This window comes from Polistes dominula, unplaced genomic scaffold, assembly GCF_049000335.1.
Source record: "Polistes dominula isolate Pdom_NZ unplaced genomic scaffold, Pdom_raw_medaka contig_24, whole genome shotgun sequence".
Taxonomy (NCBI): Eukaryota; Metazoa; Arthropoda; class Insecta; order Hymenoptera; family Vespidae; genus Polistes; species Polistes dominula.
In genome coordinates this window covers 5,060,398-5,348,755 of record NW_028301150.1, presented here as the reverse complement: position 1 = coordinate 5,348,755, position 288,358 = coordinate 5,060,398, and the positions used below count along the sequence as shown (strand labels likewise).

At 31.5% G+C, this 288,358-nt stretch overlaps 34 protein-coding genes and 2 long non-coding RNA genes across 49 annotated transcripts in view; 16 read left to right on the top strand and 20 right to left on the bottom strand.

The window, feature by feature from the left end:
• Positions 1 to 2,136: 2,136 nt before the first annotated feature.
• LOC107065403 (trypsin-2) lies at positions 2,137 to 4,963 on the top strand. The gene is made up of 7 exons (XM_089177507.1): positions 2,137 to 2,390; positions 2,956 to 3,059; positions 3,153 to 3,247; positions 3,358 to 3,517; positions 3,776 to 3,886; positions 3,978 to 4,127; positions 4,678 to 4,963. The coding sequence occupies exons 1-7, from the start codon at positions 2,300 to 2,302 to the stop codon at positions 4,939 to 4,941; spliced, it is 975 nt and encodes a 324-aa protein (XP_089033633.1). The 5' UTR covers positions 2,137 to 2,299; the 3' UTR covers positions 4,942 to 4,963.
• A 45,710-nt stretch (positions 4,964 to 50,673) lies between these two features.
• Wat (worker-enriched antennal transcript) lies at positions 50,674 to 68,677 on the bottom strand. 2 transcript variants are annotated; one of them, XR_016178312.1, is made up of 4 exons: positions 67,970 to 68,677; positions 58,384 to 58,516; positions 54,113 to 55,645; positions 50,674 to 51,842 (listed from the first exon to the last, which is right to left on the bottom strand). XR_016178312.1 is itself a non-coding variant. In XM_015319423.2 (4 exons), exons 1-4 carry the CDS (start codon positions 67,976 to 67,978, stop codon positions 51,817 to 51,819), a joined length of 267 nt encoding a protein of 88 aa, XP_015174909.1. In that variant the 5' UTR covers positions 67,979 to 68,677; the 3' UTR covers positions 50,674 to 51,816. The 2 variants fall into 2 exon arrangements, 1 of the variants encoding a protein (XP_015174909.1); XM_015319423.2 differs by having other exon boundaries at positions 55,547 to 55,645.
• An 11,372-nt stretch (positions 68,678 to 80,049) lies between these two features.
• Positions 80,050 to 117,354, top strand: Ance-3 (angiotensin-converting enzyme Ance-3). Its single transcript, XM_015319366.2, has 12 exons — positions 80,050 to 80,644; positions 81,587 to 81,823; positions 84,290 to 84,448; positions 84,783 to 84,879; positions 85,344 to 85,487; positions 85,583 to 85,774; positions 86,332 to 86,429; positions 86,534 to 86,828; positions 88,299 to 88,641; positions 107,199 to 107,339; positions 113,881 to 114,047; positions 116,798 to 117,354. Exons 1-12 carry the CDS (start codon positions 80,609 to 80,611, stop codon positions 116,941 to 116,943), a joined length of 2,055 nt encoding a protein of 684 aa, XP_015174852.1. The 5' UTR covers positions 80,050 to 80,608; the 3' UTR covers positions 116,944 to 117,354.
• On the bottom strand, positions 89,779 to 91,093 carry LOC107065390 (uncharacterized). The gene is made up of 2 exons (XM_015319043.2): positions 91,082 to 91,093; positions 89,779 to 90,942 (listed from the first exon to the last, which is right to left on the bottom strand). Exons 1-2 carry the CDS (start codon positions 91,091 to 91,093, stop codon positions 89,779 to 89,781), a joined length of 1,176 nt encoding a protein of 391 aa, XP_015174529.1.
• On the bottom strand, positions 92,876 to 94,326 carry LOC107065389 (uncharacterized). Its single transcript, XM_089177591.1, has one exon. It carries the CDS (start codon positions 94,190 to 94,192, stop codon positions 92,876 to 92,878), a length of 1,317 nt encoding a protein of 438 aa, XP_089033717.1. The 5' UTR covers positions 94,193 to 94,326.
• On the bottom strand, positions 96,061 to 98,215 carry LOC107065388 (uncharacterized). The gene is made up of 3 exons (XM_015319041.2): positions 97,562 to 98,215; positions 97,164 to 97,431; positions 96,061 to 97,067 (listed from the first exon to the last, which is right to left on the bottom strand). The coding sequence occupies exons 1-3, from the start codon at positions 97,571 to 97,573 to the stop codon at positions 96,100 to 96,102; spliced, it is 1,248 nt and encodes a 415-aa protein (XP_015174527.1). The 5' UTR covers positions 97,574 to 98,215; the 3' UTR covers positions 96,061 to 96,099.
• Positions 99,020 to 107,146, bottom strand: LOC107065548 (uncharacterized). Its single transcript, XM_015319367.2, has 2 exons — positions 103,277 to 107,146; positions 99,020 to 102,884 (listed from the first exon to the last, which is right to left on the bottom strand). Exons 1-2 carry the CDS (start codon positions 103,286 to 103,288, stop codon positions 101,697 to 101,699), a joined length of 1,200 nt encoding a protein of 399 aa, XP_015174853.1. The 5' UTR covers positions 103,289 to 107,146; the 3' UTR covers positions 99,020 to 101,696.
• An 8,765-nt stretch (positions 117,355 to 126,119) lies between the features above and the next one.
• LOC149030818 (uncharacterized) lies at positions 126,120 to 130,301 on the bottom strand. Its single transcript, XR_016178291.1, has 3 exons — positions 127,731 to 130,301; positions 126,742 to 126,989; positions 126,120 to 126,255 (listed from the first exon to the last, which is right to left on the bottom strand). It is a non-coding gene; the product is annotated as an uncharacterized LOC149030818 (long non-coding RNA).
• Positions 126,155 to 141,118, top strand: LOC107065482 (uncharacterized). The gene is made up of 9 exons (XM_015319211.2): positions 126,155 to 126,283; positions 126,892 to 127,018; positions 131,753 to 131,936; positions 137,282 to 137,399; positions 137,478 to 137,677; positions 137,988 to 138,299; positions 138,524 to 138,766; positions 139,418 to 139,567; positions 139,668 to 141,118. The coding sequence occupies exons 1-9, from the start codon at positions 126,195 to 126,197 to the stop codon at positions 139,805 to 139,807; spliced, it is 1,563 nt and encodes a 520-aa protein (XP_015174697.2). The 5' UTR covers positions 126,155 to 126,194; the 3' UTR covers positions 139,808 to 141,118.
• A 165-nt stretch (positions 141,119 to 141,283) lies between these two features.
• On the top strand, positions 141,284 to 148,288 carry LOC107065402 (uncharacterized). The gene is made up of 8 exons (XM_089177602.1): positions 141,284 to 141,486; positions 142,126 to 142,201; positions 142,298 to 142,737; positions 142,815 to 143,748; positions 145,345 to 146,232; positions 146,311 to 147,362; positions 147,686 to 147,852; positions 147,955 to 148,288. The coding sequence occupies exons 1-8, from the start codon at positions 141,326 to 141,328 to the stop codon at positions 148,128 to 148,130; spliced, it is 3,894 nt and encodes a 1,297-aa protein (XP_089033728.1). The 5' UTR covers positions 141,284 to 141,325; the 3' UTR covers positions 148,131 to 148,288.
• A 2,928-nt stretch (positions 148,289 to 151,216) lies between these two features.
• On the top strand, positions 151,217 to 165,500 carry LOC107065479 (uncharacterized). 4 transcript variants are annotated; one of them, XM_015319204.2, is made up of 7 exons: positions 151,217 to 152,048; positions 154,803 to 154,946; positions 155,079 to 155,240; positions 155,434 to 155,610; positions 156,682 to 156,942; positions 161,261 to 161,568; positions 162,500 to 165,500. In XM_015319204.2, the coding sequence occupies exons 1-7, from the start codon at positions 151,760 to 151,762 to the stop codon at positions 162,665 to 162,667; spliced, it is 1,509 nt and encodes a 502-aa protein (XP_015174690.2). In that variant the 5' UTR covers positions 151,217 to 151,759; the 3' UTR covers positions 162,668 to 165,500. The 4 variants fall into 4 exon arrangements, with proteins under 4 accessions (XP_015174690.2, XP_015174689.2, XP_015174691.2 ...); XM_015319203.2 differs by having other exon boundaries at positions 151,218 to 152,048; positions 162,497 to 165,500; XM_015319205.2 differs by having other exon boundaries at positions 151,219 to 152,048; positions 156,682 to 156,825; positions 162,497 to 165,500.
• On the bottom strand, positions 152,055 to 154,830 carry LOC149030817 (uncharacterized). 2 transcript variants are annotated; one of them, XR_016178290.1, is made up of 2 exons: positions 153,032 to 154,830; positions 152,055 to 152,427 (listed from the first exon to the last, which is right to left on the bottom strand). It is a non-coding gene; the product is annotated as an uncharacterized LOC149030817 (long non-coding RNA). The 2 variants fall into 2 exon arrangements; XR_016178289.1 differs by having other exon boundaries at positions 154,375 to 154,819.
• Positions 165,501 to 165,630: 130 nt separating the features above from the next.
• On the top strand, positions 165,631 to 167,665 carry LOC107065401 (uncharacterized). 2 transcript variants are annotated; one of them, XM_015319054.2, is made up of 3 exons: positions 165,631 to 166,534; positions 166,609 to 167,168; positions 167,265 to 167,665. In XM_015319054.2, the coding sequence occupies exons 1-3, from the start codon at positions 165,841 to 165,843 to the stop codon at positions 167,328 to 167,330; spliced, it is 1,320 nt and encodes a 439-aa protein (XP_015174540.2). In that variant the 5' UTR covers positions 165,631 to 165,840; the 3' UTR covers positions 167,331 to 167,665. The 2 variants fall into 2 exon arrangements, with proteins under 2 accessions (XP_015174540.2, XP_089033643.1); XM_089177517.1 differs by having other exon boundaries at positions 166,609 to 167,665.
• Positions 167,446 to 171,140, bottom strand: LOC107065477 (heat shock 70 kDa protein cognate 4). The gene is made up of 4 exons (XM_015319201.2): positions 170,891 to 171,140; positions 170,070 to 170,284; positions 168,288 to 169,532; positions 167,446 to 168,172 (listed from the first exon to the last, which is right to left on the bottom strand). The coding sequence occupies exons 2-4, from the start codon at positions 170,272 to 170,274 to the stop codon at positions 167,685 to 167,687; spliced, it is 1,938 nt and encodes a 645-aa protein (XP_015174687.1). The 5' UTR covers positions 170,275 to 170,284; positions 170,891 to 171,140; the 3' UTR covers positions 167,446 to 167,684.
• An 820-nt stretch (positions 171,141 to 171,960) lies between these two features.
• On the top strand, positions 171,961 to 176,217 carry Mlh1 (DNA mismatch repair ATPase Mlh1). Its single transcript, XM_015319199.2, has 9 exons — positions 171,961 to 172,305; positions 172,374 to 172,437; positions 172,503 to 172,702; positions 172,777 to 173,005; positions 173,090 to 173,291; positions 173,372 to 174,590; positions 174,675 to 174,738; positions 174,823 to 175,021; positions 175,089 to 176,217. Exons 1-9 carry the CDS (start codon positions 172,193 to 172,195, stop codon positions 175,379 to 175,381), a joined length of 2,583 nt encoding a protein of 860 aa, XP_015174685.2. The 5' UTR covers positions 171,961 to 172,192; the 3' UTR covers positions 175,382 to 176,217.
• Roe1 (grpE protein homolog, mitochondrial Roe1) lies at positions 175,996 to 177,538 on the bottom strand. Of its 2 annotated transcripts, none has more exons than XM_015319209.2 (4): positions 177,304 to 177,538; positions 176,511 to 176,940; positions 176,341 to 176,424; positions 175,996 to 176,296 (listed from the first exon to the last, which is right to left on the bottom strand). In XM_015319209.2, the coding sequence occupies exons 1-4, from the start codon at positions 177,390 to 177,392 to the stop codon at positions 176,234 to 176,236; spliced, it is 666 nt and encodes a 221-aa protein (XP_015174695.2). In that variant the 5' UTR covers positions 177,393 to 177,538; the 3' UTR covers positions 175,996 to 176,233. The 2 variants fall into 2 exon arrangements, with proteins under 2 accessions (XP_015174695.2, XP_015174694.2); XM_015319208.2 differs by having other exon boundaries at positions 175,996 to 176,267.
• A 136-nt stretch (positions 177,539 to 177,674) lies between these two features.
• On the bottom strand, positions 177,675 to 182,976 carry Dhx15 (DEAH-box helicase 15). Its single transcript, XM_015319198.2, has 9 exons — positions 182,803 to 182,976; positions 181,972 to 182,324; positions 181,195 to 181,889; positions 180,887 to 181,117; positions 180,583 to 180,802; positions 180,243 to 180,365; positions 179,980 to 180,170; positions 179,733 to 179,895; positions 177,675 to 179,641 (listed from the first exon to the last, which is right to left on the bottom strand). The coding sequence occupies exons 1-9, from the start codon at positions 182,850 to 182,852 to the stop codon at positions 179,514 to 179,516; spliced, it is 2,154 nt and encodes a 717-aa protein (XP_015174684.1). The 5' UTR covers positions 182,853 to 182,976; the 3' UTR covers positions 177,675 to 179,513.
• A 432-nt stretch (positions 182,977 to 183,408) lies between these two features.
• On the top strand, positions 183,409 to 187,840 carry MED28 (mediator complex subunit 28). Its single transcript, XM_015319196.2, has 4 exons — positions 183,409 to 183,904; positions 184,060 to 184,411; positions 184,472 to 184,653; positions 186,539 to 187,840. Exons 1-4 carry the CDS (start codon positions 183,845 to 183,847, stop codon positions 186,758 to 186,760), a joined length of 816 nt encoding a protein of 271 aa, XP_015174682.1. The 5' UTR covers positions 183,409 to 183,844; the 3' UTR covers positions 186,761 to 187,840.
• Positions 187,198 to 195,184, bottom strand: LOC107065473 (cytosol aminopeptidase). The gene is made up of 8 exons (XM_015319195.2): positions 194,932 to 195,184; positions 194,482 to 194,594; positions 189,805 to 189,968; positions 189,493 to 189,667; positions 189,062 to 189,386; positions 188,732 to 189,000; positions 188,478 to 188,656; positions 187,198 to 188,398 (listed from the first exon to the last, which is right to left on the bottom strand). The coding sequence occupies exons 1-8, from the start codon at positions 194,935 to 194,937 to the stop codon at positions 188,163 to 188,165; spliced, it is 1,467 nt and encodes a 488-aa protein (XP_015174681.2). The 5' UTR covers positions 194,938 to 195,184; the 3' UTR covers positions 187,198 to 188,162.
• LOC149030816 (E3 ubiquitin-protein ligase COP1-like) lies at positions 190,095 to 194,594 on the bottom strand. Its single transcript, XM_015319194.2, has 2 exons — positions 194,482 to 194,594; positions 190,095 to 193,862 (listed from the first exon to the last, which is right to left on the bottom strand). Exon 2 carries the CDS (start codon positions 193,828 to 193,830, stop codon positions 191,779 to 191,781), a length of 2,052 nt encoding a protein of 683 aa, XP_015174680.1. The 5' UTR covers positions 193,831 to 193,862; positions 194,482 to 194,594; the 3' UTR covers positions 190,095 to 191,778.
• A 423-nt stretch (positions 195,185 to 195,607) lies between the features above and the next one.
• Positions 195,608 to 197,717, bottom strand: Slu7 (Pre-mRNA-splicing factor Slu7). The gene is made up of 4 exons (XM_015319193.2): positions 197,373 to 197,717; positions 197,015 to 197,286; positions 196,255 to 196,578; positions 195,608 to 196,139 (listed from the first exon to the last, which is right to left on the bottom strand). The coding sequence occupies exons 1-4, from the start codon at positions 197,598 to 197,600 to the stop codon at positions 195,833 to 195,835; spliced, it is 1,131 nt and encodes a 376-aa protein (XP_015174679.1). The 5' UTR covers positions 197,601 to 197,717; the 3' UTR covers positions 195,608 to 195,832.
• Positions 197,718 to 199,336: 1,619 nt separating this feature from the next.
• On the top strand, positions 199,337 to 201,818 carry D1 (D1 chromosomal protein). 3 transcript variants are annotated; one of them, XM_015319190.2, is made up of 4 exons: positions 199,337 to 199,718; positions 199,944 to 200,058; positions 200,784 to 201,023; positions 201,106 to 201,818. In XM_015319190.2, exons 2-4 carry the CDS (start codon positions 200,044 to 200,046, stop codon positions 201,235 to 201,237), a joined length of 387 nt encoding a protein of 128 aa, XP_015174676.1. In that variant the 5' UTR covers positions 199,337 to 199,718; positions 199,944 to 200,043; the 3' UTR covers positions 201,238 to 201,818. The 3 variants fall into 3 exon arrangements, with proteins under 3 accessions (XP_015174676.1, XP_015174677.1, XP_089033641.1); XM_015319191.2 differs by lacking the exon at positions 199,944 to 200,058 and having other exon boundaries at positions 199,343 to 199,718; XM_089177515.1 differs by lacking the exon at positions 199,337 to 199,718 and having other exon boundaries at positions 199,944 to 200,063.
• Positions 201,592 to 205,230, bottom strand: LOC107065469 (uncharacterized). Its single transcript, XM_015319189.2, has 3 exons — positions 204,153 to 205,230; positions 203,034 to 203,180; positions 201,592 to 202,967 (listed from the first exon to the last, which is right to left on the bottom strand). The coding sequence occupies exons 1-3, from the start codon at positions 204,513 to 204,515 to the stop codon at positions 202,911 to 202,913; spliced, it is 567 nt and encodes a 188-aa protein (XP_015174675.2). The 5' UTR covers positions 204,516 to 205,230; the 3' UTR covers positions 201,592 to 202,910.
• A 241-nt stretch (positions 205,231 to 205,471) lies between these two features.
• Positions 205,472 to 210,530, top strand: RpII140 (RNA polymerase II subunit RpII140). The gene is made up of 10 exons (XM_015319188.2): positions 205,472 to 205,632; positions 205,743 to 206,144; positions 206,237 to 206,391; positions 206,570 to 206,728; positions 206,810 to 208,029; positions 208,110 to 208,332; positions 208,410 to 208,871; positions 208,951 to 209,293; positions 209,394 to 209,652; positions 209,768 to 210,530. Exons 1-10 carry the CDS (start codon positions 205,614 to 205,616, stop codon positions 210,051 to 210,053), a joined length of 3,528 nt encoding a protein of 1,175 aa, XP_015174674.1. The 5' UTR covers positions 205,472 to 205,613; the 3' UTR covers positions 210,054 to 210,530.
• Positions 210,531 to 211,086: 556 nt separating this feature from the next.
• On the bottom strand, positions 211,087 to 212,727 carry LOC107065467 (E3 ubiquitin-protein ligase TM129). Its single transcript, XM_015319187.2, has 6 exons — positions 212,400 to 212,727; positions 212,066 to 212,315; positions 211,794 to 211,983; positions 211,529 to 211,723; positions 211,325 to 211,473; positions 211,087 to 211,228 (listed from the first exon to the last, which is right to left on the bottom strand). The coding sequence occupies exons 1-6, from the start codon at positions 212,599 to 212,601 to the stop codon at positions 211,105 to 211,107; spliced, it is 1,110 nt and encodes a 369-aa protein (XP_015174673.1). The 5' UTR covers positions 212,602 to 212,727; the 3' UTR covers positions 211,087 to 211,104.
• A 146-nt stretch (positions 212,728 to 212,873) lies between these two features.
• Positions 212,874 to 219,635, top strand: Remo (Remoulade). Its single transcript, XM_015319178.2, is given in 14 exon segments — positions 212,874 to 213,125; positions 213,442 to 213,652; positions 213,743 to 213,886; positions 213,970 to 214,041; positions 214,135 to 214,206; positions 214,391 to 214,462; positions 214,543 to 214,626; positions 214,720 to 215,049; positions 215,136 to 215,272; positions 215,344 to 216,195; positions 216,293 to 216,539; positions 216,607 to 216,900; positions 216,981 to 218,032; positions 218,035 to 219,635. Coding segments are annotated over 13 exon segments (4,812 nt in total). The 5' UTR covers positions 212,874 to 213,125; positions 213,442 to 213,464; the 3' UTR covers positions 219,303 to 219,635.
• On the bottom strand, positions 219,324 to 221,441 carry Coprox (oxygen-dependent coproporphyrinogen-III oxidase). The gene is made up of 2 exons (XM_015319186.2): positions 221,302 to 221,441; positions 219,324 to 221,154 (listed from the first exon to the last, which is right to left on the bottom strand). Exon 2 carries the CDS (start codon positions 221,129 to 221,131, stop codon positions 219,962 to 219,964), a length of 1,170 nt encoding a protein of 389 aa, XP_015174672.2. The 5' UTR covers positions 221,132 to 221,154; positions 221,302 to 221,441; the 3' UTR covers positions 219,324 to 219,961.
• A 521-nt stretch (positions 221,442 to 221,962) lies between these two features.
• Positions 221,963 to 224,525, top strand: SerRS-m (Seryl-tRNA synthetase, mitochondrial). The gene is made up of 4 exons (XM_015319182.2): positions 221,963 to 222,090; positions 222,427 to 223,157; positions 223,235 to 223,402; positions 223,504 to 224,525. Exons 1-4 carry the CDS (start codon positions 222,031 to 222,033, stop codon positions 223,808 to 223,810), a joined length of 1,266 nt encoding a protein of 421 aa, XP_015174668.2. The 5' UTR covers positions 221,963 to 222,030; the 3' UTR covers positions 223,811 to 224,525.
• Positions 224,526 to 224,608: 83 nt separating this feature from the next.
• Positions 224,609 to 227,493, bottom strand: kra (basic leucine zipper and W2 domain-containing protein kra). Its single transcript, XM_015319184.2, has 7 exons — positions 227,335 to 227,493; positions 226,485 to 226,556; positions 225,967 to 226,247; positions 225,578 to 225,882; positions 225,177 to 225,420; positions 224,866 to 225,085; positions 224,609 to 224,766 (listed from the first exon to the last, which is right to left on the bottom strand). Exons 2-7 carry the CDS (start codon positions 226,543 to 226,545, stop codon positions 224,618 to 224,620), a joined length of 1,260 nt encoding a protein of 419 aa, XP_015174670.1. The 5' UTR covers positions 226,546 to 226,556; positions 227,335 to 227,493; the 3' UTR covers positions 224,609 to 224,617.
• A 365-nt stretch (positions 227,494 to 227,858) lies between these two features.
• Ide (Insulin degrading metalloproteinase) lies at positions 227,859 to 233,504 on the bottom strand. Of its 2 annotated transcripts, none has more exons than XM_015319177.2 (14): positions 233,377 to 233,504; positions 232,543 to 232,754; positions 231,976 to 232,476; positions 231,389 to 231,591; positions 231,067 to 231,315; positions 230,594 to 230,986; positions 230,386 to 230,495; positions 230,159 to 230,303; positions 229,838 to 229,948; positions 229,646 to 229,769; positions 229,325 to 229,531; positions 228,963 to 229,255; positions 228,646 to 228,855; positions 227,859 to 228,577 (listed from the first exon to the last, which is right to left on the bottom strand). In XM_015319177.2, the coding sequence occupies exons 1-14, from the start codon at positions 233,439 to 233,441 to the stop codon at positions 228,332 to 228,334; spliced, it is 3,069 nt and encodes a 1,022-aa protein (XP_015174663.1). In that variant the 5' UTR covers positions 233,442 to 233,504; the 3' UTR covers positions 227,859 to 228,331. The 2 variants fall into 2 exon arrangements, with proteins under 2 accessions (XP_015174663.1, XP_015174662.1); XM_015319176.2 differs by lacking the exon at positions 233,377 to 233,504 and adding an exon at positions 232,878 to 233,269.
• On the top strand, positions 233,411 to 236,427 carry Smu1 (Smu1 spliceosomal factor). 2 transcript variants are annotated; one of them, XM_089177514.1, is made up of 7 exons: positions 233,411 to 233,546; positions 234,200 to 234,266; positions 234,351 to 234,494; positions 234,574 to 235,331; positions 235,408 to 235,509; positions 235,588 to 235,924; positions 236,011 to 236,427. In XM_089177514.1, exons 1-7 carry the CDS (start codon positions 233,482 to 233,484, stop codon positions 236,107 to 236,109), a joined length of 1,572 nt encoding a protein of 523 aa, XP_089033640.1. In that variant the 5' UTR covers positions 233,411 to 233,481; the 3' UTR covers positions 236,110 to 236,427. The 2 variants fall into 2 exon arrangements, with proteins under 2 accessions (XP_089033640.1, XP_015174912.1); XM_015319426.2 differs by lacking the exon at positions 233,411 to 233,546 and adding an exon at positions 233,979 to 234,114.
• A 22,727-nt stretch (positions 236,428 to 259,154) lies between these two features.
• On the top strand, positions 259,155 to 268,098 carry ato (atonal). Its single transcript, XM_089177510.1, has one exon. It carries the CDS (start codon positions 261,240 to 261,242, stop codon positions 262,047 to 262,049), a length of 810 nt encoding a protein of 269 aa, XP_089033636.1. The 5' UTR covers positions 259,155 to 261,239; the 3' UTR covers positions 262,050 to 268,098.
• LOC107065561 (uncharacterized) lies at positions 267,845 to 278,674 on the bottom strand. 3 transcript variants are annotated; one of them, XM_089177509.1, is made up of 15 exons: positions 276,698 to 278,674; positions 276,354 to 276,514; positions 275,034 to 275,330; positions 274,791 to 274,941; positions 273,334 to 273,555; positions 272,758 to 273,244; positions 272,441 to 272,676; positions 272,175 to 272,348; positions 271,496 to 272,096; positions 271,267 to 271,346; positions 271,121 to 271,197; positions 270,474 to 270,765; positions 269,084 to 270,328; positions 268,625 to 268,994; positions 267,845 to 268,509 (listed from the first exon to the last, which is right to left on the bottom strand). In XM_089177509.1, exons 1-15 carry the CDS (start codon positions 277,665 to 277,667, stop codon positions 268,110 to 268,112), a joined length of 5,763 nt encoding a protein of 1,920 aa, XP_089033635.1. In that variant the 5' UTR covers positions 277,668 to 278,674; the 3' UTR covers positions 267,845 to 268,109. The 3 variants fall into 3 exon arrangements, with proteins under 3 accessions (XP_089033635.1, XP_089033634.1, XP_015174882.2); XM_089177508.1 differs by having other exon boundaries at positions 270,474 to 270,714; XM_015319396.2 differs by having other exon boundaries at positions 270,474 to 270,714; positions 271,496 to 272,093.
• Positions 273,728 to 274,712, top strand: LOC149030815 (uncharacterized). Its single transcript, XM_089177590.1, has 2 exons — positions 273,728 to 273,982; positions 274,062 to 274,712. Exons 1-2 carry the CDS (start codon positions 273,728 to 273,730, stop codon positions 274,710 to 274,712), a joined length of 906 nt encoding a protein of 301 aa, XP_089033716.1.
• A 2,814-nt stretch (positions 278,675 to 281,488) lies between the features above and the next one.
• The window catches only part of LOC107065534 (carbohydrate sulfotransferase 5), a 6,937-nt gene continuing 67 nt past the window's right edge, over positions 281,489 to 288,358 (bottom strand). The window contains 9 exon segments of the mRNA XM_089177802.1: positions 281,489 to 282,435; positions 282,571 to 282,750; positions 282,825 to 283,023; positions 283,111 to 283,323; positions 283,326 to 283,345; positions 283,433 to 283,566; positions 284,562 to 284,609; positions 285,135 to 285,262; positions 288,294 to 288,358. The exon segment at positions 288,294 to 288,358 is cut by the window's right edge and continues 67 nt beyond it. Coding sequence (XP_089033928.1) covers positions 282,114 to 282,435; positions 282,571 to 282,750; positions 282,825 to 283,023; positions 283,111 to 283,323; positions 283,326 to 283,345; positions 283,433 to 283,566; positions 284,562 to 284,609; positions 285,135 to 285,262; positions 288,294 to 288,351 — 1,302 coding nt within the window. The 5' untranslated portion in view covers positions 288,352 to 288,358 and the 3' untranslated portion in view covers positions 281,489 to 282,113.
• Positions 288,345 to 288,358, top strand: part of LOC107065533 (beta-1,4-glucuronyltransferase 1) — a 14,512-nt gene continuing 14,498 nt past the window's right edge. The window contains exon 1 of the mRNA XM_015319315.2: positions 288,345 to 288,358. This exon is cut by the window's right edge and continues 128 nt beyond it. The gene's annotated coding sequence lies outside the window, so the exon portion shown is untranslated.

Here is a 288,358-nt window from a genome sequence, read left to right as displayed (position 1 = left end):
CTTTTTCCAGGATTCCTATTTTTTCTTCATTTTTTTTTTGTCTACATTATTTCTCGTATACTTTACTCCATAAATTAGGAATATATTTAATATAATATAGTTCAAATTTAGATTATATTTATATTTAGATTATTTTATATTATATTTTTATATTATATAATAATAAGTTTATTTATATAGTTTCGCAGTCAAAAATTAATTTTGATTCTACAATGTTTTGATAACAATGAAAATTATATTAATTATATTATTCATTTAAAATCATTCAGATTAGATATTATTTATGTTACGATTGATCTATAATTATCTTTTTATTTTTATTATTTTTTTTCTTCTTTAGTTCTTTTTAGATAAGCATAAGTCTAGCAAACTTGGCAAACCATAATGATATTTTACTGATTTAGATACGTCTATGGTAACCTTGGATGTGGAGTACTTTGCATGTTAGATTCTCGTTGAACTCGCAATTTAGGACCATCTCAAACAAATAACCTTAACCAAGGGAAATGATCTTCCTTTTGGGAATTCCATTATTCGCAGGCACCGTACTATCGTAGAATTTCGAAGAGTAAAACAGATATAGGATATTTTTTTGTTCCCGAACTTTCTTTTGATCCCATAGCACAACATTAGATTCATGGTTCGATTTACGTTATTTTATCGAGAGATAAATAATTGAAACAAAAATTCATAGAAATATAAATATGTAAAGAGACAAATTTGAAAAGAGTATTTTCATGTTTTTAAATTTCTTTGTTTTTTTTTCTTATTTCTTTTTGAAGAATAAGAAGAAAAATAAATTTTATTTTCTGTAAAAGGTTTTGCTTGTATACCATTTTGCGTAGATTCATTTTATTAGATATCAATTTCGTTTGATAAGAAACATTAGATTGAACTTATTTTTCTGATATTTTACGAGATGCCATGTTCGTATTACGAAACGAGATTATAATTGATAGATGATAAAACATCAATCGATTTATTTTTGATATAGATTTTCTTTTGTGTTCATTTTAACGACGTTATCTATTGTTTTCTCAAGTAATTAATATTAAAATTAATCCTTCAAAAATACTAAAAAAAATCTCTTACTTTCTCGTTTCTCGTATTATTAAATAAAAATGAAAGAAGGGTCGCGGGCCGAATAAGATACGAGTAAAAGAAAAAACAAGAGAAAATATTCTCCATATTTTATCGTAGAAGAAAATAAACAAAAATTCGTATATCCGACAGTGATCTTCGAATTTATTGCACGGCGATCGAAAAGACGGGTCTAGAAAAATAATGTAAATAAAATGAAAATGAAAAAGAAAAAAAAATAGTAGAAATATATATTTCTAACAAACGGGATCATATTTTGTTAATAATAAACAAACTTTGATCTGTTTCTAATACGATCAGTAAAATCTACGAAAGCATCTCGTATAACTCGTTAACTTCGATTAAATTCGATAACGATATGTTCTTGATATCACACCGAGTTTATAATTAATTTGATCTGTGGTTATGGCAACTGATATTCGAGATTTCTCTATTTACAATCATCATATTATATTTTATGCACGTGTCTGGGTACACGCGCGCATCAGGAAATATCATCGATTTGTGTCAATGGAATAATCAAAATGAGCTAACAGTGTCATCAAAATGAGTGTCACAGTTATCCGAAAAAGTAAAGAAATAATTGTTAGTTTTATGATAACATCGAAATTAAAAGTAAATCGGTCTTTCTTACGATTAGAAATTATTAACAATTACTCGAGTCAATTGGAAAGTTTCCAGACTTTCATAGAAACAATTCTTATTTTCTTTTTTGATTAAACTTACTTTTATTAAAAAAAAAAAAAAATTTATTTTGTAAATGAGATCAATCAAAATTGTTTAAAACTCAACTTTTTATGTAGTTTTGCAATATGAATAATTATCAATGTTATTTTTGTACTATATTTGTAACATAAGTGTGTTTATTATTTTGTTTATAGGTTTATCAGAGTAAAAATATCTGCACAAATAAATTGTTGATAAAGGTTTTAATGGTAATTTCTCTCATTAAAAATAAATGACTTATTGTTAGATATATATTTATAATATAATGAACTCTTGCCATTTGTAAACTACGATAAAAATTAAATCTAGATGATTAAAGCGATAACCGATTATCGCGTAATGATAATAGATGTTTTTATTAATCGTTCGTGGAACGTCAGATAAAAGATTTTTAATCGTTAGTGTTGTGCAGTCTTACGTTCGAGACGAAGCAACAATATCTCAGTGTAATTTTATTATAAAGTAATACAAAATGGGAATTAATTTAATTTGTACTCCTAATTTACAATTAGTACGTTTTATAATCGTATTTTTTCTTTTTTACGAGACAATCGTTGCAAAGGGTGAGTAAAACATTTGAAATTTGTGCAATTTTATAAACCCGAATCCAAACGTTTTGCATAAAATTGTAAATATAATAATAAAGAGAATAATTTATTTTCTCTCCGATGTTGGGGGTTGTCGTTGTTGTTTTACGTTGTACGCAAAATGATTTTCTCTCGATGTGTATGTGTTTTTTTTCTCTCTCTCTCTCTCTTCTCTTCCCATTCCCATTTTTTTTATCGAGCAAATGTCCACGAGATTTTATCATGGACAATTCGAAATGTCCGCGCAATTATTTCATGTGAAAAGTTAATATGCATAATCGACTGAAAATACGTCGTTTTGAGATAAACCGTGAAAGGCACAACGAAAATTTGCAATTAGCTTAATTGACTGTTCGATCGGCAAGCATACAATTGAAATTTTATTCGAGATAAAGAGAGAAAGAAGATAACACACACATTCCAAGTTTAATAATTTATTAAGGAAAATTTTATTCGTCGACTTTCGAAACAAAATCAAATCTATGACCATTTATTGCAGTCATATTTATTTATTAATTTTGTATTCCATGAACATCGTTAGGTGAGACGACAAATGTCTACTTTGATACTGAAATGATCAATTACAATATTTCCGGACGTATCGTGAATGGAACCAAAGCAGCGATTAGTCAATTTCCACATCAGGTGCGTATCGAGAACAAATTCGAGAATATATTATTTTTATTCTTATATTACAAAATCAATTATATTATAATAAAGACTTTATAATGCAAGTAGGTATCATTGAGGCGTTCTTGGTCTGGAAATCATTTCTGTGGAGGAAGTATTGTCAGCGAACATATAATTTTAACAGCAGCCCATTGCATGTATCGGTGTGTAATTTGTACCAAAAGTTATTTATTTAAAATAAGTTTTAAAAAAAAAAAAAAGAAAAATATATATAGAAATAAAATGAAAACAAAAAATCGAATAAATTATTTAGCAACGATGAAGTTATATTACCATGGACAGTTATGGTTGTTGGCGGAGAAATGCAATTAGATCGTATGACGAAGGCTGGTCAAAAAAGGGGCGTAAGAGAAATTATCGTTCATCAGCAATTTAATCCGAAAACTTACCAAAATGATATCGCTATACTCCAGGTACGTACTTAAGTGTTTTCTATACATTTAAAAATGAAATATATTCATAACACAGATGTCCAACATATTTCTGATAAATAAATAATGAAGCAACGAAAGACGACATCTAATCTTATCGTTTCTTTTTCTTTTTTTTAATCGATATTGTTTGGATTAAAATTTACAAGATAATATGATTATAGGCTGATTGTATTATTATGTTACGAATATACAAACGATCTGTTTAAAAATTATTCTTTTGTTTTTATTTTTCTACAGTTAAAAGTACCATTTAAATTTACGCCACAACTGAAGCCAATTCAATTACCAAAAGACCAAGTTCCACCGGGTACAATCTGTCAAGTATCAGGCTGGGGTTACCCTTCAGAGGTAAAACTGTTTGCAAAATTTTAAATTTTACCACAAAAAATATTACCTTTTTTAAATTAAAAATTAACAAAATTTTATTACAATTCGTTAGGACTTTCCAATTGTTACCAACGATTTGATGTACGTGGATATGCCAATTTTAAGTATGGAAAATTGTCGTAAGTTGCTCGAAAATGTGACGAATTTACCACCAGGAATGTATTGCGCTGGTTACATCGATGGCTTGAAAGATGCGTGCCAGGTAAAAAAAAAACTAAACTATTTGATCATAAAACATACAAACGCAAATTGTCGCGAATAATTGATCTTAATTAAAAAAAGAAAAGAAAAGAAAAGAAAAGAAAAGAAAAGAAAAGAAAAGAAAAGAAAAGAAAACAAAACAAAAAATGATGAAATATCGTTCTATAATTTTTCAAGATATTTCACTTGCACGTCTTTGACAATAACCATTATTTACACACTTTACGATACTTATCGAGCAACTATTCAATACGTCTTGTCTTCGTTATCTCTCGACTTTGTTTGACCAAACCGATGTGTCGATTATTAAGAAAGAGGAATTTATTTTTCCAACTATTATCGAGAACGACTTCTAGTATATATTTTTCGATCAAATAACATTTCTATTAATATTTATTTTACGTATATCACGTTGAAAATTTTTTATTTCTTATTTTTTTTTTAAATATATGTATAAAACCTGTCTCGAAATGAAATTTCCTTCAAACTGATGTATATACTTTAACCCTCGAGGAAAAAGTTGTTTAAAGTATCGTAATTATTTTTTGCAGGGTGATTCCGGTGGTGGAATGGTTTGCGACGGTGTTCTAATGGGTATCGTTTCCGCCGGTGAGGGTTGCGCGAGACCAAAACTTCCCGGAATTTACACGGACGTTTTATTTTACAAACATTGGATAACGTATCCCATAGCTTACGAAAAATCCATACGAGATGATTCGGAAGATCCTTATAGCGCTGCTAATAAGATACAATCTACCGCCATTACGATAGTTACATTTTTCTCAATATATTTGTACAAATTGTTAGTACTATAGTAATAAATTCTTTTTATCAGTATGAATTATTCATTTATTTTCACATTTTATTTGTTCACGAAGTTATTTGAATATATTTTTTATACCAGTAAAACCCTCCTCCTCACCATCCACCCGTTTCAATATTGAAACTTAGTTTTTTGTTGTTGTATGAAAATAAAGATACATATGGAATATTTTTATATAATACATCACGATTTAAAGTATTTATTTTATTTTAAGTATTTATATATATATATATATATATAAGACAGTTGGTATTAAATTATTCTAATATAATAATTCAAGAAGATTATTAGAATTAATTTGTAAGCTAACAGATCATCGTAGATACGCGCAAGTGTCTCCCCTGGCACACGTTAACTCCGAAAAAGGATATATACATGAGCTTTACTTTTCTCTCCCCTTATATTCTCTCTTACTTTTACGTATAAAACTAAGGCCAAGGAAAAGAGGAACACAGCCCTTGTGTCGGTGTTCCGCCGTTAATTGACCTGGACGTACTCGCAAAGATGGGGTTCTTTGATATACATAGATATTTTCTTAACGCGACGTAATATCGTTGGGTAGGAGTTTGCGAGTAAAGTTACTAACTACGAGATCGATAAATTAATAAGTGTTCTGGGAATAATAGATTTTATCCTACTTAAAAAAAAAAAGAAATAAAAATAAAACAAGAAAGAAATTATAATAACGTCTGATAAGAAAAAACTTTTCATTTCGATATTACAGATAACCAATTAATTTGATTACACTTTAATCAAACTTCGGATAACTTTTCAATCTCGTATTATATTCTATTCTTAATTAAGTAAAAGGAATCTTTAAATAATTTTCATTTAGATATTACATTCTGTTATTTTAATATTAATTAATGGATAGCTTGAAAAGGCAAAGCTGATTTTTTTTTGTTAAACCATTTGAAGGTAACACTTTTTTATTTATTTAAAGATATTTTCAAGAAATATTTTTCATTCATTAAATAAAAATAATACCACGAGAGTGGTTAATAACAGTTTTGACACTATGTCGAAAAATAAAAGTGAGTTTGATCGAAAAAAAAAAAAAGAGAAAAAGACGATGAAGAAGAAAAAGAACAAAAAACATTGTTTCTATGTTAAGGTTAAAACTTTTCAACCCCACTTACATATTAATAAATCTGTACGAACTTTTGGGCTAACACTCAATAAATGAAAATAATTAAAAGAAAAGGTTTTATTTTCCCTTAAACATTAATAAATTATGAAAACTAAAGTAAAATAAATGCAATCGTAGCGAGTCATAAATTTGTTTGATCCTAGAGATCTGGTAGATGAATGTAAAAGATGTACACGTGGCTTATAAAAAAAAAAAAAAGAGAGAAATGTATATATAAAGAGAAAGAGAAAGAGAGAGAGAGAAAGTAGGAGGGAAAGGGAAAGAAATAGAGAAAGCAGAGAGGCCTCGATGACGGATCCGCTTTGATCTCGAACGAAAAGCCAGGATTCTATATGTATATGTGTATGTGTGTGAGAGAGATAGAGATAGAAAGAGTAAGAGAAAGAGAGGGCGTAAAAAGCTCGTAGCTACTTGTTACGAGGTCGAGATGATGATAACCGCTCAGCTACTACCTCGAGAAATGTATTAGCGATATTACTGTCTGCCATTCTCAGGGAAAATCGTTGCCAGTACGTATCTCTCCTCTTTTCTCCTTTTCCGAAAGCCTGTACGAAAATACGTTCGACTTTGACGGTACAATCCCTCGACCCTCGAGAGCTCGACATTTCGTTTAATATCACTTTTTTTCCTTCTTTCCTTTTTCTCATTTTTATTTCTTCTTCTTCTTCTACTTTTTTTTCTATTTTTTTTTCGTATCGATATACGTTAACGAAATGAACAAAAATTTAAGTACGTTGGTCGTCGAAGTATCGCTAAAGTTCGTTTCTATTAGTGTGATTATCATAGACACTAGATATTTACGGATACTGAACTAAAATTTAATTCATTTTAAATTTTGTGTTGCTACATATATTATATAAAACTTAAATATTATTTTTTATAAATATATGTTGATTTTTAATGCAATATTGAAGTATACGTAAATAATTAATTGTTTTCCTATGTCTCCCCACTTTTTCATTCAAACAATTTAAAAAATAGTCAACAAAACATTTATAAATCTAATGTTAAACCATTCAGTATAATCGTCGGATATATTCGGCATCCGTCTAATTACCTGTGTATACGATTATCAAATATTGTTTAACATTGTTTTATTAACACTAAACTTATCAGATCCTGTAATTAGTAAAAATGTGATAATTTATACAAAATAAAATAAAATGTAAATTATTCATTTCTAAATCAGAAAAGATATTTTCTTCACTATCCTATAGGCTAAAATTTCATTCTACAATGAGATATATTTTGTTTATTGTTTATTTAAAGGGATTATTTATTTACTGCAGGAATATGGATGAAATATCGATAAGTTTAACGTTAAATACAGTTCTTATTTAACGGTAAGAAAAATGTTCATAGAAAAGCGTGTGGCGTCACAGCGAATAGAAAGGTTCGTTACTGAATAAGTTAAATGAATATCCGTTAAGGAAAGATAATCCTTTAGGAAGCCTAAGAGTTGACTATCGAAAGGGTTTCGAGGGTATATCCGATCCAACACGATAGATAACATACATGAACAAAAGTTCTAAGTTAAAACCGGATATGCGACTAGATAAAGAAATCTTTTATATATGAGCCGTTTATTTGGAAAGTTGCTTAAAGTCCATTTTCCAAAAAAAATCGATTTAGTTACCATAATAGTTACATTTTTACATTTTTCATTCTGAAAGAGAAGATACTTGTTACTAATATATTTAAATTTATTAAGATTTGGTAAGATGAAAAATTGCTGGTTAATGAAGTCATAAAAAAATTTATTTTGAAAGTAGCCTAAGTCTAATCATAGCTATCAAATAAATGTTATTTCTTAAATAATTTTAATTATGCTTATTGGGGTTGATAAATTTAACACTTTTAGAAACCTAAAAAACAATATTCTATTATATATGTCATCTTTTATTTATATTTTTAAATTTAATCTAACGTAAAAATTTTCATTATCTTCATTCGAACATAAATAGACTTATGGTTAGGCCACTTTCGGAATAAACGCCTTTTACGTATATTTTTCCTATTCATAATAATTCTACACATTGTAAGCGTTGGTTACAAACGAAAAAAGAAAATGGAGAAATAAATGCGAAATGGTTTGTAAAAGGAAAATTTTTCAGCCCTTCCCGACGAAATTGCAAAGAGAGAGATAGAGAAAGAGAGGAAAAAGTTCTTTTTTTTTCTTCTTCTTTTTTCCCCTCCCCTGTTGGCAAGAGAACGAACGCGTCTTTCACGGGCGGAAACGTTCCACCAATTTTCGTTTCAAGCCAGTAGTATAGCTTATGTACGAGTCCCTCGACGAAAGAGCTTACGAACTCTATTCGCGACCTCTTTAATACCGACATCGAATAAGAATTCATTAGTGTATATATGGGTGGCTCGAGAGAGCCGAGGGTAAGAGTCTCTCGTTTTTCTTTTCTTTTTTCTTTCTCTGTCTCTCTCTCTCTTTTTTGACCGTACAGTCGCGTGGGTAGGGAAAGGGGGTGAGGGGTGGCTAGAGTTTTAAATAAATTAAAAGTTTATCTTTTTTACGTACCGAGTAGTAGTACTACCTTTCCTCCCCTTTACTAACAACCTACCTATCGGCGAGTTCGGCAAAACGAGCGAATTCGAACGAACGAAAGGAAAAAGGGAAAGAAGAGGGGGAAAAGGGCGTAGGTGGTAGGTGCCTTGGCATGGGGTAGAAGTTGAATATCGGCTACCCTCGAGAGGAAACGAAGTTTCCTCTAATTACTTGTCGAACGCGAATCGAAGCTGAACGAAGGAGGAGGAAGGAAAGGAGAGGGAATGTACGAGAAGGGTCGACTACTCCGTAGCCAGCCTATTCAAGACGTGGGCTCGGCTTCCTTTCTTACTTACTTCCTTTACCTCGAGACGCATTTCAGCTTGCAAAGAGGGACAGTGGTAGGTAGGGGGAGTGGGTGGGGTGAGGTGAGGGAATGAGTAAGAGAGATATTTATTGAAGGATCCAACAAAGTGAACCGAAATGTGTGCTAAGAATAGAAATGAACTTTAATGAGAATGAAATTAAACGTGTAACGTGTAAATAATATAATATATATATATATATATATATATATATATATATATATATATATATATATATATATATATATATATAATTATAGTTAGATGAAATGTTTTAAAATATAATCGTTCAAAACTGTCACTCTTAATATATTTTTATTCAAATAAAAATAAAAGAAAGACAAAAAATCTGATTTTAAAATAGGATGGAATATTGCTTCGCTCGTTTTCCAAAGTTAACGTCCTGGTGTTTCTTAGTAATACGAAGGATAAAGGACCACGGAACGGTCGCATTTGATTTCACGGGCTATAAAGCTGCCTAATTGCTTCACTGGCAGGCGTGGCTACTATGCTTTTGCGGATGACCGTTAACCGTTGACCGAGAAACAAGACTGGGACATGTTTTTGTTTTTTTTTTCGTTTATACTTTAACAATAATAAAATAGAACTGTTCACACACACACAAAATATTATTCAACGTTAGGAATATAGATAAATGTTTGCAAAAGAAGACTTTAAATGAAATAAATATTTAAACAAATTTGTATCGTCGTGCAACAATTTTTGAATGTAAAATGGAAGACAAGGGTAGTACCCTTCAAAAGTTTCATCTTACTCTCTAGGTCCTTTATTGATTACATTGTCGGAAACATTGACAACAAGATGTGTAAATTGTCGAGGAAATTCTCCAAAATTAGAAGGGAAAAACGGCCATTTGCTTTCAGTATGTCTTTGATCTTCTGGCCCTTCGTCGAGCCTAATAGAGCAAAAGAGAAAAGAAGCAAAAAAAAACAGACAAAAAGAGAGAGAGAGAGAGAGAGATAAAGTAAAACAATGACTTGTTCTTACATTATCGATCGATTTAATTAGAAATCTAAATAAAATCTTCTTAATGACAAATACATACAAATTTTGGTGTATCTACCATTTTGATGTATGGTACGAAACTTCTAATCTTTTTTTCTTTATTTTTTAATTTTTTAGTTGTTTTACATCTCCTCTTAAACGATCTTTATTTTCTTCAATAGTGTTGGAAAACAATGGGATTCTCTTTGGAAAGAGAAAGAGATAACGTTTACTTTACTTCGTAGAAAATTATCGGAAGATGCGAAAAGGGTGCAGGGAGTAAGGAATAGGAAGGAAGGAAGAAAGGAAGACATCGGACAATCTCATTTTCTATGCAGCAATTACAAACTGAGAGAACAACCAAGCAAGTAGGTAGGTAGGTAGGCAGATAGCTAGCTAGCTAGCTATCGGCAAGAAGAGCGGAAAAAGGGCATTTAAATAGACGATTCGCCATTGCAAGAGAACTTTCCTTCTGTGGTCTTTCAAGCATAGTTACCGGCGACCGACTAATTAAATGTAAACTTGCTATACTTTTTCTCTTTCTTTTTCTTTTCATTTTTCTTTCTCTTTCTCTTTATCTTTCTCTCCTTTCCTTGCTATCCGTTTACTCTCAGTTTACTCATTTTCTTTCTCTTTCTCTCTTTTATTTCTCCGTCTTTGTTTTTCCCTTTTGCTTCTCGCTGTCTCTTTTAGTCGTAAGTTACCACACGCTTTCTTCTACAACTTCAGAAGCTTCCTTCGAAAATTTCCAAGTCGCTTATTTGCGTTTACCCAAGAGTCGTCGGTGGTATCTTCGGGGAAAACATGGACGGCTAATTGGCTCCCGTACATTTCACTTTTCTCAAACGTTATGTTTAAAAGCGACGAAATTTGCCAAGGACGACTACGACGACTACGACGACTACGACGATGATGACTCGTCGAGTTTCCTTTCATTTCATTCGTTAAATTAATTAACTTAATTCTTACTGTACAATATCGATGATACAGAAATATATTCATCATAGGTTTGATATGTTAATTAGAGATCTATTCCCGAATTCAATTTTATTATACGTAATGTCTAATTTTACTTCTCTGGTTGTTAGAATATAAAATACTTTATTGAAAATTCAAATTTAAACACTTAACAATTTTAAAATATATTTCTACTTATAAAAATATTTAAATATTGTATTGCAAAGAAATATTCATTGTTTTTTAAATTATCATTAAAGGTACGAATACTCCTACGAATAGAAACAATTGATTGCGATCAAATTCACTTTCAACCCTTATTGGTCATAAGTCACGTAGCAAGTAGCTTAAGAATAAAAATATGTGATTATAATAATTAAATAATTAATAATTTCATATATTTGTAGTAATTCTTCAAAAAAATAAATAATTTTTAAGTTATTCTTATAATACTGAACGATTTTGTTGAATATTTACCGAAACCACTTATAACTTGTAATGAGAATCATGAAAAACTTGACAACAGATGAGGGTTAATTTGTTTTCAAATAGAAAATATTTTCGTTGAGAAACACTGCAATTATTCGATCCATTCTTGTATAAATATAAAGATATTACTAGCCGTAAATGCATTTACAAAAATTATACTAATTCTATGCAAACACGTTCACAGTATAATTCCTATAGAATGACATTAAATGGCTCTTTAAATTCTTAGAATAAAATATTCTGCATAAATCGAGAGATAATAATTAGACGTTACTTTTTATTTTTTTCACTCAATGACTATAGGCCAGAAAGGATTTGTTTAAAGGGATAGGAACGATCTAATGTCTTGACTTTATTATCCGTGAGTTTAAAGACATTTTTGCCGATTTTAACGGTACTTCCGTTAGAACTTCCGCACAATTCGCCGTTCATTTCTCAGCGGCGTTTATTGCGGAACTTAATGCTTCTTACGAAATTCCTATTACCGAATTCTCTCATCTGCCAAGACTGTTCCGTTTTCTCTTTCATTCTATCTCTCTCTCTCTCTCTCTCTCTCTCTCTCTCATACACTTTCTTACTTTCTCGACACTTTGCTAGACGATCTTCTGCAAGGACATTAAGAAACTTTCTTGTTGGATAGAATGACTCGACTGGTATTAGTTCTGGTAAGTGAGATCGTTTATAGTTAGTTCTATCCACTAATCCTTTCTAATCACCCATCCAAAACATTACGACTTTTCGTATCATTTTTAAACACCAAATCTTTCCAATTAAAAACTTTTGGTTACCGTTTTAAATAACATAAATGTAATATTAATTTTTTCAACTCAAGTGTGATTTTTGAAAAAAAAAATAATAATCTCCTTTACAAAATAATATAACAACATAGCAATTACTTAAATTTCGTTAAAATTCAAACTATGATTTAATAAGATAATTGTGTTTTGTTGTAAACCGTGACAAAATTAGTTTTCTCTTTAACAGAATAGAATTCTGTCGAATTTCTTCGATTTTTTAGACAAGATTTTTCTTTCTCTTTCTCTTTCTTTTGAGTATAATACAGTGGATCTATCTTATTCCTTTTCCTTGGCTTTTTCTTATTTTTGTTATTTTCTTTTACCTTCGTAGAGCGTAGCAATGCAATTACTTAAAGTAACCGCCCTTTCCGGCGATGAAAAACGCACGTTCGCAAGCGGTTGCGTTGCTTAAATCCCTGCCATTTGTCAGCTTGCCCTTGGCTACTGGACGAACGTTTTATTTTTCTTTTTCTTTTTTCTTTTTCCTTTTGTGCATTTCATGGAAAACGGAATGGAGAAGAGGTCACCGGCCCTGAAATAGCCCCTTTTTTACATTTCGACTTTACTTCGAAGTTTTCCCATTTTATCCTAGATAAAAAAAAAGAGAAAGAGAGGGAGAGAGAGAGAGAGAGAGAGAGAGAGATGATGACAAGCAAAAAAAGTAAAAAATTTACGTATTCCATGAAGAGAAAGTCGCATTCGTTATTTATTCTTTTATTTTAACCATAAAAATTACCGAAAGAAAAAAAAATCTAGCAAAAGAGTTGTCCTCATGATAGAATCGTAACATTCAAGGTCGTCTGACTGTTGACTCCTTTCGCTTACATTTTTCAACTGAATATTCTCGTCCGAATTTTTATGAAAACGAAAACCAGGAGAAGGGGAGAGGGTCTAAATGCTATTTTTATAATTCATTAATTCTTTTTTTCTTCCCTCAAAAAAATTTCTACAAGAAAGGTAAAAATATAAAAATAATAAAAAAAAAATTGAATAATAATAAAATAAACAAAAAAATAATGTTGCAAAGTAATAATTTAAATTTAAATCGGGATCTCTTTATTTTTACTTTTTATACTTTTTGATACTTTTTTTTACAAAATTTTCCTCACCGTTTCCAACAAGGCTCGTGTAAAAACAAAACTCAGAGGAGCTGACTATCTGTCTGTTTGTCTGTCTGTCTCTGTCTGTTTCATTCTTCGCGTATCTTTTTGGGGTATTTTTTTTCTTTATTCGTCCGGGCACGACCCCTTAATTTCTTATTCTGCTACTGTCGCGTCAGACTCGTAAAAACTCGTGCTTGCGTTGATCTGCGCTTCGTCGTGAAGCTTTTCTGTGCCAAGAGGGGTAGATCCTCGTTGATGCGTCACGATTCCTTTCTCAGAGGGACCGTCGAATTCGTTTCCGTATCTAACGAATCGTCCTCCCTTGGATTATTTAAAGATATAACGAAACAAAATTAACAACGTGATACTTTTTATTAAACTTATTTGATCGTAACTATTTCAAAATACTTCTTTTTTAAAAATTGTTCGATGCAAAATTTATTCGAACTCTTTTTCATTTTGATTTTATATCCGTAGTTGTTTTTTTTTAATAAATAAATACAAAAAAAAAAGAAGAAAAAATTTATAGAAATAAATAGTATATAGTATATCTATTTTTTTATTTGAAAAAAATTCATTGTATGGAAGAATATTTGTCTAAATGTATATTTATAATTTCGATATGTATTATAATTAAAGATAAAATGATAATTATTGAAATATCAATTCCATTTAACGTGTATATTCAACATAGACATTCCACTTGCTTTACGAAGGTACTAGGTTTATATACACATACACAAATTACATTCATACATGCATACATAATACATAGATACACATTACCGAGGAGACTGTTTTCCCTCGATGAAACCCTCGAAAGGGCGTTGCATTCTCAACAGCATTCACTGTCGGATTGCTCGCTTTCAGGCGTTCACCGCGTCGCGTAATGCAATTTCGCAATGAAAGCAATTACCGTGAAAACAAGCCCTTTTGTACAATGCACTCTCTCTCTCTCTCTCTCTCTCTCTCTCTTTATAATCTACGAGAGAAAGAGAGAGAGAAAATAAAGAGGAATGATGAGAAGTATAATATGATCGGTCGTCGAGCGGTTAAACCGATTATTGCTTCGATAATAACAGCGGACGAGCATGTTGTTGCTAATGCAGCTTGCTTCACATAATGTTGGTCATCTCTTGTTGCATTCATATGTTCAAAGTATGTTCAAAGTAATACATTACGAATATTACCGATTAATACTGGATAGGACAAGGACGTCTTTTGTAATCAATGTTTTATAGCTATTCAAGAAACTTATATGTACCTGTAATTATGAAAGTGGTCCTAAGTCATATATCTCTTGTTTCAAGATATTTTAAAGGATTACATTTGAACACTAAATGAACACTTAATGAAATAACAAATATTATCTAATGATTCAGTTTTGAAAATATCGTGGTGCAAATAATATGGTGTAAGATAACTGATAAACTCATCTTTTTTAAGATTCTGATTTGGACCACTTTCATAATTATAGGCACATATCAAAGATAATTAAAATTATTTATTATCCGTTTAAAAGCATGGAATCGTTATCTAGTAAATCAGGAAATTTATTTAAAAAATATAAAAAAAAGGATAAATGCTTTTCGAGCAAATCGATTGATTATCTATGTATACGTCATGATTTTTGTAATTATTATTTCGTTATTATAATAAATAGAAAATGATTATTATAGTACAATACTTTGTTCGTATATTTAAGAGAGAAAATGTTTATCAGCATCTTCGAAACGGTTTATAGTCACCCTTCTCGGATCTCTATCTTGATGCAGGGCACTTTCTTTCTTCACGGAACCGTTCCGGAACGTTATTCTTTGTCTCTAGAACCGGCGCAAAAAAAAAATCAAGAAAAAAGATTCCCTCGAATCTGTCAAAAGTCAGCGATGTCGCCGTGGTAACGACTCTTCCTACCATCACAACCCTAACCACTCTCTTTGCAGACCCTTTGGCTCTCCTTCGTCATCCTCTCGTCCTTCTCTCGTAATCGTCTCATTGCTCAACGATTGCTATTTCTTGTGTTTATCCAAAAAACTTATTAAACAAATTCTCGAAGCATTTTCAATTCCGTTTATTTCATTACTCATAGAACCAAATTTTCAGTTTATTATAATTATTAATAATCGATCTATTGTCAACTCTTGTGGTATTGATGATATCGACAATTTTGCGTAACCCTTTCCCAATTCGTAATAAAAAATTTTATTAGTCAAAATCGAAATAGGAACAAATGAAAAAAAAAAAAAGAATAAACAAAATCGCGATACAATGAAAGGAAATTTAATATTTCAAAGGCAATAAAAAGTCCATTGATATTTCTTTAATTTAATATTTTCCATCGTACCAATACCCGTTCTTTCTCTTTTTTGATTTTGACAAAAACAAAATTTCCATTTCACTTTTGAAAGATAGAAACAAGATCGACATCAAAAGCAGCGTTTTGACAAGCAAACGATTGCTCGATGTTAAACGATATTGTCTTTTTTTATTTGCATGCGTGTGTATGTGTTTTAAACGGAGACGCGACATTCTCTTTTACGACTGGCATGATTTTGCGGTGAGTGCGAGAATCGTCCATATAGAACGGCTCTTTTTTTTCTCTTTGGACCAACTACTACGTTATCGAGATCGTTATCTAAACGGTTTTTGGTCGATCGTGAACCAAACCCCCTAGTACGGTAAATTCTCGATAATTAGAGCCACCGTATGAGCTTTGGACTAGCTTTTATCTTTTACCGTGATGGTCCCAACACAGCAAAAAACTGGGCATCGTTATGAACCACTATGACTATTATCCAGTTGGCATATCGTATTTTTTTCCCCTTTCTTTTCTGTTACCCAACCTGAACAACGTTACAATTTTTTTTTTTAGTCTACTCTTTTTTTTTTGTTATATTTTTTTTTATTATTTTTTTCTCTCTCAACGACTATTGGGGTCTGCGGTTGGTTCTCATATCGTACTTGTCCGATAATTGCGCGATTTATACCAGACGGTAAAAACAAAGTACTTTCCGGGCTAGAAATTAGTTTTTTTTTTAATAATTTTTTTCTTCTTTTCAATGAAAATGAAGAAAATTAAGTTTGAACGTAATCTTGTGACAAATTCTTTTTCTTTCTCGTTAACAGCGGAAAATGATTATTTAATTCTTACGATTTCGAAATTTTAATGTGTATTTATTTTAAAGTCTGAATGGACTGTTCAATCTAATTGAAATTTATCTTTAAAAATATGATTAATAGCAAGGAGGATCGATAAATCATTGATTGATTTGATTCGATCTACGATTTTACAATAACAGTATATTACCAAAAATATTAAAAAAATTTATCGAAAATATTTGACACTTGTATTAAAAATAATGTGGATCACATCGATCGTGTTTATTGTACAAATACAAAAAACAAGAAATAATAATCTCAATGAAAAATTATAAATTTTCGAAGCGAGTTATAAGAATCAATAAACAAAATCTGCCCGTATTTTTATTCCACGCAAATCAACCAATATTACGATCTAAATATAGAAAAAAATGAGAAAATAACAGAAGCCTTACGTTACACTTAGTTAGCAGAAGCTTTTTACCGTGCTCGTAAATGGTACGGGATGGGTGTTTTCGCCAAAAGAATGGTGGCTCATGTTTTTCGAGATACCATTTAAAGAGGATGAAGGCAGTTTTAGCAATGTTGGTTGGTAGCAGCAGCTATGGGCACCGATACAACATAGAAAACGATAGTGTAGTAGTGTGCTGTTGGTGCTTTTAGGAAAACCCCGAGACCATAGCAATATCGGATATGATATATCTGACCGAGTGGAGCATCTTGTCGTACCGGAGACGGTGTTATATTTAACCGACTGCAAGAGAAGCGCCAAGGGTAATTGCCACCCCTATTGGACCTCGAACCCTTCTCCCCTGTCCCCCCGTCCTTCCCTTTATTTTCCCTTTCCAAGACGAGACCCGTAATATCATGTTTTTTATGAAGTTTTTCTTACAGGCGAAAAGTAACTCATATACCCAACCAACTTTCTACTCTTTTGGCATGAGCCAAAGTGTGAAGAAACCGGGAAAGAGAGAGAGAGAGAGAGAGAGAGAGAGAGAGAGAGAGAGAATAACGATAAAGTGTCCCGCGAAAAGGACCGAAAAAGGGAAAAAGCAAAAGCGTTAGGGTTTTGCGTCAAAGTGAGATAACATTACGGATATTTCGAGATGATCTATTTTAGGGTAACACGAGTTATAGTAGTAATAAATAAAAATCAAATAGAGAGAGAGAGAGAGGGATATGTTTAATGTGATACTGGACGTAGCAAAATAAAAAATAAAAGAAAGAAAGAAATAAAGAAAGAAGGAGCAAGCAAGTTTTTTTTTTGAGCTCTAAACAAAACGATTCTACGTGACAAATGACTTTTTGTCTCTTAACATTTTTCAGCCAGATTCGAACTCAGCGTGTAAGAGAAGAGAATGAAAGAAGAATCGTGGGTTGGAAGAAAAGCGGGAAAGAAAGGACGAAGTAATTTGAAATGCACTTCGAGCCAGCAGTCGTATTAATTAAGGGAAAAACTTTTTTAATTCGAACGCCGTTTTCTTATAAGTGAAATTCACCGTCGCTAGCACCAAGCGTTTCATCCTCTCCTCTCTTTTACTCTCCTCTCTTTTCTCTTTTATCATTTTCTCTCTTTCTTTCTCTAGTACCCCTGCCACATCCAATCTCATCCATGAATAATAAATAAAGCGTCGACCGAACTTTATCATAAATGTTATACACAGACGCTCTGAATATTTACTCGCCTCGACCATACGAGGGACAAAGGGGGTGTTCAACGGAAGGGTGGCACAGGGATGATTTATTTTCGAAGGATTATAACACAGGGGTTTGAGGACTAGCCTCTTCTCTTCCTTTCTCTTTCTTTCTTTACCTTTTCAAACTTGATTTCATGTTACCAAAAAACTAACATAGTCGAAACTCAAAATTCATTTCTACAATCGTAATCATTAAATTTGTGACAATTTGTGTATTATAAATTTAACTTATATTAGCTTATATTTGATTTTTGTCATAGTCGGTCAATTACTAAAAGAACGATAATTGACATTTAATACTAATACGTTTCAAATATTTTGAAAATAAATAGACCAACAAAAAATCAAAAAGAAAGTGGAAAGAGAAAAAGAACATTTCATGGCTTCAGGCGGTTCTCCGAATTAATCAGAAACGACAGTGTCTCGGGAAAGAGGTTCAGCCCTGGTTGGCTGTAATGAAATAGTCCTCCCGTACAATGGACCAGTCTTTGGAGGAGGCTGCGAGTAAGAAGACAGAGAGAGAGAGAGAGAGAGAGAGAGAGAAAGAGAGAGGAGAATGAAACTACCAAATCTCTTCCCCCATTGTCTCAGCGTGGATTCATTAGGCAATCTTTGCGCGCGGAACGACGTTGCTCCTAGCTTCTCAAACTTTATTCCCGCTTATTTCTCTGGAAACGTCTTGACAAGCCATTCAAATTTGTTGATTATAAAAAAAAAAAGAAAAAAAAAATGAAAATATATTTTTCTTTTTATCATATGTTTATATGTTTATCGTTCAAATTAATACATCCGAGTGTGTTTGCTTTTTTTTTTAAGCACGCCAGGTGTGGGGGTGCGTTTAAAAGGAATGTAAAAGATTTTGACGCATAATTTTTTTTTTGACGATACGTATAAAATAATTACATACGAACATAAATATTATATCGAGAAAAACATTTGGTTTATATTTAATCATGCAGTCAGTCGTTAACGACGAAACTCGTTATGGTATATGACGACGACGACGACGACTACGGCCGACTACAACGTGGATTCCACTTCCACTTCGATGGCACTTCGCACCCTCGCTAACGAACGGTAACTTTTCTCATTTAACGAAGATGGAGATTACTGTAAACTCGTTTTCAATTGATTCCGACTCTCCTTCCCGTGCGGATAATTAAGCTCAGCTCGGCTCAGCCCACCTGCCTTAACTCCCTTCTTCTTCTTCTTCTTACTCTTCGATATAGTATCTTTAATTGTAAACGTTGCAGTTATGAATATGCAATAAGTCCCTATATTTTTTTTCTTTAAATATCAACTTGCCGCTTTTAAAAGAACTCAGTCCCTCATGGAAAAAACAAAAAAAAAAAAGAAACAGAAAGTCAATCTCATTATCGAAAAAAATAACTCGAAACTCTTTAGCTTTTGTATTGTTGCTGTTCGCTTTATTTTTTTTTAATCAAGCAAAAGAAAAATTAATAAGCCACGAAGAGAAAACAAAAAAAAATATTTTTAAGCAATTGTCCAAAACTGGTCGATAAGACTTGTCCCTATTTTTAAACGTATACTCTATATAATAAACCGGTAGAGGTATTCGTTTAAACGCACCAGATTGACATTTCCAAAGTTTTCTACGCGTTTCAACTTATTCCGTTTCCGACGACCTGTCACTCTCAGCGGTGGTTAACTCGGGGAAAAATCAACTTCCGACCTTCGCCCTATTTGAAATAAGAGGCCGAGAGGAGCATGCCGTTTCTGAATTCAATTTTACGAGACACGTTCGAGGGTGGACGGTTGATCGTAAGAAAATATACGAGCCCTTTTTTTAAACTTCTATCTATCGTAATCCTTTCTCTCTCTCTCTCTCATCCTTTATATATATATTTTTCTTATTCTTTGTATTTTACAAATTTATCAAACTTTTCCTTCCCTAATCACAATGTGTACTACTTCGGAGTAAGAAGACCAATAATAAAAGCTCGTAGAAGGTAGAACGTTGGTCTTTGTTCAGTCTACAAAGGGCATCCTTAAAGACCATCTGTAGATCCATCCATTGTAGATAGGATGGGGTGCCCTTAACACGGTGACCTGTCGAACGCAGGAACTTGCCAAAATCGAAGGGACCATCTTAGAAGCTTTTTAGCTTCCTTTAGATACGGACGGATGGAAAAATCAGAATGGAAGTTTCTGTTATCGGCATGCTTTCGACTGTAAGCAAAATCTATGATAAGATCGAATAAAATAGAACGTTATTTATTATACTAAACTTGATACCATTGTTATATATTACGGATACTAAGAAACGATAATTCGAATAAATGTTATTGAAATTTGAAGATAGACATCGTTTTATATCATTTTGAAAAGAGAAGAAGCAAATTAAATTTTTCCTTTCTATTGTCGAGAAGGCACGATTAATTTAATACTTACATTGAGAATAAAAGAAAGAAGAAACAAAAGAAGGATGAAAAGGGGGTTTTCGTTTTATTTATTTTTTTTTACAAGCAGATCTTTTCGAACCTTTTCTTCTTTTTTTTTTTTTTAGACGAAGTAACTCTGTTTTATCCGCTTTCGTCGTAGTCAGTTTTGTCCTTTCTAAACTTTTGTCTCACGTTGCTCGACTGTGCACTCTCTCTTAAAACTACCATCACCTTTTTCACCCTCGCCCTTTCCTTTCATCTTTCTTTTCTTCTAGTCTATTTATGCAGACCACGACACGCATATATAGACGCAAACACGCGAATTCAATTCCGTCTTTTGGATCCTCCTGAAGGGAGAGAGAGGAGAAGGGTAACTGTGCACGATTTTACTCGAACGACTTCCAACGATTTTCTCTCTTTAATCCACCCCTTCGAAAGATCCTTTCCTTTCCTTTCTATTTCATAAGAACGAAAGGAAAGAAGGAAATGAAGAAAAATAAAAAGAAGAAGGAATGAAAAAAAAATATTTCTTCGAGACAAAGCTACGCATCCGACCCCATGATCTTTTTTATATCTTGTAAGAAAGCCCTTCTAAGAGGAACGTGTTTTACGAAATATAAGATAAGAACGTGCTTTTAACGAAATGTATCAAAATATGCAACTATTTACTTGATAATGCTTGCATTGTACTTTAAAATACAAATTTGAGCAATATCAATTACATAATAAATCTCACTACTTGCATAAAATTGAATTAAAAGTATGTAACGTTAATCAAAATTGTTAATAAAAATCTTTAGAGATCTAAATAATCAATTAATAATAATAAAAATAATCTTTAGGTCTAAATAAAATAATAACTGTATTAGCAAACTCAATGAAGAGTAATCTATTATAAAAAGTTTACCTATTGTTTTACAATCCAACGTAATAAAAAACTTTCTACACTATTAAATATGTATATCGATAACGCATTAGAAATAAAGTTATTAACCTAATACGTTACTGTGGTAATATTAACGTGTCAAAAGACTGAATGAGAATGATGATCTCACTATGTTTATCCTTCATCAAGGATATGTTGAACGTTACGCTAGTATTCGTTGTGATCTCGCTTCGAGAACATATTGAAAATAAACAAACACATCAGTACGTTTCTAAACGTTAAATGTTTTGTTTTCTTTCTCATTTATCTCTCTATCTTTCTCTATCACCCTCTCACACTATCTTTCTCTCTCTCTCTCTCTCTCTCTCTCTCTCTCTCTCACTCTTACTCTTTCTGTCATATGCTGGAAAACTTGAAAAAAAAAAGATTTATTATAATATAAAAAGAGTCAAATATATGAGTGTCTTTTACGTGTGTTACGAGTTAACCATACTATTACACATATACATAAGTATATAAAATAATATTAATAATAAAGTGTAGAGAGAGAGAGAGAGAGAGAGAGAGAGAGAAATCGTCAGCTTCTTCTTACGTGATACGTCTTTCGAACATTAAGTTCGTAGTGAGGTTACGTCGTAACAGTCTCCACAATGTGCCATAAAGCGAAATATTAGTGATACCTAAGAGTGAAGTCCATACTACGGGTACCTAAATCTAATTCGCATGCGGGATGCGGTTTCATCGAGCAGGGTGAACGATTATATGACTCACTTGGGTTATTACTTACTGTCCCTTTGTTTCTCTATACAACTGAAGTTCAATAGAACATCATTTTAGTTTATCCATTAACTATAACGAAATAACTGAAATTCATATAATTATCAAGCAGATACAACAAAAAATGGGATCGAAGTAGTTCAAAAGAGAGAGATAGAGAGAGAGATAGAGAGAGAAAAAGAGAGAAAAAAGAAAGGAATTTTCTATAACGTAAATTCACGGGTTTAACCTCGAAAGTGTCGACTATCTTTCAACATTTAAAAGGGAGTGGAGAAGAAGGGGAGAGGGTGGGATAGGAGAGGATCGAAACGCAACAACGGGGTCAGGTTCTTTGTCCCGTCGACTACATCCGACGCTCGGAGAGAGTTTGCCCTTTTTCCTCTCTGGGGTATTCCTCCGAGTCTCGAGACTCGATTCTCCGAGGAGCCCTGGGTAGGAGACTAAGGGCGAGCAAGGGCTTGGTAAGGGTGGCGAAGGGTGGCTCATCCCGCGACCGAAGGTTCCTTCCTTCTTCCCTCGTTCAGGATGGGAACGGTGAACCAACTACACCACACCATACCGTACCGTGCTACTTTGAATTATAGCTGCGTAAATTCAAAGACGTAACTCGAGAACACCGGGATGGCATAACGTAGACGAAGATATCGTCTAGTATCTTCTATATCCGTTTGTCTCTCTTTCACTCTATCTTTCTCTCTATCTCTCATTCTTCGTTCCTCCTGTTAGACCGTTTTATCGAAATAACGCTCGAGCCCTCTTCTTGGAAGCAAGCTCGAAAGCCGTAATATAATAATAACGACGTACCCGTAATCCCGGGTCGGCTTTGTCTTCCCAGCTGCTTGCTATATACCAACCAGTAGCCGCCAGTAATTTCGGTCAACGGCACTGCGAGCAATGCGAAAGACTCCCGGGATCAAGCTGACTATCTGTATTCTGTCTACATATTATACTTCACACGATGGATGGATGGATAGTTAGGTTAGAGACATATATATATCTAGAGGAAAACAACGATTGATATAATAATAAGAGAAAATAAAACGATCGATTGAAATAAAAATATTATTTACGACGAAAAAACATTCTTGAGATATATACATTTAGGTATGCTCGAAGGTGGACAAAAAAAAACTAGTCCGGAAATTGCGAGGGTGGTAAGTCCTGGTCTTTTCTCACGATGATATCGTTCTTGTTCTCGTGAAAGTACCCTCAAATACTTTCCCGAACTATCTACGGATAGTACTATAAGAGTGAAAGTATTTCAAGACAAAAATCTTTCAAGTTTCTTCAAACAAGCACTAGATACAGTTCGACAACGATTTCTCGTTAGTCACGTATGTTTTTTACCTTACTCTTATTCGATTTCCTTTTTTATTTTCCTTGCTATTGTTTAACATTCGAAAAAATATGTATAAAATAGCTATGGACAATTAGTTTCTATTTTACTCTTTCAATCTGAACGATTCGTTTAAAATCATAAATACGTAATAACTTTGGTATTTAATTTTTGCTTGGTAAATTATTATCGTGATTATTTTTTTTTTGTCTTTTAGAAACTCATCGAGCTTAACGCCACGAAGCTGCTTGGCGTTTCACAAAATTTATTATCGTTCTGCGTACGACAGTCGCGCGATTCGGGGTCGAGGCAAATAATTAGGAAAGAGAGAGAGAGAGAGAGAGAGAGAGATAGAGAAAGAGAGAAAGGGTGTTTAGTGTGTTGGTTCTTGCGAAAGGAATGGCGTTGGCACGAGGTCGAAAAGGCGGACAAAGGTTCTACGAGAGCAGAGTGTCTGCGTGCGCTGACACTCGGTTGGTCCTTTCAGTAGGCGTCCTTCGTTAAAGAGGGCAAAGCGAAATTCGAGGGTTGCTAAAAGAGAGAGTGAGAGAGATAGAGAATTCTTGAAGGGACGACGTCACGACTTCCGTTTGTGGGATAGGAGGGCAGGAAGGAGAAGAAGAAAGAAGAAGGGTCAGATGGAGAGGATCGAACGCGTTTACCGATCGAATTCCAAATCTTGAAGGAAGGAAGGAAGAGGTAGGACGAAAATATAAATCTCAGAGCAGCTTTCTCTTGGGTCCTTCTTTTCCACCTCTTTCACCCTTACCATAGTCGTTCGAGTTCTTTCGCGAAGGATTTATCGGTTCGCCAGAGTGAATTTTACATATCGATCGAGTTTACCCTCTTTCCTTTTGAATACCCACTAACTCGTCCAGTCACCTAAAGTATATTATGATCGATCTTGATACATTTCCATGATTGTGATATTTTCAAAATGATATTTTTCAACGTAACCACCATTCCAAACGATTATTTTAAATATATATATTATCTTTTATATGACGGACAAATGGTATTGAAAAGAAAATAATAAAAAGACGAATGACTTTGGTCAAAAGGAAGGAAAATACTTTTTTTTCGTTTCTGATCGGTATCTCTCTCTCTCTCTCTCTCTCTCTCTCTCTCTCTCTCTTACTTTCTTTCTTTTTCTCTTTCTGTGTTTGCCTAAAGGAGAAAAGTAGCAGCTTTAATCAGACCGCTCCCGGCACACAAAAGTATCAACTTGCCGTCGTAGACTTGGGTTCTCTATGTGGCTGAAAATTAGTCTGCCAAGCAGATAAAGAGAAAGAGAAAGGAAAAAATGTTGGTCTCTCCTGTGAAATCGAAGTCGTGAGTCCGCTTTTCAATTCACGAGTCTAACGGGGAAAAAAAGAAAGAGAGAGAGAGAGAGAGAGAGAGAGAGGGGTTGGCCGTACAGAAAAGGTAAAGAGAAGGTAGAAAATCGTGAAAAAAGGGAAAGTACAGGAGTATAGGACGAGGACTGAGTCGACCATGCGACCTCCTATTATTTTCCTTTATTTTCTGGAAAGCTCGTATAACATAAAAATAGTCTAGACGCATTTCGTGTAGTTAGCATAGACCGACGGACGAACGGTGATCGATACAACGAACCAACGAACAAAGAGATGAAGAGAGAGAGGGAGAAACAGAGAAACATCAGGGTCGGAGGTTTGCTTCGCGTAACCCCACGTCGGTATTTCCCATAGAAATGTGCATAATTTATTATTACCGTTCTTCGAACTTCTCTTTTAATGTTACGAACAATAATATATATACGTTTATTTTATTGAAGTGAAAACTTCTTTAGAATGGGTGGGATTTGAAAAATTGAAACGTGGCGTGGCTATGAAACATGGCTCGGCAAATGTCGCATAACGTTTTGTTGTTTATAATTGTTCTAACAATGAGTAAATTATTAAAATTCAATCAATTAATTTTCGTTTTTGAGTCTTCTATAATAAATATTATATTAATTTGACATTCTAGTGTGCTACTACTACTAACCAATACGACAAATTTTTGACACGAATTCGTATCACCCAGTGGAGTATTTGAAAGTGGAAAAAGCAAATCGATCGATAAGGGTGACCCCTTTGAAAGAGGGTGGACCAGGTTTCAAGTTGGAGATGCAATCGCGAGTGAACGTAGTATTCAAATGTCTCTGTCCACAAAGCAAACCTTCAGTTGAAAAAGGGCTACTTTCCCCCGTACTGTCCTTATCCGTTCACGTTTCTCTTTTTCTCTTTTCTTCTTCTTCTTATTTTTTTCCCCTTCGATGATTCGAGATTCACACGAGGGTCGTCGTTTAACCCTCGCCACTCTCTCTCGTCATTCTCTTTCGAATAAAATAAAAAGGATGCTTGTACGAAGACGGAATTCCGTTTTTTGGGGTCGCGCATAATGCGAATTAGATGAATTATTCAAATGAAGTTCGAATTGATAGTAGTAGGTTTATTTCCTTTTTCTTCTTTTTTTCTGTTTTTTTTTCTTTTTTTTTGATCTTGTCTTATTTCCTTTTTTCTTTTCCTTTCCTTTTTATTATAATTCACAGTCCATTGACACGCAGGGTTGTCTTCTATTCTCGCAAAACTAACTTTGTTCGCTTCTGTCGATTCATCTTCGATTTTATTTCTCTTCTTTTCTATCTTTTTATCTTTTTTTTCTTTTCTTTTTATCTTCAACTTTCTTCCTTTCTCGAAAATCGTAACGTGTTCTACCCAGTCAATCGTTTTTCTATGAAAATAACTGGCATTCGCTATTGAATTCTTACACTTTTATCGACACTTTATCATGTCTCTCTTGTTCAAATCTATGATAAATCATGTCCTGCATCTTAAAATATATATACTACATATATTTTATTTTGCTATTCTGTTACTATTACGAGCCTTTGGAATATAATTGTTCCCATAATTATGAAAGTGGTCTAACTCAAAATAAAAAAGAAATGAGTGTTTTAGTTATCTTAGACCAAATTATTTTAAGCTAAATTAATTCAATGTTAACTTTCACAATATTGTTCAAAATTAACCGTTATATAATGTTTGTTATTTCAATATTATATAGAATTCATTTAGTGTTCAAATTTTAATCCTTTAAATATCTTGAAACAAGTGATATATGATTTAGACCACTTTTAAAATTATGGGCACAATTGACACTTTGTCAAAACTTGGAAAAAAAATATTTATAAAAGCGATATTGTACGTATTCCGTCTCTGTATGTGTGTGTGTGTGTGTGTGTGTGTGTGTATATTTCACAGAAATTTCTGGTCGTTAAAAAAAAGGTACATAAAGTGGATTGATTTGACGTTGTATAGACGTCGAGTTAAAGTTTCTACTAAAAAAATTGAACGGTTCAGCAACTTCCCAAAACAGCGAGGTGGATTTTAAGATAGCGAAGAGAATAGAGAGAGAAAGAGATAGAGAGAGAAAGAGAGAGAAAGAATGTCATAACTTTAGACCCGAAACAATAAAACTCAAGCGTATTTCGCGGTTCTGGACCCCTACTTTCGACGCCATGTGGAATATCAGACGAGAAGGGCGGAGGCTATGGGTTGTACAAAGCTACGAGAAGAAGAGCAGAAAAGAGAGGTAGGGCGGGATAAAGCGAAGGGGTTTGAATTTCAAATCGAACCGCCATCGTTAGCTCTTTTCTTTTACCTTGATCGAATATTTTACGTTAGTATGATGGGCTTTGGTTACAGAAAAAAAAAATAAAAATATATAAATATTATAAAATGTTAAGAAATATATTATTAAACAATGGATAGATATAGTCTAAAAAAAAAAAAAAATACATAGAGAGGATAATTTAAATGAAGGGAAAATGAGAATGTGCTTTGTTTCAAGATTCCAACACGACTTTTCGAAAGTTCATCTCTTGTCTGGACAAATATGACTGTGAATTATCTTCGAGCAAACAGATAGAAGAGTACAGACACCCCAGGTACGTTACGACGAGCGAGACTTTTTTTTTCCTTCTGAACAAACAAAATTCGGAAAGAGAGAGAGAGAGAGAGAGAGAAAGAAAACGAAAGTGAAGGAAAGCGTTTCAACAGCTGTCGGAGTCCCCATAAAATTGGTTAAAAATCTCAGCGTTTTCTTTTTCTCTCTCTCCTTCTACTCTCTCTCTCTCTCTCTCTCTCTCTCTCTCCCTCTCCCTCGTTCGTCTCTGTCTCTGTTTTTCGTCAAAAAAAAGAGAATACGAAAGTAGCGACACTTTATTACATGTTTGCATTCGATTGGAATGGTGAAATTGGTTGAGTCGGGTAGCAGGACGGATGTGTACGTGATTCATTATATGGAACGCGTGTCAAAGAAAGAGAGAGAGAGAGAGAGAGAAAGGGACATAGTAATTGGTTATATCCTTTATTGGACGACTAAGCTTTTGATCCAGTCGTGTTTACGCGCCATGTATCGAATCAGTTCTTGCATTAATTGAACTTCGATATTTTCGATTAGGCAAATGACGAAACCGACGTACCTAACGTCAAACGATAGGATACACCATGTATCGTGTTATATATGTACTGATTGCATGGCTACTCACGTTTCCATTTTTTTTTCTTCTTTTTTTTTTTTACATCCCATTTTATCGCCAAATCGTAAGCGCAATGTGTATATTGGCTGTTCCACCCACGTTCGAATAAATATTTTATGAACGTTTTTAATATCCAATTATAATCGAATACGTTGGAAGAAAGAGAGAGGATTTTTTTAAATAAATTGTCTATACGTCTCACAATTCGACTAGAAAATTAATACTCGTATAAATAGGTATTTAGATTAATGCTCATCTTGATCAATTTCAGTAATGTATTTCGTTTTCGTATTCACGCGAATACTTGAAATATTTCGTTATGCGTTATAGGAAATTCTTTGACTTGCACGCACGAGTTTATTGTGCGGTACGATTAAATCCTAGTGAACGGATAGCAAGCACAGTTAACCGCTATAAATTAAAGGGAAACTATTTCTTCCCTTTTACTCTGGAGAGTACACGTGCCGGCCTGTAAATGTTATCCTACACGCACAGTCTAAAGATTTGAGAATAGCGTGTATGGAACTAACAAGATAAATCCTGGCTTATTGTTCACCGAACTCAAACTTGGCCAGTATATGAAAGGGAAACTGGGTTAAGAAAATCCTTACTTTATTATCACCCCATAGTTTGCATGTTTAATTATTTAATATTTTAGAATTACAAGTTATCAATATATATTTGAATTGTTCCATAATAGAATATAAAAATGATTTCATATGTTCATCTATTGCTATTATATCACAATTGACTGCAAGAAGGAATACCAAGGTATCTGGAACTAATAGCAGATTCCGTTGTTTCGATGACGTGAGGTAATTAGCAAGCGCAATTAATTCCAAACGTGGTCGGAGACTGGCTGCGGTGCAATCCAAGGGAGGTGAATGCGGTTCCGTACATCAAACTCTCTCTCTCCTGATATTCCCACTTCTCTTTGATATGTGTTAGTGCATCTCTACTATCTCTCATGTACTGTTATTCGAAAACAATGGACTTTGATTTCCGGAGATACCATTTTGATTTCTGACAATAAGATCTCTTATTAGATGGTTACATCAAATATTATTTATATCTAATCGTTCTTAAATCCATATACTACTTAAAATTATTACTATTATTCGAATTTTGATTAAATTAAATTTATAATATAGCTTATAACGTTTAAAAATTTCATTTTAATAATTTTTCTATGATAAAAAAATGTAATAACGTAGCTAATGCGAATTTCATTTCCAAAAAGACAATAAATTTTGATTCTCGTAGCTCGAAGAAATGTATTGGTAATAAATAAAAGATAAAGCTGCACGTGTATTTGATCATTGATTTCACAAGTCAGTTCAATAGCGTTACTAGGAAAAGTTTTCGATATTTATCTCATAGATAAAAAAAGAGATTATCCGAGACTGTCTTTGCACCGGATTGCACCAAGCGTTGTTGATGAGAGGATCGCGTGCCACATCGATACTGTTCGTGAAAACAGTTATTCACTTTCTTATATGTCCATAAGCTGCTTTTATGTATTCCTTTTTACAAGAAAAAGAAAACTAGACAATTGATCTATCTCTTAATCACTTCATTCCTTGTTTGCAAAAGAACATTAAGGAGGATTTAAAATGAATAATTTGATGCATTGATATATTTTTTATTACATTTTTGTATTATAAGTAATTAATAATAATAATAATAATAATAATAATTCAATACAAATATTTGAATATAAGAATAATAATATTTTTATATATGAAATAATTGTTGCATATTAGTATGAAAAAAAGAAATAATAATATTTTTAAATATTTTGTAAGAAATATTCTTTGTAGGTAGTTTTCATCAAGTAAGGTAAACTTAATTTAGAAGGAATTTCCTTGGTAAAGGTGAAATTAATGTAATGTAATCTTACAATCTCGTAAAGTCGGCGCGAGAAGAGAAGAGTATTTCCTTTGTTTTAAAACGACGTCATGTTGTAGTACATAGAGGACGTTGCATCTTCTATCCTTTGTTTTCTTTGTTCCTTATATCCTCCCTCGATTCCGGTATCTTCTCCCCCGTTTTCAGGGGCGTTTCCTTCCGACTATCGTTCTACGAACACACACACACACACAACACCGATACAACTTTCTTCGTTTAACTTGAGCGGCACTCGATGCCACTCGACACGTATTTGCCTTTCATTCGAATTCGGTTCGTGTCTCTCTCGCTAGTCAACGAACATTTTCCCTAGATTCTCCCTAGAATATGTAAATTATATACCTTAACTATCATTACTTTGGCATTCATATCATGAAACGTATGAATGTATTCTTATCTCTTATACAAATGAAAACGATTTTTATAATTTTTTTTTCTACTAAAAGAACAAACAAAAAGAAGAAAAATAAAAAAAATAAAAAAGAGACTGTAAAAAAAAAGAAATAACGTTTAAATCGAGCTATCAACCTAGCTGAACGATTTTTAGTTTATCTTCGGAAGATGCTTGGTATTTCAGCTGACGATAGCGTTGGATTTACTTTTACTACCTCATTAATGTTACACATTTTATTACAGTCAGCCCTTCTCGGTCCATACTATCGCGACCACCCGCGAAATTTTCTTCTCGTATATGTCGAGCTACTTTGTGCCGTACCAACGAATGGCAGTCAAGGATGGGAAGTAAAAGAAGCTAAAAGACTTTACGATTGCGAGCAGAGGAAAGGGATAAAAAAGGAACGTACTTACCATGGTTATTGGGAATGACTTTTCCGTGCCAGGTTTTCGCAATTTTCTATGCAATTCCAACCGTTACTCGAATATTTATTTTCTTGCTAATTTGTTTTGTTTATTTTCGTTTTCTCTTCACTTCTCTTTCCATTATCAAAAAGAACAAAAAAAAAACAAAATAAAATAAAAAAGGAGACAAGTAAATCTGGAGAGAGATCGTTGGATTCGAAGCAATGGTAAATAAATTGACGGGTGTATTCTCTTTATTTTTATTTTTTTTTATTTTTTTTTTGTAGGACGTCGTTAAGTTAACAAACGCGTGTGTGCGTCTTTAACGAGACTACGTTGAGAAAATCTGAGAAATCGAGATAAAAGATATCCACAGGCAGTTTCTTTTCTTCGGTATATGGCCTCGAAATCGATAACCGTTCGGCAAAACATCCGGTAGGGGGATACCGACCGGAAGCGAACGATGGAGGATGGAAGAAAAGGATTTGGAATAGGGAGTTGTTCTCGTCTCAACGGAGATCCTACGACAAGTGGCTTTCGCCAAAATCACGCCTTTTTTTCGCCAAGCTAAAGGAAATTTCACAAACTGGAAAGAAGGGTGGTCCGATGGAGCTGGGGGTGGGTGTAGCAGCATACCTACCTACTTACCTACCTTCTTCCTTGCTCGCATACACCCTATGCGTATTATGTTTTTCTTATCGCGCCTGTGAAAATGCGCGAGCCGTGCCTTCCCGCGGGGATCAGCGTCAGCTCCGATTGGAAGTTCTTAAATCTGTTTCTGAAAAGATCGTGAGGGTCGTGTCTCCTTGTGAGACCTTTTACGTTACTTCTTTCATCAATTCCGAAAATTGTTCGAATCGAGAATGAACGAATCGTTTGGATAAAATGAAAGAAAAATCTGTTGATTCTCCATAGTTACGGAACTACGTAAAATAGAAATTTCATTTATCCGAAGAAAATATACGATTAAATGAACTGTAATTGAACTTTTATTAAATAAACTAATATCAATAATCATTTCAATGAACTAAGGAACTAAGGTTATCATGAACTAAGGAAAATTGTACTAACGGATTCGTTTTCCAACGTACTCATATAAATGGAGTTCTACTGTATTCATATTTTCACGTTCATTTTAACGAAATATGTCATTGTCGATCCGTTAACTGTATTTTATTTTTTTTCTTCTGTTTTTTTTTTTTTTATATATAAATAGGAAACTCATGTAATCGATGAATTCGACAGAAGTCGTTCTCGAAGAGAGAGAGAGAAGAGGGTGGCTATAAATAAGGGAATTAAGGAAGTACAACGTTGTATTACACAATGGCGAAATACGAGGAGCCTCTCTTACTCTTTCTCTCTTTCTCTTTCTCTCTCCCGGGGGGGTTGGTTACGAGCCTTTCGTGATTGTAAAGCTGAAGGTATTGATCGTTTCTATGTTATGAACTTGTGTAGGTGCAGAAGCCGTGCACTTTACGACTTTACACGGATAACAAGAGTTTGCATTAATAAAGGGTCCTCCCTTCTTCGTTCCTCCCTCCCTCCCTCCTTCAAAAGCCTTCGCCTTCCCTCGTTCAGCCTTCACATTTACGACGTTTTCCCGACGTTAGGTCGATGAGAAAACGTTATAAATCTACGGCAAATTCGGTGTCCGTGAAACTTAAGGGTATACTTCGAACAACGCGTTATCCATATATATATATTTTCAAGCTCATCTCTCTCGATTCAAAAGATTATTTTAAAATCGTTAATCTTCGATTAACGCTAGGTAGTTCTCATTCAGTAAATCGTTTTATTGGTTGATCATTATAATAAATTGAAAGATGAAAGAGAGAAGAAAACTAAATGTATATAAGGGGAGTCCCCCTTCTTCTTCTTTTTTTTTCTTTATTCTTTTTCATTTTCTCATCGTATAAACGATTACCCTGGCCGTTCAGAAAGCGGGACAACGCCGTACGGAAGACGTAAAACCGTCCGATGACGCGTGCCAATGTCTTACGATCGTCTCCCATGGGGTGATGGAGGATAGTCGAGCAAAGGCGATGTTGTAACCGTTACATCGGTCACCCTCTGAACGCTTATCCCAACCGGAGAAGCGTTTCTTTATATCACCGTAGTAAGCATAAACGTAGTCCTAGCTCTGGACATCGAGGTACCAAACACATACACACAAATACACGCACACAGACATGTTAAAGATACGTGACACAGATGGAGGGACACGACCGCAATATCTTCATCCCTTTTTTTTCTTTTTTTCTCTTAGCTACGTGCCTTACCTACACCCTACTTTCAAGAATCGAATTGAAAGCTGTCTCGTAGATCGCTATAGATAAGTAAAGACAATCATGTACCTAGTTCAATTTAGAATCATTCTAAATGATTTTCTTTCTATTTTCTTTTGTAATGCACACAACAAAACAGAACGATAATTAAATATCATAATATATACGAAATAAACGATATAGGATCGATATTTATTAGATTTATTTTGAATAAAGATTGAACGTGAAACAAATACGAATTTATCCGATAATATACAATTGTTCGAGGTTTAATACGCATTCCTCTCCCTCCTCCCATAAAAAGAATATTTCTCGTACGTGTACTTTGAGTAATTGGATGATCGAGCCTACCATTACTAAGCGACGTTAGAGGAGGAGTTTGAGGATGCGAAGAGGGTACAGGAACCGCCCACCATTTGTTCGTACGTTTGGATATATAGGCGATCCGACAACGCATGCAGGGACATAAAAATCTTATCGTGACCTGGTCTTATCGCATAAAAGGCCGAGGCGTTTGAGGAATTCCGCATTGTGCGAGTGGGGTCGATAGACCCTCAAGCCCATAACGTTTTCGTGTAGATGGTGTTGAGACTACTATCTCTCCTTCTCTCTCTCTTTCTGTCCTTCTCTTGCTCTCATTCGGCCTTTCTCTACAAAGAGAACTCAAAGATAGGTGGTTAGAGGGCTCACGGTAGTAATAATAATAACAACAGCAACGAACACCAAGAAGACTGAGAGAAGTAGAAAGGGCTCGAAAACGATATTATCGCACGGTGGACGCTTTATTTATCGTTTACACGCGGATAACGCGGATAGTCGCTAGGTTCTTGCTAATATCACCGAGCACGAAATTCCGTCTTCGTTCTGTAAAGATAAATCCACCTAGCCTACCCTTCTGTCTCACTGTCTCTCTCTCTTTCTCTCTTTTCTTTTATAGAATTCGATCATCCATTCCTGTAACAATGAAAACTTAAATGAATAAATCTGACCGTTCGAAATGATCTTCCTCTCTTTCTCTCTCTCTTTTACATAAAGAAAAAACAAATTTCACCCCATTATATCAAATTCAATAAGAATTTTTGAGGAACGATCGTAGTCAATCACTGTTCTCCTTTACTCTTTTTTTTTCAACCACTTTTCCACGATATATTTATAATGGCTATTATTTTTCTTCTTTCAAAAAAAAAAAAAAAAAAAAAAATTCGGACCCACCCCTTCGTTTTTCTACACTTCCGTGGCATGCCGACGATTAAAAGTCGACGCTGAGACTTTGAGGAACCAAAAGGTCGAGAAGAGGGAACCCTGGATGGATTTTCATTTTACGGCAGAAGTTTCGTCTCGCTTCATAAATCTCATCTCCGCTACGGCCTCTTCGTTCTCCAACTCTCTCTCTCTCTCTCTCTCTCTCTCTCTTTCTTTCTCTCTGGATGATAACGAAGAAGAAGAAGAAGACAATGACGATGTCTTAGTTGAGAGAGAGATTATAATAGAAAAAAGTGTATTTAAAAGTTTGACGAAGGTACTTTGTTCCCGGACTAGATAAGATCATATATTTAAGGGTTGAGTCAGTCTCTGGCAGCAGACCGATCGATGCGAACGCCCACGATTTCCTCCCAACTCCCCCCTCCCTCTATTCACCACCGCTTTCCACCCCTTCCCACCCCCTCTCGCTATCACTCGACTTTTTTTTATCGAAAACCAATTTACCGAGGCTTTTTAAGCGTCTAGTTAATTCATCACGTTGCTTCGATTCCCTCGTAACGATTTCAGACGAGCTTTTCTACCTCGACGCACCATTTCTCTCTCTCTCTCTCTCTCTCTTGTTTTCTTTGCTTTCTTACTTTTTTGAAAAAAAGTACAGAGAGAGAGAGAGAGAGAGAGTTTGTTAGTCGAGCAGAAACGACTCGGAGTCATTCAAGGATTTATTCCCGATCGGCGATAACTGTAAAAACATCGGATTCCATCTCCGGTACATTTGGCTGACGCAATAATATGTATTATTCACGGGGTTGGACTATAGCGAAATTCGAGAAGCAGGAACCCTCTCGGCGGGACAATATCTCGCGGACCCGTCGCTTGTAAAGAATTCGAAATAGGCTAACTTTGATCGTATCGAAAAAAAGTGAGAGAGATCGGTATATATATATTTGGTTGTTTGGAATAGGCCGAAAGTTTTTATCGGATCCGAGTAAGGTAGTTCTCTCCTATCGTCTAGTTTAAGTTTTTATGAAAGATTTACCATCTTAAACTAGAAATACGTAATAGTATTTGAAAAAACAACGTTCCGTCTGGGTATGTCAGGCGAATGAAGGAATACTGGGTATTGGTAGCCTCGTTGAAAAAAAAGAAAACAAAAAAGAAGAAAAAAAAAGAATGAAAGATCTATCGAATAGCGCGTTAGAGAATCGAGGTTGGAAAATTCGTATTGACCTGGGTGATCGATTGATTCGCCCTCGCTCGTTCGCTCGGGAGAGTTTGCTTTGGACGGTGACAAACGCCGGGCAAACATCGCGGCTTCGAGGCTGCGAGAGTAGGGGGAGGGGTAGGTCTGCTGGATGGGAGTCGGCTGGAGGTCGACGGCAGGTGGAGAGGTGCCTCCCACCCTCAGCCACCACCCTTAAAGGCGGTCGGGTGCTGGCAATGCTCTGGCAATGCCGCCGGTCGACGGCCACGGCCACGGTTCCCACCCACCACCACCCGTCCCCCAACCGCTCGCACCACCCGCGAGGCTACGGCCCGGGCGAGACATTGAACTCGTTGCGAAAGGGAGTCGGAGGTGGAGGAGGTTCTACACCGCTAGTGCTGCTACTGCTGATACTGCTGCTGCTGCTGCTGCTGCTACTGCTGCTACCACTGCTGCTGCTGCTGCTGCTACTGCTGCTACTGCTGCTACTGCTGAGCATCGATTCGTCTGCTCTAGAAACGAATTCCCCCAGCCAGCAGCACCACCACCTACCTACCCACTCTCGCCTACCTACTCCTCTGTTCTCACCCTCTACCCTCCCTTAGTCGACAACCACACCACCGTTGCCGCTGCCGTCGGGAAACCCCCAGCGCTACGCTAAACTCATCCAAGGTTGCGCCGAGTGAACTGGCTTCGGGCTTCGAACCGGTCACCGGGGTGCGTCGACCGTCCCAGACGTTTCTCGTCAACTTTCGCTTACTCTCTCTTTCTCTTTCTCTTACTCTTCCTTCCTTCATTCCTTCTCTATTTTTTTTTTCTTTTATTTTCTTTCTATCTTTTCCATTTCACGATATATTATGTTATTTCATTCTATTTTTACAATAAATTCTAACGAAAAATATTGCTTTTCGATTCATCAGTTACAGTTACGTTGTTTTGGAAAAAATAAAAATGTATCATTTGTTATTTAGATAAAAGACGATTGTTATATGTAAACTTAGACTTATATTTCTCTCTAAGGGGGCCCGACGTACTTGTTGCATTTGCTCAGACGATATAAATTAATACATACCAGTCTCTCTCTCTCTATCTCTCTCTCTGTTTATCGATTCTCGAAAAAGGATCTAATACAAACAGTGAGATTATTCAAGGCTCATCCCTGGGGATCTTGAGACAATTTCTCTGCAAAATCCGCGGCGTCATTTGTCTCGCGAACTAAGTTTACTCTATTCGTTCTTCTCCTTTCTATCTTTCTCTTTCTCACTCTTTATACTTTTCCATCCCTACCCGTATTCGACGACATACCGTCTGTTCTTCCACGATTCCATGACCCTCGTCGTCTTTCTTGACGCAGACAAGAGTCGACGTGAAAGGAAAGGTAGGAAATAAACAAAAAAAAAGAAAAAGAAAGAACGGAAGAAAAGTGAAAAGGATAGTGTGAGAAAATTGATATCAGTATATAGACATAAAACTTTGACTTACTTTTTTTTCCCTGTTTTTTTTTCTAACATTTATCCATTCAAGTAGATAAGTTATCTTTTTTTGAATCGTTAATCACCTGTACGCGCAACGGAATGGAAATAGATTTCCGTTTTCCTTCTTTTTTTTCTTCACCCAACACACCGATTATCCTCTTTATTTTCGCGTGACGCTCGATTGGTGGACGACGTTTAAGGCCACGATAAAAATGTCGCCCAATTCCAACCCCTCTTCCTAAACACGCCGCGATAATTATTTTTAGTTTTACTAAACCAAGAGAACTTGATCATTCGTTTTTTGTTTTCTATTTTTTTTCTTCCGGGACTGAACGCATATTCGTGTTTTACTGCAATTAAAATCAACCAAGTGAAATTAATCAAATTAGTTAATTTATCTTTTCTTCTATACTTTTTTTTAAAAAGCAATATTTAATCAATTATCGATAAATGATATCAAGAGGACAGCGTGAAATCAAGACATTTTTTGTTATGCCACCGATACGCAAGAAGTTTTCACTTCAAAAAACATGGCATGATTGGTGGTGGTCCAAGGCAACGGCCCTTATCCGTTTCCTTTTTCCGCTGTTACAAAGCCTTTAGGGGAAAATCTTCGAGGAAACAAAGAAGCGTCGTAAAATGTTGTCGTAAAAGTACTTGCAGATAAAACGATCCTTCTAGCTCGTAACCTTTTTTTCTTTTTTCCGTTTAAAATTATTTTCACAAAAAAATATATAAAATTATTTTTTTTCAAAATAGAAAAAATTAATGATTTCAACAAATATAAATCATTGTACATTGCGTTAGTGAGCATTTAAAAAAAAAAGATTTTACATATGTATTTTAAAAAAATAATAAAATGGGAAGAATAAAAAATTCATCATAAAAATATTTAACACGATATTCCCAATTTTGAACGTCGTTTATAATAACCTAAGAATGATGTAAGTGGTTATTATCGATCCATATAGATTCGCATTATTTTCATCTAAATTCTCGTCGATCGTTAGACATTTGTCAAAGGCTTAAATCGTATCTGGTGACACTTTTAGTCGTACCAGAACGCAACATTACGATGTTATTATGGCGATACGATTGACCAAATCGTTCTTGGGTCCTCGTAACTTGGGATTAGGCTTTTAGGAGTTGCTCTTGGATCGGTTATTACGTAACCTAACCGTAAATCGTGTTACCAGGAACATGAGAGACTCTGGAAAATAATTATATTCTATTTCTTTCTTTCTCTTTCTTTCTTTCTTTCCTTCTTTCTTTCGATCTTTTTCCTATTTCTTTGTTCGAAGCTGCAGGAAGAAATCCCTTTACCCCTCGGTAGCTTTCGCTATCGCAAAGATCGACTCGAGGGAGATTGTTCTTCGTCGACTCCGACCCGTGTAGGCAAACAATAATAACATCGTCGATGAAGGTAGGGCGGGGTTTGCAGGAAGAACGGATGAAAATACACCCCCAGAGGGAACAATTTATTAATATTACTGCCAGTGATTAGATGAGAGTACACAGTGAACGTCGTCGACTTTGCGATAAGCCAGAGGACCACGGCTTAACCATATAGAGACAAGAGAAATTTCACCGGAAATGAAGTTTCATTACTCTTCTAAGTGATTGATAGCAATATAAATCAAAAATATTTAATCTACCATCAGAACAAGTAGGACGATAATATTATAATGTTCAATAAAATAAAAAACTCAAGTAATTACTTCGACTTTTCCTTTTTTTTTCTTTTGGTCTCCTTCGTCGAACAATTTCATTTCCTATCGTATATGTAAAATAATTAATTTCGACAAATAGTTTTCAACGTCTTTTTTAAAATGAAATATTATTTTTGTCAGTTCTTAGTGTGAAGTATAAAATTTTTCAAAAATCTTATTTTAATAAAATCATAAATTTTAATTCCTTTCTATTTAATTCAATTTATTTTACAAACGTGTGACATACATCTTGTACTAAATCTTTTACCATAATCTCTTATTTTGTTAACCAATGTAAAAGTTCATTGTTAATTATTTTTATTTTTTTTATTATTAAAAAATTGATATATTCATTGATTTCACATCCCATAAATTTTGGTTTCTATAGTCAGTAAAAATATTCAGATTACAGAGGGTTAACATAATTGCTTATGTACAAGTAATAACTTTTAATAGCAAATTTCCAAGTTAATAAAGAATACTCGATGACAAGAGAAACGTATAATACAAAAAAAAAATGGATACGCACCGGAAGTATACGATCTCAGAATGAACGATAATAATGACAGGGTGAACCACATTTGCGACTAATTGTTTTTTCTTTCCCTATCCCACGAGGAACGTTCCAAGCATCCTCAAACATTAGATATCGTAAAAACTAAGCGAGGAACGTAATGCATGTTTTGTGGTAGACAGTAAAAATTCGTCGTATCGTGTTAAAGATAAAAAGGTAGAGGAGGAGAAAGAGGAGGAGAAGAAAGATGGGAATCGTATTACGGAAGCTAAGATAATGGCTAATAAACATCAGCTGACTGCTTGTAAGACGTTATGCGCTAATTGCTATAATAAATCTGCACGCCTCGATGTAACACGTAAAACACCGTTAACATTATTCCAAAAAAAAAATTAAAAAAAAAATACTACTAAATTTTTTTTCTACTTATTCAACGAGTAATATCATTATTTTCTTATTTAAAAATAATTAAGATGAAATTAGAATGAAATTTAATTAATATACATTTATATACTTAATGATAATTGTGTTATAATTTAATTTTTTTTTTTTTTTGAGAAAAAATTAATAACACAACTTTAAACTTATGATTAATTGTATAAAAGTTTTCAAGATATAATTAAATAAAAATTTTTCAAGATATAAATTATTCTGACCACCAAAAAAGATTTCAGATTTCATATTTTTAGCCGATATTTTTCCTCTTTGTGATGTAGAAATTTAATATCTACGCGATATCGATACGGAAATGATTTATCGATTGATAATCCATCGATATTACCGCGTATATCATTCGTGTAATAAAATTGTGTGATATCGACATGCGGTCAGTATATTCTTGTCGGTACACGTTACAGTCGGTACAGTACTTTTCCGTTTATTTAATATTATCATATGTTTTAATATCAAAAAATTATTTAAAAGTTTTATCTTATTTGTAATAACAATTAATCAATTAAATTTATAATGAGAACGGCAAAGTTGATCATCAACAAATGAAATATTTAAAATTAATTTTTATCAAGACAAATTTAAAATAATTTAATGAATACGATATTAAAATTTTATCTAAAAAAAGAAAACTGAATAAAAGTTAATTTATTATTTGTGAATAAATATATAATAAATTATAAGTTTACTGTTCTGAGTTCAGAACTTTTAACTAATAATATCCACATATACATTTATTAATAGTATTTATTCTAAGTACTCTAGTGAAATTTAATTTTCAAATATTGAATAATGAATATTATGAAATGTAATATTTAATAAATTTAGTATGTTCTCAACGTAATAAAATAAAATTGCATTTTGCTTAAAAGTAACGTGTATAATGTTTTTAATAATTCAGATATTTTGCGATTTAAATGTGCGCATATTCGTATAAACTAACATTCATATTATAAAATGCAAATTCAGATCGAATTCGTATGCCGTAGGCTATTGTATTATGTTTTCATGCAAAAATTGGTGCATAATTATTATTACGATTTGAAATTCCGCTCCTTCCTCCACCCATCCCATTTGTGAAGACTTTGTATGCATCGATAACAATACTTTGGCGCAATCCTGTAGAATGAAAATAGTGAAGTAAATCACGAACCACATAATGTTTTTCCTAAAATGAACGCGTAATCGCGTCAAGGGCTTAAAACTATCGACCCCAGAACCACCTTTTCCAACTCCGAAGCGAATTGACGGGCTTCGTCGTTTCGTTCGCTAACGTGATTTCGTGTCGTCGACCTGACATCGTAGACGTCTGTTGGTCTTCCGTCCAACGTCACCGGTTAAACCCTCAAATGACAATCATAATTGAAAGATTTTAATTAATCGGTAAAAGTTTAACTCCAAATAGAATTCTTCTACGATATAAATCTATTAATAAGTTTAAACATATATATCAATAATAATATTGAAATGCAGATAAAAAATAAATACATTTTATATCAGCAACATAATCGTTATCAAATTGATAGGCATTAAACCTTCATAAAACCACATATATGACGTTAAAAATTATATTCCCGTTTCAACGTATTTCTCAGTAGATTATTTTTATCTATGATTATTAATATTATTTTATAAATTTAAATGATTAGTAATAATTAGATAAAAATAATACATTTAACAACTAGCTGTTTGACCGATTTTACGCGATCGGTATATTGATGTATGAAAACCGTCGGTAAGTTACTTGTACCAAAAGTGGCACCTGTTGGTAAACGAAGAAACGTCGTCTCGACTGTAATATTGAATTGATGCTGTACAACGATGGTAAACCGGTAACATTGGTGCTTTCACTTACTACCGATCCGTGCTTCAATTCAATTTTATTCATTTTACCTCCTCACGCGATTTATTATAGAACTGACTTTAAAACACGACCTTATTGAAAAATATAACCAACCTACGTATAATGTGAAAAGACTTTATCGATCAGCTCGTATTGTAATACTTTTTTGTACTTATTGTACGAGATATGAGCAAATTTGTATATCCCTTCATCATTTATTCTCCATTCCATTTTCATTTTTTCGATCCACATATTCCAGACATTTTTTCCCAATTCTATCTCCAATGTACTTTTCAATCTAAAATATTCTCGATGAACTTTACTTCTCATTTAATTTGCGTATACATTTTTAATATTTTCATTCCAAAAATAGACTATTTAATTTAAACTTTGACAAGAAAAACGCAGAACCCACGCAAGACGCGTGCACTCACAGTGAGGTACACGTGTTGCCACAAATAACAGAAAACACCTTGATTATTATGAATCTTTCTTATCCTATCTATTATCGAGTTTATTCGACATTAACCAATATCCGTGAGCTAAAGATATGGGTGAACGGGAACAAAGTTTTGCACCTTCGACGGCAACTTTCGTTGCGCTCGAAAGTACTCCGTGCGAATTGTTCAGAAGCTGGCAATCTGCCCGGCACCTGTCAGAACACGAGGTAAGAACTATCAACGTTTCGTGATAGACTTTCTTGGTGGTAGCTGTCGACTATGCCACACGGCCACAGAATAGGTTCGCCAACTTATTTCGACACCTCGCTTTCGATACCTTTTTTTGTTGTTGTTGTCTCTCTCTCTCTTTCTATTTTTTCTGTTTTTTCTTTCTTATCTTTTTTTTTCTTTTTTATTCAAACCACGATCGACAACGATATATCGAATGTAAGCATTTGATTTTGCAAAAGTAACGTGAACAATTTTGTCTTTCGTTTGAAATTAGCTTTTTCTTTTTTTTCTTGTTCCCGATCGATGAATAATATACGATGAAAGCATATTCGATGTAAATTCTTATGAAATGATTATTTTTACTAAATCTTTCGTACTGTTTTCTTCATCATTCGTAATAAGTTTCGACCAATATAACGATCAACCAGCTACTGCTCCTTATAATACAATAGCAATTACGAACGGAAAGGTGGAATGGTGATTTCGTAAGTTCAACTATAGCCAGTAATTTTCTATTACGATCGGTTAGGTAACTAACTTTTCTGTCCTTTATTATTCATCTCTTTGGAAAATAATTATTCGAGATGTCAAATCGATATCATGCGTGAAGGATACGCGTTTTATTTGTATATTTATATGTGTTCATAGTTATAAAAGTGATTTAACATCAGTCAAAATTAAAAGAAGAATGAGTTTATCTGTTATTTCACGCCACATTAATTTAAACTAAAATAATTCAATGTTAATTTTAACGATATTGTCCAAAATGAAACGTTAGGATTGCATTTATTATTTCAATATTACATGTAATCCTTTAAATATCTCGAAACAAGAGATACTTTCATAATTATAGGCACATATATACTATTAATTGTATTTTTATAAAGTTATATAAAAATTTAGAATATTTTTTGAATATAACTCGATAATTGTATATTATATCTGTCAAATGTATATAAAAAAAATATTTTGTTAGTTTTAATTTCGCAACGAACAAGCTCATCAAATTCATTTCACAAATGACATTCTATTGAGAATTTCGATGCGGGTCTCGTCGACAACAATTCTGTGACTTCTTTACTCGTTACTGATATTCCAATAGATATATTTCCACGTTCTACTAGTTATGTGGGTTCGTTATTTGTGATTAGACCATTATATGTAATAATAGAATAACGCAAACGTTGAAAATTCATCCTAATGAATGCGACTTCTGTTTAACATTCGTACGAGACGTTGGAGAAAACGTGACTCGACGTTTGTTAAATTATTCTTTTATATATTTCCGATGTTATATTCTTATTCGATTGCATTTGTACTGCACATATTATTACTTATGTAATTTCCTATTTCAATTTTGACCGATTTACATTGGAATTTTTATTGGTAATTTCAATAAAATATTAATGATCTATATAAAGTACACTAAATATGCAGCAAGTACTCACATATATCATAATCGTATACAAAAATGGGGGAAAATATTGATATTTCTGTGAATATTACATTAATATATTTTCTTATGAAGTTATTTTTATTACAATTACATTAGATATTAAAATTATATTAATTATATCAAATAAATTTATTTCACAAAATCAAACATGTCTTATAATAAATTATCAATCTTACAAATTTAATAATAGTTTTTAGTATTTTTTTTTTTAACACACATTATTAAATCTCATTTTCTTAAGTATTAACATTTAATTACAAAATATTTAGTTATTTAAAAAAAAACGATTTCAACGTTTGCTTTAAACATTTTAACCCACTCACCCACTTACGAGTTACAAATTCAATTAATTTAATAATTTTTGAAAATGATATAATAAAATAGTATGAAAAAATTGTTTAGAAAATAAAGAAAACAAACAAAATGTGGTATGTAACACGATACGTCGCAGGATTAGTTTGAAAACGATATGAGATTATTAAAAAGGAAGCAAAGGTAGGATAATCAGAGCAGCAAAGTGTAAACTCATTTCTCATTAAAACTCACTTTCCGCGGTATCGCGGAGAGCATTCCGATCCATCGAAGAATGTGCTCTATCGAGCGTGAAGAAAACGTGCCGACGTTGATCGTAAACTCTTGCGACCTCGGCCAATTCCGTGGGTTGCTTTGAAATAGGATCAAAAAAAGAAAAAAAAGTAAGAGATAGAAAATAGAAAGAATAAAAACAAACTTAATATATGCTAATAATATTTTCTTGTAGTCTTCATATATACTAACTATATATATTTATAATAACTATATAAATATAAATATATATATGTATAATTGTGGTTCCCCATAATTTCTATACATATTGTACTTCTACATAATGTAGACAACATGCGGCAATATAAACATTATCTATGGACGTAGAAAGGTTTGAGGAATCTAACGATACTCAGTATTGGCACCTACGTAAATTTTTTATGGGTATAATTAGTCTTCAAAGTAAGTATTATTTTACTATTTTTTAATATTTTTTCCTTTCATTTTCCAGCTGTTCTGCTTGTTCCATTACATATTTGGTATCAATAAACTGCGCTTTTTATTATATACGCCACATATAATGGTTTAAGGTATTTAAAATAGATATTTGGTTTTGGATATTGTTTTTTTTAAATACATTGTATTTAATTTACATTGCATTTAATAATTTAAATGACTCAGCCTAGCAAAAAAAAAATACTAATATCATATTGTAGTCTTAAATTTTTCATATATCTTTTTTCTTATCCACTTTTCTGCTACTATCATACTTTCGGTGCTATTTAGGTGACAATAGCTGGTGAATCACCCTGTATAACCTACATATATACGTACATATATATATATATGTCGTTTTTATAAAACTGATGTATAGTTTCAGAATAAACATGTTAACGTTTCTCGGTAATATAAGTTATTCGAACTTGTCTAGTCAACTTTATTGAGATGTTCTCGTGACCAACGTTACTTGGAGTAATATAACAGAAAGTATTCATAAATATTATTCCAGTCGTCAATTTAGCTCGTAAAACGGCGACCTTAAATGCTTGCCAGTAGGTATACATTGTAATTTTCTTGAATCACCAATCAGAATGAATTGCCAGTTGCGTTACGCGCGGACAATCAAAATTATTAATGTTATTGTAATATTTACTCTCGTGTATAAACAGTATGCAATAATGCACCTTAGTTCTCAATTTACGTGTTACTTTATAATACTCCCCCTATTCAATTTGTGTTATTAGAAAATTTATTTCACACGTTAACCTTACTTTCGAAGGCACGAAACGAATGAATCATTTAGTGGTAGAACTGCAAATATAAACAAACAGATATTAAATATTAAAAGTAGACAAAAAGAAATTGATTTGTTCGAATAACAATATACATAAACAGCGACGATGAATACAATTTATTATCTTTTTTTTTATATTCTCTCTATAACTTTTTTGCAAAAATATATAAAATAAATATTTATATATATATATATATATATACATTTTATAATACCCTTTTTTTCCTCGCCATTTTTTTATTTTCCATTATTCGTTTCAGTGGATCGCATTTACGCGGATTGCTTCCGCATAAAAAAAAGAAAAAAGAAAAAAAAAAAAGATAATAAAATCTTGCGTGAACGATTAATCTGCGTAAATCGAAGGACATAGTAGTAGTATATTACATGTATTCCAATATTGTTTTTTTCCATCGTTAAAAAAACCACAAGTGTAAATGTTATATACGTAACGTATCGTGATTAGATGGATATAATAGAATATCATTATCCGTTATGTGTCTGACGGATTATCATTCGTATTAACAATTTACATGCATCGAATGCATTTTTTTACATTTTTTATTATTATTAGTATTAATACAATTGCGTCTTCGTAAATGTCCTTTACCGAGTAGTCCTTCCATCGCTGCACCTTAATTCAATTGGAATGTCACTATTGACACTAACTCATTCGAAGGTTGCCAATACGTAATCGAACTAAGATCGGGAAGAGTTTTTCAGAGAGAAGGAGCTGCTATTCTGTATAAATTTATCCAACTTTACCATCATTTCGATGTTTCTCTCTCTCTCTCATATTTTTTTTCTTCGTTCTCCCTTAACCATTTGATTTCTTTTTAAAAAGACGAGATCGTGCAAAAGGCTCGACATTTCCCGTGCAAGAACTTCTTAATGAGCTTACGTGTCTCGCATAAATTGCATCGGAGTTTTCTATACACCATAGATCTTATATTCTTCTCTCCCTTCGTTGCGTTCTCTTCTCGGAAAAGGGATATCGAAAAGTAAATGAAAAGATTTCGATCTGAATTATTTGAGAGAGGAAAGGTGTAAAAAGCGAAAACGAAAACGAGGGTGATTCGATAGGAAAAACTGGCCTGGGGAACCTTCTATTGTGCTTTCTTTCAAAGCATTTCTTTCTCTTTCTCTCTTTCTTTCTTTCTCTCTTTCTCTCTTTCTCTGTCTTTCTTTCTTTCTTTGTCTATTTCTCGCGTGGGATCTTCAATTCGATGTTATCCAGTTACGCTTCGTTTTTTGTTCAAAGAAGCGAGAAAATTACGATCTATAAACGAAAATAAAAAAAAAGGGAAAAAGCAAAAACTGTTTGTCAATAAAAAAGAAATTCAATATGAACGTACCACGACAATTGTCAAATCTTAAGGAAAACAAAAAACACTTTTAACGATATTAAACATCAATGTTACATCGAAATTCAATGTAATCGATTTGATCATATTTTACGAATATAAATCAAGTACTGATAAACACATTGTTTTTCATTTAACTATTCCTATTATCATTTCTAATACTTAACGATGATTTTTGCATTAACATTGTGTAACTGAATCATTCTTAATTTATATTTTTTTGTTTTATATAAAACAATATTTATTAATCGATTTTATATTTTCTTTGTGTATATATTCAATTTTATACGATAATTTGTTTATTTTTTAACACTAACGATTTTTCTGAACAACTATTCGTTATTGATTTAGATAAAAAGAAATGAAAAACCTCGTATATAACCTTTGACGAATTCGATGCAGGTTATATAGGAAAATAATAGTAGACAGTGGATGAAGGTAAAAGTCCTGATGTAATCTATCGAAGGGTTGTTCGGTAGACTGGAAGCAGCGATATTCTAGAAGAGCGAAGGTCGCGCGAGCAGAAAACATTGATAGGAGGCATTTCGTCCTGTCAAATACACGAATCCTGTCCCGGTGTTCTCGAATCGATTCGAAAATTATGTGAATTTACGCTTGAGATAAGCCGCTTTATACTCTCTATCTCTCTATCTCTCTTTCTCTCTCTCTTTCGATCGAATATTTCCACTTTCCCTTTTTAAAACTGCGTACACAGAGTATCTTCGCGTTTCGTTTGCGTAACTTTATATTCTATTTTCTATTCTCCTCGGTCCTTTTTTTTCTCTTTCGTTCTACTTTATTTCAACACAGATTTAAGGAAAGCAAGAAGGAAGGAAAGAAAGAAAGAGAGAAAAAAACTAAGATAGAAATAATTTATATCATGAGAGAAGAAATTCTCGGATAAAGGAATAGGATGTCGCAAAAAACATGTGCGAAAAATTATGCCATATTTTGCCTCGATTTTCCGTAGAGATTGTACTTGATAGACGTAAAGAGTGAGATAAGAAGATTACATAGCCTAATAATAAGTTAGAATTATCTTGCTCTCTAATAATTACCTTCTTAGAAAATGAATATTCTTTAACTATTTACTAAAAAAAAAGGAGAAAATTATACATATCAACGATCAAAATCAATGATGAAAATACTGTTACTTCATGTTAAAATATATACATTAGAAACATTAAGATTAGAAAATGAGAGAAATATTTGATATATCTAATGTAATATATATATATATTTTTATTGTTTTTGGTTGATATTTAATTCGAGACTTTCGCTAAAACAAATCAGACCAGATTAGACCAAATCAAACTTACACGATCGTTCATTTTGCTATGTAAAAATTGATCTATATGGAACATAGTCAACAGACCGAACTATCAACAGCAGCATTCATTTCTTAAATTATACACTTTACGGTTGACTAAGATCAATCATGGTCGTTAACACGTTCTCTCTTCTTTTCACCATTCCTCTTGTGATTTGCATCGTTCTTATGTAGTTATGTTCTTTCGTTTGTTCCGTTCATTCGTCGTTGTAATCGTTTAAACGAATCTCGCGAAGAGGAAATCAAGTTGCTGACTCAGCCAAAGACTTTTTCCGGGCTACATCGGCAAACGGTTTCGTAGCATGCGGACGAATAAAACGCCAGCTGGCTGACTGGCTGTTCATTTCTGCACGCTTTCGAATCTTACCGATGGTCGACCGTCAGCGTAATAGTCATACAGCAGGTAGTCGCATTGTAACTAACGACGCTTTCCTTACAACGCAATAAACGTCCCTGGAGTACTTTGCAGATCGATATCAATATAAATCCAGCGCGAACTCTTTTCGATTTTATGGTACCTGCAGACGAATTATTATTTCGTTCTTTTCTTTGTTTTGTTTTTTTCTTTTTCTTTTTTTTTTTCTTCAAAAAAGTGAATTACATCGAAGCAAAACGTTTCTGGATCGAATCATCTAGCAAAACAATTCTATTGAACTTACTTCATCACGTCTGGTTCTCTAGCAATTTTAGAAATACTGTAAATACACAAAGCATCAATCATTTTTGAACATTGTCGTAAATTTAATAAAAATTAGTTACGAATGATGTTTTTTTTCTTTTTTTGGGACATTTACGATAGCCTTTAAAACGTTACACAGAGAAATTTTCAAAATTTATATTCGAGGTTTTATTTTGAATACGAAGTTTCGAAATATCCTTCTTTAAATAGTTATCGCCTAAACAAGTTATCCGGAATGGTGGTTATTAAAACGGCCTTGAAAACTTTCGAATTACATAAAAACGAATAAATGCAATTTTAATTCTCTACCGTTTAATATCAAACGATTACAGGCAAAACAACTTTTTCTCAAAAAATATCATATTTTCGATTGAATAATTTGTAAGTTTATTTGGAACACCTGGTTTAAATATAACTTCGATAAAAGACTATTACGATAATATATTTTAGATCCATAACTTGAACCGGTTTATTACGTCTGAAAAAAAATAGATCATTGAGCACCGAATGATCGTTCATTTTTAGTGGCTTACCTTGTTACTCGATACTTCTATTTGCATGGTGGTTTCCGGTACATGCACTATTACTCTGTAAGAAGTTAACCATACATTCTTCCGTGTCATAGCTGCTTGACAACTTTTGCATCGACTATTATATGAATATTATTTTTGAATATTGTATGAATATTATTTTTGAATATTGTATGAATATTATTTTTGAATATTATATAAATATTATTTTGGAATATTGTATGAATATTATTTTTGAATATTCTTCGAATTTTTTTTTTTGAATAATACATAAATATTATTTTTGAATATTACATTTATATTATTTTTGAATATTATATAAATATTATTTTTGAATATTATATTTATATTATTTTTGAATTGGAGAATTAAGAATTGAGAAATGAATTTAAGGATTAAACGGCATCTTTATTTATCATCTTTAATTGCAATTTATCTAAAAAATTATTGAGTAGTGGCCCCTATAACCATATATATTCGTGAACATGGAAGCAAAATCTATTATCCTGCAAAATTTGAACAAAATCCGTGAGGGCAAGACCTTGCACTTCCCTTGTCAGATCTTTTCAACATACCCATATATATATATATATTTTCTGTAATTTATTGTTTTTTAATTAAATGAATATAAATAATATGAAATTATTAACTTCGTTTTTTTAGAAACGATTGATTATTGAGTTTTATTGTTTGCGCAATTTATAATTCTAATGAGCCACTACGACTGTGTAAAATTTAAACAAAAAATTATTACCTTGCTAACTTGATTCTTTGCTTATGAATATAATATATAATTGTGATATAATAATTATTAAATATAACTAATTTGTTTTAAAAACATATACATCTTTAAATATAAATTAATAATTAATTTTCAATTAAGAAAATAATTAGATATTAAAGAACATTAAACCGAGTGCTTTATATTAATAATAATAATTTTTATTTCTAAATTATTGTCAATTAATTCGATGTGCCTGCAAATAAATAGAAAAATGTTAAAGCATAAATCAATGATTGAATGTATTATTTACAGGATCAAAGTAATCCGTAGTATTAAAAAATACTGCAATATTTGCAATTAGTTAGTCATGTTTGCGATGCGTAGAAAAGCAAACAAACAAGTTTAAATTTCAAACATAGAAATCGACAACTACAACATTTTCGCATCGTACACGTCGTCAATTTGGACACGACCATAGGAATACGCTTCGTTTGTTTATTGTCGTGTTGATAGATCTTTTGGACAAAAAAGAATTTGTTTTTACGAAAAAAAAAAAACAAACAAGTAAGAACACAGAGTATAAATCGAATTTTTTATAATGAAAATCAAAGAAATATGAGTTAAGGATGAGTAAAATAAGTACAGTAGCATAAACGTAAAGATTAATATTTTTCAATAATTTTTTTCTTTCGTTTTTTTTTCTTTTTTTTAATTATTATTAATAATTTTTATTTCATTACAATTTATGGTTATTTACAATTTATTTTACACTGCTATCGATCCGATCTCATTGAAAAATGTATCCCATTCACTTTCAAGCCGTTTCCTAAGACTCCTAACGTCAGTTTAAACGATAAATGATCATGACTTGGTTCTTTCTAAGACAAGATTTTCTCAGCAAATGTTAAATGATACATATTTCAACTCTACGTTTCGTCAATAATGAATAATTTAGTCCTGGAAAATTGATCTGAAGAATAAACACCGCGTGAGCACTTAAATATAACTCAAGTCATTCGTTAATGGCTAGTGAACTACAATACAAAAATTTAACCCAAAAATACGATTAATTGACAATTCTTATCCTGGAATGCTTAATTCGGTTTTTAACAATAACCTATGAACAATAACACTCGTACAATATAATATATTATGTAATATTTATTCTATATACAATAATGGTAACATTTTGAACACGATCAGTTAGGACGGTTAAAATCGCTTCCTTCGGTGCTATTAATTAGCACAATCGAAGTACGATTATTTTTTTATTAATAATAATAATATTAATAATAATAATAATAAATAAATAAAAGTATGCTAACATGTGTACTTCATAGATATTAAGAAATTAATTAACAATAACGAGCGAATACAAACTCGTGAATCAACAACTGTTAAAATCGAAGTGCTAAAAAAAAGTGTGATTCGTTATATTCATATTTTTTGTTTTTTGCTATACATTAATAATTACAATATTATTGATCTATTTGACTTTTCGATTGAGATCACTTCGATACGCAGCTATTAATGCATAAAACTTTGGTATGCATCGCTATTAAGACTTCAAATGAAATTGCACTTTAATTAATTACTCCCCGATCTCGTTTAACGTTTTACCTTCGTTTTCCCTTTTTTTCCGTAATTAGATCGCAACAATTTAAATTTTACATCATTTTCAAATATATATATTAGGTTGTTGCACGAAAGTATCGTGACACTCAGCGTGCTCAAGTTCCATATTGCCACTTCGTCTTCTGTTAGGTAAACGCCAATATTCGATATCCAGTCTCGTTCACCTCGATTTAATAATAGTAATACCTTAGGAAGCCTAAGAAACAAAAGATAAAAAAGCACCGTGTGAATGAATATAGACAACCAATTCATAAAACGGTATCCGTATACAATTACACATGGTTACGCATACACACACACATACACACATGTATACTATATACATTGCATATACGTATACGTAGAACGACAATAGATATTTATCTCTTTCTAACCTTTAAGCGATATCGTATTATGAGTCACGTGCAAAAAAGCATTCTTATTTTCCCTATTATTATACCGTAACGGATAGAGTTGTCAAAGTCGGTTTTTATTATCTTCTAGAATCTTTCAATTATATTTTCATTATTATATAATTTTGAAAGGAGGGAAAAATAAAAATAGAAACAAATAATTCCATTTTAGAAAAATCATGATGAAGTTATAAGAACAGTCTCAGAAGTTATTCTCATCTGTAGAACAAAATAACAAGTTTTCTTGATCACTTTAAAGAGAACTCTTGAGTATTTGATCAAAGACAGACTTAACGGTTCGAATAGTAGTCCATTTTAAATGAGTTAGTGGAAACTGACAGTAAGAGGAACACCAGAAAGAGAAAGAGAGAGAGAGAGAGAGACACATACAGAGGAATATATATATGACCATTGATAATGAGAAGGTGGCCTAAGAGAATACAGAGAATGGGTTAGATAAAGTGAGAGAGAGAAAGAAAGGGGTGAGGTGGGTGGGGGGTGAGTTTCAGAGCTACTAATTACGAGCACCCTCGTCACCTTCCTTCCCTTAGCATGATTGACCTCATCCCTTTTCGCATGCTCTCCCTTTGATTGATAAGTGCTCGCTTTTCTGCTCCTATGCCTCGCCAATGCACGATCACCCTTCACCGAGTTAGCTACCTCGACCACCACGACGTCCTGACAATATAAAGTCAAATAGGTTTCGAACATTGAAAGGGAAACTAAAGAGAAAGAGAGAGAGAGAGAGAGAGAGAGATAGAGAGAGATAGAGAGTAACTGGAGTTGATTATATTACGTATTTTCGAGATCAATAAGCTTCCCTACCAAACGTGAATGAATATTGTTCGATATTGTCAACTTTTTTTTATAAGAGAAATGATTGACATTTTGATGTGATTCAGAATAATATATAATTTCGTACAAATAATTGTTAATTTAACATAAGTGAATATCTTTTTTTTTTCATTTATCAAAGTAACCCTCAGTCACGTAGATCATTCTGTCCATATATTTGATAGAATATAAAATGAAAAAAGAAGAGATGAGTGGGGGTAAAAAGATATTCTTATTCCATTTTCGCGAAGTTCCAACTTCCGCTTTTGGAATTAACGTCTCGTGAAAAAGTACTTAACAGAGATATCGCTAAATTACGAGTTTTGCTTTGCCGAAAGCGAAGTTCGCTTTTCTCTCAGCCCTCCTTTCAACCCTCGGATAAATTTCCTTCAAGGACGTCCGGAGGGGGCCGAGACCCCGTAGCCTTTACGCGTGTCGCGTAATTAAATGCGAGTCAGAGGAGATGGGTGGGGATTGGTAGGGTTTTTTAAGCTTCTCTCGAAAAAGAGAAGAAGAGATTTTGTTACGCCGTTTGACTTGGGCTTATTCGTAATTTTTATGAATACATCTTTTTCCAACCATTTCCCGTTGAAAAAAGAAATTCCCATCGACGGAAAAAATAATAATCGAATAGTGTGAGTGAAAAAAAAAAATTAGGTAATTCCCGATCAACGGAATTCGACTCGACTCGACTCGACTCGACTCGACTTGACTTGACTTGACTTGACTTGACCGGATAAAAATGAGGAAAGGAACGTTGATCTTGTCCGAGAAGAAAAGAAAAAAAAGAAAAATACGTAATAAACGTAGATCGACAAAAAAGTCGACCTTGTCGTTAACCTAACCGACCTCATAACACCTGTTACGTGCCACGTAATGGCATCGAGAAAGGAAGCGTTACGGGTAAACGAGTTTGATTGACGTTACTTTCACTGATCCACACAAAGCGGGTTGTTTGCTAGCGTCGTCTTCCAAGGCTTCCCTTTCAGGATTCTTATTCTCACCTTCACGAAAACCGGTATTTCGAATTAATCTCGTACCCGCGAAGTAAGAATTCAGGAAGTAAGATATATTCATTATTTCGTACTTATTTACTCTTTTACAGGTATCATTATATCTTCTAATGTCGTTATTACATTATGACATTAACATTAATCATATTATCTTCTCGTTCAAGAATTTACCTACCTGCACTATGTTTATTATTATATAATAATACTCGATTATGTGATATTCTTACCGATTACGATTAATATCATATTTTTCTTTCTATTTTTTCCCCTATCTGTTCTCTTTTATTTATTTTTATTTCTCTTTTCTTTCGTTCAATTAAGTTTATAGATAAAATCGTTAAAATCAAACACTAGGAACTCGGAGGGAAAGTAAATTGTTAAAGCATTGAAGTAAAATGGTGCACTAGAAGAAACTTGCTGGAAGAGAGTAGCTCGAAGGTTATAGTCTCTTCGAACATCGAAACGATTTTCTTCCGCGTTGTGTCGGCCGCGATTATGGTGTCTCGAAGGTAGTAGATGGAATAAAACAAGGAAACGAGCTCACGTCCTCGACAAGAAGAGACGGGTTCACGATCACGAACACGAGATACCCTTGTCTACGAACATGCAACGCTTTTGCGTATCTACATACACACACACATACACGTACACATATATATATACATATATACAGGTATGCATATATAATATTGACACATATATATAGCATAAAGCAGACTTCTCTTTTGAGTATGAGAGAATATGTGCGCGCGCACACAACACATCAAGGATCGATCCTTTCAGACACGCGTTTTGCATCTGTCGACCTTCGTTTAAAATCCTGGATGAAAGTAAAGTACGGATCTATCAATTTCGTTCCGTCCTTTAACCATCGATCGAGTAACAAAAACAACAAAATTCAAATTTCAAAATACTCGTTTAGGATGAAAGGTCAATCGTTGGATACACTTTTCACAGCATATTTGTTTAATATATTTTTTTTTTAAATGGATTTGTTTTGTGGGAATTAATTATTTTTTAAATTGTAGTATATTAAAATTTAGTATTAACATACCAACCATATAATAAGAGTGGTCGATTAGACAATGCGATATTAGTATTACAAACATGTAATTTACAATTACAACATACAGAGTTTCTTTGTTTTAATCAAAGTAGGATACCCTATACAAGTACATTTGTATGGTATTTTGTTTTTTTATCTTTCTTTTTACATAGTTATTGATTGGGGGCGGGTAAGGGGGTGGGAAAGAGAAAAGTTCAAAGTTACTCAACGATTAGGGTTATTTTATGTTATTTTTAAGGAAATAATAAATATACAATTGTTTTTTTTATTTTATTTAATAAGTTAAAGTGCACAAAAGGATAAAAACGGAGTGGTGCGAGTGCGTCAAAGAAACGGAGCGGGGAGGGTGATTGATGGTGGCTGGATGTTTTCTCTCCCTGACCATTCCCTCTCTGTGGCCTCTCTCGCTCTCTCAACGTATCATCTTTGGATTTCTTACATATGTACAAGCGAAGAATCGTCCCCTTTCGCGTAAGGATTTTTTTTGTTTTTTTTTGGTTTTTGTTTTTGATTTTTTTGTTCCTTTACATCTCAAAAGAAACACCGAAGGATATTCAAGTAGACTTTTGGCATAATCATTTCCCCGACGTTTTACCTGAATTCGGTGGTACAAATCCATAGCCACTAGCACCGACTATCACGCCGCTGCTATCGGCGCGGTTCGGTTCCGGACCAGGTGGGAAAAGTATTGGGCCTGAAAAGAAAAGAAAAATAAACAAATGAAAATCGATGTAAAGACGTTGATGATCGACCTAATAGTTTGTCGTTTAAACAATAATAATAATAATGATAATATATAATGACAGATCATAGCTACCGTTGTTAAATAATTTATAATCGTTAAAATGAGACAATTAATTAGAATATTATCAGATTCATAAATTAGCATAAAATTAATTCCTTTAGCTAGCTGATTCATTAAACTAGGAAGTTAAATAGTAGATCCGTCTTAACACGTGGCAATATCTATTGTATGTAAAAGAATTTCCCTACGAAACTGTATTAACGCGTATACATGTAACAACGTGTTTTACAGTCTCGTTTATACCGGTTGTCAATGACCTTGATGACCGCGACAAGATACGTAGTATTGACTGTGAGTGAACGCAAGTATCAACATTGTAAACGTGGACAGTAGTCAATGTTACGATTTACGATAAATATCGATTCTTGTCCAAATCAAATGAACGTAAAAAATGAATTGACGAAAGAATCGATCTGGATAAAATATTATTTCAAATAAATAAAATGGTCATTTTTTGTCTTTTTCTTTTTTTCTTATAAATACATTCTCCATATTTTGTTCATCGAGGGAACGAAATATCTTCTTAAAAAAAAAAAAGAAAAAGTATTGGACGTACTCAAAAAAAGATACTCGTCCTTCACGGTCGTTGATCGTACCAATAAATCAAACTCCAACATCTTCGTTCGTCTGCTGATCCGTAACTTCTTTCATTCTTTTTCTACAACCTTTCTTTTACTTTTTCTTTTTCTAAGAACGATTGATCGATTCTTTACCAATTTCATGCTATTATAATTTTGTTGTTGTTGTTGTTGTACTCGAAACGCGTTGGCTAATAAATAAATTTGAAATGAACAGTTGTTAATTCTTTCGTATGTTTTGCATTATGTCGTTTAATTATTTTTTTTATTCTTCTTCTTCTAACGTTTCCGTAATAATAAGTAACACTAATTCAATGAAAGTTAATACCAATCCTTTCTAAAAAAAGTCTTGGTAACAGGAAATTATTGTAGGATACGTGTTATTAATCACGCACGTTATTAATTGTACAGCATTTATATTTTGTAGATTAATATCGGAAGGTATGAAGATTGTTCGGATAATCGAATTAATTCAACTATTGCTTAAATAATTTCTTTTTTTTTTCAAGGAAATAAAATGTTATTACACAATTAAAAATTTTTCATTAATCGATGAAACAAGCAACATTTTTTTCTGGAATTCGTGTACCAAATTCTTTGAATAATTTAGTAAGAAAATAAAATAGGGTATTAGAAATAAAAAGTGTTCTCCTAAATTGGAGCATTAAAACAATCAACACGTTTTTTCCTGTTTACAAATTAGTATTCCTATTTCTTCCGTTTCGATCCTTGTTCACTGAAGCATTCATTAAATTAATATTGAGTTGGATGGACTAGTGAGTGTCAGTGAACGTTAGTCATTTCTTACGTTACCAGATATTATCAACTATGTCTACAAAAGTAAACGCGTTTGAACTTGGCACGCGACCTGACTCTAACTTGTATTTTATACTTTCAATACCGATCTAAAGAAATCGTAATTCTCTCTTTCTTTCTCTATCTTGTATTTCTATCGTCAATTACGTATAACATATTGAGTCAATAACATTGCAATAAAAGTAAAATCAGATATTCGATTACAAAATACGAATAATAAAGTAGCATTGATTTTGATACAGCAAAGTATCGATAGTTGTAAATGAACGTGAACGAATAACAAAATAAAAAGGTAAAATAAATAATTTTTTTTTTTAAATAACTCGTTACAATGATTACGTTCAAAACTTGTCAATTTTGCATTTAATCTGTTAGTAATTTCGTAATATTTTTGTTCGTAACATATATAAATCGATTTCAATGCGTGCTGTAAATTAACTTCGTATAATTAACAAAGTATTTCCCTGTAACGATGAATAAGAATAGATATAGTATAATAAATATAGATAGATAAGTCTTGTATATATTTACAGAGAGAGAGAGAGAGAGAGAGAGAGAGAGAGAGACTTCACAATGAAAAATTAATTGCTTATCACGATCAAATTCTTTCTTGTATTGAGCAACATTAACGATAGATTCGTTGATATTACTTACATAATTTCGATCAGATTGACTTGTAAACTATTGGCTTTCAGATATCAGAAGACGGTGAGATTGAACGATAATTTAATAGGATAATTATACAGATAAAGATATATATTTATCACATCTTACAATGTGATACACTGAATAATCTATGCGTAATATATATATCTATGTCGTTAACTATTTTTGTTAATAAATTAAAAATCGGTCAACACGGATAATTATTTGCACCTATTAATATCCTATCCTTTCACCGATGGTCACTAACTCCTACAACACGTGCTTCAATCTTGAATTATTATCCCAACTTCGAGAGCGTTAAATCTGTTCCGGTAAAAGTTAGTTCCATGTTCGAAGTTGTAAGTAGTTTACTTTCAAAGATTAAGATCTTTTATTAAAATAATTAAAAAAAATAATAATATAAAATTATATATAGGACATCGTAATTGTTAAAATCCGTCAAATGAGATACGATCGTAGTATAGATTCAATACCGTTAGATATAATCATATTAACCTTCGTAGAAATTCACGGTCGAATGAAAATGATCGAATCGAAATCACGAAGGATAAATTAATTGAAACGAACCTCTGTTAGATCTTGGATCCCTCAATCCTGCGCTCTGTTGAAAGTACGGACCGAAACCAGCGTAGAGTTGTCTGTAATTCTGAGCCGTTGCGGTACCCACCATAATGGCGATTAGAATTGCTACTAGACAGATCTGAAAATAAAAAAAAAAATAAAAAAATTAAAATTCATTAAAAGCAATACTTTTAATTAAAATCGTGTATTTTGTGTAATTAAAAGGCTTAATTAAAAATCAAAATTATATCAATTATACGAAAGACGAACGCTATTGAAAATTTTCTTTTTTTTTTCAATAAATATACTTGAGAACGAGTTATAAGATGGTAGTGGTAATAAAAATCCATCCAATGATGAAAAAAAGAAATCAACGATTGCAATACCCAAAACGAAGAATTTTTGTTGGTTCGTTCGTTTATTTCGTAAAGAAGGAATTTAAATAAGAAGAAACTAAATTCTAAAAGAGAACTGACCGTGAGTGTCGATAATAAATCGGCGAAAGGAAATCGGTTTATCCACGAGAGAAGAAGTTGAGGAATCGTTTTTAATAGGCTAGCCGAGATTATAGATAAGTCTAACAAAATCTCACGAACTTGCCTTTCTAGTCAATTTATTGGCACCAGATTATCACCAACAATCGAGTAAATGGCATCATTAAAGGCTCTTATGAGACTACACTAAATAATAAACATTCTCCTTTAAGTTAAACACGAACCTTGATTTCATCAAGAAAATGGAATTTTAGTTAGGTTTAAAAAGAAAAATAAAAAGAAAAAAGGAAAAATGTTTCTCCCTAAACGTAACCTCGAACATTTAGGATTCAATATATTTTAATCATTCATGTGTTGTTCGAAATATCTCAATTAAACGATCGGAAGTTAATGCCAAATAAGTTGATAATCATTTACGTCAATTAACAAGTTATATCGGTATATATCGGTATTTATTCTGTTTCCTTCCTTATGCCACATAAAACTTGTACATAAAAATAGTTGAAAAAGATCTGACAAGTTTTTACTCGCAAATAATCTATACTATGTAATTTGGATCATAACTTGAACAGGATTGAGAGAATATTTTGTTGAAAACGAAGGGTGCGTGACAATTTTTTATGATTCCAAATTCCTAGTAGGAAAGAACGTTAATTTGCGGTTTGTATAATGCTAGAAAAGAAATTTACGAGGCAATATAACGCCAACGACCGAACGAAATTAATCACACAGGTCCAACTTTTTTTTGCACGTGTGACCCCTATAAAAATTTAGTTTCCTTTCCTACAATCGTTGTTGACACGTATTACTCCCTTTTAATTAAAATCTCTTATTTTCATTTGTTTGTTTATTTTTGTTTTCAACTTTTGTATTCAACTAGTTGTATATAATATACTTATGTTTCAAATGATTGTCATTGTTATATAATTATTGATATAACACCATTCATCGATATATTTTAGAGAAATCGCTTGTGAAATGTTGAAAAATAACTGTAATTCTCACACACCGGGTTGTTTAAATTTGTTAAAAGCGAATCCAATAGGAAATCAAATTTCTAATCACAAATCTCTTGTCGTTAATGGAGTTATATCAACTTTCCTTGCGAATAACAACTACGAAAGATCATCAGAATGAAGATACGCGTTAACTTACGTAAAACTACTGATGAAATCAATGAAATTTAACGATCTACTCGAAAGAGGATTGAACGGAAAATCACATAGGTAATTTCCGTGAACTATAAGTGCTCGTCCGATGTTATATGCGAGAAACTGGCTGGGAAAATTGTTCAGAAGGAATTCATCGTATGGATAATCTACCTCTGTTAATGTATTTATATTTTTTCTTTCTCACGGATTCATTTCGACGATTGCAATCGATTTTGTCATGACAAAAATCATTTAATTTGTGCGAATAGAATTTGAAACAATCGGATAGATAATCGATTTAAAAAAAAAACAGAAATAAAAGGAAGTTCATTTTGCATTCTCTGAAGAATTCAAAAAAAGAATCTAATATTTTCTTTAAAAATTTGTTTCAATTATAGCAATTTCAAGACGTAATACGCGAATTAAGTTTGAACAAAAATATTTATAAACAAATAAATCGTAAGAAAATAATAAAAGTTTCGATTTTAATAAACATTAATAGCAAAGGAAGGAAAGTGACGAATTTGAATTTATTTGTAAAGAAACTAGTTGTTGGAGCCTTCGTGTCTTAGTTTTCTACAAAGGCACGAGGTTGCCCTCGAAGCGTTGGCACACATGTGCTAGCACCGTGACGCGAGATCATGCCAAAGCGATATCCCAAACACGCATGCGAAGAAAAACGCATGCTTGCGTTTATGTGGCAACGATTTCGAGAGAAATGATCGTTGTATCATTCTCTAATCCAATTGATGTTTCGTTGAATTAAATAATTCATGTAATCATTCATTAATAATTAATTTCTTCTTTACATAAATTTATTTATTAATTCATATATAAACATTCATCAATCAGTTTTATAATAATTTCTTCGTTCTAGGATTATCTAGAATATATAATACATGATAAAATTTGATAAAAAGAAAACTGAAAACAAACAAAAAATAGGAAAAAATAGATTACTCGCAAAGTTGTATATTACAGATAAATATCAATGCGTGTGTTTAACATGTTATTAAAATTTCGAAATACAAATACCGGTTTTCGGAAACTTGACGATTATTAGAAAAAAAAAATCACTCACACCGGTTTTATGTATACAAGAAAAAAGGTAGATAATTAAAAATAAGAAGTCTCTCACAAAGGTGTCATCAACGAATCGTTGAAAAGTTTCTTCCCATCGTTGAAAAAAAAAAGAAAGAAAAACAAAAACCGTGTCGGTAAAAGTAAGTCGGTTAAATAGTTAGCTGTTTGTTTCAGTGATGTCGAGCAGAAACGCGTCTTTTAATTTAGCTTTTGAAACCGTTCGAAAGTGGTTCGAACAGGGGGGAAAACGAGAACAAAAATTGCTTTCGTATTTTTATGAGATTCCAATGGAGATTAACGTTTTCGATTTATTATGAAATTTGGACGAAAAAAAAAAAGAAAAGAAATAAGAGGAACGAAAATCGAAACGTTTCAGAACGTTGAAGGAAATCGCTTAGAAACATACATGTAATTAATTTCTACTTTTTTTTCCTATACTCAACAAAGACCGTATCTTTTAAAAACGAATTGACTGACACTGATAAAACAATCTTGGAAAGTCTATTATATATGAGTTATTAGATATCAAGCCAACACTCAGTTACTTAGTAAGAGTAATGCATTAATCGTAGTTTTGTACTTCCGCATTTTATACCAGATAAAACGGAGCGTGTTTATAAGTTCATTCCTTTGTACGTATGTATAAGTAAATTTTTCCCATAGGAATCCTATAGACCATTAATATTGTAGATTTGTTAACCGTATTGCATCCGTCTCTAAGCCACGTGTCGTCAGTTGTTACGTAACAAGAAGAAACTGGTATAATGCACACACACACACACACACATACACACACATATAGAAATTTTATTATTCTATCAAAGACAGAAGCTCGTCATACCTTTTCTATCACGCACGTTACTCGACCACTTTCCATAGGTGTACATGAATATAAATAGAATCTGACATAAGTGCAACATAGTGACATTGTAACACGTCGATGTACTCGGACCGAGAAAATTGATAATCTTACTGAGTGATATTTCGATCCGATTCTCGTTCCGGATATTTGAATCGTTTTATTCATGCTAATGGTTAAAATATGAATGAAAGAAGAAATGCTAGTAGTTATTATTTAATGCTAACGATACTACCAAAGAAATCTAAAATTCGTATAAATAATTAATTTCAAATTTTCGTTAAATATGATGAGAAATTAATACAATAGATTAACTGTAATGTATTATACAAATCAATCAAAAATTATAATCGAACAACGAAATGATATTTAATTATAATATAGGCTTTGATAAACATACGAGTATCAAATTAGAAGAAATGAAAAGTAAAATGAATAGTAAAATGTTTAAAACGTAAAATCGAAATAGATGCATGTGTAATCAATCGTAATAAAAATAATAATTGACAAAATATTTAAAAAAAAAACCAACTCAGACAAATTTGTATACCGGAAAAAGATAATGCAAGGGATCATTTTCGCGACCTCGACGCTCCTCGTTGTGGTAACTTTCATTCACCTTCGTTTAAGACATCGTCAAGGAATTTAACGAAGGTCCTAGCCTCTCGACAACCTTGTACATCCGATCTTATTATCTTTCTTTTTTCTTTCTTTCTTTCTTTCTTTCCTTTTTTCACTTCTCCCCTCTTGCTCTTTTGATCTCGTCACGATCGGTTAGGCTTCCTTTAATTACACCATTTTACGATATTTCATAATTGCTTTAGTACATTAGCCAATCAATCAATGATAGAACAAGAATAGACACTTAACTTAGTACTGCTTTTTTTTTTATTATCCTTTTAAACAACTACGACGGAGTCATTTAATTGTAAGAATATACCAGATATATAAGTAAGAACCATACCAGAGTTGATGGCAATAAGCCAAATATTACGAAAGGACTGAAGACGAATATACGATGACATAGAAGATAAGAAAGGAGGGTTGATGATGTTAAGAAACTACGGCGTCATTCATTATTAGAAAGTAGGATCGATCTAACAGGTGTAATGCGCAATTTGTAAAGATAAATACTTACGTATATAAATACAACGGACGCGTACATATTTATCATTAGTTATTACATAATACGTATCATTGCTAACCTAAGTAATAAACACCATAGATAAACTATATTTCAAAGCTCGAATGCAAAACGTTGTAAGACGTTGCAACCATTTCTTGATTACACTTTATCACTTTCCGATGCATGTAATCGAAATAATTAAAATACGAGATATACACGAGTATTATTATTTTTACAATTTCTATGACAAGTTAGGTAATAATATTATACATAGAAGCGTTTCTATATTTTTTTAAGACTAATAAAATGCTTCTCTTCCGTTGGATGCTTTTGATTAGAAAGAAGCTTCGTAAGAACTTTCTTCGCTTAGGTGTACGTTTTACGAAAACCCTATATATATAACGCATTTTAATTGATTTTTTTTCTTCCCCATCAACAAATCCCTTCTACTTTTCCAGTTTGTTACGGTATGCAACTTCACGTGGAAAGTTTACATAAGAACTTATGTACTCACGTATACAACGCGAGTACTTAGAAATTTGTTATTTCTTTAAGAATCATCACGTATTTATTTATTTATGTTATATTATAATAAATCATTTTGAAAAAATGTTGTTGCGTTGAATATTTTGTACAATGTGTTAACCTTTATTTCGGATGGAAACTTCTTATGGTTAGCGACATTTCACACATACGTTTCCGAGCATAATGCACACGCGTTTCTCGTTCAAGAAAGAGAAGGTTATTTTCGATGCTGTGCAAATCGTCACGCTCGATTGGCACAAAAAAACCGGGCAAAAGGTGCCACGCCACATTTCTCTTATAACGGAACCGATAAAAGGGATAGCTTTAAGCGTTCAGATATCGTTGACTTGTTGCACAGATTTTCTCCTTTGTCTTTACTGTACCATAACTATTATCAGGAAGAAATCGTGATATAAAACTATTTAATTAAAAATAATAATTCAATGAGATCTTTATCGAAACTTTTCTTTTTTTCTTTATCTAAACGTCAAAAAAAAAATGCAAAAATGAACATATAAAATCTGGTTTACATTACGGATATTGAAATAAGAAAATTAGTATAAGTTAATATCATGAGTCTGAAGTACTGTGTTAGGGGTGTAATTTAATCTCAAAATTGTATCAGAAAATATATCAAACAAATCTTTCGTAAAATATCATTGATTTTATGAAAAATGTAATCCTTAATTTCCAAAAAAATCTTAGGAAGTATTATACTTCGAGTTATATCTGTTAGTTTCGAACGAGTCTAATCCAAGAATTCTTTTAAATGAAATTCTCAATGGTTGAAGTAATAATAGAACATCAACGATGAAATCATAGAAACGAAACAATAATCGTGATTCAATTGAAATTATTTATAATGACTGGATGGGAAAGTCGATATTAATTAACCGATTTGTTTTAGATCTTTGTTAGGTTAATGCAGTTATGAGAAAAAGACTTTTAAAGGAACCCTAAAGCATCGATGAAATCGTGCTTTCAAACAAATGATTAATTATATCCCTCTAGCTATTATAATTTAACTATTGTTCGTCTAGAATAATTTACAGTTATCGATGAATTGAATCAACGTAGTTAATATACGTGCAATACTCTAGTTCATGTAAATGAACGTAACAAAGAAAGGGAATACAAAAAAAGGAATAATTTTCTGCATCGATATCGAAATCTTACGTGTGATTTGTTGCTCATTCTAGCGCATAATTTCGACACGTACGTACATTGTCTTTATTACCCTTTTATATAGATTTATTTTTTTTGTTTCTTTTTTTTTTTTACGAGAGTACAGATAAACGTTGTCATTATTATTTTCATGCTTATAATATTAATTACATTTATATCACAATTATTTTCGATAAGTTTTCTTTTAGGCGAATTAAAGGATTAAAATGTTACATTAAAAAGGTTTCATAGAAATATAAAGAGAGAGATATAACACGCGTAAAATTCAGAACTAGTTATTGTAGATCATTACAAAGTTTTTGCAATAGTTGCATACTGATACGAGAAAACGTTTCATTAGTACGTTATGATGTTTTTTGTGTGTATGTATGTGTTTTTTTGTATGCATCATTAGAGAAATCGGAATAACAAAATCCTGTGTATTCAAAGTAAAGGAATGTTGATAAAAGAAAGATTTATTTTAGGATAAAATAAAACGTTCACTCGTTATCGAAATTGTGTAAAAACGTTCCTAGTAATGCATTCATTTTTCATCGAAATTGAACGTATGCATTTATAATAAAATTCTATCGACACTTTGCCTCCTAATAATTAGTATAATTATTCAGTTAATAATAATAATGAAATATTGACGAGAAAAAAAACTATTTTTATCGTGAAAGTAAAAGTTACGAAATATGCATTAAGATTTATTATAAATCAATAGAAATTTTTTTTCAATCGACTTTGGACTCGTCGTTAAATAGACCATGTGATTTAAACGAATTCTTGGAAAATCGCATAAACGATCGACGCGTGTAGGAATATAAAATAATTTCCATTTTTCAATTGAAAATTTCGTAGGAGTTATTTTAAACGAAAAAAAAAAAAAAAGTAAACGAATTTATAAGTTTTATCAGTTCCTTCAACGCGTTCACGCCTATTTACGTTCAATAATAATTTTCCATGTTTAATAATATCAAAAGTTGTTATTCATTTTCACTTCAGTAACTGTAGAATTAACTGAAGCATATTATTCGAATAAATAAAAAAAAAAGCAAAAAATAAAAGTCGTTTAAACTAAAGTAAACATTTTCGTAGGATCAATTATTTAATTGATAAATTGAATGAACAAAATAACGAAAAATAAGATAAATTTTGAATAGCAAAAGTATGATAGGTCAACGCAAATAAATCTTGTCGAAGTTTTTCGTCCCCTGCGGCAAGGACGCTAAACTTGTCTTGCCAACGGCTAAGAACTCTAGTGAATGAACAAGATTTTACGGATTTCCGTATCTCCTATTCTCCTCTTATTTTTCTTCTTTTACTCGTTTAACTAGTTCTATCAAACTGACACGTCATCGTCATTATCGACTGAGAAACCTAACCACCTGTTTTTCTTGTCACCTTCCAATTGTATTAAACAATTCTTTATGATATAAGATGATCAATTTTTAACTATAAATGTATCTGGATTACTCGACAATTCTACTTTAAATGTTCGAGGTAATTTAACTAGATCAATTCGACCTTACAAATAAAACCTTCGAATATTTTAATCAAGGAATTCATTTCTTTCAAACGTTTTCCTTTTTTTTCTTCTTCTTTTTCTTTTCTTTTTCCTCAATTCTATTATTTTTTAAACGATTTCCTTCATCGAGGGATCCGTTATACAAATAAATTTTTTTGCCTTACGTATCGAAACGAAATGGAAATCCATTTATGAAATTAGTAGATATATATATGTTTGTCGAGAAAAACATCCATAGTTTCTACGAATGATTTAATTTATCAAGCTATTCATTATTCTGAAACGTTTCTTTTGTGTGTGTGTGTTTATGTAAATAAAAAAAAAACGATTTATGCAATAACTTTGTTTCATCCAATCAATTCATAATCTTAAAAATTTTCTTTTCTTTTTTCATCTATTATTCCATACGATTTATTTCGATTTGTGATTTTACTCTGTAAAAGAAAAAAAATCAAAAATGGTAGAAAGTATAATAAAAACTAGAACTCAATCTGAAACGTCGATTTATGTAAAAATAAAAATCGTTTTGTGTTTAATCGATTAATAAATATCTTGCTAGATCCTTTTACATGTAATTAAAATATTGAATTATAAAAAAGAAAAAAAAACGATTAATCCATCGTTCCCAATTTTATTTAAAAACAAAAAGATAGAGATAACAAAAAATAGTGAAGAAAATACAACAACCATGTTAGTATATCGAACGAGCGAAAGTAAAAGAATTTTTTAACAAAAATAATACTTGAGCTTTCACTAAGAACGTTGAATTAACCGATCATTGTATATACTTAACCGTTACACTCTCGTTATCCAAGAGAAGGTGAAAGAATAAAAAATAATGAAAACTATCATTAGAGTAAAAAACAAAGAAAAAAATAATGTATCAATCTAACGGTGTGAATTTTTACTAATGATTAGAATTAATTGAGAAACGACAGATTACGTCATCATTCGAATGAGAATTTTGATGGATCAATCGATCGAACTGTATTAAACACATAGTTAACATATTATTCGTAAAAAATAATATAAGAAAAATAAAAATAATAATAAAAGGGTTCGAAATGATAGTAGACACGTGGAAGTTCCGTTTTATGATCGGTGCCTTCCGGAATAATGTACGTAGAAAGTCGAAATGGAATATAAACGAAACACGATACACTTTGCTATACGCTTTTATATACACGACCATCAAGATGAATCGGGCTGCTGCACTCGCTTTTCTACACCAATACCGTAATACCTAAGTGCAAGCAAACCTAACAGTGCATTTCACGAACGTATCTTTCGCTTTTCCGAATAATACTTTTAGCAACGTTAGAACATGTAACATCGAATAACGTATTATATATTATTTATGATAATTTCAATTGAATATAAAAGAATACTCGTTTGGAGTAATATTGTCCATTCAATAAAAATAAAATATTTTAATAAATGATAGCAATTACCATAATTCCATGAAACTCGAAAAAAAATCAACTAATCTAGTCTTTATATTCTAAATATGAATAATTTTACACAACACTATTTAGATTCACTTTTGAAAGGAGTAATAACTTATTCGCTTTCAGGAAACATATAAATACTTCCTGAAGTAAGTGTAAGCGGTATGTCTATAGACGAGTAAGCGGTATAACATGGAACTGATTTACTTACGATTCTCATGGTGCCTCGCAGTCGACTTCTAACACCGCTTCAAGTAGAGAAGATAGAGAAGGTGATAGAAAGAGAGAGAGAGAGAGAAAGTAACTAACTGACTGACTGAGTGACTGACTAACTGATTTGAGTGGTGAGTGAGAGAAAGAGAAAGAAACACGTTCTCTTCTCAATTTTTCCGTTGTCGATCGAAAGCAGCAACGGTAGGAGAACGACTAAGGTCCAATTCTCGTTAACTATACTCGATATTAACTAACCGGCACACCAGCTGGCTCACCAGGTTAGGCTCACTCGATTGGTGATACTCGTTCGAGAATTCCAAGTGTTTATATTCGCGTTATAATTCGCGTTTATAGTTCACGTTTACTCTCGCGTACTAGCAACAACCAAAAAAGAGGGGTTTACGTTCTCTTAACGGGGGTGTCGATTAAATCGCTACTGTTGTCAGCGGTCGGATATAACCGGCACGGAGAGAAAAATGAACAACAATAAGAAGAAGATGAAGAATTGGAAAAGTTTGGTAATAATGGGGGAGGATTGAAATACTTCAATAGATTATGGTTAAAAGAAAAACAGAAAAAAACCAAATGAAACAAAAAGCACTCTTTGCTGGAGAAGAGAACGACGAATGGAAGTTAAGTTCTGATCAACGTCAAAGAGTTTGCTGCTTGCTAGCTTGTGCTCGCCTCCGTACCGTGTCCGACCGTTTGACATAAAGTGGGGGCGATCCTGGGACTTATATGTCCGCTCTGGAGGCCAACCGGACCCACCTCCTCCATCCTTCTTCCCTACTAGCGTTTGCCTACTGGACACCCGCTAAAGTCCTCAATCCTCTCCCCGGTGCAAACTTCTGATGGTCAAGGTGACTCCTCACTACATCGATACGAAGAGGTACACTGCTCGTCAACTTTTTTTTTTTTTGATAGATTTCACAAAAATTGAAAGGGATTGGACAAGGTTGTTCTTAAGGTCAGACAAGTTTCTTACTTCTCGTTCGCAGGGACAGGTCGATGAACGATTTTCTTATTTTTCTTTTTCTTTCTTTATTCTTTTATTTTTTTTTTTTTTTTTTTTGATCAAACTTTCCATTCCCTTTAAATCATTTATGATTATTTTTTTAATCCTTTGAGTACTGAATACTTTTAGTTAAAGTGTTTTGTAGAAACGGAATAATTTATTATTAATACGACTGTTTTATTATTAATCAGATCTAGTAATAAATTATATTTAATAATTAAAGTATTTTTGTTTCTTATATAATTTTCATATGGCAAAACTCAAAACAATAATCAATATTCAAACCAACATTATATTATTTTACATTCATATTGACAAACGCGTATATGCGTCAATAATACACGCTGGCAACTTTTACCAAACGCATATATGTATCAATAGGAAGTAAAAGGGTTAATATTTATGATCGAATACCGGTATTATCGATGTATTTCACGAAATTTGTCGTCATCCTTTAATTGAGTCAGTACGATCGAAAGATTTTTCCGTGTAAAACGACTTCGAATGACGATTATTATCAGATTTTTTTTTCTTTTTTTTCTTTTTTTTTCTCTTACAAATTTTTAATGCATATTATAAACGTCGATTTTATTATTCTTCATTTAATTTTTTTCTTCTTCTTTTTAAGTGGTGATCGTCTTTTAATAATTGCCGATTAGATGATCCTTCCGCAATGGAATCCGGATCTATCGATAAACGCAATGACGTCAAGTTTGTTTAAATTACGATGAATGATATCTAACAGAATTAGAAACAGAAGCAAATGAAGTAAATAGAATTGTCCTTTCCCTATTTTCTGAAAATTGTCATCTCAGACGATAAGACAATTTTCAAGAACAATAACAATAATTTATATAACCAGGGAGGGGGGATAAAAATACTTATATATAATCATAGACAATGATGCGCGTGATGGTTAGGCTCGTCATGCTAAGATCAGCAAAAACTCGAATAAAATACGCGTCTGGTGTCCCACGAGACTTGTCTCGCACCGTTCGCATAGTCACGTTCGTACACAACTAGGAACACGAGGCGGCAATTATTGTAATAGACAGAGTAATCGATCGAATAAATCTGATCGGAGTTAAAGCAAAAAAAAGGGAAACAAGTGCAATAAAATCTCTTGGATTTAACGGTGGAATAGAAATTCCAACGAGCTACGGAGGAATTCGATTCCCGTAAATCGGTGTCATCTGGCATTACGACTATGATTAAAGGTAATAGAGTGATTAATTGCGTGGACGCATCGCATAACGTTGCTCCATTAAAGAAAAATCCATTCTTTTTCTTCTTTTTTTTTTTTTTTTTGCATAAGTACTTTGTAGTAGTATCGAGTCATAAGTCACGTAAGCACACGTAATTCTCTCTACTCGATTATTGTAAACGTAAGTAACGGAAAAATCTTATATTGTCTTTATTTTTATTGAATATTAAATTTCCGATTTTATTTTTTCCTTGTGTTTCCTTCTATTACCTTCCTCCCGATACCACAAACCAACCCCTGCCATTTCTCCGTGAAATAGAAAAAGAATATAAATAAAATATGTTTAATGGGTTTATTTATTGAAAAAAATAATATCGTTAGTCAAATTGTCGTTGATTCGAGTAACTCAACAACGGTGGTTTCTTAACCTTCGTTAGGAATGGAATTTATAACCTTAATACGTTAATTAGTGTTCTTTCAGTAGCGACATCGTGCAAGGAAAAACAACGCCGATGCTGTTTCCAATATCAACTATCGTCATACCGATTTGGTGGAAGGTTGAATGACGTATTTAACTATCGTTCGACCTTTATCGTTTCAAAATTATTTTCCAATTATCTTCGACGCCAAATCTGAGAGATCTAACACCTTTCGATAATTATTCAGAACGAGTTTTCCAAAAAAAGAAAAAAATCGTGAACACGTACAATTGTACGCGTTAAAATAATCCATGTATTTGATTATTGCGGTATTAGTATCGAATAAAGAAATAAATAATAGGATAATAATTTCAAGGAAGAGAGGAAACAAATGGAATTATTTAATTTTTACGCATCGAGACAATAAGTAGAGAAAAAACACGTTGAAGTTCTGTATAGAAAAAAAAAGCAGAGTTAAAACGTTAGACGACTAAGAAAAGTCTCGTAACTTTAAATTGCAAGATCAAGATTCAAGGTTACGTAAAGATTCTTAACGAGTATAGAAAAACTCTTCAATAACACTGGTGTCGCGATCATTAAAACGTTTTTCTTCGACCGGTCTCGGGCCATCGATCTCTCGATGAGGCGTTCAAAGAATGGCGAAATTCAAGAATAATATTATGAGAAATCGAAAGAGAGATCGAACAGAATATCGAACGTAAGATCGTCGAAATCGATTACGTGCTATAAAAATAAGATTTAAAAAAAAAGGAAAAGATCATAACGAAAATTGTGAATATTGTTGAACGAAAAAATGTATTGTTCGATCGAATAAAAATATGATCATTCTCGTTCACGAACACAATTTTTGACCTTCGATCCATTATCGATATCACTATCACTATATAATATACATTATCGATAATTGATCATTATCGATCGTTTCCTGCTTATTACTATCGAACCTCGGATTCAAAGAAAAAGGGTTAGTTAGTGGTAAAATGAAAATAAGATAAAAAAAAAGGATAAACGGAAGGAACGTCGTATAATTCAAGGACATGCCAATTAAAAACGAGGCGCGTCGTCGTAAAATTGGAGAACAATTAATCGAAGCTATGTTAAGTGTTTCTCTCTTATGAAAGTCTAAAGAGAGACCTTTATCGATGCTGTTAAGGATGATGGCGAGATCAAAGTTGGTTGCTACTTATGTATGTCGTTAAATTATTATACTGTAATAAGTCAATTAAAATAACAACTTTTAAATTTACAATTTTATTTATTATTATGAAAAAAAAATATTATATTTTACTATATAATTATATATATATATATTATATATATATATATTAATAAATTTGTAATTAATATACATATTAAATAATAAATTTATATATTAAATTAATTTACATATGCTGTCACAATCTACTGCCATAATTACTGGCGTATATTGCATATATATATTACCTATAAAATAAATTTATACAAATTTTTTAGTGCAGTCCACTGCCATAATTATTAAAGCATATTGCATATACATTACACATAAAATAAATTTATAAAAATTTGTTAGTGCAGTCCATTGCCATAATTCTTGACACATATTGCATATATATTACATATAAAATAAATTTCTAAAAATTTGTTGATGCAGTCCACTGCCGTAATTACCGACACATATTGCATATATATACATAATTATTTACCTACGCATATTGCATAAGACATACGGTAGTATTAATCAACTCCCTTTCTCTCTCTCTCTCTCTCTCTCTCTCTCTCTCTCTCTTTTCCCCTTACTATTTATCTATCTCTTTCTTAGTATTTACTTAATCAACCATTAGTTTCCCTAATTCCTAATCTAATTAATTCTGATCATTTTCCATTCCAAATAAGTATTGAGTACAGATAAATGTTGTCCTCTCTCTCTCTCTCTTTCTCTCTTGTCCTATCTCTGTTTTACTCTCTTTACGAGATCGGATTGAAATATTTGAATTGGTCGATAGTTGGACGTACAGGAAATCGATGTAAATTAATTGCGAGAGGTTATCGGATAGGAAGACAAGTAAGATCACGTGTTCCGATTCGCTTATACGCGATTTAGGAACGCGTTCCGCATAATTAGCCATTCGTGACTTAGCTTGTTAGAACGTCACGTGAACGATAGCCCGTGTTGAATTAGCTTGGCGAAACTTTTGTTAGCAAAGTTATTGTTGCGACAAAAAGGCCAAACTTTTTGCTAATAATCTGATGAGAATCGAGGAAGGAGAGAAAAATAGATAGATAGAGAGAGAGAGAGAGAGAGAGAGAGAATACGTAAGAAGAAAATAAGAAATATCATTGATAAAGTGCTAATGAAGGCTAACTGGTGCGGTAACGTAATGAAATCGATATTATTCCAGAAGTAATTGATCTTGAATCATTTCCAAGATTAAATGGAAATATATAACGACGATCATACTTCTCGGAAGGATACGAAAACCTTTCGAGACCGGATACGTAAGCCTAACAAACTCCAGGAATCAAGATCGTTATAGCGTTATGCATACGAATAAATTAATATTTTTATCTGCTTTTTTTCTCAAATAGAAAACTCTAAGGTCGTAATAGATCATCCGGAAATATATTTTTATATGTACAATTATTATTACGATATAAATAGAAGAAGAAAAAAATAAATGAATCTAAATGAGGAAAGGGGTAAGTTTAACGAATCGTCTTCAAGAAAAATATGATTAATAAATGTCCCTGGATTCACACGTGTTATCAGAGGATAGAGAAAAAAAGATGATATTGGAAAAAAAAAACATCTTACAAGCGGACCGAGTTTGAAGGTGACGTCTTAACCTCATAAAAGGTGCATTCATATTGCTAATTACGCCTTCGGAGGATAACTCCGCCTTCCATAATAAAACAGCAATTTACTCTTGATGCGTCACGCGCATCGAACGTCCATGAGCTGAATCTTTCTTTTAACGGAAACATCGAAGTGTCCACTTCCGGTAGATAAGGGAGTAATGTCACTTTTTCGTGAGAGTTTTTATTTCAGAATACAAAAACCACATTTGATCTTAATTACCATTGCCAATTAATGTCATTTCTCAAGATTGTTTTTCTTTTTTTTCAAGTATAATTCTTTTCTCTATGATCAATAAATATTCAAATAAAAAAAAAAACAGTTTTAATTCAAAGAATAAATTTGTGTTGTTACACTTTAAACAAGAAACCCCATGTATCTTTTTACCCTAGTATAGAAAATATCGATTCCGGTTCGTAGGTGAACGCTCTTATAAATCACGTTACGACGATTCCGGCGTATCAAGGATCATTCGAGTGTACAACCTGGTTCAAGGTCGGACGTTCTACAAATTGCTATGGGCATACTTCATCCGGCTTGTAATGCACATTTACTTTTCGTTTAAGATTAATTCAGATCGGTCCAGTGTACATTTAATAATATCCTTTACCGACGATCAATACATTTTCGTATTCCTGATTTGTTCATTGCAAACGTGATAGATCATAAGACATGTAGCTCATTAATTAGTTCAAGATCGGTCATGCGAAAAATTCGAGGATATTAATAGTATATAATATATTTATTTTTTATTAATTATTCATACGGAACGATTCGTTTACAACTCGTGTCAACATTTCGTTTCACTGATTGCGTTTTACTATTACCTTGACAATTTGTAAAAGTTTATAAAATTAATCATATAATTCAGGACTTTATCATAGATGTTTTATTAGATCCAGGTGACGATATGAAATAATTTGCTATTCGAGAGAAAAAGGCTTGTCTCGACTGCGGTCAACCTAAACCAATCTAAATTTGCGTAATATTAAATTCCATTAGACTCGTAATCTAACTTCAAATATAGATTACATCATGATCATCGTAATCCTTGCTATAATCATTATAAAATAGTATACAATAATTGATATGTAATGTACTCATCCTCTAATTGTAAGTTAGAAATTAAATTAGGCTACACTGATACTTGAAAAGCAAATCTATATATTAATCTTGTTACATGTTATAAAAAATAAATTACATTAAATATTATCTATGTTACTGAAGAACTTGAATAATCTAATTTTTTGTTATTAATTAAATAGTTATGAATATTACAATAAATCGATCGCTCAAAATAACTTTTACAATATTTAATACACTGTTATCATAAGTTATATTGTATTAGCGATGGTAGATAATGTTAATTTTCTGTTTCAAAAATATTCATGTAACATCAAACGGTAATGTAGAAAACATATAAATATTTTTACTTACTATCTCGTCATTTTACATTATTTGTCGGTAATATAGAAAATATTATCTAGTAATAGTAAAATCGTAATTTTATTGGTATCAAAGAATATAATATAATATAGTAGAACATTAGAAGTGCACATTTCCTGTAAAACATTCATCTTAGTTAGTACTGGGACCACCAGTAAGCGATAGCAGATAAAATACTGTATTCTGGGATCCCGATGCAAAGATGATTTTTTTACTCGAAAAGTGGTCTTGCCATCTTCTATATTCTTTGGTATAACATTTCTTATGGAATAAATGCAATCCTGATTGTAGAAATTTTTCTAACATAGATAATAAACAAATTTTTATTTTATTAATTACAATTACTTATAACAAATATTTTAATATTAATTATGAACAAATAGGATTGTATATTAAATTAAATCAATTTCCATAAACGAAAAATGATATTACAAACATTATAGAAATATTATAATACGCAATGTATGACTAATAAATATCATGAATCACAAATAACTTTACATATACGTGTAGATAATAATTGACGAGGCGATTTCCGGTGTGTCTTTTTAAATGACTTGCACGAAAATTAGTTTTTACAATAATTACGATCTATCTAGTACACAACTTACACTCTTACATTTGAAATTATTAAGTACATGCAATTATAATCTCATTAAAATCGCAACGATCCCAACTTGTCAGTTCTTTTGTCTCGTCAAGTAGAGTTTTTAACAAGTACATTCATAATATCGTAGTTAATTACTTCTACCAAAGAGTAAGTTATCTTCTCTCCTGTTACAATTAAGGACAATTCGAGGAAAGAAAGAAGCTCTCGTTTATAATGAGCTTGTTTTTCAAGACTAGCCTTGACATCTACGACACGTAATTGCCAGACAAAAACAAGATTCGATCTTTTTAAAAGTTATTCAACGTGCAAGTACGTGGAACTGATGAAATAAAAAAAAGAAAAGAAAATAGTTTAGATAGAAAAAGAAAGCAATTCTCGTTACTTAATAGGTCTGGTGTTTCAAAGTTGGCAGACAACGTAATCTCTCGTTCCTCGTTACATAATCAGTAAGAAAAGTATTACGTTAGATTTAAATTGAAAAAGCATGTATTCGATTTAAAGAATTCGATGTATTATTTAAATACTTTTAATTATATTTATAAGTCTTGCTTACGTCATCTAAAAGTTTGATATTTTCTTATTATTAAAATAATTACGTTCTATGTTACATGGGATATATGTATCGATGCGTATATTCGTTTACGTTGCTTTTTACTTAACATCGTGTATTATATTATGTATAATATAGAAAGTTTTTAAAATAACAAAAGAATTTGTATGTATATACTGTACAATATATATCTATACATAATAAACATACTTAAGTTCGTTTAAAAAATCAAGTTTCATTTCTCTTAGCAAATGACAAGAGAGAACATAAATGGTAAACGATAAATCTATACAAATCTCTTTTGCAACTTTCGAAATCATCCTATGACACATTATTACCTTGGTAAAGTAATTTGTCACGAATATTTTGTTTGACCCAACATTATCTATACTAATACATGAATCAGTAGACTCAAAAAAAAAAAATCTGACAGAACTCTAATCCAATCCTATATGTATACGTATTATGACAAAACATTTTCTAGAAAATAATGTGGGAGGATGTAAGAAACAAAAAGATTAGGAGAAAAATGTGAAAGTGACGCAAAAAAATCTGGTAAAGACTTTATATAAACTAAAAGTGAACAGTGAAGGTGAGTATCATTGAATGTAGACCCAGGTATAAGAGTTTGGACCAACGTCTGCCCCTCCCCACCCCGTTTTCCTCTTTCATCCCAATTTTTTTCTCCCATTATTTATTTCACTATTTAGTTGAAAATATCTAACATATAGAAAGAAGTCGAATAAAAATATAACTAGTGTAGAAAAAAATATATAAATTGAAAATTTTCTGTAATTCTGAATATCTAACACAATACTTGTTAATAATTAATAAATCTTGATCTCTAAACTAATCTAATTGACTAATTATAATACAAATTGATAAAATAATTTGTATAAAGTATTCACGCGTGTATTATAAAATTTAATTCTTTTTCAACAATTTCTACTTGACCCAATAAATAACGTAAATCCTTGAATGAAGAAGAACAATATAATATGTTTTGTTTTTTTCTAGAATTTTGTTGAAGAATATTATCTCGAAGGACATCTAACATACAAACAGGCGACGTACTTTATTTCCTGCCGTTGTAATTTTGCCTAAGAAATCATTGTAATCATTCATATATACATATGATGATATATACGTATACATATATGTTATCGTGAAAAATTGAAATTGGAGAATGTTAAGATTCACGTAGTGAAATGTCAACACATACCAAATATTTGAGTTTATTCTTATTAATTATTATTTTGTACATACACCAACTCATCATGCATTAATTTTGACATCCAATCTCGGTCTTTCTTGGTAACACATATACATACATACTCCTCCCAAATAAAATTTAAATCGTGCTCGAATTTTCTGCTTTCTTTTTTAAATTGATATAATTTCTTTTATTAAACGATGATCTTCGAACTAGAATGCATATATTCGCAACCTTGAAAATCGAGAATCGATCTCATCGATCGATCTATTGTCCTTGTAAATATTCACGCTCTCTTCTTATTATTCTTCTAGTCAGATCGCGTAATACGGGTAATATGCTTACATTAAATATTTTCTCACGTTTTCATCGGGATACAAACAAGCGACTTACTTAATGGTAAATGCTGTGAATACTCGTGTGCGTACAAGCATAAGAAAATCTTTAATAAGAAGAATAGAATAAAAATAAGATAGAAAGAAAACTAACAATATAAAAGTTTAATTGAATCGAACTGAAGTGTCGATAAAAATTACAAATTTATTAATTTAAAAGAACACAATCAGAACAAAGGAACACAAAATTCGACAATTTTGTCTCGTGTATAAAAAGGTAATGATAAAAATAAAATTTATAATTAAAAAAAAAAAAAAAAAAAAGATAAGAGCAAACCAATTTAATTGAAATTACAAAAGGAAACAAAAAATTCTTTTTTATTTTTTTAATATTTTGTCAAGTAAAATATAATTCGATATTAATTGATAATAGAACAATTCGATAATAAAGTAACATTTTGAAAAAGTCCGAAGAATAGAATTATAACAATAATTTTTCTTATATATACACGTATGTGTGTGTGTGTTTATCGTAAAAGAAATATTATGAAAACGATTGAAGAAAAAGTATAAAAAACACGAGGTATTCGTTGGAAATAAAAAAAAAAATTATGACAGTAATAAACACACCTTGTTGCACATCGTGTAATCGGTGATAGTTGTGGTGGTAGTGGTGGTGAAGATTCTAGCGTACTTGAACTCAGAATCGCGGCCGGTACGTGCGACCGGTACCGGTGGGAGCGCGTTATCTTCCAATGAGATTAACCATTGTCGAAGCTCAACCGGCACGAGAACGAGGACTATGCTTTTCAACTGGTGTGGAGACATTTCGAGTATCCATTACTTTCTTAATCGTTACTCGTTTTTCACGATTATACAACATTTACAAACAAAAAGATATATAAAGAAACAAAAAAAAAGAGAAAAAACATTTATCATCTAGACGAATAAAACACACGAAAATTACACGATCTTTCTCTCTCTCTCTCTCTCTCTCTTTTCTTTCTGTTTCTTGACTATTTCTTTCTGTAATTTGCTAATTTAATTTCACGGTCATACTATTTACAAAGCTACGTCTTACCGAAATAACCAACGTTCTTACGACGTTTAAACGCAATTATTATTCTTGAGTATGTTCACGTATAACAAAATCATTCTCATTATTATAAATGAAATATCGTACGATCAAAGTATCTTTCGTATATCTTTTTTTTTAACTTTAACGTAACACATGCACGTATACACATGTTAGTTTATAGAAAAATATATCGTATGTGAAAAAAATTAAAATAAGTTGAAACTTTCAAGGTTCTTTTAAACAAGCCTAGATGATTCTTTGAATGAAGTATATAGATAGGACATTCCAGATGATCGTGAGACAATCTTTGTAAATGGTTTGCCGATGGGCGCGGTTGTTTATACTTTGCATTTTACGATGAGTCGTAGATCAGTCACATAATTTGATTGTTCTCCCAAGTTGTATTATCATTCGTCTTGATTTATTGTACGAGATATTTGTAATATAAAACAACAACAAAAAATGTCGAAATAATCATTGTCGAAGATAAACCTTGATAAATATAATATCGATTAAATAGCGAAAAAAAAGATTCGACATGTTACAAGTCTAATTTACTAGCACTATTCGTGCTAGATCAATGCGAAAAGATAAAATCACACGTAATTAGATGTTACGATCATGTGAACGGATGAATCATCCGTCAATGCATAAAATTACAGTTGAAAGACATCAACGGCGAGATAATTCGCAAGGATTTAACTTTATTGATGTTTCATTCATTTCCTTTTTTTTTCTTTTGCTTCTTCTTCCTTTTTTTATGATGAGAGTTCGTCAACGAGTGATATAATCGGATGAATCAACGGATAATTAAAAATGAATATAATATTATTTGAAAAAACTAAACTGAACGTTTCGACCATCATCATTTTGAAATAAATAGGAAACAAGGGAAATCCGATCATACGCTAGTATCATCGATTATTTCATACGAGAAAATTTAACCTCGTCTATACTTTCTCGTATGAACTCACCTTGATATCGTATTAGATTAACTGAGCAGAACGATGATTGTCCTGGGAAAACGTGATCAATACCATATATACCTATTTTATAATAAAATCTTATGACATATAGCAAGTTTTCATATAACAAAAATTTATAAATGATTTTTTAACAACACAGATACAAATGACTAGATCCAACGAGTAAACCTACAAAGATTTCTATCCTCGTAATACAAAGTAAAAATATGAACAAAACAAACCAAAAGAGGTCAACCACGAAACGTATTATTTATCAATACTTATTTACCAAGAGATCTTCGAATTTCATATTAGCATGATGTGCTTGGAAAAAATGTTGTTCGACAGTAAGGCGCGTGCTATCGTAAACAATGGTAGTCATTCAATGTGGTGTCAGTCGAACGGCCGTTGTCAACGTGAGAACTTGACGCTGTCGCAATAAACTAGCTAGTTCTAGCTAGCTAGCTAGATAGATAGCTAGCTAGCCCTTTTCTTCTTCTTTTTTTTTTTGTCTCATCCTCGATTCTTAGTCGTTTCCTTCTAAAACAAACCCTACTTTTAAAAACCTCCCTCCCTCAATCATTTTCTTCATTCAATGTTCGTAAAACACGCAAACAAGGACGGAACAAAATAAAAGAAAAAACTGTGTAGATCTTGTAAGGTATGCGTAATACGCCTTCTCCCCACTTTCCTTACCACGGATGACCTCCTGGTGGTCGTATTCTAACCTGCCTCGAAGGAATAAATGTACATTTGCCGGCAGACACGAGGCTTTTAGTGACGACTTGACGAAACGTGCCGTTAACGTTAGTTCGTCTTGCATAGTCTTTCTGATACGAGAGAACGTGTTGAGAAGGTGTCGAGAAAATTTGTAATATTCAAAATTCAAATATCGAATGAATATTCACACCTGTGAACGTTCAATTTGGGATATCTAGTATCGATATAATGGAACTTTTATCATGGTCAAGGATCATTACTTTTGTAAGTTCTATTTCATTTATATATTCATTTGAATTTTAGAAAGGTAATTGTATATTATTGTTTTTTTTTTTCGAATTTCTTTCTGATTTGTTCTCTTATACGAATAATTGTTAATCAATATTAATTTTAGTAAATAAATGTTTTTTTTTTGTAATTATGCTGCGATCTAATAATTGCATAATGCATCAACGAATGTAACTTATTTAATTTAGTCGAAAAATTCTAAAAATAATTTATTTTTTATTGTCCTATTATTTTCTAATATGCAATGTATTTTTAGCTTTGGTTACGAATACATATATATGTAATAACACTTTCGTATCATGAATAATTATTTAATTATTATCATATACAAGGCCAATAAATTTTTAATCCAATCTCTCATATGATCTTGTATACCTATGAATATAAAAAATTATCGTGTTTCATGGTGAAAAGGAAATACGTAACGTAAAGACGTAACACGTGACCGTGAAGTCAACAGATGAATTGCACGTAAACGCCTTGTTCGCGACGTAACAAAGTGATTTAAAATAATGCAGCAATTGTAATAATTTAAGTTGTCGTGGTCTCTGAATATTCTTTCTTAGATTCTTAAAGGATAGAAAACGAGAATACCGGAAAAACGTTTCCACTTGTGATCAACCCTTTTTGTAAGCCAAGGCCGAACGATAAAGATCAATTTTACAATTGTTTTTAATACACTTAGGTTTGTCACCCTCTACGAAAATATAGAATCGATTCTTCCTTTAATTATTATTATTATTATTATTATTATTATTATTATTATTATTATTATTATTATTATTATTATTATTATTATTATTATTATTATTATTTTTCCTCGATTCTATTACCGTTCTATCAGTTGTTTTCTCGACAGGATTTTTTCATTTAATCGACAAACGAACTTTTTAACATTAGTTGCTTTCATTTTTTCAGATACCGTCGAAAACGTTGCTTCTATTTTTGTTGTCTTTTGTAAACGCGCAATTGGATCTACCTGGTCTGCGCGAATCAAATGGCAACGGATATGCAGGACAACTTCCTTCAAACGAGTTGGACTACCAAAACATTTTAGCGAGATTGGATTTTCTAGGTGCTGAACGATGCAGTGCAAATGTAGCTGCCCAATGGGGTTACGAGACCAATGTCAACGAATATTCACAATTACAAGCGGTGAGATTCAAATGACACTAGTATTTTTTGCTTTGTTTTTTTTTTTTTATTCTTGTTCGCGTGTATTTTACATTTGATTGAATTATTATCAACGTAGACATTTTCTACCCCTCGAACACCGTTTGGGTTTCATCCAAAATATTCGTGTCTTTGTCGTCCTACATACTAGCAGTCACCCGCATGCGTTATAAACTATTCCGAAATAATACGATAACAAATTTCGGGACTGGCACGTGCCACTCATACGTACATTGCAATCACTTTTAACACCTAAGTACTTCTTGTAGGGAATAAAAGCGAGAGAAAGAAAAAGAGCGATAAAAAAAACATACTGTCATAAATCATAAGCAAGCACAGTGTTTTCCAAATTATACATAACCCAACAAATATTAATTCAAGAACAAATATTTTTACATTTTATATTTAAATAATACAAATAAAAACATATATATATATAATTAAAATATATATAATATATAATTAAATATATATTTGATTGTCTTAAATCATAACTAATAGTTTAATTAGATTATTATTAATTAACCTTTTTTATAAAATAATCAAAATATTTGATTATAGAAAAATTGTGAATGAAACAACATTGTGCTAGAATACCAATTCGTGTTATTTTAATTAACCACCTTGAAACAATTAATTGTAAGTGAGGAAGATAGAGAGAAAAGAAAAAAAAAGAAAAGAAAAAAGTAAATTTCGACGTGTTTCTAAAGTATCGTGGAAAATAAACCATCTGGTCGTATCTTCGTCGAAAAGACCTCGACCTCTTCTCTCACTCTCTCTCTCTCTTTCTCTCCCAATCTCTGTCTTTCTTGTTCCTAATCCTTCGAAAAGCTCGGCCGCGTGTCACGTCTTATATACGTATTCCTTAATACTCCATAGTAAATCGTAATTTCGTGTACGATGGATTTTCATGACACGACAACCGGACTAGCATTGTACAAGAAAGGCCGAACGCCTCCGCGGGAAATGTTCTCATGTGTTGCCATTGTAACCGGGTCCGCAACGATTGTGCATTGTGCAATCAAGTAATCTTTTTCTTTTTTTCTATTTTTCCTCTCTCTTTCTCTCGTATATCAAGAATCGTCCGGTCCTTTTCGACGTGAAATCCTCACTTCGCGACTCTGACTTAACTAAAGTGAAGGTTTTTAAAATTACGATAATTGTTTACCTCTTTTTATACATTAGTACTTATAATTAGAAAAAAAAGAAAAGGGAAACATTATTAACTTTTGCAACGAGTCTGTCTTATAATTTCTTTTTTTTATTATGTTCTTTTATATTTGTTACCGAATAAGGTGATTGAAAACCTTTAATGTGCATATTACCCAGTTAATTTTATGCAGATTAACTGATTTGTTCATTTTACCTGGGTAATGTACATATTAACGGCCTCTGTATTTTTAAAGTATCGTTAAAGAAAATTTCCCTAATGAAATAAACTCTTGGTACTAAATAGGATTTCAGAAAATATGACTACAAATTTATCTAAATGTACTATAAATAGATGCACTTGTCGTAGAAATCAATTACTATCTAAATTGAAAGTCATTAATCTTTAAATTGCATTATTAATTAAACATAATTTTATCATATGTTTTACAAATTCATTTCCTCAATTGTAATCATATTTTTAATCGTTTGATTCTTTCAATTATACGTTTTTTTCAATGAGATTGAAAATCGATTCTATCAACTAATTTCTTAATTGTTTGATTATGTTTCGTATAAAGTTATATAAGACTATTGTTTTTTTTCTCTCTTTTATGTAAATACCAAAGTATACATAACATCGATAAAATTTAGTATCGAACAAATTTGACAATACTTTTTTCACACGAGAAAAACAAAAAAACACAAAATTCTCGATAGTTTTTCGCACATTCTTGTAAACATTATTTATCTCGAAAATGTCTCCTTTTTAGTTTCGTATTGCTTACAACAACAATCTTAGGTTTCCCCTTAACGTTCTGAATTTCCTAAGAGGTGCAACGATAAGGCTATTATCTTTCTAACGGTAAACTAGAATTTCTCGACAAGCAACTCGGTTATGCGTGAGTAACGATCATCGAACGAATTAAGAATACGGAACAGTTTTCTCACGTTAGTTATAATATGACGTATGATAGTACGTGAAAGAAAAAGCAAGATGAATAGATTATAGTGAATACATTATAAAATTGCAAGAGACGATTATGTTCAATGCGAGAGTGAAATCGAAGTTATAATAATAAATCTCGACTTTTAGCAAATAAATCGTCGAATAATACTTTTTTGATATTGCCCCATCATTATTTATAAAATTCATATTATTCGTAATATTTTATAAAATATGAATATAGACAATAAATAGAAATAAATAAATTAAAAACAAAAAAAAGAGAAATCGTTTAATATATTATATTAAACATTTAAATTATGTTTATTATCAATTGACTTTTCTTTTCTCAGCTCGAAGCTCAACAACTGTACTCTGATTTTCAAAATCAGGCATGGCAATTGATATCGAGAATTGATATTAACAATATAAGGGATCCAATAATAAGACGTCGTTTAAGGTACCTTTCTGTGGTTGGGCCATCAGCTCTACCTTTGGATCAATTAGATAGAGTAAGTTTAATGTACTTTCATCTATCTCATAGGAAATATAATATATATATATATTATTATATTATATAATTATATATATAAAAAATATTATTATATTAAAATAAATTATAAAATAAAATAAAATAAATAAAATTATATTAAAAAAATATATAAAATAAAATTTAATTATTCAAATTCTATTAAAATAACTAATAAATATTATTAATTAAAATAGAATATTATTATATTAAATATAATTATATAATTATATTTATAATATTATTTTTTTAATAATATAATTTTTTAATGTAATATATAATACTTTATTATATTCTCGTTTTCTTTTTTTTTGCAGTATAATCGAATAATCAATGATATGCTTGCAATTTACAATGGAGCAAGTATTTGCGCTTACAACGATCCCTTTAATTGCGGACTACGTTTATATCCAGGTAATATTTAAAATACTTTCCATTTATTTGTTTTTTTATTTGTTTTTTCTATAACTATATATAAGTGTGTTAATTAATGATATACCTTCAGTGTTATCTTTCTATTTTCATCATTTACCTTTACATAATACATCCAAAAGAACGATCTATTTGGTTTGTAAGATTTTGTACAAACATTAATTAAAATTATAAACGATTAAACGTGATTAGATTTAAATCGGATTATAGAAATGATGAAAATATCGGTAAATAATGATTTCTCGTTGAGCTTGGATTAGTGATCGTGAAAATAATAAAACAAATAGACTGATCTATGGTCGTGAAAGCGAAAGATCCAAACGTAATCGCTATTATAAAGTGAAAACTCATGACAACGAGAAATTTGCAACAGGAACTGAGTTGCACGTATGAAACAAAATACAATTTTAATTGTATTGTTATATTTGTAATCATTTGTTTCGTAGATATTGCTGGGATAATGGGAAAAAGTCGAAATTGGGACGAATTGCAATACGTGTGGACGGAATGGAGACGACGTAGCGGTGCACCTATGAAAGATCTTTATCAACAACTTGTGACGTTGAACAACGAAGCAGCCAGATTGAATAGTAAAAATTTTTTTGAAAAAAAATAATTAAAAAAAGAAAAAGAAAATAATAATATTTTAAAATGATTAAAACAATAACGATCGTCTTTCATTTAGATTTCTCTGATGCTGCACAGTATTGGATGTTCCCATACGAATCATCAAACTTTCAACAAGATATCGAAAACGTATGGGAATCGATTAGACCACTTTACGAAGAACTTCACGCTTATGTTAGGAAAAAGTTGAGAGATTTGTACGGACCCGAAAAAATAAGCGGACACGCTCCACTTCCTTCTCACATATTAGGTAACTAGACAATAAAAAAGATTTATAAATATTATTTAACACATTTACTGAAAATAACATGATGGGTCATTGACTTTCGTTTCTTTTTTTTTTTTTTAAATCAATTTAAATGCCATTTAAAAATAATATTTCGGTTATAGTAAAATATATAATAATAGTATTATATTTAATACTATTAAAGTATAATTATATTGATTATATTTAATAATAGTAAACATGGTATTAAATATAATTATATATTAAATATAATTATAATTAAATATAAAATAATAAAATATTATTAAATATAATTATATTATATTTAATAATTTGAATAAAATAATTTATTAAAATTAAAAATTAATTAATTTAATAAAATAATATTTTAAAATATAATTATATTTAATATTTTTAAATTTATTATTGAATTAATAATGAATTTAAAAAAAATATCGTTGTGCTCTTATAAAAACAAACTTGTACCATCCATGATAAAATATTATGTTAAATATTTCCATCCATAAACGAATTAAAAAAAGAATATTTTCAAATTTTGTAATTATTGCAATATTTTGTAGGAAATATTTGGGCTCAATCATGGACTAATATTCAAGATATTACAATTCCATATCCCGGTAAAAATTATTTAGATGTAACGCAAGAAATGCAAGCTCAGGTAAATGCAAAATATGCACAAATTAACTTAACTTATCTTATAAACAATGAAAATATTTTTTATTCAACTAGAACATACGATACAATAAATTATTATAAACACAGGGTTATACACCGATAGACATGTTCAGAATCGGTGAAGAATTTTACTTATCATTAAACCTGAGCGCTATGCCACCGGAATTTTGGGCAGGAAGTATAATCGTCGATCCAGGTGATCGTTCTCTAATCTGTCAAGCCTCGGCATGGGATTTCTGTAATCGTCTAGATTATAGGATCAAAATGTGTACCAAAGTTACCATGAAGGATCTCATCACCGTGCATCACGAGATGGCACACATTCAATACTTTTTACGATACAGTGGACTACCACGTGAATTTCGAGACGGCGCTAATCCAGGTATTGAAATTATCAAATTTTCTTTCAACCCCATCTAGCAAATGATATTAAAAAATATAAAAACCAAAGATAGATCAAATTCAAATCTATCGTAAACCCTTTGAATACGAAGCTCGCCTAATAAATTTTCTGTTAATGTTTAATTATTTTAATTAAATAAAAGAAAAAAAAAATAGGAAAAGAATTGCGAGCCAAGGAAGTTCAAAAAAATTGATAAGCTCATATGTGCATCTTAAGTAAACACAGATTACTTTCGTTGGACGCATATATGCGCCCGTAACATTTAAAGATTTAAATCCATTGAGTAGATTGTTAAAAAAAAATATATATCAAATCAAACTTACATAGAATATAAATTTATGTTCAATTACGAAAAGAATTTGCATAAATATTTTGTTTGATTATTTATTATCATCGTAATTGAATATAATTTAAATAGAAATAATAAAAAAAAGAAATAATAACGAAGTGCATACCAAAATAAATTAAAACGGTCAAACGGTAACTGAACAAGACACGATGGACGACACGGGATTACGTAACCATCCCGTCCGTTCTATCTTCACTTCCGGAAAGCCCCAGGACTCTTTCGCTACAAAACTTCTTTTACGAGTAATAACGCGAAAGCGAGAGCCGAACGGATACGCTCGAAGTAGATTCGCGAGTTCTTATGTTAGCTAGTAGACTCGTCCTCGTAGTAGTAACCAGTCTACTACCGTCCAAGAGACGTTGGATGTTAAAATATTTTTATTACGGTATAATCACGCTTTCACCCGTCTCTAACGCTCGGTCATTCGCCCTTACCGGAGAATATATTACCTTCCGATACACGGGAAATCGATTGGAAAAGTATCAACCGAAACTTTTATGAAAAAAAGTAATAAATCATGCATGGAGAAGAAAAATATTACACAATGATATTTAAATCATTGTTATTTGCAAATTTATTGGATTCTTAAATAATCGTATCGGAACATATTTCAATGGGTTATCTGATTAAAAAGATTCTATGTAAACATATGTTTCTTTTTATTTTTTATCTTTTTACAAATTTTGCAATATAGTAGTTCTTTCGTTTATTTATTATATATATATATATATATATATATATATATATATATATATATATATATATATATATATATAATATATATAATATTTATATTAATATATATAATTATAATAAAATATTATAATAAAATTAATATAATATTATAATAAAATTAATATAATATTATAATAAAATATATATTAATTATAATAAAAGATTGTAAAATAGGGAACACCCAGTATATATTTTATATCAGATCTGTTTACTAGGAAATAACGTGCTTAGAATTTTATTGAAAGCTAATTTTATTACCTCGAAGAAAGAAAGTAAGGTTAAGGCTAATAATGTTTTACTACTAATCTACCTCAACCAATCTAAACGTGAAACTATTGTATTCTTACAAACAAACAAAAAAATAGGTTTTCACGAAGCTATAGGCGAAGCTGTGGCCCTGAGCGTAGCAACACCTCGTCATCTACAAACTTTGGGATTAGCCAATAAATACATAGACGAGTACGCAGCTGATATTAATTATCTATTTTCATTGGCAATGGAAAAATTGGTTCTCCTTCCGTTCAGCCTAGCAGTTGACAGATGGCGATGGGACGTTTTTCGTGGTTACATTAATCGAGAAGAATATAATTGTCATTGGCACAGATTGAAGGAACAATACAGCGGCGTTAAACCACCTGTTCTTAGATCAGAAGATGATTTCGATCCTGGTGCGAAGTATCACATTCCAGCTAACATTCCGTATATTCGGTAAGTTTATAAAAAAAAAAACAATACTATTATATTATCTATATAATTTTAATTATTCATATGGTATCGTATACTTATTGGTTTTGTTAATATTTTTATTTGTAATCACTGTTATGCCATTGAAACGGTATGACATTTAAGATATACCTGTGTGCTACCTGACTAAAGACTATTAACATTTGAAAGCAAATGATTTCACTTTCGATAGATGTATGTTCTCTTTTGTGCTTAGTTTTCACCATAGCACCGTTACGATAAATACGTACCTTTCTCCTTTACGTTAATAATTTACATCTGGTGTACATGCCGTTATAAATTTTGATCGTCTATCATTAACATCGATCTATCGTGAAAACGGGACATAAAATTTATCCCTGCAAATGAATTTGATATTAGATCTTTATCTTTTAACTATATCAAATCATCTACGTATTTTTATTTTCACTATCGTGTTAATTGTCGAACGTTAATTAGGATTATAAATCAATTAGGCAAATAGTAGCTTAGAGAATTTTACTTTAAAATGTTTTTCTCGTAAGTACTTTACGCCAAATAAAGTTGTGTACTTTTACTCTCGATCGAGCGTGAAGGATATAACGGGGATGGTAATTATGATTACATAACGGGTGGTTCATCAAAAGACAAAGTATCATTTTCTCTTTGGTTTTATTAAAAATAGAAAAAAAAATATAGGTAAAAAAGATAATACAAAAGGCATCCTTATGAGTAATATAAAAACGTTTCCGCGTAGTGTGTTCATCAAATGTGACAGTGTCAAATAACGTGTTACATTGTACCTTAGTAATAATAGTGACATTTCGGTTATGTCTATCAATAGAATTCAGTGCTGTTTTGTTGAAAAGAATACAAACTTATCAATAGCGTTCTTTTCTCGATACAAAAAAGAGAAAATAAAAAAAAGTGCGGCTCGATGAATAAATATCATCGGGCATCTTTGTTTCTCCAATTGAAAAAAGAATTTGGACGTGTTCTCGAGAGAAACCTTCTGAAAGATTTATCGCGAGAAGACGATTGTACGTCGGCGATCCGCCATCGTCAGAATAAACAAACAAATAAAAAAAAAAAAAAGCAATTATATAAAAATTTTACTTTATCTATGTGGAAAAATTGGTGCCCTTAAAAATGATGTCCACCGTAACTAGAGCCGTAATCACCCTCGTAAGAACCATGAGACGATTCATGATGATGTACCGGTACCGGAACTGGTACTTTAACAGGAACCGGTACTGGCTTTTCTACTGGCACGGGGACCGGTTTAGATACGTGAACTGGTACTGGTCGTTCGACGGGTACTTTAACGGGATAAGGCACAGGTTTGTCTACTGGTACCGGTACAGGTTTTTCAACTGGATAGGGTGCAGGTACTGGTACTTTAACGTGTACAGGTACTGGTTTTTCGACCGGATAGGGCACGGGTTTTTCTACGTGAACCTTGTAAGGATAAGGCACTGGTTTTTCTACTGGTACCGGTACATGTTTTTCCACGGGTACCGGATACGGTTTCGGTATGTGTACGGGATAGGGCCTCTCGACTGGTACCTCAACTGGATACGGTACAGGTTTTTCCACTGGGAAGGGCGCTGATACGTGGACCGGTACCTTTACCGTATATGGTACAGGCTTTTCAACTGGGAACGGTTGTGGCACTGGTACCTTTACTGGATAGGGTATCTTCTTCTCGACCGGATACGGTTGTGGTACATAAACTTTGTAAGGTACTGGTCTTTCAACTGGTACGTGCACGGGATAGGGCACCTTCTTTTCCACTGGATAAGGTTGCGGTATATGAACGGGCACCTTCACAAGTACCTTTACAGGTACAGGAATCTTCTTTTCGATCGGATATGGCTGCGGTACTGGTACTTTTACTGGATACGGTACTTCTTTTTCAACCGGATAGTGTACCTTCTTCTCTACCGGATAAGGAACCTTGACGTTCTTCACGATAGTTATTTGTTTGACCTTGCCACCATCATCACCTCCTCCATATCCACCTCCGTAACCACCCTCGTATCCACCCTCGTATCCACCTCCGTCTCCACCGGACGAATGGATTTCGCCACCACCGTAATCACCTCCCCCATAATCGCCACCACCGTAACCTCCATCATGACCATCGTAACTACCTTCGAAATGACCGAGCCCACGTTTGTCTTGGCGTTTTTCGTTAAGATCACTGTTAGCCTTATTATCATTCTCGACGTCTTTTTTATCGATGATGTTCTTCTCCTTCTCCTCGCATACTACCAGGGTCAAAAGACCAAGTAAAAATGTGATGTGCTGCGATGATAAATTAATAAAAAATTAATTTTTTAAATTTATATAAATAATTATTGAAATATATAGGAAAAACGACAGTAAGATCATCGTAAATTTCAATCGATTAGAAATAAAAACGTAGAGAATATCCATAGCTCACCCAAATTCTCATGATTCTTGGTTCTGGCGCGAGCCGGCCAATGTCCAGAGTTTACTGAATACTTCCCCCGAAAGTAGCACCTCTTTATAGACCGCTTTCCCCCGGCTTACAAACGGGGAGCCCCTCTGCACGCTTGCGGAAAAGTGAAACACACCGGGTCTGTTGTACCGCGAACGTTCTGTTGCACTACGTAGACGTTCACGTAGACGCATAAGCATTTTTCTAAAATCTTAAATCCACGCGACGATGATTCCGTAACGCGCCTTGATGCGTTTCCATTCTCATTTTACTTCCCTTTTTCTACCGATCTATCTCAAACGTAGCGTAAATGATATCTAGGAAGCAACTGACGAATTATTTTTATAAATAAAACGCAACAACCACCTCTCTATCCCTATAATTGATTATCTACATTTTTTTTGCGCCAGTACATAACCGATTTAACCACCTAATTTAATCATTACCTACACCATAATGTTCAAAATAATAATGTCGTGTTAGGCAACCATGGATGATTTATTCTATTCTAACCGTAATTCACCTATCACCTAACTTATTTTCTAAATTATAGATTAGCTATAATTGATATAATGAGAGATACTAACTTATTTCTAGAATATTATTATATTAGAAAACTCTACTCGTCCAAATGTTATTATGTATTCATCCAGACAGCTTATAGGACATAAACAAGACATCTCTCTTTTCTATTTTAAGTCTTTGATCCATTCCAAGTTTCTCATATACACATGCATACTCTCTTGTGCCAGAAGTTTGCCTCTTTTCCTTCTCCCCTCCATTCTTCTATTTCCCCTTCCCCTTTACCTAATTCCTTCTTTCTCGTCTCCCTACTCCAATCATTTATATGTATCTCCCATCTGCCTCGTGACGCGGCACACTCGCAACAACATGGCTCTTCTCAGCCGAAACGAGGAACTAAACTTTGGTACGAAAGAGAGAGTCCTAGGAAGTAAACGAAAGGATATATCTAAAGAGAAGCGAGTGGCACAGGGATTTGCGAGGAGAAAGGGGGAAGAAGGGAGGAAAGGTGGGCGATGCCAAGCGAGATCGAGAACTATCTTTTATGTTGCGATTAAACTCGTGATATGCATGCCTTATTTGTTCTTACTCGTTCATTTATATATATATTTTAAACTAAAGTTTTATTTTCATTTGAACCATTTGATCAGTTATGGTAAAATAATAATTACAAATCAATTCTCTAAAATGATTGTGAGAAAGAATCATAGAAAGTAAATTAATATTTTTCGTTTTTTTTTTTTTTTGTAAAAAGAATTTGTTCTGTTTTGTTTTGTGTTTGTCTTTTTTATTTTCCATCAAAAAATGAAAACGCAAACAAGAATTCGTTTTATTACTTCCTACAGTTCGGGCTAAATCAAAATGCTCATTTTTGCATCATCGAAATCACAAGGCGTAGTCGTTCATTAAGTCGTTAGGAAGAAATTCTAAGCGAGTATATTGCTTACTGGGTAGGGGAAAGGAGGGAAAGAATATATTGCGCAGGAAAACAAAAACCTATTTAGACCTTTAAGAAAACGTTGAACTTTATTGAATGAAAGTACTTTTCAAAAAATGGATGTCGATAAAAATTGTACTCGTCTTGTTTGAAACAAAAAAAAGCACTTTAGTCTTCTTTTTTTCAATTTAACTTAAATCTATCCTAAAAGCATGTAGAAGAATAAAAAAAATAATTATATACCTTAAAGCTAAGAAATAATAAATTATTTAATAAATTTATCGGACTACTTAATTATCAAATTAAAATCACAATTTTTACGAGGACATATTGGAATTTTTAGAATCATTGATTGTCCTTTGGCTCATCGTAGAATCGTTTTTCCTTTCGAAAGATTCTGCAGAATGGTGACCAGATTTTTGCCAATCGAGTTTAACAGGCACCGGTACTTGAACCCAATAAGGGAAGGGTTTTCGGATTGGTACAGGTACACGTGCTTCGTTGTAAACTTTATAAGGTTTGTCCACAGGAACTTTGATTGGTATTGGATAAGGTTTAGGTACTTCTACGGGTACATGCTTCTCCATCGTATAGGGTTTGGGTTGTGGTACTTTGACTGGGACTGGTACAGGTCTTTCCACTGGTACAGGATAGGGTGCATCTACTGGGACTTTGATTTTAACAGGATAATGTTTAGGTACTTCAACGGGGTAAGGTCTCTCGACTTCTATGGGATAAGGTTTTGGTACTGAAACAGGGTAGGGTCGATTTACAATGACTTTAACTGGCACGGCAACCTTTTTTTCGACCTCGTAAGGTGTCGGTACTTTTACAGGTACCTTTACTTCATACGGCACGGTCTTGTCGATGGTGTACGGCTGAGGCACCGATACCTTTACCTCCACCGGTATTTTCCTCTCAACTGTATACGGTTGTGGTACCCGTACCTCGACCTTGTACGGCACGGGCCTGTCGACCTTCACCTCGTAAGGCACTTTCTTCTCGACTGTATATGGCTCCGGTACCTCTACGGGAGTATTCACGAACACTTTCACGGGGTAGGGTACCTTTTTCTCAACGGTGTAAGGCTGAAGTACAGGAACCTTCACTTCATAGGGCACGTGTTTGTAAACCGTAAATGGAATTTTCTTTTCTACCGTCACTGGTACCGGAATCTTCTTCTCTACAGTGATTGTCTTAACATTTCCATGTTGATGATGATCGCTTATCCAATCGCTTCTTAAGCTTCTTCTCCAAGGTTCACGTCTTCCGATCCATCTATTTCTGGAAAACCTACTCCAGTCATCAGTGTCACCCTCTGAATCGGATTCCGTGTCCTCGTCATCTCTCAAATCAGAATATCGAGTACCGTATTCGTTATTAGCCCTCTCTCGACTTCCACCTTTCCTAATACTCGAATAGGATTCCCGAATTATTTTTGATTCAGTAGTCATGTTCCCACTTTCTAAAGCTTTCTCTACTGCCCTTTCCGCTGCCCTTTCAGCAGCTTTCTCTACCGCTAGTTCAGCTGCCCTCTCGAGGTCTTCTTTACGACTGGCCGAGGATGTTAATGCAATTCCAAGGCACAGAAAGCCGATCAAAATTTGTTCCTGTATTTTAAAATGGTATTTCATTAATGTTCAACAAAATTATAAAATTTGTAAAATAAATTCATATGAAAATTGATGTACCAGATGATCCATGATGAAATGTATCTAATCGATACTAGAGATCAATGTAAACTGAAACCAAACGGTTTGCTATCCGACTATTATTTATACACCACGAACTACTTTCCCCGGTTGAACTAGCTGGACCTTTATAGTCCGTACAGGCTCGTGTTCATGACAATTATCTACGCTTAAATGGTCATCATTGTTTTTTCGTAAGATTCTAATATTCTTAGCGACGAAGGATAACGGGTCTTCGAAAGTAATCAAAATTCTCGTCTATCTATTTCCTCGTGCCAATAACTAAAAACTTGAACACTATAAGGAATTAAGGTACGTGAGATAAATTGCTCTATAATAAATGTTAGACCATTAATTTCACAGTAAGATAAACTCGAACAAATTCTTATTACGCGTATAATGCGTAAAGAAGAGATAAATTTGTATACGCTGTTGAAGAATATTTTTCTTTTCTTTTCTTTTAAACTCGTAGATTTTACGACGTTTTTCAAATAGAAATAATAATCCTGAGTTAACGACGAAAGCGTACGAAATACTATTACTTTCTATAATTTGTCGTAAAAACGATCGTACATTATAGAAAAGAATATTTCATTTTATTAAAATACGAATATTATTTAATATTTTTTAAAACAAAGATTCTCCAAATTTTGTTAATTTTTTTTTCACGTCTGATTTTTAACTTTTAATCAAAATATATTTTTGTATATGAATTCATTACGCATATGAATTCATTTAAATTATAAAATTGGTACTTTCGCCTTTTGTATAATATTCATTAAGACATTCTGTGCAGATTCTCATGTATCAAGTGCAGTGAAATCGAAACCGGTGTAAAAGTTTTACACATTGTGCTTTTACAAACTCATATTATAGCTTTCTCGCTCGACTAATCCGGTAATATCTCTTAATCGTCTCGATCTGTCGCGTGACTTCTTGAAAATCTTCTTTTTTACTTTATATAGAAAAGGATTGGCAAATATACGTGTTAGAATGTTGTTGTTTTTTTTCATTTGTTTTCTTTTTTTTCTGATGTATATAGAATTAACTAACACCAACAATAAGTGTAATATATTTTGTAGCAAACTTCTATAAAACGTTGTTTATACCACTTCCTAGTTCGACTACTTTCTTTTCGTTTAAATCTGATATATCTCTTGTTGAAGCCAACGAGGTGTATCATAATTAATAGGATAAACGTACTCTTTATTTTTAATGCTTTTTATTGTAAAAAATGATATTCTAAGTAATCGTAAGTTCTCGAAAATAATAGAAGAAGAAATTTCTCGTAATTATACCGTAAAATACGAAATTAGGGTTACCATAATTCAATTTAATCAATGAATTATCTTCCGAAGGTAACTAGCTTTTTTTTTATTTATTAAAAAATATATTGAAAATTAAAAAATTATATAACAAATAATAAATATATATTATTCTTTATATTATATTATTAAAAAAGAGATTAAAAGAATATTTGGTAAACATTTTTTATTAAAATAATACAGACAAACTAGCACAGGTATCTCTTTTTCCAACAATCGGTGCTGATTATTGTCTGAGAAAACATTCAAGTTTCATGAGATCTCATAAGATGGCGCCATTTGAGTCTTTCTATTACCTAACCATTAAAGAGAAGTCACAGAACTAATATAATAATTATAAATTTATAATAAATTTACAATTAATTAAAATATTTCCGTTTTATTGTTTTCTTATATTTTCTAAATAATAGCTTTCTAAAATTATTAAAGACTAAAACAATTTTTTATTTACAATAAAAAAGTAATTACAACGCCATCTTTAAATGAAAAACAAAAAGGATATCAGATGTCTTTTTGAAACTAATTTTATGAATATTCTTCTTCATTAGAATTATAATATTCAGACTTGGTTATTTGTTGTTCGTTGTCATCGTCATGAACTGGTACAGGTACAGCAACCTTAACGGGATAAGGGACAAGTTTCTGAACAGGATAAGGCAAGTGTTTAGTCACATGAACAGGGATCGGTCGATCGACTGGTACCTTGACTGGCACAGCTATTGGCTTCTCTACCGGATAAGGTACCTCTTTCTCTACCGGATAGGGTGCAGGTACGGGTACCTTGACCTTTACCGGCACTGGTTTATCGACCGGTACTGGAATCGGTCTATGCACTTCGACCCTTACCGGAACGGGTACTGGTTTCTCGACCGGATAAGGAACTGGCTTACTAACATGAACCGGATACGGTTTTGATACTGGTACCGGTATTGGCTTTTCAACTTCAATTTTGACAGGATAACGTACGATTTTTTCAACTGGATAGGGTTGTGGAACATGTATCGGTACCTTTACCGGGACCGGTATTTTCCTTTCTATTGGAAAGGGATCCGGAACTGGGACTTTAACTTCGTAGTGAACCTTCCTTTCTACGGGATAGGGCTCTGGTATATAAACTTTAACAGGAACTGGTCGATCAACCGGTACTTTCACCGGATACGGTACTTCCTTTATCACGGGCACTGGTTTAGGAATTTTCACAGGTACCTTTACGTAAACCTTTACAGGATAAGGAACCTTTTTCTCAACCGCGTATGGTTGTGATACTGGTATTTTGACCGGATATGGTATATTTTTTACCACGGGATATCGTATAATTTTCTCCACGGGATACGGTACAGCGACTTTTTTAATAATTGTGATCGTCTTGTGAACATTTTCGTGTAAGTCCTGTTCCAGAAAGTGATTCTCGTGTGAGCTTTCTTCGGGAACGTGTGACTCAAACGAGTATCCACTTTCTTCGGGTTCTTCTTGATGATCCTCGTATTGTTCGGCTAAAAAAAAATCAATAATTTTTATTTATCGATATAGTACAATTATAATTCTAAACTATGAAAAGAAAAAAAGACGTAGAAGAAAAATTTACTTACACGGAACGGCAACAGGATCCTCGTAAGCATAATTTTGTTCCGTAGATTCATCGTTATTGTATTTCGACGATTTATCTTCCTCCTCTTCTAAATAATTTCGTCTATTTTTGCTAACGAATCTCTGTGGTCTTATGTAAAATATTCTTCGTTCGTATGTTTCAATAGGTAAATCCTCGTAAACATAAATCCTCTTTTGATAATTTGATTCATCAGTCTGAGTACTTGTAACAACAGCTACGAAAAATGCCAAGGCCATAGCTGCGTGACACTGTCGAAGAACCAAATTTAATAAACAGATTTCATTTAATTTCTGTCAACTTCATAAACACCGAAATTACACTAATCGTAATTAATAATAAACATTTTGATCACTTATAAATCTGCGAGAAACAACGCACCATACAACCCATCGTGACAATTTCTTCAAGTTTTTCTTCGATCCTAGGAGGTCTTATTTGTACTCTTGAATCTTTTCTTTCTTCTTTCTAGATTTGTAGCGATAGCTTTCTTAAGCCACGAGAAACAATAATGTAGATCATTTTCTACGATCTTCTTAGTTTATATACTCAAATGGGTTGAACCGTTGCCACTGATCCAGAGGCTGAACATACACCTTCTTCTTGCTCTTGGTCATCTTTCGAGAGGGGAGTTAAACAACTTTCGCGTTTTCAAGCCGTTGTACTCTTGATGGAGGTTGTCAAAAGTGAAACTTAGTCTTGAAGATAACAAGCATGGTAGTTCTGAAGAAAAGTAAACGGATCGTGTGATACATGAGAAATACAAACACAGTACACATATCCTGTTTTTATCGACTACTCTGGTTTTGGTAAATTCTCATTTTCACTAACCACTATTTTCTCGAATCTAACTCGTTTAATCTCCATTTTCATTGAATCAAGTTCAAAGAACTTGTTTCTCCGTAAATCATATAGATGTAATAAGCAATAAAGAAAAGTATTATTCTTAATACCAATTTAAACCTTATGCCAAGTATTATAAAGCTAAAAGTTTTTTTACTTTGTTCTTCTTTACTTGTATCTGTACAGTATATTCTTTTTCGTTGTATTTTCTTTGTATATAAATCAGTAAAATAATACGAGACGAGTTAAAAATAATTATGCATATAAAAATTTATAATAAGAAAAAGTAAGAAACTGAATGAATATATGCAGATGTAGATATTTGTGTTTGAAACTTTGAAACTGATATATCTCTTTCTAAAACCGTAGGTAATATTTTTCTAAAATAAGTGATAGAATATAAAAAGAAAAAAAAAGGTCATTTACATTTCTGAGATCTATTTCACACAGTTTCTCGTACGGACAGATTGAAGATCGTATCAGCATCGTACCGCACGTTTCAAATTTCCTTTACATTAGATACGCTGCTCGAATTTTCCTTTCGTGCCGAGCATTTAACGCTCTATGGCGATGGTGTTATAGACGTAATTAACTGCACGATACATACACACGATTCGCGATCATTCAAAGCAATTCGATGCCTTCGAAACGATAGCAGAACACGCCATGGTAAGAGCACGAAATATTATTGACAATTATATAGACTTAAAGTAAGGGAGCTTGTTTTCTCGCCATAAGATTTCATTTTATGAATGGTCATACAAGTATGCTTAGCCTTGTTTGTATAAATGCCATTTAACTTATCTGTACTTCCTTCAAATAGATGATACGTTTTAATTTTATCGTAATACATTTTGATAAAAAAACAATTAATATTTGAACACGATATTAATGTACAATGCAATTGAGCCAATTAATAATATCTTCTCCACAATATACTTTTTTTCTAAGCTAGTATTTGTAATAATAATCAATAATTATTATTATTTATTTAAATCGCGTGTTTCTTTCGTCAATTAATTAAAAAAATTAGAAAAAGAAAGTTTGATCAAATTAGAATATTATTTTCGCATTTAAAAAAGAAGTTTCCTTAAAAAAAAAAAAGAAGAAAAAAAAGAAATCGTACATTTATATTTCTCACGAAGAAACTCGGTTCTTCGACCTCGATAAATAGACATGACTTTTCTAACGCGTAATTTTCTTCTTTTTTTAGCGTTTAATATTATCTTTTACAATATGAGCCAGGATATCAAGATACGCATCGTATTTATCTTGCAGTCGATTCTTGAAACTCATTTGCCGGATATTTTGCAACAAACATAAGTTAAAAGATCAAGGAGTATCTTCTTTTTGTTTTTATTGTTATACAGCGCGACGAACATAACTCATGACACAATTAAAACAAATTTTGATTACTTACATTTCTATCATTATTTTAATGCAATTTAAACAATGTCTTCTTTGTTAAGATTTCGTTTTCAATATAAAATTTAGAAATATTTTATTTACATTAGCTTAAAAAGAAAAAAAAATGATGTATATTAACAAGCCCTGAGTATAATCGTTCGTCAATAAGTCAGAATTACTACTTTATCGACGTTAGTCGTATAAAATAATTCTTTTCATCACCGTAACGGAACAATCGATAAAATAGAAAGAAAAATAGATATTTAAAATATATTGAAATATATAATAAAAAAATATTAAAAATGTCTTATTCTGATACATTACATTTTAATATATTTTCAATATATATCGTTAAATTGTAAATCAAAAATATCTTACTTTTATGTGAAAAAAAATAAATTAGCTTAGCGCGTAATTGGAAAGTAAAAGTGCATAAAAGATCGGTGAAAGAGAAACGAGATAAAAAAAGAAAAGAAAAAGGAAAAAAAGGTAAAATCGTGTAACGTAAGTGAGTAAAAGGGTAAGAGGAAGGAATTAGCTTCTAACGGAAGGATCGTTCGTTTCATGACGAAGGGAAGACTCTTACTTTCAGTTTCGGTGTCGCGTGCGCTAATAGTTATATTGCATAAGTCCTTTTTTCTAAGTATACAAGTCGCTCATGAATCGAGTGGCAAAGACAAGCAAATCGTCTCGATTCCTCTTGTACAAGGAAAGTGGAGCGAGGACTGATCCTTCAATCTTCCTACATTCTATTGAACGCTCAAGATCAGAATAATAATAACGTTTATTTTCTTGTATTTAATCTTACATTCATTTGATTTACATATATATCTCAAGACTTTTTATAATATTGTATATATTTAATAATATTTTAATCAATATTACAAGACCATGAAATGTTCCTTGTTTCTTAAAAACCAATATTCGTTAATGGACGTTTGCAGGAAAGAGTAATATTACATTAGAAGTTAAATGTGATGATTACGCTTTCATCATTTCCACCATTATACTTATATCCATTTTTGGTAGGAAAAAGAAAGAGATTTTATTATGCCAGCTCGTAAATTATATAACTCTTTCCCACGTATCATCTCTATTATTATACCGAGCTAAAAGTGGGTCAGAAAGACGCACCGTCTGCAGTCGATAGTCTTGTACATTTCTCCGAGGCTGAATAAGGGAGGAGAAGAAAATTATGAGATGCATGAAAGTGATGGTCTTAGAAAGAAAAGTAAAGAGGTGAGAGGGTAATCGTTTATCGATTTTAAGGGAAACAACTTGGCATAGGTCGTAGAGTGGGTCACCTATGTGTTATTCAATTTCGTGACACCGATAGGACCACTTCACTCTCTTTCTGTCTCTCTCAACATATATTTATATTATATATGTATATACCTTAGGAACATATTGATGTGTTAGTCTACTCGAAAGACGAAAGTTTTCATTGGAAAGCTGCACGTACCGTGAAAGAAGGCAACGTCATCGTGTGGCTCGCTTCCTTTTCTCTGTACACGCTTGTTCAAGTGACTCTCCTTCATCGTGTGGCAACGTAACAATTTCAAGCATTGATTTTACGTAATGTTACGTTCCAGAGAAATAAGAATAGAAAATTTTATTCTTTTCATCCATATTATTATTTACATAAGTTTTTGTAAGATTTCAATAGTCGTTTAACTATTAGAAATGGACCATTTCATTAGAAATGAAACTAAAGGAGAAAGATAGATGGAGAAAGAAACGTATTATAGTTAGGAAATAAACGAGGAAAATAAACGAATAGTTTTCTATCACATTAATATTATTTTATACAAAAAAAATATTACATACTTTACTATTTCGGTATAAAAGTAAGGTAAGGAATAGAACGCGTTTCACTAAAAAAGCTCGGGGCACCTTAGCTAATTTTTGTTGTTGTTATCTTCTCCCTCTGTGGCTTGGTGATTTGGCCCACGTCGCTGTATCGCGAGCTCCGAAATGTTCTTTTATTCTTTATTATTGCGACCGATTTCGAAGATACGATCGAAATCCGGTACAAGCTCGTACCGGATCTCTCTCTTATCGAGATATCGGATCCAGGTACAAGTGCATATCGATCGAAGCTTAGCACAACGACGAATGACGACGATGACGACGGCAACGACATAACTATAATACGTAATATACTAAGAGGAATGCTGAATACCAGGCTGATTCCTCATCGTTGTCGTCGTCGATCGTCCTCGGCCTAGAAGCCGTTAACAATGAGGGAGCTGCGTGTGTTGATCGATTAATGATGACCATAGTGATATCCGTCGCTGCTTCCGCCGTCGTAACCACCATAACCACCTTCGTAACCACCATGATGGACTGGTACGGCTACCGGTACCTTTACCGGAACCGCCACTGGTTTTTCAACTGGGTATGGTACTGGTTTTTCGACAGTCACGGGGTACGGTCTGTCAACTGGCACCTTGACCGCATATGGTACAGGCTTCTCCACTGGATACGGTACTGGCTTCTCCACTGGATAAGGTTGAGGTACATGTACTTTTACTGGATAGGGTACGTGTTTCTCTACGGGCACTGGGTATGGCCTGTCAACATGTACTTTTACGGGATAGGGCACTGGTTTCTCGACTGGGTAAGGTACAGGCTTTTCAACATGAACTGCGTAAGGTTTGGGAACTGGGATATGGACTGGACGGTCAACTGGTACTTTTACTGGGTATGGTACGAGTTTCTCGACTGGGTACGGTTGTGGTACATGGACGGGAACCTTGACTGGATAGGGAACGTGTTTTTCAACAGGATAGGGTTGTGGTACTGGAACCTTTACCGGAACGTGCACCTGTTTCTCAACTGGGTAGGGTTGTGGGACATAGACCTTGACGGGGTAGGGTCTATCTACGGGAACATGTACTGGATATGGAACCTTCTTTTCGACGGGGTAAGGTTGCGGCACGTGAACCGGAACCTTGACGAGAACCTTCACTGGATAAGGCACGTGTTTTTCTACGGGATAAGGTTGTGGTACTGGAACCTTTACTGGAACCGGTACTTGCTTCTCTACCGGATAAGGGATGTGCTTCTCCACTGGATATGGCACAGCTACGTTCTTGACTACGGTAACGGTCTTAACGTGCTCGTGTCCGTACCCGCCGCCGTATCCGCCCTCGTAACCTCCGCCATACCCTCCGCCGTAACCTCCACCGTATCCACCGCTATATCCGCCGCTATATCCGCCGCTATATCCGCCGCTGTATCCATGTCCTAATTCCACACCCCCGTGTCCTGCGGACCCAATATCGTATCCTCCATCATAGCCATAGCCGTATCCAAGACCCAAGATGCCACGCTTCTCTTGCTTCTTTGATGTTGCTTGCTTTTTTGTTGTTGCTTCAGCCGCTTCTACAGCTTCTACGGCTTCCACGGCCAAAGCGACCGAGGATACGAAAGCGATTACCGCTAGGTATATCTGTAAAATATGGACAATTTCGATTACCCTTGTATCTTTTTGATCGATCTTTGATCTATCGATTCTTTCGAAAATATCGAGATTTACGATTATCGTCTGTAGAACAACTAATGCATTAGGAACCAAATGACGTGTAACAATTAACCGATTAATAATTAACTATAAATTTCAACATTATTTCGCGATCAATTTCAATCCACCAGGTCCCGAAGCTTCACTTTTCGCGTAATACATTTCCAAAATATTACTCAATAAACTTTCCGCGAATGTTATTTTCACTGACGCGTTATTATATTCAATCCTATGTGTTTCCACGCTTATCGAAGGACTGAGGGCAGGAAGAGAAAGAGAAGGTGAACGGGGGGTTGGATTCTCGAATAATTTCGACGTACCAGGATTCTCATTTTGACTCTCGCGATGTTCCGGGTGCGTCCAGGAGTGAACTGGATGCTGATTGCCGTTGGTTCGGGGCCTTATATACACGGCACACTTTCGCCTTCGCAATACGGACCCCGGGTCCAAGAGCACGCCATATACCCCCCACGTTACACCTCTTTGTTCGCTTGGAACGACGACGGTCCCACCGTTCGGCCAACCACCACTCCCCTTTGGGACAGACTCGAGGAGCGAGGAAACAAGCGAGCGAGGAAGTGAGAGCGAAAGAGATAGGGATTGGTCCCCCCATACACACACACACCCGACTCTCTCTTTCTTTTTTGAATTTTGTTCTCTTCGTCATTGCCTTCGTCGTCGTTATTGTCGTCGTAGTCGTCGTTACCTTCGTTGAAGTAGTTGTCGATCGTGATCATTGGTAACTGTCATATTATATATTTTTTGTTGTCTTTCTATACATTTCGATGTATATTAAAAAGAAGAAAAATAAAAATGATGGATAAAAGAGATGGAAAAAAGAAGAAGAAGGGAGAGCATTATTTCGTTACGATCGCCATTACACCCGTTTTCTCGTCCAACTAGAAACGTTCATCTTGCGCATACGTGTATCTCTCGCCTCTCTCTTTCTATCTCTTGATCTCGATTTAAAAGAATTCTCTTCCCTCTTATGTTAGTATAAATCCTAGAAGTAGTTGTAGTCATCGTGCGCAAATAGAATCGATGGATCTCGTTACTTGAATATGTTAAGTATTGAGCAATAACGCCAAGTTTCAGTTAAAAGACACTTTATAAAAACATAATATATACGTTTAACGTATATGATAATAATAATAATAATCAAAATATTACATACATTTTTGAATAAATATCTTTTAAATATAACCGATTCGATAATGATACACGTTAGATTCGAAAAAAGGATTTATGAGAAAAAGCGAAAGTCCGTGCTCTGGTTGTTGACTTGACCGTTTTTCCTCGCTTCCGCCCCTTCTATCATTCTTTTTCTTCCTTCCTTTACGGCTACGGAAGTATTCGGTTATTCTTACTAACTATCATATCTTTCAAACAGACAAGATCATTTCGTATTATGAGATAAACTTAAATGGAAAAAATTTGCTAACACAATATCGTTATAAGATTGTTTAATACCAATAATTAATGATTTTAATATGATAAACCTCTTATTTTCTTGTATTTTTCTTAAATAAATATTAAAACTCGATTATTATTCTTTTTAAATTAACATAAAATCGAAGAATAATTATTTGTATTTAAAGAAAAAAAACAGTAATATTCAAAGAAAATATCGATTATCGATTATATTAATCGAGTGCAACGTTCGATAGAAATCGGCTCCCACGTTATCTCAAGCATCCTATCCCTTTCGCTGTTACGATTCCGTTTTCGTTTCTTCCTTCGTTTAAAACCAAGACCGCAAAGTCATACATAGACATATTTATCCTATGTATCTATTATATACTCTGTCGGAGAAACAGAAGCACGAATCATTTTTACTATCACTACTACTGTACTTTAACTATAGTTAGAATACGTTACGTATCCCGAGACAAACTCACCTACGATTTATCTCTGTGAGATCGCACCACTGCTGCAAACCATTACTTCCTTTTGCGGGAGAGACGAGGTAAACCTCTCTCTCTTTCTTTCTCTCTCGTATAAGACATATATATACTTTTATTTTTCAACTTATACGAGAAAGGAAAAAAGAATTATGTGAATAAATCGTTTATCGTTAAAAAAAAAAATCGAAACATTTTTTTATTATCTTCGTCAAAATTTACCGATACACACTGTGATCCCGTTACATACGGGAATACACTATACAATCATGTATGGTACGATTACTCCGTTTATAATTACGTGTACGTACAAAAATACCCATTAAACGATCCAAACCTTTCGCCATGGAAAGTTTAACACGATTAATGAAAAAAGAAAGAAAAAAATATAACAAAATATTCGAACGATCCTCTTAATTCTTATTATCCCGTTTAAACGTTTCATTTCAATACATTATACTTTATCTTTCATAAGTTCTTCCTTTATCTATATTCAATTTTTCAGCGCCACCTTGTTATTAAAAGAAAGAAGAAAGAAAAAAACAAACAAAACTTCCGCATTTAGAAAATCTTACAATTGGCAAAAATTCTTGATTTTTACGTAACAGACTTTCGCAATGTTTACAAGGCGTAAAAAGCCGCGTTGCGTTAAATATACATATGAAACACGTGGAAAAAAACAAATCAATAGAACTTGAGCATAATTTTTATCGCCCCTTCTTTTATTTTTTTTTATTTTCGAAGTTTTATAACCGTCGAACACGCAGGTCGTTTGAAATCGTCAAAATTATTCGAGCGTGCACAATAAAAAAAAAAAAAAGAAAAAGAAAATAATAATAATAATGCAAAAAGAAAGAACAATCACTGAGACTATCCAACAATTTTTCTAGTCCATTTCCGATCATGAACCGAGCAAGGATCATCGATGTAAATGGATGAATCATGGTTATGCTATTCACGGCTAAGGTCTTGAACTCATTGATGCGTATAAATCTGATCTAATAACACAGCCGCCCCATTGCTTAGACAAATTAGATAACTATATTTTATTTCCCTCGAGGGAATCAAGATCAAATCGGATTTTTCATCTTTACGATTTACCTCGAGTAATACATTCATCTACATTCTCTTATTGTTAGATGAAACATAAGCACGTTCGCCAAAGGTCAACAGATCAAATTTCGAACGATCCTTGGATTCCATTAAACGACATATTATCTTCGAATCCCTCTCAGTTTTTTCTTCTTACTTTATTTTCTTTTTTTTTTTTTAATATCACACTTTCGTGCATAATTCAAAATATAATCGTCATCTGTGTGTGTTGGTTTAAATGTTTGCGAAAGATCATAAATATTATATATCATTTTATCCCAAATAGTGAGAATGGTCGCATGCATAATATAAAAGTAAAATGAAAAAGAAAAGAAACTTTGTATAAATTAAATGTATATATAAAGAAACACAAGAACTGGACGTTAATTAAATTATGTATGAATCGCGTAACAGACTGTCTTGACGAATTATCTCGTTTTCTCTATATCCTAGTTCCTCGAAGACACCGAGAAAAATTTGGATACACTCGAGAGTAAAAAAGTAAAAACAAATTAATAATATATGTCCCACAAGTTATTCTAGCAATAAATTGATTACTTTAATTTAAGTAAAATCATATCGTTGGTGTTTTTTTTTTTTTTTTTTTTTTTTTTAATTGTGGAAAGTGGAGAGAAAACAACGTTCGCGATTTCGATCCACCGCCATTACGTAAAGGTCGCTGCCGATGAGGAATTTGAGGTGAAACGCTGATGTCTTCGCGTGCTCGTATCCAGATTGACCTGGTCTCAAACACACACACACACATACACACATACAAACGAAAGCACACGTTTATACAAGCACATACAAAAAGCTCTCTTTCTCTCCTTGTTATCCTAGAGTCGATCTATTAAACGAAGATAAGTATCGACGATGGCATCGAATTACACGTCGAATAGAACGAGAATATAACCACCACTTTGATGACCCTGACCTTGGTAATCATTCTTCAAGGTTCACCGAAATTTGTCTACTTGGATCATCGAATCTTAGAATTCGTGATTTCTCACTCTTTGAGACACATATTTTTTATTTCCAATAAAAATTTCATTATCACGATAATTTTTCATTAGTTTATATGTTAAATGTGTAAAACACGATGATGAATTATATATTTATATACTAATCATATATAATAATAATATCATATTATTTGTTGAAAATAATACATGTTTTTGAAATATTTGTAAATATTTATAATCAAGTTATTTAATTTCAATTGCACATGAATGTTTTTTTTTTCTTATAGAAATTTCGTTGCCGGTGTTCTTCAATTCCAAATCTATCGTGCGTTGTGTCGGACCTCTGGTCAAAGATTTTCAGAAGATTCTCGAAGACCCTTGCATAAATGTGACTTTTATAGAAATCCCGAAGCTGGAAGAATTCTCGGGTAAGTAATCTTATTATTCATATTATACGAATGATATAAAAATTCTGATGAAATTTTGGAATATAGGGAATTAAATAACTAATATTCGCAACGAAAAGTACGTAATAGGAGAAAGATAAGCCCACTAGTTTTACAAAATTTAAAAGTCACGCTTCTACTTTCTATTTTTTTTTTCGTTTTTTTTTCGCAATATGTTTAAAGAAAGAAAAAAAAAACCAAGAAATATAATTCTAAATTTATTCGAGTAAGGAAAATTTCTATATATAACGTATTATATCATTCTCATGTGTATACTTTTGACGTTGGAAACGTAGCGTCAATTGTTTGTGACATATACACGAAACTTTTTTACACGTTCGTGGTTCTCAGAGTATCAACTAGAATATAGTGTTTTATATTTATATCTACAAAACAACCCGACGAATTTACATCGAATATTTTCTTTCATGATGTAGCAATGTGTTCCTTGTGTATTATGTGTCTCGATTTCGCGTCGATAAAATTATCTAACGCATTCGTGTAACTTTGAACAAGAGACCAGGGCGAGACTTGAGGGGCGGGGTGGGGTAGAAAAAGAAAGAATATGAATCGTGACGAACGAGACAATGGGCAAACCGAGAGAAGGGAAACAGGAGAAAGAAACGGTTCAATGATACCGTCTCTTTCATCCCCGGCATCCATTGCATGGAAACTTCGAACCTTCACTGGTTCCTTCCAAGATGGAGGAAAATGATAAATCGACGGGACTCCGCCAGTCGGATTGAGCACATTTCAATACGTGGAAAATGTACGTTCTCACATTTACACGCTTCATTGGAATACCAAGATCGTGTGACTGTAAATATATAAAAATAATATTTAAAAAATATGAAACAAGCAAAGAGAAAATGTAAAACAGTTGTTAGTTAGACTCCTAACACTCTGTTATTTATCATCGAATCGAAAAATTAATAAAATCGTGAATACACATCACCGATACACTTTCTAATTCTAATACGTTGTGATTGTGTAATCATCATGTTGACATGTATCATTAACCCAAATTATTTGTATAAATCGGACCGTCAATTTTCGATTGAGTATTTTATTTGTATCATTTTTTTTTTACTTAATTTATAGACGTCTTCTATTTGGAGGGGTACATTTATTCTATACACATGCATAACACGATTATAAAACTTTCAATAATATTTATCGTTCCCAATGATTTATTGTCCTATCATAGTTCGATTTTGAAAATATTACACACACAACGATCTGTATACCTTGTTTGTCTTAATTGCTTAAAACCACAAAACTTTTGATCAAATTTAGTAGAACCAATTATTTTACGAAGAATTCTGACATTTCGATCTTATTAAAATTCAAGGCTAAAATTCATCGTATAGATGATTCGGTGTTCTGTTTATGAAGAATTTTCTACTTGGCCTATAAACGAACCCCATTCCCCTCCCTTGATGACATTTCTTTGTACTTTATTATACATAACAACCAAATCGAACGACATTCTTTCGGTATTATATAAAATAAATACGAGAAATATTTTTCAACTCTTTTAAATATTAATTTGGTAATTTAAAGAAACTAATAAAAACCTAGCGCGACACACGACTTGTTTGTATAAATAAAATCAAATTTTTTGGAAACGAATAATTAACGTAGAATATAAACCGTACGAAATGACGAAATATTATTTGTAAGAAAGATATTTATTTTCGATATTTTCTTCCTTTTTTTTTCTTAATCATTGTATTACACGTGTACATATAAATATATAGGGTAGTATAGGGGTAAATGTAGTTCTGGATACACAATTTGAACAAATAACGGGACATGATTCAGCCAAGGTTAGAGATTGAAAAATACGTAATATAAGTATAATCCAATCTATCGACGAGGCTGACAATAATCACCGTCAGATCGATCATCGATCGGATCGCCTACTTCAGCAGCAATCTCCGGTGTTCGATGTCTATCTGGGTCATCGAGAGGAAAACCTTTATTTCGTGTTGCAATTTCGCTGCGGATAGCCAGCAAAACTCTCGTCCTTCGATTTTTGTCACTACGACAAACTTATCGAGATTACTATGATCCATTGTGCCGTATTTTCGTAAGATGATCTTGTTACATAATAAATATCTTGTTCACAACAATGAATTGGATTGATGAATCAAAGAGAATGATCGAAAAGGAAATCGAAAATTGTTAATGAAATATGTATATGAAGAAATACGTGAAAGTTTGATCAACTATTTTCAAATTACAGGTAATCCTCGTACAACACGGTTTCACTCTAACATGATAAGAAAATTGCAATAGAACTTAGTACAACACTTAGTATTTCTATAGCACCGGATAACATGATATTTGCCTAACATATCGAAAAACTAAATTACCTTAAAATAATGACACGATGGAATAGTAAACTCTTGGTCTCATATAACACAATTTCACAGAACATGTCATTTTCTAGGAACCTATTTAACGTGTTATAAGAGGATTACTTGTATACTGTAATCAATCGTATCTCACTAATTGTACGTATCTAAAGAAATATAATTACAGTCGTCGTCGACTTATGTGATCAATTTGCTACAATAAATGAAAATTATATACCCCTAAAAGAATTTGCTCCGTTAGAAATTAAAAGAAAAAGAAAACCACGAAAGTGGCGAGAGTCAAATAAGGATAATAACAAAGATGATATAAATCAATCGGTCGTTGGAACTTTGGAAAAGAATTTTATTTACGAAGAAAGAAAGTGAAATACGAAGAAGCAACACAAGAGGGTTAAACATAAAAAAAAAAAAAAAAGACAAATCGGTTGCGTTCCTTGAGATACTCGTTTCAAGGCATCAAATCAACTTCCTGTAATCGAAGGACGATTTACAACTCTTGTCTTACACGGAATTACGAAAGTAACTCTCTAGTACTAAACAGAGATAAGGTGTGAGAAAGAGAGGGAAATATAGAAATAAAAAAAGAAAAGAAGAAAAAAAAGTAACACAGAAAACTCTCTGTGTGTCGTCTAACGTGTAAAACGTTGTTGCTCGTTCACGCAAAACTCATGGAAGAAACCCGAGACGTTAGAAATGAGTGAGAAAGAGAAATAGAAAAAAAACAAAAAGAAACAGAGAGAGATAAAGAGAGAGAGTAGAATGTAAGTGGTTTGCTATAAGTTATACTTCCGTTTTCACTGCGTAAGTGACAGCATAAAGCACTAACCAATACTATTTTGTTTCCAACTATCTCAGATAAGGTAGAATAAACTTCGATAATCGATTGTACGTAATTGATAGATTTTGTAATTAAACTTAATTACAATTTTTTCTAATTAAATTATAATATCTTTTAAACTTACCAAAAATATATTAACAATTGAAACTTTGTACCGATTTACCGTATATGTTAATTATTATTTTTAATTGATATTTTGTACATCGTTTGTTCTACCCTTTCTTTAATTAATGTTTTTATTTTGTTTTCTTCAAATAACTTATGATAATTACTCCAAACGAAAAAGGAACCGTTGTTAAATCATTTTTTTATTCTATTCAAATTTTTTTAACAATCGACGGAATAATTAGTAATTGGTAATTCAAAAAGAAAAAAAATCAAATCATTGAGAGTTAAATATTGGAAAAAGTAGTTGTCGTCGTTGTTTTGAATAGCAAATGAAATCTTTTTTTCGATGGTAAAAGAAGAAGAAAAAAGAAAAAATAAACAATGATCGATTCGTATAATCTGTGCTATATTATAAAAAAAAAAAATATCGTTGTATCGCAAAGAGACGCATAACGAGCCTTGTTCTCAGCATCCCGCATTACGAAATCCTTGTGACGCCGACAGGAAAGTGTCTAGATTTCGCTAGAACATGAGCGAGCGCGCGTTCACGAGCGCAAAGCACGAGCGTAATCCTCGATCGAGTACCGGAAATTATGAGATCGACATAAATTAGTTTCACAAACAAAACGGGAGGTGTATACCTTCCACCAGACATACCGAATTCTTTTTTGCCAATCGAACAGTTTCCCACGAAGAAAGTTGGTCCGTTCTTTTTTTTTTCATCGTTCAACACAGGAACCGGAAATCTTACCAAATAATCAAATATACCAATAATCGTTTTTATTACAATCCTTTTTTTCTTCTTTCGCTAGTTTACGTCAAATATCACGATACGTTGTTAAATAGACCAAAAAAAAAATAAATGTAAATTGATAACGGGATCTTTCAACAATAAACTAATTTTAAACATTTGCTCGTAATCATAGATCAATGAGTAAACAATTTCTAAAGAAAATATTTCAAAAAATTAACTTGGAATTGGATAGAAAGTATTTAGTGAAAGAAGAAACTCATCAAAATAGTAAGCATTTTTTCGACATACATGGAAAAGATAAATGTATGGAACTCTAAGGGTTAATGTCTTCTCTTTAAGAAAGCTCCTTGTATAATATCGATTTTTTTTTTGTTTGTATCGTTGAGTTATGTATTACAGTTGGTATCTATATCACGCATTTTTATTTGGAAGTTAAAGAAAAGAAATGATCACGGTTAGAATCGAGGAAATATCGATATCGACACTTTTAATGTTTCTCATTAAATTTGATCATACTTCAAAATAGAAACATCAAAAAGCATTGAAATTAGAAATGTTTGTTATTTCGTTTGCTCGTTAACTAACGAAATAACACTTTTCGCGGCTTCTTAAAAAGAACGTTTATCGAGCAAAATTGCACCATTATTATTCTCTCTCGGCAATGCTTACCTTACAACGATTTCAAACGTTTCAAATTACGTTCGAATAACTCTATTCTAACTACTTCGAACGTTATTTCGAACGTAACGGGGAAACACTTCGGTTAATAGATCAAAAATGTTTGAAACAAATGACAAAATATCTCTAATCATTTTTGATTTAGACAAAGAAACATTCATATTATTTTTTTTTTCAAATCAAACGTTAAAGAACAAAAATAAATGAGAATATTGAATATAAAATAAAAAGATTTCGAGGTCGGTGCAGAAATAGAATTTATTAACGAGACATCCAGAGGAGAGGGAAATTCCTCTCAGAAATTCCAAGGAAAGCAAGTTTATATTACACGAGGGCGTGTGCGCATGTTGATGACGGCAATAGGAATCAGACGTCACTTCGTAACAAAATACAGCTCCCTTGTTAGGTCGCTTCTGGTAATATCGTAATTTCCTACTTTTACTTCTCTGAATAGCCAAACATTATTAACTAAATAAACATGTCATGAATTGAACTAAGATAGATGCATATTGTTGACGAACGAATCACGATCAAGCTTGAAATTTCACTTCGTTGCATCCCTTTTGCAAGGATACGACCAAACTAAGAGAACAAAATTGTTAATAACATTCTATGAATAAAATTAAATTAAAAAACAAATAAGACTGAATAAGAAAAATATATGTAAATATAGACTTCCAGTGAAGAATGCTTGCATAATTAGTGTCTCATTCGTATTATCTTTTACAAATAATGAGATGATGATTAAAATGAGAAGTAATTTGGAGAAATGAATTTTACAACTAACTCGCACGCGTATTTAATTAGGTATGCACGATTTGTAATTACTGTAACACTGTTAGGAACGAGTTGTTCGAAACAAAAGGCGCAATGGAAGAAGTTGGAACAACAACAACAACAACGTTGCTCGTTGTTCACTCGTTCTATACATATACATATACATATACATATACATATACATATACATATACATATACATATACATATACATATACATATACATACATATATATATATAACATCTGATGATTTTCTTTATAAAAATTACACATTGTTGAGTCGCACGGCTAGGTAAGTAGGTGTAACTCAATTCAATTACTCAAGGGTGTGAGCCTAATTATGCCATGCGTGCGTGCGTGCGAACAACACCTTTCTTACGCGCTTTCGATAAAAACCTAAACACATATACATACACCATAGTATATAGGTTCTTCTTTATCTTGAGAAACAATATAAGTTTTTATTACGATAGATATACGCCATAAAAAATATCTGTTGTGTCGTAAGTTCCGATTAATTATAAAGGAAATGAATATCTTAAATAAAACGTTATTATAAATATAATAGCATATATATATATAATAATAATAAAATAAATATATTAGTATATTTATATAAAATATTGTATAAAACGTTATTTTATTTATAAGATTACTATTTTTCAATGTGAAGACTTATTTTATTGATAGATCGATGTGGGTGCGTTGAAAAGTTTTCAATCTAACAGAAAAACAACAATTTTATTTTTCTGATCAAATACGCTTTTATTTAAGAAAACCATGGAAGTTCTCAAAACTATTTTTTAACCCACTTTCGTTGTGTATTATTATTATTATTCAAACAAGAATTATTTTTCCACGAATACTTTTGTTTTCCAATAAATTCATATATAACGATTGTTCTACTGTATATTCCACTATATTGGGTTTATAGATCAACGTAATTGATGGAAAGTTTCTAACGAAATAAATCCGTTTGTTACAGAAACTTGATGGAAAAGGGTTCGTCGATGCCATGGCAAGATACTCTTGAACAAGCAATCGGTGAAGACAGATTGGACGGTTCAGCTTTAAGAGAATATTTCAGGCCACTTGAAGACTGGTTGAGAACGGAAAATCTTAGGACCGGTGAAGTAGTTGGTTGGTCCTATGGTAAGATAATTTCAAGAAACATTAATCGTATTAATTAAAAACTAATCCTATGTGTTTTTTTTCTCAATATATATTTATTTATGTATTTATTTTTTTTTAAGTAAACTTTATTTTGTTAAACACGTTAGCGAATTAAAAATCTAATTCTCGTGACGTATCTTGCCGAACCGGTGCCACTACCCGTGACTTGTTACAAATTATGCAATATCCTACCGTAACAGATTGAAGGTTGCGATTCCCACGTACTACTTACCGGCTAGCACTACAAATACTCCTTCATGTGACGACACACACGACTAAATTACGATACGCGACGGTACCGTTGAAATTATTAGGATTAACGGTTATAGTTGTATATAACATTTTTTTCATCTTGTGCGATCACTCGTACATCAAATTCAAACTCTTGAGTAACATCAACGATCAATCTGATTTTTATATAAAAAAAGAAATTGGGAATAAATTACAAAAGTAATCCAATACATTTCGTATCTTTCGAAAAACGAGAAAGATTTGTAACATTTTCTATCCTGTTTAAATGTCCAAAAGAAAAATATGAAAAGAAGAAAAAAAAACAACGAAAAGGTATCGATTTTATTTCCGCATAAAAATAAAAAAGCAAGTTCGCGGTGATAGATCCAGATAACACGGATCGTAAAATTCTTGGACCCGTGGGATTGGAAAATTGCGAAATCGAAATATAGTAGTCACTGGTAGTAAAAGAGTGTAAAAGAAGGAGGTAGATAGGAGTGGTAGTAATGGAAATGGAGAAAGAAAACATAAAGAAAGATAATATGAAGAAAAAGAAAGAAACTAGAAGTCGTGAGACATACACGTTCGACAATTCCACTATCGTTTCCAGCATCGCAGGTTGCACCTTAAAAGCCTATAACCATCCATGCAATTCAGTTGGTGACGTACCTTGGACGTTCTTGCATACTATAGTGTATCTCTTGTTGAACAAACGCGCAAGTGAATGGCAAAAAAGAGAATTAACTCTCGTGTATGCATGCGCTCAAAGGAGCGCACGTGTGCGCTCGCGCGGCCCTCATATGCCTCTTCCGTATTTTCTTACGTGAGCCACAACGTCAAAATTGCGTTCACTCTCAATACCAAAGCGAGAACTTCCGAGAACTGCTCCTCCTCGACTAGGAATTCCAAGCGTCCATTTTCCTTTCTACTTTTCCCTTTTACGTAGATCTTCGATAATTCATACACGGAACTTAAAAAGTATTATGGATATTATATTTGTAATAATACAAATTGTATCCTTTTCAAAAATAGTCTATCGATGAAATTCTTGAAAAAAGAAAAAAAACAAATATCTGTTAACTTGATTTTGTAGTTAGCAATAACTTCACCGAGTATGGTAAATCGAATAATATGGTAGCCATTATAGTAACTAACGTAAAACATTCTATTTATCGTGTCATAAATATTACTTCTACTGTAAGTTAAGTATTTTCTAATGGTAATTCCAATAAGAATGACAATAATTTATATATATGGGGTACGATAATACTAGACCAAAGATGAAATTGAAGATTTGACTAATAATTAACGCGTTATAGGATGTTTTTTTTTTATTCAGTAGCTGACTACCTCTACCTGCTAGCTATTGGAATAAATGTATAGCGAGTATTTGCAGTATGTAATATACGAAGTGAATATAAACTCGCTGAAATCGAATGTCGAAAGAAAAATGAAAAGAACCGTCTCCTCATAAGCGATTCCGATGGAAAGTAGAGATGCGTACGTGACTGGTATCGATCGACTTTACGGAGAACCCTTTTGATTCTTTTACATAGTGAATTTAACTTGGAAAGTTTCTTCGAACGCGAATACGTTGTGTAAATCGGTAACATCGAAGTAGGCCGAGAGAAGCGAGTACCACTCGACTCTATTCAATCGACTTCTATCGTTTCCCGCCTTCCCCACCCCTTCCTCACCATGGATTTTTTCTCTTTATCTAGATCGCATGAATTCCAAAGTTTCGTGAAGTTTCCCTTTCGGCCCTCGAGCCCTGAACCTTATCTTGATCGGTTAATCCAACAAAATTCCTATACAATAAAATAATATTTTACATGCTGAGTATTTATTTAATCTTCCACATTTAAGAAATATCAACGTACATTACCGATCAAAAGTTGTTTTCAATTTCTAAGTAGTGTTAATATAAAACAAGATATTTGAATGACTGAAAATTAATGATGAACCAAACATTGTTTTGGTTTATGTAAAAATTTTACTTGTATCTCTTTCTTTTTCAACCACTTATTTATTAGAACAAATGAATTCCTTTATGGTAATCGAGATATAAATACGATTGTCAAAAATCTTATGAGCAGTATGTATGTTTTATATTTTGCATCAAGGAATGAATATTTTTCAGCAAACTGTTCTTCCTTTGTTTTCTTTTGAATGATAATTTAATATATTCTAGGCATTCTGGCATTTTATAAAGAAATCAGCAATTTATTTCATACTTTTGATCCGAAGTATATATATCTACTACTGTTACTATAATACTAGAAAAATAACTATAATTTAACAGACAATCGGTCTAATGGTCAATGATAGATCATTTTGATCTTTACTACTGATCAATTTACTCAACTATGAAACTATAGAGAATTTCAGAGATCGGAGATTTTTTTGAAACGATCCTGACCCCATAGAATTAACGACCGTTTAAATCGATCAAACGAACAAAAACATTACAGATTTATGATTTTCATTTATTATTTCAGATGGTGATTACTGCAAACGTAGTATAGAAACTGCCGGATTGCAAGTTTACGGAAGTGGATATTACAATCATGCATTTTCGATGTTCCAAACATCTCGTGTAATGGAAACAACGATTCTTCTTTTTATCGCGATATTTTTCTACTGAGAGAAATCTATTGACGAGTTCTACAAACGTGTGAACTAAAAACGTTGCCAAAAATGGTTAAGTATAATATATGCGACAGAACTATAAAGTGTGAGAGAGAAAAGAAGTTGAAACCAAAGGGTTAAATCAAAGAATTCAGTATAAAAGAAATGACTATTTTGTTAATGGTCAAGATTGATCTTTCATTACTGAATCTTCAATACAGGAATAATGAAACAATTTTAATAGTTATAACATATCAAATGTGTGTCGAATTTATGTATGTTTGTATGCATCACACGCGAGCGTATAAATCTCATAGATTACGTACACCACATTCATCTGTTTAATCAGTGTACTCAGCACCATTCATCATATTTAATTTTAAGCGTTAATAAAATATAAATAAAATGATCGATCTTTACTTATAAATATTATATCAATACAATCATTTCATTGAATTATAAATTTAAATGAATATTTATTCTTATGTATTTTTTTTCAGCTTTGATTCATTTATACGAATAATTTATACGAATGCTAATTTGTCGACAAATATTAATTATACATAATTAAATATTAAAATATATCGATGCTCCCTGTATCGAGAAAGCAGTTACACGTAACTGGTAGAAGTAATAGCAAGAAAATCATATTGAAACCTGTTACATTCTCGATCACGTCATTATAAAATTCGTCTGTATAATTTTTTTGTCATTCCCGTACAAATGACTTTTCTTCTCTCAATTATATTCGTTTAAAGACTCGTTACTTTCTCGAAAGGGGGTTTGGAAGAGAATTAAAAGAGATAAAAAAAAAAAAGAAAGAAAGACATGCACCATATGTATCCACTTTCATGCGGTGAAATGCAATTGCAGCAAGGAAGAGATGACCAGAAAGTTGTTCGCCCAGTTTCGTAATTTAAAAACGTAGAAACGACGAGTATATCTCACTGGAAAGATCCGAAAAAGCAGACGAGGAAAGTCGAATGTTTACGTATATTTCCGTAAGGTCGAATTTAATACAATGATTTAAAATGACCACTTGCATATCGTCCATGATCAAGTCAATGTGCTTTCTACGATTACTTACTTACTGATTTAAAATGAACGAATACGGATCATGATCGATTATATTGGCGAGAAAGTTAGTTTTCGTTTAAAAGTATGTCAAATCGATGCGTTAAAATAATACAATTAACTTGGCGTTGTTTCGTCATCATATTTAATGACTGAATCAATTCCACGTACGATCTTGGTCATATACTTACGTAATGCATTAGAGCTCTAAGGTAAGATCGAATGTGTTGAACGACTGTCCGACTGATTGGACATTTATGATAAACGAGAATACTGTTCTATTATACTAGTGACTATGGCGTCAAACCAGAACATACCAATTTTCTTTTAATAATCATAGCGGTCTAATGGATTTTCTCTTGTTTGCAGCTTCAATTTCATGGATATACGTGAGACCCATATTTATCGTTTTAAATCACCCACTCGTTTCTCATTAATCTAAGATTTGAAAATGAAAAATAAATCTTTAAAAATAGAATAGAGAATAATCAGAAGATTATTCATTTTAAATTGTGATTTACACTGTATATATCTTTTAAATTGTATGCATACCTTAATGTCACAATTATTTGTTCTATTCAAACAAAATATTTATCTATTATAATAGTTTGAAATATTCGTGACGAATATTTTCCATTCAATTTTAATATTATTAACAAACGTCAATAATACTTGTTGATTCCAAGTTACATACAAAGTAGTCGTAATAGTATCTTTATAGAAAATATTAGTATCGTAGAAGATTAATATTAAGTTATATAAAATACAGTATTAAAAAAATAAATGATAAGATATATGAGAGAAGAAATGATACGTGAAGGATTAAATTTATAGAAGGTAAAGTAATTTTTGAACTCGATGGGACATCGAAGGGTGACCATCGAATAGAAAGGAAGAGTTTTTCGACCTGGCCCAAAACTGGTTCGTCCACTTGCGTAATCGGAAGACCGGGAAGTCAATCCTTTCCGCGAAACATCTACAACGCGCACAATGAACCGGCTGGTCAACCAACAACCAGCCAGCCAACCACTTTCACCATTCACGAATACACGCGAGGGGAACGTCGATGTTGGTGTGGTTTTTTTTCTGTTAAATCGATCCTCTAACTTTTTTTTGTTCTTCTATATTATTTTTTTGTTTCTCTTAAACTCATAGAAAATCCATTTTGTACGAAAAAGAGTATTGAGAGCAAAGCAATTTAATTTATTTCGAAAATGTATAATAATCATTCTCAGATCTTTCAACAGATATCTAGACAGATAGATATACTTTTTTATACTTATACATATATATATACATACATTCTTATCCATCGACCACGAAAGTTATTTTCGAGAGAAAAGAAAGTAACGGGAAACCAAGGCGTCTTCGTCAATTGCACAACGACGAAACGAGATTTAAAAAAAAACTAACGTTATTTCGATTTTAAACTCGATACAGCTGCTAACATTTAATCATCTTATAGATACGCTCGATTTCGTAATGAATAATTATAAATAATCAATTAATTAATTATATAAATTAGTTAAATAATTAATTAATCGGATAAATTATTTGAATAATTAAATAATTATTCAAATAGCTGTTCGATCTCTCAAATCTATCCATATTTCTTTTTCTTTTTTTCTTTTACTTTTTTTTTTATTTAAACGATTAAATAATACAACAAGGACAGAATATTTGCGAAATGCGGATCTTTATTGATCATCAGAGCGTGTACCTCTTAAATTACACTCTCGTTTTACGAAATGAGTTAATCGTTGGTTTAAAGATATCAAAGATATATTCAAGTTAATAATATTAGTTATTAGAAACGTAATGAGGTTAATTACGATTACTCATTACGATGAAACAATGCTTGTCTTGCATAATATCTCAAACAGCTCACGATGTTGTTCGACCAATGTCACTGTCTTTGATCGAGTCTATGTACGAGAAACTTTCTCGACTTCTGTCTCCTGTTTATTTCTTCTGTTTCTTCTTTGAAAAAAAAACTATATATATTATATACATATATACATCATTTTTTTAACTAACAATATAATCAATATGGTTATCCACTTACATTAAAAACACGTCTTTCTTGTATATTTCTTCCGGTATATTATTAACGCGATAAACCGATATTATTCACATCATAGTTTTGAATTAATTATTATTTTCTACATACGAGTTTTTTTTACTTTTATTTATGAATTAATTCGAATAAAAAATCAAACGATATAATTGTTCGAAAATATTTTGACACACACACACAATTCTGTTTAATATTATACCCATTAAATCGGTATATCGTTAACTCAATAATAAATGACATTATTCAAATTAACATTTAGACAAAAACTATAATATTTATTTTGAATGCGAGCATATTTATGAATGTCTTCTAAAAGACGATATAATTTGTTTTCAAAATATTCTCGGTCCTCCTGTTTTTTCTTTTAACTGTTGTTCAAACGATCACTTAAATTCAGTTTTTATGGTTTCGTTTAAGACGCTTAAAAAACGTCGAATTGGAATTTCCGTCTAAAAGTCAAGGCCGAAGGAAGAATAAAAATCTTTGGGTTCCATTCGAAATTGTTTTATCTATACATGTTTTTTTTTTCTTTTATATCATTTCATTTCGAAAACGAATTAATTGCCAGCGACGATAAAAAAAAAAGTAAGGAAAGAGGAAATTTAACTAATAAATTTCTAATTCGTAAGTTTATTTTCGTAAAAAAGTTAAATCAATGCCTCTGTTGCCATTTCTAATGTTTGATTTTAACCATCTGACACGTTGTTGTCCATTTTGAATCATCGAATGGGACGGAGGGGACAAAAGGGAACGAAGATATTTATTTTGCTTAGATTTTGTAAACGTTAACACAGTTAACTATCATATCCCGTTCGCTTTCTATATTTGTAAATTTGTATTTTTTCTTCAAATCGTTTATGTATCACGCAATACGTCCAAGGCGTTAATTAAACGATCTCGGAATGACTACTACCATACTACGAACGATCTCTAATCTACGCAATCGTTATGCAATATAGCTACCTACCTTTCGATCATGTATTTTCTTTATTTTATGTGTTGATTTTTGTCAACAAAAAGTAGTACCATAATATCGACAAAACATTGAAGATAACGAAGACGAAAAAGACTACGACGAAGACAAAATCGAGGTAAAATTGACAACACACTTACGCACACACACAGATAAAAGAAAATCGATTCGTTAGATCGAATTTCATTTTTCGTATGGCAATTACTAGAAGCCAACAACTTTCTTGTTCGTTTTATCTTTTAAATGTCGATTTTATTTAAATATATCTTACAACCGGAGAAAATCTTTCTCTCGAAAGAGGTTTTAGCAAACATAGACAAATCGATAGAATAATTAATTAAAATAAAACGAAACAGCGGATACAAATACAAGCGAATAAGATTAGAAAGAAAATACTTTCACTTTGAATATTTTGAGTATGTATTTCTAAATGGAAGATAACATTTTTTTCTTTTCTTTTTTTTTTAACAGTATGAATATAAAAACCAGGTCATCAATTTAACAAAAGCAAAATTCGTATAAATTGATAAAAATCCTAAATTTTTTTACGTATTTTAAAACGCCATTATTTATAATTTATTATTAGATCCAAAATACAATCCAAAAGTAGACACTCATTAGTCCGTCGTCGTAATTTAGTTTGTTTTTTTTCATGAAAATTTTACGAAATATATAAACTAATCGAGTAATTAACAAAAACACCGGTCGATGTTTACGCGCCTTTACCATTTTATAATCAAGTCGTTAAAATCACTAAAAGAATTTCGTCCATTATCATTCTTTGAATATAAAATAACTGGACGAAGGTCGTCGCGAATGATTATAATAAATAACTAATTCCTCTTCTCTCCAAATATTTCCATGAAATGATACCGATCGAATCTCTTCTACGAAAAGGAAGTTAGAATACCATATTATAAAATATACAAACTTTTTCAAAAATAGAATCAAAATTGTGCAAAACTTACATGATATTTTTTTAAAAAGAACACGTTACTACTTTGTGTGACAAGTTTTAGATATAAAAATAAACTTTGCGTTTCGATTGAACAATCAATTTAATAATATGTTTTATTTTACAAATTAAAAATTTTTTTTTAAAAAGAACATATTATTTAATCTATATATATTATTTAATTTTATATATAAAAACAAACTTTGTTTTCGATTGAATAATCGATTTAATAATATCTTTTATTTGAAAATTATAAAAATGTAAGTGATATTTTTTAAAAATAAATACATTACTCTGCTTTGTGTGTTGTAAGTTTTATATATAAAAATAAATTCCAAATTCGTAGAGAAAAAAAAATTATTCTAAACGAAAATTAAAAGAAACTACCAATCGAACCTAGACTAAGTATTCTAATCGTAAATAAAAAAAAATAAAAAACATCCGGTCGTGTTCTTCCGTGACTGCTAATTAGTCTATGTCGTAGGACGAAGGCATTATTCGTGGCTTATAAGATTAAACGACCGATGGGCTCGTTGAACGTTGGTTGCAAACGAGAGTCCGGTTCATTGCGTGCCGCGAGAACAAGAGGGAATTGCCCTAACCAATCATCCCATTATACCAGTCTACTTGCTCGTAGTCACAGTGTCCGACAACCGACGAGAAGGCCCGGACTTCACTTTCGCTCGTCTATTCAGATTTTATCTTTGTTTTTTTTTCCTTTTGTTTTTTGCATGTTTACTTCCTTTATTTTTCTTTTCTTTCAAACTTAACCACCATGTACTTTTCTAGCAAGAAAAACGAGTTAGAAGATGAGAATTCTAACCGTTCTCGTTCGAATTATTCGAAAGGTATTATCTTTGAGTTTTTACATCGATCATTAAAATTTAACTATTATAATCTGTAAAAACTCATAATGAATGGAGGCAAAATATTAGTCTCTACCTCGTAGAAATAATTATCGATAATTCTACTAATTATTAAAAAGTTAGAACAAAATTTGTTTGGCAACGAAAACATATTTTATTTTAAAATAAGGATTATTTATTTTTTAACATTATAATATATAAATTTATTTCGTTATCGTAATCAACATAAATGTGTAATAACATTAAAGATGGTAAGTGTACACCCAATATTTGCAGGTATCTTAATCCGGTATGTAGATGAAGGAAAGAAAGAAAGATTAAAAGAATAAGATATAAAAGCAGAGGTGGTAAGTAAAGAAAAAAAACCAAAGGATAATACTCCTCGTATTAAAGCAGTTTGTTTTCTCAGAATATCCTCGACTTGAGCTAACGTTTGTTTCGAGTATCGTTTCCCTTTTTACATCCCTTTCCGTTAATTGTGTGTCCCTCCCCCTCTTATGAACTAAGCAAATCCCTCTTTTCCCTCTTTGTATCCCGTCTTTATTGTCGTTCTCCTGAACGTTGCGGGAGGGTCGAAGTTCATTGAGCCACAAGTGCATTCCGAGTGTCGACCACGCCAATTGCTCGTTACGTTGTAACTCCTCCTGTCAGTTCTGAATCAACCCGCGAATCTGATGTACGAATTTTGTCTAACAAGATTCGAAATTTGTTAATTTAATTACGATTTTACGGATTTATATTTCATAATTTTATTCGTGAAATTAAATACAATGTCTTGATTGTAATCAATTTTCTAATTCGTACTAATTAAAAATCAAAAAATAATAAAATACCCTATAAAGGATAGTGATTTTATTTATTTGTGGATAAAATTATTTATATCATCTATATAACGTAAGTATAATTTAATAAAATGTACGCTCGATAAAAATAACGTTAATATAAGAAAAGAAACAAGACACAGAAATTGTTCGACGTTATAGTTAACGAAAATCTTTTTCTTCTTCTTCTTCTTCTTCTTAGGATTTTGTCCTGTTATCCCTAACTTCACAGCTTAAAAAGGCTATTTTGTTAGTTCCGGGAGCGATTATATTTTTTTTTTACGGAGGGTAGGTTGCTAGCCTCGCCCTCGAACCCTCCTCCTTTATCTGGGCTTGGGACCAGCTAGTTATTATGTAGATATCTAGATATTAAAACTAGGCGGAGTTAACGAAAATATTAGATATAATATACAATTAAATTAATTAATACTAATTCGTGGGAACTTATAATCCATCCACGGTACGCGTTAATTAATTTTCCCAAACTCTATAAAACAAAAAAAAGAAAAGAAATAAAAGAGTAATAAGAGAATGAGACAAAGTTGAATTATGTTCTTGTAGGAGTGAAATATGTGGGAACATGCTATAAAATTTCGTTTTTTTTTTTGTTTTTATGAACGATACTCTATGCACGGAATGATAATATAAAATAATAATAATGACAAAAAAATAATTGTCAACGAGACTCACAGATGGTTCGGTGACTCGAAACACTTTTTTTGTCTTACTTATTAACTAATGCTCGTCGCACTCGAGTACGATGATCTCTAAAGTCAAACAAAAACATTTAAATTACAATCTCACGCGGTCTAACATGCATTCAAGAGTGTGTTGTTCAGTTAGATCACAACAAATCCATTCGTTAAAGCTAAGAAGAAGGACGTAGGAACGACACGGCCTTTTTCGAACGAGATCGTGACATTAAAAAGGTTAAGGTTGGGTCGCCGTGTAACACACACACACACACATACACATACAATAAAATAGATTTCGAAAGATTCTCAAGAAGATAATGCACTTGACTAACTGCAAGAGAAAATGTCGATGAACGTGTGTATTTAATCAAATGCGTTTATAACGTATGAGAAAAATATTCTAATGACATTAATTAACGGTGTTTATATCCTAACAGAAAAGGTGCGGTGAAAAGTGCAAAATGATCTTTTTACATTTTTTTTTTTTTACAGTTAAATAAGAAAACGATTGAGAATGTTCTCCAACTCCTCCCCCTCGCCCCATCGTAAGTGTCGTGCCTAACTCTCGAATTATATTTGTCAAGTTCTTACTTCCTGTCAGAGAAGACACCCTTTGTAAAAGATCCCTCAAAGGACGCGACTTCTATTTGCGTCCATGCTTCAATATTTCCGGTGCCACAATGATGAACGCTTAGAAAAATTAAATAGCGTTCACTGTTTCAATTCTCACGATAATCTTCATTTGTCTGTTTGTCTGTCCAACTGTCTCTCTGTTATATATGTGTGTGTGCTTGTATCGAAGTAGATACTGTCTACTGGTCTAATATAGCACGTGTGACAAATCACACGTTGTCCTCGTTGGATCCATACGAAGGAACAGATATTATATGCTAACTTTAAATGAGTTTATTGCACGTGCGTTATACCAGTCGAAATTCTATACCGTACTTTAAATAAGCAAGTTTAATTTACTCTACGTTCTAATAGTTGAATCTAAAATAGCTTATCGTAAGGTTCAATCTTCCCTGTATGCAGTACGATTTCATTTGTCGTCACTTCGTTTAGAATTTTTCGCCAGTGTGAGACGAAGCGTGCGAAACGTATTTAGTAGCTTGTTAAAGTAATTTCGTTGTTTCATAGATCTAACATTATTTAGAACATAACAAATATATCGTTTGAAATAAATTTGTCATTCTCAAAGTATATGAAAGGCATAAGAAAAGAAAAACAGACTAGAAGTAATATATTTTTTAAGATTTTTAAATAAGTGTATAACTAAACGTGTTAAATTTTACCTGCTTAAGCAAATTCTTGTTCTCTTCAGAAGTAAAAAAAAGGGTACAAACGATTGTACGAATTAAAACAAAAGATTTATTTAAACTACAAAATAAACATAAAAAGAAACATGTTAAATTATATCTAACATTTATTTTAATTGTATGAGAAATTTAATAATTATTTAGAATAATCAACGAGAACTTTAAGGTTTTTCTATTTTTATTCTCTCCAAAGGAACAAGCAATAACCGTAACATTGCACCTTCACCGCGTTTCGCATTACGGATGGTAACGAGATACTCCATAAGTATTTAAAGACCACTAACAAGACCAATACCGTTCCACCCTTTCTCAACACATTCGAGAAATGAGATATCTCGTATTTTCCTTACTCACAATAATTTTATGTTTCAGGAGAAAACGTCATCGGAAAACAATTTGTTGATCAATTTTATTTCGATTTGACAAAAACAATAATTTAATTTACAGAAAATTATGAATTTTAAGTAGCATCTTTATCTAATTGGAAATGAACGTACTAAGAGTATCACTGTTTCTTTTTTACAACATCGTAACGTCACACGCAGTATCTGAAAAAATTTGTACAAGGATTGAAAAGTGAGTAAATTATTTAAAATTTATAATTTCAACAAATATAGCGTGAAATCGAAAATAACTCAAATACATAGATTTAATCAATAATAATAAATCGCAATAATCATTTTCATTGTTATCAAATTTAAAATTTACAATCATTTAATTTTACATAAGAAAATTAAATAAATCGTATCTGACGAATGCATCGGTACATTTCTATAATATAAAAAATATAGTCATAAAAAGTTGAAACATACAAAATTTATTATGATATTTGACATTTTTATCTATCATCTATTTCTATTTTTATTTAGAAAACAAAAAAAACAATAACACGCCCTTATTTTTAGAGAATTACCCTGTATAATAAATATAAATATATTAAAGAGAATATATTAATATATTACATGAAATTTGTCATATTTAACATTCCTATTATTTAATTAATGTAATTATTACATAAAATATTCCCTTAATACCTTCAATAGGACGAAACCTTGATATTGATCTTGGCTGGCTTCGATAGATATCCTATCCCATTCTAACATTGCCCTATTCGCATAACATTATACTCATCCCGATAAGGGTATAACCAGAGAGGTTAATCGCTAATTGATTGAATATTACAGTTACACGCTCACTTATGAAGAAAGATACGAACAGCCAGTAGTCGTGAACACGTTCACATGGTGCTTCGAAGTTCCACCAAGATGTCCTCGAAACTTCACTGTAATGAGAGAACGGTATCGAATAAAGGTAAATATAACAAAATATATATATATATAAATATAATATTTTATATTATAATTTATATATAATATATTATTCAATGAATCATAGGAGTATTTTCACGACACCTGTCAATTTTAATATTATATTTACGGAATAAGTATATATAGCAATGGACATATGTTCTTAAAAAAAATAATATTTAAATTTTATATAATATATATATTTTATTATTATTTTATATAAAAACAAAATTTAAATATTAATTTTAAAATACTAATAAAATGAATAATAATTATTAAAATAAAATTTTAAATATTTAATTAATTATCTTTAAATATTACTTAAAATAATAATAAAATTAATACAAATAAATACAATTAAAATAATATTTATTACTCTTAATTAATTTTTATATTTTATTATTATTTTATATATATATATATATATATAAATATATACATCAATTTAAAAGTATAATTTTCCTACAAAATAATTTATACGAATAACAATTTGAAAGGTTTGCATTACAAATAAATATTAATTATTTATTAATAAACAATTTGAAACAAATACGAATTATTCTCTGCTATTCGTTATAAACTATATCATTAAATTATAACTTTGGTTTCGTTCGAAAAGTTCGCGTTGATTAATAAATATGCAGATGAAATGAAAAATATCGAAGCTAAAGCAAAAACAATTATTTTACGTTTAAACTTATTTAATTATTTAATACCAAAAGATTCCAAACCAAGAACTTCTCCTCTAATCCAATTTCGAGGTCTTAAGCGTACCAGTTATTATGTGTATGTAGGTATACTTCTAAGTATTTAATGTCCAACTGAAATAGTTTTCTCTCTCTCTCTCTTTCTTTCTCACATTTTCTCCCTTTCCCTGTATCGTTAATCAAGCAATCCGTTCATTATAGAGGCAGCGTAATGCAATTCCACCAGTTACTTTCGTATAAAGCGTTGAGCCTGATGTTACTGGAGCAAACATTCCATTTCCTAGAAAGCTTCAATGCTCGGCTCGTTTCGATATACATGCATATGCACGTATAAACCTATCCTCGATTACGTTATATAACGACAAAATCGATCGGACATTTAAGGAGCCGTCCTCGATGTTCTCTATCGGATCACATTCGTTCAATTAAACAAACAATAATTAACTATGCGAATAAGTTATGCTAACAAAATCAATGACGCATGAATATGACCAACAAAATTTCTATATATAATTTCAAATCGAAAAATATCAATCTCTTAATCCTTTGCACTCCTATGTCGAATATAACTCGACATCGGTTTTTACATCAAAAAATATCATAACTTTGACAATTACAAAATATAACAATAATGAAAATAAAAAATGGACATTTTATATAATTTATTTTTTCCTTTACAATATATTTAAATTACCATATTTTTCAATTAAAGTAAATTTTAAATAAATATTTAAAATCATTGGAATCTGCTGAAAACAAAATTGAAAAATAATTCGGAGTGCAAAGGTTTAATTGATATCAATTAACATTTCAGGGTTTTAATCATTCAAAGGATACTTCAACGTTTATTTTCGTTTAATTTTATTTTGTTCTCCGAAACGTGTGTGGGATCCATCTCTTGTTCTGTAATCAATAATATTCAATTCATAATTTTCATTATAAGTACAAACGATCTCTTTGAAAATGTTCATATTCATCGTTAATTTTATATTCAAAGGTTGTTATTCATGAATTTACTATTATGTAAATCTTGTTCTTTTTAAGTAATTACAAAAAATAAAGGTTATTAAAGGGTTAAAGTGAAATTAATTCGCATAGTGTACTATAAAAATTTGTTTTTTTTTATCATTCTTTCTTATCTCTTTTATCTTTCTTTCTTTCACTCATCAGCGTCATCCTTCTCATTCACTCGAGCGTAGTCGAATGCGTTAATTATGGCTTACAGGGAAAGTGGCCGCTTTAAGAGTCTAATTAAACAAATAAAAAGAAATAAAGGAAGGAAGGAAAGGAACCGTGCCTTTTAGACATGAAACGAATACTTGTATAGACCCAAAGGATGAAAGAGAAATTATGAAATAAACTATTCAAGAATTAATTTAATATATATATATATTAAATTTTCTTTTTGTTTTTACAATAATTACAATTTTTTTGTACCAAAATTAAAATATCAAGAACAAAAGATATGTACTATTGATAATCAATTTACATTTTGTATAAAAAATAATATCTAAGATCTTATATTAGAATAAATATGAACAATTAGATTTTTTACGATAAAATAACGATGAACTTTACAAGGAACATTAAGAATTAATCGAAAATTAATACACACACAGAGTCAATGTATAAAATAGTTTGTCTAAAAAAGGTATACAACACAGACAACACGATCTATTCGTTTTAATGTTAGAATTAATAAAAACAAAAAGATAGAAAAATATCTTACCTTAGTCGTGTCGGATTATGGTACTCACGATTTTATCTAAAGCATTATATCTCGAGGATTAATAGGATAACGATCTAATGCCTTATAAAGCGATTTCTTGTAACGTCGAATAAGACGTATAGAAAAATATTCTACGTATAAGTGTAACGACAAAAGAAAGGGAGAAGAAAAAAGAAAAAAGAATCTTACGTGCTCGAACGTATTTAATTCGTTCGGAAAATGCATATGACGAAATATCGTAGTCATATCGAAGAACCCGATCGATCACGCTCTCGTAATTTTACCGTGCTTTTACCAATACGATACGACGAACTAAGAGGTCTGTCTTATTTACATAGAAGTATCAGACAGAATCTTGAACAGGTGTTACATGTTAAATATTCGTGAGGAACTAACGTTGGACGACACGACACGAAAATAAACGAAACGAAACGAAACGAATCGAATCAAATCGATTAACGTAAGAAATAGTTGTAATTTTAAATTGTAAGATTTACACCGAATAATAAGTAAACCGAGCAAAGATTCTCTGAGAATTCTTGTCTTCGTTATCTGAACCATTCACCGATCGATAATTATCCAGCCATGTAGTTCGTAGAATGAGGGGTCCTTGTAACACAAAGCTCGATCGTAAACGTTTTCCACGCGTAAAAGATCGTTGAAGAAAATAACGTGAATAATAATAAAACTTTGTATAGAAGAAAAAAAAAAGTAAAAAAAGAAAAGAAACACAGTGGAATCTTTCGAAAAAAAAACGTGACAGAGAAAGATAATAATCAATAGTCGTAAATATTATAAAATCAGAAACTGGTAATCTGATTTTCGAAGGTAAGGAAAATAACGTAATCGAGGTGATATCATTCTCGTTTCATCTCCCTCCCCCCCCTCCGGTGATACAAATAGACTGAGACTGGAATTTCTTTTTCTTTTTTTGAACATTTCTAAATTCGACCAATCGCATCATCTTTTTTATATTATTAATTAAGTTTATTCTTGGTGATACTATCATCGATGTTTGACCAGCATTCTCTTTTAACGCGTATCAATTTAATATTTTACGAACAACTAGAATATATTCTTGTTATATAATTTATATACATCCTGGATCAATTATCGGCAAGATTTAATCATTCGAATCGATAATACTCGAATTAATTACGATCCAATCTAGCTTTATATCGTTAGTTCGATAATGAATCTTAATACAATTATAAATTTATAAATTCTATTCTTTTCAAAATAACTTTTACCATTTAGAAACCTAAATTAAGAAAAAATTCAAACAGGAACAAATCTGGTAATATAATTCGTTAAATTAAAAATTATTTATGTGTGTATGTATTCCGTAATAAAACAGAATCACTATATTTCACTTTCACTTTAAAGTCAATAAGACAGTAAACATAGGTCGCAATTTGATACAGACGATTAATTAATCATCGAAAAATTATTCTGATAATTCTCCTCGGGCAAATTAAAAAAAAAAAAAGAAAAGACAACAATTTTATATTACGATTTTTCAAAAATTAGAACACACTATCTGCTATCTCATTACTTTTGATCTTAAAATCATAAAAAAAGAAAAAACCTGTAACAACTAGTTTTTTTCTTTCCTTTTCTTTCTTGTTTTATTTATTTTTTATTTTTTTTTATTTTAACAACGTGTAAATTACCAAAAACGTGAAATCAAAAGTCTATAAAATTGCGTAAAAAAAAACGAAATATCGTAATATTAAATTCTTCAATGATTATGCAACGAAAGTCAAATATATTCTTTCTTAATGCATGTTACATAGTATGCGAGGGTGGGCGTAGTTTAGCAGCAGTAAAATGAAATAATTATCAGCTGAAGAAAGAAGACGGACGTGGAGTAAAATGAACCTAGTAGCCATCTTTGACGTGTAATTTATGAACATCTACTTTATAACCTTCTCCAGTGGTATCTACTTAAGACAGATTACGAACGAAACCGTTACGTGAATATACTCACTCACTCTTTCTCTCTCTCTGTCTCTCTTTTTTCCTCTCTCAATTTTTTTCTCGTTGTTTTTCTCTCTCTCCCTCTCTCTCTCTCTCTCTCTCTCTCTCTCTCTATTTTACTTTTACTTTTATTCGTATGAAAATATTAATAATTATTTATCTCTCGATAAACATAAAATATATACTATCGATCAAAAGAAATAAATCGATGAAATACTCGAAATACCGATAAGTATAATATAGTATTAAAGATAGAAATCGATTTAAAGGATAGAAATGTTTAAGACAAGTGTTTGAATGAATGAATGAAATTCTTTTCCAGTCGGAAGTCAAGACCAGGAAGGTGAAGGAATGCTGCGAGGGTTACAAACCAATAGCAATTCTTGCAGAGAACGATGGCGATACGCACTGTGTACCTTTTTGCGATAAATGCCTAGCGGGTGTTTGCGTTTCACCGAACAAATGTCAATGCGATCCTGGCTACTATGGGACGGATTGTTCGAAAGGTGAGTTGACAAATCGATTCAATATTTTTTATGTTTTACAATCTAAAGGATATTCGAAAAGTATTCAGACCAAATTTATATTTTAATTAATTATATCATTAATTAATAAATGAAAGAAAAAACGGTTCATAAAAACTTCAGAATATGAACGTGTCAGAAAAATCGTAGATAATAAAACAAATGTTTTTGCAATGTTTTTAATATGATTTAAATTAATGTAAAAATACGATAGAAATCTAATATATTTTGTTTTATATAATATTTAAGGAAAAATCGAGCCGAGTTTAAATGCAGAAAAATTTTGTTATTCTATATTTTGTCTGATTAAATTGAAATAATAATAAAAATACATTATTTATGCAAATATGTATAAAACTAAATTATATTTTTACTAATACGATTGAAATCACATATTTTGATATTAATCAAGGAAGGTAAATCTTTACATTTTGACTTCATCAAATATACAATTTCTAATTTATTACATATGTATTTTCACATAAGTCTCACTTGCGATACGCAAAGAGAAAGGTACGGTTAATATGTTAACGTATTTTCTATAAGTAAAAAATAATATTTCTTAATAATAAATTCTATAATACATATATTTATTATATAGAATTATTATTTTATAGAAATATTATAGCAACTTTTATAGAATTTTTATAAATAGTTTTATAAATTATATAATATATATTTTTATAAATAGCAAAATTTTAAAGAAATTTTATAGAAATAATATAATAATATAATATTATATTATTATTATTATATAATATAATATTATATATGTATATATAATATAATAATATATAATAATATTATATTATTATATTATTATATAGAAATATACATATATATTTCTATAATAATTCTAAATAATAAATTCTATAAGTAAAAATATAATAAAACATAATTTTAATTTTGGACAAAAAATTAATAATAATATATTAACATTTTTCATAATATAATTATTCGCAAAACAATCAAATATGTCTTAAAAATGATACGCATCATATCTCTTTTATATTTCTTATATCTTCTCCATCAATTAAAATAGAAATCGCGGTTTAGTTTCGTTTCGTTTCGTTTCATCTCTTTAAAGGCGCCATTCATTCATTTCCCAACAGCAGCCATCATTTCAAACGTGGCTCAAACATTGATCTTCTCTGTCAGCTTTCGTTATTTCTCCTCTTCCGCGCCTTCTAATTACGCAGCTCAGTATTAAAAAAAAAAAAAGAAAAAAGAAAAGAAAAAGTGAGAACACATGTAAATGACTCCACAATTTTAAAGTCGCTTAGGTTAACAGAAGAAACAAAAAAAGAGAGAGAGACAAAAGAGGGCGTAAACTTTAAAAAAAGAAAAAAAGAAACTTATCAAATGATTATTTCAGTAATGCATTACCTGTGAGTTTTTCTTGCACAACAGGAATAAAATACTTTAATGTTTAAATAAACTATTATTAATCGTAAATTGATTTCGATTATGAATTATGATCATAAATCAGCCAATTGAATGATTTCATTATATTTTTTAATCAATATATTAGATATTTATTTAATAAGTTATTTAAATAATATCATTTGAATGAATTTCTTACATATTTTTTTATACTAGTTTTATATTACAATATTTTAAACGATACCTTTCATAAATATCGTAACATAATCGAATAGTTTAATCGATCCAGAGTGGTAAAGGACAAGATTGCAAGAGGCAAATTCATCGACGTTGGGTAACATTAGTAAACACGATACTTCAAGGCAGGACTCGTGAATATCTACGCGTTTAAATTGAATTCAATACTCTCGAGCACTAACCTATTAAGCTTCGAATTAACATCAGATAATCGAGAAAATCTGCATAATCCTTCGTGGATAGTATAGTCCGATGAAAAATAAAATTAAACGGAAAAAAGAGGCGTTTTGTTCGTCGAAAAATTCATGGAAAAATTAAACGCACTTGTTGTTAGCTAAAAAATAATATATATACTAGATGATTTCACAAATATCATTTGTTTAACCAGTTAACTGTGGAATTTAGTTTCAAAAGATCACCAGAGGGTGCGAAATTAAAAACAAGCAACGATGTGTATACACGTCGAACGCAGGGCAAATGGTATTATTATACATTTTACGAAAAATGAGGAAGGATTACATTTTTATTCGTCAAAAAAACTAATAATTCGTTTCTGAATACGTTATTCTTACTAAAAGCTTGAAAATTGTCAAAAAATAATAAAATACATAAACAAAAAAAATTGAAGATAGCAAGAATAAAGAAGAAAAATAAGAAAATAATTTACAAAATTTCAAGCTATGTATGTGTGATATGTTTCAAAGCACGGTACGCAAAGTGCGACTTCACAGGTCGTACACCTAAACCTTGTTTCCTTGCGTTTTCCATTTTTTGAACAAACGGCATATCTTATAAATAAAAATAAATTAAATAAATAAAATACATAGAGGTCGTATTAGTAATATAAAGGGAACATACCACCAAATAATATTCTTATTACATTTTATTGAGATTTCGAGTTTTTATAGTGAATGGTAATTTTTTATTTTACACGACGAGTATGCACGTCAAACACACCGCAGTAGAGATTTGGTTCGACGTGTATACACGTCGAACGCACTTTATTGGTTAAATATTATCATCGATTACTTTAACGTAAACAATTCGACGTTGCAAACATATCCGATAAGGCAACCGTAAAACTTACAAAGCAACTTCGTCGCGATAGAACGAATATATTTCACGCTCGGTGAAACGAACCGACCTTCCCAAATTACAAAAAGATTGCTAAAGCAAAATTAAAATAGAGAAAATAATAATGAGAGAATAAAGAAAAAAAAATGATATTAGATGTAAACAACAACGTATTATTCTAATGCTAATCGGAATAATCAAAAGAGTTTTTCCGTCATCGGTACTTCGTCATAGTTGCTAGCATGATTTTCTCTAAGGTGAAAAGAACCAATGACTTTAACGTTCGTGACTATTCGTAATATGTTATTTTTCTTGGCCTAACTCTCGTTGATATTTGCACGAAGGTACCATATATAAATATATATATATATATAGGTATGGCTCTATGGTTATTATTAAAATTAATAAGAATTCGAATACTAAAATATTCTCAAGTCTAGCGAGAAATTTTTGCCATTCAAAGAAAACGTTGTCGTTCGGAGAATCTTACTTGTGACACATTATTCACGATATTTCATTATTAATTTTATACGTAAGAATTCTTGCAAAAATAGTCCAAGGATGGACCGGTTATTTTTTTCTTTTTGGAAATTCGTTATAATCCATGATAATGCTAAATATTTATGTAAAATCATCTGATCCATTTAATGTACGATTTACAGCGTGTTATAAGTATCCGTAGTAATTTGTTTTCTATACATAAAAAAGAAGAAAAAAGAAACATAGAACCAACACGGATAACTTTAAATATTAACGTCGCGTTAAATCATGGAATGCGAATAATTAGCTCTCATAAAAGCGTGGCACCATTGGTGAGCTATGAATAATGAGAAACTTACTCTCTCTCTCTCTCTCTCTCTCTCTATCTCTTTCACGATTGCGTCCCTATTTTAATTTTTATTGGCAGAAAGAGAAGAAAAAAAAAGCCTTGAACGGCAAGTGAAAGATAATGAGCAAATGATGATATTTTCGAAAGTCAATCGTATTAAAATTGATAGGTTGTACATCTGTTCGTCTACATTTTAATGTTCATTTTTCTTCTTCTGTTTTTTGTCGTTGTCGTCTTTCTTTCAAATAAGTCGGTTAACTCAACGATCCTTTAACGGTCGATCATTTTTCTAATGTTAGTTAAAAAAAAGAGACGAGCTTCTCACGATGACGATGCATAATGAGAGAGAGAGAGAGAGAGAGAGAGAGAGAGAGAGAGAGAGAGAGAGGAAAGAAAAACGCGTAGAAAACGGTAATAAACCAAGAATGGTACGTACACGTCTTTCTTTTTCGCATATTACGCATACGACGATTTTGTAATAACATTTGCCTGGAAGAAGCAAAAGAATATCCTCTGTTCAATGTCCGTCATGTATATATATATATCTGTTTTTATTGCCAAAGAATATTTCAATAGTGCCACGCGTATTGTTGCTAAAAGCCACACTCACGACTTGTCTGGATAAATATTACATCAACTATCGAGGAGGACTCTTCGACAGTTACGGATGCGCGGAAGTTACGAAGTATTACTCACTTTCCCGACTACACAGTCTCAATAAGCTCCAACGCGCATCGTAACTCTCAAGACACTAAATTATTCTAACAGAATTGATATTATACTAGCAATCGAAATAACAATCTTTTGATTGACACAAATAATAAAAAGAAAAGATATTTTCAACGAATTTGGAAGGAAAGAAAAAAATGAACTAAATACATTTTTTTTCGAGGTTATGGTATACTAGTTCGTTGAATAGCTCGTATTAATACGGGCTATAATATTGTAAGCTCAAAAATGGTGTGCTCTATTTAAATATTATATTATATATTATATGTTATATATTATAAAAAATAGGGTGCCATTTTTAAAAAATAAAGGTACCCTTAAAAAACATTAAATTAAAAAAAATTTTCAAACTTTTTTTTTATTGCAACGTAAAGTCAATCAAAAACATTTCAACTTTTGTTTAAAGTATTTTTTTTTTATCAGGTTATCATAAATACTTGAAAAATCGTGAATACAGTTATATAGGACACCCTGTAAATATATATATATATATATGTGTGTTACTGTGAAAGACTGAAATTGGAGAATGTTAAGATTCACGTAGTGAAATGACTACGCATACCAAATTCATCGGTGTAAGACCGAATATTATATTATGTATAAATATTATATTAATATTTCGAATATACACTAAACGACCATGAGTATCTTGATTTTATCTAATTTCGATCTATTACAGTAATATATATATTATAATATGATATAATTAAACGTTATATAATACTAAAACTGATTAATTTTACTTACGTTTATTCAAAATAATGTATTAGCACGTCATGTATTTGAATGGATTATTTAAAAGAAGGGTCTACATTATTATACTTTTTATCGAAACTCCTTTTTTACTAGGAAGAAAGTCCTATGAGATGTATTCTAATGTTGACCTTGATGTACCATGAACTTGTATTATTTTATATTTTGATGTGATAAAAAATAATGATCTATGTTGCATTAATAATAATTTCATTTATGATTCAACTTTCTTTGGAAATTAGCAATACTTCAATTTTTTTCGAAACAACCATACAATTATTACGAATGTACGAAAAGTTAACAGTTCAGCCTATTTTTTTAGAATGCCCTCCAGGATCGTGGGGCGTGCAATGCATGCAGAAATGCGAATGCACCGAAAACGTTATTTGCGATTCTAAAAACGGCGATTGTCTTTGCCCAGCAGGTTTCTGGGGAGCAAGGTAATACTTAATCTCGTAATCATTTAACACACACATTTCGTATAGAATAAAATAAATAATTTGTATTACTATAATTAGATGTGAAAACTCCTGCAATTGTAATGAATCTAATGGCCATTGCCATCCTAAAACTGGACAATGCACTTCATTCGCAGTAACCGACATACGTTCTTCATCCGAAAGCATAAATGAAGCTAGATTATTTAGTACAAAAATCATGGATTACGAAAAAGAAACGACTGATCTTTCTTGGACTACTGAACATATTATGAAGGAAGGTACATTATATGATCGTTTTAAATGACTATAATAAAAGCTTTTAACGAATTATCATAACTCGTAAGTTAATGAATAATGTAAAAAATATAAAATTCTTGTGAACTGTCGACACTTTTGACATTGCACAAGAATTTCTTGTGATATCTTTTTTTGTTTCTTTCTTTCTGCCCTCATTAAATATCTACAAGAAATATCAACTTTACGGTACCAAATTACATTACTTATCTTGTAAAACTTTTAATTATCATGATTAAATATTGTAAGAGCTTTTATTAGTTCCCAATTAGTTTCCAACAATCGCGTTCATAGGATGGGATAATTATGTCACGCAATCGAGCATGGATAGTAGTTTCGAAAGCACAAACAACGAGCAAACTTCTCGTTCAACCGGATTTGATGTTAAAACTAAAACGCATAATCAAGGAGACGATATTATTGGCACAAGCACGGTTAGACCAGTGATCGTCCTTGTCTCTGTTCCGGAACGTCAAAAGACTATCTTGGCGAAAGATCGAAATAAATTTGCATTAAAGGATGTCTTCTTGGGGCATTTGAAGGAAAAAGGTGAACTTCGTGATGGTCTATCACTGAAAACTGATTATGTCAAAACTATTCATAAAGGTTCGTATATTCGTGAAATATAATCAAATAAAATTGAAATTAATTTAACCCACATAAACTGTCGGAAAAATTCGATAAGACTTTATCTAACGTATGTTTATTTTTAAAAAATAATAAATTAAATATATATATTATATAATATAATTCTATAGATAATCTATTACGAGATATTTTTTTTGAATTGACAACGAATCTGTTTATTTGATTTGTATTTTATTCGATAGAAAATAATACAACAGCTGCATCGATTCCATTGGACGTAGCATTGATTATCATAGGATCGATAGTATTTCTCAGTTTAATGTCCGTCGCAATCGTTACGATTATCCATACAAGGACGAAACTTTTCGAGACGGTGAGACTTTCGATTTATAACGACGAGAAAGAAAAAAATAACGAACGTGAAAGTGAAAAGCAACAACGACCATCCGGAAAGATTTCAACGATCATCGATAGTGCACTACCTCGTAAGTAATGTCAGCGACGTTCTCTCTTTCTCTCACACACACACACTTGGTTGATACGTAATTCACGCTTCCTTTCTCGATGGTACTTGCCAGTGAAATCTGTGCCGTCCTTGACCTCGCTCATCTCTTTCTCCCTCGCTCAATTCCTTCACGTAATCCTCGCTCGATGACTAAATTTGTTCGCTTTTGCTAACTAATCCGATTACGATGAGTCCTAACGAAAAAAAAAAAATAGAAACATAATCCTTCGAAGAGTTCAACGTTTTATTGACCCACAAACTTATGTCAGTCATATTTATAATTGGGCCCTGTACTATGCATATTAACTGATCAGCTGTCTGTCAATTCATTCCTTTGCACACTATGAATCATTTTACGTTTCACTTATTATTATTATTATTATTATTATTATTATTATTATTATTATTATTATTATTATTATTATTATTATTATTATTATGCGATAACTACCAAGATCTTTTAAAATAAATTTTTCAACTTATATTAACTAATATAATTTTAAAAAGATACAAGCAAGTAAATTAATTTAACAAAAATTATCGTATTTACTTAACTCACGAATAAAACAGTCCAATCTTAGAAATAATATAAAAATAATAATAATTTTGTTTTGTTTTGTTTTGTTTTAAGAAACACCGATACATACGAATCCTTCAGCATTCTTTTCAAATTTTGAACAAACCGGTACGATTTTACCAACTGGTATAAACATCGAACCAGTAAGTAGTTACGCTAATGGCACCGCAACCATCGGCCTTCGAATTTCCGGCCATCTTCGTGGTAAGTTAAAGAAAACTATTCTTCATAACTATATATGTTACTATACTTCGGATAATCAAAATTACTTTCTAAATCGACTTTCAACATTTCCACATTTCAGAGTTATTACAAGAAGATCATTATGACAGACCTCCTACGACCTTACTACGCCTTCACACGAATTTTGAATCGAACGGTGAACACCTTTATGATGAGATTCCTTTGCAATCAACGGGTCTTTGCGAACGTAAATGCACGTGATTAACTCCAACGTGATTAACTCGCTCTACTTGACTATATTTCTCTCTCTCTCTCTCTCCCTCTCTTTCTCTTTCTTTCTTTCTCTTTCTTTCTTTTTCTTTACTCCTACTTCGTAGAAAGACACACGGATCAAAAAGAATAGTTCATTGATGAAGTAACAAGTGTCGATAAATATACAAATACACACATGTATGTGTGTCAACAATGTGTTCAAAATAAGAATTTCAAGAAAAAATCCAACTCAACTGGTTTTCTAACTTACGCATAGAGATTGAACGTACAAGGCTACAATCGAATTGTTGATCATTGATTCGAGAAAATAAACAACACCAATGATTATTCTTTAATGATCCGACATGTACACACCTCCTTGTGAGTTGTAAATTTATTCAGTCAAACGTGAAAGGGAATTCTATACAATTATTTATCTTATTAGTATTTTTTTTTTTTATAGACTTAAGTCAAAGCGTTCTATTTCTATAGAATTATCGTACATGCATGAAAGAAAAACTGAATGTTTTTAGATTAATCAAAGATTATTAATATTTCTAATTACTGTTTTATTTTATTAATTTATTTGGAGGGTCTTATCAGTGTAAGAATTTTTTTAATAATTCATCCGAGTGTATTTTCTAATGTCTCATATTTAAAATTAAAAATCAACAAAAATTGAACTTTGTATTTGTACGATAGAATGGATTACTTTGTTTACTTCATATAAATGTTGTATATTTATAAACAAAACAAAACAAAAATATGATATTTTAGTGAAAAAATTAAGAACATTTTTATATAATATATGTATGTATCTAATTTATGTATCTCAGAGAATTTTTTCTTTATCGACTTATGAAAATTAGGGCAATGTAACTATCATTATGCGTTTGAATGTAATCTCCTTATAACCCCATAACCCGTTCTTATTAAATAAGTCATCGGTAAGAAAAAAAAAAGAACACAGATACGAATAAATGCAGAAAATTGTGTCGACGTATAATCGGAAAAAAAAGCGATAATATTTTCAAACGAAATTACTTACATATCTAGGTTTATTTAATTTTTTTTTTCGATTAAAAATGTTTATAGATCAAATAATTTCAACATATTTCCGAGATGAGGTCGACAAAACATTTCCTCGAATAGTAGAATCATTCGTATAATATATAAGTTATTTCTAAGATGATATATTACAAAATATTTCTTACAAATGTTAACATATTAAAGCTTAAAAAGAGTCTCAGGTATTGATACGTCATTTATAAATAAAGTAATTCTTAGTGTATGTAAAATATATAACGAATAATAATTGAATGTGTGTAATGTCCTTATAAATTGATATAACAAACCGATAAATAGAACGATATTATTTTAGAAACATCTTGTATAATTTCTCGTTATAAGATGAGAAAAATTGTGACCTTTGTATGTTGTTTTTATCGAATGGGCGTTAAAAGCTCAATCAAAAAGACGAGAAGCGTATGTAAATTTCAGTCTTATTTAGATCGCAGTTCATTCAACATGAAACGATCTCTGATCATAGCGATTTTAATCGCATTTCATACAATTGTTGATACCTGGGCATACGATGGAGTCAAGGGTGGACATCGTCCTCGTTATCCAACAAGCGCTAATCAGTACGGTGGGCACAACAATAGTGTGCTTTGCTACAAGACCGTACCGTAAGTATAAAATTGTTTATTCTTATTTTATTAAAAATTATATTATTTATATATATATATTACCAATCTTAAACTTTGGTAACCGCAAACGTTTATAAAAAACTTTTGTCAAAATAAAAATGAATATAACGTTTATAAAACAGGTTCATTCAATATAACTCTATGGAGATTAAAAATAGTGAAAAATAAAAACTGCATTCTTCTATAGGGTTAACGTATATCAAATGCTTTGACAACTTACATATAGTTTTCTTTTTTTCTTATTCTCACAAAAATATGAAATATTTTATTTATCTATCAAATAAACTCGCAAAATAAATATTATGATAATGCGTATCTATGTGTGTATCTTACAAAATGATTAAAAAATGTAAGAGTATTGTAAACAATATTGAAAAACGAAATTTTACAAGATAACGAATAAATCACAAATCTAATTGTAAAATAAAATATAACGAAATTAATATTTTTGCCAATGAATTACGTCTGAAGAGATAGATATGAATCGAGATCAAGGTTACACGATACGTAATCTTTTGCGTATGTTACATTTACTTATCGAGAGAACGTCAAATGACCTTTGACTGTTTAGGTATCTATGTATGTTATAAGCGCTCAAAAAACACTGTTTATGTTTAGATACGATCATGCATTAGCTCATAACGCGAGCAGCGGAGTACCTTACAATACGATTCCCTTACCTCAAGACAATTATGTGAGTACCTTAGCTTTCACTTATTCTAATATATTCTAATACAATGCAAAACTTAAACTGAAGGAAGAATTTCTTTGTTTTTTTCTATAAAATCAGGATGGTAATCACGGATTCATAACGATCTTAGATTGTTGCGAGGGTTACAAGCGTAACATTACCAATGGTAACTGTGATTTTCACTGCGAGCAAGGCTGTTTTGGTGGCGAATGTACTGGACCAAATCAATGTACCTGCAAGCCTGGCTGGTTTCCGTCAAACGGGGTCTGTATGCCCATGTGCCAGCAACAATGTCAAAAGGATGCTTACTGTTTCTCCCCGAACGTTTGCGCATGTAAATTGGGCTACGACGAGGTTAACGGTGAATGTAAGCCAATCTGTCCAGGTGGCTGCAAAAATGGCGACTGTATCGCACCGCGCGTTTGCAGATGCAGGTCTGGTTACGTATTGAATGATCGTCAGGAATGTGTCGCTGTTTGCGAAGGTGGCTGCCCCCATGGCGAATGTACCGCCCCCGGTATTTGTACTTGTTACGAAGGGTGAGCTTCTTTGTGGTTGTTTTCTCTTATCTTATTATTTTTAATCTAAATTCATAATACTAGCTCGTTTTTTTCAGATATACCAATCCACCAAATGAACGAGAATCTTGCATCCCTTACTGCCAAAATAATTGCAACGGTGGTCAATGTATCTCACCTGGTGTCTGCAATTGTATTCAAGGTTACGAGCGTAATCCAAACGGTGGATGTTCACCGGATCCCGCTTCGAATCAATGTAGATACGGTTGCGGTGAGCACGGCGTTTGCATAGGTCTCAATCGTTGTCGATGCGAGGCCGGATACAAATCAGAACCAGACACGGGTAGATGTATACCAGATAAAAGATCAGATCAACCACCCTATGGACAACCAGGAAACCAACCACCTTATGGACGACCAGTCGATCAACCACTCTATGGACAACAAGCTAACCAACCACCTTATGTACGACCAGTTGACCAACCACCTTATGGACGACCAGTTGACCAACCACCTTATGGACGACCAGTTGATCAACCACCCTACGGACAAACAGGAAATCAACCACCTTATGTACGACCAGTCGACCAACAACCCTACGGACAAACTGGAAATCAACCACCTTATGTACGACCAGTTGACCAATCATCCTACGGACAACCAGGAAACCAACCACCCTATGGACAACAAGGAAACCAACCACCCTATGGACAACAAGGAAACCAACCACCCTATGGACAACAAGGAAACCAACCACCCTATGGACGACCAGGCGACTTACAGACTGGTAACCAATATGAACCCATCTGCGATTTACCCTGCTTGAATGGCGATTGCACCGGTCTCAATCAGTGCACATGCAAACACGGTTACACATTCGACCAGAATGATCACACAAGAACAAGATGTGTGCCCGTTTGCGCTGGTGGTTGTTCCAACGGAGTCTGCACGGCGCCAAATCGTTGCATCTGCAACCCAGGCTACAAAAAAGATCTCGGTGTCAAAGGCAGACAAAGATGCATACCGAGTTATTAGACTGTTTTATTTAAAGAAAAAAGAAATAGAAAAGCGGAGAACTATGTAATACAGAGTTAAATTAATTAAATAAATTAACAAAAAATATTTATTTTCCTTTATTATTTCTTAAAGTCAAAAATATTATTCAAAAATTGATCTAAACAAATCTATCGAGTTCTCACACATGCTCGAACGTACCTTGCACCGTTCCAAGATCCTCAGAAAACCTTGACCTAGAGCAGCCGGTTGATAACCGAAACGCTATTAATTCAAGACTAAGCTTGGCTTACAAAACTACGGCTTTGCTATTACCCAGTCAATTTACTGGACAATGTCGAATCACCTCAGAGAAATTAATGACAAAAAATTAAAATTCTATTCTAAAAATCTTTCCACTTTTTGTCAAGATACAAAATATTTTTCTATATAATAATTCATAATAATATAATTTCATAATAATTTTCTATAATTCTATTCGAAAAATTTACTAGAAAATGTGATATTTAAATTTGTTCCTATAAGATTTTGTTTTGGAGAAAATAATGTTTGATAATATGTCGAGTACAACTGAACTTGATTTACAATGTGCTTGCAATAATGAAATCGAAAAATTTTATTTCAATTAGATAAAAGTAGAACCGATACAAGAAATATCATCGTATCATCAGTCATGTCTGTAAACATTTTTAAAAAAACAAAAATTATTTCTGAAATAAAGTAAGATAATGAAATACGTCTATATAACATTAAATCAAGTGCAGTCGTACTCGATAAATTTTCCAAATTATTTTTCAACAAATTTTATTCTACATTCTGACTTATTTTTTTCATATAGAATCACCCTCTGCTCGCTTGTATCACCAAACAGAAAACACGCAGTATATACTATAATATACATATCATTATCCAACGTATATAATCGATCGTAATCTATTATAATAAATAATTTTAGATATCTATTATGTATTCGGAGAAAAAAGATTACACAAATTTTTTATTCATAATTTTTCCAACAATTTAAAATCACTATGATAACAAAAAACTTGTGTTCTGTGTGCATCCTGCCTGTTACCGATAGTAAGAGATATTCCACATGACAAATAGAGCAAAAGTCATTGGATATTAAATCATCCTGTTAGTCTGTAACCATCTTTTGTACGATATACACTACAGTAGTAGAAATACATATACTATTATTAAATCTATATTATATTAAATAAAAAACAACAAATCCACGGAAATCATGAAATCGTTTTTTTACATTTTTGTTTATATATTCATCTTGAAAATTAAATTTTCTTTAACAGAATCTGATTTTTTGGAAACAGGATATTGCAGTAAATTAGTCAGGTAAAAAAATAACTCTTGTTATCTATTTCCATCGGAAATAATGATGCTAAGTCGATCATATTTCTATCACAGTTTTAGAGATTCACGACGTGTTTCATACCTTGAAAGTTATCGAGAAAAAAATGGGGAATCTTTTATAAAACAAAGTATCGATATAACTATAGAACCGAGGTAAGTGAACGCTTTGTATATTCTGTTTTCTAGATTTAAACGATAGAATATGATCATTAAACAAAAGACACCTTCTTCTCTCATTGTCAGTATTTCACGAATTATAAGACAGAGAAAACATGTTGTTATCAATATAAAGAACTGTACGGAGCATGTATACCCAGATGCATTATTCCTTGTGGCCAAGGTGAATGTATAAGTCCTAATGTCTGCAACTGTTACAATGGATACATACCATTATCCTTTAATAATACTGTTTGCACACCTGTTTGCAAGCATTCCTGCGTGCATGGTTATTGTTCGAAACCTAACACTTGCACTTGTGATTCCGGTTATCAAATGAAGTCAGACGGATTTACTTGTGAACCAGTTTGCAATCCTAAATGTAATTCGGCAACTAGTTTCTGTTCAAAACCAAATACCTGCACTTGTAAAGAAGGATATAAGCGAATCAACGATAAGACTTGTGAGCCTATATGCAACGTACCATGTAAAAATGGTATTTGCACTGCACCTGACACCTGCACCTGCAATAGGGGATACTATTCCGATCTTTATAATAAGTTTACATGCAAACCGGTATGCGACAAATGTGTAGATGGAACTTGTACTGCACCGGGTATTTGTACCTGCCGTAAAGGCTATTCTTTAACTAAGGAAGGGCATTGCAAGCCAGTTTGTAATAAGCCTTGTCATATGGGTACTTGTATCGCACCTGAAACTTGTATGTGCCACGATGGTTATGGTTTCCTTAGTAATTCGACAAATATATGCGAACCGATTTGTCCAAAAGCGTGTATTAATGGCTTCTGCACACATCCTAATGTTTGCAAATGTCACGAAGGTTATTATGTAACAGGCGATGAGACTAGCTTGCACATTTGTATGCCTCGTTGTGAACACCCGTGCGAACCGAACGGAAAATGCACCGCCCCTAATGTTTGTACCTGTCATGAGGGATATTCGCTCGACGATAATGTAAGACAAACTACTATATCAATAAAGGTTTCTGATGTACAAACATTTTTATCTAATATCTTTTTTTCTTCTCTTCAGGGAACTGTTTATTTTAAGGATGAATCAGTTTGCAGACCTATCTGCGAAAAGATATGCATTAATGGATTTTGTACGGGACCGAATTTCTGTAGCTGTTTGTTGGGATACGAACATTCAGATGTAAATAACGTTTGTAAACCATTTTGTGAACCTTCTTGTTGGCCTCATAGCAGTTGCACAGCACCAAACAACTGCACTTGCGACAGAGGATACAAGTTAACGAAGAAAGAAGTTAATAAAACTCACATTCAAAGTTGTGAACCAATTTGTAAAAAAGAATGCATTAACGGATTTTGCAGCGCACCTGATGAATGTAGCTGTCATAAAGGCTACGGAAAACTGAACAAAGCCTTACACAATGTATGCAATCCAATCTGCGAACCTTCTTGTTGGTCGCATAGCAGCTGCACAGCGCCAAACGAATGCACTTGCGACGAAGGTTATATTATGGTTAAAAACGAAGACAATTCATTTCAGTGCAAACCGAATTGCCAGCCTGCTTGTCCTCCAAATAGCATTTGCGAAAGCCCAGAACTTTGTCTCTGCGAAGAAGGTTATCGGTCTAACGGCGGCAATGATTTTATGAATTGTGAACCGATCTGCACATTCGATTGTCAAAATGGTAATTGTTCGTCGCCGGATACCTGTAGCTGTGATCCGGGTTACATCAACAACGAAAACGGCTCATGCGTTGCTTATTGCACGGTCGACTGCGGTAATGGAACTTGCTCAGATCCGGAAGTTTGTACCTGCGACGATGGTTACGTATCGACGTACGAAAATCAAACTTGCGAACCATATTGTAAAAATGGTTGCAACAATGGCGAGTGCGTAGCACCAGACGATTGTCAATGTAACGAAGGTTTTATAAAGAACGGCAACGATACCGATTCGATTTGCATTAACGCTTGCAAGGATGCTTGCAACGACAAAGGTGTTTGTCTCGATGACCAAGGTAATTGCGATTGTTTTTTCGGATGGGAAGGAATCGCCTGCGAAAAGGCAACCTTTTGTGTCGTTGTCATATCAGAGGAATTTCAAATATACGAAACGTGAGTATCGTATCTTTGTCCTTTACTTTTATTTCAAAAAGAAGACTACATATAACTTAAACAAAATGAAATGTCTAATATAACCATCGAATTGTTATCTTCAACTATTTCATTACGAGCGATTTATATACGAATCGTTCATGCTAAGGTCCCTTATAAATACCCAGACTCGTATAGGGGTCGATATATCATGAAACAATGCAAGAGAATTTTTCAATGCGTCAAAGCATACCTCAACGAAAGGGTTAAACGTTTTTTTTTACAATGATATATTTAAATTTTTTTCTAAGATATAAATCATATCGTTTGGTTTTCATTTACAGATTATCAATTATTAAAGAAGAAAATGATTCAATCGTATTTGTGAATAAAACTAATCCAACGTGCCAGCAATGTTTAAATGAAGTAAATAATGAAACAATTTGTTATGAATTTCCATTCAATTTCTACGAGGAACAAAATTATTCAACAATATGTCTCGTCAACGCAAGTACATATAACAAAACAAAAATTAAATCTATGGACTACTATATATATACTAATGGACCGTAATGAATTATTTTATTTCATATATTCATTTCTTTTTTTCAAGGCTCATTGTGTTACACAAGTTACAGTACCACGAAAGATGTTACGAAAGTTTTCGCTACCAGCGGAGGAATAATTGTTTTAATTATAATAATCATTGTGATCGCCATTACTTGGTATAAGTTTAAAAGGCAAAGTAATAGTATGAACATTTCTTATGAACATTCTCAGGAAATGTGAAAAATAATTTATAAACAATAATTTGTACAAAGTACTTAAGTTAAAGAGAATACTTATTTGAAATAATTTTTTATCACAATTATTTTTAATCATCCTAGATTAAAAGTATCCTATAAGAAATTCATCAAAATAAAATAAAGAAAAAGAATATAAATTTATCATTGTGTCATTTTTGTTGGTAAAAATAAAGAAATCATTATAATAAATAAATAAACCATATTAAATGACGACAGATCGTTAATCATGTAATAAATGCATTTTTGTTGCACATATAAACGAAATTAGAATAAACATCTGACGAGATAAAAAAAAACCAAATATACTTTTAAATACAGAAAAAAGTAAAGAATATAAAGAGAAGAAATCCAAAGATATTATGTTTCCGGTAAACTATTTTAAATCATTTTGTGTAATGAATTCCCCAGTTATCATAATGAATAACATCCTGTTAAAGTCAGATAACACTGAATAACCTTAGGATGAAAGGAAGCAAGATTAAACGAGTGCTACTAAAAATTATGAAAATATTCGTGGTAGTCAATCATTGCTTCACCGTTATAGTAAGTGTATATTTCGTTAAAATGAAATTAAATAAAGTATCTTTATATGTCGTCGTGTACTTAATCCTCAACTTGCCCAAAATATCAAGCGTCCTTCCTTTGAAAAACATGCAATACCAGTCAAATTGTAAAGAATTTGCACAGTAAGTAAAACATATGATAGATCTTCTTTTCTTTATCAGTCATTAAGTTATTGCACCTTTAAATGGCCAATGCCCTATGAGTGTTCATTTTGCAAAAAAAATATAATTGATTTATTTAATCATGTTTATCTCGATCAAATAAATATATATTTAAATCAAATTCGATCGTTGTTAATGACAGAAAGATGGAACATCGACCAAAGGATTACGAAAATATGTGCCAGGCTATAGAAAAAATCTACAAAATGCAAAAACCTCGCATTGATTACACAATTAAAGTGAGCATCGTTCTGTGTTAGTACAGATCAATCGTATAAAATGACACATCGATAAGTCGATCAACCTGTTGGTTGATTTGTCATTTTTCAGGATAACCCAGTGTATCGTATACAACAAAAATTTAAAGAGGCACACAATAATAATATACCAGCTATTCATAAGGTGGCAAAAATAATCGGACTCATCATAATAAAAATCTTAATATTCGGATGTTGTATCTTTTGCAAATGTCTAAAGAAAATTAAGAATTCAAGTAAGTTTATTTATTTTAATATTTATCAAATTATTCAATACTCAACCTTTTTTAAACGTAAATTTGATCTTTTTTTAGGAAAAAATGAGCAAAACCAGTCGGTGATAAACGTTTGATAGAAGAGGATTATCTTATCAAATAATAAATATTTTTAATAATCCAATATCAATGAGAATGAAAGTATAATGATAATTATATCGATTGTTTATTTTATAGACGTGCATATATTATATAAGCATACATTTATGCATTATATAAACTTATAGATATAGCATACACATATTACTTGCTATTTCACAAAAATTAATATAACATAATAAAAATATTCTTTGAAGTAGAACTTTTTTTGAGATAAAATAAACAAATTTTGGTTTCGATGTAACAAGTATATTCTACTTCAATAATGTGACGCACAAATATACACATACAAACACACCAAAAACAGTGGACTGTGACTATTGGACGGAAAACTTGAGTGCATAAAAATTGTAACTCGTTCAATAGAATTTACATTTCGTATGATCTTATAACAAGTAGTAATAGTTGGCAGAAATCTTGACTCATTAAAATCCGCTATCACCTAGTGAAAAAGAGAAGGACTTCATTTAGGTTAATGGAGAAAACTTTCAGTTAACGACGTTTTCATCCGATTAGAGCTATAAAAAGGCATTCGAAGAGCACGCTAAGTGGGTGAAGGTAGAAAAAACGATTCAGTAACATGTCCTACATGAATTTTCATCAGATTTTACAATATTCCAAATTTAAGTATACCCGGTGTTTAATATTTTAAGATATGACTAAATAATTATATTCAATTAATTTGTTATAAACCAAATTTCAAATAATTGTTATTCCTTTTTGAGAAACATACGTTATATTATATTAATTCATACGATTTTAATATTTAAAAATATTTTTATAGAATATTTTTCAGTAATCTCTTATTACCGACTGTTCGATATTTTTAAACGTAGAATCAGAATATGCACTCGCTATAAGTGTAATGTCTTAGAAAATTTGTTTACTTAATATTCAACTATACGAACTATTTAAATTAGAAAAAGGAAATGATTACAACATTAAAAATTTAAGAAACAAAAAAGTAAGAAAAAAAAGATCACATTCGTTCATTCATTACAAAAAAGATAAATCGTATTATTGCAATTACATAATTAAATTTAAAAGCGTCATAACTCGATAAATACATGATAGACGTTCTATGATATAATATTGGCGTTCTAAACAAGTTTTTTTAAGCTTGAAATATCGATTCCTATAGAGAAAAAAAAATGTTGTTGCAACTTTAGTATCTTGGTAAGAACAGTTCGCTTTTACGAAACAACCTGATAAACCTATCGACTTTTTATCAAGCAAATAACATTACCTGGTATATGCATATTGACAAAAACAAAAAGAAAATGATTGATAGGTAATGTATGAGAATAGCAATTATAATTTTTACTAATGCAATATTAAATAAAAATATGAAGGTAATAATGACATAAAAATAAAAGAAAATTAACATATTAACATCTATATATTTCTTTGACAAGTTCTTCCTGATCGATCATTTATCGTAATACCGTCTCCACCCTTCAACGAAGAAGAGTACCGAGTAGCAGGAACGAATGAACAAGCACCCCTGATCGCGATGCGAAGCAACAGAGAGCATTGAGCAGATCGCGCAGCTGCAGGCAACGGTCGGTCGGTCGGTCGGTCGGTCGGCGGACGGGAAGGAAGGCGCGTTTAGGTAAGGGAGGTAAGGGCCGTGTCGGTGGGGTTGCGATGTGGGAGGAGAACGAGACTACCAGTTTCGAGCAGTTTCTCTTCGGTCAGAGTATTACTCGCTGCTCCAGCAGCATGGTAACGCCTGCTACGTCCAGAATCGCGTTTTTATTTCAAAACTTTCATTCAAATATCTAATGTAAGATAAATATTTTTTCGAAATACGTGTATAAACGCGACTTAACAAAACTTACGGATAATAAGTGGAAAAAGAAAACATTGAAAGAAGAAGAAGAAGAAGAAGAGGAGGAATAGAAAAGGAGGAGGAGGAAGAGGAGGAGGAGGTAGGAGAAACAAGGATAATATAGTAACAGAATAAGAAGATATAGTTCGAGTGAAAATAAAGAATAAGGAAAAGAGGAAAAAAGGGAAAAAAGGGAAGGAAGGAAGGAAGATCAGGGAAAAAAAGTGAGCGAGCGCGCGGGCGCGCTCCCTCAGCCGACGACATAAGGTGCCGGTCTCGGGGTAGAGGGCGAGGGTGGCTCGTAGCAGAAGCAAGAAGCAGAGGAAGAGGAAGAGGAAGAAGTGGGGGAGGGGACGGGCGAAGGGAAAGGATGTCGATGCGCCAGCGGTGCTCGGTTTCGGGGGTTGACTCGCGCCGCGGGGGCGATGAGCGCACTTCCCTCCGCCCTGAGACTTCCAATCCGCTTCTCCTGCCGTTCCTGGCTCCTGCTGCTTGTCTGCAGCATCGTCTTCCTGATATCAAACCTGATTACCTTTACCACCGCCGATCATTTACAATCGAGGAATTTACATCCTCGAATCTATCGAAGGCAGGTGCAAGGTGATGGCGTGCAACGATCATCGAGCTACCTCGAAAACAATGTCGCTGTATACGAGGACGGCGAAACACTCGACGACCTGGACGACGATTATTTTGAGACGAATATTACAGCAGGTGAGCTTAACCATACCATTCACATATCCCTAAATGACCATTTCAATTCTATTCGTCAACCCCCCCAAATTATCCTCAATTTATCTTCAACGTTTTTTTTACATTTACTTTGAATCAAAGCAAGAGAGCCATTTTTACTGTTTGTTCTTTCGTTTCTTTTTTTTCATTCGCTTATTTCCTACTTTCTTGCCCCAAGCCGGAATCGATTATGTGCCAGCCAGGTAAACTCGTCTTATCAGCAAAGGTCATTCCTTTGCTCCGTTCCCTCCAATCTTCTTTGGTCTTTTTTTCCTTCTATCATTACTTTCAATACGATCATCAGTAGGTGTAGCAAAGTAGCACACTCGACCGCCATCGGCAATGACCTCGACAAGTTCGTCTAGAAAAAGAATAACTTTCCGTGGGCGTATTTTTTTTTATGGAGGGGGGAGCAGGGGGCAGAGGAAATTCGACACAAACGGAAATAGAATGTGATTTCTTTCACTTTGAAAGTTTACTCTTTTTATATTTAATCAAATTCGATAATAATGTCGGAAGATTGAGAAATTACAAAAGAGAAAATCCTTTTTTCTTTAATAACAATCATACCTTTCTTTACCTGTCTCCCCACCCCAGCATGTAAACAATTAAAAATTTAGGTTTTACGATGATTTCTTTTCCATAATTAAAACATAAACAAATAGAACGTAGAACGCGCATCGGATAATCGATAGGATCTTTGATATTAGATTTTTGATTTTATTTTACAGATGATTAATTCTCAAACAAACGACCAAAGCCACGTTATGTCATATTCTTCTTCTTCGATGAAACCTAATATCGATCGTTTGTTTTTTTTTACGTTGAAATTTTAATTAAAAAATATGACAGAGACCGAAACGATAGAAGTCTATCGGTATCCTTGCGATCGATAGAAGCCCATCCTATCTTTCGGACATTATTCTATTTCCACAAGAACAAAAAAGATAGAACAAGTGGTATACCTTAAGATTCTTCCATACCTCCTTTACGCTTGCTCTAGAAAAAGTGTGCTACTTCTTTAGAAAAAATTAATCCGGTATGCTTTAACCAATTTGCAAGAGGTTTTTGCAAAATTCAAAGTAATTGTAAACTACTTCAAATAATCCTCTTGATACCCTACACAAAAACACTCTGCCACCCTTTTCTTAAACATTTAATCAATTACTTTAGATAAATTTGATCAATAGATCAATCATGCATAAATATTTCAACCTATCACAAAATAAAAAAAAACAACTTAATTTTAACGGTTAGATAAAGTTAGGAAAATTTGTTTGCTAAAAATTAACCGTAAGTATGTCACACAAATTGCGTTGAATACATTTTCTACATAATATAAAATATATATTTTAAATAAATGGTAGGAAAATTGAAGTAGTTTCAAAGAAAAGAAAAAAAAGAAGAAAAGAAACGACGTTTTGCAGTGCGCAGTTTACACGTGGATTTGCGCTTGCGCTAGTTTCAGCACCAAGAAAGGAACGCGTCCTTCTTGATTTTCGCGCCAAGCACACCACCGGTATTGATTTTAATGGATGCTGCAAGCGCTCGAGTTCCGCGTGTGGAAGCGTGTAGAAGGATAGCAATTGCCTTTGATTCGACGCGTTCACCCTTCTAGATATTTCCTTTCTTTTCTAAACAATAGACTAAAACAACGATGTGAAAAAAGAACAACGTCACTTACAATTTTATTTCAACAGCTCCTTTATAAATTGATCACATTGAAACTGAAATACGTCAAGATTAAAAAAAGAAACACACAAATCATTAACGTATATATATATTTATGAAATGATCTATTAAATAGGCAAAAATATGAATTTACAATTGAAATTAATTCTAATTCTCGTTAATTTATCAAATGTCCTCGTTAAAACACTTACCGAATTAGTGACAATAAATTAATTGAAGCTAATTCATGAAATATTTATGATCTGCTGGGTCGCGTAAATGCGGGTTTGATCGAGAACCTTTAATTAGAAAGGGGTGCGTCCTATTAGCATAATATTACTCAATGGAAGTTTGCCAAAAGAGTTATCCGTTGTTGCACGGACAACAACTACTAATATACGTAATAACGAGGTATAGTTGTTAGAGATATGGCAAAACGATTGTAAGCGAGTTGGCTTGGTGCCCGCTTGAAAATATCCCTGAGAAGATCTTGCGGTTTGCCTTAATAACTCTCCGATTTATGTCCAATTAAGATCGGGGAAAGTACCACGAAATTCCTCAACAAATTCCTTCGACACTCTCGAATTAGGGTATATTGTTATTGAGAAGCCAGATGAGTCCAAGAACGGAAACTTACTTGGATCGAAAACTTTTGAATAGCCACTGGACAAGTTCCACATTGGTCGGTTTATACACGGACATATTCCACTAGCCGTTTAATCGTTTAGAATGTGTGCAGACCAACTCACGATCCTTGGCAAATGGCAAAGTTCAACGAAGGCTCTCTGCAAGATACACGTACATATGCGCATACGTACATAGACGAGCTGACACCAAAACCGAAATGCAGGAATATCTCGGTTCACCACCGAATGAAAATGGGTCTGCCGTAGAATTTATTATTAAAAGCTTCACAATTATTGTTCTATTAATTTAAAATATTCAAATAATGCGGTACTTCTTTTTTTCGATAATTTTTAATTATAATTTTCTAATTAAATTCCAAACTGATTACTTCTGTTAGGGTGTTATGATCAATATCTATTACCTTTATATCTTTTGCAGAAAAAGGTCAATACCTGGGCTCGCCGTGCGAACTTACGTGCAATCCAAACCTGCAGCATGTGTTCTGCGATTCCATCACTGGCCTGTGCGAGTGTGAAAAATTTTACCCCGTTCGTATTGGGCCTAGCAAAGGATGTGCCAAACGTGCGTGTGATTATTTTTTAAATTTTATCTTCTTTATACACCCTCTACTTCTTCAAACACATAACTTTTTAACAATTAATTATAATTTACTCATATATGCAAAATATTAATAATAAATTAACCATTCTTTAGCGAAAAGAATTGGAGAACAGTGCTTCTACCGTGCGACTTGCACTTTTGCCGATCAACACGCGACTTGCACACAGGTGCAGCACAATGCGGTGTGCGACTGTGAACAAGGCTATCACAGAGTCACCTTGTCCAGACCAACAAAGAAGATCTTCTGCGCCGAAGGTAATCAGTGCCAGCTTGCTGTCTAATTCTTCAAGCGAATAACGCAAAGTTTCCTTGTGTCATTTGGAAAATCATATCTACAATCGAATCTCAAATTTTGTTTATTTTTGATAGACGTGCGACGTTTATTCTTAAAAAAAAAAATGAATAAAACGCTTCTAAGATTTGTCATAAACGTTTATTCATTCGACAGATCTCATGTTGATAACTACAGACGTACCAACACTACTCTGCATAGCATCTGGCATAGCTGTATTCACGGGTATGATATGCTTCGTCCTGAAATTGTTCAGCCGTGCGAGATACTCAAGGCCACGACACTATGCTAACGCGAATCATCCACCACCCATGCTATTCTCTAGCGATACAGGTAAGTTAATTCAAATAAATTGCGAATTATAAGATCATTTTGCCATCGCTTGCCTAAAAGTAGCATGCCATTTCATATCGCTATATATCGTACATGCATCGTTATCACTATCATCGTTATCATCATCATCATCATCATCATCATCATCATCATTATCATCATTATCATCATTATCATCATCGTTATCATCATTGTCGTTGTCATTGTTGTCTAATAAGAAATGTCTTCAAAATTGATCCAAAATTCCGAAAAATGAGTTTTATTTATAATGAATCATTAACCGAACATCATTTACGTATCACAACTAGGTTCTTATGACGAGTATACTTACATATTCCATTAAAGCATCCACCTTAGCGTATAAGAAATCAATAAAAGCGACCTATATCGTATCACAAGCATGTTTATCGTACCGAAGTTCATCTATTCTCGTCTCACCTCATTACCTACATTGGATATCGAGCCAGAACATATGCGTAATAATAAAACACTAAAAATTAGGAACTCTACAAAAAAAAAGAACAAAATAAAAAAAAATAATCTCTTAACGAAATACAAACTGCGAAGGAATCATTTCTCATCGTTCATATTTACTCGAGGAGCCCAATTAACAAAAACAACAAAAACAAACAAATAAAAAAAAAAAGAAAAAGAAAATTTCGAGATCGTGTCTAAATTCGTCGAGGAAAACGAAGAAGGAAATTAATCCATTAGCTACGAACAGAGCGCCTTTAGACGCTCAACCCATAGTCACCGTCTCTCAACGAACAAAGTTATCTTCATTTGCTATCATCAATTTCCTAATAATGCACATTCATGATTTTTTTATTTTTATTTTTTTATCCATACGGTTATTTAGTCAGAATTTTTGTTGATTTAAGAAATAAAAACTCGTGCATCGTGTTGTACGCTAGTACGACCAATCACCGAAGATACAATCACTCCGTCGCCTGCCCACAGAGAGAGCAATTCGTATCTGAGAGCTTCGCAGCGAAAGGGTTGAAAAAAAAAAAACAAAAAAAAAGGAAATTCTTATCAGAATTTCTCTTTCTATTTCTCGACGGTCCTCAGGTATACCTCTGACGCTGCACGGTGGTCGGCCATCTTCGCGTTCGAGCCAAAGAAGCGGAGGCGGCGGATCTCTGAGCTGCGCGTTCACCAGGAGGCCTAGCAGCGGTGGTAGCCGCGGTCCTCTGGTACCGGCATCAAGAGCAGGTGCGGCACGAGCCGCCGCCATCTTGCTTATATCGTGTCACCTGCAGGCAACCAAGGGCGGGAACAAGCACCGACGTACCCTTAGTGACGTAGCTGAGGGATCGTCCGACGGCCTCGGTAGACGATCACGCTCTCTCTCTCTCTCTCTCTCTCTCTCTCTCTCTCTCTCTCTCTCTCTCTCTCTCTTTCTAACTCTATTTTTGTTTCTGTTTCTGTCGAACATTTCCAACCCTTTTCCATCATCCTTCTTCAAGTACTTCAATGAAAATATATTCTGAAACACCTGACGAAACTCGTTCAAAGCTTTTATACTCTAAATCAATCAATTGATTTGAAACAATATGAAATTCCTTGTTTTTTTTTTTATTATTAATTTATCAAATTTTACTGTTATGAACCAAAGTTAATTTCAAGAAAAAGAAAACAAAAAATAATTACAATTTTACTCGAACTTAATCGAAATATTATGCGTACGTGAATCGTTCATTTCATCAGATGTTTCCATAAGAAAAAAAAATAATATTCTTCTATTTCTAATATTCTAATTGTATTTCTATTTCTTTCGTTGTCTATACGTCAAATCGACTTTTATTATTTTATTTTTCTTAACCCCTTCCTCTTATCCTACTGTTTATCTCTATCTCTCTATCTCTCTTTCTCTCTTTCTCTTTGTCTTTAAACATGACTTGCTTCTCGAAATCGACGACGAAGATCCGACGCCGTTTTCGTAATGGCGTTGACAAAAATCTTCGTATCTCAACGAGTTTTTTCGCTCTGTATTGTCTCTTTATGTGTGCGTGTGTGTCGTAGAAAAGTCGCTGTCGTTTATCTACACAGTTGCATTTCCAACTCTTTCCTCAAGTTCAGGTCAGCCAAAAGTCAATCTCATGATTCTTAGATTTCTCAATTTGTGAATTAGTAACAATTGTTGACATATATACGTTTCTTGATTGTTCTTTGTTATCTTGTTTTATTTATCTTCTAAATAAGCTTTAGGAAAATCACGAGATGGACGATACTCTTATTCGTTTTTAAATTCAAAACATAAAACAGTTGTATAAGACTCATTTAATTTTGTTATAAGTCTAAAAAGCGACCGATTTAATGGTGTGTCTGTAATAATAGCCCTTTAATGAACAACAACAATTTCCAGTTTTCTATTCGTTATTTCTACGATGGACCATCGGTCGCAACGTTCTTCTATCTTTCAAAAAAAAAACCAAAAAAAATATATATGAAATAGAAACAGAAATAAACATAACCAAATATCTTTTCTACATAAGTCACACATAATGACTGCTTATTACGAAAATTATGATAGGACTGGAAGTTTAATAGATTATTGTTACGAGAAGATGAATGGATCACTCTTTAAAACGTGTTTACACGACAGCAAAATACAAACATAAACTACCAACCACAATAGTAAATATAAATAATAATAATAATTTTAAATTATAAAAAAATATAACACTAAACCCCTTACTTTTACACACACGATAAGAAAAGTGTGCTAAGTCACAATGTGTGCTTCGCGAGTGTGTTACGAGATAGCAAGATGGCAGCGGCCGATTTCGTTGCTCGTTAACGAACAAAAGTTTTCTGGTAAGACTTGTAGAAAGACGCGAAATCTTTACGCACTAGCTAGCTCGCTGCACACACACATAACGCATTTCAAATATTATATGTAATTACAAATCGCATGGAAAATCATTTCGCGGCCGGTTTCTCGGTATGATTTAGACAAAATCAAAACTATCTGCCTGTCATAAATTCTGCATACAATCATAAGCTTAGAATTTCTCGAATTTAGATTCAAAGTTCTTTAAAATGATCATAATTGTCTTTACAAGTCAATAAAAATATTACAAAATATAAACAAATCTAAAAAGAAACGATTTAAAAAATTCAAACCAAATGATCAACGATATAACACGTCTTGCACTGAGAAACCGGTTATCGAAGAAACAGTCGTATGCGACTTAATCTTTTTAGTGTAGTCGGCTTTTACTTAGCTTTTAACACATCTTTTACGTCTCGAACTAGCGAGATTATTATACGAATACAACTTCTTCGTAGTCGAAACACGAATCTCACTAAACTTTGCTTAAAAGTGTACAACATTTTTTTTCTCATGCTTGTATTTCATTTATTTTGCATTGCATCGCGCAATGAAGGTTACACGAATTTTTTCCTTTCTACCTCTTTTACCTGTGTATCTTTTCTTTACATATATTTTTTCCTATCCTTAGTCTCTCATTTTTAAACAATCTAGCAATAAATATTTAATTTTAATATTACATAAAAATAATAAGTTACCTAACAACAGTCAAAATACTTTTTTACTTTCTCAATTTAATATTACAAGTTTAAAGTTAGTCGTCTTATTAAATAACCAACAAAACAAATTTACACTATTTTCTTTTTTTATCTTACTTAAAAAAACATTTATTATCAATAGTGACATCATCTAGTTAAACTACTTTTTGAGGGGGAACGAAAAAAAGAAACCCTTATCAATAATATTTCTAATTCATCGATTATTATTTATTGAAGCAATTCTCGATGATCCCCGTTAAAAATCTGCTTTTCCTATATTTCGATGGACAAAGTTTGACGTTCGAAAATCGGAAATGTCGATGAAACTTTGTCGATTGAACATTGCTACCGCTTCATTTTCGTTTCCTATACATAATGTGGAACGAAGTGTTTGACTTTAAAGAGCTCTGTTTCTCTGTCTATTTGTTTTTCTGTCTGTCTGTTCCTCTCTCTCTCTCTCTCTCTCTCTCTCTCTCTCTTCTCTCTTTCTTTCTTCCTCCCATTCTTCACTCTCTCGCTCTTTCTCTTTCTCTTTCTCTCTCTCTCTCTCTTTCTCTCTCTATCTCTTGTATTATTTTCTGCTATGGTCTATCAGTTAATAATTCCTATATGCGCTTTACAAGAACAACGATGAACGAACGACGTATATGCGTTTTCAACTTTCGTTTCTCACAGACGTTGTTGCGTTCCGCTTTTCAAACAAAGTTTTCTCGCGTATGAAACTCAAGAGATGCTGTCAAGATGATTTTCTTCGTACGCGAATGACGAAAGAAAAATATTTGTCTATTTGTTCTTCTCGTCTTTTATAACGAGAATGATGATGTGCGTTTGTAAAGAAAAATATCATATTGGATTAAAATATTGGCGAATTAATTAATTACTCGAAAGTATCTTTTCTCTTTCGAGAATCACATACAAACGTTGATTATTAATTTAAAAATAAAGAATAATAATAATAATAATAATAATAATAATAGAAAACTCGAGTTAGAAATGATTGAGATCGTTAAGATTATACTTGGATAAAATTTCATGAAACTTAGAAAACTTAAACTATTAATAGATTTATATATATGAAATCAATATTCTCCGCATAGTACTCGAATACGAAATATAAACGATGTGTGCTTCCGCTTTGGCCTTTTGCCTGTTTGCTCGGCAAATGAAAAAAAAACATTTCATTTTCCCCACCACTTGTGTTCCACTTTTCATTTACACGATATTTCTACACCAACATATTTCTATTCCGTCTATCCGAGTTACCATGCGAAACGATGGTCCGACCGGGTCCATACACATACTGACAAAAAAAAAATAAATATGCATAATAATAATTCTCAGCACTCCTCGCAATCGTATAATAAGCTTGACTGTACGACAATGATGGCTTACGGGCGACATTTACTTTCGCTTTATCTCTTACAGAAATATATCTTACCTTAGAATCACGCATCATCTATAGAAATATGTGTTACATACAGGATATTCTGTAATTGATGATAGAAACGAGTAAGGAATGATTCTACGTGAAAAATTAACATAAGTCGAAAATTAACAATAAATGGAATATAATCTGTTCGTATAAGGCTTTGTTTTGAAGATAAATAAGTTTGAAAATTTGTCGAATACACGTACACTTGGTTCAATTTCAATTCGAATGACTTTTACAATTTTATTTTCGAATATTTCGAAGATCACTTCTATGCTTCTCACTACGTTTGCAAACATTGTCAATATACTGCTATCTCTTGTATCGGTCTATTCTTATGCTTATTGAACAAAACTTTTAATTTACAGGGTTGTTAGTTTCAGTCAAGTGCATTAGTATTCGACAAATTTGAACAGATGTGATTAAATATATTTTCGACTTATTGTTAGTTTCATTCACGTAGAATCATTCCTTGCTCGTTTGTATTACTAATTACGGAACACCCTATATATAAATACATATCAAACTCGTAACATTAGAGAAAAAATCGGATACGCTAGAATCCACATGTTTTTCTTTCTTTTTTTCGGCTGCTAGGAGTCATAGAAGAAATTTCTTAGATAAAACTCTGACACGGCTTTTAATGTTTACGATTCTCAAACTGACTTTAGGTCCTCTTTTTGACAGGTTCTCGTCGACCTAGCTTAGCATCAGTTCACAGTTCGACATCCTCGGCCCGTAGTTACAGTGCACGTAGATTGGAAAAAGAACGTAATGAAAAGGAACAAAGACAGGCTCTCCAAGAGTTAAGGTTACAAAAACAACGGGAACAGCAACAACAGCAACAACAACAACAACAACAACAACAACAACCACAGCATCAACAACAACAACAACAGCAACAAGTAGCCCCAACACCCAGTCCTAGGACTCCGCATTCTACTGACGAACTTTTACCATCTGTCGAAGAGGGTAAAGAAGTATTTTACAACGAGGTACGTAAATATTTCACAAAATAACTTTCATTAATCGTAACACATTCGCTATCGACTTTATTATCAAGTAATACATAAAATAACTTGAAATATAAAACATATTACTGAATGAAAAGAAAAAAAAACAAAATATTTTACGAATTTAACGAATTTAATTTAAAAAAAATAATAATAACAATATATATATATTTATCAATCAAACCGTAAATCAAACCTTAATTGAACAAACAAATGATCCAATGAAAAATGTAATATTTAGTAACGAAGAACATCGTTATAAAATAAATAAATAAAAAAAAATATGTGTGCATATCACACAAGTTAGAAGTGAAACCTTTAAATAAACAAGTTTCGAGGATAATTTATTACATAATATTATTTTAATATTATTTGTACTTTTAATTTGTAATTATTTATTTAATTATTAATTTAATTATAAAAATGCTCGCCTGTTCGTATGCAACCCTCCAAACACACTTTGAAAATGTTGTTTGCGAGCACCATCTACTGGGACGAAATTTTTTTGCAATCAAAACTGTTTATACACGTATGTATGACGGGTTGCCTATCTTTCGGGCAGAAAAAATATTCCGTCTCGACAGATAGCGCTCGCAAGCAACATTTTCAAAGAGTGTCTGGAGGGTTGTATTCATACAGGCGCGAATTTTTATAATAATTACAAAGAAAGTAAATAATAAAACACTTTAAAAAATGTTTGCAAATCAAATATTTTTATAAATAATGATGATTTATAAATAATATGTTTGTCTCTTTTTCTCTTCTTACGTAGTATTTTGAGGCCATCTCTTTCCCTCACTACATCCCGGTTTCGTTTTACCATTTTTTCAAATCACACTCATTCTAAAGAAGTTTTCACTTCAAAAAGGATATAAAAAGTGAACAAAATTATTAATAAATTAAATCGTAGCAGGTACCGACAACATCGGAGTCACCGGAAACGATGAAGAAGACGTTATCGACGACTACCGCAGTGGTCAACAGCAGAAAAATCGACGTCCCATCTGCCACAACCCCGACAACATCTATCTTTGATTCGAATGTGGCACCACGAGCCTCCGTAGACATTTTTCAAGTTTAGATCGTGATTGTGAGTCCTCGTCATCCGTGATTCTCTTCGTATGATCAAACGAATACCCATTTTTCCGATCTAATTAGAAAATTTCATTATGAAACAAAAAATTGCGATTTAATTTCAAAGAAAAAGAAACAAACAAGAAATAATAATAATAAATAATAATAATAATTATTATAATTATAATAATAAAAAGAACAATGTTCGTCGAGCTTTGTCTACGACCGCTCGGCTTATTAAAATAATGCTTAAACAATAACGTGAAACGGCCGTCTCCATAAAATGGGATTTTGTGGTAAAAGAAGCATACCGATAAGACAAGTTCAAGTAGCTAGCGTTCTATTCCGAATTAATAAAAAAAAAGAAGAAGAAGATGATGATAATATTCTTATCAAAATTGGAGTCTTTTAAATGAACGCGATTGATACGATTTGTCGTTTTTGCATCGGTATTTATATATCTTTTTCTTTCTATATTGTTTTTATTCGGTATTAACGATATATGATAATTATAATTATCCAAGAGAAACAGTGTTTTCAAGAAAACAATTAACTGATCAGATTACATATCCATAAAGTCTATGAAAAAAGAAAAGTAATAATTTTTATGGAATCGTTGCATGATTGATTATCGAACGACCTCATGAGTTCTTTGGTAACCTATACGAAACAAGAGATGTATATATATATATATATATAGATATACATATATTATATCTTTTATATGTTACATATACATGTTTTCGCATACTACATGTATATGTTTCATATATCACACACACACACACATAATATGTTATATATATTATATATAAAATATATATATTTATATATTTATTTATATTGTATTGATAACATATTTACAAATATTCGAAAATAGTATATCTATATACGATATATCAACTTGTTCCGTATGGATAAATCGTGATAACATTCACCAATTAAAGAACAGTAAATCGTATCAGTTAAAACGCTTCAGCTTTACGTCGATAATTTAAAAGACATATCAAATGAAAAATAACATTTGATTGACGAACAGTAACAAAGGAAAAATATCTACAAGTTTAATATCATTTTATGTAATCTTATAAAATCTTTCATTGACGAATAGAATATTAAACAAGGCATTTATTTATTCTTTTTTCCAAAAAAAAGAAAAAATAAAAAGAATCGATATCAAACTCATCACCAAAAAGCACTCTCTTTTAGATATTTCATTATTTGAAAATGATTGGATAATAATTCGTCATCCATATTAGAATAATCAATGCAATATGATTAATTAATAATTAAGAATAATTATATAATGAAAAAGGGATAGTTTAATCCATTGGTTAAATCTTACGATATTATTCACCTTATATTGAAACGATTGTTAGTACTAAAATATTCGATAACGAAAATATTGAATAACGTTCGTTGATCTTTCGTTTCACTTTCGTAAGTTTATTTTGAAATATTTATTATTCGTCGAGAGAAACGTTAACGTTCATCTAGGGAATCGATTCAATAAAAAAAAAAAAAAAGAAAGAAGGAAAATTGAAATAAAGGTCTCCTTTTACATTAATTTATATGTCAACTGATGATACACAAGGAAAATCTTTTAATTATCAAAAGTCACGCAAATTACTCGCAATCGTATACGATCGTTCTACCAATTTGTCATATTTCTCTATCTCTTTTTCTATTTATCTATCTATCTATCTATCTCTTCCTTTCTATTCTTTTTTTTTCTTTCTTCCTTTTCTTGTTTTTTTTTTTTATCGACCATATTGCTAATTATTTATTTAAACAAAATATATCCTTCTCTACAGAGCGTCATTTTTCCAATCGTGATAGTTTTTCGTTTCCTCACAACCAACGACCACTACTACCGTCGTCGTTTCGAATAAATCAGTCTGAACATCGTCGGCAATGTAAAACGCGATTCTATATTCATACTTTGAGATCTTTTATTTTTTTTAAATTACAAAAAAAAAGGAAGAGAAGTTATACTATTACTACTATTATTATTACTACTACTATTACTACTACTACTAATACACGTAGAACCAAATAAAATTATATTTCGCGAAAAAAAATCAACCAACTCGGGGTCGTCGCAAAGTGTTAAATCGACGCGTTCCGTGTTCGAATAATTTCACGCTGCCTTTTCCCTATAAGAGTAAACAAACTAACAAAAAAGATTTACAAGAAAAAAAAACAGAGAAGAGCGATATATATTATACATAAAAAAAAAAAATATATACATATATATATATACACAAAATCGAAGAGAAATCCTTCGCGAAAAATTCTTAGATCGCGATTCAAAAAAAACTTCGATCGCTAAAGCCAATCGAATCTTCATGTATAATCCATCATTAAAAAAAGAAAAAGCAGGCAAAAAAAATTAAGAAAATAAAAAAAAAACAAAGCAAGAAAAAAAGAAGCAACAGGCACACAAATGTTATGCATTATACTTAGGCGTGTTTTGGCAAACGATCGCACTTATAAAAGCAAAGAATTATTAAAAAGGGTTGACAAAAGAGGGAAAGGAGAAAAGAAATAATACCAAAATATATTATCCGACAGATATAAGCCGATTTATCGCGAGCGCTGCTAATTATTTATTAATGGGGAAAAAAAAGAAAAAAAAATTATTAAGCGAGATAAAAAGAGAAATAAGAATATATTTCAAGCCCGCATATCTCCAAAAGTACTTTAACTCGACTTGCCGCATGATTTGTAAAGGTCGATGTACAACCAACACGTTATCGTTTTATCTGATTTTAAATGTTTACTATATAATAAAAATTGTAATATAGTCGTTGGGCAAATAAAGCTCGTTTTTTCCAATATACATATATATATATATATATATATATATATATATATATATATATATATATATATATATATATTATGTAGATATGTATAAAGAATGAACGATGCATGTTCTTCTTTCGTGCGTGGAAATACAACCACGCAGGAGTAAGATTTTTAATTTCCTTAAAAGGACACCATGAAATTTTAACAGCTAACTTTATCGCTGTCTTATAAATTTAACACAAGATTATTAATGCAGGACTTTTATGTTCTTGATTTTGAGAATGTCAACCTCAAAAGTGTTCCAGCATTCTTGAAAAAATGAACGTACCATTCAACTGATCTCGTACTGTCTCGAATATTCGACACAACATGGAAGACGAAACGAACGTTCAAATAGAACAAAGATCAACACTGACGACAGAAAAAACTTTACGCATTATAACTTATGTCTCTTGGTTTTTGGGAGTTGGTGTAGCCCGTCCGAAAATATTACCAAAGTTCGTAACAATAATCGTTCGCGTTCTCAACTTTGGAGTTTGCACAGTGATCGTCGCTTATGGAGCCATTGACTTTTTTACATTTGGTACTATTTTCAAAAGTGATATTTATAAGATCATGTATTATATGAACAAAGTCGTCTGTTACGTTTCATCATATTATTACGTTTTTCACGGTATCAAACATTACGACAAGTGGCCTTTACTGATGGACAAGATAGAACAATTAAATGAAAAGATCACACGAGAGGTGTCGATAAATGAACGATCGATTAAGACCATTCAAATTCTGGCCGTCATATTGACATTTATTTTAGGACCAGTGTCACTATTGATGCATGCTCTCTATTATTATTTTACTGCACCAGAAGAAATATTCGCTTCGGATCTTCTTTTATATTATACAATAGCTCAATCCGCAATCAACAGTTTCGTTTTTGATACGGTAGTCTACGTGATTTGTAATAGATTCAGAAAGATCAATAAAATGATCGAGCGACTAGACAACAAATTGGTTGCATCTTTAATCGCATTCAAAATTCGACGTATAAGGGAATTACACAGTGGTAAATAAGATTGTAGTAAAAAATTAGAGTTCCTCTATCGTTAATATTTTAATTTTAGAATTTCAATTTCATAGGTGTTTGCGAGTTGGTGGTTCTTGTTAATGATATACATGGTGTCCAACTTCTTCTTTGTTCAGCCAATTCGTTCACGATGGTCGTTGCTACGCTCTTCCGAATTTACATGGGTGTTGTTGAGCATAATTATGCGTTCATGCTGATCAACAACATCATTTGGATAATTTACGCAGGACAGTTTGGGCTTATGTGCTGGGTCTGCACACTGACCAATCAAGAATTCAAGAAAACTGGTATATTGATACATTCTGTTATTCCTAATCATGAAAAGACAAATCGTGATAAACCGTTATCCGTTCTGGCTATTTACAACGAGCACGATTATTCCTTACAATTGAACCAACAATATCAACAACACCAAGAAGATCGCCGACGAATTTCGCTCGACATTAGTAGATTTGGTTTGAACTACTTCAGCATGGAAAATATATTACGGGCAAATATCGAGCGTGATTGTGTCAGAAACGAGATTAACGATTTCTCGAATCAACTTCAACAACAACCGATTTCCTTTACCGCCTGTGATTTTTTCGAAATGAACAACGCTCTTTTGACTGGTGTAAGTCCACTGGATTCGATCAATCCAAATAAATTATTCAAATATTTCATTATTACGTTCTTCGACCAAGAAATAACATTTAATTCGCATTTTCAGTTCGTAGGTGTTATTACAACTTACTTAATTATCCTCGTTCAATTCTACCGACCTGAAAACGTCTAAATAAGTTCAAACGAGAGTCAACGGTAAGAACTAATGCGACGATAAATAACGTTCGAACAACATTAATCCTAATACATTAGAAGTAAGTAATAATCAGATAAATCTCGATTACAAGTCTAATTATTCAAAATAAATATTTATTGAGGATCCAAATATATTCCCAAGCATTATCAGAATAAGAACATATACAGCGGCGGTCATATTCAATCTATAAGACAGAACAACATAGTGTATATTCACACAAATAATGTATGCACGACCTATTATAAAATTTAGTTCATCTCAAAAACAATCAAGAAGAAATAAATAAATTATAAAAGACATAGTAAAAAGAATGCTCGATTAAGATGATTTTTAATCAACTTCTTCAATGGTGGGTCCACCAGCACCGCCAGTGCCGGCACCACCACCACCAGGTTTGTTAGGAAAACCACCAGCAGCGCCACCACCAGCACCCTGATACAATTTAGTAACTATGGGATTGCAAACAGACTCCAACTCCTTTTGCTTGTCCGAAAATTCCTCCTTCTCTGCTAATTGGTTACTATCCAACCAAGAAATGACCTCGTTGCATTTGTTAAGAACCTTCTGCTTGTCTGACTCATCTATCTTATCCTTAATATTCTCATCCTCCATCGTACTTTTCATGTTGAAGCAATAAGATTCCAGAGCATTCTTAGCGCTAATTCTATCTCGTTGTTGTTCATCTTCATTTCGATATCTTTCAGCCTCGTTCACCATCCTTTCGATATCTTCCTTTGATAAGCGACCCTTGTCATTCGTAATTGTAATCTTATTTTCCTTTCCGGTTGATTTTTCGATCGCAGAGACGTTCAAAATACCTAAAAAATTAAATTTAAATCATATATTAACATAAGTAATAGAGAATGTGTAAAGTGGATAACGATTTTTATTAATTGTTTACTTGATTTTTATAACCATTTAAGAAAAATTTACCATTGGCATCAATGTCGAAGGTAACTTCAATCTGCGGGACACCTCTCGGTGCAGGGGGAATTCCCGTGAGTTCGAACTTTCCTAAAATATTATTGTCTTTCGTCATAGCTCTCTCTCCTTCGTAAACTTGGATAAGTACACCCGGTTGATTGTCTGAATAAGTGGTGAACGTTTGAGTTTGTTTGGTAGGTATCGTAGTGTTTCTCTTAATCAAAGTTGTCATAACACCACCAGCAGTCTCGATACCAAGGGACAACGGTGTAACATCGAGTAGCAATAAATCTTGAACCTCCTCTGATTTATCGCCATGCAAAATAGCAGCTTGTACAGCGGCACCATATGCCACAGCCTCGTCAGGATTAATAGACTTGTTCAATTCCTTGCCATTAAAGAAATCTTGCAGAAGTTTTTGAATCTTTGGTATTCTAGTAGATCCGCCAACCAAAACGATGCTATGCACCTGCGACTTATCCATTTTCGCGTCCCTTAAAGCCTTTTCCACCGGTTCGAGAGTGCTCCTGAAGAGATCGGCGCATAATTCCTCGAACCTAGCTCGAGTAATAGACGTATAAAAATCAATACCCTCAAACAATGAATCGATTTCAATGCTAGCCTGTGTAGATGAGCTAAGCGTTCTCTTTGCTCTCTCACAAGCCGTTCTCAAACGTCTAACAGCTCTCTTATTAGTACTCAAATCCTTCTTGTATTTTCGTTTAAATTCCTGAACAAAGTGATTGACCATACGATTGTCAAAGTCCTCGCCACCGAGATGAGTATCACCAGCCGTCGATTTCACCTCAAAGATACCATCCTCGATCGTCAAAATGGAAACATCGAAAGTACCACCGCCAAGATCGAAGATCAATACGTTCTTCTCGCCTGATGTCTTCTTGTCAAGACCATAAGCTATTGCTGCAGCAGTTGGCTCATTAATGATACGTAAAACGTTTAAGCCAGCTATTGCACCGGCATCCTTCGTTGCCTGCCGCTGAGAATCGTTGAAGTATGCAGGAACTGTGATAACTGCATTAGTAACAGTCCGTCCAAGATAGGCCTCTGCAGTTTCCTTCATCTTTGTCAAAACCATCGAGGACACTTCTTCCGGAAAGAAAGTTTTCACTTCGCCCTTGTATGAAACTTGAATCTTTGGTTTTCCTCCGTCACTCACCACAGTAAATGGCCAATGCTTCATGTCGCTTTGTACCGTTGCATCATCGAAACGACGACCGATTAACCGTTTTGCATCTTAACAAATAATAATTCAAAATAATTCAATGTTATTCCAAATAAGGTAAATTCATAGCTTTCAATGACACATTTTTCTCGATCGTGTATGCATTTAAAACTCACGCAGTACATAAATATGTTGACAAGTCTACACGTTAATCACCGAGCCGATAATTACGATCTTTTCTACAAGTCATAATATATGTTACTATATTGTACGACGCGAAAAGAATGAATGTCACGTTAACCTTGAGTCAGCACACACGCGTAACAAAAAACATAGTATGTTATATTTACGCTATTTTACGAGGTCATTAAATCAAATGTGGGATAAATAAAGAAAATCTATACGGTTACGTGATCATCGTAATTAAGTTGATTCAGTTTACATTTACATTGAAGTATCTACACAATAACAACTTTTAATCAATATATAAAATCACATGAAATTTTCTAAACGTGAGAAAAGCAATGTTTGTTAGTCCGTAGTCGAGAAATTTCTAACAAATTGAAGATTATAAAAATACGATTATTCAAAATTATACAAATACATACCGAAAATGGTGTTACTTGGATTCATGGCAACCTGATTTTTCGCCGCATCTCCAATCAATCGTTCGGTATCGGTGAAAGCCACATAACTTGGTGTAGTCCGATTTCCTTGATCATTGGCAATAATTTCAACTTTTCCATGTTGAAAAACACCTACGCAGGAATACGTAGTGCCCAAGTCGATTCCAATTGCCGGAACTTTTGACATGATTCACACTCTGTTGAAAAACATGAAAATATATTACATCGTATCGTTCTCATATATTATCGCAGATAGTTTAAGAATAACCTACTCTTCCACAGCTAAACTCTTTTACTGATTTACTTAGGCTATGTTGCAAGCACAACTTGATTCGAAGTTTCTCGAATCTTGTTCCACTTTACGACACAACCGAAAATAACATGCACTTTCGATTTAGATATGATTGTATAATGTTTCATCTTTTTTTTTTTTTTTAGTTGTTGTCTGGTGTTTTTTTCTTTTTTTTTTCAATAAGACCAGCGATCGAATCAAATTTTATCTTAAATTTTATCTTGTTTTCTTTCCAGGATATATCCTAGAATATCGCATAAAATAAAATTTAAAAAATAATCTCGAGAACAAATAGATTTAATCGATCTCTGTAAAGATTATTTCATTATAAGACTCTTACTGAATGTAAATGGAAGATCATATTAAATTTCATTTTATTTATAACGCGCGTGAAAGGGTTTATGATAAAAAATCAAACCAATAAAAATGTCAAAACTTTTTCGGAACTTTAAACATTTGAAGAAAGAAAAGAAATAAAAAAACAGGACACAAATAAAATGCATAGACTTACATTTCGTGCTCCTTATTTGGTAACAGAAACAATAATTCGTAATTCGGTTGCGAATACGCAGAAAACGTTTGTCACTTGTGACTACAACAACACTTCTGCAACTTTCTCGTAGGAAGGAGTTTTAATAGACCGAATCGCCCGCTTCGAGAAGTTTCTTTGACTGGCCAATCACAATGTCTATTTCAAACGTCGCAACTCGTCATTGGTAGGGAAGGTTTCTTCAAAGCATGGAGGGGGAGAAGCTAGAGACATTTATATATATATATATATATATGTGTGTTAGGTCATAATTGCATTTGCATTTGAAGACGAGAGAAGAGACGAAAGAATATACTGGAACGTATTAGATCTTAAATCGTTCGTAGCTATAATTAGCACTACGAAAAATGTTTCTCTTTACTGCGCCAAATATTTCTTCTGATCTAAATATCGACTTTCTTGTAATAATCTGACGTCATCTCTTACTCGATTAATATTAAAATTAACTACGATAGTGAATTAAAAAGTTTGGAACTTCGACAAAAAAAACTTCTATTTTCTGAAATAAAAATGACTTTTAGAAAAAAGAACCATTTTTTTTTATTAGACTCAAAACTTTTCAACTTAATTTATAGGTTTTTAATACGTAATTTATGTTAAGAATAAGTTCTTTTATATCATTTTTTTATCCTTAAATGTATTTTAATTGTTTATATACGTTATAGAGAAATGAGAGATTCTCAAGTAGAAATTAAATCAGCGTTACAAGGTTGTTGCAATATATATTGTTTCTAGTATATACGATATAAAAATAAACTTCCGCGTATAGTCTGAGATTATTTTAAAAAATCTTAATATAATAAAATAAATATTTATAACATATATATAATTTTTCACGATAAAAATATAAAGATAATATGTATATTATTATATATTATATATTATATTATAATATATTATATTTAATATAATATATTATTATATATTAAATTTCATAAGCACAAATTATCATATGCATTCAATAACCGAATTATTTAAAATATTAAAAAATATAATTAATCGTATATATTAAATATCTCATATTTTATACATTTATAAATATACAAACACAAAAATTGTATACACACAAAATAACGTCACAAATAAGCATTAAGCTCACTACCGTTAGATAAACAGAGGGTGCATCAGTGCTGTGCTCTATGTTAGTTAAATTCAAATCTAGCGGGAAGTTCAGATCTGGTTAAGTCTATTCACTGTATAACCTCCATACATTTAATTTAATAAATTTCTTTATATAGTTTCATTTATTCTTACAAATGAAACATGAATTTACCCGCGAAAATAAAGAAATTAGATGAAGTTGTAGTAAATAGAATTGCAGCTGGTGAAATCATTCAAAGACCAGCAAATGCATTAAAAGAATTAATAGAAAATAGGTAATATTATTTGAATACAATAAAATCTTTACATTTCTATTATGATTATATGTATTTTTATATTTTAGCTTGGATGCTAAAGCTACAAATATTCAGATAATAGTGAAAGAAGGAGGATTAAAATTACTGCAGGTATTTATATTAATTTATATTAAACACATTATTAAAATGATATCAACAAAGTATTTGCATTGTAGATTCAAGATAATGGTACAGGTATTAAGAAAGATGATATGGATATTGTATGCGAAAGATTTACCACAAGCAAATTACAAAATTTTGAAGATCTCAAAACGATATCAACATTTGGATTCCGTGGAGAAGCTTTAGCAAGTATTAGTCATATTGCACTTTTAACTATAACGACTAAAACATCTGATGAGAAATGTGCATATAGGTATTATATTTAACTTACAACAATAAACCGATAGAAATGGTAATTATCGCTGTATTTGAACAATTATATTTTAGAGCAATGTATATCAATAGTAAATTGAAAGAACAACCAAAACCATGTGCTGGTAATCAAGGTACAACGATTACTATTGAAAATTTATTTTACAATGTAGCAACTCGACGAAAAGCATTGTCCAACTCGTCAGAAGAATTTGGTAAAATTACAGACGTAGTTATAAAATATGCTATACATAATCCTACAGTTGGATTTACATTAAAGAAACATGGAGAGACAACACCACAAGTAAAATAATCATTTCAAATTATTTCATAACTTAAAAGTATTTAAAATAGTATTTATATTTAAATTGAATTATATTATTGTAAGGTTCGAACGGCACATAATTCTACTAAAATGAATAATATAAAAATATTGTATGGAAATCCAGTAGCAAGAGAGTTGTTAGAAATTGAGTTTCAAGATGATAGTTACCAATTTAAAATGCATGCCCTAATAACAAATCCAAACTACACAAGTAAACGAATGATATTTTTATTATTCATTAATAATCGTCTTGTAGAATCTTCTCGTAAGTATATTACAAATATAATTTGTAGAATTATAAAAAATTACTATCTTATTATTAATATAAATGTTTTTTTCTTGTAGCAATTAAAAAAATGTTAGAGGAAATGTATGCGATACATCTACCAAAAAAGACTCATCCATTTGTTTATTTATCTTTGGAAATTAATCCAAATAATGTTGATGTTAATGTACATCCAACAAAACATGAAGTTAGGTTTCTCCACGAAGACATTATAATAGAAAAAGTTAAATTAGCTTTAGATGAAAAATTAACCAGTGACAGTGCATCGAGAACATTTTATATGCAAGCACGTTTGCCAAAAGTTGATGTTGCTGAAAAAACTTTGAAAGAAGTTTTACCTGAATTCGATAAAAATAATTCAGGAAAACAGAAAAAAATATACGATAAAGAATTAATTAGAACTGATTCTGCTGATCAAAAACTTGATAAGTTTAATTTTACCGTTCATACTGCTATGAAAATAGCTAGAGATAATAATTTGGAACAAACAGAAAAATCTAATCTTCCAACTGAAAAGATATTAAAATTAAATATATCAGATGATACTAAAAATAATGCTGCTGCAAATGATATTTCTGTAAATGAAAAAGAAGTGGATATTTCAAATAAAAATACATTACACGAAAAACATTTACAAAATAATGAATCTGTACATTTAAGTGCCATCATAGACCAATCAACGTCATCAGCCTCATCTGAGCCAATTGCATCTACATCTAATAGTAGTGGTATATTTAATAATAATATTAATCCAAATTCCGTTAAGAAAGAACCAATTTTACTAATATCAGAATCTGAATCAGATGATTCGGGTAATGAAGAACAATGCGGTGTAAATAAATTTAATGAATCGATTGCAAAAAATGCACGTAAAAGAGTATGTCAATATTTCGGTAATCAAAATACTGAAGATTTGGAAAAAGAAGAATCACCAAAAAATCCAATAACTAATATACAAAAAGAAAATAATGATAATAAAATAGAACAATTTAATAAACAATGTACAAAAGATAAAGTTGATTGTGTATCTCAATCAAACGTTGTTGCCAAAGAAGATGATAAATCGGTACGAGAATTCAAATCTTATTCTATAAACAATTTTAGAAGAGAAGTAAAATTAACTAGTGTGTTAAAATTAAGGAAAGAAGTAGAAGATAATTGCCACCAAGGTTTGAGAGAAATTTTATCTAATTTAATATTCGTTGGATGTATCGATGAAATATCCGCCTTGGTACAAAGTGGCGTCAATTTATATATATGCAATACAAAAAAATTAGCGTGAGTTTTATCTTCCGATATATTTCTAATATATAATTAAAACTAAAAAAAAAAGAAACTTAATTTTGTTTTCTATACATTTAGCGAGGAACTTTTTTACGAAATTATGCTGTATGACTTTGCTAATTATGGCGTTATGAAGTTCTCAGTAAGTTGCACATAAACAAAAAATATTTTAAATAATATCTTAATGATTTTAAAAGAATCCATGTATTATTTTATTTATTTTTAGGATCCAATATCTTTATATGACTTAGCTATGCTAGGATTAGAAACCGAAGAAGCAGGGTGGACGGAAGAAGATGGTCCAAAAGAAGAGCTAGCTACAAGTGTAAAAGAATTATTATTAGAAAAAGCAGATATGATGAAAGAATATTTTTCTATAGTCATAGATAAAAAAGGAAATTTAAAATCATTACCAATATTATTAGGTAACAATGAAACATTATTAATTATTGTTCCATGATATTATATAAAAATGATATATTTATTTTTTAGATAAATATTTTCCATTCGAAGGAGATTTACCAATATATATTTTACGCTTATCGACAGAGGTTGACTGGACTAATGAACAAACATGTTTCCGAAATATTTGCAGAGAAACAGCAAAATACTATAGTGAAATGAATCCTATTCATAATATGCATGACTGGAAATATGTTACTGAACATATTTTATATCCAGCAATTAAAGAAAGTTTATTACCTCCAAAACCTTTTGTCCATGACTCAACTATACTGCAAATAGCTAGTTTACCTAATTTATATAAAGTATTTGAAAGATGTTAAGAAATAAATTTTTTCATACCATATTCTTTGTTACCTGTGATATTAGCCGTTACATATATATTGTAATATCTGAAGGCCATATTTTTTCGTTACTTACATATAATTTATAATATTTTTATGATCATTAATGCTTTTTTATAATTAAAATAAAATGAATAAAGTTTACATTAAAAATGCTATAGAATATGGATAATGCATTTTGTGTGTAACCTTCAATCGAGTATATAAAATATTTTTTGTTTGCATTGACTATTATGTAACAATTCATTTTGGATTCAAAAAATATCAGCAGATTTGTAAAAATATTAAAAATTATTTTGTAATAATTTGAAACAAACAAGATTGAAATTACTCTAGAGTGAAATGTTACATATGTAATATAACATTCTATTAACACATTTACTACCACACGTCGCATGAATACAACATATAGTCAATGAAACAAGTAAATATATACTATATAATGACATATAGTAATATACTTGATATCTACATAAATACATTTTATAACATATTATCTTAAATAACTGCAAAAGGCCATGTCTATGGCATTGGTTCTTTTAAGTAGACCGTGGTAGTGAATATGTTAAGAAATAAGAAATATAGTTTATCAATTGTCATAAACTCGACATATTTTTAATAACATTCTTAAGTTGTGTAAATCTATTAAATACCTTCTATCTTAAATTACTGCGGCATTATGTCATTTCATTTTACACCACTTAACAAATTGTTAGTTTTATATAATCTATCATTATGGAATTTAAATATAGAAAATTTATCCTTTTGCTACGCCAACCAATGCAGGTCTAACTATCCGTTCGTGTAATTTGTAGCCAACCTTCGATACAACTACGATTGTTCCTGGCTTCTTCCCTTCCACTTCCTAAAAAAATTAAATACATTTCTTTTTTTCTTTAACAGAAATTTATTATAAGTTTCTGTTTTAAATATCTTACTTGTTGAAATAATGCTTCGTGTTGGTTCGGATCAAATTTTTCATTTAAAGGATTCAAAGATACCAAACCGTGCTTCTTGAAAACCTGTCATTAAAATATATTACTGTCGCTACTAATATTTACACTATTTAATTTAATATTATAATAGATTAACTAATTATATCTGTTACCTTGTGCAGTTGTGCTTCAGTCATTATTAAACCTTCGTAGAGTGTTTTCAAATGTGGATTTTTATCTGTTAATTCATTTTTAGGTACACTTTCGGTAGCTTTTCCCAAAACATCTGCTACATCTAAAAGATCTTTACAAAAACCTTGAATACCAAAAAGTTTGGCATCCTCAATTTGCTTGGTCAACCGAACTCTAAGATTCTCTCCATCAGCTAGTGCTCTCTTATATTTATCTTCAAATGTATTTTTGATTTCCTTAAGTTCTACTATCTCTTTGTTAAGAAGTTCAATTTCTTCTTTCCACTTTTTTTCAGCCGCCGTTGGTTCCTGCAACGGTGTTCCTGGTGCATCTCCCTCGTTCTTTTTTTCTTCTGTCACCGTACTATATCTTGGCTTTTGCCAGGGAAAAGTATATGATGTTCGAGATAACCTAGAATTAAGATTAAACACTTTTATAAAATAAAATGATACAAATATAAAAAAAGATTTGCTATAAATGTTCCCACATTTTACTAAAATTTTCTTAAATTATAAGCAATACTTTTTACATCATTATACTACATAATGATCAAAATGTAAAGACAGTATTAATTTATACATTAATTAAACTACTCAATTCTCTAGTATAAAAAATAAATAAAATATAATTATTAAAATAGGATAATACACAATAATCAACTAATAAATATATATTATCTAATACTTAACCTTACTCGCACACAAATATCATCAAAAAAACAAAATGATCGAACTTAATTAATTACATTCATAATATATTATTTTTAATACTCACCTAAGTAATGAATTTTTGTTAATTTGATACATGGTATCTGTAGTGAAACGAACTAATTTCATTGCTACCGGTATTGTAATCGAAGTCATGATTTAAGGAAGATTTCAACGAAAGTGTATACCGAATGATGAAATACTACAAATCTCGTGCTTCCACAGTGGTTCTCATCCTTTAAATATACCATATCATTTCAAAATATTATATATGTTATACATATTCTTATTATGTACTTAAAAATATTACACAATTAATTGTATTATTTAATTTCCATATTTGTTTAGATATTGATATGCCAATGTTAATATTTTTTTGTTTACAGTAAGCATTTAAAATAACGATTAACGAAAATTTAATTAAACAAAAGCCAAATGTATAATCGTGTTATTTTATTGGAATGAAGTGGTACAGTATAATGAAATAGCATCTGTGATAATAAAGGCGGTTGCTGTAATATCTCATTTAAACTTGCAATATTATTATTGTTTAGTTTTAAAAATGAAATCATTATATTCCAGTGTAGCAGGACAAATATTACTAACAGTGAGACCTTCATTGAATAATCTAAATCAATATTCACACACAATACAAATTTAAATACTTTAGATTATATGTACATATATATTTATTACACCGTACCGTATTTTTGTTTAAACCCGCATAATACAAATCTGATGATAAATCTCGAAATTTTCATTATTTAACTATATTGGAGTAAACAAGTAAATGCATGAAATATTCTTTAATTTTACTGATAAAACTAGTCGAACTAATAAAATATAATATTAACATTTTTTTTAAATCTAAATTGTGTATTACGAAAGCATTTATCAATTCTTTTTCTTCTAATAATCTATGATATGAAACGAAGTATTTTTGTTCAATCGATCAAATGATCATTGTAATGATAATTAGGAAAAAACTTTAATCATAAATTTCTATAATGTGTATCATACAATTTCTATTTATACTTAATTTGTTGAGATTAATCCAAAATATGGATAATATTTAGATATATTTTTTGATTATAATAATCATTAAAATATTTGTCATGTATGGAAAAAAGCTAAATTATATAATTTGAGTCTTTATATTGAAAATGATCTTTTTACAAAATAACAGCAACTTGTAATTTTCATTATCCTAATGTTTATAAATTAGAATAATTTGATTTTTTTTGTTTTTTTTTTTTAATTAGACCTAACTTTTATATTAAGATACGAAGTTATTTTCTCTTATTTTTTTTTGGTAATTTGTAATTATAAGTTGGGTCCCCCTTTGAATAGTGTATCTATCACATTTATTTGTAGTTCCTCTATATATATGTCTCACTGCTTTTAGAGTAACGTTGTCCGTCACCCTGTAACATATTTCATAACTACTAAACCATAGCAGAGCGTAGTCGTGCACGAAGATTGACAAGCACTTGTGCATGATATCAGCAACCGTACATTTTAACATAGAAAAAAGTAAATAAATACGCGTATATGAGAAAACGGGAAAAGGGTTTGATACGTTTACAATGAATGAATTAATTAATATCCAAATTCCTACATATATTGTAGGATAAAATGTGAGACAAAGATAAGACAGAAACTCTGATGCAACCGTGGCTACACAGGCTACAAAAATGATAGTTTCTTTTTTTTGTTAATTTCTTTTTAATTACGTAAATATCGTAATACGTTTACGCATCATGTGTTTGGTGTATTCCTTTAACATTTAATACAAAAATTAATCTATTTTTTTCCTAGCATGACATTCGAAATGTGTAAATGTCTTCCAACAAATTCTACTGGTAAAATCACTTAACCACTAGATTTTATTAAATGTACATAAATAATTATTTATCATTTAATTGTGTCTTAATTGCGATCCATTTTTTAATAGATTTTTAATTATTTTCCATTCTCTTTCCTATTTTATTTCAAGCTGCGGATATTTTGTTTTATGTTATAGCATCCTCCAAGCTTCCGCTCATATTTTGATAAGTCGCAATTTTCTTGAATTCTATTTTAGCATCACATTTTATAAAGATGAAATTGAAGAGCAAGAAACATTACTCTCAAGTCACATTTTCTAATCGGTTATGTGACATATTTAGATTTTGATATTCCAATCAATTATATGTCTTTCTTAGTGTCATTTATTATTTGATCGACAATTTTCAGCCATGTTATATGATATTTCAATATATCTAACATGTATAGAGGTTAGAATCCTTCTGTATACTGTTTCGAATCAAGCTTGTTTTGAATAGTTTCTAATTGCCTTTTAGCTTCACATTGAGGAAAGTTTTGTAGATCATAATATTGCGGTGCTATTTTCAGTAACCAGTCGGCTGAAAATAAAAATTTTATTTATTATAAAGATCCGTCAACAAATAAATTGTACTTTTTATATTTCATATAGTTGTATATATTTGTTCTTACGTTTAATATCAGTTACTGTTCTAATATAATTTTTGGTTGTGAGTACAAATTCATTATAAATCACCCATTCTGGTTTGTGATCTAAACAAGTGCTTGGATGTAGCTGGACAATTTGATTATCTTTAATTGTTAAATAATGGCCTGTTCTTTCTAAATGAGCCACCTAATTTGAAAATATTGATAAAGATTATTATGAAAACTATGATAAGTATGTATAATAAAGTAATAGTAATGCTTTAATTAATACCTGCATGAAGAAACCATTAACAAGGGCTTTCCTGATATTTATATAATAATCTTTCGATGTAAAATCAGTAGAAGTTCGTTTCAAAGAAAACCTATCCATTATTCTACTTAATTGCTGTCTGACATTATCTCCGCTTTTCAAAGATCGGTAATTAACAAAATTATCATAACACCATTGTGGATCTTCCAAATCTAATATTTTAAGGAATAAAATATTTCATTAAAAATATAACAATCTATTGCTTAAGATTAAAGCTTACTTACTTTGTTTAAATGCATGGTAGACATTGAGCAATGTCAAGTGATCACCGTCGATGTGCGCAAATCTCATTTTGGCATCATCAGCTGCCTTCTTTGATTCATTCGGCCTCACAAAACACTGTGGGACTAATACAACGTCATTCATCAATACACTACCATGCTAACTTACCACGACTTTGACTTTAATTCTTTTTATAACTATTTAACTACGTCTAAAATAATTTCTTAACACTTACTTGCAGTAAACAATCACATAAATAGCAAATAGTATACATATTTAGTTTACTTTTTAACCATTAACTCTAATGACATTGATATGTTTATAATTGTTAAAAAACTTTACCTGAAAGCATAGCAGTAATGCTAAGTATTTCATTGCTACAGTTGTGATTGCAAGAAGCAATTAACATTTTGGCTAGTTGTGGATCCAATGGAAATTCTGCCATTACTGCTCCAAGATCTGTCAAATTTCCATCATCATCGAGAGCGGCCAAATAGTTAAGAAGCTCTAATGCTCTCATTAAAGTTTCAGGTGCTGGTGGATCCATAAAATCAAAATGTACCTATGATGATAAATGTAAGAATATATTAAACAATTATTATTCTATACTTTTGTGAAAATATTTTAATATCATAATAAGAAGTACCAAATCATCTATGCCCAACTTCTTTAGTTGCAATACAACGCTACCAAGATTAGATCGCAAAATTTCTGGATAAGTGTTATCCTGCATTTCATTTTTATATGCCTTTTCTGTGTATAGCCTAAAACATTTCCCTGGACGTGTACGACCTCCACGACCGGCACGCTGTTGCGCAGAAGCTTTACTAATTGGAGATACAAGAAGTGACTCTACACGAATCCTGGGGTTATAAACCTATCAAGAAACATTCACTAATCAATCCATGTACTTTAGTAAATATTAAAAGAAAATTACTGGTAACTAAAATTTACCTTCTGTTTGGCAAAACCAGGATCAATTACAAAGACAACACCATCTATTGTTAACGATGTTTCTGCTATATTAGTTGATACTACAACTTTTCGACCTATAGCACCATTAGGTTTATTTGGAGGAGCAGGTTCAAAAATCCTTTGTTGAAGATTGGGAGGTAATGTTGAATATAATGGAATACATTTAAGTTCACCAACTTCGGGACCTAAATTATCCATTTCTCTTTTGATTCTTTTGCAAGCTTCTTCGATCTCCTCTTGGCCAGTTAAAAATAAAAGTAAGTCTCCACTCACTTCTTCGCATACATGTATTTGAATAACTGTTCTAATCGCAGCTTCTAAATAATCTCTTTCTGGTTCTGGCGTATAAAAAATTTCAACTGGATGCGTCCTACCAGGTACATTCATAAGTGGTGCATTATCAAAATACTGTTGAAACTTTCCAGCATCTAAAGTTGCACTCATAATAACAAGCTTTAAATCTGGTCTTTGCTTAATCACTTCTTTTAAAACACCCATAAGTAAATCAGTAGCTAAAGTTCTTTCATGAGCTTCGTCAAGTAAAATTACTTGATATGCTTCAAGCATTGGATCAGACATGCCCTCACGTAGAAGCATACCATCCGTCATATATTTCAACATGGTCTTTGAAGAACTGCAGTCTTCAAAACGGATACTATATCCAACTTCTTGACCTGTTTAAGATAAATATTATTAAATATCAGATATAAAAATTTACATTATATATAAATGAAGAATAATTGAATAAAATTTTACCTAAGCAAACATCCATTTCTTCTGAAACTCTTTGAGCAACAGACATTGCTGCTACTCTTCTTGGTGAAGTACATGCTACGCCCTTGGCTCCCATTTTTCTTGAATACTGTACACACCATTGTGGTATTTGTGTTGTTTTTCCTGAGCCTGTTTCTCCTACAAGCACTATACACTGATGATTTTCTAAAAGCCTCATGAAATCAGGACGATATTCGAACACAGGTAGTGTTACCCTCTTTTTATGCAATTCATAATACCGTGGGGTATAAGGTAGTCCATTATAGGGATTAATTTGAACTTGACTTTTTGAGTCAGTTGGAGTTGCAGGCACATTATTGGATGTTGATCCAATTCTAAAAAACAATAACATTTTTATAATTCCATAAGCATAAATAATTGCAAATTATTATACGCGTGGATTGAATGCATAATATTAGTGCAACAAGACATATTACTAACGATCTATTATAATTGTTTTATTATCTTCTTAAATTTTATAACTAGTTTTATTGACACCGTTGCACGCGGTAATTGTACAAAATAAACTTGATTGAGAACCACTACGAATGAGTAGAGCAAACAATTGACGACATAGTATAGTTTTTCTTTTACATTAGAAAATATTAGCAGTTAAATTAATTCTCCTCTTTCACTATTCATTATAAATGAAAATTTTAACACAGATGAATAATAAAATCTAAAATTGTTAAAACACATATGTAACAACAGCACTATGATATCCAAAAAAATGAGTAACAATGCACATGGCAGATCCACCATTGAACGTTTTTTTCCTGCATAAATTCAAATCAACATTTCTGTATTACTTACGTTCTTCTTTTGACATAAGGGTCAACAACATCAATCCTACGTTTCGACATAATTCTTGTGTCCTCGCAGGCAAGCAACTGCAAAGACTGTTTACTTGAAATCCTTTCCGAGGCGTCACAAAATGGCAAATTACAGGCCTAGAACCAAACCTGCAACCGTGACTGTAGACCTACGCCGTGAACTCAGACAGAAGGAGATATGACGCATGCGCACAATTAGATTTAAATTTTTTTCAGGCACATTTTAATATCGTATGTTAATATATTTAAATGAGCTAATATTTTATTAGTTATTCTTATCAAGTTAATTAATAAATTTAATTAAATATGTAATTGTCTTTTTAAGATAAAAATGAGAAAATAGGTATACAAAAGAAAGTATCTTATAAAGTATATACTTACGAATATGCGTATAGAAGTATATATACTTATTACTAACGTATTATATATTTAGGTATATTATATGCTTATTTGCATAACTTCGAACAAAATTTTCGAAGTACAATAGTTGATTAAAATAGCAAAAGTCCAACATTTTCCCGTTAGATGACGCTTCTATCATCGAAATTGAAACTATGCAGATACAGGAACTCTAGGTTCATCTTCTCTCTTTAACCTAAGTGCCTGGGTCAGTTTAGATAATGTTGGGGTAATTATAGAATTTGTTAGTTATCAGGTTTGCTCACATTGTATAAGTATATATTTTATGCAAATAATTCCAAGCTGTATTAAATAATGATAACTTAAGTGGTCATATAACATAAGATTTCTACAAAAAATGGATTTGTTTTCTTGAATCTCTTATTTTTGAATTTTATCTACTAATCTGTTGTTAAAATTCTTTAAATCACTTTAGACATTTTGGATTTAATACGAATTTAGCAGTTCTTGGTTATGAATTTGAAATTCGAGCAATTGCATAATAAACTCCAATTTTTCTATTTACCGGCTCATAAATATCAAAACTGCTGGTTATTGAGAAAAAGGAGTAATACGATATTTAAACATTATATAGACAGTATTACATATGAATAACAATCAAAATGGCAACACCAACCAATGGTAATGGTAACCTTGTTGATGAATTTGAAGAAGCATTTCAGGTAAATTACTTAACTTTATACTAAAAGTAATTTATTTTCTAATAAATTTTGTTTTCTTATTCATATTAGTGAAAATATAAATAAATCTTTATCTAAATATTTTTCTTTTCAATTATTTAAAAAGCAAGATTTGTAATCAAATTTTTAATTTATAGCAATGTTTAAGTATATTAACAAGGGACGAAGGTTCAAGCAATAGCGGAATGGGTGTAAGCAGTGGTTTAACGATAGATAAAGAAGAAGCTCGTTGCGAAGTAGATCAAGTCACTTTAAGGTTTACAGATTTGGCTAGACAAATGGAAGCTTTCTTTCTACAAAAAAGATTTTTACTATCAGCGTTAAAACCAGAATTGGTAGTAAAAGAGGACATATCTGATTTAAGGCTGGAATTAGCACGCAAAGAAGATTTGATTAAGAGACATTATGATAAAATTGCAGTTTGGCAAAATTTGTTATCAGATTTGCAAGGATGGGCTAAATCTCCTGCACAAGGACCTGCACCTAATGGTAAATAATATGCTTCTATATTTTATTTAAATTTATATAACTTTTAATTTATATTCGTAGGACTACCAAATGGATCTCAAGGTGGTCAAACACAACAAGCCGGTAATGGTAGTGGTGGATCTACTATGCAGCAACAACAGCAGTTATTACAACATCAACAACAATTACAACAGCAACAACAACAACAGCAATTACATCTACAGCAACATCAAATGCAACAACAGCAACTTCACCAACAACAGGTACTTAAGTAATACCGTTAAACCTAGTGTTATAAATCCTGTTTTATAGCAGGTAGTCAAAATCATATAGGCATTGGGTAAATTATTCATTATCCATGACATTATTTAAAATTTACATTTTATGATCATCCCCAAAATTATACTATTCTGCTAATTATTTGAATTAATAATGGGAAGGGGATTACTGAAGTATAATGTATTCATACAACTGAGAATTCATTTATCTAGAAAGTTTTTGAGGTTGCATTTTAAAATCTTATTTGCATTATAAGAGATTGTACTCAATGTAGTATTTTTATTTTTATTCTAACCAAATATTTATTATCTTTATTAATCAAATTTTTATATTATTTAATATATATTCAAATCATGCATGTATACGTATGTTTAAAGAGTACATATGCATAAAAAAAGAAAAAAGAAAAAAAAATAGTTATTAAGTAAATTATTTTAATTGGAATACTCATGAAGATATTAGAATCTATTTTGTTTATTTTAATGTACAGGATACATAAAACAATGTATAGAAATGGTCCTGATGTAGAAAGAAAAAATTTATATTATTATTGTTGTATGTAATCAGTGCCTTATACAATTCCTATTTATAGAAATGTAATATATAATGCAAAGATTTAAAGTGCTTTTATAATTAACTGCGATATAGGAATACAAAAATATGAACTCTATATAAAGAAAGTATCACTGTTGTAAAATGGTGCCAAACAACTAATATAAAAATATGTACAAATGTTTAGCCAAAACTAACATAATAAAACTGATAAAGGCAATAATAAAATATAAGATTATGCATATAGGGTATGGCTGCTTACATTAACAGACTTAATAAGCTCTCAATTATATGCCCTTTAAAAATGATTGTATATATAAATATCATTTGTAGATTCGAAAAAAACAACTCGTGCCACTCCACATATTTTGGTATAGATGAACATATATAAAAATAAACTCATATTTTTTTACACTTTTTATCTCATAAATAATACATTTTCTTTGTCATTGTCGTTGTATTTATACATATACACAATCGCAGGAACACCTGCGTATGTATACACATGTGTTCATGCGCAAGTATATATGATTTGAAATATTTTGTACATGTATAAGATTTTTCTATTTGTAAAACAAATGATTTCTTGCATGTAAACATGTATGCATTATGCATTTGCAAAATTTAGGATTATTAAAGAAAATTTCAATGGTTATTAAAGATAAGTTAAAAGTCTATTAAATGGGGTAGCATAAAGTTACATGTAAAGTTCCTGCTGCAAATGCTTTAAAATACATTATGTATGAATATACACAATTTTATATTTAGATAGTAGATGTAGTATGAAGTTGAAAAGAAAGGTTTGCATCTACTTATTAAATCATTATAATTGCAAACTGATATATATGTATATATATGTATGTATATCAGTGTGTATATATATATATATATATCTAATTTATGTTGTCTTTACATGCAAGTAGAAGTTTGCAGAATAAATCTCTGTTCATGCAAAACATTGTGCTTTCTTTCATTTTCCTTGCCTAAATATTGTCATTCCTGTATAATCCTATCAGTTTGGAACTACGATAAACACCTATCTCAATGTTTATCTACATACTTATTTGTCTGTGCATATGCATGCATGTAGAGCAATCCAAAGTAGAACATTTGAATTAGGAATACATTGAGTATGAGAAAAATAATTTCTTGAACGATAAGAATATTAACGTGGGAAGAACTTAATATATTATATTGAGCTTGTATTATTTGCAATGAAAACTTTCAACTAAGTTTAATACAAATTATTTGATCATAGTTTATAAATATAAAATCAGTGAAACTTATTTTCATGTATCAATTGGTGTGGATTTTCAGGTGCAACAAGGTACAGGTCCTCCACCAACATCGGGTCTTCAAGGAGTCAGTGTCTCAGTCGGGCAACAAGGCATGTTTATGGCTCAGGGTGGAGTAGGAGTAACCGGTGGTAGACCTACTGGTTTTCCAGTTGGTGGTGTTGGAAGTAGTGCACTTCAAGGCCCATTGGCTTTCCTAGAAAAGACAACGAGCAACATAGGGATGCCTGAAAGGCGGAGTTGACGCGGAAGGGGGAGGGGCCGGGGTCGGAGTCGAGGAAGAGGTCGAGGAAGAGGACGAGGTGGAGGAGGAAGTTTACCACCACCGCCGTCTCTTCTCGATCCATCGGACCCCTCATCCTATGCTGCTGCTGCCGTAGTCGCAGCTGTTACGGCAGCGCCCCTTCCCTCACAACAGCAGCAACCTCCGCCGTCATGTACATGAGGATATTTTTAGCAATTAATTTTCATCTAAAAGTTGCATTACATCTTCCTCTTCATATCTTGTATTATTTAGAATTTCATAATGATTAAAGCGATTTTTATATATTAATATAAAAATCCTTTAACAATTGCAGCTTGTGGTACGGGTCTAGAATATTGTGTGTTGAAGTTACTTATGTACAGATTTATAGAATTAATAATTTATAAATATCAGGGTATCAGCGAAGAAGCAACATATTTTAACAATACTAGTTTTATTGCTTTATTATGAATTAAAATTATCAACATACAAAGATTATTACATAGAATTCTATGTTTTTGTTTTGTATTAATTATAAAGTTTACAATGGTTTATTAATCATATCAGTTTATATTGATCTTTTTTAAAAGATAACAAATTAAAGAAAATTCAACATGATGTTATTGTAAAACAATAAATCGCGAAGAGTTTCTAATTGCGTATAAAATTGACAAGTATTGTACATAACAAAAGTTATACCATAGAAATGCGATGATATATATGAGTTGATATCTCAGTTCATTTTCTTTAATTTATAATTACTATTAGCTAATAAAAGAATCTTTAGATATTGAGAATGTGAGAAGTTGTATGTATTTTCGTATGTATGTATGCATGCATGTATGTATGTATGTACGTATGTATGTATGTATGTATGTTGTACGTAACGAAAATAGTAAACACATTTATTTGTAATCACTATATATTGTACGTATAATTCTATTGGTTATGTTATTATGAACAAATAACTATTGTTTTATTATGCACACGACTATATTACATTGTCTTATTGATTTCTTACAAATTCCATTATTTGGTTAAAGGATGTACTAAAAATAATATATGATATTTATTATAGAATTTGTTTGTTATGATTTCTACAAAATAATGCTATTTCAAATAAAAGACAAATTAAACACGCAATGATGTCGACATTTTATAATTGTACTGTAAATGCATTCATCTTGTAAAATGATATAAATACAACTTTCATACGTATTCAATCATTAACAATAAGATATAAAATTGTGATTGTCAATTTTATACATGTTAATAGACCTCACTTCTTGATTTCATTTAATGTACATATTATATTGGATTATTTTTATATTATATCTTTTATGTATATATATGCACGCGTATACAATATATAGAAAAGATAATCTTGCAATTCCAATTAAAATTAGGAAGTGGAAGAAATCAATTGTAAGAATTGAATAAGGGTACGAGTTGGACGCCCTGTCATTCCTGCCGGTATATATGGTAACTCATCATTTCCAGGACCCATTACTCCCGCAATATCTAAATGCATCCACGGAACATCATTTCCTGCAAATTCACGTAAGAAAGCTGCGGCAGTACAAGATCCACCACCTTTACATTTTGCAACATTGTTAACGTCTGCTGCTTTAACTTTTTCTGAAAATTTTATAATTATATAAAATATTCAGTTTTTCTTATAGATGCCAACGGAATTTGTTGATATTAGATTTCTTACTTGTTACTTCATCTGTATAACATTGCCATAGCGGAAATCTCCAGACTCTGTCGCCAGAAACTATACCAGCTTGTCTTAAAGTTTCAAAAAGTTCAACATTATTACTAAACACACCTGTAGCCGCACCAGCTAACGTAATTCTCATAGCTCCTGTTAATGTCGCAATATCCAGAATGAATCTATAATAAATTTCATTATTAATAATTAACAAATACAATAAAACAAATGAAAGTTAAGATAAATACTAGAATTACTTTGGCTTGAATTCATGAGCATAACAAAGAGCATCTGCAAGTATAAGTCTTCCTTCTGCGTCCGTATTATCTACTATAATACTTTTTCCGTTCATTGCAACAACTAGATCGCCAGGCTTTGTTGCAGACCCAGATGGTAAATTTTCCGTGAGAGGAACTAAACCAATAATATTTACTTTCAATTTAAGCTCTGCAGCTGCTTTAATAGCTGCTGCTACACATGCTGCTCCGCTCATATCCGCGCGCATTTCATCCATATCAGAAGAAGGCTGAAGAATATCATGTTTTAATATTTGTTATAAATTTGATAACACATTTCAATAATATTACCTTTATGCTAATTCCTCCAGCATCAAATGTAACACCTTTGCCAACAAACGCAATCGGAGCTTCATTATTATCAGCACCTTTGTAACTAATTTCAAGAAATTTAGGTGGCTCCAAACTGCCACGTGATACACTCAAGAAAGAGCCCATCTTCTTTTGTTCTGCCCATTCTTTATCATGAACTGTCACACTGATTTTTAATGTACTTAGAGTCGATGAAACTTCATTTGCAAATATTGTAGGTGTCATTAAATTAGCTGGTGTATCAGCAAGTTTGCGTGCCCAATTTTGTGCTGAAGCTTTAACAATTCCTTTCTGCCACTCATTTCTAAATATGTATAAATGTTATCAATTTACATTACTATAAATATTATCATTATTATAACTCTATATAACTTTTAAATTAATTTAATTAAGATGATTCACACACTCACTGGCCTTCTTCACCATAAAGAGAAACTTGCGGTAAAGTTTCGCGTTTCTGTTTACTTTTTAATCCTTGGTAATACCACGTAGAAAGACCAGCACCTTCTGCTGCTGCTTCTGCATCTCCTAATGGTTCTAGTTTTATATCTTTTATTTCAAAAGTATTCAATGCACGACAACCAGCTAGAGAAAATAATAACTTTTATATGTATGATATAATCAATAGAAGGATTTTTATAAAATTCAATAATAACATAATAATTATTACTTAATTTAAAGAGAAAATATGTGTGGGTTTTGTTTATTTATTAAAATCATACCTGCTGCTGCCGCACGTACGCTTTCTTTTCCTTCATGAATTTCTTCTAATAAATTAATACCAAGATTTGATTTTCCCAAGCCAACTACTGCAACTCCAGTATAATCCGTTTCGTCCAAACCCCAAAATACTCTAGCATGACCTTTTGGAATCTTTGGACCTGCTCTATAGTAGTATAAGCAATTATTTACTATGAATATTTATATATATTCTAATAATGGAATAGTAGATAAGGAATGATGAAATATGAAAGAAATATGTACATACTAAGTAAATTATATTGAAGATAGATTGAGACATAAATTTATATCTTTATTAATTACAATAAAATCTAGGCATCTGTGACACGAGTCATATACTATGTATATACTATATATATACTATATATTTGCAATTTTAAAATACAATCTAAAAATATACTATTTTTTACATTATGTACCTTACAATATAAGTTTTTTTAATAATTATTCTACATGTAACCACATTTATAATTATGCTTTTAAGATTCAACTATATCTATTTGTATTGATTTACAACAATGTAGTTTTGTCTACAATGAAGTATTTGAATTTGCATTATAATAAAAACATTGAAACTAGACATCACAATTGGCTGCTTATGCTTTTTGTAACCACCTTCATTTTAGACCTATTTAAGAATCTGCTTTTAATGATACACAATATGATTTAGTGTAGGATTACACATTTCTCATTAAATAGTTTATATATATATATATGTTGTTTATATACACTTAGTAATGCATATAATGACTTTGTCAAGAAACTTCATTCGTAATATTTTAAAAGTGAATCTATGGAAAGATGCTAACAATTGTCCTAATACATGATTTCTTGCAAAGTAGATGATTTATTTAAAACAAAATATATAGTAATCTAGATTTAAATATCAACTAAATATAGATTAATTATTTTTATTAAAATATACTCAAAATTTTCTTTGTTAAATATAAAATGTACTTGAAGGAATTTGTGCAAATCATTTTCTCTTTTGTCTTATGATAAAATTTGGCACAAATTATACTTGTATCTTTTTATATCTGTTTGCTCATAAAAATTCATATTAATCTAGTTATTTAGTTTAATAATTAAATTAGGCTACTTCAGTATATAAGATAATGAATATTAATAGTATATATATTTATGCACTATACATATTGTATATTGACATCAAATGCATTAATTACTTTTTTTTATGAACTGCACATTAAGATTTTAAATAGAGTCATTTGATAAACTTAATTTTCTAGGTACTCACTCTGTATACATGGCAACATGGTTTTCACATGGGCATTATAAGTAATATTTGTAATTATGTAAGTTATATTTGTAATTATCATTCTCGGTCACAGAAAATTTATAATACTTTAGTTAAAGGTACAAAATACTTAAATCAATGTTGATTGTATATAACAATTGTCAAGAAAAAAAGGTTCTGTTAAATTCAATGTGTAAGATATATGTGTGTTAATTGTATTACCAATTTAACGTGACATTATAAGAAAGATATTTAAGAGTTATAACTTAATATATATATACCAAAAAAAATTATTACCACATTCCTAGCAACCGTTTATGATTAACATTCAGTCTATATTTTCAATTATATTTAAGGATATTATATTCAGATGTAAATATTGTAAGTAACATTACCTATATATATATATATATATATATATTTAAATTTTCAATCCGATTATAAAATAGAAAAAAATATTTGTGCTGTCAATATTCAAGACATACCCATCTGAACTAGGTAGCCTCTAATAATTAAAATCTTTATAATAGGAAGCTTTATTTCAGCCTGTAGAGCAAGTTAGAATATTTAGAATAATTTTTTTACCTCGTTGTTTAAATGTGAGCATAAATTAGGTCATATCGAAAATACATCAGCACAAATTCTGAACATTTTTATTTAATCTTACTATATAACTTATGCATTACTCTACTAATTAAAATCAAACAAATTCTAATATTTTGATAATTCCTTGAGAATTTGCAGCTACTATAACATTGGACATTTGTCTCCAACACACTGCTGAGACAAATTCGTTTAAATCTTCTTCTTTTCGATCTTGAATTTCTAATATACTACGCACAGCATCAAACTTATATGAGAATAATTGTTTTGTTAGTCCTTTATAATATACATAAAGTGCATTGTTTTCTGAACCACAGGCTACATAATCACCATCTGTGGCCAGCCCTACAAAATTTTTTTCATTAACATGTCCGATAAAAGATCTTAGGCAATGAGGATTATTAATATTCCACATCTTTAGTTGTGAATCAGTACTTGCTGATACAATCTCTTCCTTATTAATAAATTTAACATAAGATACAGCTTTACGATGTCCTTTGAAAATACGCAAGGCTTCTTTCATATTACGTAAATCATAATAATGAACACAATGATCAGCAGATCCAAATGCCAAATGACATGAACTACATGGATTAAATTTTACACAACAAACATTAGCTTTTGCTTCTAATGATGCAACAGAATGATCTGTATTCAAGGACCATAATTTAACTCTTGCATCGTCCGATCCAGATGCTATAAGTCTAGTGTCAACATCATTAAAATCTACAGACCAGCATCTTTTTTCATGCTCTTGGAAGGTTTTAGTTCTATGACCTGTTGCAGCATCCCACACTGTTACAGTTCCTTCATAATCTGACGAGGCTAACATTCCTTTATGGAAAGAATTCCATGAAACACACGATATTTTAGAACTGGAGACCATTTCTATACTAGGATAATGAATATCAACTGTATCGTGTATTACAGCACCATAATCGAAAACTTTGATACGTTTAGTGACACCAGCTATTGCAAAGAATTCATTATCCTTATCAAATTCTATGCTTGAAACAATTGTAGAATTGTTAAAGATGTCAGAAGAATAATTTAATGTAGCTAATGGTCGTAACGTATTATATCTGGAAAATTTAACCAGATTTTCTCGAAAGATATCAAGGCCAGAACTTGTACTATGACTTGCATCCGTTTGACTTTGAGGTTTATATCCAAGTAATAGTTCCTTAGAACGTAAATGAAAGTAACATTGCACAAAATCATCAAAATGACCATGCATTCTTTTTCTACGAATAGCCAAGGTTGAACTACTTCCATATTCAATTTGTTTTTGACTACCAGACGGGTTGGTAAATGATTCATTTCCTATCGCTCTATCATTAGGTTTTACCATATTGGAATCAATTATATCTATAAGACCAATCATTTCTCGTCTGATAGCAGATACTTGTGCCGTATCATTTTCACTTGATTTTTTCAAATCTTCTACACGTGGACATTTATTTTGAACGTCTTTTAGAATATTTTCAACTTCTTCCATATCACGTTTAATTAAAGCCATCTCCTTTTGTAACTGATTCTTTTGCTCTTCTTTTTGTTGTAACAAATGTTTTAAAAATTCGTGTAAAAGTTTATTTTGTATGGCGCATGTTTCAGCTTCAAGTAAGTGCTTTCTTTGTGTCAATACTTCTAACATTACATTAACATCAGGCAGAGATAGATAAGCACTTTCTACGGCAACTATATCTCTCAAACCATCACGTGAAAGTACAGATAATTCTGTTCCTATTTTATTTTTACTATCCCCTACATTTGAAGAGCCTAATTTAGAAAGGCCCTTGATTCTTGTTTTATATTTTGTTACTAATTCGTTTAACAAAAAATTAGGAAATATGTCCTGTTGGCTTAAAGTGAGACTACATTTTGGACATCTATTATTAACTTCTAAAGACTTCACGATGCAATGATAGCAAAAAGTGTGACCACAACGAGTGATATGTGCTTCATCGATTAATTCAAAACAGATAGGGCATTGATAATCATTATTTCTGTCTTCAAGCGAACTGCCAATTCCAAGTAAAATATTGCTGGAATGAAGGTGACGCTTCACATTTCTACTAGATTCCCCTACACCTCTACTGCTTCCTGCCCCACTATCACTTCCTAAATTACCATCCCCATTAGACGACATTACTCTTGTATCATCGCTCAGTCTAGTCTTTCCTGAAACAATCAAAATAATGCTATTGAGCTCTAAAAATAAAAAATAATCTACTCTATACTGAAAGTTGTATTATAAAAAAATAAAAAATATAAGAAGAACTTTTGATAACAATTTTTCATACAAAAGAAGAAAAGAATTTGAATATCTTAAGAACATAGCTCGAGCAGCATTATAACAATTGTTTCAGGCTGGAAATATGAAGAATATATGTAAATGTATTGATACTAACTATACCAAACATATGTATGTGAAAGATTAGATGCAAGATTACATAATCTGTAGAAAATGCTTTATCTTTATTGTGTTCTTATAGCAGAATACTTGATGTACCTCATTAAATGATAAAATGTTTGCATTTATAAATATACAAAAAGGAAGAAAAAAAAGCTACGAGAAATTAATTAATAAAGCACATTATCATGTTAAAAGATGCATATATGGCTGAATTAAATAACCATATGTAAGCCAAAAAATATAGATAAACTAGAAAATTGAACAAAAGAAAAACAATCAGAACCGATAAAGTGAATAAATAAAAGCAATGATAACATTACAAATAATTAACATATAATATGTCATTTAAGGTTACAAGACACGATAGGAATATTTGAAACTTACAAGCAAATATGTTTTAGTAGTTTCCCTTGAACTCGTTCATTGTACTTAGCTGCTGCAGGAGTTAAAGTAAAGCTTTCATCATCTGCCTCATATACCCCAAGCACCAAACCTTTCTGTTGAAGAATTAAAAACAATACAATTATATAAATTCATCAAATCATTTGTACAATTTAGTTTTACATCTGAATCAACATATTTATTTAGATTTTGATAGAGATCAGAACTTTGGATACTACTTAAATAAATCTTATTTAAGAGACTAATATTGTGCTATTAGTTTTTAAAAATTAATTTTACAATTGTGTTAACAAATAAAAACGTGCAGGTAAAATAAGCATGTTCTGCTTTAACAATCTATGTTTCAATCAACCAACATGCTAAAAGTACTAACTAGACGATTTTATTTAAATATATATATATTTTTGGGATTAGACAGAAATTATGAATTACCTTCATTGTTGAATAAGTTTTAAAAAAAGAGTAACTGCGTCTTTATGTACCGTAGACCTTTACTCCTGATAAGAGACAACGCCATAATTTGTTCGAGAGAACATTATGAATACGCATTATATATATATATATTCTATATATATTCTATATATATGCTATATATATCTATATCTATATATATATAGATAATTATATATAGAGATGTATGTATGATGTTTGTATGTGTATATCTATAGAATGATTCTTCAAAAACAAGTTTATCTTGATTATATTCGTAACTCGGTCAATTTAAATTAGAGTAAAATAGTACTTCCATTTATGATGCTTTATAGTTCTTTTTCAATATTTGATCAACTTCTTATAAAGAGAAATTTCATTTAGTAATTTTATTCTGAACCAATGAAAAGTAACGAAAGATGGAAGAACTCCTTCTACTCGGTCGATAATTTCGATAGGTAAAATAAATTCTTTGAACAATTAACTATTCATATTTGTTTTCTCTTAATCGTCATATTTTTATAATTATTTTAATTAGTTATAGACGTTTTAATTAATGTCAATTTGATAGATTTATAATTAATTATATATTAAATTTTTTCATATGAACAAATTTCATTATAGAAAAAATGTATATTTTTATATATTTTTACTGATACAATTTATTTGAAAGATCATATTTATACTTAAAAATATTTATTTTTAATTATTATATAATACAGAAGTAACAGATATTAGTTACATAATAATTCGCATTAATTTAATATACATTATGGAATACATGTTTACGTCATATTTATTTTATACTAAACAAGATAGCATATCAAATAAAAGATTTAACTTAATGTAATTTTTTTTTTAAAGTTAAACTAATTATATTAATTTTTAAATTTACATTATCAATTCATTGCATCTTTCCATATCTAGAATATTCTTGATAATGTTCTGTCTGAGCTAATAATAAGGAAGGTGGCGGTGCTTGAAGATGTTCTTCACCACCATATCGTTTAATAATACTTTCTCGTGCTTTATCTTTCAGTTCATCCCTCTTTTTATCATATTCTTGTTTCAATAATTCTAATTTTGTAGGTTCAGCAAGTAAATGTACATCGACTCCTTTCTCGTGTGCTTCCCAAGCAAATAATTGAGCATTTGCGTGTTGCTGTGTATCTCCTGAGAAACGTACGAAATTTCCTCCTTTATAATCCACTCTGTAAAAAGAAATAATAATATTTATTATAATATATATGAAAAGGAAGAAAATTAAAAAAAAATGATTTATATATATACATAAAATATGATATAGAATAAAAATATAAAACATACTCTCTATCTGTTCCTACGTAAGGATTATCACGCATAGATCTAGTTTTAGGATCATAATACGCGGATTGAAGATCCAAATTACGAAGATATTTAGCCGTATCTTCTCGAATTCTTAAATTTCTAACAGTAATACGTTGTTTAGAATCAACTTTAGTTCCAGGCATATCAACTTCGTCAACGTATTTATCTTCATCTTTGTCTGAATCTTGTTCATCATTTTCTTCAGCATTGAGTTTTTCTGCACGCATTTGTCTTTTAGCTTCTTCAATTTTTTGAAATTCTTCGACAATAGTTTTGTGTTCGGACAGATCATAACCAGCCCACCTATATAAACAATTGAATTGTTTAAATTCAGTAAATTCTAAATTTGTAAGAAAATAAATCCACACAAGTGGACGGGAATGTTTATTCGTCAACAGGTAATAACGGGAAATGTTTAACCCGTTTGCTATGATAGAGTTAGTTATTAATTTATTACTAATATTTGAGAAATTGAATCATAAGTATATATTTTACGGAAAAGTGTAACATTTGATTTTTTATTATATTATATGAATTTATTCAATTAATATAAAACAAATTATAAATGGCATACCAACAGAATATTGGTTACCATGAAGTTATCAAAATATATCATATTCACCCAAAGTTTTTAATTCAAAATATATGGTCATTTGTGATTTACAACAAGCGTTTGACGTTAAATGATTATCCACCATTAAGAAACAAAAAGTTAACCATAAAATATGATAGTACATACCTATCTCTTTTACCATCATAATCAACGCACAGATCAGGCTGTGCGAATTCATCTGGTGCAATATCTTTATTTGTAAACTTAGCTCCTATCTTACGAGGCCTTTCCATACAATCCTTCTTTTTATGTGTCATAGCACCACAATTCTCACATGCACCTTTACGGTATTTTGTTGCAACTTTAGATGTATCTACACCACGTTTGTACCATTCATCTATTCCACTAAAGTATTTTCGTTTCTCAGGTTGAGGTCTTTGATGTTTTAATGTAGGACCCTAAAAAGTATTATTGTATAAATTATATGATATGAAACAATGAGCAATGATTTAACAACACAATACAATTATTAAATATATTATACCTGTGCACCAAAATACCATGGTGTTGCACTAATATATTGTGGAATATGTGGATTAATATCTTTGCCTTCTTCATCAACAGCAGCAGGCGCTGTACCTGCTTTTCTTGCCTCTTCTAATTCTTTTGCTTTCCTCCAATCTTCTCGACTCTTTTTTCTTGGCTCATCTTCACAAGCAGTCTTATCTTTTAAGATTTTTGACACGGGTACATTGGCAACTGCATTGGCCATTTTTTTAATAATTAATAATTATTTTAGTCACTCTTATGATTAATATGTTTATCAACGAGTAAAGTCTACTAGACTCTACCTACGTTAATCAAAACTATATGAGTCATGACTTGAAGGAAAAATTTCAGAAAATGTTGCTGCTAAGTGACATCTATCGCTAAAAATTCGAAAAAAATTTCTCAAAACATTTCTAATTGGTTTGTACAGATAACCCTCCTATAATACGGTAGTTAGGTTTCTAAAAAATGCCGTGTTGTGTAAAACCGTGTTGTATGATACCCAAAGCCATGAGCCAAAAACTTTTGTTTTCAGGCCATGCTTTTGTTGTTCGCCGCAGCTGTAGAAATAGTGTTGTACAAAGGTTTTTTGAAAGGAAACCGTTATAGGATGCCGTGTTGTAGGGGGGTTCCCGCAATTTATAAATCGTGTTATAGCGAAACCGTGTTATAAGATACCGCGTTATAGGAGGGTTATCTGTATTTATTTTTAACTACGCAATTAATTTTAATAATACTATTTGTTACGTTAAAAAATATATATAGTTTATTAAATAAATAGTTTAGTATTAAATTAGAAATATATATAAATATTTTGAAAGATTTTATATATGTATGTAGAATTATACACAATTACTGACTGTCGTTACCTTCTTTTTGACATATTTTGGTCCTCATATAATGTAAAATATTGGACAACTATAAAATCCCATGATAATTATCTTTCAAACATATACCGACAAAAGGTATTCTAGAAAAATAGAGGTCGGCTGTTCTAAAATAATTCAAAATGTAAAGGTAAAGCAAAGTCTTTATAACAACTTATCTTTATTCTTTTAATAAATATATCAGAAAGTTGTTCAATTTTTATTGATTATGATTTCATCAAATTGTATAAAAAGAAGCGTCGTTTCTGTGCACAAAAATGGCGGCGCTGTCACACTGAAATGTGATTCGAGCTATGCTCACAATACATCTGTTAAATATAGTATAGTGCATATATATATGCATACATATATACACTTTATATTTATGCATCATATATATATATATATATATATACAGAAATAATGTAAATAAGTTAATATAATTAAATTTATAACATATATTTTTTAACTTTTATTTAAAAAAGCATTTAAATAATTAACCAAAAATAATACATTGAAAATGTTTCACTTTATTCGTACAGAATATGTAATATATTTTATTACAGAAAAAAAATTAAAAAGGCAAGTCTCATAAATTATTTGAATATGGTTGCAGCCAACCAATTATACAGCAATAAAAAAATTATCCATTCAAGTCTATTTATTTATAAGATATATTCTTAAGCAAACCAAATATTTCTTATTATTGACTAGATTTAATAGTTTAAAAAAAATATATAAATAAAATATTATTCAATGTTTAATAATTCAACTAAGAAATGTGAAATCAATGTAGACACTCGCCATTGTGATATGGTTACTGTTCGGCAAAATCGTTAACCTTACACCATATTTATTTATTCGCGATCGTATTAGATATGAAAATATATTTATCACGATATTTAGATTTACAATAAATAAAAAATTAATTTATTAATTTACAGAATAAAATAAAAAATAAATATTAAGAAAAAGCAGGTAAAAAGTTGACTTTACAATGGATTGCAATTTTTTGGCGGGAATCTGTTAGCACGACATGTTAGAGGGGGAAAGCTTCATATACGTATAGCGAATCGGAGCGCGATGCATCGCTTCTGTTGGATCAGTCGCATCTCGCTATTCGTGCAGGCGGTTGTGTAGTACACGTCGATTTCTGTAATACGTATACAAAGCATAACCCGAAGAATAAAACGATGTGCTATTATCAAAAAAACTGAAAAAGAAGAGTGAAAGAAAAAAAGGGTTGGAAGGGTGAAAGAAAGGGATAAGGCAGGGAAGAATCAACGAAGGAATAAGAGGAAGAGAGAAAAAATAGAGGAGCATAAAGAATCAAAGCTTCTCGTCGACTTAACGCGAAAGATCGTGTATCTTTAGTACATAGCGTTGAAACGCACGGTATCTCTCATAACCGGCACATCACGACGCGCGCACCGGCAATCGCCTTTGTCTTATTACCACACTACGTAAATTCCGAGGTGAGTCCGTTTCTCATTCTTATGACGCGATCGTTTACGGATTATTTGCGTCGTCAGAAATATTTATTTTTGCATTATATATCTCGATTGAATTGTTAAATTATTTTTTTTCTTTTTCCCCCTATTTTTTTTTTTTTTTTAGTTCCTCCATAATTTTTTCCATCTTAATTGTTCGAGGATGTTAAATTAATTAATTTTTTTTTGTTGCGATGCGGTGCGAAAAAGGACGGAGGGTGGGAGTGAGAGAATAAACGAGGGAGGCAAAGAGAGATAGTAGATGGATGCGAGCTTCTCGACTCTTTCGTGATACCATGATTTGTCAGCCATGGCGTCTCTGGTTGTAAGGCGAGGCTTTAGTAGAATTTCCTTTGATATCTTCTCTATCAAAAATCTGTAATCGTTAATATTTTCTCCAAAATTTTTATCGTCCAATGTTAAACATTTTTTCTATTTATCATTTATTTCAGGCCAAATATTATGTAGTATAAATAGCATACATTTATTCACAGATTTTGAAAATGGCGGGCGCGGAACTTTCAGAGAAGATTTTCGTACGAAAGAGATCTATAAAAATTTCGAAAAATAATATTATTTTATTATGTTATTTTTATTTAAAGTATATTTTTTTAAATTAAATATTTTTTTTTCATTCTTTTATTATATCAATTCACTTTATAATCAAATTGAAATGTTTATTATAAAATGTCTCAATAAATGCTTCATTAATATTCCGTCTTCTAGAAGCGAACACAAATTTCGTTTGGAAGTTTGTAGAATAATATTTTTTTCACGAAGGAAAATTGCTATGTATTTATTTATTTATTTTAAGAATATATATTTATAACATTATACGATACTGCAAATTTACTAATATTGTCAGAGTTTCGAAAATCAATAAGTTTGCTTTCTAAATTTTTATATAATTTTTCATTTTTTTATTAAATGAGAAAAAAAATAACTGCTGAATTATAACAGTTTTTTTTTATTAATACTGCGTTAAAAAAATATAGTAATCAAACATATAGTCAGTAATAATGTATTTAATTAATTTGTGTATTTTTACAGAAAAAAATAACACCCAACATGTCAGATGACAATTCACCTGTTGTTGAGGAACAGAAAAAAAAACGGGGGCGACCAGCGAAAACAGATAAGAATACTGTTAAAGAACCCAAAAAGAGAGGAAGGCCAACTTCAGATAAATACAATGCAGTACGTGCATCAAAATCTGATAATGAGGATGATGCTCCACCAGGACCTGTTAAAAAGGGTAGGGGTAGACCTAAAGGATCACACAAGAAGAAAGTATGTAAATATGTAATCATTTATTTTTGTGAAACTTTATATCCAGCAATTATTTGTTAAAATAAGGATTTTTAATTTACAGCAAGGTACACCAAAAGGTATAGCTCCTTCAGGCCGAGGACGCGGTAGACCAAAAAAAGTAGAAGAAAAACCTGAAAGTACTGGAGAAGAAGAAGATGAACAAGAAGAGGAAGAAGAAGAAGAAGAAAATTGAATATATGGAGTTTGTTTTTAAAGCATTTTGGCTAATTATTCACTTTGTGTTATAATTATTTTGTATATTATGCAAATATCAAAAATTGACTTTAGTGAAGATTGTCACTAATTTCGTAAAAAGAATTATAAATATTAACAATTATTTGAAATATTAATATATTTGGCATATTTCACATTTTGGAGAAGTGATCATAAAAATATTTATAAAGTAATATAATTTTACTACAAAAAAAAATTAAAAAAACATTTTATATCATGTATTTGTAACATGTATGAGAAAAAAGAAGATTATAAAATCTTCGAATTTTCATGAAGATATTTGTTTCATAAATGAATTAACTAAATTGCTAAATGCATTTAAACATTTTGTATTTTATAAGATACATTGTATGGTCTTTCTGGCATCACTTTTCCACTACCTCCTGTACTTCTATATCGTATGCTACAATTCTATAACACAAGATGATGTATCATTATAAGAGATAGAACACAAACAAGGGAATCTTAGCATTTTTGAAACAAACATATGTGTGAATGTCAAATTTGTATTAAAGTAAATAAATTCATGAAATACTCTTATTATTTTTATCTTAAAGTCATTTTTTCTTATGAGATTTATTAATGTTATTTCTAATTTTTATTTCTAATTCAATATTGATAAAATAATTCAAATAAAATATATTTTCTATGCAAACAAAAAAACAAAATATTCACAAATACTTATTATTGTATTTTATTTTATAACATTCTTTTTTTTTTTTTTAAATTTGTAACGTTTCGTCTTATGTATATCATGCGAAATTTTTTTTCTTTTTTTTAATATTTATAATTACAGATTAAACTTTTATTTTATACTATCTAATAATATATACTTTTTTGTATTTTAAAGAAGGTTCTCTATATTACTTACATTAAAAATATTTCTTGTTTTATGAATTGCTCTAAATATATACTATTAAATTTTGAAAATTACAAATTGAATGGTGCAAAGAATGAATATTTTAATTGTAAGCTTGTACCAGCAAATTTTAATAATAATTTGCATGCTTTAAATATTGTTAAAATTCTTGATTTATGAAAATTCATTATATGAATATATATAGTCAGTTATTAAACAAACATATAAATGAAATTTGATTATTATAAATTAGTTTTGTTACATAAACTATATTTATGTGATTGTTACATTATAAAAAAAATAGAAGAGCGAACTATATATATATAAGATTACAACGTTACAATGTTAATTGCAATAATTATTCATGATCACGCTACTTCATTAATGAGAGTAATCGATAATAACAATCAGTAAACTTAAAAATAATATAAAACTTTTTTCAGACAACTAAATGCACTAAAGTCAGACATTTTAACGTTTGATTTTGACTATGACTATTTTAAATAGGTAAAGTTTTAAAATACTATCTTTGTACTTTAATACATTGTTTTCTATAAAAGCTGCAGTTAGAAGATATGAGAAGAAATGTAGTTAGTTAAAAAATCTATTAATTCTATCGGTTGCATTATACAATATCTTTGCATATATCTGAAAATCATTTTTTTTTACATCATAATTAATACTGTTATATTAAGCATAGTTTTGAATGATCATCTATATTAATAATGCAGAGAAGGTAAAAGATAATCGATAAAAAAATAATTGATATTCTGTCAATGATCACCAAAAAGTTCAGCATTATCTTCTGCGTCCATAGATTGGTATCCTTGCTGTAAAATTAGTATTTTTAATACTTAATTTATTTCATATTCGCTCATTGTTATGTATATACACACTCGTCTTTGATGATTACTATTATAAGATTCATCCAATAGTTCAGTTTCCCAGTCATCTTCCTCTTCTTCTCCAGGATCGAAATTGTACATTGGCATTAGTCTATGCCTTAATCGTTCCAACTTTCGTTTTCTCGATATAAAAAATACCTTCAAAAAGATTTTATTTTCCAAATATATATTTAATATCGTTTATGATATATTAATATATCATCATTGCTACGTGAAAAGATTTTATAATGATATATAATTAATGATAAAAAATATGGTACATTTTGCAATATGATTATTATTTTTGTTCTATTTCATCTATTCATTCTAAAATCATACATGCTATGTAGATATGTATACACATATCATTTTATACATAAAAAGAACTATATATCAAATATACAATAATAATATGTTAATATTATATTGATATTTAGACATATATATATATATATAAAGTATTAATAATCTCTCTATTTTCTAATATATTAAATTTAGAAGATAAATTTTTAGCTATATCTTATACATTGCTTTACAATAGAAATATAATGAATGGGGATAAGTTACAAAAAATAAATACCAAGATAAGTATGAAACATCATTTAATTGTAACATTACAAAGAGGCAAAAAAATGGGTATGAATGAAATACATATTATTTACACCTATTATTTAAAGTATGTGTATGTTCAACAGATAAGAGAAAGAAATAGATTTAAATGTATATTAATTTATACATGTATCAGTAATTATGATAATTGCTTAATTGTAAGTCAAAAAAGTAGACAAATTTAGTTTATGATTTATTTTATAATATAAATAATTTTAATATAAAATAAATAATAAAATTCATTTCTCCAATTTTGGGACTTACAATTAGTCCATTGTTATTATTACTGGCACATATATTTATAGATAGATAGACAGATAGAATGTATGATATTTAAATATAAAAAATACATGCTTATTTATAACAAAATAAATACCTTATAAGATATTTATCTCTACTTTTAAATATGTTTACAAAATGCAGTAAAGATCAAACTATATTTAAATGCAAATAAAATAAAAAGATAGCATATGTGATAATAAAAAGAATATGTTAATAATTTAATGTCATTATGGTCCATACCACAGCAGATAATACAATGACGAAGACCATAACACCAAGTGGTACAAAAATATATTCTATCCCTTCTGGTGGTCCAAATTCATCAACAGACTCTAACGTTGTTGTAGCAACCTGTACAGTACTCCTTGATATGTTAAATAGTAAGGATGTATCTTCCAATGAAGTCACGGTTGTTTTAGGTAAACTCCATAATTGTTGCACATTATTACTTTCCTCTGGAATTTCTGTTTCTGTTTCAGACGTACTGTTTAATGTAAAGTTCGTTGCAATACTTGGCAAATCATTTACTGATATTAATTTAAGAACCGAACTTGTATTTTCTATATTCTCCATAATTATTATAAATTCATTTACGATACACATTACTATTTAATTATAAATCAAATCATAATTTACAATAAATTGATATCTTTCTTTTTGTTTTTATTATTTTTTTATTATCTATCCAATTAAATTTTTGTTTTAAATTAATTACTATCTTTATTTATAGTTTGTAAATACTTCTGGTTTGAGAATACTTCGTCGACATTATTAAATATCAATAAATTGATACTAAATATAATATTAAAATTACTTTAATCCATTGTTATGATATTTCTATATTATCACTGAAATATCATTCAAAATAAAACAATATTTATATGTAAATAACAAAAATATTAATAAAAAATTATCTCTCATGGCACGCACGTTGAATATTAAAAACTTCATAACACTTAATAAGTTCTATATTTCAAAATTAATTAAAACTCGATGAAAAAGCATAATATCACCGTTCATCTAATTAAGTAAAATTTATAAAAGAAAGACTAATATAAATAAAAATGAACAAAACTAATGTTGCATCATTATGATCAACATTATTATGACCTTCAACGTTTTAAAAGTTATCACTCACAAAAAACGATTTGATTAAATTCCATGATAGATTTTAGTGATAGTTTAATGTACACTTATTAAATATATAATCTTTAATTTATATTCAAATATTATCGTCACGTTTGTCTAAATATCAAATAACTGAATAATCGTTCCAAACTGCTTTGCATTTATATATACGAGAAAAACTACTAACAATTTTATATATTTCCCTAAATAGTCTATGAAATATAATTATATTGGTTGCATAGATCGGGTACCACTAATATCAGAAATATGATTGGTTAATTTAAAAAAAAACTATAAATAATAGTTACTGATTTCAGAAATAGATTCGCACTAAATTTTAGTTATATTTTATTAGTGATATTCTTGTTTTAAGCTTTACATCTTGTAATATTTTACATTTTTCTATTGGACACCCTGTTTTCATCTCGTACATACGCGTATGTAATGCAGCTTAATGCAGATGTTTAGTGTACTGTTCTCTATTATGTGTACCTACTAGTTGGTATTCAGTGCTTATATTAGTGTTATTTTAAATATTCCTTTCCAAACTACTGACATATTTATAAAAGTAATATGTATGCTATCGATGATGGTAAATAATCAGAATAAATATAATCTCAATTTTTTCGTATCAATTTCTCGTTATTTTTAAAAATCAAGAATTCTAACCTTAAATAATAAATTTGTAAATTTTTTATACAGATCAGTATGACGATGAAGATGCCGAAGAAATTTCTTCAAAATTATGGCAAGAAGCTTGTTGGATTGTTATCAACGCTTATTTCGATGAAAAAGGTCTTGTTCGTCAACAACTTGATAGTTTTGATGAATTCATTGAAATGTCCGTTCAACGGATCGTTGAAGATTCTCCACAAATAGATTTACAAGCAGAAGCTCAGCATACTTCTGGTGAAATAGAAAATCCTGTTAGACATTTATTGAAATTTGAACAAATTTATTTATCTAAACCGACACATTGGGAAAAAGATGGTGCGCCATCGCCTATGATGCCGAATGAAGCTAGACTTAGAAATTTAACTTATTCAGCACCTTTATATGTTGATATAACTAAAACTATTGAAAAGGATGGCGAAGATCCTATCGGTTCGTTATTATATTTATTATCAACAATAATATCTTTAGATTAAATTTATAGCAGATAGTTTAATGGAAATAATTGAAAATAACATTTGCAGAAACACAACATCAGAAAACATTTATAGGAAAAATTCCAATAATGTTAAGGTCCAAGTATTGTCTCCTTGCTGGATTGTCTGATCGTGATTTAACAGAATTAAATGAATGTCCTCTTGATCCTGGTGGTTATTTCATCATTAACGGATCTGAAAAAGTATTTTTGAACATAGTTTTTGAAGTGAAATCTTCTTTAGAATCGGGATGATTTAATCCGAAGCTTGGTTTTTTGAAGGTTTCATTTCTACCGTGTGTGATATCCACACATCTGTTTTTTTTTTATAATCTAATTTATTTATTTATTGTAATAACATGTTTATTTATTTGTTATTAAGGTACTTATAGCACAAGAAAAAATGGCGACAAATACAGTTTATGTTTTTAGTATGAAGGATGGTAAATATGCATACAAAGCTGAAATTAGATCTTGTCTGGAACATAGTTCACGTCCCACTTCTACATTATGGATTAACATGATGGCAAAAAGTGGTGCTGTATGTATTGCAATAATATAGAATAATATTTTAGATGTATTAGTGTACTTTGAAATAATAACAGTTAAATAATTATTTTAGAGTATTAAAAAATCAGCGATTGGACAACGCATCATAGCTATTATACCTTATATCAAGCAAGAAATTCCTATTATGATAGTTTTTCGTGCTCTTGGTTTTGTAGCTGACCGTGATATTCTTGAACATATTATTTATGACTTCGATGATCCCGAAATGATGGAAATGGTAAAACCGTCGCTAGATGAAGCCTTTGTCATACAAGAACAAAATGTAGCATTAAATTTTATTGGTACTCGAGGTGCTAGACCTGGTGTAACAAAAGAAAAACGTATCAAGTATGCTAGAGAAATCTTACAAAAGGAAATGTTACCTCATGTTGGTATAAGTGATTTTTGTGAAACAAAAAAGGCCTATTTCCTTGGTTATATGGTACATAGACTACTATCAGCATCTTTAGGACGAAGAGAATTGGATGATCGTGATCATTACGGCAATAAAAGATTAGATTTAGCTGGACCTTTGTTGGCATTTTTATTCAGAGGTTTATTCAAAAATCTTATGAAAGAAGTACGCTTGTACGCACAGAAATTTATAGATCGAGGTAAAGATTTTAATCTTGAACTTGCTATTAAAACTAGAATAATTACCGACGGTCTGAGATATTCCCTGGCTACCGGTAATTGGGGAGATCAAAAGAAGGCCCATCAAGCAAGAGCTGGAGTCTCTCAAGTGTTAAATAGATTAACTTTTGCATCTACTTTATCACATTTAAGAAGAGTTAACTCTCCAATTGGAAGAGATGGAAAACTTGCTAAACCACGTCAGTTGCATAATACACTATGGGGTATGCTGTGTCCTGCAGAAACTCCAGAAGGTGCAGCTGTTGGTTTAGTTAAAAATTTAGCATTGATGGCATATATTAGCGTTGGATCTCAGCCATCTCCGATATTAGAGTTTTTAGAAGAATGGTCTATGGAAAATTTGGAAGAAATAGCACCTAGTGCAATTGCTGATGCTACCAAAATATTTGTCAATGGTTGCTGGGTTGGAATTCACAGAGATCCAGATCAATTAATGGCTACTTTGCGTAAATTAAGAAGACAAATGGACATTATTGTGTCTGAGGTATCAATGATTCGAGATATTAGAGATCGTGAGATAAGAATATATACAGATGCTGGAAGAATCAGTAGGCCTTTGCTAATTGTAGAAGGACAAAATTTATTGTTAAAAAAGAGACACATTGACATGTTAAAGGAAAGAGATTACAACAATGATGGGTATGTATAAAAATATATCTTTTTCTTTCTTTCTTTTATATTTTTTGATAAATTTTATGTATTGTAATCATTTATTGTAGGTGGCAAGAATTAGTAGGTAGTGGAGTAGTAGAATATATAGATACACTTGAAGAAGAGACTGTCATGATTGCTATGTCACCTGAAGATCTTAGGCAAGAAAAGGAATATGCTTATTGTACAACTTATACACATTGTGAAATTCATCCGGCCATGATTCTAGGAGTTTGCGCTTCTATTATTCCATTCCCTGATCATAATCAAAGTCCTAGGAATACTTATCAGGTAAATTTGATTATCTTATACAATATTTAGATTATATTTTAAATGTAAAATATTTGTATCTTTTTTCTATGTTAAAGAGTGCTATGGGTAAACAAGCTATGGGAGTTTATATAACAAACTACCATGTTCGAATGGACACTTTAGCTCACGTACTTTATTATCCTCATAAGCCATTAGTTACTACTAGATCTATGGAATATCTTAGATTTAGAGAGCTTCCAGCAGGAATTAACAGCATTGTTGCTATTTTATGTTATACTGGATACAATCAAGAAGATAGTGTTATTCTTAATGCTAGTGCAGTTGAGAGAGGTTTCTTTAGATCTGTCTTTTACCGATCTTATAAGGATTCTGAATCTAAAAAAATTGGTGATCAGGAAGAACAATTTGAAAAACCTACAAGACAAACTTGCCAAGGAATGCGCAATGCTATATACGATAAATTAGACGATGATGGAATTATCGCTCCTGGCATTCGTGTATCAGGTGATGATGTTGTAATAGGCAAAACTATTACTCTTCCCGAAACAGATGATGAGGTAAATATTAAGAATTATTTAATATAATATAACATATTTTATTTTCATTTCATAACACACGTATTATAAATATTTACAGTTGGACAGTACAACCAAACGTTTTATAAAAAGGGATGCATCTACTTTCTTACGTAATAGTGAAACTGGAATTGTAGATCAAGTTATGTTAACACTAAATAGCGAGGGATATAAATTTTGTAAGATCAGAGTTCGTAGCGTACGCATACCACAAATTGGTGATAAATTTGCTTCACGTCACGGACAAAAAGGTACTTGTGGTATTCAATACAGACAAGAAGATATGCCATTTTCATGCGAAGGGCTTACACCTGATATAATTATTAATCCTCATGCTATTCCGTCTCGTATGACCATTGGTCACTTGATCGAGTGTATTCAAGGAAAAGTTTCAGCAAATAAAGGTACGCATTATAATAAAGGATTATAAAAAAAATTAAAATATATCTTTTTTTATAGAAACAATATTTTATATAATTTATATTTTTTATTGAAATTATATAGGTGAAATTGGTGATGCTACTCCGTTTAACGATGCTGTAAACGTACAAAAAATTTCGACGCTTTTACAAGAATATGGATATCAATTAAGAGGCAACGAAGTTATGTATAATGGACATACAGGACGTAAAATTAATGCTCAAGTTTTCTTAGGACCGACTTACTATCAGCGTTTAAAGCATATGGTAGATGATAAAATTCATAGTAGAGCAAGAGGACCTGTACAGATTTTAGTTCGACAACCAATGGAAGGTAGAGCAAGGTTAGTAAATTTAATTACGAAATTATTTTTGATATTATTTTATAAGAAAAAATGTTTATTATATTTTATAGTAGAAAAGTATATAATAATATTGTTTTTTTTATTTACTTAACAGAGATGGTGGGTTACGTTTTGGTGAAATGGAACGCGATTGCCAAATTTCACATGGCGCCGCTCAATTTTTAAGGGAACGTTTATTCGAAGTTTCTGATCCATATAGAATTCATATATGCAATTTCTGTGGATTAATTGCTATAGCTGTCTTACGTAATAATACGTTCGAATGTAAAGGTTGTAAAAACAAAACGCAGATTTCACAAGTTAGATTACCATATGCGGCTAAGTTACTTTTCCAAGAATTAATGTCTATGAACATTGCGCCAAGATTAATGGTAACATAAATATGTTTAATGTAATTATTCTTTTAAGTATTTAAGTATTATTTGTTAACATCTAGTTAGATCTATTTTTTAATTGAATTTAAATAAAATAATTGTATTATTATTATACAGAATTTTTGTCTAATTTGATGTTATATTTGTTAATAAGGAATACAAAATCTTTTTATTGTATATTATATAAAAACAAACAAAAACATCACATAATAATTGATTTTCATTCAAAAAATTAGCTTTTATATATACAGGACATATATTCTATTAATCCTTTGACCTACAATATCGCATCAGACTAGTGATAAGGGATTCCAGTTATATATAAAAACCACGGATGAGAACCATGGTAGATTTATTTAGCTAAATGTAAAAAATATGAGTTAGGTTCCTGGATCAATTGTCGTCGATATCTTTCCATTTCAGTTATACATTAATGTTATGTTAATAAAATTCGTACTTTTAAAAATAAATTTTCTAAAAGCATTAGAAGTTAATCTTTATATAATTATATAAAATTGCATTAGATGGATCATTTTATTTTGAAAAATTTTATACGATTGAAGATTATTAATTTTTGTTTGCTTTTTCACAAAACATTTTAATAATTTAAAATAGGTATTTATTCACCAATTTCTGATAAAATGTTAATTATTCATTTATTTATTTTCAGATAAATCATTTTTGTTTATTGATCAATCGTTTAAAATTGTTTTGTAGAATTTGACTTGTAGAATTAAATCAATTACGCACCATATGTGTATGTAGATATTATAAGATGTATGCGATTAGCAAAATTTGGAGCATGCAACCAAATAACTAAAAATAACTTTCGTTGCTTATTATGGCACATGCACTATCAGAATTTATATTGTACCATAAGAGTTTTATTTCGATTTTTCTTAATCCAAATTTCAAAATCGCATGTATACCCACATATCTCAATTATTTACTTTTTTAATTAAGAAATGTATCTTTATCATATAAAATTATAAATTTTAAAATATATCTGTTTATGAAAGAATATAGAATTGTTCTAATATATTTTTATGATTATAATTTATGTGTCAATATTTCGTACAGGACATACATCCAAGATACAAAATTTTGCCCTGCATGCAGGGCAAGTACATTTGGAAGACAACCATATTTCTGGTGTATTTTCATTTTGCCTGGATGCAAACCTATGTTCAACAAAAATGTTTGGAAATTAAAAGTTAATTTGGTTATAACAAAAATAAAAAAATCAGTACTTTATGAAATAACTCGAAAGAACAAACCATTTTGCCATACATTCAATACACCACATTGGCCGACAATGACAAGTTGTACATTCATCATTACTTGGTCCTTCAGTAATATTTCCACAATGTTTATTTAACTTAACATTAGATTTTACTTGCATACAACCCATACAATTCTCTAATTCCTATAAAATATAGTAATAAATAGGATGAATCATTAAATATTGAAATATTTATTACCATTGCAGTTTCATAAATAGGATTTTCTGCTGCTTGTTCTTTAAAGACATCAATAAATCTATCCAACAGTGTTCTATGAAAAGGAACATCTTTTAAAATGACAATTTGCTGTTGTACTTTGTCTTGCAAATCTTTGAAGGCAAATGTACTTATTCTTATATCAAAATATTCTGCTCCTTCTCTGGTAGGTTTTACCTAGATTATCATTTTTTTTTTTTTATTCAAAAAACAATAATATATATTTAAATGAATAAATAAATGATACCTCTATATTAATAAACTGGATTTCGCCCCTAAATGAAGGAGACAGTGCATGAGAATCACTTCTGCTTATTATTAAAGCAGTATCGTTGTGTTGTGCAATGTACAGTTTATAAGAAGTTATTTTAATTATCCAATTATCTGTTACAACAACTCTAGTGATGCTATTTGTATCAATTATGATTTTATCTATTCTGAAATAAGTTCATTTATTATTGTCAATGAATCCATTAAATTTATATGAATTTATACAGATGATTGTATCAAATTATGAACCTTCTGTATTCTATATCAATTTCAGATGCAACAGCCTTCCAATTGGCATAATTATCAGTATAAATTAAAAGGTTTTGTACTATCGGATGCATCTTCCAATCATTCTTAGACCATTTAAAAATTTTATACAAAACATATGCCGGTCCTACTATAGTAGCAATGACAACAGTTAACCATAGAGGATTTTGATAGAACAATTGTATTTTGTTTGCATCAACATGATTAAATAATATCAAACCTAAAATATATCCTAAAAAAATTAATCTTGTACTATAGATTTTAATCTGATTTGTTTAATATATTTTTGTATTATTTAAAAATTAATTAATTTTACCAAATGGCAATAATGAATGTATGAATAATGTAAAAACACTTCTCTTAATATGATAATTTATAAAAGATTCAGTTTCACTACCCAACCAACTTGCAAATAATGATTTTATTGTTAAACCAGCAGAAACAAATTCCACTGGTGGATAAATAATGCAACCAGATATTAAACAATAAATTAACGTATAAAATAAATAAGCGGACATTTTCTATTAAAAAGTTAATAATATTGGTTTAGACAACACTTGGGTCACAAAATAAAAAATGTCTATTTCTTCACTTATGTTAGTTTTGATTCTTTTCTTTTTTTCGAACAAAATAATCATAACAATAATAATAATAATATTGTAATAATAATGAATATCACCTTGTCAAACATTGAAAATTATAGTTCCCTACAAAATAGTAAAAAAGTTCATTTTAAATTTAACCAATCAGCTATGAGAATGTTATAACACATCAAGATACAATAGTGTTATTTGGAAAGCATCCAATGACTTTAGAGTTTAAGAATTTGAGGTTCAGTTGAGTAGAGTAGTTTGGCGTATGACATTTGTGTACGAAAGATTAATTATAATTATTGAAATACTGTTTACTCGTTTTTATTGTATGTATTTTAAATAATAACTACAAAAATTGTTTTTCAAAATGAAGGAAGAAAGAAATGTGGACACAATGTAAAAGGCACGATTGAATTGTTGGCCTAAGTGCCGTAAGTGCTCTTAATGCCGTAAGTGATACACTTTTTTTTTCTATTATCTTATTTATTTATTTCAATATTATTTTATTTCTTTTTAATGTTTCATGGAACCATAAAGTTCTTGTAAATGTGTACAAATAAATTATAAATACGATAAACATATTTATTTTTATTTTATATGATATGTATACATTTGTATATTGTTTTATTTTTCTTCTTTATTGTTATTAAATACCAATGAACATTATAAATGAAGATAACACGAGGATTATATATTTTTATGTATATTTTCTTTGTATTAATCTTTATTTTAAGTGTTAATTAATCTAAAAATTTTGTTATACAGAAAAAGGCTAACTTTTGACAAACATGAAAGGTGTCTTTTTTCTTTTAATTTTGGTCCAAATAAGTGGGATTATAAGTCATCCCTGTCCAGAACAATGCATGTGCAAACTTATTGGTGCACAAGCAGAAGGGTTACGTGTTAAGTGTGAAGGACATATACGAGAAATTAAAGAAATCAATATCGATGAAGTCAGTGTAGAATTAGTACAATTGTAAATATCACTTCAAATATTAAATAGTTAAATAAAATGTTGAAATGTATTTAAAAACACAATTTATTTATAAAATACTTTTTTTTACAGGGATCTATGTAAAAATGAAATTCTAAGTGTAGAGGCTAATATTTTTAAGAATTTAACAAATCTGAAACGTTTGGATTTATCTGAGAATAAAATTTCTTCCATAGATGAGGATTGTTTTAACGGCTTGGAAAATTTAGAAAAATTGTAAGAGAATGTTATTAGATTATCATGTATTTAGTATCAACTTGAATCCAAAATTTTTTATATTTATTTATCTTTTTTTTTAGGGATTTGAGTAAAAATCAAATTTCTACGATAGATACCTATGCCTTTAAACAATTGTCTAATTTAAGAAGACTGTAAGTTAAGTATAGATGAAAAGATATCCTCATAAGCGCGCTTTCTTTGTCTTATATTTTATTTACTTATTTTTTTCTTTTCTTTTTTACCAGCGATTTATCGGGAAATCAAATAAATACGGTGATGCCATCTTTATTTAATAATTTGCTGAATTTAGATCGCTTGTAAGTGGGATTTTGCATTGTTTTTTCTCATATATCATCACTTTACTTATGCTGCTTCTGCTATAAGCACTATTATATGAATTATATTTTATAATTCTATTTAGTATGCAATCACATATCTACGAATACATGAGTGCATGCGTGTACTACTATAAGTATGTTGCTAGACAATATAATGTTTCAGAAAATTAAGTGGAAATAGTCTAACAACTTTGAAAGAAGGCACATTTCATAGATTAAAGTTACTGAAACAATTGTAAGTAAAAGAAAAGTTTTATATATTGGTCATTTAAAGATTTATTTTCCTAATTTCATAGAATTGTTTTTCAATTACAGAGACCTATCCAATAATCCATGGAAATGTGACTGTGAACTTTATTGGTTTCGTTATTGGCTTCACAATACCTCTATCAGATTAACGTAAAGTTTCATATAAAATTAAATATATAACGATATGTGTATCATATTATTTTTTCCATCTTTATTAATTTTAATCTGTATTTATTATTTTAGTCCACCTGCTAAATGTGCATCACCGATAAATATCAAAGGGCAGCTTATTAAAAAGTTTAGATTATCAGAAAATTTTCATTGTCAATGGACATCGCCGTCTGTTGAATTACGACCAATTCAAAACCAAGTAGTATTTGCTGGTGATTCGATAACTTTAAAGTGTAGAGCACCCAGCATTATAGATGATAAAAATGCAAGATTAAATTGGTTATGGTATCCTAATACAACTACTGAAATTTTTGATCTTGATATATACAAAGACCCACAAAGTAGTTTGCCTAATATTAAGATCGAAAATAGATATCTTTCTGACAGTGGTATTGTTGACAGGTAATGTTATTTAACAGATTTTATTTTTATACACAATTTGTATTATTTCCAAATTATTATATAATTTTTACTTTCTTTTTATTTAGTTCTCTTAGTATTATTCCAGTAAAGGATGAACACAATGGACAATGGAATTGTTTTTTAACTTCTATGAATGGAAATAGATCTAAAGAAATTAGCGTAATAGTTATATCTGAACAAACTCGTTATTGTCCTTTAGCAGGTATTAAATATATATTTTATTTTCTTCATTTATATCACATGTAAAATATTAATAGTAAATCTTTATTACAGTTACTAGAAATAATAAAGGAATGTATACATGGCCTAGAACAGTAGTAGGGTGGAAAGCAGAATTGCCTTGTGAAGGTAATCTCTTATCGAATTTAATGCAAGTATCTTTGAGAGCAACATATCATTGCAATGCAACTGGATTTTGGGAAAACTTAAACACAGACATGTGTCCATTTGTATCACACACTACCAAAGTTTTGGAACAATTTTCTAAAGTAAATCTATCTCTTACGTTAGGCAACTTATTAGAGACAGCTAAACGTTTTAAAAATTACACCAGTGAAGGTGTTAAATTGACTGATCCTATAGAAATTAATTTTATTACATTAACAATAGAAAATTATTTAAGCTTTTTAAATGATGAGAAAGAACTGGGTAATATGCTTATTAACGTTGTTGAAGCATTATTAAATTTACCGAAAGAGATGTTAAGAACTGCCGAAATTAATTATAAATCATGCTCAAGATTAATTAAAGCTACAGAAACGATTACGGAATTCACTCCAACAATACAAATGCATAAAAAGAATATGGCTTTGGAAGAATTTAGAGTTAAACGGGATAGTTTTACTGGATTAATGTGTACTTGGTATACTAATCTTAATCCAACTAATGAGTTAGATAAACGATCATTACATTGTACAACAAATAACAAAACAATTCCTGTCAATACAAAAGACAAAATAATTGAAGCTTCAATTCAATTACCAGCAACATTATTACAAAATGTACAAGATACCATAATATCTCATAAACTTATGATTTCAATGTACAATGATAATAGATTGTTTCCTAAAATTGTAAATATTGATAATATGGACATTTCGACTTCTGTAATCGGCAGTAAATTGAGTAAGCAAATAGAATATTTATTTGAAATATAATTATTCTTAATATTTAAATTATATACTTTCTTGATCAATAATTTATATCTTATCATTATTTTCAGTCGGATTAACATTAAAGAATTTATCTGATCCAATTTATATTATGTTAAGAGCTCCTTTACATCATTATGTTGGTAAAAAACCAAAACCTGTAGTTTGGGACGAGACATTGAATGAATCTGGTGGATGGATTAGTGATGGATGTCAATTATCAAATTTATTCAATAATTTAATAGTATTCCAATGTAATAGATTAGGTTATTATGGACTTTTACAAGATGTTTCATATCTTAATCAGGACGGTTTTAGGTATTTATTAGCTTTATTATATATTTTACTGTTATATATATCAAATTTTAACAACAGATGTTTTCAGTATAAATGGACCCAAATTTAAATACTCGAATCCTGCCATATATATTGGGACTTTCATTACAATAATATGTTTACTAGTTACTACAGTGACATATATTGTATGCTATTCTTCTATTAATATGCCAAAGAAAGTAAAACACTGTGTTATTAACACTTGGTTTGCTATGGCATTATTATCATTTCTATATAGCATTGGTATTCAACAGACTGAAAATATTCAAATTTGTCAAAGCATTGGTCTTGTTTTACACTATCTATCACTAAGTTGTCTGCTATGGATGGCAACATCTGCTAGGTGAGAATACTTGATTGAAACATTTTTTAATTGGTTATTTATATTTTAAAGAATAAAAATTAATTATGCTTCATCCACAGTAATATGTATAAAAAATTGTCAAAATCTGACATTGACATTATATCGGATGATGAGCCACCAGATCAACCTATACCTAAACCACTATTAGGTCTTTATTTGGTTGGCTGGGGTATAGCTTTAATAATCTGTGGTATATCTGGTGCAATTAATCTACGGGAATATGCTGGATATTCATATTGCTTTCTTACAAATGGAGCTGCACTTGCTGCATTATTTATACCTGCTGGAATTTTAATTGCCTATATAATCATTTTACACTTGTTAATTAGATGTGCTATTCGAAATGTAGATACAAATGCTCAATTATCTGAGAGTACTCAGGCTACAGAAAATATGGATTTAGAGTTACTTGAGCCAAATATAAGTCCAGTCGATAGAAATAGCGCACACAGTACGCAAACAATTTCCTCGGATATTGAAGACTCGGAACATTCACAAATTGCACAATTAAATGGCCTGACATTAACTTTAATATTATATTTAATATCTTGGTTTAGTGCTGCTGCAGTAACTAGAAAACCTTTCAACTCTTATATTCCTTTTGTAGAAATTATATTTGCTATTGTTTATGCAATTTCCACTAGTTCACTTGGTATATTTGTATTTTTGTTTTATGGAATTGCACGTAACGATGTACGATCACAATGGTTGAAAATGCGTTGTTGGCTTAAAAGGAAAAAAAATCGTTGTTGTAGAACACGAAGTGTATCAGATGCAAATCCTGTTATTCCAACTCAGCAACCATTAGTACAGAATATCGTAGCGCCTTTTTCTAATTCCCAAGCTACACAAGTGACTTCTGATACAAACTCTGTGAGCTCTTCAAGACAGACTGCAAACAGATCTCATACATGTAATACTTCAAAAATTACAGATCTTGTAAGTAATCAAGATCCTGCAACTATTGCAGCAAAGAAGGTACCCAATATAAATTTATTGGTATTACATCGTCAACAATATCGATCGAACAACTCTGTAACTACCTATACAGAACAGGGAGCAACATGTGTTGAAATGTTTTACAATCCACACCAAAGTGGAGTGGCAAGGAAATTTTTAAAAAACAACGCCGACATACAAAACACAATAATCTTGGTCCTAGAAAGCAAGGCGATGGCGGTGGCACAAGCGATGGTGGTAGTTGCATTTCTATACCGCGACCTGCTGTGAAAGTGGAAAGTAATATTGAACGAAGTATTTTAAGTAGTAGTGCTAAAGTAAATAATACAAATATACATGTAGAATTGAAAGCAATTAGTGATACAAAAAACGTGAATATTCTCTCTGATAGTGGTGGTAGTATCTCTGAAGAAAGAAGTGTTCCAATGCGTTTTGTCATTGGACAAGATAATCTTGTACGAAATGTAAAAAAGATAAACAATGATTGTACAATGCAGGAAGAATTTACAAGAAATAATGCATTACCGGATTCTCCAAGAAGAAATTCGTGTCAAAGATTATATTCTAAATCTGTAACTGTTCATGAATCTGATCCAGAGTTGAAAACTGACGAAGAGAGATACTTAAAGAGTGTTTCACAACAATGTAGTTTAGAATATAGTTCTGAGATAGATTCTACCACACAAATGACAAGCGAAAGAAGCGATCAGAATTTACCAGATATCTGTGAAACAGCAGAAATGCTAGAAGGAGAAAGATGTTCCAAAATGAATGATAGTATTCTAGATGTAAAAACTAAGCCAAGTACGAGGTGGTTATTTCAGTCTATGAGTATGCATAATCTTCCATTAAATCATACGAAACTATTTAAAAAGAATCATCGCAGTTCATTAAATGATATTACAACTAAGAATTGTGAATATTCTAAATCATCTTTCACAAATTTAACAAATACAAGTAGTTGTAATCTCTTCGATATAGTTCCTGAATCAAAAAAATTAAATAGTAAATCAGAACAATCTTTGACTGAAATAAATAGTTTTATCAGTGATAATGCATTTGCGTTAGTAAATGTAGAACCATCAGTTTCTAATGATGTAGTTAATATGATTGATACTTCCAATTGTAGTGATGAATGTGACTTCCATTTACTTCAAGAATTGCATTTATCAAATTTAGAACAAAATAATAGTACATACGATTTAACAAAAAATATTGAATCCAATTTTTATTGTCTAACAGATATTGCTTCTTCTGAAAATTTATGTACGATGACACCTAATTTTGAATCTGTAAATGAAACAGAAAATATACCAACTAACACGATTTTTGAAAATGTACAAGAACATATAGCAACTGATTTGTATGTAGATGCTTCAGTAAATCATTTATCTATAGTAAAAAAAGAAACAAGTGTATAATGTTATAAGAATTTTTATGTGTATATTGTGAACAGCATATTTATTATTGTCTTTTCATTTTTAATTATATAAAAAGTAATTACAGAATATTTTGCTTTTTATATTTTTTACATAATTTAAGATAAAAGATAACAGCTTATTATATAAACACTTCATTCTTGATTACCATTACTATGTAAATGTGCCAAAGCTGTTGCATTATTTGTATACGCATTATTTTATATAAAATGTATTTATTTCATAAACGTGTGTACATAATTAAAAAGGCTGTCTTCAAAATTAAAATAATTTTACTATTATGTATAATATATAATATTTTGTTTTTAACGAAGACAGAGTTTTTATTTTTTATTTCATGTGTTTATTGAGTAATAATCTTAATAATAAAAATAAAATTATATGTGTTATAATACATTTACTTTTATATTAATTTTTTGTTTATAACTTTTGTTATTTTATATATTTACAAATATAAAATACTTTAAAAATATTACCAGTTATATATTTTACAAGATGGTAATTATTAACAAAATAATTATTGCATAATATTATATACATATGCATGTATGTATATGATATTAAAAATATATATATTATTTATATTATTAAGATTTTCTATCAAATTAATTTATAAAATTAACTTTTAACAATAAATAATTTTATGTTGAATTTAACCAATCTCTTGGATTTTTAAGTACTTCCGTAAGTTTTGCTTCTTCCGAATTTGGTTTAGGTTCATGCATGTATTCCCATTTAGCACTCAAGGGTAAAGACATTAAAATGCTTTCATATCGAGCACCAGGAGTATACAATCCAAATTTTGTACCACGATCATATATCAAATTAAATTCCACGTATCTTCCTCTGCGTAACAATTGCCATTGTCTTTCGGCATATCCATAGCCATCATTTTTATGCTTTTTAATCAGTGGGATATAAGATGGTATAACTGCTTCCGCACATGATTTTACAAAAAGATATGCTTCATTCTGACTTGGTGTGTCCAAATCATCAAAAAATATTCCTCCTATACCACGACGTTCTCCTCTGTGATAAATATAAAAATAATCATCGCACCATTTTTTGAACTTTTTATAATATGATGGATTATGCTTGTCGCAAGCTTTTTTTAAAGTTCCATGAAAATGTTTAGCGTCGTTCTCATCCAAATAATAAGGTGTAAGATCTGTTCCACCTCCAAACCACCACTGAGTAGAACCATCATTATTTTGAATTTCAAAATATCGATAATTAAAATGTATAGTAGGAACCATGGGATTACGTGGATGAATAACAGCGCTTACGCCAGCTGCAAAAAAAGGTAAGGATCCTTCATCCATTTGTTTTCCTCTTGCTTTCATTTGTTGTATTGCTCCTGGCGGTAAGAAACCAGATACCACTGAAATATTAACACCAGCCTTCTCAAATACAGTTCCATCTTGCAAAACACAAGTGATACCACCACCTCCTTCTGCTCTGGTCCAACGATCTACTTTAAAATGGGAACTATTTTCTTCTAAAGATTCTAATTGTTTGCAAAAATCAGCTTGTATTTTTAAAATTAAAAGTTCCATCTTTGTTTTCATATCATCTCGATTTTGTTTTAGTTTATCAATTGAAGTAATAGGTTGTGCCATAAAATTTTTTATATTTAATGTTGTTTGCGCTGCGATAACTTTACTATTAGATACATTGTATAATACAATTCCAGTTGTAACACCTGCTCCAAGAAATGTTAAAGTAATTCCTCTACCATGTGATCCACTTAAACGATGAGAGAAAATTTCATAAAATTTGTTCCAATTTTTCAATATTGTTCTAGTAGCCATGGTTTTATTTGAATGAAACGAAACTAGAAAAACAGGTCACACAAAAGTATGCATTATATATAATACAAAACATATAATATTTATAAATATAACAATTAAATGTGTTTAATAAATTAACAATTTATGTGTAAAATGTAAACTTATAAATAATAAAATATTAATATACTTACATTAGGTCACAATTAGAAAATCAAAATGACTAGAAACGTACTCTGTTCTCGTTTATATTTTCAAAATATTAACGGTAATTTTGATAAAGTAAACAATTCGATATTTACAAATTTGGTTAGATCATCAATTTTATAAACAAGTTAACATTAGAAAAAGAAATTCTTACATATTATAACATATGCTCAGTTTTAAAATACAACAGTATTTCATTAGATATTTTTTATAAGATTATATTGCATAATTCTAATAGAAATGATTTAAAATATATTTTCACACGTGATGTATTTCTTTTATACATGCATAAGTGCGCCGTCATACCTGAGTGTAATCTCGACGTTATCTTAATTAGAAGTTTAAAGTTGGAAATAAGTTTTTGAATATTATTTATATTAATTTTATGATATTATATATGAATAAAATTTAATAATTATAAATAAATATTTTATATATATATATAAATGAATCATATATTGTTTATTATCTATTAATTAATATATATTATTAGAGATTTTTAGATATGATGTGTAAATTGATGCAAGAACAATTATTTAATACTTTTATTCATATATAAGCGAGAATTCTATTAATATATATTTGATTGATAATAAACTTATTATAATTAAGTACAAGATCCATCTAAAATAGAAAATTATTATATAGGTTATCTATTCACAGTGTTTATGAATGCATAGTATTATTATATTATTTTAAATTATTGAAAGGACAAAATGAATTTTAAAAATAATTTACGTCAATTTTTTATTGAAATTAGAAGATTCTATACGCAGGTGTGTATTTTATAATCCTTTTAATTTCACATAATTTAAAATTAATTGTAAGTAATTTTGTATTGTGTGTGTATTTAATATCATATATATATATATTATTTTTTATATTAATATTATATTAATATTTTATAGATAATATTTAATTTTATTTATATTTATTAATTTAATTTAATTAATATTAATTTATAGATAATATGTTATAAATAATATTAAAGTATAACACACACACAATATACATATATTGTTATTTAGAGTACATATGCACATCTCATTTTAAAATTACTTTCTTGTATTTTAAAAAACTCACATCTTAAAAAATGAACGATTTTCTTACAGTATCAAAAGTTAACAAAAAAGAATTTTGAACTTACAAAATTATGTATGCCAGAACCAGAATATAATGTCAAATTTTTATGCGATCCTTTAAATCGTGATTACATTGCTAATAATGTAAAAAAACGAAAAGGAGTTGGTGACATAGACAAGGTCCTTGAACTATTCAAGCAAATAGAAAAACGTGAAATGTTTTTAAATGAATTAAGTAAAATACCAAACGATACATATTCATCTGTATTTGAATATGGAGATAAACCACACGTATTGAAAGTATGCGGATCTAAACGTGAATATAATGTCGAGCCCAAAGATTTTTCTTACTTAGCTAAAAAGTTAAAACTTATGAGATCTAAAGGATTAGGACCTATAATGGGAAGTCGATGTTATGTATTTCAAGGTGAATTGGCTGAATTGGAAAATGCTCTTATACGGTATACATTAAAAAAATTAATTAAACATGGATTTCAACTTGTATCTGTACCGGACATCATACCAACTGAAATTATAAAAAGATGTGGCTTATTAGTGGATGGTCCAAGAACACTTGTATATAATTTGAGTAAGAATTATGGAGATGATTATAGTTTATCGGGAACAGCTGAAATGTCATTAGCTGCCAAATTGATCAATTCGAAATTTTCTTATAAAGATTTACCATTAAAAATGACAGCTATTAGCAGATGCTACAGAGCTGAAATATCAAGCACAACAAATGAAAAAGGAATTTACAGGTAAAACACAACTTTGCATACTTTTGCAATCGATTAAGAGAATCAGTTATGAATTTTGACTTTCTTCGTTTATTCAGGGTTCATCAATTTACTAAAGTTGAAATGTTTGTTTGCTCCGAACAAAACAAATCTTCAGAAGTATTTCAATATTTACTAGATATACAGGAAGATTTATTTTCTTCTTTAGGATTACATTTTAAAATACTTGATATGCCGGCTCATGAATTAGGTGCTCCTGCTTATAGGTAGTTTCAATTTTTATTTAGAAATGAACAAAATTCAACTTTTTCAATCACATAAAAATTGATGAATTCAATAAAACTTTGTATGTTTCTTTTTCAAATAGAAAAGTAGATATGGATGGTTGGATGCCTGGAAGGAAATTATTTGGTGAATTGTCAAGCTGCAGTAATTGTACAGATTATCAGTCGCGCAGATTGAATATAAAATATCAATCACCTAATGGTGAACTTCTTCATGTTCATACATTAAATGGTACAGCTTGTGCAATACCTCGTATGATGATTGCATTATGTGAAACTCATCAAACCGAACATGGGCGTATTAAAATTCCGGAACCATTGGTACCGTTTATGAACGGCAAAACATTAATACGAAAGCAACCAGTTGCATTGACGAGTATTTACAATTAAAATTTGTAAAAATTATTATATTGTTATAATTTAAGTTATAATTATAAAATGTAAGAATCTAAGAAAAATATAAAGTCGAAAAATACAACAGAATTGATATTTTATAGATCTTTTGTTTATTTGTATATAAAATAATAAAATTAAATGTTATAAATAATTTGATCATGTCACTAATCTGTCAACTCTACATTTTGTAGGAAAATAGGATTCACTAAAACTTCAAGTCTTAAACACACCACCTGATAGTATATTTTCTATAAACTAATACAATATTATCATACAAATAGAGAAAGATGGGATTCCGAAAATTGTACGTACACAGGGATAAAGATTTTTTTTTTCATAATTTCTTTGTTATTCCGTATATATTTTGTGGTGGAGTTATAAAAATGTAACACAAAATATTTTTTCTTAAAGTAATACAATTCAGACACATTGTAAATTTACAATTGTCATCTTTCACGCTAATTAGTAGTCGATATTATTATTATTATTGTTATTTTCTTTTTTTCTTCTTATTTTTTTTTTTAACAATTTAAACATCTTTTTTCTTTTTTTTGCATCTGTCTAATCTGTAGTGTGTCTGATTTCCCCTATTGTTGTTCGTCCTTTCAATACTTCATGCAGTATTAATAATTTCATCATTTTTTTTAAAATGTCTCAATTATTTTGGACAGAATGCAATTTACTTATTGGCAATGATGTTTATATTTTTTTCTGAAATCAAATAAATCAATCTCAAATATGAGAAATCTTTGATTATTCCTGAAATAATTACAAATTATTGATTATACTTACATCTGTAATTTAATCCTCTTCTCCTGATTCTGATTCTTCTTCGGCATTTTGTAACCACTCTACAAATTTTTTCATTTGGTCCAAAAAGAGCATTTTTCCTTTAACAGAGTGTCCCTCCTTGTACCACTTCAGAATTACTTCTTCTGATATTACGTCAGCTGAAATATAAATAAAAACAATTTTTTAATAAATAAATTTTAAATACGTATAAGAAAAATTATTAGAAGAAATAATATTATTCTTTTATATAAATATACTTTTGTAAAAGAGTAAAACGATCTTCTGGAAGACTTTCATAAAGCACATGTTCTCGTAACAGAACTCTTGAACTTTAAGAAGAAGAGCAAGCTCAGATTTGGCAGTGCACGTAAAAGCATCAAACAATGGAGTATAAATTTTCAAATGTTTTACTGCTTGTTCAGCTACCAGTTCTTCCTTTTTATTCCATTCTGCCTGAGTCATTACAACGCTCCAAATCTGAAAACATTTAATATAATCAAAAATATCTATATATATAAAAATTCAAGAAAATATAAAACAAAATTAAAATATCAAATATCACAATTACCAATCCAATAACTTCATGCTCAGGAATACCACTTTTTTGTGCCATTTCTTTGACATCTAATATTATATCCTTCATAGGTCTTTTGTTACCTAAATCATCTATAAGTGATTGTTGCAAATCCCTTTTTGCTTCTTGACTTGCCTGAGCTTTATGGAGTTTTACTATATCAGCTAAACCAACAGCTTCGAAAACAGATCTAAAGTATTCTTCTGTTCGTTTATTTGGTGGCACGAATTCCATTAACCTATTTATTGAAATATAATATTAGATATTTTAATTAAGTTAAAGAGAGATATCGTTTAGTTTATAATGATTACATTTTCTTTTCACTTAAAAGTATATTAAAGTAAACATAATGAATATTCTTGATAAAAACGATAGTCAATCAAATTTTACTATACCTTCCTTCAATTCCACCTTTCTTGAGCGCAGTCATTAAACTAGATAGACCCTTTTCTTGTTTCCAAGTCACAAAGACTTCTAGTAAAAAGTCTAATGCTAAATTGTCCTTAACCAAGTGTTCATTAATAAGAACAGAAAGAACAATGGGTGGTACAGATCCATTAGAGATCCATAATGCTGTCATTCTTGCTAACTTGATTCTGTTTTTAGGTGAAAATCCTTTCATAAAAACTAGTACTTTTTTCATTTCTTCCTCAAACATTTTTTCCAAGTACTTGTAACGCCGCATGAGCTTGATAAAGACCTATTTATGTGACAACGACAATGTATGATATTTTGTTCTGTATATTATATGTAAAAAATATTGTAACACATTATATGTTATTACCTGTTCAAAATTTCGCATTGATTCCATATCTTCTGCTTGTTCGAAAACACAAGCAGTTGTCTTAACCGGCTTGTCGCCATCTAGAGCAATAGAACCCCCTGGTACGAGGAGGCCACCAGCTATTAGGATGTCAAATAAGGCCTCTCCGTATCGACGATAGTCTAACTTGGAGCCAGCTGAATCTAAATACTTGGAAATAGCTTCTAAATCGTTACCAGTTTTCTCCAAACCAAGTAAAATTGCATCTCGAAAACCCGTTGGATCATATTTTTCTCTTTCATCTGTTTAATGTAAACAAATGTTGTAAATCTTACAATAATGATACAATTTTATTTTAATTTCATAAGTATTTAGTAATCAGTTAAAAATGTTATCAAATAATATTTGCTTCAATTAGAATCATTCAATATTTATACGTAGGATAATATTTTTTTTCTTTTTTTATTTTTTTCTAGAAAAATTATTCAATAGCAAATATTATTTGTTTCAAATGAAAAATATATGTTACTTTATTTTACCTCTTTTTCTGGTCTTTATGCGCTGACCAGACAGTATCGGTTTTTCTATTTTTTGACTCATACAATACCCTTCTGAAATAATAAACAACAATAACAATAATATTAATCGAAGATATACATTTCAATTATATCGAAACATAAATTTAATTTACGAAATATTTTTTTTATCAATCTATTTTATTTTAATTCTATTTACTTCAATAAAGAGAGAGAGAGAAAGAGAGAGAGAGAGAGAGAAAAAGAAGTATAGAAAAATTGTTCTTTCATATATATATATATATATATATATATATTGGTGTGTGTATATACGTGTATATGTATACAGGTATATATGGATACATATATACATATATCCGTATATATGTATATATATATATTATATACATATATATATAAATACAATTTAACGTGTTTATATTATTATAATTGAGTATTATTTTTTTGAAAGAAAAAATAAATGATTCTAGAGACAAGTAGAGACATTTTTAAACGAGTTGTTAGAAGTCAGAAACGACGCTTTAATGATTGGTATAACTGTAATATGTAACTTTGAAGTTATTATTATTAGTAGGTTTCAAGAAACTTGCATATATTAACGATTTTAATTCTTCCTTACTCAATTTATGAAAAAAATGGAGTATAAAGATAACATTTACTAATAATGGAAATATAACGTTGCACGTATTATAAAAGTTTTAGATTATTGAAAGTCTGAGGTTAAGGTTGCGCAGCAAATCACGATGGCCGAAATCTGTGTGAAAATCTTTTAACCTTTTTCCTTACATATATATTGTACAACAAAGAATACGCGATAAATCTTAAATTAAAATAATTGACATATTTTGCTTACGTTAATGCACGTACAACTGTAGAACCACTCTTTTACAGACGTTAAAGTTATACGAGGTGCTTCAAGGAGGACTCTGGACACTCGAGGTCAGCGAAACCAAAGAGAATTAGTCAGGGAAGAAGCTATGGTTAGCAAATTACAGATGAGCAAACAATATTTACGAATTTACCATCACCCATCTTTTACGCCATCTATAGTCTTTAAAAGAAGAAATATGATCAGAAATGGGGTGTAAGTCTTTCCAAGAAAACGATACTGATTGGTGAGATTTAAAAGTTCATAGAAAATCGTACCAAACGATATTTAATACAACGATTAATCGATTATTATTCGTATTGTCTAACATTGTAAAAATGTGTCATTGACGTATGATAAGAATTCGTGATCAGTTTGACCTGGATAAATCTAATGTAAGTTTCTACTTAAAATCTAATGAAAAAGAGAAGAAATTTACAATCAATTCATTTATTTTTCAAACTTTTAGAAAAAACATTTATTTCAAGGTTTAACATCATTTAAAATAAAAAGAAAAGAGATTATTTTAGAAAATATGTGCAGAAATTTTATTAACGTTGGTTGGAATTTGAAAAATTTTGAGCATAATGTTGAAACAATTATTTTGTCAGTCAAACTGACAAGAAAAAAATAAAAATTTATTTTTTGTATGTATCAAGGCTCAAAACTTTTCAATCAACTTTACGTGTTAACCAATGAAATATAACATTAATCTCTGAAATGTTAAGTATTTATGTATATATATTATCGCGAAAGACCGAAATTGTAAAATTTGAAGACTCACATGATTGCTTGTCAACATATATCAAATACATAGGTGAAAGACCAAATATTTGGATTTATTCTTATAAATTAATATTTCGGACATACACCAAGCGACCATGTGAATTTTGACACTTTCAAATTTCGGTCTTTCACGGTACATATATATATATATATATATATATATGTAATTAAAATAAAACTATGTTACATAAAATTTTTATAATTTAGAAGAGCGATTACCCTTTTTAGGTAAATCAACACAAGGTGTAAATCGTGGGTATAAATGTTGGGTACTTTTAAATGTTAGAATATCATCAATTTTTGTAACCTGAGTAGTAATCAAATCACTTGAAGATTCAATTTTATTCTCTTCGCTATTTTCTGTTTCTAATCCTGCACCTCCATCTGCCATAGAAATTACATAAACGCTAAATTTACTTCGTTTTTTATTGAAAACAAGATCCTGCAAGTATAAATTATGAAATCGTTAATAACAGATGATTTTTTTTCTTTTTAAATAATTATAAATACCTTGAAGAAAGTTAATAATTGTTCTTTCGTTATAGTCTTTAGATATGGAATTTCAATATCTAATCGAGCAAAATTATACTGTTGTGATGATATTTCCATCCAAAATTCTTGACTCAAAGTATTCAACCTTTTAGGCTTTTCTAAGCGATGATCCGCTAATGATTCTTTATGTGCATTGAATTCTTTATCTGACATGTTTGTTATATTTTCCTATATTGCAGTAAACAATAAACAAGTTTAAAAATATTATTGAAAAATTAAATAAAATAATTGAGAGAAATAATAGATGAAAAAAATAGTATCATTATTTAGCTTACCAACATGGTATTCATGAAATTGTCGATTCTTGATTCTACATATTTGGGATGTTTTGTACTTTGAACGATAACTCTCATTCCCTGTACACCATTTGATCTTCTTACACCAGCAAATACAATATATCCTAGCTGTTCTTTAGTTCTTAAAATATTGAAACATGGTTCTTGAATGATTTGTCCCAAAAGTTCAATCAACATGTTTGTATTTGTTGTTTGCATACCACTCTGGTAATATATTTCAGTACAAGAACTTTTGTGGTATTTATTTTCTATTTCGAATAAGAAGTGACACCCTGCAAATAGAATAAAGTATGATCAAATTAATATTATCATTAAATCAGATATGATGAATTGTATATTACCATCTTCTAATTTAAGTTCACGTTTGACTAATAATTGCCTTGGTGAAAGTATTACCATATGTGGCAAATTATTTCCTAAGCTTGATTCAACTATGCGAATCAAATCAATGGCTTCTGACTTCGTATAATTACCATGTACAAGACACTCTACATGTATATTATTTAAGAAATATTGTAAGAATGTGCTTAATTGTTTAATTGTTAAATCTGAAAAAAACAAATATATATATATGTAGATAATAGACAATAAATTAAGATATATCAAAACATAGAATTAATATGGCAAATTTATAATAAAATAATTGATAAATATGCATTTACGAGAAGTTGCTGCTTCTAATAAATCATCTTTCATCCATGTTTGCTCAACTAATAAAGCAGCAAGGTAATACACTGCATGTTGATAGGGTTGCTCAGTGTTAAAATTTCTTAATTCTCGAATATACTAAAATTAAAATATTACATTAAACATATTGTGATTAATGTTGTTACAATATTTATTAATATACATACATTTTCTTTCAAAATTTCAAATCGTTCTGGTGCAAATTTGAAGTTGACCATACTACTTATGATCTTAGTTAACAGGACACTTAGTTTGTGGTCATAGCCTTCAATCGAGAGCTAATAACATAATTAATGATGACTATTATTACCAAACTATGCAAAATGACTACCTAGTTTTATTATATTATCATAAAAAAACAAACTCCTATGTGATGATATGTAACTAATAATATACTAATAAAAAATTAGACTATTATGTGTGAATATAAATAATTTTAAATAATATATTTTAAATAAAATTAAAATAATAAACAAAAATTAGCTTACTACAACTCCGTATTTACTGTTGTTTATTTCCCATGATAGACCAGCTAATTGTGCGTCGTATGCATACTCAGCCAAAGAATCACGAATCAAACGAACGTACATTAAACACGAGTTGTAATTAACTGGATCTAAGCATACGATTGGACTGTGGATTAAACATAAAAAGTTATATATAAAAACGATAATATGAATTTGTATAAAATAATATTATTTGGAGAAAATGTTACCTTACAAAATTAAGCATAATATTAGCTTTTGGTACTAAATATTCGTCATCCTGTTTAAACCACACTCTTAATAATGGTGTATCTTCTACAATTACAGGATATTTGTTTGACTAAAAGTAAAAAAACGAATTATTATGTAATAGAATATATATAATCATATTTATACTTATGTGTAAAAAAAAAAAGAAAAATCAATATTATTACATACATCGGCTGGTAATTCTTTTAGATCAAATATGCTTGGTATGAACTCATTTTTAAGTGGTAATGCTAGATCTGAGTTAGGCGGACATTTTTGCCATCGTTCAATTAATTCTAATGATATTTTTTCTTTTTTAAATTTGGTTCCATACCATTTTTCTGATTGATTAGCCAACTTTTTAAAGTGTTTTCCAACTACATGTACTCTAATATTTGTTGGTTTTAGATATTCCATTACATGAGTAATTAACTCAGGTTTCCATTCTAAGAAAAGATGTTCTGCAGTTAAAACATCTTGCATATCATACAGATGTAATCCCTGTGCAATCCAACTCACATATGATTGCGGTGAAGTTTTCTCTTTAAATCGAAAATTCATATTACCAATACTTTTATATTCCTACAAATAAAAATATATCTTACAGTCAAGTTGAAAATGTTATATAAAATATAATATAAATAAATGTGTTTTGTCTATACCTCATAAATCCATTTAATTGGTTCTTTTTCCTTAAGCATATTAATATATTGGAATGTTAACATGATAATATCATCAATGTGATCAATACCTTCTACACTTAAATCAGCAGAAATTTGAAAAAAGCTAAAACCTTTAGGAGATGGTGATCTACCTGCTACTAAAGAATTGCACCAATTATATGCTTTAAGAGATGAAAGTAATGAACCTGCTCCTTCATGTCCCAATAAATGTGATATATAATGTGTTGGCTGAAAAATAAAAATAAATTAGAAAAATATGATCATAGGAATACGAACGTATTCAAGTAAGTATTTTGATTACCGCAGCATTATAATCTTTTCGCAAATCAGGAATAGGAAATATCATATTTAAACTTCGTGTATCTTTTATCGGTACAATGTACCATATATTTGCAAGATCATTTTCAGTAAAAGGTTCTTCAGACCACACTGGTATTTCTATTTCTTTGTTTTTTACTTCAGAAAATAGATTTACAACTATCCTTTCAAGTTCCTCCAAGCTCTCTAATTAATAAATTAAAAATGTTAAATTACATATTAAAAAATATGTAACTTAACATTTTTATTATGGCAGAGTTAGCTTTGTAGTTTTATCACTGTATAGATAGCTTGTTTTATATTGAAATGTGTATTAATTATAGAAGTACTGCGGAGTGTATATAAAGTAAATTAGTGTAGCAATCGATATTTTGATGCTTTAATTATATATTTAGTTATATCTATGTTATTATGAAATAACAATTAAATAATTTATATTATTTTTATATAGTCGCTATAATGGTTTTCCATACTTAGTGGGAAACCATTATAATGGTACGTATTATCTATAGCGTTAATAAGCAAATAGTCTAATTTAAAAAAAAATAATATTATATTATATTTACATACCTTTTCCAAGAATACATAAAGACATAATATTAGACGAATAATACTTGTTATGAAACTCAAGTAATCTTTCTCTAACATTTATACCTTTCTTTTTTGGTATAGTATCTAATGTTTCTTTATTACCAGTACCAAATTTAGAGTATGGATGATTAGGTATGGCCGATGATTTTTCTACTTGACGAATGCGCCATACATCATTATTTACATTTTTTTCGTGTTCAGAATGGATTGCATTAATTTCTAATTCTGTCATCGATTCAGTAAATAATGGATTCGTAAAGAATTGAGCAAAACGATCTAATGCATCTTTTAATTTATCTGGAGTAACACTAAAATAATAAATAGTATGATCCATACAAGTAATAGCGTTACTGGCACCACCATTTTGAGATAGGAACATATTATATTCATTTTCTTGAGGATATTTCTCTGTTCCCAAAAATAACATATGTTCACAAAAATGAGCTAGGCCTGGTAAATCGTCAGGATCGCTCATGTAACCTTCAAATAAAAACAAAAATATATTATGCATACAAATAATGAATTCATACAAATTATGATCATTACCAATATGAACGTCCATAGCTGCAGCACTTCTATCAGTCGTTGGATCACTTACTAATACTACTTTCATATGATTAGACAATAATAAGCCTCTATATGATCTTTTATCGTTTGATGATTTGTTAATTTCATATCGTTTTTCAATATAATCGTCAATTAACGTAGTTGACATACTTGATGATAATGATGCAGCTTTATTCTCTGGTAAATTAGCTCTAAAAACAATGATAGAATATAGTCTAATTTTACGTGAATACAGTAAAAAAAGTATATAATATTGTACTACTATACTTATGCATATTATGTTGATATAATATAATTAATAAATACTTTCTTACTCAGAAACACCAATTTCTGTTGGCAAAGCCTCTTCATTTTCATTTAAATCCTCATGGGATAACATTATTGCAATTATTATTTAAAAGTAGAATATTAAAAGCAAATAGTTGTTTTAAGAATTATGTTAATTATTTAAAATGATCATAAATAAAAGACCCTTTAAAGTAGTCACTTTTTTATTTATATAGTTTTATTTGAATGACAACAAATTTAAATAATCGAAAATATGCATTGAAACGATTGATAATTATTATTTAATACTATTTATATAATCAATTAATTAAAATTTTTCTTAAACATGCTTTTATTATTCACTCAAAAATATTAACACGAATAATAATAATAAAGAGAACACGAAAGCATTTATGAAATATGAAATAACTTAATGATCACTCATATGGGTTATATGTGAATGACGAAGTGATATAGAGAGAAAATGCATGTGATGCATGTATGTGTATGTATATATGTATGTGTGCAGTACAGTTGGTATCGTACCTGAAGAATAAAGATTGAGAAGGTACATGAAGTACACGACATTTCATTAAACGTGTCAAAAACATTTTATAAATTTTATTTCAAATTTTATAAAGAAAAATCTAAATGTGTTTTGATATATATGTGATATATATATATGTACATATATCTTATGATGGTAAATACGTGAAGTAAGTCGCAATAATTTCTCTTGATTTCTAATCTATCGAATATTTTTTTTAGGTTCAATTTATTTTATATAAATTTTTTAATTTGTCGAAAACACTTTTATAGAATTTAAATAATAATTATTATTTCATCTTTTTTTTTGATAATTGTTTAGTTACAATGACTTATTATAATATAAAATATTATATTAGTTTATCAAATAATTTAATAAAATAATTAATTTATATTAAATAAAAATTAAATTATATTTTATTAAATAAACTATTAAATAAAAATTTGACTTTCATGATATTTTATCGCACATTAAAAATGATAACTTCATATAGTACGTTTAGTATAATATGGTGCATTTTCATTGGTTTATTAGGAACAGTATAATCCAATCAGAAGAGACCTTTGAACGGTAATCTGGTATATCTAGTCTTATCCTACTTTACCGTCTGGATATATTGACTACATTTATGATTGAATGTTCGTTGTGTTTTATTGACATAACATAACCAAAAACAATCTGTTTTAATGTTAATTATTTTTCAAATATACAATGTCTATTGAAATAGAATCTGCCGAGTAAATAATATATTTATAATGTTGAGAGATATTATTTATTATAACATGAATAAATATATTATATCATATTTGTTTTTTTTTTCAGTGTTATTCGTTTGATACAACAATATTTGAAGGAAGCAAATTTAGTAAAAACATTACAAACCCTACAGGTATTTGACTTAATATATTTATTAATTTACATTTTATTTATTTTATTTATATATTTATATACGATTCTAACGAAATACACACAGGAGGAAACAGGAGTATCGCTCAATACAGTGGACAGTGTAGATGGATTTGTAGCTGACATAAATAATGGTCACTGGGACACAGTGCTCAAAGCTATACAATCTTTGAAGCTACCTGATAAAAAGCTCATAGATTTGTATGAGCAGGTAAATTATTTCTTTAAATATATAATTAATTAATAAATAATCTTATAATAATAAATAATCTCATTATGTTGTATTAAAGGTTGTTTTAGAATTAATTGAATTGAGAGAATTGGGAGCAGCGCGTTCTTTATTAAGACAAACGGATCCTATGATTATGATGAAACAGCAAGAACCTGAAAGATACATACATCTAGAGAATCTGCTTGCTCGGTCATATTTTGATCCACGTGAGGCTTATCCAGATGGAAGTACAAAAGAGAAAAGAAGAGCATATATAGCAACTGCCCTTGCAGGAGAAGTTTCCGTAGTACCTTCTAGCAGATTACTCGCTCTTTTGGGTCAAGCGTTAAAATGGCAACAGCATCAAGGTTTATTACCACCAGGTACAACGATAGATTTGTTTAGAGGAAAAGCAGCAGTGAGAGATCAAGAAGATGAAAAATATCCTACGCAGTTGTCAAAGCAAATCAAATTTGGACAAAAATCACACGTAGAATGTGCACGTTTTTCACCGGATGGTCAATATTTGGTCACCGGTTCTGTAGATGGTTTTATAGAAGTTTGGAATTTCACAACGGGAAAAATAAGAAAAGATTTGAAATATCAAGCTCAAGACAATTTTATGATGATGGAGCAAGCTGTTTTATCAATGTCATTTAGCCGTGACAGTGAAATGTTAGCAGGTGGTGGACAAGATGGAAAAATTAAAGTATGGAGAGTACAAAGTGGTCAATGTTTAAGGAGATTTGAAAAAGCACATTCAAAAGGGGTTACTTGTTTACAATTTAGCAGAGATAATAGTCAGATTTTGTCAGCTTCATTCGACACCACTATAAGGTAAATGAAAGCTAGTTTATATTAAACATTTATATAAACATGAAATGTACTATTACTCTATTTTCCTTATTTTTAGAATACATGGATTAAAATCTGGTAAAACACTTAAGGAATTTCGAGGACATACTTCATTTGTCAATGAGGTTGTGTTTGCGCCTGATGGTCATAATATTATTAGGTATTAATAATTGCTTATATAATTCTTTTGTTAATTATTACATGTATATACTAATTATTAATATTTTTGATTTTCTAGTGCTTCCTCAGATGGTACAGTAAAGGTTTGGAGTTTAAAGACAACGGAATGCATAGGAACTTACAAATCTTTAGGTGCTGCCGATTTAACAGTTAACAGTGTACATCCTCTTCCAAGAAATCCAGAACATTTTGTTGTTTGCAATCGATCAAATACTGTGGTTATTATGAATATGCAAGGACAAATAGTAAGGTCATTTTCCAGCGGTAAAAGAGAAGGTGGAGATTTCGTATGCACTGTTGTAAGTCCACGCGGTGAATTTATTTACTGCGTTGGTGAAGATCTTGTACTTTATTGTTTCTCCACATCATCTGGCAAGTTAGAGAGAACTCTTAATGTGAGTAATTTATTATAAAATAAAAAAAAATTCACAAACAACCTCGTTTTCTTTCTAAAAATTTTGTTGATTTTCTATGATTGTAGGTACACGATAAAGACGTGATCGGTTTAGCGCATCATCCTCATCAAAACTTGTTATGCTCGTATAGCGAAGATGGTTTATTAAAGTTATGGAAGCCTTGAATGGACTAAATGTAAGGACGTTTGATTTTCTCTGAATTAAATCAATTTTTATGCAGTGAGATCATAATGCGTTTCAAAGTTTAAGAAATGTAAGTTTATTTATTTTAAATGATCATCTTTACAATGTATTACTGGGAATTGCTCTACTAATTTTTATATTATGAATACAATTGATGATCAGTGAATAATAAGTGACATATATGATTCTATGAGCTGTGGAAGAGAAGATACGAACCGATGATTTAGAACACTTTTTATGAAATATTTATATTATGGTTCGTTTAATAAAAAAGAAATTTTTAAAAGAAGTAAAAAAAAGTCATTCTGCTTGTACGATTGGATTTCTTTCTTTCTTTTGGTTAAACCAGTAATTCGCAAAAGAAAGAAAGTAAGCGTGAGCACGTTCCGCCGTCGAGGAAACGTCGAATATCGCTGAAACATTCAAACTAACGCGTCGTTATTTTGACGTCGAACGCAATAATAGACATTACGTGCCGATCCGGCTGTATCTGATTGTTCGAACCTAATCGTTACGGCAAGTCGTCTGTGAGGGCGGGAGTAAACGGACAGGTAGGTAGGTGGATGAAAAATAAGAGAAGAAAAAAGGAAGGAACCGAGAAAAGAAAAGAAAGGAGAAAGGATGGAAAGAAGGAATATATAGATGGAAGTTGTAAAAGTGGGTGGTGGTTAAATCGAGCGAGTATCGGATAGGTATATAGGGTGATTTCGATAACTGCATAGAAATTAATGGAAAATAATATAAATCTACAATAGATTTGTGAATATTTCATTCGATAAAATATTAATTTTTTTCATAATTTTACTTTATATAATATTTTAATATATATGAATTAAAATGAAAAGAATCAATTGATGTAAGAAAAAAAAATGATAGTGTTTAAAAAAAACAAGCTATTTAAATCTCACAGGTATATTTTGATTCATGTAAGAAACAAATAGTTGTATACTGAAAATTAAATTTCATAAAATTGTGCAATATTTATTTTAGTTTTTGTTGAAGATAAAACATTAAAGCTAGTTTATCTCAGTTCAATTAGAATCACCCTGTATAGTTGAAGGAAACACGTAAAGGTACTATGTACCGCGTAGAGAATCCATGGGCGTGCGCGGGCCACGCGGTAATTGGGCTCGAACAAATAAGCAATTACTATATTTCGGCTCGGCAAATATTATAATAACGGGCTGGTAGGGTTAACCGGGTTATCAGGCGCACGATCGCCGAATTCAGGCGTTTTAGAGAGCGCCAAAACCGGCACCGATTCGTTACTCCTTTTTTTTGCACGTTTTATGGCGAGACCGAACGAGGTTTCGTTAATATCTTCATATATAAAGCGATCCCATTCGATTTTTTTCTATTTTCCTTTTTTTATTTCTCTAGTCGTATATATCGACGGCGCCATTGATCCTTCTCAAACGAGAACGCATTATCCCTTTTTTTCCTCTCTATCAAAATAGATAGCATTGAAATCATTTTAATTGAAGTTTTCAATCTTTTCGTCTAATGCATCCCAATTATAAAGTTGAATCCATAGTCAAAGTCACTGTCAAATTAGTAGGAATACTTTTTCTTTTACTTACTTGTAATCATATTTTAGTATATAATTTATTTGTAAATTACTACGAATTTTTAAAAGTGATTGTCTATAATTGAAAAGCGCAAAATTGGGAGAAAAATCTAACTTTCCTGTGTGATCTCCGTGTCGTAAAGTGTAACTGTACGTAACTAATGGACCGGAAGACCGTTCTTTTTCCTCTTTGACATTAGTTAATGTGACTTTAATGTACTACGAGGAATGTTTGAGTTAAATTACCTTTCCTGTCGGCATTCTTGTTTATACTTAAAAAGACAAATTAATATTGATCTCCTTTTGATTCATCGATCTTTGTAAAATGAAAAAGGAACGTTGCAAAATGATCATGACACTGACGAAGCCCATTATATGAGGGGAACTGCGTTCAACCGAGTTTGGAACCTAAATTGAAAGGACATTCGCTCGACTGATTTTCTTTTAACTTCCTCTTTTTAAATATATCGTCGTACGAGTTCTTTTCAAAACTACGCATTATAAATTCTCGAATAAAAAGATAAATGTTAGAAAGATCGTGTTTTAACACTTTGAGTACCACGTTTATCAGTAAATGAAGACTAACAACTTTTCGGTATACGGGGTTGATAAAAACGCTTAGAGCAATAATTCGTTGTATTTTTTTTATCTGTGAAATACACTTGGCGCTGGAAGTGTTAAAATCGCACTCATAGGGGCAAGAATGAATGTGTAAATTTCGTTAGTTTCGAAAAGTCACGTAATTTGATTGTTTTCTCGAAATATCGGTCGCGTGTCATCGTTCCACTCTAGGTTACAGCTAACACGCTAACAAATATCCCGCTCGTGCTTTCCTTCTATTCTTTTATTCGTTCCTTGCACCGACAGTGCAAGTTTTCGACACGATCGGGATACTTTGAGCTCGTTCCCGTATTTCCGGAAGATGTCCAATTTCGCGATCATAATTTGTTAATAATTGGACATTGGTTGTGCCTAGAGTGGAAAGGGAGTCTCATCTCTCCTCTCGCTAGCCAACTGGCCCCAGGTGTGTGCACGGGGAGCGTGGCCGACGCGTGCTTCTCCCTCTTTTTAGCCTTCGTCTGGGCGACCGACCGAATCAACTCGACTCCATTTTCTCTCTCTCTCTCTCTTTCTTTTTCTCTCATTCTTTCTTTTTACAAATTATTTTCATCAAAATATTTTTGATTAACTTACAATTATCAATGTATGTAACCACTTTATCCCTGATCGTTAATAACGTCGTTAAACGTTGTTCATAGAAATCATAGTCATATTCGGGCTCGACCAATGTTACCTCGGAAGTTTGATAAAAAATATTTCAGGATCAGTGTCTTCGTTCCGGAAGAACGATTCGTGACTCGACACCAAAACCTTACAGCCACGTGTCCGTTAAAAAAGAGAATTTAGTGGGCTTCAAGTACACAATGAAGAAGCGTTATATTTGACTCTTTATTAGCTCCTATAACATTTATATTTTAGTATTATTATTGTTATTATTCAAATGTATATTTAAAAGCTAAATTATTTATCAGATTATTAGTTCATTTGTATAATCCAATTTTACTGTGATTTCATTTAATTTCGATGAAATTCTTAAAATTGTGTTTAAAGTAAAACAGAAGTAAAAGTCTTCACTTTTCATAGTTCTTAGTTGCGAAGTGGAAGCTCGTCGGTACCTTTCTCGTGGGAGGATGATATGGAAAGTTTCGATCGTACCTAAATTCGGTATTGCGGCGAGATCTCAAGGGATTTGCATTCGTGGATAGGTGGTAATTACTCGCAACGGAATATCGCAATTATCGAATTAACCCTCGCACCCCCACATAATTGCTTGCGACTTCACGATTTAAGTGGATAATCACTGGGGATCACGGAGGTATGTTCCTTGGCTCGCTGAAATTTGGCAAGCGTCAGAATATGGGGCGCCTCTTCGAGGATGCACCGTGTAATTTTACCTTAACGCTAAAAGTACGCGCTTTTTTTAACGCCAAATTTACCGGTTCTTTCAATCGACGACTACGTTTCGTTTTCGATTTCATGAATTTCGTTTATCTCGAATAATTCGAAAAATTGTTTGGGAAATAAATATTTATACCAGTTTTCTCACAGATTCTTCGTTTTAATTATGTTTCATTATGAAAGAATCAAGCGGCACGGAATTGGTTCAACGCTAAGAAAATGGGATCTTATTGCTGATCGAAAGGATCCTGTCGGTCACACAGGAGGGTGCCGCATTGTTACTTTGTAACCACCACTGTCTCTCTCTCTTTCTCTTTTTCTTTTTCTCTTGGTTCGTTGTTTCATAGGGTACTCCTCCCCAGTGTTCAACATTAAAAACTCCATTGTATCCCCAATTTCAATACACGAATTGTTTTTGAAAAGAGCGCACGATTGTTTCCCTTCTATTCTTTTCAGTGTCGGACGAATTGCCGGCGGCCTCAATCGCAACAGATCCTATTTTTTTTCTATTTTTTACACCTACGAGGTAAAATTAATATAAAAATCTGACCGCGAGAATTCGCTTCGGTCGAAAGCATTTGTTTGGCAGCGAATAAATCCTTAAAAATGGAGAATGTATTGCGTTATTTTTCTTTGCTTTTTTTTTCTTTCTTTTTTAAGTGAGCCCAAGATAAATATAAAATTTATTATAAATGTAACAATTAAATATATTATATCGACTACGCGTGTAAATATAAATAATTAAGGATATATTTTAAAAATCATACTAACTATTCGATATCTTTTGATCAAGCGTGTGAAAGTTACAATATCTCATGGAAGGAACTTCGGACGTGGAAAATTTGTTACAACCCCGAATCATGGGCGGCACCACCCCCTCGTTTGAAAGGGCGCTTCGTAGGTCCTAATAACTAGGCTACCGTCGTTCCACAGTCTAATATTAATTTTCTAAAGCAAGATGCCCCCCGCTCATCTTCCTAAGGAAAATCATCCCTGCCTTCTGCCGCGTAACTACGATGAGCGAGTTTGATTTTTAACGAATGTATGTCATGACCCCGACATTTCCGGTCGGTTTTTTTAATCTTGAAGAATTTATCTATCCGTAATTACCCCCTTACCGTCAATTATCTACATCGTTATACGAAAGAATATTGTTATTGTTAAATAAATTCAATTTGTTTCGATTGCATTTTTTTATATAAAAATTAATTCATTGATTTTGTAGAATAGTTCATATAAATAATACAACAAGTTATCTTAGCTCAAAGCCATTTTCTATTTATTTGTTAAATTTTTCACAAGATCCTACACTTTCACCGTGGGAGTTCTCAATCATCACAAGACAAAAATAAAACTTCAGATACTTAAAACTCAAAAGGAAAAATCTGGACCATCGAAAACAATTCCCGGTAGCCGTTCTACGAACCAACAAGCGTCCTGGAAATCAATTTTTTTCTCTCTCACTTTGGCATTAATTAACTCGAGTTCCCACTTTTTTCTTTCTTCGATGTAGGTCGAACTTGAATGCTGTGTAGATTTGAGCCATTTTCAGTCGTTAATCGCTCCTTCCACTTACTTTCTTCATTCTTTTTCGACCCAACTAATACAAATTTCAAATTCGAGTCGTGGTCCTTTTTAGGATGTTCACGTCCCATGATTCCTTTTCGTTAATCCCTTTGAAAAGGAGGTGACTCGACTTATTTCCCTTTTGATCAATTAGACTTTGCGGTATCATTCAAATTGGAATGTGACGAGACGAACGATACATCAATGGCGATGTATTTTTTCTTCTTTCTTTTTAGTTTTATTATTATAGATTAATTATATATAATTAATTATTATTATTATTAGATGATATAGAAAAAACAATTTGCCTTAAAATTAATATCATTTGTAAAATTATATATATTTTATATAATTTATTTATTTTTTTGGAGGTTAATACAATTCACGACGATCGTACATTTATTTCAACGACAGCAACAGGATAAAAAAATAAGCGTCAGAAGAATCGAACGGGTGCACGTTTACGAGCTCGACGTCGACGCGACATTTTGTCGAAGGAGGTTTCCATTTCTATCTTCCCCTCTCCTCACGTTTCTTCTTTCTCTACGCTTCTCAACGATAATCGGCTTATGCGTATTTGGTTGACCCGATCCAGGACATCCACCAAGTAGTCAATTCTGGTTGGCCTGTATTCTCGTCTCTTTCTTTTTTTCTGTATTTTTATTATTATTATTATTTTTTTTTATTTTAATAGTGTTAGTCAGGATGCTTTAGGACATATACAAAAACGAAAATCAACGATGTATCACAATAAAAGATCCCAGGAGTCGTTTTCAACTCCAAACAGGCGCCGAGTTTATTTCGATTCTACTTTAATCTCGTGAGATATACGGCTGAATAATGAGCCGGTTTGTTGCGAAAAAGAGATCGGATTAAGCCATATTACTATCGTGTCCGGTGATTTTAAATATTCGCTAAATGGAGCTAATAGTAATCCCATTTCGTTGTGAAACGAAACAGCATCTTTTTGCGTGGGACCAGCCAGAACATATTTTAATATGTTGCACCTTTCGAGGGATTCAAATATCAGAACATCGTTTAGCCGAATATCTTCTGTCCCACGAGATGTCACACAGTTTATAAAGTGGTATCGTTTTTATTGATTGAACATTATCATTTTGTAGAGTATCTTAACACGTTGCCGCACACTTTTAATTTGACGATCGTGCTTAGAAATACGAAGATCGGACGGCTATAGCCGTCATTTGCGGCAACGTGTTAATGGAAGGTCTTGTTATCTAACAATTCAAAACTTATCCAATTTTTTTAAACAACGTCGATTTACTTAAATTTGTTTTGTTTTTGGAAAATAAATACAATTTTTTAACTCACATGACGTACTTAAGAAGTATTCATACAAAATATACATTGATATGATTTATTTTACAAGTATGTATTTATTACAAATGCATATAATATGCTCGTATATTTAAGGATTTGCATATAATATAGGCACTCATTCGGTATGGATGTCTCGAGTTAGAAATCGTGGGAATTGCAGATTGCGGTGAGATTGAGGACAGGCCGGGCGCAGGTAAAGAAAGAGAATAAGGATGAGAGAAAGAATGAAAGAAAGAAAAGTAGGAAGGAAGGAAGCAAGGAAGGAAGGAAGGGACGGTGAGAGGTGGGCAAATGGTCGGTAAGGGTGAGGGACGGTTGAACGATAGGCTAAACTCTTCTCCTTCTGGTCCATCGCATGCAGCAGAAATTTAAGAGGGATAACGACTCTCTTTCTACTCTCCTCGCCTTCAAAGGCCCTTCCAATCTCTCTCTCACTCTCTCTCACTCTCTTGTTCATTCTCACCCTTTAATGTAGATAGCAGTTTGTTTACAATGCGGTTCAACCAGCGTACTATTGTTTTTAATCTGATCGATAGTGTCGCACGAATTCGAACGAACGAGTCACCCCATTCACGACAAAGAAAAAAATAGGGTAATCGGAAGGGGGGGGGAATTGGGGAGAAGTGGGATATAGAAGAAGAGTACTTTAATGAACAATGAAGAGGAAAAGACAAACGTAGATATTATATTAGACAAAAATTGAACCTATACCTAAACGATGAATTATTATTATCGATTTGAATTGTCAAAACAATTAACACTGTTTAAATAGTCGAACGAGAGTACGGCGTATAAAAAGAAAAGAAAAGAAAAAAAAGAATCTAGAAGAAGTTTCGAATAATGACGGCTAGAGTAGGTCTTGGGGTGGCACTCTTCTATGTATGACGCCGATACCGGTGTGCTCATCGACGCCGTGCGATAATTGGAGCCTCCAAAGAGAAAAGTATTCCTCGAACGATCGTCGTTTCTCGACGCTATAGTAATTTAGCAGGTAGCAAAGGAACATAAGGAAGAAAGAAAGAGAGATGAGAAAAAAAAAGAGAAGGAAAGAGAGAGAGAGAGAGAGAGAGAGAGAGAGATAGATTGACGTAGCCATTGCATCCGATCGACCTTTCCCTTGGCTCACCTCCTCCTCCTCTCTTCCTCCTCTTTCTCTTCCTCTTTCTCTACGCTCCTGAAGCAGCGTCCGCGCGTATTTAAAAGCGTTTAAGGGTGCTCTCTCTGAGTCTCGAGTGCTCTCTTTCTCTCTCTCATTCTTTCTTACACACACTTACTCGGTTCGGATTCACAATGGTCCTTGCGTATTATTTGTTGGTGAAATAACATGCTGTCAGTTATAGGGGATATGCTAAATATATAGGTGGTCGTACGTTTCTTTCTAGTTCGAAGGAGAATCGATCGATCTCTCGTCGCGACTCGAGTGTTGTGCTTCGAGTCACGGGCCCCGTGGTCCTCCTGCTCATTCTTTCTCTCTTTCTCTTTTTCTCTCTCTTTCTTTCTTCCACTCTTACTCTTTCACGTTAACACGCCAACGACGACGACGAGGGCATTTTTATAGGGCCTCCTTTCACGAGACAATTCGTACGGACGTCTAACGAAGGAAAAGCACCGCGAGAAAGGGTCCCGGGTTCTCTGTTAATGCCCTTTTTCAATGGAGGATCGATCCTGACGAAGGGATCCTGATCAGCGTCTTGAGGTAGCACGGCTAAACTTTCGCGCTCTATTACGAACGTTTATTTTTTACTCCACCCATTCAACGATATTCCACGATCGTTCTTTCGATATATGTATTTACGTGTATATATATGTTCGATTCTTCACACGAATAGAATTCCATCGCGTTTGTATATACATATATATATATATATATATTCTTGATTTAATGATTTTCACTTTTTTCGCTGTTTATACTATTAATGAACTTATTGATAATATAATGTTTTCATATTTCAAAATAGAATTGTCCCGTTTAAAAAAAAAAAAAGAAAAAATATGAATAAAGGAATAAATTCTTGCACACTTTGTACAAATTGTAACACGGATGATGACTTATATTACCTATTTTTTTTCTTTTTCTTTTCCGTTATACTCTCATCCCTTTATCTTCGATAGCCTAATCTAATAAAACAGCTATTAACCAATAATAACTTAATATATTAACTATCTCTTTTTCTCTTTCCAAAAAAGAGTCTACCTTAATTATATCTCCTTTAATTATATGGAACCAAGAGTTAGATCGAATCGGCGTTATTTGATTATCGAATTGGCCACGTCTTATGGCCTGTCGAAGGGGGTGGAGCTGTTTGTTTTAAGACGCTGATGAGGTTCGTAGAGGAAGAAATTTACGGCCTCGATCGGAGAGGAGAGAGTTTCGAGATCGAATTTATTCAAAAAAAACTTTGAGCCCCCTCTTTCTCTCTCTCTCTCTCTTTCTTCCTTCCTCTTGATCTTCCGTCTGTAGAAAAATTACATAAGCCGACCGATAAGAAGGTACCTTCAATGTTGTTTTTTTTTTTTTTTTTAGCAAAAACGAACATTTCGTATAATTTTTATTCCTTAGTAATTAGAAAAGTTTATTTTTTATTTTTGTGTTCTCTCAACTAGAGCATTGTGAAAGAAGATATACAAAAGGATCGTTTCCGTGGTGAATCCTCACAGCTGTGTTACCACATACACGTGCTGCGGCTCGTGTGTGATCAATATACGTGCGTACTTTTCTAACCTAGCGGTAAGAGACACGTGGCGTGACTTAATTGCAAATTAATCGATCGAGAAAACGATCAGTTACTAAGCGTTTTTTATTTCATTTTGTTTTTAACGGTAAATTATCGTTAAAGTTCAACATATTTCTTTATTCATAAAATTACATTTCATAATGTATTCATAAACATTAGTTCATCATCATGTCTAGCGTAATCTTATTTACATTATATTATTATTATTAATATTAGGAACTCGAAAGTTCATTGCCGCAAATACCAAATCCCGCCATTAATCTTATTTACATTACACATCATCATAATACGTAATATCGTTCGATTAAGACTCATTATTTTCCCTTAATCGGATATATTATTTATTTAAAAGTTATATATATATATATTTTAAAACATATTTTTTTGTTTAGTTTTGAATTAGTAATAATCCAGCTATGATAATTGGGATCTCTAACACTTGAATACGCTATCTGATGGCTAAATTCAAAATTAGAATAGATAGGTCGAATTGCTACATCACGTGGGATCTCTAGCACTTGAATACGCTATCTGGTGGCTAAATTCAAAATTAGATTAGATAGGTCGAATTGCTACGCCACGCCCCTGCCAGAGATCCCAATACAAGTTTTATTGGTATTATCGACGTTTCTTGAGATTATACGCTTCGAGATAATAATCGCACTGGTCATGATACTTGCTACCACAAACATCTTACTTTCTCTCCTCTTTTGGCTTTTTTTTTGTTTTGTTTTCGAACGATCGATTATGCTTGGAAGAAGAAGGGGGAAGGGATAAAGAAAATGTTCGGGATTTAAAAAATTTTTTTTCGAATTTACTGAGACCGGTCCAGTTAACGTTATGACAATCCCCTGCCGGTCGGCAATTACCGGATTACAATGTAACCATACAGAAAGGTGTTAAAACAGGATCACGGGGTCAACGGAGTCGTGGACGCACACCTTTGAGCTTATAACAAGTTGCGAGCGTGGGCGGACGTTGCTCTGCTATTTTCGTCTTAATATCTTGACGGGATAATTTTCTCCCTTTCTCGAATCTTACTTCGGTCGCTTGTCAGACATGAGATTCGTAATATGACGTTTTGCGTTATATCAAATGGTGGTTAGTTAGGTATACAGATAATATACAGAGATGTATTATATAGTAATCTATATATATATAAATGTAGATTTCGTTTGTGCCTAATCGATAATCTCCGAAAGTACTTTACCGATTATCTTGAAATTTTGACACTTAACACTTTAACACTTTAACAAGCTTTTAATTTTAACACTTCAGTTAAAAGTATTCAGCATTTAAAGAATTAAAGTTGATAATTTTGTAATTGTACGAGAGTTAAACAATCTACTGAGATATTATCATCTTAATTCCTAAAAGATCTAATAGTTGTTAAAAAAAAAAAAAAATCTTAATACCTAAAGTATTGTAGTTATCAAAAGCTTATTACTTTACTGTACACTGTATAAAAACACATGCAAGAATAAAAATAGAATTTATAGCTAGTTAGTATGTGATGTAAGTGAAATTTAGGTGTATTTAAATTTTTGGGCCAGTAATGTATACAAATATTTCCAATATTATTTAAAAACAAGAAACGTATAATTTTGTTTTTCTATAAAAATGAGTATGTGAAAAAGTAAATTACATTTATCAGTGATAAATGCGGCGTGTTCATTCACCTCGTGCGTTCCGTTTGGGGCCATGTGTTCGGGCTGTCGGTCAAGGTAAAGTATTATTTGATTTGTAACCGAGAAAGAGTGAAGACCATTCGTCTGTAATAACTGTTCTACCTCTTCCTCAATATATCTGTTTTGATGGCTCAATGCTTACGTGATCGTACCCCGTGAAAGTATGACGCTAAACGATCTACAAAACGGTTTCGTACGTGCGGCACGTGAAGAAGAAGAAGAAGAGAAAAAAGAAGCCCATCGGTTCGACAACTTAAATGCAACCGGTAAAAACCTTTGGATATTTTCTACGTCGTGTAAAGGCACCCGTTTCGTGCCTTTAAACGTCAATATTTTTACACCCACTGATTGTGAATAGTAGATCTTTCGTCTTAACTCGAACGCGACTTTAGATCAAACATTTTCTACTTTTCATTCGTTCTATTTTCATTTCGTTTCTATTCGATCCTAGTTATTGACGTAGATATTTTTCTTCTTTTTTTTTTTTAAAGATAACTTACGAGTTTCATATTTTCTTTTTCTTTTCTATAAATATAAGCAACAATTTAAAAAATCTTATATCATTAGAGATCTCGGATAAGTTAGTGTGTCAAGGTACGTTTAGTGGTAAGAATGATGTTTATTGCCACCGATGTCTAGCACCATTAAGGTCTTTTACAGGTGTCAACATTCCTGATGAGACATCGGACACCGTTTTCATTGTGGTTCCTCTCATCAGGGTAACAGGGTGGTCCATTCAGGGCCGCATACGTGCGGGTGTGCAGGTTGTGGCCCCGTACACGGGCACTTTATTGAAGGGGTAACCATGTCAGCATGATAATTTCTATACTTTTTATATATGTTAATGCTAAGGTGTTATATATGAAACATTAAATTATTTATTTTTTGTTGTAATTAATATATCTTGTATCATGCAATAAAAGGGTATTAAATTTATTTAACGAGCACAGGCGATTTTTAGCCAAGTGGCGGCCCTGGGTCCCATCATCGTTGGTTACTTCAGTCTATCTTTACACGATCTTTCTTTTTCTCTTTCGAGATGATCGCAACCTCCGAAAAATCGGAGAAAAAAGTTCTCTGTACCACTTTTCATTAGAGAAAGGGCAAATGACTGCTGTGAAATCGTCCGCATGTAACAGAAGAGAACCGAACGAATTACACGCATTGTGCTTCCCCTTGGTTGACTCCTGAAAAATAAGATGCTCCTTCGACGAGACTAATCTTCGACGAGAATGCATCTCCGAATACGCCTGTGCATACCACCTTTTTCTTCTTTTTTTTCTTCTTCTTCTTTGAAAAACTTTTGATCCCACCCGTTTTCGTACGGGGGAAACAAAAAAATTGTGATCGTTTTTTAATTTTATTTTTTATTTTTTTTTTTAAATCAAACAAGCTCCCGTGCGAACTTTTTAAGTATCCCTAAGATCGAATATTCAAACCCAACGATAGATCCTCTGCCTATCTGTCGATCTCAGAAATCTGCGTTCTCAGACTGCGCGAGAATTCTATCGTAGATTTCGTTCTTTCGATAACGCGAAAATTAATGTTCGATTTAAAATACTTGGTAATATCTTCTTTTTCCTAGATCGATTGGGAAATTTTTGCATCACCTATATAAAAGAAATATTTCATTAAAATTCTGTTTACAAATATTTTTTTTTACCGTGAGAATAAAATTTGTAACATTTAAGATATACAATAAAATAGTTTCTATTAATATCGCATTATATATAGAAGAATATTAGACGATTAAAACTGTGGGTGGTCAAGAATTATATAAAAACGTAAAAGGAGAACTCGAGAAAATTTTCGTCCTAATGAGGGAAGACCTACAACGCGTGCTACAGTTCGGCTCTTATTTTTTTTCTTCTTTCTTTTTTTTTTGTTATTTCTTTTTGGTTCTTCTCCGTTCATTAGCATTAATTAAGCGAGACAAGGTAAGAACGGATACTTGAACAATCTTAATCTATCTTGTATTTTAACGTAATCAACGTATCTCTTTTAGCTACTAGATACATCTATTAAAATATATAAACCGTGGATCACGGTAATAAAAGAAAAGAAAAGAAAAGAAAAAAAAATACCTAATGATAGAAGTTTAATGACCATCTCCTATATCTTCATTCTAACGACCTATCCGCGGATTTGGAGTATTTTATATTTTTTAAATTAATATAGTTAGAATCGTTTATTTGACGGACGGCTATGAAATGAAGAAAGAAGAAGAAGAAGAAGAAGTAGAAGAAGAAGTATTATATTATATATACATAGGTATTGTGTCTTTCGTAGAAGATTTGAAAGCAAATTTAAAATACGGGGTGGTCTTGACCATCGGCAATAAGACAAAGCTTCTCGAAAGAGTGATAAAACCATGTTGCCCGCCCACGGTTCTCAAACGCCCACTAATATTAGTTAGAGCAAACGAGCAGTTCTTCTCGAAAATTTACTCTATTACCATATCAACTATTGTACTAATCGTTTAAATGCAATATCACCTATTATTTGTTCTATTCATGTATTTATATAATTTACATATAGTTTAAGGTTTGCTTACCCTGTAAAAAAATAATCTGGTAAAATGAATCCAATGAGTCAAATAACAAGTTTAATATTTCAATCCATTACCCTTGTGACACGACTACTTCGTGTTTTACTTGTTGATAACCATCAGTTTATCCCTTAAGTCTTTAAAAAAAAAAAAAAAAAAAATAGAGAAAACGATCCCTTGTTTCTGTCTTTTTTTTTTCCACCGAATGGAAAGTTATTAATGAGGAACAACTTAACACGAAACAAGCATATGTAGTTTTAGTCGTTTACTTCATCCTCTCATTGACTATGTATGACATTTCAGGGGGTGACGAAAAAGGAAAAGAAAAAAAGACAAAAAAAAAAGTAACGAAGGAAGGAAGGATCCGCGGATCTTAAAGGTGCCGGTAAGAAATCGATGATCTTTTAAAAAGAAAAAGTAGGATCTGTAAATTTTTCTTTCCTCTTTAAAGTCTCCCTTTTAGTTTGTAATCTGATTGTAGTCCTGTCCACAGATGAAGAGAGTCAGGTAAATCTTTGGCGTAGGAGAAAAAGAGAAAAAGAAAAATAGAGAAAGGGAAGTAAAAGGGGGAAAAAAAGGGCAAAAAAAGTAAAAAGAGAAAAGATGATCTTGGGGTGTCGCTTTTTCGAAGGACCTTCTTCGCACCTATTTCAACGTGTTAAGGCGTTCCTATCGTCGGATCGGATCGGATCGGATAGGTCTGCGTTGATCCTAAATGGTAGAAATTTTACGGTAAGATTTCACTCTTTTGTTTTCTCTTTCTTTTCTTCGCCCTTTTACTACTATGTCGTCTTCGTATTTGGATCTCGAGGACGATAAGACATCGATCTTCGTGTCCTCGAGTGCAAGATAAATTTTCCTCTTTTCTCGGGAGATTTGTTTTTTTTTCTATTTTTTTTTCTTCCTTTTTTTTGTTTATCCAAAAAAAAACAGCAGTAAAATGTTCACACGCGGAAGTCAATTCCTTATTTTTTTTTCGAACTTGCTTGTATGTAAATTAAGGTTTTCACTCTCTCTCCCTCTCTCTTTATCTCACGGTCGATAATATGGTACCGGAAAGGAAACTCGTTTTCCGTTTAGTTTTTCGATATTAAACTTTGAAAAGTATTTAAAGAAAGGATGTCATATGTTTTACGTGAAATATAAAACTGTTGGGTAGATTTTTATGGTGACCGATATTGCTTTCAGATTTTAGGAATCGTTTTAGTTTAGTTTGGTCCAAATGGTTTCTCTAAACATCTGTAAATGAAGCGCGTTATATTTTTATTTATCAATTTTATCCTTTTTTTTTTGACTATTTATAATATTACTGTTAATAGAACAAAAAAAGAAATAAACTAAAAACAAAAACAAAGCGAAATTTCAATTGATCTGACGAAATGAACTCGTACTCTTTCATATAGTGATCGATAAAGGATAGAAAGTAGGACCGTTAACTTGATTCCTCTTTCCCATACAGAAGAGTATGGTTGCGTTTAACCGAAATTGGCCGACGGCTTGTCGAATTTATGGCTGCCGCCCAATTTACGACAGAATGCCAGATCGAGCAGGATAAATGCGTAGTTAACCGTATGAGTAAACCAACAAACGCTTTGTGCCATGATACCGAAGGTGTTCGATGTAATGCCGTTGCAACCTCCGGAAGTAGGCGGCTCCGATATATTCTCTTCTCTCGCTATCTACAAATTTCTCTCTTTCTCTCTCCGCCTTCTTCGCACGGCGTCTTTAATTCCCCGTTTTATCGCATAATTTTCGTGAGAACTTAACAAATTTGTCTTCTTACATTACGTTAATATCAAACGAACAAACGAACAAACGTAAATACGAATAAACGAAAATTAATGGAAACACCAAGATCATATAAAATTAGCAATTACTTTTAATCAAATTTATTATTGACAAATTAATTATGTCAAATAATATTATCGCTAATAAATTTTTCAATGGATTAAGAAAAATACCTATAAACTGTTAATTATATTATTTGTTTGAATGAACAATTCGTCCGAGATTCTATCTGACCTATTTTTTGAAAATACGAAGGTTAATTATTTTCTTCGAAAGATCAATATGTATACATGACGTTTCGATCTTAGTGACTTCTTTACGTAGGAACGATCGAAAAGGGGTGTCACAAAAGGATTCAAAGGTAGTCTAATAAGCGAGAGGGTGAATGGAAGGCACTCGCGAGCTCGAGCTGCACGGGTTGCTTTTTTGAGGGAGGACCAAGCCATATGGAGAGCATACGGCTAGCAGCAGGCTGCACCCGCTCTCCCTCGAGGGTTTAATCTACCGACCGGGCAAACTACCGTCCAAGGAAATCAGGTATCTACCGAACTTCTTCGCCGCGACTTCCTTTCGCCATTAACGTCTTTATGTTACGTACGTAATAAGTTTATCTTTTTTTCAAGTCAATGGTAAGTTTGAAGTCAGTCACAAGAGAAAAAGGAAGAAAGAAAGATAGAAAAGATTGCTTTGATCAAACGCACGTGCTTGGAAAGACGATAATCTGAGGATAGTTTTGAAATGGTATGTTCCGTTGGTACAATTAGAGAAGAGAAGAGAGTCTTTATCTTTCATTCTTTTTCTCTGGCACCTCTTTTTCTTTCGCGGGTAAAACTTTTTGATTATTTTACGCGTTCTTTCCACTCATATTATTCTATCTCTTTCTCCTTCTTTCTTCGTTTTCTCTCGTACGAACCTAAGGAAAAGAAGACACGGTCTAGTAGACGATTCGGACTCTTGTCTCTCGCCTGCCAACTGTCCCAGGTGTACGCGTTCGCGAGGAAGAACGAAGAATCGAGGGTAGAGCAGGAGGAGGAGGAGGAGGAGGGGGAGGAGGACGACGACGACGAAGAGAGGACGAAGAGAGGACGACGAAGAAGAAGAAGAAGGGCGGTTCAACCGGCCGTAGGACTCGAGGCGTGTGGCTGGCGCGTGCTGCCAGTCCTCGATTCCGATTCCCCGCCCTTAACTTGCTTCCGATCGTTGCTTCTCCTTCGACCGAACCGTCGGACTCTTCCTTCTTCTTCTTCCTCCTCTTTGGTCACGCTTTGTGGAACACGCGAGCTACGACGGCACACATACACACACACCTCTGGCCCCACTCCCACTTTCTTTCATTTTATTTTCTCTTTATCTCTCTCTTTTTCTTTTATCCCCTTCTACTTCACACTCGTGTTCTGCCTGTCATCTTCCGTGGTCTCTTAGTCGATAGTTTTCTTTTTCTTTCGATGTAAGATCTTTTCGACAGTAAGAAATTTTATATCGAAGTAGATTCTCTTTCGTGCGAGAGACCATGTTATAAAAAAGAGTCAAAATTTTTGTTTTGTTTCTTTATAATTATCATGTTTCACTTTTGGGAATAAAATTAATTTGAATGAATCAAATGAAATATATATTACTATAATGCGTTTGGTAATAGTTTGTTAATTTTTAGGTAATGTTCTCTGTCGTGACTTTGATAACTTTACGGGGACTTTTATTTCTTTTACAGAAGATAATTTAACGTGTTTATGTAAGGCGTAAATCGTTTTGGCTTGCTCCTAATCTGTCTGTTCGGCAATTATGGTAATGCGAGAAGATTTGAAGAGTCTTTACCTTCGGGGTATATTTTAAAGACGATGATTTTTCGGTGAACAAACTGAATGTCTACAGTCAATTTATGGAATAATATAGGTGGAATTACTAGGCGTGATTAAAGGATTAAGTAAACGTAGTAAAATGATTATTTTTGTAGATATTTGTTTTTTCTTTTTTTTTCATTATCGAGAAATGCGCGACATGGGGAGCTGGATTATTATGACCTGTCGTTTTTTCTGATTTACGTGCAGACGTTCGTTAAGGTTCGGCTACTAGGTTATCGATAATCGATTTTCACCGTGTTCGTGTCGACCCCAGGGTATACTTTAATTCGTAACAATCGAACCACCTGTTATTATAATCTGGCAGCTAGCCGTGGTACGAACACTTGACGTTTTCAAAGATTATGCTAATGAATGTTGCGGTTTAAGCGCGAACTGTAGACGCCCATGAACCACAAGTGATAATTGACAAATTACGTAGGTATCATACGTTCTTTATTCAAGAGTAATGAGCTTCCGATTAGCAATATGATATATTCGGTTTCTATTGTTAAAGTTAGTCACGTACACGTTCTTATGTAATTGATTACTACATTATTTAAACAAATTTTATATTTATTACAGTAACATGTAATATAATAACATGAAAATATCTACGTAATAAGTTACATTTTCACGATTGAGATTTCTCAATCGATTCTAACATTTTATCAACATAAAATAATAATATTAGAGTAATCTCGTTTACGGTAGAACGGAATGAAACTCGTGTATCAGCTTTTAACACACAATTTGTTTCTAGACTCCTCATCGGTTCTTCGAATTTCTTAGGGGAAAATAAGGGAGAAGATGAAAGAAAGAAAGGAAAGGAAACAAACGAGTTGTACGGTAAAAACCTTATAATACTAATTTGATACTTTCTCATGCCGCGGATCAACAAGCGGCTTCGGCACGCGAGCTCCCAGCTATAGAACGTTTCTTCCATTCGAACGGATCGATCATTGGCTGAAAAGCGGTTTCTTTGATAGTTTCTAAGGTGCGTTAGCATTTCTATGGGCAGTCCGAATTGCTGATTACTCGGCGCTTTTGCCAATGAGAAATTGGAGAAATATTTTTTTCGTTCCATTCGTGCGAGATAGTTGTTATTGCATTGTGTCGTGCGAGACCCCGTTTAGAACGTTTAGTTCCGTTTATCCTGTCTTTGTTGCTGATCAGAGTCATTTTCTACCGAGAGAATCGATCGAGAACTCGACCAATGTGATCCTGTCATGCTGAACAGAAAAAAGTGATCCTTCTATAAGTTTTTTTTATTCCTCTCTAACAGTTTCTTCCATATATGAGTATACTTTAATTACTTTAACATTTGGTAAATATAATAACAAAACAAAAACTCCTTTTCGAGATCGAAATAAAAGAAAACAGAACTTGCAGGTATATCCTTTTAATTATCCCTCTCTTAATTTCTTCAAAAAGAAAACGAAATAAGAAAAATTCTGCGTGACGTTAAAGCGGCGTTAATCAGAAAACGATGGGCGTTTTTATGGGTTACCATCATTCTGGGATACGACCTGGGATCCTGAGATATAACCTTTTGCGTTTCCTCGTCGATTGGAAACCCTTTTTCCGGTATAACCTTCTCTCATCGTCTGTAGGACGGATACAAACCGATTGACCGGTCGAAATTTCGAAAAATTATTTTCATTTTTCGATCTTTTCCAACCTCATTTTATTTCTTCTGTCACGATATATTAGTTTTAACACATTCTCAATGGGCGGTGATACGATACGAGTTGATCTTTTTCTCACAGTATATGAAATTTTGTTGTTTCTCTATGACGCACAGCGAATTTTTGAGTTAGGAAGAACATTTTCTCTTTCTTTATTTAAATATATTTTTTTTTTTTTTTTTTTTACTTTTGTGTAACGTGCTACTCGTTTTGCGATCGAATAGTTCTTTCACAAGATTAAGGTTCAAACGAACGAAGTTCTTTGTATAATATATTATACGAGACCACACAAGTGGCTTGCACGCACATTAAATTTTGCATGCAAAATTCGTGAACAATCAACCGGTAACGTTATATTCAATTTTTGCGTTATATATTGAATATTAAGCAGTTCTCGTATCCTGTTGCCCGCTATTTCGAGATCGATAACATTCGCAGAGTATAACGATTTCATGGTTAACGTTTTAATGTGCTTTATTGATTACGCTACTCGTCAGAAAAAAATAAAAAAGAACTATTTTTCAGTCTTCGAATTTAACTCCATTCTCAGAATTTTAGAATCCATAGTATCATACAATAATATTATTTTTAACATTGAAATATACAATTAATCGTTAGAGTTAATTCTTTGATTTTAAAAATTCTATTACAATAATTGCATCACATTTACGTTTTTATTATTAATTATTTCATATCAATAATTCAACCTATTAACACATTCGCGACCGCTGACGTGAATTCATGTCATTTAAAATTTTAAAAATTTAATAAAAATATATTTTTTATATTATATTTATATAAATTTTATATATTAAATTTATATTTAATTATTTCAATGTAATATTTAAATAATTATATTTTATTATTTAAATAAAGATTTAAATAATTCATAATTTTTGCCGCTACTCAGTATTAAAAAAAGAAAACATATGCCGGCCGTGAATGTGTTATAATAGGTTGTAAATCAATTTATTATAATATCTAATTAGAATAAATAAGATTACATTTAATTAGATCTTTGTAATTGTATAATAATGATTAAAACTCGATAAGATATTAACCGTGTAAATCATGCTACGTTCACGCTACTATTGAGGTATGTTCAACTGTTTAGGTATACGCAGTCGCGTCGGAGACTTTAACGCTGGTTAGAACATGTTGGAAAACTCATTTGACTCGAGCACTATCATAATAACGAGCGACGTGTATCAGAGCGGTAACCCCTTCATTTCTAAACTATGATAAACTACTGCTTCTTCTATAGCTAGGAATTTAACTCCATGATTTATGCTAATACAATGGACCTACCCCAAACTAACCCACGCTAAACGCTCTATTAGGGTTAAGTTAATTACGACTACCTTCTGCGGCTCTAACCAACAACGATCGTTACTATATTAGAATACATATATTATGTCCGTAATGATGCTGAAGATTTTCTTTTTTTCTTTTCGTCTTACAATTAGATTTTTTTTTGTAATCTTAAATCATGCCATGTGTGGCCACGCGTCGCGTGTAAATTCATCATATTGCTTTGCTTTAAAAAGGCTTTTTATAATAATTGAATTCTCCCTTTTGTTTCTTTCTAATGAAATATTTATCTTGTGTAATTCTTTTATTTATTTATTTTTTTTTTAATTATAAAAGTGAACTAAAATGTAGATGTAGAAAGTTAGGTAGTTTCTTTAGAGAAATAAAAAAAAAGAATAAAAAAGACAAGTTTAGGGTAGCTGTTAAAAAGGTAGACGTATATTATCAAAAATTGAGGTCTATCGGTGTCTCCAAACGCAAGCACGTCCGGTGGTGACCACCAAAGTGAATATCCCCGTCGGCGCCTCTTTTCCGGCTAGGACGACCGATTATGGACAATAACTTTATTTCATGGTGAAACTATTTTCTTTTCCCCCATCGTCTATCGCTGTTCACCATTCGTCGCGTCTGATCGCATCACGTTGCCGCCTAGTTATTTGAGCACATACCGATACGCCATTTTCAGGTTGGGTGTAATCGCTAATAGTCCGAAACTTTTTAGGAAAAAATAGAACATCAGCTCACAAACCAGCTATCCTACTTTAAAAGAGGTTACGACTTTTCTGTTCCGAATCGACCACCCCTATCAACCGACAAACGATTTGTTGTTTCTTAACTTTGTTGGTTTTTATGATTTCAAAGAAAGCTTGTGCCTATATTTCTAAACCACAAGATTGACTTTTTATGATCAACATTGAGACATAGCTAATGGTAATATGATAGTGTGTCAATAACACGTTGAACTATTATTTTATAGCTATACGAGCTAGAACAAATTTGTTTGAGAATCGTTTAACGAAAACAACGAAAAATTTATGGTCAAAAATCAATGATCTTCCATTTAAAAGTGTCGTAGGATAACAAAAATCACCGTTCATGTAATAAAATATCGAGTAGAAATGATATTTGCACATATATTTAATCGGCAGATTACCTAATGTGGCCGATGACGTGTGTTCAATACACCAAATTTGTATCTCGTTAAATAAGTAACGAAAAAATATGTCGAACTAATTATCAAAAAAAAATCCGCTTGAAAGGATCGTTTCAAAAGTCCCTTTTTCACAAGATAGTCGCTCGATATATTTCCACCTATCGAAAGTGTTCATTATTATCATAGTTAGGCTAACTATGGTTCTGAAGAACACGCAGGAAGGATACATATGTAGTGTCTCGAAACGACACGTCGAAATCGCGAACTGGTTATATTCTTCTGAAAACGAGCCTAGACACCTTTTGGATGTATCTCGTGCCGAAAATAAGATTCCCTTTTCGCTTCTCTGTTATTTATCAATCTCGATTGGTTCGTACGAGAGTCTCCCGTTTATTGTTTACTATTCGTCCCGTTATTAGTAGGTTCACATCACCGACAAGACACGGAGAGAAGAAACTTGGAAGACGCAAACTGACCCTACGATTCTTCTTATTCTTCTTAGTTTCTTCCTTCATCTTCTTCTTCTACTTCTTCTTCCCATTTTCGATGAAAGATAATTCGAAAACATCGCATAGTAGCACGCTTGTTGATCTTTAACAACGTATAACGATGGCTCCCGCGACGGCGAACCGCACCTCGAAGGACAAAATGAGGAATTTCAAAGCGGAACCGGATAATGCGATAATTGTATTCCGAGAATCAGCGCGGCACGCATTCTACCTTAACAGGCTCTCTTCTTTTGGAAAGTTTCTTTCCATCCTCTTCTTCTTCTTCTTTCGTCCGTCTGACACGACAGTAGACACGGCAAGGATGAAACTATAACTGCTACAATAATACGAGAGTTAGTTTGTTCTCGTGTCAAACAACACACCTCGTCTAAATTTTCATATCTTAGATAACACGAAATTCATTTTTCGGAATGTATGATTCGTTGGTTTTAACAAAGTGTTAACAAAATTTAATCTCATACTTAAATATCTTATATAAATATTTATTGACCGAAAAAATCTTATTATTGACGTATACTGGTTCTTCACAAAATTTTCATTGAAAGAAGAATTGAGAACCCTAAGATTCGATTAAGAACTATTGATCTTATTCCCCTTGATCTTTCTGGTCTGACGTGTTCGTGTGTTTTTAAAATCACGTATTTCAGGGCCATATCGGCATGTTCGTCTTAATGAATTATTGATGAGATGGAAGGTAAATTCGTCAAGCGAAGGAAAGATCAAGCGCAGTAAAATAAGGAGGAGTTGAGAGAAGGAATTAAAGAAAAGTAGAAATAAATGTTAATTCATCGAAATTCCAGGCAATCCATTTTGATTTAGAATTTTTACACGATGTCCATATTACATCTCTATTGACCATCAATGCATATTCATGGACACATAATGTAGATCTTTTGTAAAGGTATAAATGGCAAAGATTGACTTCGTGGAGGGCCGAAAGGTAATGCGTCATACGGCGCACTCATAAATTAGCTCTACTTGGCGGGTAACATGTTATTTGCCACCGAGCTCCACAAATGAGTTCACTTTGTATTTAATTACTGGACTCACGCCCAGGGCGTATCACCATGCCCAGACCCACCTCGGTTCGAATCGTTTCCAACAGTTCACCTTCTCATCCTTTTCTCTTCCACCATCTTTTATTTATCTCTCTCTCTCTCTCTTTCTCATCTTGGAAGGTTTCTTTTTTCTTCCTTTCTCGTTTTATATTTCTCATCGCAATTTAGACCGAAATTCAAGAGAGTCAAACTTTTCATATACGAATATGTTATTCCTCTTGTAAAATTTGAAATGATAATAAATTTGACAACATTTGCAGATTAAATATTAGATTATATTAGATTTATTTAACAATATATAATATAAAATTCTAATGTAACCTTACAATTGTTAATTATTTGTAACTGTAAAAAAGTGTTATTTCAAAGTACAGTAAATTTGTTATAATTCTTATTGTTAGATTAGAGAGGGTGGATGTTAAAAATGTCGGATCTTTTGGATGAATTCGAGCGAGTAAAATCGATGGTATGTCAGAATGGAGCGGGTTGAGCGAATGTGTTAGGTCTGGAAGGAGCCAGGTAGATGAGAAAGGTGGGTGAAGTTATAGCTATACGGGGCAACGGGCAAGCGGTGGGACTTACGTCTTATGGTCCTAATTATTGGTTCCGGCACCGATTCCATTCCAAAAACTAGATGATATTAAATGAAACCGATCGATTTTCGTATCACGCCTGTCCAAGCAGAAAGATAGATCTCGTGAGTGGTTTGTGACCAAAGAATCGATCGAGAAAATAAACCTTGAAGAAAAATCGACCAACTAATTTTGTTCACTTAAGAAGCTCGTTTCTTACAACCACCACCCTTAAGATAGGTATCGGTTTACTTATATCCAAGTCGACAAGGTACAAGGAAGAGTTGCAAGTTCGCGAAGAAAGGTAGAAAAAAATAAGTAAAGGAATAAAAAGGAACAGTTATTGTGGCGTACAAATCGCCATGGGCTTTTTGTAGGAAACTTGCTTGCACTCGTTGAGTCGTTCTCGTTGAAGGTGTACGAAGAAGAAGAAGGAGTACGAAAGGTTTTTAAGTAGAGGATTATCGTTCCGCTACTTAGGAAGAATTTTAGGACGGGTGTACGGACGATCTCGAAATCCAAGACGGCCGTGTCCCCCGAAGGGGAATGACAGAGAGATCGGGTTGCCTCGAGACCACCTTCGTGCTCGCCGCAAACTTTATCCTACCTGTTTTCGCTAATTGAGCGAGTAAAGATGTAACTGGACCTTACGCCCCTAAGGTATTTGCACCCTTTTTGCAAGATACGATCCTCGCGTTTCTCCACTGTGAGCTCGGTGAACGCGAAAGATGGACCTATGCCCTATGGCTTGGTCCCAGCCTGTGACCACCGAATTCTTCGGAGGCAGATTTCAACCGATTTACGAGCACCCACCATCCTTATCTTACTCTACCAGAAATCGTTAAATAATAGATATGAATAACTTTTTCTCAATCCTTTTTATTTTTTCTAATTTACTTTTTTTTTTTTACGAAACTTATGACGAAAAACTTAACGTGGTAAACTTAATCGACAGGTTGTGTAAAAATGATGACAATTTAATAATCTATCATTAACATATATTTATTTCTTATTTAAATGTGTGGCATTAATAATAACAAAGTTTCATATAATTATCTTTTTAATGTAAATATAAATAATTTGATTGGTCTTTATCGAAGTGAGAAAACGATCGGTAGACCGTGAGAATTTCACGCGAAGAATTTCATCGAGAGTCACACGATCTACGCAACAAGTAACGAAGAAGATTCCGAAGGAGATGGCTCCCTAACACAGAAAAAGTGGGAGGGGGGAGAAAAAGAGAGAGAAAGAGAGAGAGAGAAAGAGGTAGATAAACTTTCCCAGAGAACGAACGCAAAGGCTACACTACCGATCGTCCTTTCTTTCTCATCCCTTCTTGCGTAGCCGTTGTAGGCGCCGGGCAACCTGTTGCGGTACCCGGACGAGCACCGGGCCTGGTCTCCGCTTAAGAGCTCACTAAAAATGTGGTGGTAATGTTGGACGCTCTCCGATTGGTTCCGCGGCACGTGCTCCTCGAGGGTGCCTGCTCCTCGAACGCATAAAGTCTCTGGCGCGCTTCAACCAGACTTCAGAATCACTCCGAGAGCCGACTCGGCGTGTACGCGTTTAAAACTATCGGAAAGCTTTCTGATCTCTCGTGTATATGATTTTAATCTTTTATAATAGTGTAATAATAATAAAAATAAAAAAGAAATTTAAACTATTTTATCTTACAATTAAGATTGAGAATTATTTATCAATAGAAGAGAGACCTATAGAGATAGTGCAAACAATTAAGATCAAAACAGAAGGAGAGCTTTCATTAAGTGTAACATCATATTGATTCTCGTGCTATGGAGCTTCAAGAGATGTTTCGTTATGGCTATATGTATCCACCTCGAGAGAACAAAGTTGGTTCGTGTACTTATTTAGAATTACCGAGCTACACGAGCTACACGAACAAAACAAAGTCAGGTTTGCCTCCAGTGAGCACTTTGACAGTACCACGTTGCGTAATATACGAAAGTTACAGAAATGACGATTGGCATACACCAAGTCCTACCACAAGTTTACGATCTGTTAGTCCTGCTACGACACTTTCTTCGGAATCGGAGACTAATGTAATTGGTGCACCGTCCTATCATCTTTTGTCTGGAGCAACGGATGACCAAAAATATACGAATAAAAGAATAACTAATGGTACAGATTGTATCGTAGTTGGGAAAACGCGATCGTCTCGTTTGGATACTGTCGAACTTGGAGAAGAATTAGATGTGGATGCTGATGGAGATAATGAACAAGATAAGGCACAATCCTGTCATGGAAGTGTCGTAAGCAATTCTAGTAGTCTTTCGGATCGAACAATGGATGCTGATAGCGAGGACGACGAAGAAATGAGCGATGGTCCTGATTCGGCTGGTAATCCTACTTCTTCTGGACGTGACGCTAGAAGACGAGGCAAATATGTTAGTTCTACAACGGTTAGGAAACGAAGATTAGCTGCTAACGCCAGAGAAAGAAGACGAATGCAAAATCTTAACAAAGCTTTTGACAGGCTTAGAGCTTATTTACCTTCCCTTGGAAATGATAGACAATTATCTAAATACGAGACTCTTCAGATGGCACAATCTTATATCACCGCACTTTACGATCTTTTACAATAACGATCGTTTGACAGAAGTTTGCTTTGTCTCAAGCCACTTTTTGAATCCTTAACAGATTTGATGTTTATAAGATCAATCGAATAAATCGATGCATTTGTAGTGACAAATAAAAATATCAGTATTATTTTGAACAATAGGGTTACGAACGATAACGCATTGTTTTTAGAAATGAGATCACGTAAGAAAAAAATCACGTGAGAGAGACCTTTCTAGAAATATCAATCATATCCACTGTACATATAATCATTCATCGATAATTTGTATATTTTGTACGATATTTCAATTAATTAAGCGATAAATAATATTAATTAAACGTTGTATCATATAGCGTTACATATAATTTATTGTAATTTAGATAAGAGTGACAAAGAAGAACAAAGTGATATTTTTTCGAATAAAACTTTTTTTTGCAGATAAATTTATTTCAATACCGTTTATAAAACTTATCCTCTCCTTTTATTATTTTCCAAATAAATTTTACAGAATATCAGTCGAAGAAAATCAATGGGAAACTAATTTGCGGATATAATTTAATGAGTTTTGAGGAAGAATTTAAGGATGTTATTATTGGTCAAAGAAGGAACATCATCGTCATCGGTGGTCCGACCGTCATATGAAACCAGCGCGACACTTTGGTGCCCGGTTTCCTCGCAATTTGAGAACCTGCAGCCTTCTCTTCCTACAACGATGACGATGACTCCTTTTTCACTCGCTTTTTCTTTCTCTCTCTCTCTCTCTCTCTCTCTCTCTCTTTTTCTCTTGTACTCTTTCTATATCCTTTCGCCCAAAAAAAAAAACGCTTTTTCTCAAGATATTCAAATTTTCGAAGTATCATTAGTATCTATCGCTTAATCGAATCTACAAAGCTATAAGAGGTATTCTTCTAACGAAGTTTCAGGCTGATCTCGTAACACGATCTTATGTTATTTCGACGAATTACATCGAACCGATATTCTTCGATCCCTAATCTAACAAGATTTAAGATACCTATTATCAAAATTCATTAGTAATTTTTTAAATTAAAATCGTTAATATCTCATTGTTTTATTTAATAATATTTCAAATATTTAATACAATTATTTAATAATCGTCATAGTCTCTTTTACTACTAGAGATGGTTCGGTAAATGATAATAACGGTATCGATAAAATTTACTGCACTAGGAAGTCGATGAGTAATTACACGACAGAAGATATAAATTAAACGAAATGATAGTCCCGTAATTTTGAAAAGCATTGAAAATTACCATCCAAATGAGTTACTACGCTGGAAGTCGTTCATATTCTGCTTTTACATGAAAACTACTGCTGTACTTATCTAATCTCTCTCTCTCTCTCTCTGTTTCTCTTGAAGAAATTTTTGAAGTAACGAGTAAAATTTGTTATAACTCCGATATAGAAGAATATAATTATCTTTGGGTATATTCCTTAGCTTTACTATAAATCATTAATGAATATTTATGATACAAGTTGGTAGGTATTCGTAAGAAATGATAACTAATTTTAGGAAGATCTATTATATAAATAATTTGACTATATTTAACATTTTACGATTGATCTTGAAGAAAAACTTTCTATACTCTACTATCTTTCTATCTCTACTATACTCAACTTCAAAGGTTGAAACTTGGTTGTTTCGATAAAGAGCGGGCTGCTATTTCGATGTGAACGTCAAACGTTCGACAAGAATATTCGGACCACCCTGCCTAGCGACGATCCCACAGCCGTGAGCTTCAAATTGAACGATCGATCTTACCGAGAATGAAAAAAAAAGAACAAAACAAAAGAAATTAAAAATAAAAAAATAAAAAATAAACAGAACGACAGAGAGAGAGAGAGAGAGAGAAAAGAGAGAGAGAAAGAGAAAGATATTCTGCGATTCCTGCGCGAGTTTGTCGCGCGATAGAATAGCGGCTTGTTGTACGTCCTCGTCGGAAGTCGACTGATTTATATGTGCACCAAAAATCGGTCCTCTTTGTAATACTCGGCCCCGAGCGTATAAACGGACGTGCGCACCGTTCTCGTTCATCCCCTTCTTTACATTTTGTATTTTTATTTAATTTCTTTGTTTTTTATTTTAGTTTATTTTTTTTTTTTTCAATTCTTTCCCTTATAGATTTGTCCGTTCTTCGTTTACCGCGAAACGACGAGACTCGACGAGACATGACAGTTGGAATCGAATAGAGGAGATTGTTCTCTTCTAATGGGAAACTGAACAATCTCGGAAAAAAAATGTTTCTTTGATGTATCTATAAGACATTATTAGTCTATTATTTTTGTATATATTAAAAACTTATTTGATAAACATCGTGTCTCTCGAGAATTTCGAGAATATACTTGTTTCATTGATAAAAAAAAAAAGAAAGAAAAATGAAGACAAATTTTATAACGAAGTGAGATAGAAATTTCCGATCGACTTCACACGATAAGATCAAATACATTCGAGGTTTTTAAAGAGGTGAATAAGAAAGAAATAGAAAAGAGAAAGAGAAGACATATAGAAAGACAGACAAACAAACAAACGAATGAACACACAGGTGCGGTGATGGGGGTTGAGATTCTGGTGAATACGCGCCACCGACAAATTTCAACGGACCGATTAATTTATCGCTTGATCCCGAACAAGAGATTACATTATTCCGATGCTTAATGCGTTACGCCTTAATGCCGGTCCTCCTCCTCCTCCTCCTGCTCCTCCTTCTTCCGAGACGACGACGACGACGACGACGACGACGTTAGGTATTCGTTGAAAGTTTCAAGCTACTCGTGCAGGCGTGCTTAACTTAAACCGCTTCTCAAATAAAGCAATCTCCACGATCAGACAACGATGCGGCGTCGTTTGTCCGATCGTTCATCTCTCTCCGATCCATTAAATTTCTCTCTCTTTCTTTCTCTTATTTTCGCTAAACCACCACCCTCTATTCGACGGAAGTATTTTGACATTGGCGACTTTGGTCACTTGCTTTTGGACTACCGTTCTCTTTCACTAAGCGATATCGTGATAAAACTCCTTACATCCTCGAATAATTAATTGTTTCCTGAAAATATTCACGTTCTTTCATCTCCGAAACCACTATCCCTTTTTATTCTTTTTCTTTTTTCTTCTTCTACCTTTCCAATCGAAAGATCTTTCAATGATCGTAAACAATGTCGTTAAATCTTTCGAAAATAGTAGGAATAATAGTTTGTAGAGAGACGATAGAAATATTAGGTGGTTCGGAAAGTCGTTTCGTTTTTTGCTGATGCAATAATGGCATTAGTTGATGCAAACCGACAAATAGTAACACATGAGATCGATGAGAGGTTAAATTTATCAAATTCAACTATTTATGACCACTTGAAAGGTTTAGGTTTAACCTCGAAGCAAAAATTATCTTCATTTTTACAAAAGAAAAACGAAACGACTTTCCTAACCACCTAATATGTTTTCTTAGCACTTCGTTTAGATTCGTTCTTATTCATTTTTATTTCGAATTATTTAAGAGTTCGTAATAATTATACCACATCCGACTGCTGTTTTCAAAGAATAATATTTGAAAAACAAACTTTCTCGAGGAATATTTTCCTATTATTATCAAGTTATATTTGTTTTTCTATTTTATGACCCACCATATTTCGCACGTGGCTCTCACATCTTCTACCCTTTTTCTACTAAAAAAAAAAAAAAAAGAACAACTTTAACATTTAAGTACTAAATACTCCGTTAAACATTTTATTTAATACACTGTTATATTGTACCGAACAAATTTGTTTCCTTACTCGACACAAAATAATGCAACATCAAAATTGTTGTTGTTCACGAGACGAGAAAACCTTTTCCTTTTCTTTTACAAATTCAACATTCGATGTGGGAATTCCCGATGTCGTACATTTCAGTCCCCTAATATTTCTGTTTAAGCAATAGGGGATGATTTTTACTAATGGAAAGTTTAGTTAACAAAGGATAAAAAGAAGATCGAAATCAAAATCAGAATTCACCCGCGCACACTTCTTTTATGGTTAGTCAACATGGCAGAGAGTTCCCATGTGTTGAACGTTTTGACTTTAAATGCGTGTTCCCGCGGATGCTTCCGGATTATAAAACGCAGGTATATGAGAAGTCGATCCCAACGAATGCAACCAACAACACGGCTGCCTTTTGTACAACTCTTCCATGATCCTGCGTGTTCCATTCTTTAAGCTCATAAATCGGTAAAGGATCTTGATTTCGATCCCAAGGATCTATCTCACTCTTTCTCTTTCCTTTTTTTTATATTTTCTATTCGTTATTTTTTACTATATATATACTCTTTTCTCTTCTCAAAAACATACTTCTACACTTTCAAAACATAAAAATATTCTTTATATTAAAAAAGTCGTACGATAAATATGATTTTTCTTCTTACAGGAAATTATGAAAATATTCAGTTAAATGTTAAAAGTTAAATGAACAAAATAACGTATAAAAATAAATCAGATCAGTGTGTGTTTTACTAATTATTCACTTAGGCACTGCTGAATGTTGCGCGGAGCTGTTTCTCTGTACGGCAGAGTTCAACAAACAATGCTATTATCTACATGAGTATATTGAAATGAACTATTTAATAAGTAAATTATAATTTTTCTTTAAAATATATTGCACATACTTTAACAATTTACTTTAATAATTAATAATACAATTAGGTATGATATATTTTAAAAGATGTCATCCGCGAAAGTCACTACAGTGACGCGCGTGTAGTGCCTAAAAGTTTAAATTATTACTAAATTAAATAATACTAAGTCTGTTTGTATTTTTTTGACCGGAAAAAAAATATTTCTTTCGCTGTTGTTTGTAAAGAATAATATTACAAAAAATTGATGACGATGACCTAGAAAACTTTCGGGAAACAAAAAAATAATTAATAGTTGAAGAGAAGAATTTGTGATTACAATCGTAATGAAACATTTTCAAAGGATCATATTTTTAAATTAACCAAAAGAAAAAAATGGTGGGTATTCGAATCGATAAGGAGGGGGTGGTATGATCTAAGGTGAGCACGTACCACGATTCACCCTGCATATAATAGACCTGCATTGATAGACTAGAAAATGGGAAGAAGGAAGAATCCAATGATCGAGAAGTGAGGGAAGTCGAATCGGTGGGAAAGTGGGGGATTGCAGAAGCGAACCAAGGGTGAAGAGAATGGTGGAAGAAGATGACGAAGAGTAGGAAAGGGTGAAACGGGGAGGGGGAAAAAGGGAACACGCGGCAAAGCCGGTTGCGCGCGACACGCGCGTATCTCGCCACTCGAAACTGCCCCAGGGACATTAATCCCATTTAATCGAACACCGGCTCAGAAGGATCCCTCTTCAGTCGCCATTCTTGTTTACCGCTCGTTGCACCAGCGAGTACTCGAACTCTACGTCGTCCCACGCGTGTGTTTGTCCAAGCTAATGATCACTCTCTCTTTCTTTTTCTCTTTCTGTTTTCTGTTTTCTCCTTTCTATTTTCATTCTACTGGTTCTCGTAAAGTCTACTTAAAAAAAAAACGTCCACACACAAAACTCGGATGCATAATGGTACCGTGCCACGCGTCTATTTCATCTTACGAATTAGAGTTGCATTTTTCTTCTTTTTCTTTTCTCTTTTTATTTCTCTTTTATTGGCTTTTCTCGAAAGATTATGAAACACAAGAATCTGTTCGAACGACTATAAAGGATTTCTTATTATAATTATTAAATATACATTAATTAGATAACTTAAGAATATATATATTATCAATGTTTTTGCATTTATTTATGGTAGAGAAAAGAATTTCTAAAGGAAATAAAATATATATCTTTTGGTATTATTTATTATTCGAATTATTTCTCTTTTTTTTAATTATTTTTTAAGTATCGGTAATGTATGAAAATAATAGATTATTATGTAGAATTGGACATACGTACCTAGTTATTGTTTTTTATTTTTCACGTTATTCACTTTCATTTGATAAAATATTTAGTTTGATTGTAACTTTAATTTACGGAATACCATTTTAAACATCGTCCATTAACTTCAATCATAAATCTAAATTCTCCGATTCTTACTACTTCAATCTCACCGACGTTCCTTGTTATTTTCTTCTTTCTCGTTTACGTCAGACCGATCCTCATTTTCGTAACATTCCTCGAGATCTGGACGAACGTCAATGAGTAAACTTTGCCGACATAATGTAGAGATCGTACTCATACTTCCACTTTCGTTGTCCTTGCCACGTATCAATTTCGAAAATCTTAATTTGTTTACTATTCTTGCAAGGGGTCCATCGGAATCTCGTCTCGATATTGTTCGCGGTAAAGACTCACATCCACGATTATTATTCGTAGCAAGCCGATCAAAAGTATCCGGATCGACATTTATCATTCCTGCGCTAGCAGATTTAACCAATTCAGGTTTGGAATTTGAGTTCTGAGAAAGAGTTGGTGATCGTGAAACGGATGACGTTTGAATAGGGCAGCTGAAATTCAAATATTTCAGTTTTACATTTGTCAGAATAATCAAAATATTTTGTTATCTAGAACAATTTATAAATTTATAATTGTGTATGAATTTGTTAATTAAATCGTACTTACTCGATTGCTGTGTCCCAATTCGTATCATCACGATTTATATTATCAACGTTCAAAGTCAAATCATCTTTATGATAATCCGTAAAAGGTGAATCACCCTTTTGATTTTGAGTTACCGATGTCATAGGTTCTAATGTGGACTGACACAAGGGACCACCACGACGCGACAGGAAGCCCTCTTTTGCCCGTTGTAATTTTGAGCTCCGTGATTCCGTTGTCATTGTGTCGATACAACTACCAATTCTACCGTCCCTTTTGGCCGCCGCATTTGAAAGGATCCGTAATTTGTGTACAAGATCTGATGGCAATTTATCTTCCGTTATCGTTGAACGTTCTGTTTCGTCTTCTTCCTTTATCCCAAAAATTGGTACTGCTAAAAAGAAAAAGAAAATATTAAATTTTTGTCAATATCTACGAATATGTGAAATAAATCATTGAAATAATTTAGAATTTATGAAATACCGGATAAATGATGATCTTGTTGAGTCTCTCGAACTATAATTTCTTCGTAACCATCATCAACGGGATCTCGATAAACTTTTTTACGTTCCTCATCTTTTTTCTCTATCGCTACTTCCTTTTCATCCAAATACGCCATCTTTTTATTAATATTTTCGCTTATTTTTTTCGATTCAACCATATCGTTATTAATTTTTTCCCCTTCTTCTTCTTCTTTTTCAGTTATTATTTTATTTTTCTGAATGACACGTTCTTCTCCGGAACGCGTACGCCTATGATATTTTTGAAACCAAGACCTTTCTTCTCCGTGTTTTTCAAGAGGAACATTGTCGTCGTCCTTTGTTTCCGGTTCCTTCGAGGAAGATCGAAGGACGTTCCATTGAAGTGACAGAGGAATACGAGGGATAGTCTCGTGTCGCGAAGTTTTCGGTGATGCCGATCTTGATTTACTTTTACTCTTACTCTTTTGTCTTTCCATTTGATTCGAATTAGACTCGTTACTGACATTTTTATCATGGGAAGAACGACGATCGTCCAATCGACGAAAAGGTGAAAATATTATACGCTTAGTTTTTACGAAAACGTTTCGCGATGTAGATTCCACTTTCTGTTTCGTGTGTTCGCCATTATTATTAACGTTTTGATTTACGACGTAAGAACCAAGTTTAGGAGGAAGACCGTTGTTGTCCTTACAAGCTTCATCCAAGTCTGAATGATTATTCGAAGCATCCGAAGAATCTTCCCTCTTTGACCTCGACGAATTACTCGCACTATCGTTGCTTGCAGTAGGAACGACTATTTTTTTTAATGTTTCTTCATTAATAATAATCCTTTCAACGCAACGTGCTTCACGTTGAGACGATACAGTTAATGGCGTCGTTCTAATAGTTGGCTCCCGATATTCCATAGTATCATTTTTGAATGGTAATATCGAAATTCTTTCGAAAGAATCGTATTGTTTCTGTTCCATTTTTCGATTAGTTTCAATTCCTTTTACGTGAGAGACATTATCTCTCGTTATTTCGTCTTCCTTCGAAATATTTACGTTTCGAATTTCTTTACTGTTATTGCCATATTTGTTATCGATAATACTGGAGGGTGACAAATCGTGGGAATATTTTATTACATTAAAGTCATCACCGTATTGACGTAATTGAAATATTTTTCTATCCGCGTTGTATTCCTCTTTGAAATTTTTCTCCTTGTTTGAAATTTCATTTATACCAGCGTTGTTGTTCCTAAAGAAATCTTCGTACACGAAAGAAAGGATATTTTTATTACAAATGACGTAATTCATTTAATTTATACGATTAAATTAAATGTTATTTAGTAATAATAATTAATAATGGATTAATTAACAATATTGATTTATTTTTTACATTTATATTCCTACCCGTTTTGGAATTCGAAGATAGAACGGTAGAATTCGTTGAAAAGATTCCTACATTACTGGCAGTGTGTATTGTTCCAGTTGGATGATGGTAAGAAAAGCTTGGACTCGGATCATTTTTATTTCTAATAGGGATTTCTTTCTTGCCATCGTTAATATCCTCATCGTCGTTCTCGTCCTCATAATTTTTCAGCTCCTTCCTTTCGTTCCTTTGTTCCTCCATGTTATTCTCGAACGGCAACTCCTGGTTGTACCGACAGGTAGCTAATTTCGATCGCGTTATGATAAAACTTAGCTTCTCAGAAGATTTTTAATACAAATTTGTCTACTATCGTGAAATTTGTCAACAATTTTTTCTTTATGTTTAAAATCAAAGAATAAATTAATAAAAATTTTCTCAGAGTTATAATAAAAAATCGTTATATATATACAGAATGTTCCAAAAGTTCTGGCACGATGAACTATCTCGAGAACAATAAAATATTTCTTTTTAAGAATCTTTTTATCAAACATAAAACCCATTTGATAAATCTTTAGAAAGAATAAAATTTGTCTAAAATTCTTTTTTTACAAAATGCATTGTTGTTGAGATATTTTACCGTTTCGCGATTTTTGGGACATCACATGTATATTTAGTATATAAAATGTACCATTGATTTTTCCATTGTTTCCAGAGTTTTAGTCAGAGTGTTCTCAGATTTGGATACACTATGTACAGTTGTTGCTTCTAAAAAAAAAAAAATATTATGGCATGTATTAAATTATTTCTTGATCTTAACAGTAAATATATATCTACCAATAGACTCATCAGTCATTGTCCAGATTTTGTCCGTATTATCCTCATTATTTTCCCCAAAATGAATACTCGCTACATCACTGTAACCAAGATATAAAATCTGCGAGAGTGTAAAAGTAATGCAAGTTTCAATAAAGTTACAACAATGTCAATCAAAAGAAAGAATTGTTAATGTCAAAATATGAATATAAATTAGATCAAATCTTTATCCTTTACGTTATCCTTTTACCTTTTCAAATTAATGCAATTATATTCTTCCTTATTATCATCCAACGATTGTTCATTCTGAGTTAATCCAAAACGAAGATCAGTTTTAACAGACTCGTCATTTTCATTGAAATATTTGGACTTTTTATTCCACCCAACGATCGTCCACAACTGTTGATCAGAAGCATGTTGATAACTATGATCTGATCTTCGGTGCTCATCTTTCCCAAATTCCGAATTACTCTTGTCGTATGTTGAAAAATTAGTTCTTTCATCCCAAAATGAGTGCCAATTTCCTGGAACAGTTGAATCCCTAGCCGAAAGATCAGTCCTCAAATTCCAACTTCTCGATTCCCACTGTTGTTCTCTGTCCGAATCTTCTTCTACTTCCATTAAAATAGCTGGAGATGGTTCATGACTGGATGTCACTGTACCAAGTGGTACAGCTATACTTGTCGTTTCACTGGCTGCTACGGAATAAACTGGAGTCTGATGAGGTTGAATTCTTCTTAAAGGACTAGCTGTTTCTTCTATGACATCCTCGATATCAACAATCATAGCTTCCGGTTCAAAATCATCGATAATTCCATCTTCCGATGTGTCTGGCCTTCTTTCTTGATCTACTGTCAAATTTGAAAACATTACAGGTAAATTTGTATTAATGCGAATAACGTAGGTAACATTTAATTGAGATTATTTACCAGGTACTGAGGAATCATTCATAAGATTTAATTCTTTTAATTTTTCGGTTAAATATTTTAACGAATGTAAACTAGCAGAACGACGAATAAATCGCTGCTTACATCCACTAGTTTCCATGATACTTCCAACTGATTTAGATCTTTTGATACCACCAAGAAAGGTCTCCTCTTCGTCTATAATCATACAATGAAAAATATAAAATTCGATTAATGTTTTTTAACAAAAAAGACTAAAAAAAAGTTAGAAATATAGGATTGAATTGAACCTGTTGCAGTTGCGACATCGGTTGTCGTCGAATCGTTCATCGTTCCTGCAAGAGGTGCATAAGCTGGACCTAACAAACGAAATGTAGAAGACCTCGGAGATATGCCACGAAATTTTTCCCAGTCATACAATTTCCTGGTAAATTCTTGTGATATACCTTCGAAGCGATAAGAACCAACCGACGTTTGAATTAAGATTTCATTTCCAGCTTTTAAATTTTGTGACTTTTCGGTAAAGCTGGAAGAACAAAATTTCATAGTTGTTTTTAAACAAATAATTTTCAAAAAATTTATTATACGTAATATTTTAAACGATTACTTTGATCTTTGTTCAAACCAATCACTGTCCTGTTGAGTTTCCTGCTCGAGACTTCCGAAAACCGAAAGGACTCTGTTTAAAGCAAGAAATTCCGTCTCATCGACGATACCGGAGGTGAAACCTAATCGAGCAGATGATGATGGCCTTTTCGATGCTTCGCTAAGTCTTCTCCATGCTTCCATCCTTCTAACAAAATCCTCGCACAAATGAGGTTTGCTATCGCTTCCAACACTACCGGTACTTCCAACGCTTCCACAGCTACAACGAGGACCCATAACTTCCTGGACTTTCGTTTCCGGTTTTGAAGGATATCGCCAGAGCTGCCAATCCGTTAAACGTCGTCGACTTACTCGTTGGGATTCTGTAGAAGTACTTCCCCTACGTCCCTTTTTCGATCGTTTCCATTCTTGCAGTTTCTTTTTAAATTCTGGAGCTAGTCTTTCCTCTGTCAGAAGCAAACTCTCGTGAGGACTATTTGGTGTGGTTCCTCAAAATAAAAAAAAAAGACAACGAATTATTCAAAAAATTGTATATTTCTTCATTTCTTCTCAAATTAATTATAAATAAAAATTATACCATTGCTGGAAGTAAATGCATCTCGAGTGCTTCTCGTATTGGCTCCTGTTGATCTCTTTAATCGTTCCCATTCAATCAATTTTCGATGAAACTCAACACTCAATTTTTCTCGTAATACTTGATAATCTCGTCGAGTTTCCAACTGGGTGTTTGACATTAAGGAACTCTTTGATAAATCCTCTACACTTCCACTGCAACTACGAGTCCTAGGTGTTTCTGGTTCTAAAATATAGGTTTAATTGTTACATATATGTAAGATATTTTATATAAAATAACTTTTATAATAATATACTATCATATATATTTTTGTATTCGTGTCATCGATAATTAGATGGCTTTCTTGCGTATACCATTTGTTTTACAACGTGGTTTAACCTAATCATGTAATTTTGTTATGCTGGCATATAAATTTCACAATTCTACAACAGCTCGAATTATTAACGATACATCAAAACTCTTTCCATGTTTGCCCTATTTGAAATTCATCGGAAAAAGATTAACCTCCAACGAAAGTAATAAATCGAAGTGTAATATAAAATATCAATCGAAACAATCTGACAAATATAAAAAGAATGTAGATTTTTTATTACGATCTCCGAACAAATTTCTCTTTCATTTTAATTATCGAAAATTAAATTCTTCGGATAAAGTAAGATCAATGTTTTTATACAAACCTATATATATATATACACAACAAATAACTGTTCTTATTTCTTCAATCTTTTTAGTGCGATATTAAAACCATTGTTTCGGATTACGAAGAGGCCCATAAACGCGTGAAAAAACATATCGAGTGTATACATAATTTTATTAAAAAAGAAAAACGAACGATCATCGAATCATTGAAAAAAGAGACGAGTGTCGATAAAACTAATGTATCTCGATGGGTTAAAAATATTTCGAAATGCGTGGACGAAAGACTTCAACAATTGATACAATTAGATCCTTGCTTCGCATCAGAAACAAGAATCACAGTTCTTCGATTCAAGAATCGTGCGAATAACACGTTTGTTGCTTTATACCATGAGCTAATGCCAAGTGTCAGACAAATTGTGACGATTTTAGAAAAATTACAAACTGAGACAACTCGATCAACCGACAAAGCAATTGCTCTGACATTATTTCCCCTTAACGACGACACATCTTCGACATTGAAGAAATGTTTCTTGAAAAATACTGAAGAAGCTGAAAATATTTTAGAACGAACGATGAAAGAAGTTGAGATGAAATTGAACGAAGTTAAAAAACTACGGAATAATGTTTTGAAATTTCACAAAGAAGCGATAAACGAAGCAATTAACGAACATTCTTCAGAAATGCAAGCACTCGCTCAATGTTTAGATGATTGCATAAGTTCGCTTAAAAAATTAGATAAATAAACGATAACGTGATATATACGATTATGAAATAAATCTTTTTAATGCACACATCAATTATTAAATAAAATTTAATCTTACCATCATGAAGAAAGGATTGTCTAGCAATTATTCTCACTGGACTTGGTGGAACACTGAAAGCAGTGTTGGATAAAAATGCCCGTCTAACTTTGTTCCATTTAGAATCAATTCTTTGGATTTTTGAAGCCGGTGATTCCTCCGCAGTTGATCGCTAAATTAATTTATTAATGAATAAAATAATTTATAAAAAAGAAAACAAAGTGTACCATTAAGTCTTTTATTAATTCCCGTATGGGATTATACCTGTCGTTTAAAATCTGTCAGATTTTGACCACTCTGACGTACTTTTCCTTGATATGGCGAACTTTGACCTGAATCAAGCGTACTAGAAGGAAGTGGTGAAGTCGATTCAGGTGAGGAAACATTTCTAAATTCTTCTTCGCTAGATGGTATCGTGATAGTTAAAGTCGGTGTTGGTTTCTTAAGCGTTACTTCTGCGTCCTTTCCAGAACTCGATAATAATTTCGGATTAGATATCTTGATTTGAGGTTCAGGAGTATTTTCTTTCGTGATTCGAATAACTGGTTTTCCTTGATTAGTCTGTGAAAATCGATAGAGTCAAGTTAAAATTCAACCGAGAAAATATTTAGATGAATTATTGAAGTTCCTGAAGTGTTGATACTGTTGATCACGCATATGCTGAAAATAAATGATTACATTAACGTTTCCACCAAATGAAACAATGAAATGGATTATAACTCGGCAATAGCTTTAGTAATATTTGCATTTGGTGCTAGTTTATAAAATCGTAAATAATATTTGTAAAGTAAGGATTGATTTTTCTTTGATAATTTGCCAATAATCTTGCAGATGTCCTGTGTATCGTTAAGAGATACCCATTTGATCTGCGATGTTCGATAAACAAGTCGAACTATTAACGGTCAGAAGTACGATCGGTGTCAGTTCTGAACATATTCAGAAGATTCGAGTGTACCCCACGCGTGCTTGCTTGGTCGATGTATTTTTAAATCGACAAGCGTGTGGACCACTGATATGTCGCGGAAGAGAAAAATTCTGCGTATACGAACTTTTGCAGACTCTACACACGAAAGTTTATTAAAGCTTATCAAAAACTTTAATTATTTTCGAATGAAATTATCAATATTTGACAATAAATGTTCATATCGGATAGTTTTTTTAAATATTTATAATGATTTTTAAATTGCTCCTTTATCATGATAAAAAAAAAAGAAAATGTATAATTGTTTCTTTTATCTAATCGATAAAATATTTCGAAATTGTTCGTTAATTTTATTTGACGTGCACTAATAATTTGAAATGCACCTAACTATTTTGGAATGGACTTATTAAATTTCGTAGAACGTTAATACACATATTTTCCGGATTTATACTTAAATACAAGGTATATGCACGATCATAAAATGTATAAATGACGAAACGCGTTGTTAATGGCTCACTCCATAAATTCGTCAAGACATTTAACGATGCACCTGTACGAAGTAGACCTTGATCGTTTAGAGCTTCTATATGTGGGTCAAGTGTTACATATACGTACCTACACGATATCGAATTCCACGCGTAATTTGGCAAAAGATCCTTTACCTCTCGTATCTCACTCGCATGCTGCACACCGTCCTCATTGTTAGTCACAATAACGTCATCTTCGAGTAATTCGTTGCATACGGTTGATTCGTTTTTCTTCGAAAATTCTTTTATTCTGGACACCCGTCGATCACCAGTCTCGGACATGTACTTTCGTTGACCTGTAAAAAATAAAAAAAAATTTCAATACGAAGAAGTTTAAACTTCTTTTTTTTTTCTTTTTGTTAAAAACAAATAATTCAATTCGAAAGAAAAATCAGACTTGCTAAATGTCTGAGAATAATTCATTTAATTATATGTTAGAACTTGCAAATGAAGGTACTTTAAAAAATCCTAAATCTTACGATCGAATACATCTTCGTTAGAGGAGGAAGCTGATGAGGGTCGGCCAAGTGGAGTGGAGGGTCCTGAGAGTTCTCCTGTACCAGACCAATTTCCAGATGCAATATCTGGAATTCGAAGGTATTTCGTAGTCGGTGTATTTGGTGTTGGTGTTTGTTCTACGTTTGAATCTGTCATATCATTGGGACAAGCTCTCTCCCACTTAAAAGCAGCCTTCACTCTGGTCCATTTAGAGACTTTCGGAACGCCGGAAGTTTCATTTCTGAAGGTAGCCTTTTCTATACCAAGTGCCGAACGGTTTCCCAGATTCGGTGATCGTGGCAAAGATTGTTCAGAAACGGCAAGCGATCGACTTCTTTGTCTCGATGAAGACGGTGACCTTGGGTTTCGTCTTGGAAGTTGAGAATCTCGACTGCTCGATATTATTGCATCCAATAAAGACTCAGCAAAACCAGCATCTTCATCAGGTAAATCACTGCTAATGTCGTAATTAGAAAAAATTGCTCTTTCCGCGCGTAAATCGGCCATTCTCAATACCTTCAGTTTTTCTAATTCTCTGACACGTCTGAATAATTTCGAGCTACGGTCACGAAATTCCAGTATTTGTTCCGCCATTTCATAAAGCCTGTCCAGTTGTTCAAAGGATTCCTCCGTATAAAGACTTGCCACAGCCATAGTCGATGTAGCTGAATTTCTTGATAAACAATCGGAGTTACGACTATCGCATGGTGGTGGTGTACGAATACCCGTTAAATAAGCAATTATATCGTCCTCTTCTTGCGACGGTTCTACAGATAAATTATTAATGGGTTGAGAACATCTTGGGGTTGTCCAAGGATCGGGTGGTGGACTTGGTAAATCAGTCTCCTCGAATTTGTCTTTGCTCTTGTTGATTCTGTTGTATTTTCGCGCTCTTTTATCGAACTCTTGAATGTTACATTCTTCAAACACGGGTCTACCATTCTTCGCCATTTTCGTCCCAAACAAAATGATATCAATTTAATAACATATATTTACGTTAAATTTTCTAGATCGATCGATAGAATTAACCACCAACTTTCGGAAAGGATTTATTCCAATTTTTAAACTCGTAACAAGTCTTTCTATTGTATTTGGCAAAGCCGAATAAACGTTTGAGCGCGTGCCGTATAATTGGAATCTGGTTTATTCAAACACTGTTTACGCTGGCAATTGATGGAATAGTATAAGTCTGCTAACCATCACCGACGTTTAAATGGTACCCTCACTACCACCTTTTCTACTCTTTCCAATGTTTAGTCAACTAACCAAATCTCGAAGCTAATTCTTGATGTTGATCGTTTCGTTTGCAAACTCTTTGTTCCATTCAGTTTCTTCTTATTGAATGTTTATCTTTCATAGCTATGTAAAATAGTCTATTGGTAATCAAAAATAGTAACTAATTAAATATCATGAATAGAGCGTCTTAAATGAACGTAAAATGCTATATTACGAATGTTCATGAATGCGTTGTTATTTTTAAAAATTTCTTCAACCCACCACAAACCTGCCACGCCTAAAAAAAGACGTTTGACTTTTCTTCTCTTGAGAACTTCTTTTGTAACGAAAAAAATTCCAAAATCACGATGGAATTTCACTATTGATATTAATAAATGTGTCAACAATTCACTCTAGGACATTTAAAAAAAAAAAGAAAAACAACAAACAAAATATTTCGCCAACATATTAATTTAGGATTTATATATACCTATTAATAATTATTGTCCAATGAATTATTCTCTATATAAGAAAAAACAGAATATGAAAAGAAATCTTCTCGTCGTTACGGAAACGCCGACGCCCGTCGATCGCCTTTGTGGCATCGCGACGAACGAAGAAACACACGACGGTTTTGCATCGCGTCCTTTCTCTCTCTCTCTTTCTCTCGTGATTATTTTCAGTAGTCAACGTCGTCTCCGGCATTCGTATTTACAGCGATGTACAACTTGGAGAGTGGTTAACGCGAATAGGCATGCGCGTTCGATCGAGAAAAGCCACGAAGAAAAAGATGAAGAAGAAGAAGAAGAAGAAGAAGAAGACCTATACGGAACAGAATGTATACGTATAGTTCTATACATATGTAGAAATATATTTTTAGTACACATTTTATTATATATATATATATAATAGATATAATATATCTTTAGTAACGTACTCGTGTTAAATAGTATAAATACCTATCATTATATATATATCTACATATACATTCACAATTTTTCGGAGAAAAAGAAAGAGTAATACGTTGCTATAGATGTGTATGTATGTATGGATTCATACAAATATGTATTAATCATTTATACAAAAAATACAACATATGAATATACAGTAATTAAATAACCACCTATACCTATACTGGTGCTTGCTATTAAATATATATCTATACATTTATTTTATATATTATTTTATATATATATATATATATATATATATATATATATTATTTATATTTATTTATTTATTTATTTATTTATTTATTTATTTATAGAAAATTATTTATTAAAAAAATTGCATCATTTGTTTATACATATTTGCTAAATAATAAAATACCTATTTACGTTGTGATTGCTTTGTCTGATAATGAGTAAAAAGAGGACAAAAGAAAAAGAAGGTTTTCTCATCTCTTCCTGTTCCTAGCGAAAATAGATGTTTGAAAGGCGCCGGCTGGCCCTTCTTAACGTACGACGAAACCTACTTATTTATACGCACCCGGAACGTCCGTAGCAATCCTACGCGGAAAAACATTTCACTCACGAACGTATGCATGTCGCGTGAAAAAAGATCAAGAAATCAATATCATTGATTATCATATATTAACGACCTGATTTGTTTTCATTTTATATTTATTCTTATGAGAAATATACATTTTATTATAATTATTTAAGACAAAATAAAATCGATGAAGAACAAGAGTCAAAATATTTTTCTTTAGAAAGTTTATGAATTTTACTAATTTTTTGTTTTTAAAGTGAAAACTTCTTTAGAATGGGTGTGATTTAAAAAAATGAAACGCAGTTATGTAGTGGAAAAAAGAAACCAGGATGTAGTGGGGGAAAGAGACGGCTTTAAAATGCTACGTGAGAAGAGAAAAAGAGACAAACATATTATTTATAAATCATCATTATTTATAAAAATATTTGATTTGCTAACATTTTTTAAAGTGTTTTATTATTTACTTTCTTTGTAATTATTATAAAAATGTGCGCCTGTATGAATGCAACCCTCCAGACACACTTTGAAAATGCTGCTTGCGAGCGCCATCTGTCGGGACGGAATTTTTTCTGCCCGAAAGATAGGCAACCCGTCATGCATACGTGTATAAACAGTTTTGACTGCAAAAAATTCCGTCCCAATAGATGGCGCTCGCAAGCAACATTTTCAAAGTGTGTCTGGAGGGTTGCATATAAACAGGCGCGAATTTTTATAATAAAATTAATAATTAAATAAATAATTACAAATTAAAAGTGCAAATAATGTTATAATAATAACATATAATAAATTATCCTCGAAACTTGTTTATTTGAAGGTTTTACTTCTAACTCTTGTGTGATATGCACAAATGTTTTTTTTTTTTTTTTTATTAAAATTTTATTCTTTTTTCCTTTTATTCTTTTCCTGTAATTTTATACTACTTTAAAGTTTTCATAAGATGATACTTATTAAATTTGTATATTAACATGATACAAAATTCATCTACAATCGATATCATAGAAAAGAATTTATATTTCAAGTCAGTACCATTTGTTGGTAAAAACCATTCAAATAAAATAAGAGATTATTGAGAGTGAAAATAGTAGTGTAAATCCGAATTTTCTTGTTTATTATAAATTATCTGAACTAGCTCGATAAACCAGCCTACGAAGTATTATTATCTGTAAATTGTTATAACTGTCAGGACATAAGAGGAAATTTTAGATAGATTAACTTTTAAAAATATCATTTTTCAAACAAATAAAATATTTTATTTTCAAAAGTATAATGTTTTAAACTGTTACTGTTAAAATGTGAAATCCATTAATTCATGAAGTAACTATATTGACCAGTTAAAATATGAAATAAACAGAATACATGCTTTAACTTGGTAATATATGAATTCATGAGCGGCAGTAATTAATGTATTGAAATTGAGATTTAATCAGACTTTAAAAATCAATTTTTGTTTCTACAACAGTACTCGTAGGTATCCGTTCATATCAATTTCTTTACTTTAAAAACAAATGTTCTGTTAATCGTGACATACCACGTTGACATAATAACTACACATCTCCCGTTATTTCATGAATTAACTAAATTATACATTTTAACTATAACATATATAAACACAATTATTGGTCAATTCGTGATTCATAAATGAGATTCATAAACTAGCAATTAAATTAATTCAATAGTTAGATTTACAAATGTAACAATATGTATATATTGTGTAAAACTTCGAAAATTGTCTTATCAACTAAGATAACTGCAAGAATCGATCCAATTTTGTTTTTTTAAATTTATACATTTTTCGACTTATCATATGTGCATGTATAACATTTCACAACGTCTCAACTCTAGGCTTTTTTTTGTTACCTATAAATACTCACTTAAAAACAGTACAGAGAGTTTTATCAAATGAATTTAAATTATAAATGTATGTAAACGTATTCTTGTTTTTTTTTTTAAATCAAATGGAAATATGTGTGGCATGAATCGTTACATATATAAGAAATGTGCTATACTTTTTGTAAATATGACTTTTGTGACTTATATATGAGGAATAGTTATAAAAACAAGGAAAGTCAATTTTTATATCATAAAATATTTGATATAAGCATTATATAATATAATCAGATCTAAGAACATCTCTCCAAAGAGAGATTTATACAATAATTTCAATAATTAACTAGAGATCTTTACTGATATGAATAGATATTATAATAAGTTCTTGTGTCGAAAATGCATTTTCATATAGATTCTAACAAAGTTCGATTATTTCATTTTAAAACCTATGACATAATTTATTTTTGCTTTCACGCACTGTGCACTATATTTCTGTAGAGATCCATATTTGTTTTTCCTGCTATCTGCTTAATTTTATTCTTTATTTTTTTAATTGAGGAACGGCATCACCATTGGTCTTTTTAGATTAAATATCAAGAAGTGAGAAAATCTTCTAACTATGATATTTGAATATCGAAATATTCACAGATGTTGTCGTGTTAATATATTCCTGAGTATATTTATATTCTTTATGGCACACCATCTCATGAATATTATTTTCACAAGATTGTGTGTATGTACCACACTCTGAATAATCTTGATGTGCCTTCACGTGTAATCAAAATAACTAATTCTTATAGTCTTGATATTTTATAATACTGTACTGTACACCGTATCCATTGGAAATATTCTATACATTAGATGTCACAACTGTAATTGATATTCTGTAAGCGGATTAAATTCTTTTTGATGAGTAGCATTAGTTGCTTCTACATATCCCCATAATCTCATAGCCGATCCACACACTCTTTGGATCTCATCGACTTCTTCAAATTCTAAATCAGTTCGCCAATGAAATGGGGCAACTTTAGAATTACGAAATGTACTCGATACACCACCAACGTCACTTTTTGTATGAGTATCTAAAAATCTTTTTACATTAGGATGAAAATCCAAGCCGTAAAATGTATAAAGTTCTTTCACATATTTATATGGCTCTACTGATAGATCTTCATATCGCACCACCCTATGAAATTACATGTGTATCATATATATTATATATTATATTTAAAACATATACTCTATTACTTAATTATTGAGATCTTGTATAAGACACAATGATAAGAAATGTATTTGTGAACTTCATTAGATTAATATTTACCTGAAGGAATGTGGATACTTTTTTATCAAACGTACTGCAACACTGAAATCTGAAACCATATCGGCACAGACCAAAGCTGGATCTGAACAATCAGGACTGGTAGGACACCATTCTCTATGCTTTCTTGATTGTAAAATTCCTCGTGGATCACGTATTAATAATACTAATCTTATCCCTAAACTAAAAGGATAATAGTGTATTCCATGAAACTAAATATACATAATAAAATTAGATTTTGGAATATATTAATTTACCGTTTTTGAGTTAAAAGATCCTCTGCAGCGCGTAATCTTAAACGAACAAGTTTCATTGATTGAAATGGAAATAATAGACAGAATTTTGAAACAAAACGGGAGTCCCAACATATTTTTTTATGTATTTGACATTGACGCCATAAATGTGTATTGTGATTAAAGACCCATGGATGAGTTTTTCCATATGTTAAATACCTATCTACAATTATATGATCAATTTTGTTATTACTTCTTATATCTTACTTAATTTGTAATTGTAATTCTATTTAGATTTATATAATCTTACCAAGATTATGAAAATTGCAATTTAATAAAGATTCAATATTTTCCAGTGCTTCCTCTGCGAGTGGCGGACCTCTGATTTGTACAATTCCAAAATCAAGCAATGGTTCATAATGATAGAAATTTGCTGGATGTGCATTTATGACATCACCAAGGAATGTGCTACCACTTCGCCAACTTGTTAAAATTATACTTCTCATTGGAGCACCACCTTTTCCATAACTAAGTCATCCAATTTACTATATACATGTATATGCAAAACACATGTTTTAATTTATGATATATGCATTGTTAAAGGTAATGAATTTTTATTGCATTTGTTTCACCTAATATTGAGACCATATTTTCCATTAGGATACTCGTAATTTTGCATCTCCCTTTCTATGGCTCTCCTTTGCTGATCTAAGACTTCTTGTATTTCAATAACCGTAGCATTGTCGTTTCCACTTCTGATGTATGCCTATTAACAAAAATTTATATAGCTGTAATAAAATGGAAAATAATGTTTATGTTTTTATCTTTTTTATTTGTTATCAAGACATTATACACACATTTTCACATATTTTTAGAATATATACAACATATGCGACAATGCAAATCAACTGCATAATATTATTTACAAACATATAATACAATCAGATCATGTTTTGAAGCATCAAATCATACTTACAAGCAATATGCCTATATCAATGTTCAGGAATAAAATGAAACATGAAATGGAAAGAGAGTACAATTAATTATAGTAATCTCTCCACATTTACGAAATTAATTGATTCCACAAATATACAAGTACATACATAAAATGTAAATGAAAACTGTATAATTGGAATCATGAAAAATCTTTGAATAAAAAGATCTGTTACACATTATCAAATACGTATTTAGTTTTCCTGCTGTAGAAAAATAAATTGAAGCGATAACAAAATAAATTACACTAAAAAAAAACCCTGAATTTTTATTTTAACATAATATAACAGAGTATATGAGGTTCTGATAGATAGTTCAAGCGTGTTAAATAGAATCCATGTAAATAGAGTGATTGCTGTAATAGCATGCCTATAACAAAATGCATAGAGTATAAATAAATTATTATTTAATATATTTAGCTATTAAAAACACATTTTAATTTAATGTTTAGTTATTTATGTAAGACGTTTATGACAAATATCATAGAGAATGATCATATATATATATATATATATATATACATATTTATATACATACATATTTATATATATATTTACATGAAATGTTTTAACAAATTAAAAACACAATAATATAATAATTTAGACATATAATTACCTATATAACAAACGATCCAGATATCGATAAGTATCGTAAACGTACATCATACTTCATTTTTCTATGATTAGGCTCAACTATGACATGCAGATATTATTTATTGTTGCAAAACAAACATTTTTTATTATATGTGTTTATATATATTAAGCTTACCGTTACAGATTCTGGGATTCTGACGATTCGTGGCCTTATTTCAACGTCCTATATCGAAGAAGTATCGAGTTTCTTAATCTTTTAATTGTGTGCTCGTGGAAAAAAACATGATAATATTTTAAGTATGATAAAATGAATATCTTTCTTTCTCTTAAAACCATATATGATTTAGTAATTTAGGAAAATTTAGTAATAATAATGATAAGTGAATATTTTTAAATAAGTGTAACACGTAAAAAAAAAAAAGAATATTTAGAAAAACATACAAATAATATTTCAAAATCAAACTAATGATATGAAAGAAAAGTAAAAAAAAGTCAAAGTATTTCCCTTTAAAAACTAATGCTAATTAATCCATAGAAACTAAAATGTAAGAGAATAAAATAAATAGGCGATAGACGATAGAACAGGGAGAAAGAACATTACCAAACTAGGTGAGACACGCTTTGACAAACATATTGTTAGCTCTTAAACAAGAAAAAGTTAGGTGGAAGAGTTAGATTTTACCGTCGAAAATAGTGTGTTTGGCGTGACTCAATTTAGAGCAATCCTCACCTCCGAATAATTACTGACCGATAATACCGGCTGTAGTCGATGTTCAAGATAGCTGCTGTAACGCTGATTGAATGCAAAGAAGAAGATGCAGAGGGACACCAGGCCAACCAGAGCATAAAAGCTGAGTCGCTTTGACATCCTTATGCCTGAATAAAACAGAGTGAATGAGAATATAATAAAGTGACTTAGAAATATTATATCCTTATAAGAACAATTATACACACCGTTTTATAGTTGTCTCTATCTTATTTATTAATAAATGTTATGAAAATATAATCTAACTTTCTTGTACTAGTTGTTTCACAATCTATAACTTTTCTATTTCTGTTGATTTGATTAGTACTTTGCAAGGCAATCACTGTATATAAATATTTTCTTCAATGTAAATAACAATTAGTTAGTATTCATAAGAACAGAATAGTATTAAGATTACGTCAAGCTGGTATTCACAGGTTGTATAATATTTTATTATAAATACTGATAACTCTCTTGTATTAACCTTTATGATATTGATCATCTATATTACATACTGATTTCATATTATAAATACTTATCAAAATAAATACCAGCGATTATTTATTTCATAATGATTATTATTATAAAAAAAAAAAAAACGTAAAACATATTTTTAAATAATATAGCATAGTTAGAAATTATTCTCACCTTAGAATCATATAAATCGTTACATTTGGCCGGATATTGGAATGACGTTATTTAAAATAATAAATTTTGGTATCGTTTTAAACACGATGATCGGATTATAAATAAATAGTGACATTATTCAAACCTAATCATTTAAAATGTAAAGTTACCGAGCGAAGTCCATTATGATTCGCTGCTGTAATATATACACTGACTATTCAGCACTAGTCTTCCTAATGCTATATAATCCGACTCTCTCTCTCCCTCTCTCTCTCCCCCTCTCTCTCTCTCTCTCTCTCTCTCTCTCTCTTCCATTGGCATTGGCAAGAATGCTTGCGTTGCCAGTTTGCATAGAAGAAAATATAAAAAGGAGTACAAGGAATGTGGAAACAAGAAGACCGTCGAATACTTTTTCAAAGACAAATTAAAATTTGAGCCAACCGTTTTGCAAAGTTAATGTAAAATAAAGTAAAATGTTCATGATATACTATTTTATCTGTATGTAAAAAGAAAAAGAAAGAAAAGTAAAGAGAAAGTGTGTAAGAGAGAGGGAAATACATGTATATATATATTTTTTACTTTTTACACGAAACAAATGAACAGTCATTGAATATATAAGGATACGAATTTCCCGCCACTCTTTCAAAAAAAAAAATATTCAATATGGTTCCATTTTTAAATCGTAATGTATACACACATAATATTCATGTATTAAAAAATATAAATATAACGTTAATATTTATTAATTTTAATGAATCTGAACGCGAAAAAGAAAATAAAAGCAAATAATTAATCTAATAAATAGGTGCAAACAAAAAAAAAAATAAAGAAAAACGCGTGAGGGGAGAGAGAGAAAGCGAGATAAATCGAATAGGAAAAAAAGATAATCGATTAAATTCGAGTTTAAAAGTTAAAATCGATATTACTCGAGAGAAGGAAGAAAACGCCCCCTTTAAATCGACAGATAATAGAAAAGAAACGGTCTAACAGAACGGTCGTTGGCAGCGGTGTTGGTAGTCTCGATGGTGGCAACAAACACCCTCTCGTTTGAGAGAAATCGGGGAATATGATGGAAAGAAGAAGGGTGTCGCCTATCCCGCCAACGTTTCGTCGGCGTTGCTGATGACGACCAAACCGATCGCGAGGCACTCGTCGTGCCCGTCGTCAGTCGGATGCTGTTGCTCGAGTGGTGCGGCCGTTGCACGAGCGAGTTGTCTCTCTCATCTCGTTCCCTAAACTCGTTGCACCGCGTTAGCCAGATTTACACATACATAAGCACATTGCATTATATTTTTTTTCATTTACCTATTCATTTTTTTTTTTTATAAATCGTTAGAAATAATATAAAAAAATAATAAGAAGAAAAGATAAATAAGAGATAAATGATAGATAGATAGATAACACACATATATATATATATATATATATATATATATACGAAGTATACCCCTTCTCCCTTTCTCTCTCTCTCTCTCTCTCTCTTTTTCTTCTTTTTTTCCTCGTGCTTTTCTCAAACAAGCATGGCGAAAATTCTAATCTAGTCTGAACAGATAAAATCTGCGCTGTGCTTTATTTCTTTTAAATAAAAGCGTGTTTTTAATTCTATTATTTTATTTTATTTGATTATCATTCATTTATTTATTCGAATTGAAATTGAATTCTCTGTTTTCACGGTGTTGTGTTCACATGCATACATATATAGAGCAGCAGAGCAAAGAAGAGGAAACACAACATGCATACACCACCCTGCTGCCTATCCCTCTGTCAGTTCTCTCGACGTAACTTTTTTACCTTTATTCTATAATATGTATATCGTTGTTGCGTGTTTTTTACTACGATGAGCGTGACTTCTGTGATGATATATTTCTTGTGAAAAAAAAAACAGTGAAGATAAAAATTCTCGTGCTGTTCTCGTCGTAGTAGTTTTTATTCTTGTACTCGTCATACGTAGAGACGACGTTGAGAAGCCGGCGCTTCTCAAACGACAGCGGTTAACGTTCGAAAGCAAAAGAAATCGCTAAGGAAAGGTCGACAACGCGTTCTACTCGCGAAAGAGCAGAAGAGAGAGAGAGAGAGAGAGAGAGAGAGGGAAGGGTGGGGGAGAAAGAAAAAGATAGAGACAAAGAAGTGAGTAGGGGAATCCGATTCTCTATCGGTGGACGTTTTTACAAGGTGTCGAAGGAACGTCTACGTCAACGGTGGCAACTTTGAGTTTGTAATGCCGGTGGTGTGGTGTAGTGTAGCACAGTGTTCTTAACACAGTGTTAGTTATATTCAGGATAGAAGGGAGAATGAGAGAGAGAGTGCCAATTACAATTCCCTATAACAATATTGACTAGAACTAGAGACAGTAAGACGACTGCTAAAGAATAAGATAGATTATTACTGCACAGTGTCAAGGGAAAACACACAGTGTTATATCCTCGAGGGTGTTCAAGATTTTTCTAAGATAAACAAACATACGTCAAGTAGATCTCATTTTTTTCGTGCCACGGATACTACTCGTCTATTATTCTATAATTCTCTTTTTCTTACCTTTCTCGACCCATAACCCATAACGGATGATGCCGGTTTTTATTACTACAACTACCATCACCAAT

Excerpts from the sequence above, each read along its gene's own strand:
- Coprox (XM_015319186.2), bottom strand. The coding sequence starts at position 221,131 with ATGGCTACTAGAACAATATTGAAAAATTGGAACAAATTTTATGAAATT.
- Ance-3 (XM_015319366.2), top strand. The coding sequence starts at position 80,609 with ATGGAACTTTTATCATGGTCAAGGATCATTACTTTT. Across the intron at positions 84,880-85,343 it reads CGGACTACGTTTATATCCAG|ATATTGCTGGGATAATGGGA; the intron begins GTAATATTTAAA and ends TTTGTTTCGTAG. Across the intron at positions 114,048-116,797 it reads AGTAGTTGGTTGGTCCTATG|ATGGTGATTACTGCAAACGT; the intron begins GTAAGATAATTT and ends TTATTATTTCAG.
- ato (XM_089177510.1), top strand. The coding sequence starts at position 261,240 with ATGGAGCTTCAAGAGATGTTTCGTTATGGCTATATGTATCCACCTCGA.
- Wat (XM_015319423.2), bottom strand. Across the intron at positions 55,646-58,383 it reads GGATCCAAGATCTAACAGAG|GCCCAATACTTTTCCCACCT; the intron begins GTTCGTTTCAAT and ends TTTTCTTTTCAG. Across the intron at positions 51,843-55,546 it reads ATTTGTACCACCGAATTCAG|GCTTCCTAAGGTATTACTAT; the intron begins GTAAAACGTCGG and ends TTTGTTTCTTAG.
- SerRS-m (XM_015319182.2), top strand. The coding sequence starts at position 222,031 with ATGAATTTTAAAAATAATTTACGTCAATTTTTTATTGAAATTAGAAGA. Across the intron at positions 223,158-223,234 it reads AATGAAAAAGGAATTTACAG|GGTTCATCAATTTACTAAAG; the intron begins GTAAAACACAAC and ends TCGTTTATTCAG. Across the intron at positions 223,403-223,503 it reads TTAGGTGCTCCTGCTTATAG|AAAAGTAGATATGGATGGTT; the intron begins GTAGTTTCAATT and ends TTTTTCAAATAG.
- LOC107065388 (XM_015319041.2), bottom strand. Across the intron at positions 97,068-97,163 it reads GGATCCTGTTGCCGTTCCGT|CCGAACAATACGAGGATCAT; the intron begins GTAAGTAAATTT and ends ATTTTTTTTTAG.
- LOC107065469 (XM_015319189.2), bottom strand. The coding sequence starts at position 204,515 with ATGTGTATCGTAAATGAATTTATAATAATTATGGAGAATATAGAAAAT. Across the intron at positions 203,181-204,152 it reads TCATTGTATTATCTGCTGTG|GTATTTTTTATATCGAGAAA; the intron begins GTATGGACCATA and ends ATCTTTTTGAAG. Across the intron at positions 202,968-203,033 it reads ATAGTAATCATCAAAGACGA|CAAGGATACCAATCTATGGA; the intron begins GTGTGTATATAC and ends CTAATTTTACAG.
- LOC107065402 (XM_089177602.1), top strand. The coding sequence starts at position 141,326 with ATGAAACGATCTCTGATCATAGCGATTTTAATCGCATTTCATACAATT. Across the intron at positions 141,487-142,125 it reads CTTTGCTACAAGACCGTACC|ATACGATCATGCATTAGCTC; the intron begins GTAAGTATAAAA and ends GTTTATGTTTAG. Across the intron at positions 146,233-146,310 it reads GATATTCGCTCGACGATAAT|GGAACTGTTTATTTTAAGGA; the intron begins GTAAGACAAACT and ends TCTTCTCTTCAG.
- Dhx15 (XM_015319198.2), bottom strand. The coding sequence starts at position 182,852 with ATGTCGAAACGTAGGATTGATGTTGTTGACCCTTATGTCAAAAGAAGA. Across the intron at positions 182,325-182,802 it reads CCTTATGTCAAAAGAAGAAC|AATTGGATCAACATCCAATA; the intron begins GTAAGTAATACA and ends ATTGTTTTTTAG. Across the intron at positions 180,803-180,886 it reads AGTTGGGCATAGATGATTTG|GTACATTTTGATTTTATGGA; the intron begins GTACTTCTTATT and ends TTATCATCATAG.
- LOC107065389 (XM_089177591.1), bottom strand. The coding sequence starts at position 94,192 with ATGAAATACCATTTTAAAATACAGGAACAAATTTTGATCGGCTTTCTG.
- LOC149030816 (XM_015319194.2), bottom strand. The coding sequence starts at position 193,830 with ATGTCGTCTAATGGGGATGGTAATTTAGGAAGTGATAGTGGGGCAGGA.
- kra (XM_015319184.2), bottom strand. The coding sequence starts at position 226,545 with ATGAGTCAAAAAATAGAAAAACCGATACTGTCTGGTCAGCGCATAAAG. Across the intron at positions 225,883-225,966 it reads CAATGCGAAATTTTGAACAG|GTCTTTATCAAGCTCATGCG; the intron begins GTAATAACATAT and ends TCACATAAATAG. Across the intron at positions 224,767-224,865 it reads CGTTTTACTCTTTTACAAAA|CTGACGTAATATCAGAAGAA; the intron begins GTATATTTATAT and ends TTTATATTTCAG.
- LOC107065401 (XM_089177517.1), top strand. The coding sequence starts at position 165,841 with ATGGAAGACGAAACGAACGTTCAAATAGAACAAAGATCAACACTGACG. Across the intron at positions 166,535-166,608 it reads TATAAGGGAATTACACAGTG|GTGTTTGCGAGTTGGTGGTT; the intron begins GTAAATAAGATT and ends TCAATTTCATAG.
- RpII140 (XM_015319188.2), top strand. Across the intron at positions 208,030-208,109 it reads AGAGATTACAACAATGATGG|GTGGCAAGAATTAGTAGGTA; the intron begins GTATGTATAAAA and ends CATTTATTGTAG. Across the intron at positions 208,872-208,950 it reads TTCCCGAAACAGATGATGAG|TTGGACAGTACAACCAAACG; the intron begins GTAAATATTAAG and ends AAATATTTACAG.
- LOC107065467 (XM_015319187.2), bottom strand. The coding sequence starts at position 212,601 with ATGTCCGCTTATTTATTTTATACGTTAATTTATTGTTTAATATCTGGT. Across the intron at positions 211,984-212,065 it reads ATTGATATAGAATACAGAAG|AATAGATAAAATCATAATTG; the intron begins GTTCATAATTTG and ends AACTTATTTCAG. Across the intron at positions 211,724-211,793 it reads TCCAGTTTATTAATATAGAG|GTAAAACCTACCAGAGAAGG; the intron begins GTATCATTTATT and ends ATGATAATCTAG.
- MED28 (XM_015319196.2), top strand. The coding sequence starts at position 183,845 with ATGGCAACACCAACCAATGGTAATGGTAACCTTGTTGATGAATTTGAA. Across the intron at positions 183,905-184,059 it reads AATTTGAAGAAGCATTTCAG|CAATGTTTAAGTATATTAAC; the intron begins GTAAATTACTTA and ends TTTAATTTATAG. Across the intron at positions 184,654-186,538 it reads AGCAACTTCACCAACAACAG|GTGCAACAAGGTACAGGTCC; the intron begins GTACTTAAGTAA and ends GTGGATTTTCAG.
- Smu1 (XM_089177514.1), top strand. The coding sequence starts at position 233,482 with ATGTGTTTTGATATATATGTGATATATATATATGTACATATATCTTAT. Across the intron at positions 233,547-234,199 it reads TATGATGGTAAATACGTGAA|TGTTATTCGTTTGATACAAC; the intron begins GTAAGTCGCAAT and ends TTTTTTTTTCAG. Across the intron at positions 234,495-234,573 it reads TCATAGATTTGTATGAGCAG|GTTGTTTTAGAATTAATTGA; the intron begins GTAAATTATTTC and ends GTTGTATTAAAG.
- LOC107065479 (XM_015319203.2), top strand. The coding sequence starts at position 151,760 with ATGAGCGCACTTCCCTCCGCCCTGAGACTTCCAATCCGCTTCTCCTGC. Across the intron at positions 154,947-155,078 it reads TAGCAAAGGATGTGCCAAAC|CGAAAAGAATTGGAGAACAG; the intron begins GTGCGTGTGATT and ends ACCATTCTTTAG. Across the intron at positions 161,569-162,496 it reads AAGAAGTATTTTACAACGAG|CAGGTACCGACAACATCGGA; the intron begins GTACGTAAATAT and ends ATTAAATCGTAG.
- LOC107065482 (XM_015319211.2), top strand. The coding sequence starts at position 126,195 with ATGAACGTACTAAGAGTATCACTGTTTCTTTTTTACAACATCGTAACG. Across the intron at positions 131,937-137,281 it reads TGGGACGGATTGTTCGAAAG|AATGCCCTCCAGGATCGTGG; the intron begins GTGAGTTGACAA and ends CTATTTTTTTAG. Across the intron at positions 138,767-139,417 it reads CATCGATAGTGCACTACCTC|AAACACCGATACATACGAAT; the intron begins GTAAGTAATGTC and ends TTTTGTTTTAAG.
- LOC107065477 (XM_015319201.2), bottom strand. The coding sequence starts at position 170,274 with ATGTCAAAAGTTCCGGCAATTGGAATCGACTTGGGCACTACGTATTCC. Across the intron at positions 169,533-170,069 it reads TCCAAGTAACACCATTTTCG|ATGCAAAACGGTTAATCGGT; the intron begins GTATGTATTTGT and ends TTATTTGTTAAG. Across the intron at positions 168,173-168,287 it reads CTTCGACATTGATGCCAATG|GTATTTTGAACGTCTCTGCG; the intron begins GTAAATTTTTCT and ends TTAATTTTTTAG.
- LOC107065403 (XM_089177507.1), top strand. The coding sequence starts at position 2,300 with ATGGGAATTAATTTAATTTGTACTCCTAATTTACAATTAGTACGTTTT. Across the intron at positions 3,518-3,775 it reads ATGATATCGCTATACTCCAG|TTAAAAGTACCATTTAAATT; the intron begins GTACGTACTTAA and ends ATTTTTCTACAG. Across the intron at positions 4,128-4,677 it reads GCTTGAAAGATGCGTGCCAG|GGTGATTCCGGTGGTGGAAT; the intron begins GTAAAAAAAAAA and ends TATTTTTTGCAG.
- Slu7 (XM_015319193.2), bottom strand. The coding sequence starts at position 197,600 with ATGGCCAATGCAGTTGCCAATGTACCCGTGTCAAAAATCTTAAAAGAT. Across the intron at positions 196,579-197,014 it reads TATGATGGTAAAAGAGATAG|GTGGGCTGGTTATGATCTGT; the intron begins GTATGTACTATC and ends TTGTTTATATAG. Across the intron at positions 196,140-196,254 it reads TACGTAGGAACAGATAGAGA|AGTGGATTATAAAGGAGGAA; the intron begins GTATGTTTTATA and ends TTCTTTTTACAG.
- Roe1 (XM_015319208.2), bottom strand. The coding sequence starts at position 177,392 with ATGACTTCGATTACAATACCGGTAGCAATGAAATTAGTTCGTTTCACT. Across the intron at positions 176,941-177,303 it reads AACAAAAATTCATTACTTAG|GTTATCTCGAACATCATATA; the intron begins GTGAGTATTAAA and ends TCTTAATTCTAG. Across the intron at positions 176,425-176,510 it reads CTGAAGCACAACTGCACAAG|GTTTTCAAGAAGCACGGTTT; the intron begins GTAACAGATATA and ends TTTTAATGACAG.
- D1 (XM_015319190.2), top strand. Across the intron at positions 201,024-201,105 it reads AAGGATCACACAAGAAGAAA|CAAGGTACACCAAAAGGTAT; the intron begins GTATGTAAATAT and ends TTTAATTTACAG.
- LOC107065473 (XM_015319195.2), bottom strand. Across the intron at positions 189,001-189,061 it reads CTGGAGGAATTAGCATAAAG|CCTTCTTCTGATATGGATGA; the intron begins GTAATATTATTG and ends GATATTCTTCAG. Across the intron at positions 188,399-188,477 it reads TTATACAGATGAAGTAACAA|AAAAAGTTAAAGCAGCAGAC; the intron begins GTAAGAAATCTA and ends TAAAATTTTCAG.
- LOC149030815 (XM_089177590.1), top strand. The coding sequence starts at position 273,728 with ATGCTGGCATATAAATTTCACAATTCTACAACAGCTCGAATTATTAAC. Across the intron at positions 273,983-274,061 it reads AATTAAATTCTTCGGATAAA|TGCGATATTAAAACCATTGT; the intron begins GTAAGATCAATG and ends CAATCTTTTTAG.
- Mlh1 (XM_015319199.2), top strand. The coding sequence starts at position 172,193 with ATGAATTTACCCGCGAAAATAAAGAAATTAGATGAAGTTGTAGTAAAT. Across the intron at positions 173,006-173,089 it reads ATGGAGAGACAACACCACAA|GTTCGAACGGCACATAATTC; the intron begins GTAAAATAATCA and ends TATTATTGTAAG. Across the intron at positions 173,292-173,371 it reads TCGTCTTGTAGAATCTTCTC|CAATTAAAAAAATGTTAGAG; the intron begins GTAAGTATATTA and ends TTTTTCTTGTAG.
- Ide (XM_015319177.2), bottom strand. The coding sequence starts at position 233,441 with ATGTTTTTGACACGTTTAATGAAATGTCGTGTACTTCATGTACCTTCT. Across the intron at positions 232,477-232,542 it reads AGCTATGGACGTTCATATTG|GTTACATGAGCGATCCTGAC; the intron begins GTAATGATCATA and ends TTTTATTTGAAG. Across the intron at positions 229,770-229,837 it reads TTGAAATTTTGAAAGAAAAT|TATATTCGAGAATTAAGAAA; the intron begins GTATGTATATTA and ends TTTTAATTTTAG.
- LOC107065561 (XM_089177509.1), bottom strand. The coding sequence starts at position 277,667 with ATGGCGAAGAATGGTAGACCCGTGTTTGAAGAATGTAACATTCAAGAG. Across the intron at positions 275,331-276,353 it reads ATGCGAGTGAGATACGAGAG|ACTAATCAAGGAAAACCAGT; the intron begins GTAAAGGATCTT and ends CGATTTTCACAG. Across the intron at positions 271,198-271,266 it reads AATGACTGATGAGTCTATTG|AAGCAACAACTGTACATAGT; the intron begins GTAGATATATAT and ends TTTTTTTTTTAG.